General features: G+C 49.8%; 5 protein-coding genes and 1 pseudogene across 12 annotated transcripts; 3 read left to right on the top strand and 3 right to left on the bottom strand.

Moving 5' to 3' along the window:
- Positions 1-74474: 74474 nt before the first annotated feature.
- On the bottom strand, positions 74475-120670 carry SLC37A3 (solute carrier family 37 member 3). Of its 2 annotated transcripts, none has more exons than XM_004594357.4 (15): positions 120564-120670; positions 110817-110975; positions 108998-109106; positions 102816-102908; positions 99882-99965; positions 97428-97573; positions 90997-91093; positions 89533-89617; positions 88495-88673; positions 85414-85555; positions 84216-84317; positions 83695-83742; positions 81582-81733; positions 76385-76450; positions 74475-74895 (listed from the first exon to the last, which is right to left on the bottom strand). In XM_004594357.4, exons 2-15 carry the CDS (start codon positions 110903-110905, stop codon positions 74803-74805), a joined length of 1485 nt encoding a protein of 494 aa, XP_004594414.1. In that variant the 5' UTR covers positions 110906-110975; positions 120564-120670; the 3' UTR covers positions 74475-74802. The 2 variants fall into 2 exon arrangements, with proteins under 2 accessions (XP_004594414.1, XP_058537392.1); XM_058681409.1 differs by having other exon boundaries at positions 120612-120645.
- A 4854-nt stretch (positions 120671-125524) lies between these two features.
- RAB19 (RAB19, member RAS oncogene family) lies at positions 125525-135260 on the top strand. Of its 3 annotated transcripts, none has more exons than XM_058654985.1 (4): positions 125525-125661; positions 127925-128136; positions 128659-128842; positions 134350-135260. In XM_058654985.1, exons 2-4 carry the CDS (start codon positions 127936-127938, stop codon positions 134616-134618), a joined length of 654 nt encoding a protein of 217 aa, XP_058510968.1. In that variant the 5' UTR covers positions 125525-125661; positions 127925-127935; the 3' UTR covers positions 134619-135260. The 3 variants fall into 3 exon arrangements, with proteins under 3 accessions (XP_058510968.1, XP_004594413.2, XP_058510969.1); XM_004594356.2 differs by having other exon boundaries at positions 125531-125661; positions 127914-128136; XM_058654986.1 differs by lacking the exon at positions 125525-125661 and adding an exon at positions 125696-125716.
- A 7578-nt stretch (positions 135261-142838) lies between these two features.
- Positions 142839-162602, bottom strand: MKRN1 (makorin ring finger protein 1). Of its 4 annotated transcripts, XM_058681303.1 has the most exons (9): positions 162226-162593; positions 152231-152359; positions 150879-150953; positions 148385-148614; positions 147668-147894; positions 145199-145413; positions 144352-144462; positions 143675-143813; positions 142839-143320 (listed from the first exon to the last, which is right to left on the bottom strand). In XM_058681303.1, the coding sequence occupies exons 1-9, from the start codon at positions 162408-162410 to the stop codon at positions 143108-143110; spliced, it is 1524 nt and encodes a 507-aa protein (XP_058537286.1). In that variant the 5' UTR covers positions 162411-162593; the 3' UTR covers positions 142839-143107. The 4 variants fall into 4 exon arrangements, with proteins under 4 accessions (XP_058537286.1, XP_004594412.2, XP_058537287.1 ...); XM_004594355.3 differs by lacking the exon at positions 150879-150953 and having other exon boundaries at positions 162226-162591; XM_058681306.1 differs by lacking the exon at positions 150879-150953 and having other exon boundaries at positions 143176-143320; positions 144419-144462; positions 162226-162602.
- A 21075-nt stretch (positions 162603-183677) lies between these two features.
- On the top strand, positions 183678-183977 carry LOC101534085 (large ribosomal subunit protein eL37-like; annotated as a pseudogene).
- A 2460-nt stretch (positions 183978-186437) lies between these two features.
- DENND2A (DENN domain containing 2A) lies at positions 186438-259257 on the bottom strand. Of its 2 annotated transcripts, none has more exons than XM_058681371.1 (19): positions 258998-259257; positions 234998-236104; positions 225961-226088; positions 224501-224622; positions 219637-219834; positions 215725-215818; positions 215219-215269; positions 214032-214219; positions 212786-212895; positions 211552-211621; positions 209879-209956; positions 204328-204468; positions 202086-202234; positions 194930-195107; positions 193827-193868; positions 191273-191390; positions 190391-190627; positions 187777-187863; positions 186438-186886 (listed from the first exon to the last, which is right to left on the bottom strand). In XM_058681371.1, the coding sequence occupies exons 2-19, from the start codon at positions 235963-235965 to the stop codon at positions 186855-186857; spliced, it is 2991 nt and encodes a 996-aa protein (XP_058537354.1). In that variant the 5' UTR covers positions 235966-236104; positions 258998-259257; the 3' UTR covers positions 186438-186854. The 2 variants fall into 2 exon arrangements, with proteins under 2 accessions (XP_058537354.1, XP_058537355.1); XM_058681372.1 differs by having other exon boundaries at positions 219637-219831.
- Positions 259258-268988: 9731 nt separating this feature from the next.
- ADCK2 (aarF domain containing kinase 2) lies at positions 268989-283323 on the top strand. Its single transcript, XM_004594469.2, has 8 exons — positions 268989-270294; positions 271279-271425; positions 273375-273503; positions 275116-275211; positions 276722-276973; positions 278354-278482; positions 279075-279128; positions 282982-283323. Exons 1-8 carry the CDS (start codon positions 269389-269391, stop codon positions 283120-283122), a joined length of 1854 nt encoding a protein of 617 aa, XP_004594526.2. The 5' UTR covers positions 268989-269388; the 3' UTR covers positions 283123-283323.
- The last annotated feature ends 1066 nt before the right edge of the window (positions 283324-284389 follow it).

Genomic DNA, 284389 nt, shown 5'->3' with positions numbered 1-284389 from the left:
AGAAGCTGCCCGTGAGCTTCCCAAAGCCAGGGTCGCAAAGGACAAAGACTGAACGAAACCAAAGAACCAGCATGAAACGGAATAATTCAATGTGTGGTCATAGATTAGACATCGGATTTGGGAACTCAGATCTGGGGTCACTTGGGACCCGCACATGCCCTGTCAGAAGGCCTGGGTTCAATCCCAACTCCACTGTGCCCCAATGCCAGTATCTTGCCAATGTACATCCTGCAAGGCAATGGGTCCTGGCTCAAGCACTTGGGTTCCTGCCACACATATGGGGGACCTGGGGACGAAGATCTTCCTCTCTGTCTCTCCTCCTCTCTGTATATCTGACTTTGCAATGAAAATAAACAAGTCTTTTTTAAAGAAGAAGAAGTAGAGCAGCTGAGATACAAACTGGTGCCCACATGGAATCACAGCACATGCAAGGCGAGGATTTAGCCACTTAGCCATCACACCAGACTCAAAGGCAACGTGTTTCAGAGAGAGGGAGGGAGAGACAGAGAGAGAAAGCGAGATCTTTCATTTGCTGTTTAACTCCCCCAAGTGGCCACAATGGCCAGAGCTGAGCCAGTTTGAAGCCAGGATGCAGGAACTTCTTCCAGGCTCAAGGACCTGAGCCATCCTCCATAGCTTTCCCAGACATATCAGTAAGGAACTGAATGGGAAGTGGAGCAGCTGAGACTTGAACTAGAGTCCATTTATGATGCCAGAATCACTGGTGGTGACTGAACCCCCTATGCCATAGTGCCAGTCCTAAGGGAAAGGAATTTATGCCTGCAACTCATCTTCCATGGCTCAGAAAGAAATTAGTATGGATATGATCGGTAGCTAATGACAAAAAAAAAAAAAAAAAGATGAAGACATGTTAACATTTGAGAAATCTGGGTTTAGGTATACTATAATTCTTGTAGCATTCTTTGCCATTTTTCCGTAAGCCTGAAATTATTTGAGCTGTATATTGCATACAACTATTAGCATTAAAAACATCGTGCTGGCTGTTCCTCTAACAGTTTCAACTCCCAACCCTACTCCTCCCCTTCACACTCCAATTAGGCCTTCAGATTGTTTTCATTTTTGGCTCTGTATTATTATTTTTTTTAAAAAAAGAGAGCCATAATATTAAATTTACCACCTTAATCATTTTAAGTCTATAATTCAGTAGTGTTAAGAATATTTACAGTGTTATGCAACAGAACTCTTATAAATCTGCAATTATTTTTACACAAAAGGTTTTTTAAAAAATTAAAAAGCAACCGAAAGGGAGCAGGCAGAGCACAGCTACAGGCAGGAGGAGAGGAGGAGGAGGCAGGAGCTAGGGCAGCGAGGGAGGAGAAGGTCTCCCAGAATCCCATGCGCCCAGGACTCAGGGTGGCAGAGACATCGCGTAGATGAGAGGGAGAGACCAGGCAAGCACAGCGTAACTGCCACAGGGAGTCAACTCTAGAAACGATCTGCTCCAGCCTCCTTCTGGACTCCCTGGTGGGCAGGGAGGCAAGAGCTGTGTCAAAAGGAAAGGGAAAGAGCCCCTCTGTGTCAGAGGGGCCAGGCCCGTGGTAGCAGGCTAAGCCTCAGCCTGTGGCACCAGCACCCCATATGAACCCCAATTCATGACCTGGGTGCTCCACTTCCCATCCAGCTTCCTACTTGTGGCCTGGGAAAGCAGCAGAGAATGGCCCAAAGCCTCGGGACACTGCACCCCTGTGGGAGACCTGGAAGCAGCTCCTGGCTTCTGGCTTTAAACCAGTTCAGCTTTGGCCATTGCAGTCATTTGGGGAATGAACTAGTGGATGAAGAATTCTTTCTCTCTTCCTCTCTCTGCCTCTCCTTCCCTCTGTAACTTCACTTTTCAAATTAAAAATACATATAATACTGAAAAAATTGGTGCCCAGCAGAGACAATAAGAGGTTTTCTTTTTTATTATTGTTACTGTTGTTTTCATGAGCTCAGGACTTTGGGGTTAGCTCTGGGACTGAAAAATACTATAATACGGGAGGAAATTCCATGTAGGGAGCCAGAGACAGTGGCCAAGGAGAGGGACCCACCAGCCTGGGCCTCAGGAGCTCAGGGCAAATGCTTGCTTTTCTTGACTTTATCTCCTGTGCTGTAGTTTGCTGGAATTATAGAAACCTTCTAGCCACCCCTTTCACGCAGTGTCACTCAGGTGGATTTGTCCTTCAATATGAGGACAAGAGGGTATGTCCATGTGGGGAGTCCAAAGACGTAACTACCATCTCCCCCTCTGATGCAACAACATTGAGGTCCATGCTGGACTTAACACACATTACTTGCACCGACACATTGAACTTCACTTCCTCAAACTCTCGGGCAAGCCCAAGAAGCTCAAGGAGCTGCAGCCACTGAAGCCATATAAGAACTAAAATTGCTAACAGGGGTGCTGGCAACGTTGGCAAGAAGACATGCAGGAGAGTTGGCACCGGTCAGGTCACAGTGGGCACAGATGGGCAGAAAGGTGAGGCTGCTGGTGTAGACAACACAGTCTAGGTTCTTGGCTATGTAACAAAGACCATGGGCAGTGAATCTTCAGCATTGAGCTACAGAGTGTTTTATTTTAAGATGAAAAAGAATTTTTTCTTGGCAACGCTGGTGGTGGGAGGAGAGATAGTAAAGACTGAAAGTTTATTGGAGAAAATAAGCCATGAAGTGGGATTGGGTTGGTTTCAGGACATTGCACTTCAGGAAGAGCATCACGCCTCTCGACGCGAGAAGGGCTCAGCTCAGACACCTGCTCAGGGAGATGCTCCAGGGTTCTAAGGTCACCAATTCGGTTTTCTGCCTTGAGAACCAGTTGGTTGTATCATTCATTTACACCAGGACTTTCTAACTCTAATCCCCTAGGCAATGTGGGACCCTCTGATGAAGAAGCAACATTGAAGTGAACTAGTGTTTGTTTATAGCCTGCTAAACCTTTCTCCATCATTATGTAATTCAGAGAGTAACCATCAGGCCAGGCATGATTATGCAAACTTTATAGAGCAATATGTTACAGCTCAGACAGACCAAAACAAGCAGAAAATGGCAGACCAAATATCTTTACTCCCCAGTTCATTTTCTTTTTACTTCCAACCTTAGGAAATAAATACGGGCTTTTATTTAGAGAGAGGGATCCAATGACCTATGGAATTATGGAAGTGCAACAATGCTAGGCTTCTGAGGCCTCCCTGGATTTGCTCTGGAACCCAGAAACCTAAACCAACATAGCCAGTCTGATTTGCTCCTCTTCCAGCCTAGAAGCTTTCCACGGCTGCTCCTAGGGGGTTCTCCTCTGGCCACAGAGCTGTCCCCCAGGTGAGGGAGGAGCCACTCCACTGGGACTGGGGAGGACCACTTGCTTGTCTTAGCCCCAGGGGTTCCCACTCACCTGCAAGGTGCATCCAACACACCCAAGACCCAAGAGCACAGCTGAACAACCACAGCTGTGGAACAAGAAGACTTTTTTTAAGTGATGATATTAAAGCTCAAAAAAAAGTACAGCGACCTGCCCAGCATCATAAGAGAGCTCAGTGAATTATAAGTCCAATAACCTGCTCATTTCACAGCTTCTAAATCCAGCTGCCCACCCTTCTCCTCATTAGAATTCCAAATTTACCCAGGTAGCATTGCATCCTACTAATGATTTCTTTGCCTCTCTTCTACTTGTCCTAGCTGTTGAGTTCTGAGATGTAAGTGAAAGTACAGTATTGTTCTTCCAAGAGTTACCTCTAAGAGCAGATACACAGTTTATCTCCCCTTTCCGTCCTACCACTTGGAAGTCAGATGTGATGACTGGAGCTCTAGCAGTCAGTTTGCACCATGAGAATCACACACACACACACATACACACACACACACACACACACACACACACACAGAGTGCCTAGATAGGGCAGTCAGAGAAACGGACAAAGCCTTTGCCCAGTGGTAACAGCTGATACAATAGACCTGCACTATGTTAGATGGAGACAGTGTAACGTATCTTGTGTGTAAGCTGCAGTTGTGGTAACTGAATCTAAACTAACTGTTCCAAACCAGGAACAACGCCATCTATTTCCTCCCAGCTTTAGGACAATTCCCTACGGTGTGGTCCCAGTGCATCTCTGGAGCCTGGGAGGTATGGCCAGCAGCTTGGCATTCACCCTGCATGCCCCTCCCCAGGCAGGCCGCCCAGCCCTTGGAGAACTGGGAAATACAGGCTCATCAAGTCCTCCACATCTATACTCCAGGCTCTATTTCCAGAATTCCCAAAGCTCAACCACTTCCTGAGCCTACAAGCTGCTGTTCTTCCACAACCTCAGAAAACCCCTGAGGTTATAGGATGACGGACTCCAAAGAGGGATTAGTGAGAGATAAAAAGAAGTCAGGTGAAGAGATGCCTTAACCTTGTCCAAAGGAACTCAGTGAAAATCCACAGTAGCTGAGGCAAACCGCATCAGTAAATGCAGAGAAATTAGCATCCAGTGGTGAATCAAAATCCAATAGGAACCTCAAGACCTCAGTGAAATTTCCCATGATGACCACAAACTCAGTCTTGGCCCAAGGAGATCAGAGTGGAAGAAACTTCCATTCACTTCCCAATCCTAGGGATTGGGGTCATTAGTCACGGGAGCATTACCCCATCCTTCGCCCCTACGCCCCAGGAATAACACACAAATGTCCTCCCCCAGGGAAGCTGACCCAGATGGTGGGGTGGCAGGAGCTGCAAGGAGCCCCATAGATGACGAAGCTTACTTCCTGGGGAGGTGGTAGCCAACCATGACATCGCCATCTCTCAATGACAAAGGCTGCTCCAAAAAGACACTCAGCTAAGCAGCGGGTCAGCCACATTGCAGAGGGCTCTGCGGCAGACCAGAAGTGCCTCATCCCTGACCCTGAGCCCACTCCAGTGCCCACTGACCAACGGGGAATCCCCACGGGGAAGACCAGAGAGGACTCAGCTTCCTGGTGCTGCTAATGCTGCCCACTGGGACATCACAGGAAGTGAGAAAGACAAACTATCTGTTTCCATGAAGCTTGAGTTAAAATGTGCTCTTGTTCCTTTTTTTTTCTTTAAGTGCAAACATTCAGTATCACACTTAAAAACAAAGTTTTATGTATTTTTATTGGAGAGGCAAATTTACAGAGAGTAGGAGAGACCAGGAGAAAGATCTTCCAACCGCTGGTTCACTCCCCAAGTGACCACAACGGCCAGAGCTGAGCTAATCTGAAGCCAGGAACCAGGAGCTTCTTCTGGGTCTCCCACATGGATGCAGGATCCCAAGGCTTCGAGCTGTCCTCAACTGCTTTCCCAGACCACAAGGAGGAAGCTGGATGGGAAGTGGAGCATCCAGATACAAACTGACAGCCATATGGGATCCTGAAATATGCAAGGCAAGGACTTTAGCCACTAGGTTACCACGCCGGGCCCACACACTTTTTTTTTTAAGATTTATTTATTTATTTTTTTTTTGAAAGGCAGGTTTTACAGGAAGGTACAGAGACAAGGTCTTCTATCTGCTTGTTCATATCCTAAGTGGCCACAATGGCCAGAGCTAAGTTCATCAGAAGCTAAATGCCAGGAGCTTCTTCTGGGTCTCCCATGTAAATGCAGAGTCCCAAGGACTTGGGCTATTCTCTGCTGCTTTCCCAGGGCATAAGACATGAGCGAGATTGGAAGTGGAACATCTGAGGTATGAACCAGTGTTCATGGATACCAGTGCCACAGGGCAGAGGATTAGCCTGTGTACTACCATGCCAGCCTTGGTCGTTCCTGTATTTGGGAGCTTGTGTGGAGGTTTGAGCAGGGGATCACAGCTACCGGTGTACCATTGACCGAGACCAGTCCTCCTCTAGCAGGGTGGTCGTCCTCTCTGACCTACCCTCAGCTTCCAGAGGGACATACATGGAGCAGAAAGGGAGGAAGGTGACACCCTCCTACCCAGCCAGATCAGCCAAATCAACCCTGGCGATCAAGGAGGTGACAGATGTTGCAGCCAGATCACCCTAACATCTGGATGTTGTTAAAACAGGATGCTGGGGCACATGGCTGGCCTATCATTCCACTTCCAACTGGGATTCCCACATCTGATTTCTAGCTCCAGCACCTGACTCCAATTGCCTGCTAATGTACACCTTTGGGAGGCAGCAAGTAGTTGGGTCCCTGTGACTCACATAGGAGACCTAGATTAATTCCTATCTTCTGGCTTCAGCTCCAGTCAAATCTCAGCCATTACAAACATTTGAGGAGTGAACCTCGTGGGAAACCTGAGCTGGGCTTGGTGGCACTGTCCACCGCCCACCAGCATAGGCCAAAGCTAGGACTGAAGTCCTCTCTGGCAGAGCTAGGGCAAAGTACCCACCAGTAAGTGTTGATGCAGGAGATGAGCCACTGCTAGGCTGTGGTTCCCACTGGTGAGTGCAAGAGTCTGAGCTGGGAGTGGACCAGCTGAATACCCTCAGCATATGTATAAGCTGAGTCTGGGGCTGGGCCAGACTGGGCTAGGCCCCAGCACCCGCTGGTACTTGTGAGAGCCAGAGTGGGTGCAGGACACATTGGACAAGTTATGTCATCTGCCAGTCCACAAGAGCCAGGTGTGGGGATGGGCCACACAGAACTAGGCTGCAGCACCTGCCTGTGAGATCCAGAATGGGTGTACAATATCCCCCAGTAAATGCTGCAACTGAACACAGGCCATGTCAGAATGGACTGAGCACCTACCAGCACTGCGACCTGGTTTGGTAAGCGGAACTTGAAGAACTCCCCTGTTAGGCCATCGTTCCTCTGATGAGCGCAAGAGCAAAGGCTGTGGGTAGCCCAGGCCAGTCTGGACTATGACACCCATTAGCTGGGTCTGAGAGCCTAGGAAATGCTGTCGATGGTGATATGTATGAGAGATGTTGGAGCACCTGCTTGCAGGAGATGCTGAATGGGTGAGGACAGAGGATGTTTTCTTCACTTCTACCCAGAAGTAGCACTGCTGGGACACGGGGTAGGGCCCTGGGTGGGTTCCTAGTGCCTGGAGGAAGTCCCCTGGATGAGCCATTCATTCACAGTGTAATTAATTCCAAGGACCCTGCTGGTGGTTTGAGAGCTGGGGCTTCAGCCAGAAAGTCTGGGGCCAAGAAGGGACATGGTAATGCTTGGGACTAATTGTTTAAACAGGAATGGAGGGTGTTTATGAGGACTCTCCCGACACAACGTCAGAGAAAATCAGGCAAATGCAAGAAGCAAAGTTGCTCTGAATTTCAGAGAGAAAGAAGGCTAGGGTAAGAAGACAGTGTTGTCCCTCAGCCCCATGGGGATCAGAGGTGAAAAGGGTGAGCCTCACACTAACAACATGAATTATCAAACACTAGAAGGGTGAAGAAAGCAATTCATCCACTACCGTGGTGGGAAAGGCAACATGGAATGTCCAACGTAGACACATAAATAAATGGTCATGGAAACTGTTATTTAGAAAAATGGAAACACCAGAAAAAGAGGCTGAGGGCTTGACAGCGGTCGCCTCTGGGAAGACAGCCTGCGTGGAAAACAGCTGAGAACAATTTAATGTTTTACTGTAATTTTTATGGATTTGTTCTGTTTAGTTATTATTTTACCTCACTTATTTGAAAAGCAGAGAAGAGACAGACTGAAAGACAAAGAACTCCCACCTGCTGGTTCACCCCCCTAAAATGTCTCAGCAAGAGCTGGGCCAGGCTGAAGCCCCGAGCCCAGAACCGAGGGGAAGGGACCTACTCCCATAAGCCTCACCACTGCCTCCCAAGGTGTTCATTAGCAAGAAGCTGGGATCGACAAAAGAGCCAGGACCTAAACCCAGGCAAGCTGATGTGGGAAGCAGCTGTCCCACGTGCCTTCTTAATGTCTGTGCCAAACATGCAACCCTATTCTGCCCTTTTTTAAAAAAATGTGGCAATCTTCACATTGTTGATTAGGGTACAAACTTACAAGGGCTAAAGGGAATATTGAGGAGAAGCTCCACCCAGTCTCCCACCCACCCCAGGTCCCGAATTTAGGGCAATGTCATGACACCCTGCAGATCCTGTGGCTCTACGCGGTGGCCTTCCTCCGACCCTCTACCCCCAGCATGCTTGTCACCCATCATCCCGACTCATCTCCACCAGGGCCCCCCTCTCTGCATTTTTCCCTGAACATGCACTCACCAAAAAGGCACTCTTGTCTACCTCAACAACAACCACTCCCCTGGTCCAATTTCTTCCTGCGGATCCCTGCCAGGCCAGAGACCCTTATCTGTTCTCCTGTTCCCTTTGCCCCAGCCAGTCAGTTTCAAAAACTTGTCCTTAGTGGGATTTAGGTGAGGAAGCCCCTAACTTCCCTTATGATAAGATCTTGTAAACGGAGTCTCTGCACAAATGGGTAAACACTTCCAACCCTGAGTGCCTGCACAGCCAGAGCAGAGCTCCCCTCTCCCGACCCAGGCCACTTCGCAGTTGGATAGCACTGTGGCTGTTTATCTATGAGAGTCACAGCAGTAGTCCGCTGGGTTTCTGATAAATGTGCTGTTATTCGTATTGACAGGTGTCGCTCCCATGCCCCTTTCTCCTCAGGTTCGCGTGGCTGTGCTCAGCCTCCCATCAGCCTTTCCCTTGAGGGGCCCTCATCTGGGGCTGTTCTCTGCATCATGGGTATCCCCATTTCTGCAGCTCCTGCACCCCTCTCAGTCTGTCTGCCAACACCCAGTGGGGCTGTGCAGCCTCCCTGCCTTCCTCCTGCTCTCCCAGGACACCCTCTCCAGCCTTCCACAGGCTGGGTCATGCACATTGTTACTGTTAGTCTCCCATTCAGTAGGGTTTTCTGGAAGCCACACTCTGCCCCCAAAGGCAGCTCTTTGCCAAAGGTCTCATCCATATGGGGTTTAGCTGCTGCCTGTGACATGCACATCCCGTTCTGGAGCACTGGTACGGATCCTGGCCACTCTCACTGTCCTGACAAGGCAGCGGATGACTGCTGTGGGAGACTGAGACCTGTATGGAGTTCCTGGCTCCTGGCTTCAGCCTGGCCCAGCCTCGGCTGTTGTGATCATTTGGGAAGCAAATTAGCAAGTGGAGGACTTCTCTCTCTGATTCTCCTTCTTTCTCCGTTACTTCTAAGTTCTTGAGGGGGGGGGATTATTAATAAGTGCTCAGATTTGAATATGATCTATCTGCACCAATGCTATGGGGTCCAGAGGCCATGCGGCCTTGAGGAGGCATTTTGAGTCACAAGAAATCTGTCCATTTTGTGGCTGGATGCAGTTCCCAGGAGAGTAGATCAGTTCTCACAGGAAGGCCTGGCATACCCCCTGGCTCTCTCACACACATGCTTCCCACTTTCACTTTCCAACACCATGAGAACCTTGCCAGAAAAGGAGCAGATGCTGGTGCCAAATAAATGCTTTCCTTTATAAATTACTCATCTCAGGTATTCTGTTGTAGCAACAGCAAGTAGGCTAAGATAACAAACAATGCTGATTCGCTTTGCGAAATTTTAAGACAAAGTCAAGTCACACTATACATGTCATTAAAAAAAAAAAAACCTGCGTTCCACTCCATCCTAGACTCAACATCAAAGCACTCAGCTGGGGGAGCAGCAGCCTTTAAAAAAAGGAAAAAATAACTCAACTGCAGAGACAGAATGAACAGATACAGCCGGAAGCCAGCTTCTATGAAAAGACACTGTATTGGTTGTCCAAAGCACCTTGTTTGAGAACTCCACTCTTTTCCTTTAAAAAAAAATTATTTATTTTCATTGCAAAGTCAGATAAACAGAAAGGAGGAGAGACAGACAGGTAGATCTTCCTTCCAATGGTTCACTCCCCAAGCGGCTGCAACAGCTGGAGCTGAGCCAATCCGAAGCCAGGAACCAGGAGCTTCTTCCAGGTCTCCCACATGGGTGCAGGGTCCCAAGACTTTGGGCCGTCCTCGATTGCTTTCCCAGACCGCAGGCAGGGAGCTGGATGGGAAGCAGGGCTGCTGGGATTAAAACCAGCGGCCATATGGGATCCCGGCATGTTTAAGTTGAGGACTTTAACCACTACGCCATCGCACCAGGCCCGGGAACTCCACTTCTAATACCAGTTGCAGATGGCTCTAACCAAAGAAAAGGCAAAACCCCAAAATATTTCTAATAGGATTAATCAAGGTCTGCTGCCTACAATCCTTGAAGTTTCCACAGCAAGAAAATGAATTCTGGAGTTTCTGATTTGTAGTAATAGCCTGCCATTCACTGTATCCTTACCTTGTGCCAAGCACTGGCTTAAATGTCGTTCTTGGTTCAAGCCACTGATTCACTCCAATGAACTTTCAGGGAAGCAGGAGCTCCAGAAGGAAGCCTTCTGGTCAGACTTTCCGTCAGAAACGTGGGAAATAATACCTGCCAGATAGTCATGGTGAAGGTTAAATAGATGGACAGCACCTTTAGAGCAAAAGTTTCCATTCTAACTTCACAGACAGTTGGAAAAATATGCCTTTAAAAAATACCCACTGGGGCCCGGCGTGGTGGCCTAGTGGCTCAAGTCCTCACCTTGAACGCGCTGGGATCCCATATGGCTGTCGGTTCTATTCCCGTCGACCCTGCTTCCCATCCAGCTCCCTGCCTGTGGCCTGGGAAGGCAGTTGAGGACGACGCAAAGTCTTGGGACCCTGCACCCGCAGGGGAGACCCAAAAGAGCTCCTGGCTCCTGGCTCCAGGTCGGCGCAGTACTGGCCGTTGCACTCACTTGGGGAGTGAATCATCGGATGAAAGATCTTTCTCTCTGTCTCTCCTTCTCTCTATATATCTGACTTTCCAATAAAAATAAAATAGATCTTTATAAAAAAAAAATACCCACCGAATTAAAAAAAAAGGCAAACGCACCAGGCAATAGAAAAATCTGATATTCCTTCTGGCCTATTTCAATCCGCCCTTCAACGTGTCTGCCGCAGCAGAGGTGAACCTTCAGTGGGGTTTGCTCTGTGGGTCCTGGTACCTAGGCCTCTGCTAAGTCTCTTGTCACTGCCACATCAAAGGAGCCACCAGGACGACTAGCAGTCAAAAGAACCCAAACCCTAACCACACTTCAAAGGATGCTCCTCTTCCGGAAGCTGTAAACACAGTGACTGTGAGCTCACCGCCCCGCTCCGAGCCGGACACGGGGCTTGCGGGGGGTCTATAGGGCACCTCGAAGGAAATGTCCCCCTTCCTCTCCAGAGACTGCCAGCCGTGCAGGCGGCCTAACTTCACCCCTACACGCAGGAGCGGCCGGGAAGCTAGCGCACCGGGAGCCGTCCCTAACTACCCGGCCCTGAACAGGTGGACACCTCTTTGCCCAGTGTCAGAGCCATCCAACCGTGCAGCGCTTTGGACTCCGGACTGCTGTCCTTGAACCCATGCGTTTCACGGCTCTCGTTTGCAAATCACAACCAGAAATAAATCACTCCTCATCTTTTAGGTTGCAGTGGGAGCAGGTCAGCAGTCTGCAAAGGAGAGCTTTTCCCTTGAGCAGGTGCTTTGAATTGCCCTCTTCCTGCCCTCCGGCCGCCTGTCTTTGCTCAGCAGGCCTGGTCAACGACTGGGTCCACCTGCCCATGGTTCACTGTTTAGTGAGAGGGGGACAGACACCGACTGAGGACGGAGAGGGGGGGTCCCCAGAGCGCGCGCCCACACACACCCACGCCTCGCTTTCCTCCCCACCCACCGCAAGTGCGCCCCGCGCCCCACGACGCCTGCGCGGGGCGGGGCGGGGCCGGCGCGGAGACGTGCGGCACGTGCGCCGCGCCGTGATTGGCAGCGCCAGCCCCGCCCCCGCCGCGCGCCCGGCTCCGCCCCACCCGTCCACCTCGGCGTCGCCCCGGTCCCGCGGGGCTGTGAGGCGATGGTGGCCGCCCGCGAACAATGAATCCTGACGGTTGACGGTGCGACCCGAGGAGCGGAAACACTTTCTGCAAATGCAGAGAACGTTTCCATTTGGATCTGGGGTGGACTGGGCCCGGCGCGGTTCCACCTCAGCGCCCTGGAGGGACGGAGCCGGGAATGCCCCGCGTCGCTGACGGGAGTTAGGAAGGGGCCCGAGAGAGGGACAAAGGCACCGTGCGCGCGGCCGAGCTGGAGACCTGAAAGACGTCGGCGAAGTCTGGGCGAGGGTGGCCCGGGATGGACAGCGCAAGTGCGATCGCAGCCTTCGTCCCGGCCGCGATTGTTCAGTGGAACCCTTCGGGGCTCTGAGGAGTTGCCCCCAGTGCCCCTTGGTACACCCCAGGACGGGTGTGTACCAAGGTCCACAGGGCCAGGGGCATGTTGGCGGAGTGGACCAGGGTGCCTGCCTGCAGCTCCCTGAGGTGTGTCGGCTGGGGCTAGGCAAGGGCGCCTGGCACCCTGCACCCTGCACCACTTCTGCTGCAAGACCCACAACACGAGCATCACTTTTCATTTATTATTTGAAAGGCAGTGGGACGGAGAATTTTCCATCTGTAGGGTGACTCCCAGAAATACACACAGTAGCCCAGGCTGGCCAAGGCCACAAGCCTGGAATTCCATCCAGGTCTGTGTGTGGCAGCAACCCAAGTACTTGATCCATCATCTGCTTTTTCCCAGAGGCACATTAGCAGGAAGCTGGGATGCAGAGTAGAGCCAGGAACTTGACCTCAGGCACTAGAAGACAGGATGCCAGAGTTTCAAGTTATGTCTTTCATTTTTTTTAAAAAAAGTTTTAGTTTCTTATGGAAGAATTACAGCCACTATCACCAGGGCTGAACCAGCCTAAAGCCAGGAGCTTCATCAGGGTCTTTCATATGGGTGGCAGGGCCTTACACTTGGGCCATTTTCAGCTGCTTCTCCTAGGCCGTTAGAAGGGAGCTAGATTGGAAGTGGAACAGCTGGGACTCAAACCAGCATCCATACGGGATGCTGGCATTACAGGACTCAAACCAGTATCCATACAGGATGTTGGCATTACAGGCGGCAGCTTTACTTACTATGCCACAAAGCCGGCCCCCAAGTCATGTGTAACCACGGAGCCAAATGCCCACACCCAGGTACACTGTTTTACCTGACAATCCCTACAACCTGCAAGGTTGCTCCTATTTTAACTGTGGGGCTCCGATGAATTAAATTGTGTACCTGAAGTGACACACCTGGGTACTGCAGGTTTGCGACTGGAGCTCAGGTGTCCTGATGCCAAGTGCTCGGCTCTGTAAAGACATCAAAGGAAGGAGGAAAGGCCTGTTTGATGATTCTGGTGCCAAGGGCACACCTAGCAATTAATTTGAAATCTGCCAGGCTTAGGTTATCCCTCCAATCCCCAGCCATGGCTCTTTGAAAGCTTGCCCTTAAAGCAGGGGTTAGTTGTGCTGTTAGACAGCTAGGAACAGGAGCTTCCACCGACCTGCTGCCTGGAAAACCAGTGCCAGATGGGAAACAGAGGGGGAGGGGTCACCAACAGGGTGCTTTCTCCTTACACCCCAGCACTCACTCAGGACCTAGGGCTCTGCATTTCCCCTGTTGGTTCCCACAGGGGTCTGGGCCCCGCCCCTCTGGTGAGCCACTGCCCCCTTCCCAGCCCTTGAGAGGGCAGAATGCCCAGCCCCCTGCCCCCATGCCATCCCCACCCGTGGCTAACAGCAATGTTGCTCCCTTTTTTCTTTTTCTTTTTTGTAATAACAGTATTTAAAATACACTGTCTTATTCCATTGTAGGACACATGGTTGTTAACTGTTGTCACCATGTTGTACAACAGACCTCTTGCACTTAATGACTCCTATCCACATCAAATATATTCTATTTTGAACAAAATTAACTTTGATTTGCCACCTGAAGTCTTGATCTTTCAGTGGTTTTTCTGAAGACAGCACAGTTTGTTCTGTTCTTAATTTCCTCCATTTTATTTCCCCCCAAATTTTTATTTTCCTATTTTTAAAGATTTGTAAAACTTTTTATTTTTTCTGTTGTTCACATAGTTGACAAGGATGTGCGCCCATGAGGACCACTGATGAGGGTGGGGACGAATACTTCTAATTTTCCTTCTTTCCTTTCTTCTTTATCTAGGTGGGGAGGAGGTAAGGATGCAGGGGGCCACTTCCAGCTGCCAAAGTACATCAGTACCGAGGGGTGGGATGTCCACTGGGCTTCATCTTAGAAACCCTGACCCAGAGAAGAATGTTTCACAGGGTGTTACTTGGGTAGTTTTGATAGTTCTGAGACACTATTGGTTTCATTGCTCCAAGGTTGACAAAATCCTTCCAAGGTCCATTGGCTGACAGAGTCCACCCTAGTGCCTCCACTCACCTGGACACTCACTGCCACAGCTCAGCCAGGAGAGTTGTCTAAGCCTTTCTGTTCTCCATCTTCTAACATGGCACTTACTGTCCTCTGCAGGCCTAAGTGAGCTGGCCGTCTTCCCTCATATGCACCTAGGCATGCCATCCATTGCACAGGAATCGGCAATTGAGGAGTCCAGTCCTGATACATACGTCCCAAGGTCAGACCACAAATCCCGTGGCTGGAGTTTTGAGTCCAGTGGTGCAGTTGGGGAGTCCCCCAAGAAACCTCACCTGGGATGACTCCAAACCTGACTCTTGCATGTGGCAGCCGGTACAGGGTCCGATTCAGTCATCTGCATCAGGCTACACACCACACTGGTGATTGTAGTTACTTGGTCAGTTCCCTTCCCAGCCCCAAGTTCTGTGCACACCTATGGGTGCTGCAGCCCAGTCCAATCCAGCCTGCCACAGATCTGACCCCTATACACACCAGTGGGAACTGTAGCCTAGTTGGGCCACTACCGGGCCTGCCCCCAGCCCTAGTTCTTGTGCGTGCCAGCATGTACAGCAGATTAGGCCAGTCTGTGCAGCATCCCAGTCAGGCTTTCCTCTACACCTATGGGTGTTGCAGGTTAGCTCAGCCCACTCTACCCTACAATCCAATCCACATGTATGCCAATGGATACTACCGCCTTGTTGAGCCTAGTCTACCCCCAAGCCCTGGCTCTCATGCGTACCAGTGGAAGCCGCAGCCCAGCAGGAGTTCCCACAGTTTCTGTACTAGGCCCACTCCCAGTCCTGGATTTTGTACTTTCCAGGGAGTTTAGCAGTCCAGCCTGGGATGACTTGTACCCTGTCCTGGCACTTTGCAGCGGATGCTAAGGCAAAGCCGGGCCAGTCAGCACTTACCCTGGCTCTTGCATGCACCAGCAGATGCAGTGGCCTGGCCTAGCTCAGCTTTCCCCCAAGCTCAGCTCACTTGCAGGCTGTTGCAGCCCTGCCCAGCCTGGATCATCCCAAGTACCAGTTCTCGCACTCCCTGTGAGAGCGGTGGCCCAGCAGCAGTACCCTTCCACAGCCCCTTCAACAGGCTCACTCCTGGCATGATGTTTTATATGTGCCTGTGGGTGCTGTGGCCCCATCTGGCCTGGCCCATCTGGTCCAGCGTTTAGTGGTGGTTGCTGAAGACTATCTCTACCTGGATTGCCCCCAGCCTCGGTTCTCATTCTTGTCAGTCTGGGCTGTCTTAACAGGGAAATTCCCCAAGCTCCCTATCAGGACAGCTCCTAGTCACAGAGAGTTTGGCTCAGCCTGACTTGGCTTACCTCTGGTTCTGGCATTCACTGGCAGGAACAGTAGTCTTGCCAGCCCAGCCCACACCTATTCCAACTCCCTCCGGTGGGTACTATGTCCTAGTCCTGCCTGGCCCACCTCTACTCTTGAGTGCCAGCAGGTGCTGGAGCCCAGCCCAGTCCGGCACACTTTAGACTCAGTCCACGCCCATGCCAAGGGATATTGCAGCCCAGATCACCACCCCCATTCTGGCTCTTGCACTCACCAGTGAGAACCACAACCCAGCAGAGAGGCATCCCCTTATCTCCCTGACCAGGCTTGCTTCTAGCTGCAGATCTTGTGCATGCCTGTAGTTGCTCTCACCCAACCTGGCATGGCCCACCTCCGCTCTTTGCCCATGCCATCAAATGCTTCAACCTGGTCCCAACTCCCCCTAGTCCCAACTCACACTGGTGGTGCTACAGCCTAATTCTGCCCAACCTGCCCCCATTTCTGGCTTGCATGCAAATTGGTAGGTGTGGTAACCTAGCCCAGCAATGGCCCACACCCAATCTTGGCTCCTACGCTTGCCAGATGGCCTGACCCTGTCTGGTCTGCCCCCATGAGTCAGCCCACACACCTGCTGACAAGTGGAGCTGCCTTGCCCAGCCTGACCAACACCTAGCCCTGACTCACATGCTCACCAGTTGTAGCTACAGCCCACCAAGGGTGTTTCAATTTCCCCACCAGGTCCATTCCCAGACCCGTATTTCATGCATGCCAATGGGTACTAGGCCCATATCCAGCACCGTCTACTCCCCAGTTTTGGTCTTTGTGGGTGTTATGGCCTGGCCCACCACAAACCCAATTCTTAGGTGCACCTACATTTGTTGCAGCCTGGACTAGCCCTGCCTGTTTCTCATGAGTTTTGGTGAGTTCCATGGTCATTCTTAGCTCAGCCCATCACCACTGGTATGGTAGTCCCATGGGGTGAGTCCACACATCCCCCACACACACACAGAATCAGCTACCAGACTCAGTCTTCTCAATGCTGGTTAGCATCATGGTCCAGCTTAACATGGCTCACCTCTTTCCCTAACACTCAGTTAATGGGTACTTTAGTCTAGCCCTTCCAGGCAGGCCCCTCAGCTCCAGTTTTTGTGTGTACCGGTGGGCAGTGGTTAGAGGTCGTCAATGCAAACTAGCCCATTCAGGTCTCCCATGTGGGTGGGTGCCTTGTTCTGACCCAGAAAGATCATCTAGTTTCCCTCTTCCAAACTACCCAGTCTCTTACCTGCAAGTATAATGACCTGGTCAGTGAAAGTTCCCCAAAAGTGCTTCCTCACCTAATGTGATCTCTAGTGGAGCCCTCTGCCCCCTACGTGTCCATACAGCCTCCCCTGAACAATCCACAGCACCATGCCTGTGGGTGCACAGGTTCCTGGGCCCTATCTTCTGGCATGGTGGCGTACTGGCCTGGGACCCTATTCCTCCACCTGGAACCCAAGCATATGTGTGGTTCCCCAGACCTGGTCCACCAGCATGCCATTAGAGTATGTTGGCCTGGGACCCTACCCACCCACTTGCCTGGGACCTAGCATGTGCACGAGTCCCCAGGCCCAGTCTACCAGGATGGCATTACAGCGTGCCAGCCCAGAACCCAAGCATATGCATTGTTCCCCAGACCTGGCCCACTGGCATGTCATTAGAATATGCTGGTGTGGGACCTGACCCCTCCGCTTGCTTGGGACCTAAGCTCATATGTGAATTCCCAGGCCTGGTCTGCTGGCATAGTGGTCCAAAGATGCTTTTTTGAAGTTTAATTTGTTTCTATATGAAAGGCAGATTTACAAAAAGAGAAGAGAGAGAGAGAGACTTCCATCCATTGATTTGCTACCAAAATGGCCACAATGAGAGTATTGCTCTTAGAAACTTCATCTATCCAGCACTCTCTGGGTCTTACTTTTGGGCCAGATGGAGTTTCCGGGCCTCCTGGTCAAAAGGATGTAGCTCAGTGGTTCCCAAGACTGTATGTCACCAGTCAGGGCAGCTCTGGAAAAACACACACATTGCTGAGCCTGTTTCTGGCCTGGGATTCAGAAGGGGCCTGGGCATGTGGTCTGTGCCTGTTTCAGTACTCTTGAGTGGCTGAGATGATCAGTTGAATGTGTGATCCACAGATGAAGGAGACTTCCATCTGAGAAGGATGAGACTGGAGGTGTGGTGAGCAAATGAAGAGCCTGATAGTAAGTTGTGCCTGTGGCTTCCAAACACAGAGTGACAGCTCCATTCATGAAAGAGCTTGAGAGGGAACCAAAACTCTTTGTTGAATCATCTAAGCCCTTAGGGGAATACAGAGCTGAAGAACTGAGACTGGGTGTGAGCAAACTTCATCTGCACAAGCTGGTGGCCTACATCCTACAGTTTCTGTTCCTCTCTGTGTTGTGGCTGGATCACCCCCAGTTCTCATCTCTTGCCTTCTCTACCTGCACTGCCCATTATGGCAGCCACGAGTCACAGGAGGCTGTTGAGCACCTGAGCCATGGCTGGCTCCACCCACCTGTGAGCAAACAAAACCTGGGACTACAAAGGCATAGTCAGGAAAAAGTAGTGTAGTTCATCAAAAATTTTTAAGTTATTTTTTTTAATTAATTTATTTGAAAGGCAAAGAAGGAGAGACAGAGAGAAAGATTTTCCATCTGCGGGTTTCTTCCCCAAGTGGCTGCAATGGCTGGAGCTGAGCTGATCCGAAGCCAGGAGCAAGGAGCTTCTTCTGGGTCTCCCACACAAGCTTTGGGCCATCCTCTACTGTTTTCCTAGGTCATAAGCAGGAAGCTAGATCAGAAGTAGTGCATCGCAGATACAAACTGAAACCCATACAGAATGCCAGAGCTGCAAGCAGATTAGCTTGCTAAGCTACTGCACCAATCCCAACTCATCAAAACTTTTAACATTGGTTTCATATTGAAATAGTATTTGGGGTTTGTTTTACTTAATCAAATACATTTTAAAAATTAATGTCTTTTCTATTTATTTTAATATAGCTAGGGCTCTTTTTTAAATATACAGCTGTGAAGACCAATAACATTTTTTGTGGTGAGGTAGGCAGCTAGTTCAGGGTCAAGAGGTTGGAAGCCACTCCCCACCACCCACCTGTGACTCTCACCTATCACCTGAGAGTGGGTGGTATTGCATTGCTGTGTAGCCACTCCCCTCACAAGCCCCTATAAAGGTTCCAAATAAGGAGGGTCTCATTCTGTTGGTCATGTGTGTTTCAGTCACTGTAGCACTCCAACTCTTGGCCTCCTCAGTACCTGCTTGCTCTCTGGCTTCCCAAGGACACACTCTGAGGACAGGTAATCTCTGAGCATGGCACCTGTGTGTCTGTATTCCTCACTCTCTGTTCACTGCTTGGGTGGGAAAGTAAAGATAGCAATGCTAAGATGCTTTGTATTGCTAATTTGTGTACTATCAAGAGTTCTAGGAGATGCGAGGCCTAGCAGTAGTGGAATGCAGGCAGAGAAGCCAGGGAAATATGAATGCAGCTTTGGAAGTGTGTCCAGGTTATTTGTTGCATGTCTCAGGATAACTCATGTTGTTGGAGAAGCTGGGACATAGGTGTTCAGCTTAACGGATGGACTTCAGGATAATGACCATTTACTCCTCTTGGGGTTTCGATTGACTGGATTGCTATATGGACTTGTGATTTGCTATTTCTAGTAGGCCTTGTTATCACCAAGCTTGGTTAATCATGACTCCTTAGTAAACCTTAGACATGTCTGGCATGATCTTGCTTGCTCCCTGTAACATTTTCATCTTGGTGATGAAGTGTATGAGCATGTACCTGGGGGTTGAAATCCATCAGATGGTGTATATCAGAGCCCAGCCTGGCATGGCTAGGGCCTGGATCCTTTTCCCTGAGATTCTCTGGGCACCCCCCTCCTCTGAGGGTCAGCTCTGTCCTCCTGCTGATGTCCTGCACACTAGCAGAGTGGGTACAGCAGTCCTGAACCTCACGTCCACATCCCACCTGCTCCCAGAAATAGTTACTTGTTCTCTTACACTTGAAGGGAAACCAGGGCTTTTCACAGTCACTTAGTCCAGGGGAAAAATTGGCATTGCTAGAGCCAAATGCTCCTGGAAGGACCTGGGGCAGGCTTCGGCAGTTAAGGCCCCATCCCACCTGAATCTCAACCAGCTGAAATGAGTACTGGGAAAGCAACCAGCTGTGGGCATCCTATCATGCCAAGTCACTACCTATGCAGGGCTCAGCAAACTTCCCCCATAGGGGCCCAAATAATGAACAGTTAGGTTTATGTACCTCCTAAGAGATGCTTTGTTTTGCTTTACAACCCTTTAAAAATATGAAAGTCAATCTTAACCCACAGGCCTTACCAATGAAACACAGATAAAGGGTAAGGGCTAGATTTGGTCCAAGGGCCTCAGTTTGCCAACCAGTGACTAACCTCAGGAAGGCTCTGTGAAAACAGACAGCATCCTGCCTGTTTTACCTCTATTCTCCCAACACCCTAGATAATGCTGGGCCTGGAGAAGATGTGCAATAAACAACACTGAGGGTGTGACAGAGCGTGTCAGGAACCAGTGACTAGCCCCCAACCATGGCTGTCCTCCATTGCTCCCATGCTGACCAGGGCATGTTGGTCAGGGCTCCACTGATCTACCAGTTGGGAAAGGGTGATTGTTATAGCCCACTGCCCGGGGGTTATTGTGAGATTGTGAGGGCTACCTTTCATCATTCTCTCCCCCCAGCCCCACCTCCTCAGAGGGTGTCCTTGGGCCGCACCCATCCTGCCCAGTTGTGTGCCATGGCTCTAGGGTGGAGTCCTGATAAGATCTCACCTGCTCTGATTGCAGACACACCTTTGGGAAAATCCACTCCTGGCGCTCTGGCCACACCCTTTCCTCCTTCACCAACTCCCAAGGCCCTTTCCAGTTCTCTCTAGTACAATCATTGTCCCTAGCCTGTGTCAGTCAGTAATTCTCCCTTTTTAAAAATTTGTTTTTATTTGAAGGGCAGATTTACAGAGAGAAAAGGAAAGATTCAGAAAGAGAGAGAGAGAGAGAGAATCTTTTATCTTCTAGTTCACTCCTCAAATAGCTGTAACAGCTGGAGCTGAGCTGATCCAAAGCCAGGAGTCAGGAGCTTCCTTAGGGTCTCCCACATGGGTTCAGGGGTCCAAGAACTTGAGCCATCCTCTACTGCTTTCACAGGACATAAACAGCGAGCTGGATAGGAAGTGGAGCCGAGGACACAAACCTGTGCCCATTTGGGATGCTGGTGCCACAGACAAAAGCTCAACCTATACCATTGCACCAGCTTCTGAAATTCTTATTTTATGCTACAAAAAACCTGCAGGTAGGGGAGGACGTGGCAGGGGGCAGAGGTGTGGTTGAAGAAGGATTTCCGCCCTGTGTGCTGAGCACACCTTTGCAGAAACAATAGGAACTAGAAAAAGGGCGAGGCAGCTGACAGGGCAGGGGGAAGTGGCCACAAAACCGCCTGGGTCGCTTGCCGGAAGCTGTTTCAACCAAAGAGAAGCAACCTCAGTATAAATGTGAAGTGAAGGTTATGCTTAGAGTGGCCATGTATTCACTCACCAAACCCTGCACCACTACCAGCAAGCTCCATTTAGGAAGAAACACAAGAAAGTCCTTCACGCTAGGGATACAGGGGTGTAGTTCATGGAACTCCTTTCTGTAGGCACCCAAGAGCCAGGCTGGACATGCAAGCCCTCGAAGGATTTAGCTGCTGACAAGGAGCAAGGCTTTGGGCACATGGCTTCCCTTTGTGCTCCTGTCAGAAGTGGCATTCTAAGCACGGTGACACAGGGCGTCCGAGGCTACGCCTGCAGCCCCTGGGTAGCACAGAAAAGAGCCTCCGCAGACAGAGCTGCTTTACTGGGGTTGGAGGTCCTCACCAATGAAATGTGGATCTTGGGGCAGGTACTGTGGCTCTGCTCTGGCTGTGGCTGTTGCAGGCATTTGGGGAGTGAACCAGTGCACGGGAGATCATTCTCTCTTTCTATGCTCCTTAACTCTGTCTTTCAAATAAATATGATATAAATCTTAAAAAGAAGCAAGAAAGAGAGAAAGGAAGGAAAGAAGGAAGGAATAAAGATGGACCTTCCCAATTTGGTTGCCACAACCTGGGAATTTGAATTAAAATGTCTTAGAACAATAAATGATGTCTGCAACTGTTACATAAACACGTACCCATTGAGACCTCATCTGTTGCCACTATGATAGCAAATATTTAGAGTGATTAAATAGTGTTTGCTGTTACAAGTGCTTACTCATTTGATCCTTAAAACAACTCTGTGAGGTGGGTACTACTATTTCATCATCTGTTTGACTTGTCCAAGGTCCCACAACTGATATGTGATCCAAGATTCAAACACAGGAACTGGTCTTGTGTGGTCGCGGGTTAAGCCACTGCCTGCAACTCTGGCTTCCCATATTGAGCGCCAGTTTGAGTCTCAACTGCTCTGATTCCAGTCCAGATCGACAATAACACACCTGGGAATTCACTGGATGGCCCAGACACGTGGACCCTTGCCACCTACATGGGAGACCTGATCGGAGCTCAGGTTCCTGGTTTCAGCCTGGCCCCACCCTGACATTGTAGCCATTTGGGGAAATGAACCAGCAGATGGAAGATCCCATTCTGTGTCACTCTGCTTCCAAATAAAATGTTTCAAATACAGGCTGCTGACTCTTCAGTTGGTAACTTACTACTTCTCCTTTAGACTGTGGTTAAAGCCACTCCTAACCAGGGCTTGAGCGGTCAGGGAAGACACTCTTCACCTCCAGCCCAGTGTGCCATGACCAACGCAGACCCATTGGGGCTATATACGTTTCTTAAGAAAAGCCACATGCCCCCCTAAAAACAAAACGAAACAAAACAACAACAAAAAATTAGAATGGATAGACAGAGAACAACAAGAAATGCTTAGAACCAGACAGAAAACAGTCAGTGGGGACTCATACATGCCTTACTAGGTAGCACACGAAAATGAGTTACCCCTCACTGGGTTATTGAAGATTTCTCTGCACACCCCTCCTAAAACTGTTCTGTGCCTCAACTGTTGACATGTGCCTTGTTAAAGTTATAAGCCAGTTTGGACTACCCTAAAATCTGCCAAGTTCAGTAAAAATTATGCTTCAATACAATAAACTGCTAAATACAAAAATGAAAATAGGCACGAGACAGCTGAATAGTAACCTATAGCCATTTTAAGGTGGATAGAAGCTGGTTGTATATAAACTAAAATTGAAATGTCAATGAAGTAGTCACAGGATGTGGCTAAGAACTTGCATTTTCTAACATATTGGTCACTCAATACCATGTCAATTAACTCCATAATGTTGTAAACTGTTGTTGATGTTATGTTATGGCTTTGAATTGGTCAGGACGATATTCTGCCAGCTTTGCTTTTAGACCAGAGATGGTCTCCCCAAGAAACTGTTGAATTTATCTGGACAATAAGATGCTAGATTCTATGCATAGTGCATGCTTGCAATGAAACAAGCATGACTGGATTTGAACTGTAGTACTGCAATAAGGTGGAGGAATCCACCATGGGGGGAGAGTACCAGGAGGGGTTGGGGGAACCTCAGAGCCTATGAAACAATGTCATAAGATGAAATGCAATAAAAAAAAAGAAAGAAAGAAAGAAAGAAAAGCCACATGAAGCAGCGGTTAAGATGCTGCTTGGAGGGCCTGGTGCAATGACTCAGGGGCTAAATCCTCCCCTTGCAAGTGCCAGGATCCCATATGGGCACCAGTTCATCTACCACTGCTCCTTTTCGCTTTCAGCTCCCTGCTTGTGGCTTGGGAAAGCAGTGGAGGATGGTCTAAAGCTTTCGGACGTTGCACCATGTATATGAGAGACCCAGGAGAAGCTTTTGGCTCCTGGCTTTTGATCGGATCAGCTCCAGCTATTGCAGCCATTTGGGGGAGTGAACCAGCAGATGGAAGATCTTTGTCTCTCCTCTTTGTAAATCTGAATTTCCAATAAAAATAAATAAATCTTTAAAAAAAAAAAAAAGGATGCCACTTGGAATGCTGGCCTCCTGGTTCAAGTTCTTCATCCTCTGCTTTCTGACAATGCGTACCCACAAGTGATGATGCAATGGTCCCTGTAACCCCTGTGTGAGACCTGGATTGGATTCCAGGCTCCAGGCTTTTGCTCATCTCAACCCTGACTGTTGCCAACATCTGGGGAGTGAATCAGCAAATGGAAGATTGCTGTTTGTATCTCTTTCTTTTGCCTATTGAATAAGTAGGTTTTTTGAAGTCATGAAGATCATCAGGGGTTGGGATAGAACCCAGCTAACTAAAGCAAGCCTGAGATTGCCCAGATCCTGGTCTCTTCCCCACCCTTGCCTCTTCCCAGGAACCCACCCTGTGGAATGGACAGGATGCAGACATCATCTGTATTTGTGGAAGACTGGAGTTTCCAAGCATGGGCTCTAAACCAACAGGAGATACTAGCTAGAGCATCTCCATGTCTTAGGGTCCACCTAAGAGTGTGTGAACATCATGGTCACAGGAATGGGCCGTACCTCAGCCATGGTGTGCACTGAGAGACCTGGTGGGATGAGCAGCAGAGCCTTCATTCAGGGTTTCCCTATGGGCTCCATGGGTTGTGCACTGCTCCGCAGTCACATGGAAAGGATTGGGGCCTTCTTGGTTGCATAACACCTGGGTCTGTGTGTAAGCTGAGCACCGGGGAGGGCAGGCCTGCCCACAGAAGGGCCCTTCTTTAATTCATTCCAAGTCCCTGTGGGTCCCAGTAGAGCCCTGAAGCTGTTTGGGGTACACCATGTTCTGGCCCCAACCCCAACTGATTCATCTGGAATCCTCTCATCTCTTCGACTTTTTGAGAGTGCAAATGGGAATAAGGGGAGACTCAGGGGGTCCAAGGGTGTGTAAGTACTGCCCTGGCTTTTCCACCCCTTCCATCCCTTCCGGCCTGTGGGGTTTCTGAAGGTATACACCAAGGTTAAGACAAACAGCAGAGCCTGTTCCCTCAGAGACAGAACCCCAACACAGAGGCAACCCCCCTGCTTGGCTCAGAGCCAATGCTTAAAAGCTGCCAGTTCTGGGGCTGGGGCCACCTGGCGGTGGATGTTGGGTTCATGAGCCTTGGGGGCAGGGGACCTGGAAGGGTTCAAGTCACCTGGCCTGGGTCCTGGCCTGCCTGAGCTGTGGGTGTCGGGTCCAAGAGCCCTGGGGGTGGGGGATCCAATGGGGCTTGGGTTCCTGGTTCTGAGGCCCACCTGTGAGGTGGGTGGTGAGTTCATGAGTTCTGGAAACAGGGAATCCAGCACGACTCACATTACCTGGCCTTGGTCCTTGGTCCTGCCCGTGAGTGAACAAGACATAGTAGCAGCTGCAGACCCTGATGCACATGGCAAATATGACAGCCTATTTGGTACTGTCACAAAGGAAGGAGAACAGAGCAAACTGGATAACTATCCCAGCAAACAGTGACAGCAAAAATCTGGGTGAATGGAGACTTGAGGTTGACTATGTCAGTCAATGGACATTGGGAGTGTTGCCTTAGCCTTGGGTTGGTGAAATTAACAGCATTTCAGAACTATCCAAACCCCTTGATCAGAACCCTCAGAACATGCACTATAGTAGGATCCTAGGTTGATGTCGGGTGGCAGTTCCCCATCCCTGGGTACTAGGACATTTGGGAATCTGGTTGTGGCTTCCTCCTTTATCTCTGCCCTTCCCCAAGAGACAAGAAATGGAGAATTAGGAAACAATGATTTCACCCACTTATCCCTGATTCTCAATCCTTCCCACCCTGGTCAACTCTGTAATTGCCATCAAATACATAAAATAATTTTTAAAATTTATGACAAAGATATTATGATAAAGATATGGCCGTCAGCATCCTGTCCATCCTGTCCATTCCTCCAGGGAGAGGAACTGTGCTGGAAGACACAACTGAGGCCCAGAAGCCCACAGCCCAGAAGCTGTCACCCCCAGCCTGACGCAGGCCCAACTCTCTCCTGAGTCGGAAGTCAGGGAGGCCTGGTTTAGGCTTCTTCGTTCTTGCCCCCAGCCCTGGAGATCAGGAAAGGATTGCAAGACCTGCCCATCCCTGGGAACAGGAAGTGGGTGAGCATATCGCACCTGAACACAGGACCTCTTATTACCCAGGAACCCTGCCCACGCCCTGGTAAATATGGGCAAACCTGAACCCTGGATCCTGCCCAGCCCCACTGGCAGCAGATCCCAGAGGGAAGCCAGCCAAGGGGCAGAAACACGGCTCCATGGTCTAACAAAGACAGAAAACAAACTGCATATTAAATAGCCACAGGGAACTGGGTCAAGGTCACTTAAATAGTAAGTAGAGCACTTGGAACCTGGGCTGGACTCCCTGGCCTCTACCTAGGTTCCCCTTAGGGACAGCTGCTCCCTGCCCACAATAACTGCCTCATCCAAGGTTGGGAAGGGGCTATAGTGGGGGGCTTAACTCAACTGGATGGGGGCAGGGAATGTGGCGTGGAGCCCCAAACCTAGTCCCTTGCCTCAATTCAGGCCAGTTCTTCAGGGATGGAGGACCGAGCCTTCGGGCCACAGTGCTACACTTGAGCTGCTGTTCTTCCCATTCCTTCTGACCGATGTTCCCCAACACTGCCCAGGCTCCCTCAGGGGCTGGACAGTGCAGTGAACACCTGCCGTCCCCTGCTAAAGTTCGCTGAGACAGAATATCCAGCCTCCAAAGAGGGGAAAGGAAGACAGCTCCAAGATTCCAACAGCAGGAAGTCATGGTGGGGGTACAAAAGAGCTACCTGTACCCAGGGATCACCCAGTGAAGTTCAAAGAGTGGTGGGTGTGTCTGAGAGGAAGTCAAACTGGATGAAGCAACTCTTGCTGCAGACACGCCTGAGGTTAGGGCGTCTCCCTCTTCTTCCTGTTTGCCTGGTATGATTACAGACTACTTATATGTACAAGCAGACTGTATTTAGGATTAAATTTGCACATTTTTAGGTATTATTAAGAAATTTTTTAAGATTCATTTATTTTTATTGCAAAGTCATATATACAGGGGAGAAGAAACAGAGAGGAAGATCTTCCATCCGATGGTTCACTCCCCAAATGACCGCAACAGCCAGAGGAGCGCCGATCCAAAGCCAGGAGCCAGGAACTTGCTCCAGGTCTCCTACACGGATGCGGGGTCCCAAGGCTTTGGACCATCTTCAATTGCTTTCCCAGGCCACAAGCAGGGAGCTGGATGGGAAGTGGAGTTGCCAGGATTAGAAGCAGTGCCCATATGGGATCCCAGTGCGTGCAAGGTGAGCACTTTAGCTTCTAGGCTACTGCGCTGGGCCCAAGAATTTTAGAGGCTGGTTTTGTGGCATAGCAAGCTAACCTGCCATCTGCAATACTGGGATCCTATATGTGTGTTGGTTCAAGTCCCTAGTGCTCCAGTTCCAATCCAGCTTCCTGTTAAAGCACCTTGGGAAGCAGTGGAAAGCACTTAAGTCTTCACACTGGGGAGACCCAAATGAAACTCCTGGCTCCTGGTTTTGCCATGGCCAAGCCCTGGCCATTGTGGCTATTTGAGAAGTAAACGAGCAGTTAGAAGACTCTTTGTCTTTCTCTGTCACTCGGCTTTCAAATAAATAAATATTTCACACTAACTTTTGTTCTTAAAATTTATTTATTGATGCATCTAATGGGCAGAGTGACAGAGAGAAGCAGATCCTCTATCCACTGATTCACTTCCCAAATGTCTACAACAGCCAGGCCTACATCAAGCTAAAGCCAGGAGACCAGCATTCAGTCACTGGGTCTTGTGGCTGGCAGGGACTCGGGCATTTGAGCCATTACTGCTGCTGGCCAGGGTGTGCCTCAACAGGGAGCTGATCCAAAGTGGAGACAGGACTGAATCCCAGGCACTCCACAAGGGGATGCAGGAATTCCACGCAGCAGTTTAACCCATGGTGCCACAATGCTTACCCCAATATTAGAAGTTTTAAATCCACCTGGGGTCCTGGATCATGTTTCCTCTCAAACGGAAACAGCTGTGGAATGACCTGCAGGAGATGGTTCCACGGGATCACCAGTGCCAAGGTCAGACTGGCTTTGATCCCTCCTAGAGAGGGGTGCTAGCTGCAAGCAGCCTCAGACTGAGAGGCCCTTAGAGCACAGGAACGGCCTTGAAGGTTTCCTTGTCCCCTCCTTGTCACTTTCCTGTGCTGAGAGCTTCCATGGTAAAGCTTGGACGGGCCATCCTGCAGACAGAACAACTACTCCTGGTGGGTGGATCACCTTAGCACCTTTAAACCTCAGCCTAAAAACAGCCATGTGTGCACGTGGGCAAGTGTGTCCATGACGTGTGCACACCACGTATATGTTGTATGACACATGTTTGTGCATGCACTGATGTGTAGAATGCATGGGTCTTGCATGTGTGTGTAGTGCATATATACACATGGTGTGTCTCATGTCTGTATGGTATTGTGCATGTGTACATGCATGGCATATATTATATGCTACGTGTGCCATGCATGTGGCATACATATACACACATGCAGTGTGTGTGTGTGTGTGTGTGTGTGTGTGCAATCTCTACCTTGACAGCTCACAGGAGAGTCTGTGCCTGCCTTTTAAAACTGAGAGTTGGGCCTGGCGGCATGGCCTAGTGGCTAAGGTCCTCGCCTTGAACATGCCAGGATCCCATATGGTTGCCGGTTCTAATCCCGGAAGCTCCACTTCCTCTCTGTCTCTCCTCCTCTCTGTATATCTGACTTTGTAATAAAACAAAACAAAACAAAACAAAAAAAACCTGAGAGTTGTCTATGGCCCCGATGAGGACAGAATGTGGTTGCATTTGATTTTCCTTCGCAGTGAGGGAAAGAGGGAAGGAAAGTACTTCCAGGTATCCGCAGGGAGGAAAAGAAGGTGGCAGCTGTAGAGACGCCAGCCAAAAAGCCCAACCCAGCTCCTGGCCCACAGGAGGGCAGCTGGCCCCGGAGACCACTCTCATCAGCCGTCATCCAGGTCTCCTGTTTTTCAGCAAGCCAGGGGCCTGCACTGAAGGAACATCTGCCTCTGTTTATTCTTCTCTTTATCTTCCTGGATCACCTCCCCCGCGCCCTTCTCTGGGTCCCTGGACTCACCATTGCCCAGGTGCTCAGGAGGGAGGAGAAAGCAGGAAGCCCAGTGTGAAGGCAGGTTACCAGACAGGACTGGCCACAGCACCTGTGAACTCAGGGCAAAGTGGAGAAAGGGTACAAGGGTGAAAGGTAAAAAATCCTAGGAACAAAAGCAGGAAACTGGCAGGTTGCCAGGGCAACCTTAAGCTTAATATAATTACTTTCCGATTTCAGGTGACATCAACCTTACAGCTACAGCTGGAAATTCCTGTTGAGAGCAGATCACAGAGATCAAGAATGATGTCATCCTGGCAGAATTCCACCCAGATAGGGCCTCCTCTAGCCCACAGGGCACCTTGGTGTAGATGCGAGAAGGGACCACCGTTTTCAGGCAGTCCAAGCCTGTGACTTGGCGAGGGTTCCCTCCCTGTCTCCCCAGCATTCTGTGACCGAGAACCCGGGCAGTCACAAAATCAGGGCATCTTTCTTCCTGTAACATACACTTCCACCGGCCTGAACAAATTCCAAGTGGGACACAGAAAAGCACCTGTCATGGTGAGAAAGAAGCCTGGAGGGCTTCTGAGGCTGACTTGGTCCAAAGGCTGGACTCCTATTTACTCTATGATAAGGCTACTGGCTGAGTTGTAAAAGAGCTTTCTTATCACAGCCCAGGCCTGGCCTAAGTTATCCTACACTGTGATGATGGGCATTTGCAACAAAATGGTCCCAGCTGGAAAGCATTACGTTTAGTAAAGGAAGCCAGTCCCAAAAGGACAAATATCATATGCTCTCTCTGATATAAGACAGTCAAAATTTAAAGTACAATATATAAAAACAAAATTATATATATATATTAATATACATGAACTGTACAAGGGAAGCTACCCTACCAGGAAATAAAAGCATTATATAATATGTACTTCTACTTCTGAATTTAAAAACTCCCAATGAAACTTACAAATATATCTCTGAAGTTCCACAGCCCAGCAACACTCTTCCCAGGCCAGTTCCCTGCTAACGTGCTCCATGAGAGGCAGCTGGACAGATGGCTCAAGCACATGGGTCCTGCCACCCAGGTGGGAGACTCCAACTGACTTCCATGTTCTGGCTTGAGCCTGACCTAACCCCATATGACGCTAGCATTTGGGAAGTAAACCAGCACATGTCTCTCCCTGCCTTTCAAATAAAAATAAACTTTTTTAAAACGGGAGCTAAATGCCCAATATAGATTCTTGTGCCAAGCGAGCGCTCAAAAAGTAAGTCACTACTGATTTAACTTCTTCCATAATTCAGCGATGCTCTTTTCTCAGCCACTATTTTCAAGAGAAAAGAATATATACATGCAATATTTAAATGGTGAAATAATTTCCAACTGTCTTAAACTGGTCCGTTCCTTCTCCACTATTTCCATCTTTAATTTCTGAAGGTCACCGTTTTTTTTTTTCATGATTCATGTACCTATTTATTTGAAAGGCAGAGTGACAGAGAGAGATATCTTTCATCTACTGGTTCGTTTTCCAAAGGCCTCAATGGCCAAGATTAGTCGAGGCCAAAAGCAGGAGCCCAGAACTCCATTCAGGCTTCCAGATGCCTGGGAAAGGCACAAGCCCCTGAGCCCTCGGCTGCCTTCACTGATACTTGAGCAGTTGGATCAGAAGTAGAAGAGCTAGGACTTGAACCAGAGCTCCAATACGGGACAGCACTATCAAAAGCAATGGCCTAAAATGCTGTGTTATAAGCAGTCCCACGCAGCACCACATTTTTTTATTTTTACTTTATCTTATTTTAAATGTTATTTGAAAGGTAGAGCTACAGAGAGAAAGAGGAAGAGACAGAGAAGTCTTCCATCTGCTGGTTCACTCCCCCAAATAGCTACATGGCCTGAACTGGGCTGGTCCAAAGCCAGGAGCCAGGAGCCTCTTCCAGGTCTCCCACATGCATGTTGAGGCCCAGGCACTTGTGCCATCCTCTTCTGCTTTTCCAAGCCATTAGCAGAAACCTGAAACAGAAGTGGAGGAGCCAGGACTTGAATTGGCACCCATATAGGATACTGGCCATGCAAGTGGAGGATTTGCCTATGAGGTCACAACAAGAATGCCCACATTAAATATATATTTATATTGGGTCTGGTGCGGTAGCCTAGCACCTAAAGTCCTCATCTTGAATATGCCGGGATCCCATAAAGGCTCTGGTTCTAATCCCGGCAGCCCCGCTTCCCATCCTACTTCCTGCCTGTGGCCTGGGAAAGCAGTCCAGGATGGTCCAAAGCCTTAGGATCCTGTACCCACGTGGGAGACCTGGAGGAGGTTCCTGGTTCCTGGCTTCAGATTGGTTCAGCACCAGCTATTGCGGTCACTTGGGGAGTGAATCATCGGACAGAGGATCTTCCTCTTTGTCTCTCCTCTTCTCTGTATATCTGACTTTGCAATAAAAATAAATAAATAAATAAATTTTTTAAAAAAGTATTTATTTGAAAGTCAGATACAGAGAAAGAGGGAAAGAGCAAAGGATATCTTGCATCTGCTAGCTTACTCCCCAGAGGGCTGCAATTTTGGAGATACAAATTTTAAAATTTTATAATTCTGAAAATGTCCTTATTTTGCCTTCCCACTTGGCTGTCAGTTGGGCAGCCAGCAGCTTGCAAGCTCCTCTTTAAGAGCTCGGAAGCCACCGATTGTTCTCCATGGTCCTGCGTCCAGGCTCGGGAAGCGTAGACATCACTTTCCTGATCCTTGGTCAAGGACCTGAGTTCTGTGTTTTTTCCCATGGAAGTTTTTTAAAGCATCTCTTTAATCACGGTTTGTGATTTTTTTAAAAAAGTATTCACTGGATGTGTTTTTTAACTTTTTAATTTTCTTTTCAATGTTGTTTTCATAATTGAGAGGGAGGTAGCACCATGTGAGCCTCTGGTTAGGGTAGAGAGGGTCAGGGATGGAGGACGGTGGATGAGACTAATGTTCTCTCTCTTTTTTTTTCCTCCTGTTCCCACAGGGGAGGAGGCGAGGATGCACCTTGCTGTCAGCCTACAGTAGCACCCGGGGATAGGGAATGGTCATTTGATGATACCTTAGAGACCAGTGTGGGGAACAGTGTTCTGAGCGTGTGACTTCAGTGGCTTAATAGCCCTGAGATATTGCTGTTGTTGATTTCATTGCTTCAGGATTATGAAAATCTGTCCAAGGTCTATTGGTTGGCAAACTCCACCTTAGTGCATCCACAGACCTGAGCTCCTGCTGCAAATCTTGGCCAGGAGAGTTGTCCATCCTGTTCTGCTGTCCATCTCTGATGAGGCAGTCAGTATCCCCTGCTGGCCTAGATGAGCTGGCTGTCATGTCCCCCATGTGTATCTGGGCATGTTCTCCACAGCACAGGCATCAGTAACTGAGAACACCCAGTCCTGACACATGCACTCCAAGGTCAGACCACAGATCTTGTGATTTTTCCCTGTGGCTGCGGTCTGAGTCCAGCTGTGGAGTTCCCTGAGAAACCTCATCTGAGGTGATCTCAGACTTGACTCTTGTGTCCATCAGCCAGTGCAGGGCCAGGCGTGGTTCATCCCCTGCAGCAGCCAATGCACATACTGATGTAAGTAGCTGTCTGGTCAATTCCACTCCAGCCCCATCTCTCACACAAACCAACAAGTGCTGCATCCAGCCCAGCCCAGCCTGTCACAGGCCCTATTGCAAGCTGACCGATTTTAATACAAAAAAAAAGAAGCAGGAGCAGCTCGGAAGTCCTTATTCACTGGCCAGTGGACTGCCATACCTCTGCAAGTGGAAGGGGGGAAGCACTGTCAGGAGCTTTTCAGTTCACGTTGATATGATGAGTATCCAATCAACTGAGCTAACATTGGTGTGGGCACAAAAGACTAGCCAACGAACTAGGCTAACATTGGTGTGATGTCAGGAATTCTTTTCTTCTCCAGGTTGGATGCTGTTTGCTCCCAGAGTTACTCTTGGAGTTTTGTTGAGTATCTGGGAACTGGCTGGAACAGGTGGCAATAAACATAAAAGACCTGTGTTTTGGGGCCCGGCGGCATGGTCTAGCAGCTAAAGTCCTCGCCTTGAAAGCCCCGGGATCCCATATGGGGGCCAGTTCTAATCCCAGCAGCTCCACTTCCCATCCAGCTCCCTGCTTGTGGCCTGGGAAAGCAGTCGAGGACAGCCCAAAGCTTTGGGACCCTGTAATAAAAACTGAATAAATCTTGAAAAAAAAAGATTTATTATTATTGGAAAGCCGGATATACAGAGAGAGGAGGAGAGACAGAGAGGAAGATCTTCCATTCGATGTTTCACTCCCCAAGTGAGCCGCCGATGCTCGGAACCAGGAACCTCTTATGGGTCTCCCATGCGGGTGCAGGCGTTCAAGGCGTTCAAGGCGAGGACTTTCAGCTGCTGAGCCACGCCGCTGGGCCCAATAAATCTTTAAAAAAAAAAAAAAACCTGTGTTTTGGCCTGGGTTGTCAGGGGAAACTTCATAGCTAAGTGTTAATCTAAGGATAAGGGGAAGGTCTACTTGCAAACCAACTTCTAAGCACCATTAGGAGAAACAGATTCTCCAAGTTTTTCTGGAGGCTGCCATCCCAGCCATCCTGGCCACTAAACTTTAACATCTCTGTGCCTGGTATGGTCTCTGATCAGCCTCATAACATTTCTTGGCAGCCAATTAATCTAAGTACCATGTGCTTAAAATTATCCAATGGGCAGATGTTTATACGGACTAAGAACTATATGCTGCTCAGTACCAAGGAGCTCAAGCAAGCAAGTGTGGTTTACAGAGAAGCCAGTTTTGCAGTTAGCCAAATTCTTTTAAAGTAGATAGTAGATGTCTTTCTAATATTCTGCATATGTGTCCCTAATAATACTCCTTTCTGCTTGCTCTGAAAGCAGAAAGGGCCTGACAAAACTGATGCCATGTTGAATGCCAGGTCCTCGCATACCAACAGGTGCTCAGGCCTAGTCGAGACGGCTCCAATAACTCCAACCAGGCCAATCCCCAGTCCTAGTTTTTGCACATGCCAGCCTCTGCTGTGGCCCAGCCCAGCCTAGCCTGCATCTCATCTGGCTTTTGTGCACAACCATGGATTCTGTGGCGTAGCTCAACCCACCTCACTCCCAGACCCAACCTTCACATATGCCAACAGGTGCCACCATCTCATCCAGCCTGGCCCACCCCTAGCCCTGGTTCTCACGCTCAGCAGTGGTAGGTATAGCCTAACAGGGGAGTACCCACGGTTCCCTTGCCAGGCATGCTCCCAGCCCCAGACCTTGTACCCACCAGGTGGTACTACAGTCAAGCCTAACCATGACTCAAAACCCAGTCTGGGCCCACTCTCAGAATACCTGCACCCAATCTCAGCTCTCATACTCACCCATGGAAGCAGTATCCAAGCAGGGGAGTTCCAAAGGTATTCCTACTAGGCCCATTCCCAGCCTTGGATCTTGTGCACGGCAGCAAATACTGGGGCCCAGCCTGAGATGGTTCACATCCAGTCACAGCACTCGGCAGCAGGTGCTACAGCCTGGTTCAGTTCTGCCTGCCTCCAGTCCAGCTCTTGCTGGTGAGTGCAGCCTAGCCCAACCTGGCCCAGTCCCAGCACCAGACCTCAAGTGAACTGGTTGGTGTTGCAGTCCAGCCGGGTCTGGTCTATACTCGGTTCTGGCTCTCACTTGTGCCAATGTGTGCTGTGGACATGCCCAGCGCAATGTGCACACAGACCTGGCCCACACATAAGCTGATTTGTGCTGCAGCCTAGCCTAGTAACTCATGCCAGTGTGTGCTGTGGACCTGTTCAGCCTGACCTGCCCCCAAGACCCATCCCACACACATGCTAACAGGTGCTGCAGCCCAGTCTGGTCTGGTCTGGTCTGTCCCCAGCTCCAGATCTCATGCATGCCAGAAGGGGAAACAGCCCTGCTTAGCATGGTCTGCCCTCAGTCCCAGCCTTCCATGTGCTGGCAAGTGCCACAGCCTGGTCCTGCCAGCCTCCTCCCAGCCCCAGCTTCTCCAAGTTCAGGTGGCTTCCTGTCAGGTGAGTTCTGAGGTTCAGCCTGGGTCAGCCTGTCACTATTCTTAGTTCTCCGTATAATCTAATGGGTGCTGCAGTCTCAGAGAGGCGTCCCCACAAGTCCCCCAGAATCTGCCTCCAGCCCATGTGTCCCACGTGGACAGGTGCCTTGGCCTGACCCAGACATGTCCTTTGGTGTCTCCTCTAAACCACTCCATCTTAGCTCCCTCGCCTTCCTGCAAGTGCAGTGCCCTGATCTATGAAAGATCACAGAAGTCATTCCTCCCCTGTCAAACAAGCCCTCAGCTGCTCCCACTCCAATATGTCCCCAGACCCTGGTCCCTGGGCAATCTACAGCCCCTGCCCCATCTGCGGGCTGGGGTTGCATTCCCAGCCTGGCATTCCCTGCCTTCCTCATATATTAAAAATATTTTTTAAATTAAAAATAAAGAATAATCAACCATGTTAGCACACTGGTGTAGTTAACACAGATTTGGCATTAACCAGGCCCATGGTGTCACCAGCTATTGGCTGCTTTTCTCACAGCAGTGTAGCACTGGCCTAGGTACAAGGCATCCTACATTTTCTAAACCTTTATTTCTTCCTTTTTGTTTTCTTTTCATAGAACTCTGATTTGCCAAATATTAAGTCTGCTAAACTGACCTTTCGTTTTCTTACAGCTCTTGTCATATGTGCTGATTTTTTGCCTCATTATTTGCTGGGTTTTTTTTTTCCCCCTTAACTTCATCTTTAAACCATCCTTTTTAATTTTAGTATCACAGCTCAAATCTGCAAGAATCTTTCAAATTTGAGTGCTCATTTTCAGGAAACAATGCCATGGCTCTGGAGACATTTCTTCAGAGGTCAAGTTGACCCCACCAGCAGCTCTCTAAGGACCTCAACAGTTGATTGCTACTTTGCTTAAGGGCATAGCTATTCCAGCAGGGCTCAGCAACTGACCAGTGCCAGGGCATCATGGCATGGCCACTTTGGTACAATTCAGATTGTCAATCTATACAGCAGTGCCATCCTCCCAGAAGTCAAGACTTTTCCCACGAGCCAATGGTGTGGCCTAGCAGATGATGCTGCCAGCTAAGACACCAGCATCCCACATGAGCACCAGTTCTCATCCTCCACTTCCAACCCAGCTCCTGCTCATGGCCTGGAAAAAGCAGTGGAAGATGGCCCAAGTGCTACTTGGGACCCTGCACCCAAATGGGAGACCTGGAAGAAGCTTCTGGCTTCACTGAAGCCATCATGGGCGTAGAAATCTGCTTTCACCACCCTGGGTAATTTCGTTGTGGATTTGCTTTTTTCACTTTCAGTTTAAAGTTATCTTCTGCTTCCTTGATTTCACGGACTCGCTTCTGGTTTTTGGTATTTTTTTTTTTTAAATCTCTGTCTTTTGTGTTAGGTGCTTTTCACAAACTGCCTTTACTTTTAATGAACATGTTTGTATTTCATATTTCATTTTTAAAGAAGATTTATTTATGTATATACTTTATTGAAAAGGCAGATTTATATAGAGAAGGAGATAGAGAAAGATCTTCTATCTGCTGGTTCACTCACCAATCAGCTGCGACAGCCAGAGCTGAGCTGTTCAGGAGCCAAGAGCCAGGAGCTTCTTCCAGGTCTCCCACACAGGCACAAGAGTCCATGCTTTGGACCATCATCCATTGCCACAAGCAGGAAGCTGGATGGGAAATGGAGCAGCCAGGATACAAACCGGTACCCATATGTTATCCTGACGCATGCAAAGCAAGGACTTTAGCCACTAGGCTACCACACCGGGCCCTCACAAACTGTCTTACTCTTTTTTACCGTCTATTCATACTTCAGAATAGGATACTAAAAGTTTGATGTAAAAAATATCTGATGGGAATGGCACAGTGGTATAGCAAGTTAATCTTCTGCCTGCTGTGCCAGCATCGCATATGGGTGCCAGTTCGAGTTCCAGCTGTTTCACTTTCAATGCAGCTCCTTACTGCTGGTTTGGGAAATCAGTAGAGGATGGCCCAAGGCCTTGGGTCCCTGCACACATAGGGGAGATCTGGAAGAGACTCTTGGTTTTGGATCAGCCAGGCTCCTACAGTGCCAGCCATCTGGGGAGCGAACCAGAGGATGGAAGATTTCTCTCTGTTTCTCCTGTTTCTCTCTCTCCCTCTGTAACTCTGACTTTCAAGTAAAATAAGTTAATTTTGAAGAAAAAAATGCGGGACCAGCACTGTGCTGCAGCACGTTAAGCCATGTTGTCAGCGTCCCATATGGCCACCAGTTCCAGTCTTGCCAGCTCCACTTTCAATCCAGCTCCCTGCTGATGCACCTAGGAAAACAGCAGCCTATGGGCCAGATCTTTGGGCCCCTGCACCTTTGTGGGAGACCCAGAAGAAGCTCCCAGTTCCTGGTTTTGGCCTGGCCCAGCCCACCTCATCGCAGCCATTTGGGAAGTGAAGCAGTGGACGGTCGATCTCTGTCTCTCGTCTCTCTTCTCTCTCTGTAACTCAGCCTGTCAAATAAGTCTCTTTGAAAATCTGTCTGAGTGTATGTTGGGCTTTGGCACTGAGAGCTGAGACAGGAGTTGGCCCTTGGGCGACTCGGTAGGACCATGTGTCCGTGTCCCTTTCTCTGGGTGGCCACTTTGCTCAGTAGGGTCCCCTAGCTTTCCTCTCTGAGCGTGTACACTTGCCTGCCCGGGCCCAGGAGCCAACTATGGGAAGAATGAGCACTTATCCACCGCACATTGCCTTTCACTTAATCCCCGTCTTCGTCAGGATTTTATGGCTGCCATAAAATACCTTAGACAACTCACCCTATAAAGAAAAAAGGGGGTCACTCAAGTTCACTGTTTGAAAAGTTCAAGTTGAAGATCAGACAGCCCCACTGGTTTGGCTTCTGATGAGCCCACTGGAGAACAGTGGCAAAGCACCTATGGAGAACAGTACACGTGCTAAGTCAGAAAGCCAAATGAGAGGCTGGGGCCAGTGTGGACATGCAGGTGCAGGGTCCCAAGGCTTTGGGCCGTCCTCGACTGCTTTCCCAGGCCACAGCAGGGAGCTGGATGGGAAGTGGAGCTGCCGGGATTAGAACCGGTGCCCATATGGGATCCCGACACGTTCAAGGTGAGGACTTTAGCCACGAGGCCACGCTTCTGGGCCCTTTTTGTTTGTTTCTTATTTATTTCAAAGGCAGTGTTACACACAGAGAGGGAGAGACAGAAAGATCTCCCATCTGCTGGTTTACTCTCCAAATGGCTGTAATGGCAGGGGCTGGGCCAGGTCCAAGCCAAGAGAAGGAACTTCATCCCAGTCTCCCACGTGGGTATCAGTAGCCTAATGACTTGGGTCATCCTCCACTGCTTTCCCAGGCATATTAGCAGGGAGCTGGGTTGCAAGTGAAGCAGCCAAGACTTGAACTGGCACTCATATATAACGCCACTGTTGCAGGCAGCAGCATGACGTGCCACACCACAATGCTGGCCCTGTTCACACAGTCTTAAGGCCAATTTCCATACACGCTATGATTCTTCATGATTAAGTCTGAATTCTCATCCTAAATGTAAGGAGTTATTCCAATATCCTTCCCTGGACCCGGCGCCATGTCTTCTTCCTCACAGCTCACGAAATTCCCGCCGGCCTAGCTATCCACCAATCGGATGTAACCTGGCATTCCACCTGAATCTCACCCCCCAATCTTCCAGCCCCCTCCCCAACTCCGCCCACTCGCCAATCATCCCTAGGCATTCACCTGCAGGCACCATTCCCCTGGGGGCCTGGCCTCAATCCCTCCCAATCCCCACCCCCTACACCTGGCAGACAAAAAGGCCCCCCCAGGTGCGGCTCGCTCTCTGGTCTCTCCCTCTCTCTCTCTTCTCTCTTCTCTCTCCTCTTCTTTCCTGATCTTCACCACCTCTACCCGGTTCCTGCCCCGTTGGAATAAACCTCCTAAGATACCTCATTGTGTCTGGTGTGTTTCAGCTCACGGTAAAGAACCAGGTTGTGGGAATTAGCTGCATGTAATAATATCGTAATATCCTATGAACTAGAACTCTCCCAATCTTTTTAAATAACTAACACTAAGTACAATCAATTGTCTAGCCATCACATGTGGACTACGTACACACAGCTCCAGCCCTGTGCTTTCTGATGAAACCCCAATGCCAGGCAAACAGAAGGTTCCCCTTTTCACCCACGGAGTAAACAGGAAACCCTCTCAGGGCTGTGGTCTCGGGGCTGCAGCCCTGCCCCTCATTTCCTCCGACCCCTCACTGAGAGCTGAGCCATTGCAACATCATGCTGAGCAGCTGTCTCAGCACAAGAAAGGGCTTTGCTGTGGCATGAGGTTTTTGTGGGCTGCAAGCTACATTTGGGTCAGCAAATTAAGTTCCCCAGGGTGCTTCCCAAGGCTGGCGTTAGGATGGGGTGATTTCATCACCACCGCCCCACTCCCCAACTGCAGGCATTGGCTCTCCTCTTGGAGACACAAGGTCCCTCTGGCTGTTGAAGGCACGACACCCCAGGCCAAACCACTGAGCGACACAGGACTAAGCACACGTGTCCTCCACCAGAGTTCTGGGGGTGACCATTCTCTAACTTTGCAGTTGGAGATACTGGTACATGTATGCATGTATGCACACACGCATGTGTCAACAAAGGGGAGAGTTGGAGCAGTACTATTTTGTTTCTCATTTTCACCCACCACTTCTGTTTTCACCCAATCGTGAGCCAACCTCTTCTTGGTTCCCTTTCATGGAAGTTTTTAAGTGAATGATTACATAACGGATGGCCAGCTGGTCTACCTAAACAGGGCCTGAGACACAGCAGTATCTCCATGGATGAGGTCACTGAGATTCAGATGTCGGGGCTCAGATTTATAATGGATGAAATCCTCAGAGGCTGAATCATACTAAATATTCAAAAACAACTCAGCAAATATTTATTTGAGAGCCTGTTGCTCTCGAAGGTCCTGGAATACAGACGTGACAGAATTACTGCCTCACTGGAGCCCACTGGTTACGGATGAAGACCTGAATTCTAACTCATGGCTCATGTTTTCGTGCCTGGCACCCACTCCCCACTCTCCTGGTCACAGTATCTGAGGACAGAACCAAGTCTCTACGTGGCTCTTGAGCTAGGACCAATAACCTAGTCTGATCGCAGCGACTGGTTTAGAGTTGGACTTGTGATTATAAAGCGGTCAAAGCCAATGACAGGCATGAGGCTCCTACTGGTGTTGTTAGGCTCAGCTACTGCATTTTTGGTTTTGTGTATTTGTGGCTAGGATTGTACTCAATAATTTGCTAAATCTACCTGCATGACTGTGTTTGTTTATTTGTTTTATAATCTGCAACTGAAAAAGCTCTGGAAAGCAGGCTGAATTGTATTCCTCCAAAACGCACATCCTGCCATTTACTGTGAGAAATTATTCATTTGAGAGGCAGAGAGAAAATTTCCCATCTAGTCCTTCACTTTCCTGATGCCCACAATGGCCCTAGTGAAAACAGGAACCAAGAATTCAATCAAAGCCCCGCATGTGGGTGCCAGGAACTCAACCACCTGAGTCATCTCTGTTTCCTCCCAGAGTCCCCGTTCAGCAGAAAGTTGGGAGTTGGGAACAGTGCCAACATTTGAATCCAGATCAGAAGCAGTGTGAATGAAGGCAGAAACAGAGGCCACACATGGTATTTGAGCTGCAACATGCTGAAGCTGAGAGTGCAAGGAGTGACTCGACCATTGGCCCCAAAGATAAACAAGATTCATGCCATCTCAGACCTGGCACTATTTTAGATATTGGAACCTGTTGTCCACCAATCTGTTGCCACGTTGTGGCCTGTACCCTACTGCCCTATCCACCAATCCCTTGGTGCCATTTTAGATATTGGAACCTGTTGTCCACCAATCCGCTGCCACATTGTGGCTTGAACCCTACTGCCCTAACCACCAATCCCTTCCAGCCCGATCTCCTAATACCTGCCCCTTGCTATAAAAGCACGCCCTCTCCTGTTTTCTCTCTGTATTCTCTCTGTTCTCTCTGCTCCTTCTCCTTCCCATGGCCACCTCTCTCACTGGAATAGGGACCTCCTGTGTGACTTGCTGCATCTGGTGTTTGGGTTTGTAGCCAAAATTCCTAGCAGGGAGTGTCAGCTGTCCCACTGTTCTGCACAGCAGGTACCTGTGTGAGGCCCTGAAGAAAGACCATCACTCAAGTTCTCAGGACTTCCTCTGGTCTTCCTCTGGTAAGGCCCACTCCTTACCATTGAGCTACATGAAGTCAGATCTCCACTTCTGTGGCTTCTGTATCCACAGAGTCAGCCATCTGTCATCAAAAATATAAGAGAAATTTCCACAAAACAAAACTTGATATTATCATTACCAAGTACTCTGCTGGATCTGCACAAATGACGCCGGAGTGGGTGCATTTTGCTGTGGCCTCTGTCATCTCAGATCTCTCAATCTCTCCAGCACTTCTTTTTAAGTTTTTCTTAAAAATATTATATATTGGGCACAGTGCATAGCCTAGTGGCTAAAGTCCTTGCCTTGCTTGCACCAGGATCCCATGTGGGTGCCGGTTCTAATGCTGTCAGCTCCACTTCCCATCCAGCTCCCTGCCTGTGGCCTGGAAAAGCAGTCGAGGACGGCCCAAAGCCTTGGGACCCTGCACCCACATGGGAGACCTGGAAGAGCTCCTGGATCCTGACTTCAGATCAGCTCAGCTCAGCTGTGGTCATTGCAGCCACTTGGGTAGTGAACCAGAAAGATGGAATATCCTTCTGTCTTTTCTCTCTGCAAATCTGACTTTCTCATAAGAATAAATAAATCTTTTAAAAATATGTATTATTTATTATAAAAGAAGACAACAGAAAAATAGGCAGAGAAAGAGATCTTCCTTCCACTGGTTCACTCCCTCAATGGCCACACACCCAAGAGTGGGGCAGACTAAAACCAAGAGCTTCACCCAAGTCTCCTACATGGGTGGCAGGGGTCAAAGCATTTGGCCCACTTTCTGCTGTTTTTCCAAGCTCATTAGCAGGGAGCCAGCTCAGAAGTGGAGCCAGAACTTAAAACAGCACTCATGAGATGCTAGGACCACAAGCAGCTGTTTAGTTGGCTATGCCACAGGCTGACCCCTAAACTTGTCTTTGTATTTCAACTTCCATAAACCATTGTTTTTTGTTTTAATTATTGTTTCTTTCTTTGAAAGGCAAAGAGAGAGAATGAATTTACATGCTGGTTCACATCCTAAATGCCTAAATAGCAGTAGGGGCTGGGCCAGGCCACAGCTAGGAGCTATCTCCATGAACTCTGAAAAGTTATCATGTACATTACTTCTTTCCTTGCATATTAGCAAGTCATTGAGAGAAGCACTGTTTTGGCAGCACACAGTCATGCTGTTTCCCAGAGAGTTTTCAGCTGATGGCTTTGGTGGCATTCAAGCCTTGCCTCAATCAAGATCTTTGGATGATTTCCTTTAAGCAAGTTCATCTCAAGAACTTTACCCCACAAGAGGCCGTGGCACCTGAGTAGCTTCACAAAGAGTGGCTAACAGGCTCATATACAGGCAGAGGAAGCTGAATCTCCGACATACAAATCCTGTCACTTACCTTCTCAGACTTGGGAGCCCAGGTCTGGCTGCCCATGCCCTGGTGCCTGCACTTGAACACAGAGCAGAACATTTGATGACTTTTGTCCATTCTGCCTGAAAACAAGTCTTAGAATCACTTGGAGCAGGAAAGGGGGAAGGAAGTGCCAGGGTGAAATTAGATTTACCTGGGATCGCAGCAGGGTAAGCTGGAGCAAATGTCTGACACAAAGATTCTGGTGCATCTGAGTGACTAGGGGAAGGCAGGGAAGGAGGGCAGGACAGAATCACCAGCAATCCAGCTAGAACCGGCTTGATGCTGGAAAAGGGCTTTCAACCGGGGCTACTCTGTCCTCCCAGAGTGGGGGATGGGAGACACCCAATGACGTCAAAAGATGGAGTGTGGATGTGACTAACAAATATATTCACTTTTTGATCCAAGTTCTTGTCTCCTAGTGATAGAAATGCTAAGTGGAGAGCCCGGCGCAACAGCTCAGTGGCTAAATACCTGCTTTGCACATGGGGGCCAGTGGGTCCTGGCTGCTCCACTTCCCATCCAGTTCTCTGCTTACGGCCTGAAAAAGCAGTGGAGGATGGCTCAAGGTCTTGGGACCCTGTACCCACCTGGGAAATCCAGAGAAGGCCCTGGCTTCAAATCGGCTCCACTCTGATCACTGTAGTTTCATGGGGAGTGAACTGGCAACGGAAGATGATTCTCACTGTCTCTGCTTCTCTCTGTAAATCTGCCTTTCCAATAAAAATAAATAAATCTTTTTTAAAAAATACTAAGTGGAGACCGGTGCCATGCGCAAATAGAAGAGCTGATTTGTCAGTAGGGCAATAGTTGTAGGGGTGCTTCACACAACGAAATACTCAACATGAGTGGGCCAGAGACTTGCCTTTAAACTAAACAGAAGAAAAAACAGAAGTGGTACCTATGCTTGGAACAGTCCAGTCCAGCTTTGTGGCAGACAATCACCCAGCAGAGTGGTATACTCTAGTATACTTGGCCTTGGTCTGTGGTGGAAAGAGCTCCTTTGGGGCTGGCATGGTGGTGCCAGCATCCCATGTGGGTGCTGGCTCATGTCCCGGCTCCACTTCCCATTTAGCACCCTGCTTTTGGTCTGGGAAAACAGTGGGAGTGGGTTCAAGTCCTTGGGTCCCAGCACCCACATGGGAGACCAAAAGAAGCTCCTGGCTCTTGACTTAGGATCAGCTTAGCTCTGGCCTTTGAGGCCATTTGAGGAGTGAAATGGCATATGGAAGATCTCTCTATCTCTGTCTCTCCTCTCCGTGACTTTGCCCTTCAAACGAAAACAAATAAATCTTTTTTTTTTTTTTTTAAACTAAGAGATCTGCTACCTTTCTACCTCTTTTTACAGAGGAGGTAATCTCCCCAACTGGATAAACCAAAGGCCTTATCCAATGTGCATGACAGGTGCAACCTGGGAAGGTGGGTGTATCACACTGGCCATTAAAGAGACAGCATCATTTTGCAGGGACCAAGAGCTCCAGGTCGCCTACATTTTAACTTCCTGTCTATGTATCCCATATCAGTTTCAGGGGTGAGAGATAGGTGGGCATCACCCCAGACTTCCTCCAAGCAGAGGGGAGGGTTAAGGTCTTTGGGAAGCCAGGGGAAGTTCAACAAGCCCCACACCAGGTAGGAGATACTGACCAAGCAGAGGAGGAAAGAGAGCATGAAGGGAGCCACTCAACCATGCATTCCAGCGCAAGGGAAAGCTGGTGGTTCTGCAAGGAATTCTGTGAGCAAGGAATACCCTGGAGAGCACAGCTCCTGTGTGCAGGCTCCAAAGGAATTGGACCGCCCCAGGGGCTCCCCTTACTCTGCCCGTCTCTCCCCCACCACCTGCACCGACTGGCAGGGCTGTGGCCACCCGGTGGCGGGTGGGGGAAGCGGGGCTGGGACCACTTGGCGCAGCTGGCCAGAGCCCAGCGCTGCAGTCTGACTTAGCTGCCTGGGACGCCACTTGACTCCGGCCCCTGCCAGCACCACCTTTCCTGCTGCCCCTAGTAAAATCTGTAGGAGCTTCCTGCAGTGTTTCCCCAGGCCCCTCGCCTAGCAGCACCTGGAAGAGATTAGTGTCATTGGCACACCTGCAGAGCTCATTGTGCACTTCCTCTTCAGCAGGATTTGTTTTAAAAAAAATTGTGGAATGAGATCAGTTCCAGCACTTTCCCAAGAGATCCATGTACAATCTACAGAAAAGCGTCCATTTATCACTACCCTGGGGTTTCCTGTTTTGAACCTGACCTGTTCTTGGCAGATACTCTCTCCTTGTTTCTCCACATTGAAAAGCCTGGGGCTCAGGGAACCCTCCTCCCCTACCCCCTGCCCCAGCTCCCCCAAGTTTGGGGACTTGGGGGCCAGGTTCAGGCCTCTGGGGATGGGTGAGTCAAGAGGAGTGGCCACACTACCCCCATTCTGGTCTCTCCATTAACTCCTCCTCCTACCCGGTTGTTCCATGAATAACATTTCCTGCAAGGTGGAAATCCACCCCCTTTATTTTGGTGGTGGAGGGGGGATGCCCAGGGAGTGCAGATGCTTCAGGCAAAAGCTCCCCCTTGTGTCCCCAAAGCAAAGAGATTCTCTGTGTGGGCTGTGGGTTACCAAGCGCTATCAGATTAAAGTCACAAGCCAAAACCTGGCCTGGCGTGCTCAGGCGAACAATGGGGGGAAATGGCCATGAAGTGGAAGGTGAATAATAAAGCAGCAGACCTGCTAGGAAGCTGGCCGGTAGCAGTTCATTTGCATGTGCATGAAAGTCATGATTAGATCATACCCACCCAATACAGATGGAATTGTGTTCCCCTGAATCCCTGATGAGACTGTATTTGGAAATAGTACCCAGAAGGAGACAAGGTTAAATGGGGTGAGAAGGACAGGAATCTGATCTGCTAGACTCAGGGTTCTTGTGAGAAGCGGCACCAGAATTCTCTTTTTCTTTCCCTTCTGCGTGAAGTCACAGTAAGAGAGCAGCCGGCTGCAAGCCAGAAAGACAGCCCTCCACAGGCACCCACCAGCCAGCACCTTGACCTTACACTTCCAGCTGCCAGAAGAGATAAATTCTTGCACTTGACACCACCCAGTCTGTGGCCTTGCCCTTTGGTGGCCCACACTGGCTAAGACAACCATAAGGGTTTTCACTGGTCCAAAAGCCCTCTTCGAGGATTGAAAGCCATTCTCTGTCCCGCCCCCGCCCCAAGTTGCCCCTCACTTTGAGGACACAGAACACATCAAAATGATTGTTATATAAGCTGCCCCAGAAAGTTCCTGAAAGGCAGCAGCTGTTCAGCCTAGCCATTAAGAGGGAGCCACTCTACACTGGAGTGCCTGAGCATGATTCCTGGTTGCAACACTCCACTCCAACCTCCTGTCCATGTAGGCCCTGGGAGACAGTAGCACAAGCCCACCCTTGGTTGGCTGTGACACTGGGACTGGCTGCTGTAGTTCTTACAGGAACCCTCTGAGGTTAGAACCATCACCCCATTTGGGGGAGTTGAGCAAAGTGTCATTGGTCCAGGTTCCAAATTTGGCTTTGGATCTTGTATTCTTAACCAACTATGGAGTGTTACTGCCTCTCACTGTCACACAGGGACAAGTACAGAGCCTAGCTTAGACAGAAACCCTAAAGACACAAAGGTGAAGGCAGACTCAGAGCTGTGAAAGAGGGGAGGGAATTGGCTACCTCTAAAGATTTATTTATTTACTTGAAAGAGTTACAGAGACATGGAGCGACAGAGATCTTCCATCCACTTGTCCATTCCCAAATGGCCACAGCAGCCAGGGCTGGGCTGGACTGAAGTCGGAAGCCAGGAAATTTCATCCCAGTCTCTCACAAGGAGCCTGAGCATTTGGACCATCTTCCGTTGCTTTCCCAGGCACATTAGCAGAGAGCTGGATCAAAAGTGGAGCAGCTGGACCTCGAACCCAGCACCTGTATGGGATGCCAGCACTCCAAGCAATGGCTCTACATGACATGCCGCAACTCTGGCCCCATAAAATAAAAAAATTTTTTTTAAGAATGTTCCTTGTGATGTTTTACCGTGGGTAGACCTTGTAAGGAGTTATTCCAAATCCCTCCCTGGACCCTGCGCCATTCCTTCTTCCTCACAGCTCAGGAAGTTCGCGCCGGTCCAGCCATCCACCAATCGGATGTAACCTGGCATTCCACCTGAATCCCACCTCCCAATCTTCCAGCCCCCTCCCCAACTCCGCCCACTCGCCAATCATCCCTAGGCATTCACCTGCAGCAGGCACCAATCCCCTGGGGGCCTGGCCTCAATCCCTCCCAATCCCCACCCCCTACACCTGGCAGACAAAAAGGCCTCCAAGTGCGGCTCACTCTCTTACCCCTCTCTTATCCCGCTCTTACCCTGCTCTTATCCTGCTCTTATCCCACTCTTATCCCACTCTTATCCCTATCTTACCCCCTCTACTCTCTCCCCCTCTTTCTTACTGTTCCTGCTCCATTGGAATAAACCTCCTAAGATACCTCGTTGCGTCTGGTGTGTTTCAGCTCACGGTGGAGAACCAGGTTGTGGGAATTAACTGCGTGTAATAATATCGTAATATCCTATGAACTAGAACTCTGCCAATCTTTTTAAATAACTAACAGACCTCACCATGGCCCACTCAGAATCCAGCCTTCTCACCCATGAGCAGGCCTCATCTGCCTCCCTGCCGCTCGGGTGACGTACCAGGAGGATACTCTTGCTCTAGGTATAAGAATCATCCTGTATAACACAAATGCATGAGAAGTCCAGTTGCAATCAAAACTCCAGCTTACCCCCCTTCCAAGGCCCTGGGCTCACCAGCAGCCAGGACTTCTGCAGCAGAAACAGCCTGCCTCCCAGGCCCAGCGCTGGGCTCCAGCGGCATTACATCCGGGTGACCCCAGAGGCGTCAGGTGCACTTCCTGACCTCTTAAAGACTGCAGCTCCCAATTCCATCCTGCTCAGGCACCGGGGCTTGTAATGGCAACCTGTGACTTGGGGAGTGGATGGCCACTTCCACCTGGGACCCTCACCCTGTGAATCTGCGGAGGCCTGGCGAGCACTGCTCAGAGGCTTCAGCTGCTCCCAGAGGTAAGGCACGTCTCGAGTTGGGTGTAACTCTGCCTTTTAAATACATCTTTATGTGTGTGTGTGTGTGTATACAAATATATGTATAGTGGTAGGTCTTTTTTTAAGATTTACATATTTATATTGGAAAGTCAGATTCACATAGAGGATAGAGAAAGAGCTTTATCTGCTGGTTCACTCCCCAAATGGTCGCAAGAGCCGGAGCTGAGCAGATCTGAAGCCAGGAGCCAAGAGTTTCTTCCAGGTCTCCCACACAGGGTCACAAGGCCATCCTCTACTGCCTTTCCACATCATAGACAGGGAGCAGGAAGGGAAGTAGAGCAGCTAAGATACAAACCAGTGCCAATATGGGATACTGGCACATGAAAGGCAAGGACTTTAGTCACTAGGCTACTGCGCTGGGCTCCTTTTAAATAAGTATTTTAAAAAAATATTGTTTTGGAGCCTGATGTGGTAGCCTAGCAGCTAAAGTCCTCACCTTGCACATGCTGGGATCTCAAATGGGCACCGATTCTAACCTCGGCGGCCCCACTTCCCATCCAGCTCCCTGCTTGTGGTCTGGGAAAGCAGTCGAGCATGGCCCAAAGCCTTGGGACCCTGCACCCACATGGGAGACCTGGAGGAAGTTCCTGGCTCCCGGCTTTGGATCGGCATGGCACCTACCATTGCGCTCACTTGGGGAGTGAATCATCAGACGGAGGATCTTCCTCTCTGTCTCTCCTCCTCTCTGTATATCTGATTTTCCAATAAGAATTTTAAAATAAATCCTAAAAAAAATTATTGTTTTGTTTCTCTTGGTAGCCACAGAATCCCCCCAGATTTTTGTATAAGCTCTGGCACATAACAGTTACTTAATATTTTTGCTAGTAAATCTTCAACTCTTAGATAACTACTAAATCTTAATCTAGTGCTTTTGTTAAATCCTTTTGGGGGAGTTAAGCAACCCCTGACTTTGAACCTTTGTCTTCAGTGCCCCCAAGTTGACCATGAACCTGAGGCTGAACACCAACAGCGCAGGATACAGTCCAGGGCCAAAGGATGGAGAAACTGAGCTTAGCAAATCCACTCTTGAAAAGCAGACATACAAAGAAGAGCGACAGAAAGATCCTTTGTCCACTCAAGTGACTGCCACAGCCAGAGCTGAGCCAGTCTAAAGCCAGGAGCCAGAGGCTTCTTCCAGGTCTCCCATATGGGTGCAGGTTCCCAAGGCTTTGAGCCATCCTATACTGTTTCTTAAGGTCACAAGCAGGGAGCTGGATGGGAAGTGAAGCCTGAACCAGTGCCCATAGGGGGTGCCAGTGTTTGGAGGTGGAGAATTAGCCTGTTGAACCACAACACCAATCCAGTACACTCTACTCTGGAGGCGGAGGGCTTCTAGATGCAGTGTCGGGGTGAAGGTGGAAGAACATGCCGATAGAAAGGGGGACAGTCAGTGGTTCTAAGAGAGGAGTGGCCATGACTGTCTGAAGCAGGCAGCTCTCTTTTTTTTTTAAAGGTTTATTTTATTTTTATTACAAAGTCAGATATACTGAGAGGAGGAGAGACAGAGAGGAAGTGGAGCTGCCTGGATTAGAACCAGCGGCCATATGGGATCAAGGCGAGGACCTTAGCCACTAGGCCACGCTGCCGAGCCCACAGCTTTCTCTTTTGACCTTCAGTGGTCTCTTCTGCAGCTTGTCACTAAGACTGTCAGCTGTCATGGCCCAGTGGGAGACATTTTGTAGGGCAGTTTGCAGTCATGATGGCAGCCAACTTGGATCTTACCCTTTTGAACTACCTGGTCCTGGAAGGAACCAACCCCTTCAGCTTCCCTATTCTCAGAGGGAATCATGAGGTGGAACTCAACCAGGCTTGCACAGGGCGTCGGTGTGCCTATGGAACACTTCCCCTAGGATTAAATAGTGAACAATCTCTTTAGCTCATTATTCCAGAAATTTTTTGGGGGGGTGAGATTTTCCTCTTGGTCCTTATCCTAAGCTTAATGTAAGGTGATAGCTGATTTAACCCTGACAATAGTCCCATTAGTTATAAGGTATTATTATGTGCGTTTCGCAGATAAAAACATTTATCTGCTATGTAAGTGGCTGAGCTAAGATCTAACCCGAACCTGCATTTCAGCCACAATGCGGGGGCCTCTGCAGCTGGTCAGCTCACTGCCTGTAGCTGCCCATTTATAGTCATGCTATCAGGCCCAGGTTGCTGAGACGAGCTCAGAAGCAGCATCTAAATTCTATTGGGTAAAGGTGATAGGGCAGGGAACAGTCTGGATTGATTCATGATGTCTGCAAGCCACAAGAATGGGGAGTTGAGGTTGCTTTTTTTTTTTTTTTAAGCTTTGCTTAATCATCCTTTGGAGAAAAAATTTATTTTTCACAGCTTTAGTACTTTTGAAACTGGGGCACATTGATATCCAAAATGTTTAAAGGCTGCATTGTTTCTTTGCTGGGGCAGAATTCTCGAACTGCCTGTTAGTATCTCAAGAGAAGTACTGGCAAGGAGGTAGCTGATGGCTCCTTTGATTCCCTGGCATCTTCCTTTTCCTGTGGTGAAAGCAGAAAGTTAGGAAAACAATCACATTGCGTCATGAGGTCAGTGAGCCATCTACAAGCCCCGTGAGGTTCGGTTTCCATTCACTGGTTCACTCCGGCAGCCAGCACTCAGACCAGCCCAGTCCCCACCAGACCGACCACACACTGGTCTCTTTTCTCCATCCTCAACAGTTTTACAATTTGGCTTCAGCTGCAGGGCAGCCTAGCATTTGAAAGAATAATAACCTTTTCCCAGAATCATAATTGAACAGAATGTAACAGAGCTTTAAGGGAAAGACATAAAGGGATTGTCTCCACTCTCTACCCAGCTGTCAAAGGGCGCTTTTACCTTCTCTTCAGAAGCAGTACCTCTGCTTAGGGTGGTCTGTAAGGTATTCTTCACCTACTTCCTCATCCTGTATAATTCTTTCCCTAGCTCATATCCTAATGCTGAGAATCCCAAAGATGCCTGCAAACTGCCAGACAGGGAACCAATCGGAATGTAAGACTCCCCAGGCAGGACTGGTGCAGCCAGGTAAACCACCAGCAACTCTAGCATCTGGTTCAAGTCCCACCTCAACACACTTCGCATCCAGTTCCTGTTAATGCACCCAGGAAAACAGCAGAAAATGACTCCAGTGCTTGGTCCTCTGCCACCATGTGGGAGACCAGATGGAGTTCCAGAATCCTCGCTTCAGCTTGGCCCAGCTACCTGGAGAGTAAACCGTAGATGGGAGATTCTCTCTCTCTCTCCCCATCCCTCCCTTCTCTCAGTAACTCTGCCTTCCTAAATACAGGACTCTTAAACAATAGCACTGAGAACACACATGTTGTTCTGATGCCTGGGGCTGACAGAGGAGGAAAGCAAAGCCATGGAAACAGCTCCGGCAAGGGGAGCAGTGGTTATTCATTCATTTCTTATTTGTCTGAAGGGCAGAGCCAGAGCTGATAGGGCAGAAAGAGAGAGATCTTCCATCTACTGCTTGACTCCCCAAATGCCTATACCACCTGGGACTGAGCCACGCCAAATCAGGATCCAGGAATTCTACACAGGGTCTCCCATGTGAGTGGAAGCTCCACATGCTGAGCCATCAGCACCACTTCACAGGGTATGCATTAGCAGGAAGTTGGGTCAGAAATAAAGGCAAAGGTGGGACTCGAACTCCAGCCCTCCCACGGGAGAGGCAGGCACCCAAGACAGCAGGTTAGTTACAGCACCTAACACCCGTTCCAGCCGACTCTGTTGGGAAGGTGTGTTGCGATAAAGCCTCATGGGAGTGGGTGGACAAAGGGCAAGGTTGTTTTGATCCAATTGCTGGCCCCTCTTTGAGCAGGAAGTTCTCCAGGAGGCTCCTCGGGCATGGTGTGAGGCATCCCTCCCAGAAGCTCGACGTGGTCATCAACAGAGAGCTAGCTGTGGTCCAGGGTTGGGACAAGCATGCTGAGAGTAGGTACCCAGGACTCCAGAGCATCTTCTTCTGGTCCAGAGTGTAAAGCTCCGGCTGACTTCCAGGCCCCTCCCAAGCCCACCCACAGCCTCCTCACTAAGGCTCCTCCAGTGCAGAGTCGCTTCCAGGAGGATGTCCCACCTGTCGCCCTACTGCCCTTAGGAAAGAAGGCATTTCACTGTTCTGTGGCCACCTGCAAGGATGCTTTCTGGCCCACAGTCACGTGAAGCCCTTGCTTGTAAGACAGAAAGTTCTACAGTCCCTCTGCCCAGAAGGTCCCCTCCTGCACATGGCTCCACACACCTGCAGGCGGTGACATACCCAAAGCAAGCCTGTAGCCAAATACACTCAGCCCGAACTCAGCTTCAAAGCCCAGGCAGCCGCTGCATGTTCCTTTTGTTCTTGCTCTTCGTTTCATCTCGGTGATTGTGAAATCATACTTGTATGTAAAACATGCTCGGACAGTTGAGAAAACAATGATAAAGCCAGTCCCATGTACTGGAAGCTCCTGCTATGAAATGCCCCGAATAGTGAAATTTCAGCTGCCCACTGGGCCTGGTTGTCCAGGCCATAACAGCAAAGGACCGCAAGCTGGAGACTTCGAACAACAGAACTCAGGAGACTTCTGGTGGCTAGAAGTCTGAGGCCCAGAATAACACCTGCTCTGCCTGCAGGCTCTTGTTGGCTGGTGATGGCCCTGGTGTTGCCAGACTAACTGGTCTCTGCTTCCATCCCTGCTCCACCAAGCTCATATCCACATTTCCCTCTTTTTTTTTTTTTTTTTTTAGGTGATGTTTACATAGTTGATCAGGTCATGAACAAAATCCGAAACTGAAGCCCACCAGACAACAAAACAGGACTGAGAGGGAAGGCCTGTGGGAAGCCCAGCCCTGGAGAGCTGCTGTCTCACAGACCCTACTGCCCAGTGATCCAGGGGGGCCCTGAGGCCACTGCTGCTCAACGGGATCAGCAGGTGGGAGGAAGTACAAGAGAAGGATGAGTGGGGCGAGACCAAGGCAGGCGACCCCTGCACTTGTGTGTGTCTGTCGCTGCAGCATCCCACGATGACCTTCAGAAAGGAATGCTTTGGCCTTTTCAGCCTCATGTAAATTCCTCTCTTGGCCAGCTTTCCTGAGAGTCTTTAAAACATGGATCCAACTTAGCCTACTTGACCCACTTCAAACCACCAGGACCTACCGCTTGTCAGCTCGGCTTCCATATATGCTTCTTGAAAAGCCTTTTAGCTCCCAGATAGAGCCTGGAGCAAAAGCACGTATTAATGTAGCACAGTGCAACCACGCTTTATACAACTTCTTTCTAAAAGAGAAGACAGAGCCCCAGGGCTCTTTGCTCATGCCTAGCTGATCTTCTTTCTCCATGTAGCTCATCCCTCTTGGATGTTCTGAAACTTGGATACTAAGAATATAAAGTCAAGTTGCTAGCACATCTCATTTAGCTGGTGGGAGAATGCGACAGGGAAAGAAAGGAAATAAACACATTGGATAAGAGAGCTACAGATTATTCATACTGAAATAAGAACAAATGTTCACAGCCACTGAAAAGCTGTAGTCTCCATTCATGGGCTTGGTATTGGGATTGTAGCTGGTGTTTGCCACCCGCTCCTCCTCCACCTGCATCCCCTCTCCCCGCTTGGCAAGAACTTCAATAGGTATGCTTCCTGGCCTGACGAAACTCAAACCTCGCTACTGACGCGCTGGTACTCTTAACAGGCCTGCCAGACTCGCACTGTTGGAGTTTTCCATTAACTTTGGTCACAGTGAAATGCTCCAGGGAACATGGTGCATTCCAGACACACTCCTCCTTAGCCCACAGTGGAACTGGCCAATATCCTCCTGACAATCAGCATTGATTACCCCAAACAAAACAGTAACCTCCTGGGCCTGTTGCTTGAGTGACAAGAGGAGTGCAAAGCCACCAGGCTGGAGCCTCAAGGGCCGACCTAATGGGAGCACTGCTGTGTCCCCTCAGGGCTGTTTCCCTTGGCAACTAAGACTTCTGGACCCCCCAAGTTGTAGGAACAGGAAACATTTCTGATACATCATTACAGGTAATCATGAAAGAGACCTCTTCCTTTTCCACTCCTTGAATCCCTTATTGATCACTAACCTTGGAACCTATGCCATGCTGGATGTCATGCTGGGTTGCTGTCACCAAGATGGGAGAGGGTGCTGTGAGTGAATCTTCAGAAGCTCATCACATTGTTCTAGCAGGTCATCTGCTTCAGGGTCACTCGGAACATGGTAGGACATAGCCTACGTCACATTTAATTTCCTGTGAAATGACTTCTTTGGTGGATGTCATCCAGTCTACCTTGACGGAGGGCAAGGCGTTCTATTACTCTATAGATTGTGGTCTGGCAGAAGTATTGGGAGCAGGGGATGAAATCCACACCCAGAGAAGTACTTTGCTGCAGTGGAACAAAATACTTCTTCCTTCCTAAGGGATGGGACCTAATGACACCCACCTGCCTCCAGGTGGGGAATTGGAACCTGGGAGACAGGACTTTATGTCAACAGTTTGGACATCAAGGCAAGCACAGCCAGATCTTCTCTGGATAGTAGAAGGCCCGTGTGTCAAACTCGTGCAGCACTTCTGCACCTGCTACCACAGCCCTTTATTTGTAGGTGTATTGAGCAAGGCAAGGGCTGCTGGGAAAGGGACTGACATCACAGAAGGATTACAGCAATCAGAGTTTGAGCAGAGCAGTAACGTCCCTGGGATGCACATGGGTTTGTGGTGGAGATCTAACCTCAGCCATGTGGAGCCGGTTACATAACTGTGTATGTTTGTTGTCCTCACCTACATGACGTCTGATGCTGGAGCTTGAAGTCCACAGGGCAGACAGTTTGGACTGAAAATGGATTCCACAGAAATAAGCGAGGACAGGCTAGAACCCGCCAGCACAAGCTGGGACGCTTTAGAATGGGCTGGAACCTGTGCCAATTCCCACTGCCCCTGACTTGGAGGGTCTAGGTGCCCTGAGGAAGCCAGTGCCTTATGTCTTGGCACTCAACACACACCTGACCCAGGAGCTGGAAGGGAGTCTGGCGAGAGGTGGAGCAGCAGCAGGCTGGAGATGGTGTGGCTGCCCCTGCTAACGAGTGAGCCAGCAGAAGTAACAAGCTCAGCAGCCTGTTGGTGAGCTACACAATGGCCAGTGCTTCTCTTTTGCCCCTACTTCTCTCTGGTGACCCACCCTATTGGAAACACTCCAGAAAGGGAATGCTGGGAAATGTAGTTCAGCCTCGTCACATGGATACTAAGATCCACCACGTTATTCACATGTCTTTCAGCCATACTCAGCTTCCAGATAAAACACTAGTAAAGGAGTGCTTCCACCTGACATTGAACACACCACTCACACAACAACCCTTCCCCCCAAAAGACACCAGCTCCCTTGGTGCCTTTGGGTGACATTCCTGCTCCTGGTCACTGCACATCCTTTTCCCTTCTCCCTCCATAGCCCCTTTGTCCTAGCAAGCATCTGCCCTGGAGCTGAGGCTTAGATCTTCATTCCAGAAGGGTCTGGGTCATCAGCCATCTTGCCCCGGTTGGCTTGCAGTATTGTGTGAAGTTTAACCACAGACCAGGACAGGACTTGGTGAAATACTAATCAAGTCAACTCTTGATTGAAGACTGCATGGAAACGTTCGTCTCTTCATTCTGCCGCGGTTATTCAGGACAGTAACATCCAGGGAGGCAGGGAGAAAGCTGTATGGGGAACTCTTTGTACTATCCTTGAGAACTATTCGCAAATCTAAAATTATTCCCCAAATGGAAAGCCTAAAGAGACATTTTAATGTTTCATAAACTAGCAACTCATAATTTACACTGAGCAGAAGATTCATGAGCTAGTCTCTGTAAAACTCTCTCACAGAGCATGTCATTAACCGTCAGTACCTGCAGGTTACGATAACTGTCAGTCACCTCACCTCTAAATTCACCGCCACATTGTAGCCTCTGAGAGCCACGGCCTCTTGGTGGCGCTGTACTTACAGCTTTGGTTTGGGGGAAGATAAAGGATGCTTCTGTTTGGTGGCGTCCTGCTACATACAACACACAGCAGCCATGTGTTCAGCTTCCTCCCCACTCCCATGACCTTCTTCTTCTTTTAAGATTTACCTTTTTTTTTTTATTTGAAAGGCAGATTTACAGAGAGAAAGAGAGCTTCCATCCTCTGGTTCACACCCCAGATGGCAACAGTGCCCAGAGCTGAGCCAATCTGAAGCTAGGAACCAGGAGCTTCTTCCAGGTCTTCCACATAGATATAAGGGCAAAAAAACTTAAGCCATCCTCTGCTGCTTTCCCAGGCCATTAGCAGGGAGCTGGATGGAAAGCGATGTGGCTGGGACTCAAATTGGCGCCCCTACGGGATGCTGTTGCTGAAGGCAGCAGCTTTGCTCACAACACCACAACACTGGCTGTGGCAAAGTCTTAGAGATGGATACGAAAGCAATTGTCTTTATCTTCCAAATGAAAGCTGTCGGGCCCGGCAGCGTGGCCTAGCGGCTAAAGTCCTCACCTTGAACGCCCTGGGATCCCATATGCCTGCCGGTTCTAATCCCAGAGGCTCCACTTCCCATCCAGCTCCCTGCTTGTGGCCTGGGAAAGCAGTCGAGGACAGCCCAATGCCTTAGGACCCTGCACCCGCATGGGAGACCTGGAAGATGTTTCTGGTTCCCGGCTTCGGATCGGCGCAGCACCGGCTGTTGCGGCTCACTTGGGGAGTGAATCATCGGATGGAAGATCTTCCTCTCTGTCTCTCCTCTCTGTATATCTGACTTTGTAATAAAAATAAATAAATCGTGGGCCCGGCGGCGTGGCCTAGCGGCTAAAGTCCTTGCCTTGAAAGCCCCGGGATCCCATATGGGCGCCGGTTCTAATCCCGGCAGCCCCACTTCCCATCCAGCTCCCTGCTTGTGGCCTGGGAAAGCAGTTGAGGACGGCCCAATGCATTGGGACACTGCACCCGCGTGGGAGACCTGGAAGAGGTTCCAGGTTCCTGGTTCCCGGCTTCGGATCGGGCCCTGGTGGCTCACTTGGGGAGTGAAGATCTTCCTCTCTGTCTCTCCTCCTCTGTGTATATCTGGCTGTAATAAAATGAATAAATCTTTTTAAAAAAATAAAAATAAAAAGCAAGAGTTTAAAAAAAATAAATAAATCTTTAAAAAAAAGAGAGAGAGAAAAGCTGTCTACATCGGTAGCTCCCAGGCTCTTAAATGTGACAAATCAGTTAACCTTTATAGAAAGGAAAGGCGGCTGGGGCAACATACAGTTTCCAATTTCTTATTCAACACGCAAGGAAACTTTTTGTTTTTAAATGCTGAATTTACTGTTGTTATCAGCAACGTTTTATTAAAATACCATCAAGCCAAAGGACATCTGAACACCAAAAAAGCAGGAGGAGCAGAATCTCAGAATAAAGTGTCCTTCCAAAAAAATCGTAACTGGCAACTTACTCTGGCATGTCAAAAAATTTAAAAATAACAAGATGTCTTAAAAAAATGTCAAGCACAAAGAACTCTCTCAACATAAAATGTTATCTTAAGACACGCTGTGGGGGCGGGCGTTTGGCAAAGCTGTTAGGATGCTGCTAAGGACGACCACATCTCGGGTCAAAGTGCCTGGGTGCGAGGACCAATGCAGCTCCTAATTCCAGCTTCCTGTCAATGCATACCCCGGAAGTAGCAGGTGATGAACCCAATTCTAGGGTCCCTGTCACCTATGACCCCTGGCTTAGGTCCTGTCCTGCCTTGGACGTTGTAGAAACGAAACAAACCAGAAGGTGGGAGATCTCTCTCTGTATGTCTGTTTTTCAAATAAGTGACTTAAAAGTTTTAAAATTCATCCACTATCACTTGTATTCACCCTTGTTAAGTTCATCTGTTGGAAACAGCAGGTTTCCTCGACTGCTTTCCCAGGCCATAAGCAGGAAGCTGGATGGGAAGTGGAGCAGCAGGGATACGAAGCAGTGCCCAAATGGGTGTTGACACTACAGATGGAGGCTTTTATACCACTGCACAGCAGCTGGCCCTAGAACTTGGCATTTTAGCAAAGTCTCCAGGTGACTGAACATTCAAACTTGAGCTGCACAGGCAGAGTCGTTCCTTGTGCTTCCTGTGTGCATGGATTTGTTTCAGATCTGTGCCTGTGCTGAGGTGTAACACACGCGGGCGAAAAGCTTAAAAAGTGCCATGTGACCAGTTACACAGTGTGAACACAAAGGGGCACCCAGCACGAGTAAGAGACAGAAAAGTCCATCAACACCCAGAACCTTCTCTCCCACATGCCACCAAACACATCTCAGATTCCAGCAGCACGGCTCCTTGGGTCTGCATCCTTCAGTGTGGTGCTAATGAGATGAGCTGCATGCCTGGCTTTGCCCAACGTTGCGCCTGAGGGATCCTAAATCCCCCACTGAGAACCCCAACTTTTTGGTGTGAACTTGCCTACGGTGTCCCTGTCTCCCTCCAGTTTCCTGTATCCTCTCCAGTGAAGCCACCACGTGGGGTCACCTCTCTCACGTGACAGTGTCCGGATCAGAATTCCTGCCCCCCGTCCCGTTCCAATCCAGCTTCCTGTGAACACAACTGGGAGGCACATGGACACTGAGGCAGTGGACAGCCTCCTCTCTGGTTAGTTCATCCTCAGCACTGCTATGGGACCAATGGCCACTCATCTTCCGGGACCTCAATTTTCTCTCATCATAATTTTCAAGTCTAGGAACATTGCTAGCACTAAAACTCTTCAGTCATGTGTCAAGATGAGGGTTTGATTTCTCCAAGGTGCCTGGCTCCAATTGAATACCAAAAACAAAAGACATTTGAGGTCCTGGGTTCATTCCCCAGCATCTCTGCCAGCTTGGAGGCAGCAATTCAAGCCGCCCCTTGTGACACAGGAATCCCATATTGGAGTACCAGTTCATTGGAGTTCTGGTGCTTCGCTTGCAATCCAGCTCCCTGCCTGTGGCCTGGGAAAGCAGATGAGGACGGCCCAAAGCCTTGGGACTCTGCTTCTGTGTGGGAGACCCGGAAGAGGCTCCAGGCTGCTGACTTTGGATCGGCTAAACTCCAGCTGTTACAACTGCTTGGGGAATGAATCAATGGCTGAAGATCTTTCTCTCTCTCTCTCCTCCTCTCTGTATCTCCAGTTTTTCAACAACACAAAATAAATAAATAAATCTTTTTTAAAAATGGCCACATTCCCCTTTGGAGTGCTTCGGTTGAATACCCAGTTCGCTCTTTGTGTTGTTTTCAGCTTCACATCAGACACTAGGGGGCAGCAGTGATATCTCAAGTAATTGGGAGACCTGGATTGAATACTTGACTCCTGGCTCCAACTCCAACCCAGCCTTGTTTGTTGCAGCCAGTTGAGTTGGGGAGTGAACCAGCAGATGGAAGAGGTGTGTGTGTGTGTGTGTGTGTGTGTGTGTGTGTGTGTGTGTGTGTGACTCTGCCTTTCAAATAAATAAAAATACATAAATCTTTAAGAAAAATGCCCTGGTCAAACAGAGACTCTAAGGAGGACTATGTCAGCCGGTGGATTCTGGAGAGATTTCATTGTGCTTGAAATGGCGAGACTGGCAGCAATTCAGAACTGTTGGACTACCAAAACCACTTGAGCAGAGCCCTCGGAGCATGCCCATGTCGGGGACCCTGGGATGGGTGAGAGGCTGGGTAAGGCTTCTCCCTTTATCTCCCCCCTTCCCCCAGATACAGAGAAAGAAAAAGAGAGAGAGAGGGAGAGAATGTGGAAACCATGGTCTTACCCACTTTCCTGTAACCCTTGACTCTGTGCCTTAATCAACTATGTAAAGATTATCAAAATAAAATAATAATAAAAAAGAAAAATTCCCTGGTGCTGGCTCAAGTTTCTCTATTTTTTAAGATTTTTTTTTTCATTTGAAATGCAGATTTACAGAAAGAGAGAGATCTCCCCTCTGCTGGTTCACTTCCCAAATGGCCACAACTGCCAGAGCTGAGCTGATATGAATTCAGGAGCCAGGAGCTTCTTCCAGGTCTCCCTTTTGGGTACAAGGGCCCAAGGACTTGAGCCATCCTCCATTGCCTTCCCAGACAATAAGCAAGGACCTGGATAGAAAGAGCAGTTAGGACTAGAACTGGAGCCTATATGGGATGCCAGTACCACATGCATAGGATTAGCTTGCTGTGCCACCAAGCAGGCCGAAGTCCCTTGGTCTTAATGTGGCCTCACACTGCGTCCTACTGTATTGGGCTGGCTTGCTTTCTAAATGCCATTGCTTTACAATCACCAGCACCATTTGTAGGCCTGGTTCTGATGACCAAGATAGACAGGTGAATAGCAGTGCATGCTGAGCAGTCCAATGAGCCAAACTTGTCTAGCCAGAGACGCAGGCTGTCCAGCAGCCTGGAGTGAATGGCCATACACACCAGGCTTGCCAAATCAGCCATGGGTGATGGCCTGTTGCCAGAGCAGAGGAGTGAGGGTGGCCTGCCTGGCTTTCATAGGTCAGAGCTAGTTCATTCACACACCGTAATATTAGGTTACACACTTGGTATGGCTGCTAACCCCGGTTAGCACCCTAGCAACCACTGGGGCCCAAAGGGTTCATCACAACCTGCCTGGGTGGATATAAAAGAGCCAGTTTGCATTCGTTAGAGCAAGTAAGACCTGCTGGACTCAGTTGTATCTGTTTTGCTGCAGATAAAAGCTGGGTGATATCTGACCTCATTGGCTTCCTAAAAACAGGCTTCTCCACTCCTGGTTATAAAGAAAGGCTCCGTGACCACGCCTGCTAGCCAGCGTTGGGCCAGGGGGCGGCAGCAGCCATGCCACAGGAACTGTCAGAAATGCAGTGTCCTTAGCCACACTCAACCGTAGGTCGGAATCAGCACCTTGCATAGCTCTCCCAGGGACTCTCAATGGGGGCACAGTATAATTATGCAAGTATTTCCAAGAACACCCTCAAAACCTCACTGGCTTTAAGACTTACTTATTTTTATTGGAAAGGCATATTTATAGAGAGAAGGAGAGACGGAGAGAAAGATCTTCCATCTGCTGGTTCACTCCCCAAATAGCTGCAATGGCTGGAGCTAAGTGGATCCAAAGCCAGAAGCCAGCAGCTTCTCCCAGATCTCCCACATGGGTGCAGGGTCCCAGGGCTTCGCACCATCCTCTTCTGCTTTCCCCGGCAGTGAGCATAGGGTGTGAGTGCACACTTTCCCGGCAGTGAGCATAGGGTGTGAGTGCACACTTTCCCGGGCAGTGAGCATAGGGTGTGAGTGCACACGTTCTCGGGCAGTGAGCATAGGGTGTGAGTGCACACTTTCCCGGCAGTGAGCATAGGGTGTGAGTGCACACGTTCTCGGGCAGTGAGCATAGGGTGTGAGTGCACACGTTCTCGGGCAGTGAGCATAGGGTGTGAGTGCACACTTTCTCGGGAAGTGAGCATAGGGCGTGAGTGCACACTTTCCCGGGCAGTGAGCCTAGGGTGTCTGAGTGCACACTTTCCCGGGAAGGAGCATAGGGTGCCGGCTCAGGAGAGGCAGCTTCTTTCCCATCTCCACCCAGAGCACAAGGAACAGATGCAAATCGCAGGAGCTGAAAAGAACAACCTTGATTCATCAGGGATGTCAGACTCTGACCCAACCTGACAAAGGAAATATTGCACTTGCCACAGAAGACCTTTTTTAATGGGTAGCTTGAACATCAGTCGGCTCCATTGTGGGTTGTGGCTTTCTGTCTGGGCAGCCGGGGGAGAGTCCATGGTCCCTTTTAATCTCATTTTAAAAAGCTCCTAGGACCTCGCCCCAGTCTCTTTTGGGAACACAATTAATCCTATTGCATTCCATAGTGCCTGCGGTAAGTGAACCATCAATAGACCCCAGTCTTTCTGCAATTCGTGCTTCTGTGCTATAAAAGAAATCTGGACTTTGTAAACAGGCTCTCTGTAAACTGTGACAGTATAGTAATTGCGCCAAAGGCAGAGGGAAAACTTGCAACTTAAAGCAATTCTATGAAGCGCTGTATTGTAAAACTAAGACTCTACTGTAAATTTGGATTTGGAAAGACCGGATGGAAAGGCCCATGCCTGCTCAGATGGAACTGCAATCACACGGAGTGGAGCTCCAGGCAGGTTCTGTAAAGCTGCCTCAATAGAGTGCCGGACCCCAGGGACCAGGCAAAACCTGGTTGGGCCCTACTCTCCCTGTAGCTTCCACTTCCATGCAAGGACATGCAGGACTCAGCAGCCTCTTCAGTCTCTGTTCAGAAACTCATGGCACTTCAAATCCAAGTTCCCCAGAGAAGCATCCCAAATGGTCCCTGGGCATGCCCCTCCCTGCCCTCCACTCCTTCCCCGTGGGTCCAGTCAACCTTCTCCGTGTGCTCCGTAAAACCTTAGGTTTTTGTTTTCTGTGTTTTCTGCTCCTCTCCCAAAGGCAAGGAGAAAAGAAATGGGTAGAAAATGAGCCCCAGGGCCTGGCGGCTAAAGTCCTCACCTTGAACACCCCAGTATTCCATATGTGTGCCGGTTCTAATCCCGGCAGCTCCACTTCCCATCCAGCTCCCTACTTGTGGCCTGGGAAGGCAGTCGAGGATGGCCCAATGCATTGGGACCCTGCACCCGCGTGGGAGACCTGGAAGAGGTTCCTGGTTCCCGGCTTCGGATCGGCGCGCACCGGCCCGTTGCGGCTCACTTGGGGAGTGAATCATCGGATGGAAGATCTTCTCTGTCTCTCCTCCTCTCTGTATATCTGACTTTATAATAAAAATAAACAAATCTTTAATTTAAAAAAAAAAAGAAAATGAGCCCCAATGGCTGGAGCAGAAATGTGGGATGAAGGTAACAGAAGAGCAAAGGGCAGCTGAAGGAGCCCAAGCCCAGTGCTTTCCCTCTGACCCTGCTCCCTCCTCCTCTACTGTCCACAGCAAATGTCCCCACTGCTGGGCACAAGGAGGAACTTGGCCTTTCTCCAGGAACTCTCCAAGAGGTCCTCTGACCACGCACCGCGACAATCAGAAACCTGCCCAGCAGAATATCATTCTATATACTTGAATGTCGTTAGTACAGAAGACATAGTCGATTGCTTTTGGTCAAAGGCCAGAGTCAGATTAAAGAGCAAAAACCAGCACAATGTTGAGTTAGACTCAGCGGGAATAACATTTCAGAGGAAGTTCCAAAGAAGGAATTCTTTCTGGGTCAATGTAACTGTGGAGTCTAAAATAGCTTCCACAGCCAGCTCAAAAGATGAACTCAAAAGCATTGGGCATCTCTGCATGAAAGGATGAGAAACTTACCTTTCCTGAAACATATCCTCAGTGAGTTCTAGTTAGAATGATCCCTAAGAACTTTCTGGAACAAGCTAGATGTGTCTTTCCTCAGTCAAGGCTGCCTAGGAGGAAATGGGTTCCAGAAAGGCTTTGTCTCAGTTGGAGAAAAGTCAGCCAGTGAATGATGTGTCATGGTCAAGTGCAGTCATTATAAATGACCACCATAGCCAGACACGCAGCTATACAGGGTTACCCTGCTAAGAACCAGTCCTATTGACTTCTTTTGTCATTTTGTGGGTTAAATTGTAGTCCCCAAAAGATACATGGAAGTTCTAACTGCCCACTTACTTGCAAATGGTGTCTTGACAAATGAACTCATGTTCAGTTAGGGCGGGTCCTAACCCAGAGATGAAGCAGCCAGATCCATGCAGAGAAAAGCTGGCATGAAAAGACACAGGGAGACAACAGTGTGATGGTGGAGGTAGGGGTGGGAGCCAGGTACCGAGGGCTGCCTCGGGGTGTTGGCAACAGCAGAGGCTGCGGAGACACGCCTGGGCACCGGAGTCCCTCCCTGGAGCTCTCACCCAGGGCCCAGCCTGCACGCACCTGAGTTCAGACTTGCAGCTGCCAGAGCTATGAGACTCCATCTCTGTTGTGACAAGTCCTGCGACTGGCAGCCCTCGGTTCCACAGCCCTAGCCAAGCAAAGCAGGCCCGAAGTGGGCTGGGAAGATCCTCTCTCCCTGTCTGGGTAAATCCTCACTCCTCTTATCTAGGGGAATATGTGTGCTGAGGGATGCTGGAGTGTAGCTTCCAGCCTCAGCCCTCCACACACAGCCCCCTCCCCTCAGAAGCAAAACACATGTGGTGGCTACTAAGCTGCAGGTATTTCAGGTTCCTCTCTTGTGCTACAAATTTTTACCATGGGGGGAAAAAAAGAGAGTTGACATTCATGCAAGTAGAGTGGCATAAAGAATGTGCATGTCTTGGGCCTGGTGCTATGGCTCAATTGGCTAATCTTCTGCCTGCAAGCGTCAGGATCCCACAGGGCACCGGTTCATGTCCTGGCTGCTCCACTTCCTATCCAACTCCTTGCTTATGACCTGGAAAAGCAGTGGAGGAGGTGGGTTATTATTTTCAAAATGTTATTATTATTATTATTATTGAAAAGTCAGATTTACAGAAAGGAGAGACAAAGATCTTCCATCCACTGGTTCACTCCCCAAGCAACCACAGTGACCAGAGCTGCACCAACCTGAAGCCAGGAGCCAGGAGCTCTTCCAGGTCTCCCAAGCAGGTACAGGGTCCCAAAGCTTTGGGCTGTCCTCAGCTGCTTTCCCAGGCCATAAGCAGAGAGCGGGATGGGAAGTGGGGCAGCCAGAGTACGAACTTGCAACCATATGGAATCCTGGTGCATGCAAGGTGAGGACTTTAGCCACTAGGCTGTGCTGGGCCCCTTCACTATGTTTTTAAGTAAAAATTGTGTATACCTGTGAGCACTAAGTAATATTTTGGTGCATGTATGCATTGATTACATCAAGCTCATTAACACGCGACTGGGAGAACAAGCATTCCGGAGCCAGGAGGTCACAGTACAAACAAGGCAGAAGGCAGAGGTCCTAGCAGGGAGCGTTGGCGTCCAGATGATCAGACGCGGTGGCACTCTCCTCTCAGGCTGAGCAGTGCTGTTGGCAGACGTCTGGACCCTGTCAGAATGAGCGGCCTGACCACCAAGTGATGTGGCACATGTCAAGAGAGGCGCTGGAGCTGTGATTGCAGCTGACCACACTGTGGAACAGGCTTGGCTTGTGAGCAGTGCCAGGTGGTGGAGGAAGTCTGTGTGACCATGACGTCCAGTGAGCCTAATAACCTGAGAGGGTGATCGGAGTGTCCTGCCAACATAAGAGCGGGGGGGCACCACAGTTAGTTAAGGAGGGCCGACGTGCTGGGACGGCAGAGGAAGCCGCTGTCTGTAACACCAACATCCCATGTTAGCACAAGCTCAAGTCCCCACTGCCCCAGTCCATCTCCCTGCTCATGCTCCTGGGAAGGCAGCGGGCGATGGCCATGTGCTTGGGATTCTGCCACTTATAAGAGATCCTGATCACTCAGGCTCACCCAACCCTGCTGGAGCTGGGCGTTTGAGTCGGGAACAAGTGGATCGAGGAGCTCTCACTCTCTCTCCTTGTTGAGAGATGTCTAGTGAAAAGAGAGTAGCCTGACAAAGATGAAGCCCAGGCCAAGGGTCACCCCTCAGCTGTGCCACAGTGACTATGTCGCTATGTTCCAGGTCCTCACTTCACCATGGGGCTCAGTCTCTGCCCTACCCATTGCATGGAATTGCTCCAATAAGAAGAAAAAAAAAAGCTATTTGAAATCATTTCACATTTCTGTGCCCTGAATTACCCCATTGCAGGAAACTGTGCTCACCAAGTTGTGTAATGTGTTTGAAGGAAGTGGGTCGTCTCCTGGGCTCTGGCGTCAGATGTGACCTGGAGCCTTGGAGTTGTGACTCCTGCACACCTGACCCCTTCCCGTTTCATATGCTCACACGGGGCACAGCTACGCAGCACCCAGGTCTTGGCCATGCACTGCTGTTGTTTGGAAATCAGTGCCTTGGGCAATGTTGCAACTACCGCTGCCTTCTGCCCAGGGCCTGTGTGCTGAACAGATTTATTTATTTTTATTGGAAAGGCAGATATACAGAGAGGAGGAGGAGAGAGAGAGGAAGATCTTCCGTTTGATGATTCATTCCCCAAGCGGCTGCAATGGCTAGAGCTGAGCCAGTCCGAAGCCAGGAGCCAGGAGCTTCTTCCAGGTCTCTCATGCGGGTACAAGGGTTCCAAAGTTCTTTGGGCCGTCCTCGACTGCCTTCCCAGGACACATGGATGGGAAGCAGGGCCGTTGGGATTAGAACTGGTGCCCAAATGGGATCCTGGCGCATTCAAGGCGAGGACTTTAACTGCTAAGCTATCCCGCCAGGCCCAACCAGACTATTTAAAGCAGCCCCTTCTCATCACTCCCGCCAGGTGGTGCCATCTCCCTGGAGACAAATCCTCAGCCTGGGTTCCTAGAAAGCTCCTGTGTATAAAGGCCCCTCTTCTCTCCTGGAGGAAGCTAGAGGTCCACCTCACACAGTGTTAACACCAAGAGGTCCAAGAATATATATTTTGTGATAAAAAATAAAAAGGGGGGATGGAATGACTTGGTACAAAAGTAAAGTGAGGGGAGGGGAGGAGGACGCAGGATGGTGGTATAGCGGGGTAAGCCTCTACTTGCAATGCTGGCATCCCATATGAATGGCAGTTAGAGTCCTGGCTGCTCTACTTGCAATCCAGCTCCCTGTAAATGCATCTTTTTTTTTAACAAAAAAATTTTATTTTATTTTATTTTATTTTTATAGAAAGTCAGATATACGGAGAGGAGGAGAGACAGAAGGAAGATCTTCCGTCTGCTGATTCATTCACTCCCCAAGCAGCCGCAATGGCCAGAGCTGAGCTGTCAATCCGAAGCCAGGAGCCAGGAGCTTCTTCTGGGTCTGCTACGTGGACACAGGGTCCGAAGGCTTTGGGCCATCCTCGACAGATTCCCCAGGTCACAGACGGGACTGCTGGGATTAGATCTGGTGCTCATATGGGATCCCGGTGTGTGCAAGGCTAGGACTTTAGCCACCAGGCTACTGTGGCGGGCCCTGTAAATGCATTTCTAAAAGCAGCAACATGTGGCTCAAGTGCTTAGGCCCCTACCACTCACATGGGAAACTTCCAGACACTCCTGACCTCAGCCTGACCCAACCCTGACTATAGAGGCCATGGGGTAGGGGGAAGCAGCAGACAGATCTCCCTCCTTCTCTCCCTCTCTCTCTACATAATTCTGATTTTAAAAAAATACATCTTTTTAAAAAAGTGAAGTGTGTAGAAGCACATTGTGACCCTAGAAGGTCAGTGAGCACAGGATTACACTTGATAGGATAATATTTGTATGAGAAGAGCTGAGTCTGTAGCACGTGAATGAGAACGCTTGGTGGATGTACAAAGCAAACGAGTTCCAAACAAGAGTGTAGAAACAGTTGATGGGTGCTGTGGATAAGCTCAATACCTCCTCTCTTATCCTGTATGACCCTTGGTCTATAAAAGTTTGATGCCACTAATAAACTGCAGCTTTCAACCATGAGTCAGAGTCCACGCGTGTCATTAAAGGCTCCGTGCATCAAGTCTCATCACTGATGGATAGCTGACAGAAGTGGAACACACAGCAAGAGCTGACACACTGATCAGAGAATGGTACAACTTAGTACAAGGAGACTGTAGGCCTGTGGGCGTGTTAGGTCGACTAGATGACACATGATGTGTTGTTGTTGTTGTTGTTAACTATAGTATAGTGCTAAGATGATTTTTGAACTGGTGACTATTGCAAGTCAAAGGGGGACAAATGTGGAGAAAAGTTGAGAGTAATGGAATGTCCCTCTGCAGTGATGACCAGCAAGAGGCGAGGTGACCCAAGGGATATGAGTGCACCTGCTTGCGAAACTACCCCAAGCAGCACGACTCTCCAAAAGCTGAGGATTTTGTACAAAAATATAATCTTTGTAAGAAGGAATGAGAGAATGAAAAAGAGTGGCACACAGAGAACAGAGCATGGATTAGGGAGGGGCAGAGCATGCCATACCGCACACTGTAGAGCCCAGCACAGACCCTGCACCAATGCACACTGCATGCAGAGTGGAACAGGGGGCCCCTCCACAAGTCAGAGGCTTGGGTCTAAAGCAGACGCTCAGCAGCCTCCTCACCTGCCTGGCACTGCTCCTGCACCAGCAGCGTCCCCCATGCCCAGCAGCTGCGGCAGCCTACAAGGCAAGGAGCCTGTGGTGGAAGGAGGCGTCGGGCTGGCTGACTCCGCCCCTCCTCCACCACCGGGTTCACAGGTGGATGGCCCACAGGGGATGACTTAAGAGCTGCAGGTGCTATTCTGAGCTCTGCCAAGAACACAGGCTCCCGTGTTGGCACCTCAGCACCCTCCACAGGTTCTGTCCTTCCGGGTCTGGCTGCCAGGAGAAAAACATTGTAGAAGCTGGGGACTGGTGTAGTGTTAGCCTTAGGCGAAAAGCAAAAGTCTGCCTCGTATTCTTCCAGCTTCTTTCTCTAATCCTTGGAAATTGGCACTGAGGGCCACCTATTTCTTAGCTTTGTGGTGCAGTCTTGCTGAGCAGTCAGTTCAGGGCCCAGGAGGGCAGGGCAAGGCAAACCTGAGGGGTTTACCCAATGAATCACCTGCTAATAATGGAAAGTACCCAGAAAGTATGGACAGAAGTCCTAAATTCTCTAAGGCACGTGGGGAACATCCCGCCCACCCTCAAAATTACCAGGTCCAGCCCTGCTAAAGCAACTGCAGGCAGGACTTAAATTCAATCAGTCTGTAGCAGGCTCATTTTTCAATGGATAATTCTGCATGCCCCGCTCATGAATATTACAAATTTCCAAATGGTTCTTGGCAGAAAATTATAACAAAAATTCCCCATGCCTGCTCTAAGGAAACCTTCGAGCAGCGCATACAGCTCCACTGACTGCCCAGCACTCGGCTTCCTGTCTGCCTGTCTGCCTCCCACACAGCCCAGGGCTTCCTTCCCGGGAGCCGTGGAAGTGGTAAGAGCTACAGACACTTCTGGGCTCTTCGCGGGGATGTCCATCAGATCATGCTGTGTTATGTCCTCACGTGACACTGTGCCTACTGCACAGGGTGCAGAGCTGACCTCCACTGGCCACGCAGGATGAGCATTTGGAAAAGCCAAGGTCACACTGCTGTGCTGAGGGAAGACAGGAAGGCAGCAGCAGCTTCCCTGACAAACCTGAACGCGGCGAAGGCATTTGAGGCTGCAGGTGAGTGGTTGTCAAGGAGGTTAAATTCGGAGAGAGGAGTTGTGCTCAATCTCTGTGAACAAGCACTAAGTCCCAGAGCATGGAAAGAATCATACGACCCCATAAAAGCTAGACAGAAGTCACCCACAGTGCCTAGGAGGTGCAGCCATTTCCATGAGGGAAGATGCAGGCAACCCTGAAGGTGAGAGAGCTGTCCTGTGTCTCCACAAGGAGGCGCAGCGCTGAAAGCGGAAGGGCACTTGGGGTTTGCATTTGCAGCGCTGTAAGTGACAAGCTTGGAGGAGAGCTGGTGAGGGAGGGAGCCACTCTCATCAGGGTGACAGCGATGAGCAAACTGGGGCTTCCAGAAGGGTGACAGTGGCATGCAAAATGAATGGAATGGGAAAGAAACAGATGAGGAAAGATGAGTGTCTAACTCAGATGGGAGTCATGGCGGTGTCAGAGAGGGAGGGTGATACAGCCATGGGACAGAAAGGGGAACAGGGGTGTACAGTGTCACCAAGGTGACTAAATGGAGCCAAGTAGCTCCGGGATGTGAGGAAGTGAGTTGGCGGGGAGTGGGGGGTGTGCGGGAAGCCCTGGATAGCTAGAAACCCTTGCAGATCGGTGAGCATATGTACATGATGAGAGCAGTTCCAAGCCACAGGAGAAGGTGACAGTGCCATTGGTAGGCACGCGGATGTGTTGGGGTAGGGAGAGTGCAGGGAGGCAGAGATCTGGGGTGATTTTGCTCTGTGACAGTTGAGAGGTCATGCTGGTGACCAGATCTCAGTCAAAAACACTTCCAGGAGTGAGCAGGGCTGCAGAGAAGGACACAGAGCCACCCACAAGGTCTCCTGGAGCGGCCCCATGGGACACAGCAAAGGGATACACATGGCACACAGGACCAACCCAGTGAAGACCCGTGTTGAGACAAGGGAAGAACCCAAACAGGGCATACCTGTGCTCAGGGACTTGCATGTGTTACCTGCAGTGTGTTTCCCCTTTTGCAATGAAGAAACTGATTCTTCAATTACTCCACCAAATATCTGTTTCCACATCAGAAAACATCACTGCTTGCCTCCCATGGTCCTGACATGCTTGGTTAAGCCTACATTCTATTCTTCTCTCACTCCCTTCCCTCCTCCCACGATTGCTCTAAGCTAGCGACTTCCAGGGCTAAGGAACTTTCTTCTTTCCAGGGTCATTTAGGAATGTATACCATTATTTGTGAGTCACTACAAAGTCTTCAGCTTACAAATAAGCCTGCTGGGCTGGGCCAGTTCATAACACCCACTGGCAGATCTGAGAAACAGCATGGGGTATAGGACAGGCTGGGTTGGGCTGCAACATCAGCCAGTTCACATTAAAGCCAGGACTGGGAGCTGGCTGAGCTGGGCTGGACTGCAGCATCCACCAGCATAAGCTGGAACTGGAAGCAGACCAGGCTGGGCCAGGCTGCAGCACCCACCAGCAAATGCCGAGGTGAGGTGGGCCATGCCAGACTGGGGCACAGCACCCACCAACACTCATGAGACCTGGGGTGGGAGAGCAAGCCTGGTAGAGCGGCTGCAGGGAGCTCCCCTGATGGACCACTGTTCCTACTGGCAAGCATGAGAACTGGGATCAGGGCAGATCAGACCAGGCATAGTTACAACACCTGTTGGCCTGCATGTGAGCCGGGTAGTGGGGAGAGCCAGGCTGTATTCACTGTATGCCTATATTCACTGGTGTATGCATGAGCCAGAGTAAGTGCAAGCTGGTTGGGCTTGGCCACAGTATCAGTTGGCAAGTGTTGGGACTGGGGCAAGTCCTGTCAAGCTAGACTGTAGAACCACCTGAATAGTGCAAGATCTGGGAAACAGTGGGTACCACTCTGATGGGCTGCAACTCCCACTAGTGAGCATGAGAATCACAGCTGGGGGCAGACCTGGCTAGGCAGGCAGTGATACCAGTGGCATGAGCGTGTGCTGGATAATGGGATCAGTTGGATTGAGCTAGGCTTGAATGCCTAATGACATGTACAAAAGCTGAATGGGATGTGGGACAGACTGGACCAGTCTGCTGCACATACTGGCAAGCACAGGAGCCGGGGTTGGGGACGGGCCTAGTAGGGGTTACAGGGAGTCACTGCGGCTAGACTGCAGTGCCTGCTGCTGTATATGAGTGAGGGTCAAGTGTGTGGAGGCCGGATTGGGCTGGGCCTCAGCACCCATTAGTTTGTGTAACAGATGGGGCTGGAGACAGAATCGACCCAGCAACTGCAACTACCAATGTGTGTGTATGCTAATGGAGATGACAGACAGAGTCAGACCCCATACTGGCAAGCACACATAAGAGTCAAGTCTGGGATCACTTCAGATAAGGTTTCTTTTGGGATCTCCCAACTGAACTGCTGGACTCAGCTCTAACCATGGGGAGAATCGCAGGATCTGTGGTCTGACTGTGGAGCGCCTGTGTCAGAGCTGGGCCTCCCCAGTGGCTTAGACAGAACAGTGGATAGATCCCCACATGCACATGGAGGATATGAGAGTCCACTGGAGCCTGCAGAAGACATCTGGTACCACAGCAGAGGCTGGAGGACAGAACAAATTGGTCAACTACCCCAGTCAAGCATTGACAGCAAATATAAAAGCAAATGGAGACTCTAAGGTGGACTATGTCAGCCAACGGACCTTGGAAGGATTTCCTCATCCTTGGATCTGCGAGAGCAACAGCATATCAGAACTATCCAAACCGCTTGAACACAGCCTTTGGAGTATGCTCCACATTAGGGACCCTGGGAAGATGTTGGGTGGCCATTCCCCTTCCCTGAGTACTGAGGCAGTTGGGAGGCTGGGTGTAGCTTCAACCCCTCTCTCCCAGATACAGGAAGAAGAAAAAGAAATGTAGAAATGTCTCATTTCTGAATGGGGAAAAAAGACACACACACACCGAGGGTACTGGCAAGAATAAAAAGTTAATGGTGTTTTAGAAGCAAGAAGCACATTCCAAGTTAATGAAACATTCATGAGGCAGCGGGATAACTGAGCAGGGACCTTGGCAGAGGAGAGTCCGAACCGGCCAGCACAGCACAAGAAATAATCACACCTTTATTGACTAAGGACACAAGACAATACAATGTAACAAGTCTGTGGAGTGCTGGACTTCTCAAACAGACCCACTGCAAAAAGTGCCTTTTAAAGAAGCAAACTGGAGCAGAATCTATTGCAAAGAGAGGCCAGGATGCCCAGGCAAGGCCCCGGGCCAGGGTGTCACAGCCAGCCAGCCGTGCAGGGCCAAACCCAGCAGCAGGTGCAGGCACTGCAGGCAAGTTTCACACACAGCCTCACAAGGCTTAGCCTCAGGGTCCCAGCCCTTGGCTGCACCAAGGATGTCTTGGATATAAACGCGAGTTAAGAGTCAGAAAAAGGAGGCCACCGCTATCCCAGGAGGAAGCCTGACGTTCAGTGCAAAGACCTGGTGCTCAGTTAGGCCTGGATCTGTCGAGTACTAGACGGCATAGGCTGCCCCACTGCTAACCCAGCCTCCTGCTGACGTGGCTCTCAAGGCAGCAGATGATGACGCTAGCAGTCTGGTGCCTAGGGAGACTCGGATGGCGTTCCAGGCTCCTGGCTTCCGCCTGTCCCAATCCTGGCTATTGTGGCCATTTGGGAAACGAAACAGCAGATGTCTTTCACATAAAGTAAATCTTTAAAAAAATCTAATTGCCAGAAGATGTATTTTTCAAATTAACCTTCAATTTTGCCTTCTTTATGAGAGAATAAAGACAATGAAGTTAATGCCCAGATGTTCACTAATTTTGCATAGACTGGACCCAGTGCAATAGCCTAGTAGCTCAAGTCCTCACCTAGAATGAGCTGGGATCCCATATGAGCGCTGGTTCTAATCCTGGATACTCCACTTCCAATCCAGCTCCCTGCCTGTGGCCTGGGAAAGCAGTTGAGGACGGCCCAAAGTCTTGGGACCCTGCACCCCCGTGGGAGACCCGGAAGAGGTTCCTGACTTAGGATTGGCTCAGCTCCAGTCATTGTAGCCGCTTGGGGAGTGAATCATCGGACGGAAGATCTTCCTCTCTGTCTCTCCTCCTCTCTGTATATCTGCCTTCCCAATAAAAAGAAATAAATATATCTTAAAATAATTTTTTTGCATAGGTTGCCAGAACTAGAATAAGAAAAAGACATCCTTAGGGAAACAAAGGGTGGGCTTTCACAGAATTTCTACTTTCATTTCAGGTACAACTTGGAGCACACAGCCCATAGAGAGGTGAGGGGTCGTTCACCCACCCAAGGTTAAGAAAACACCAGCAGGGGTGGGTTGTGACGTGGAGGATTAAGCCACCACTTGCAATGTCTGCATCCGCAGCAGAGTACTGGTTCATGTCCCAGTTGCTTTACTTCTGACCAGCTTCCTATTAACCAGCCTTGGTGGGTGTCAGATGACCACTCAAGTGCATGGGCCTCTGCCACCCCCATGGGAGACCCAGATGGAATTACAAGCTCCTGGCTTCAGCCTGGCCCGGCCCCAGCTGCTGAGGGCTTTGGGGGAGTAAGGAGTTCTCTCCTTTGTGTCTCTATTATTCTGCCTTCCAAATCAAAACAAATCTTAACAAACAAACAAAACAGAAGGCTCAATTTAGTGGCTCACCGGCTAAATACTAGCCTTGCATGCACTGGGATCCCATATGGACACCAGTTCATGTCCCGGCTGTCCCGCTTCCCATCCAGATCCCTGCTTGTGGCCTGGAATAGCAGTCAAGGATGGCCCAAAACCTTGGAACCCTGAACCATGTGGGAGACTCGGAAGAAGCTCCTGGCTCCTGGCTTCGGATAGGCTCAGCTCTGGCCATTGCTACCACTTGGGCAATGAGCCAGCGGATAAAGATCTTCTCTGGTTTTTCTCTCTATATCTACCTTTCCAATAAAAATACATATATCTTTAAAACAAAACACAACCAAAAAATGGAGTTCCCCCATAGCTCCTGAAGTGCATCGAGACAGTTCATCTGACCGAGTCCATCTCTCACAAGGGGAAAAGACCGTGAGAGAAAGGGCCGTCCCAGCCAGCCGCACAGCGCGGTAGGCGGCGGGTCAGGCCGACTGCGGGCCGACTGCGGGCCGACTGCGGGCCACCTAGGGGCACGCAGCACACCGAAACACAAAACTCCCGGGACAGGCTGAAATAACCACTGGACCAAGGTTTATTACAAAACTTGGTTTATTGTCCCCCTGTGTTTCATGTATTCCCTCTTTTTGTCAGTAAATAAGCAATAAGATGATCAGAAGTTTGCATGATTAAATAATATCCAGGTCATTACAGACCACGTGTCAGAATATAAAGAGGCTAAAAAACATTTCTGAACCCGATGCAAATTAAAAATATCCCTTGAGATTGCACATTTTCTTTCTTGTTCCCTTTCATAATTTAAAATACACATACAGAACTGCAGTATACAATGATAAGCACAGAATTCACAGCCTTGAAGACACAGCCACGATACGCTACGGAACAGATGGCTTCCGGGTCCGTAACCTACTGTCATGGTTCCATGTCACAGTCAGCACTTCAAGGAGCCAGGCCTTTTCGTTCCTTCCTGTCTCCGAGTTAACTTCAGGAGCCAGGCTGTGAAGCAAATCCATCCTCTATGAACAAGACTGGGCAGATGCGCTTCTGGGAAGACCCCAGCGTTCCCAGCCAGCCAGCCCAGGACCCAGCACGCTGGGCACAGCATTACGCCCTTGGCTGGAACGGAAGGGACGTTAAATCTTCCAGGGGTCAGAGTTCATTCTGAATGAAGACAGAAGGGAACGGGTTGAAAATACCTTGAAGATACTCCTGCAGCGAGAGCTGATGACTTTCAGACCGGCTAGAGTGACTGAATCAACAAGCAAGTAGTGTGAGATTTCCCATTACACTTTTCGTCCAAGGCGAGCTTCTAGCGGAATCCAGCTGGAGCCCTTGATCAGGAGGGGACTGCACACACAAAGCCTCCTCTGCAATGTCATTACCGATGCACCTTCTGGGTCAGAGCAGAGCTGACCCGCACCGCGCCTGCACGCCTGAGGATCAGGGCTGGAGAACAAGGGTCCAAGTCCATGACCACACTGAAGGTGAAAGGGACAGACCACCAGAGCTCACTCTGAGACACTGGCAGGCTCACAGGCCGCTGAGTACATTCATGAAACAATGAGAGTCATCCACGGTCAGGGCTGTGGAGTAACGGCCCTCCCGGGCGGCATCCCAGATGGCCGGCAGGGTGGGATGAGGCCTGGCAGGCCGAGGTTATTGTGGAGCTCCTAGACAACCCCAAACAGGGCGAATTAAAAGACGCTGCAGCACTGACACGTCTCCCATTGTCCTTTTTTCTCTGGTGGGCACCAGTCATTCACTCAACATGTGAGCTTGTCTCCTTCGCACAAGAGAGCATATTTCCCTCACTATTAATGGCGAGATGAACACAATGGTACAACTTGTCTGGGGAGAGAAGAAAAAAAAAACCATTAAGTATGCAGTGACAACCTAATCACTTCTGTTAGGGTATTGGATTTTGAACATAATAATGGATTTGGACAGTTAATATTCATTTTGGCCTCACACAAAGATAGCTTATAATCTCCAATGAACTAAAGAATGGTTTTGAAAATTGGAGTTGATGTTACTTAATGACACATTACAATTACTGAAAGAACTGGGGGCTGGCCTGTGGTACAGCATACTAAGCTGCTGTCTGGCATGCGGGCATTCCTTATTAGCATTGATTCAAGTCCTCACGGCTCCACAGCCAGCAGTCCTAATGCCCCCAGAGAAGCAGCTAAGGATGGACCAAGTGCTTGGGATTCTGTCACTCATGTGATGACACGGATGAGTCCCTGACTCCTGGCCTCAGCCTGGCCCAGCTCCCACCAGTGCCCGGCTCTTTCTCTCCCGCCTCCCTCTCGCTTTCCCTCTCTCTGTAACCTTGCCTTTCAAATAAATAAATAAATCTTTTAAATATAAGAACTGAATAAAACAGTTTAATAATTGGACTCAGGTGGAACAGGAAACTGATAGTAAAGCTCAGATGAACACCTCTGCTTCCTACCACAGACCCAGTTTTCAACTATAATTCTTACCACACCCACACCTGCAGGCTAACCAGAGGATAGTTCCTTCTGCCTGGATGTCAGAAGTGAACAGCTGCATGGCCCGTGTTTAGAAGTCAGGAGGCAATTAGCAGAAAGTCCCAGGGAATTCCCAGAACTGACCACCCTGGAACTCCTTGGACAAGGCAGGCGAAACACTGCCTGGACTTGAAGGCCGCCTTCAGTTTGGAATCTCCGGACAGGGCACTGTCCGCACCCCTGGAGGACCTGGGCTTCACCAGACGCCCTCAGTACACCTGCCTCGACCATCGGCCACCAATAAGGGGCAAGAATGTTCTCACATGCTTATTCCAACACAAAGCAACATTTTCAAAGCACATGGCGCTTACTCTCCGTTGACCATTTCCCAGAAAGTACAAAACCCCAGGCAAGAACGTGCACAGCATTAAGAGGTATAGCTCCTCGGGAGAACGGCATCCCTGAGGAGCTGCACACACCGCAGCGCCCATCACAGCACTGCCGCCTTTCAGATGCTCTGTTGCCGGGTCTGCAGTTACTCCCTTCAGAATTCTCAAGTTGTAGTTAGCAAAGAAGGTGACAGCCTAGAGGAGGAAACTGATTAATGGCTGGTGGATTTGAAAGAAGCCTCCTGTCTTCCTGGAAGTATAAATGGCAACACTCATTAGAATCAGGTCAGGGCCCTTTCCCTGAGAGAAGAAAATGCGTATTTTAGACTCATAAAGTATTTCTTTCCACAAAAAAAAAGTCTTTAAGAGCAATCAGCAATTTTCCTCATTTTAAGAAGTGACTTAAGTACATGAATTAAATTAGTAAAAAAAAAGGGGGGGGCTAGTTAAAAAAAATAAAAAGCACAAACTTACCATAAGGATGAAAAAGTAGAAAACCCACATCCACCCTAGGTTGTCCTGGATCAAAGACACCAGATACTGGAAGGGAGAGAAAGGTGTCATATCAGGATGCTTCAGAGACCAACACAGGGGCCAAGTCTCCAGGGACTGCCCAGCTGCTTCAGACCAGGGAGCTAGGATTTGTAGCAGAGCTTCGCAGTCTTCAAAGCTCTTCCACCTAACTGCTCACACGTAAACTTTACTAACATTTCATCTGATAAGTTTGCAGGGTCCGAATACCCCACGCCACCCTCCCCAAAAAACAGACCGTGCAACAGAGGACATAAGCGCAGAAGATTTATTTTTACTCATTTTTGTATTGAGAGATGCAGATGAATGTTCTCAGGCCACTTGCACCCACCTGTTCTTCCCAGTGGAAGGTACCCGCTATGGTACTGATGCTTTCAAAACTAATAGGTGTAGCGAAGGACTTTTCAGTTGTGCTACCTGTTCATATGAGTACTGCACGTAAGATGCAGCAGCATATTCTTTTGCTTCATTATCAATTACTGAAAAGGATCTAATAGCATTTAACCCATTTTCTGTGACTGTAGCAGAAAAGTTGCTGTTTAAAGAGTTCAAGCCAGTACCATGCACCGTGTTCACAGGTTGTACAGCCATCACCACTCCGCATTTCCTAAAATCTGTCATCACCCAAGTAGAAGCTCTGTCCCTGCTAAGCAGCAACGCCCACCGTCCCCTCTCTCCAGCCCCTGGTAACCTCTCCTATTCCCTTGGTCTCAATCTACCTGTTCAAGAGAGGATCAATGGAACCACACAATGAAACATACACTGATAGTCCCATATTCATGAAACGTATCTGTCCTTTCATGACAGACTGATGTGAGTAGAACCATACAGTAAATGTCCTTTGGTGAGTAGCTGGCTTCCCTTCACATGATGATTTCAAGGTATACCCATGTGGGCCTGGCCCAGAGGCCTAGTGGCTAAAGTCCTCGCCTTGAACGCACTGGGATCCCATATGGGTGCTGGTTCTAATCCTAGCGGCCTACTTCCCATCCAGCTCCCTGCCTGTGGCCTGGGAAAGCAGTCAAGGATGACCAAATAGCCTTGGGACCCTGCACCTGCATGGAAGACCCAGAAGAGCTCCTGGCTCCTGGCCTCAGATCAGCTCAGCTCAGCTCAGCTCTGGCTGTTGTGGTCACGTGGGGAGTGAACCACTGGACACAAGATCTTCCTCTCTGTCTCTGACTTTGCAATAAAAAATATATCTGACTTTGCAATAAAAAATAAATAAATTTTTTAAAAAGATATTGTAGAAGACAGCCCAAAGCCTTGGGACCCTGCACCTGCTTGGGAGATCCAGAAGGTACTCCCAGCTCCTGGCTTTGCATCAGTTCAGCTCTAGTCATTACGGTCATTTGGGGAGTGAACCAGAAGATGGAAGATTCTCTCTCTGTGTCTCTCTCTCTCCTCTGTAAATCTGATCTGCCCTGCCAATAAAAATAAATAAATCTTTTAGGAAAAAAAAAAAAGAATTCCAATGGTCCTTCAAACTCTGACCACAACTTTATCTTTGCTTAAGCAGCTTTACTGACAATTGCATAAAATAAAATCCACTCAAAATTACACATACAAAACAAAGGCTTGTAGCATATCTACAGCGCTGTGGTACCACCATCATAATCTAATTTTACAACATTATCATCATCCCTGAAAGAAACCTGGCACCCATAAGCTCCGCCCAGCCGCACGCACCTGCTAGCCCAGTTTCTTTGCTGACATATTTGTCTCTGCTCGACATCTCACAGGAATGGAACATAAACAATGCGCTCTGTTATGGCTGGCTTCTTTCACCCTGCATATTGTTGAGGTTCATCCGTGATGTAATACCAACCAATCCTCATTCCTTTTTCGTTGTTGAGCAATACGCCGTCATCGTACGGACAGACGACATTGTTATCACCCACCAGCTGATGGGAGCTGACTGCTTCTATCTTCTAGCTGTTTGGAAAAACCTCCTGGGACCAGCACGGTGGCACAGCTGGTTAAGCTGTGGCCTGCAACACCAGCATCCCACAGCGGAGTGCTGGTTGGAGTCCCAGCTGCTCCACTTTGTGCCAGCTCCCGCTAATGTGACTTAGGAAAGCAGTGCAAGTTGGTCCAAACACTCGGGCCACACATGTGGGAGACCCAGATAGAGACTCGGGCTACAGGCTTTGGCCTGACCCAACCCCAGCTGTTGCAGACATCTGGAGAATGAACCAGTGGGATTAAAGCTCTTTTTCTCTCCATCACACTGCCTTTCAAATAAATCCATTTTTAAAATGCATTTATAAGAGGCACATGCTGTGGCAGAGTGAGTTAACCGCCGCCTGCAGTGCCAGCATCCCATATAAGCACGGGTTCAAGTCTCAGTTGCTCCACTTGCAATCCAGTTCCCTACCAATGCACCTGAGAAAGCAGCAGAGGATGATCCTGTGCTTGGGCATTGTACTCACACAGGACAGCCAGAAGAAGCTCCAGGCGCTTACCTTGGAACTGGCTCAGCCCTGGCCATTGCAATTGTGTGGGGAGTGAATCATCAGATGGAAGATCTCTCTCTCTGTAACTCTACCTTTCAAACAAATGATCCTTTAGAAAAATCCATCATGGGGCTGGCACAGTAGCTCAACAGGCTAGTCCTCTGTCTTGCAAGGCTGGCATCCATGTGGGTGCAGGTTCTGTGCCCAGCTGCTTCACTTCCAATCCAGCTCTCTGCTTATGGCCTGGGAAAGCAGTGGATGATGGCTTGGGTCCTTGGGTCCCTGCACCCACGTGGAAGACCTGAAAGAAGCTCCTGGCTCCTAGTTTCAGATCAGCTCAGTTCTGGCCATTGTGGCCATTTGGGGAGTGAACCAGTGGGTGGAAGATCTCTATCTCTCCTTCTCTCTGTAACCTGCCTTTCTAATAATAAACAGATCTTTTTAAAAATGCATCTATGAACATCCGTGTCCAAGTTTAAATGTGAACATTTGTCCTCATTCTCCCTGTGTGTGGACACAGCCATTCAATCTTACTGACCCACTGCGGAGTGTTAAAAGCCACACTAACCAGCGGAAGCATGAAGATGAACGAAGCAGAGCTCTGTCCTCAAGGGACACAAAGCCGGTGCAGAGGACAGAGGAACAAGGCAGGAAAAGGCAGCACATATGCAGGTGTTTTACCACACAGGAATGCCAGCTGCTACAGCCACCAGGAGGGAGGCATGAACTCTTTTCCGGGGAGTGGCTGAGGACCACGCCAGCTAGAGCTTCGGGCTCTCACTCCGTTTACAATATGAAATCTTTCCAACACCACAGGAAAGAGGAATGGCTAAAGCTGAAAGAATTACATAAAATAGGTGGAATACATAAAGAAAGGGCTCCCCAGCATGTCACATCACATCTGATGACCAAAAGAATTTTTTTGTTTGCATTCTAGAGTAGATCAAATATGATTCTGGCCCATTTTAAGTATCTGCATTTTGTTTTAAGATTTTTTTTTATTATTATTGGAAAGCCAGATATACAGAAAGGAGGAGACAGAGAGGAAGATCTTCCATCCACTGATTCACTCCCAAGTGACCGCAACAGCCAGAGCTGAGCCGATCCAAAGCCAGGAGCCTGGAGCTTCCTCTGGGTCTCCCATATTGGTGCAGGGTCCCAAGGCCTCAGGCCACTCTCCACTGCTTTCCCAGGCCACAAACTGGGAGTTGGATGGGAAGCAGGGCTACCAGATTAGAACTGGTGCCCATGTGGGATCCCGGCGTGTGCAAGATGAGGACTTTAGCCACTTTAGCACTACGCTACCATACTGAACCCAGTATCTACTATTTTTAAATTTTGTACCTTAGTCACATAATCAAATATGCCAAGCACAGAAATCATCCATTCTGTTATCATTCAACAAATGCCTGAGTGTCTAGTGAATGCCAGTGCTATTCTACGTAGTAGGACAACAGAACACAAAATCCCATTCTCATTGCAGCTCACACTAGTGTGCAAAGATGGGCATTTAGTGTACGCTGGATGGCAGGGCTGTGATAAGTACTAAGATGGTTTACTTTACTCTGTCATTAACCACTTGCAAACCCACATCAGCAATCCGCCCACAGTAAGCAAGGAAAACAGCAACCCCCAAAGTTGTAAATGACCTCCTTGATGTCAAAACAGAACCTCTGTCCTTCAGTGCCTCTCCCTGCCTTTCCACATCAAGGAACTTACCAACACCTTCCCTGATGCTATTCCCTGACCACATGTCACTCTGCTTGCTCCTTCTTCCTGCTCCTCCAGGATCCCCCTGTCCACCCTGCCACCAAAGAGGCACTCCTGAGGCTCTGCCTAAACTCTCTTATCTATTCAACAGCTCATCTACTAGTCTAGGTCCAACTGGTTCCACCATGAAGTCGATCCTCTGACGCTCCACAACCCGGAGTGGTACCTCCTCAAAGAAGCAGGACCCAGGACTGCCCCACAGCTGAGACCAGCCATCTTAGATAAGACTTAAGTTGAAACAAACAAATAAAAAAAAGGCCCAACCCGAAAAGCTTTGACTATGTAGAAAAGGCCAGCAGTCTTGATTGAGACAATCTCAAAGTTCAAGTTGGAGTGCTTAAGAACCATCATGGACGGCTTGCTGAAAGCACAGACACCGGGGCTCTAACTCAACAAGTCTATAGCCAGCCAGGTGTGCCAGGCTCTAGTGATTGTGCCAGACACTTAGGAACGAAACCAGGAGACACAGCAGGGGAAAATTAGAAAGTGACTCAGGGCAGCTGCAGCAGCCACAGCCATGCCTGGTGGCGGATGCCTGTAAAAGGCAGGTCTAGACATGCGTGTCTGGCAGAGGAGGAAAGCTGGGCTTGCACGGCAGGCGGGTATAATGAGAGGCACGTGCCTCACACGCCACTTTGAGATGAGGAAGAAGAGGGTTGGTGGGCCACAGGAGAAGACTCTCTCTGGGGAGGTCTTGGCTTGTCTGCAAACAGGAAGAATCTGTAAGTGGAAAGATGGACCTGAAAGAGGTAGTGGGACCTTCCATATTAGGTCACGTCAGCTGAAGCTCGGAAATGAAACCCAGGCTTTCAGTACTGTGTTCTACAGCCTGAGAGTGCCACCTACCGCGGCTCAGCAGGCCTGCACTCCCTCGCTGTGGAGGGAAGGCTTCCCAGCCCCTGCGGCTCTCTCACCTGGCCCACCGCAGCTCCAATGCTCCCCGTGCCATCCACGATGCCCGTGACAGTCGCTAAAGCCTCGCTGCTCCCCTGGATCAGCTCCTGGCGACCCAGGTCCGCAGAAATAGCAGAGCTAATCATATTGGAAGGTCCACCAATGAAAAATCCTGAAGTCGCAAGAACAAGCTCTTATTAAAATGTGAGCCACAGCAACACTGACACGCTTCTGGACAAGGGAAGACAGTGTCCCAATACTTGAATTACTATGTTAGAGACAGAAATGGGGTTGGGGGTGGGAGGGAATAAAAACCCTTCTAGATAGTATCATCTTTAGACTAGTTAGCATCCACTTTTCTGAAAACCCTTCTTTAATTATGTGATACTTGAGCTTACTTTATCAGACCCAAAAATGCAACACTTAAAGTGAAACAGCCTTTCTAATCTGATGGCATTTGCATTATAATTGCACTAGTTTGTCAGATTCCATCACACAGAGTTGCATTATAAAAGCATCTGGCTACACAAATTTAACCATACTAAAACAAAGGGGAAGAGGTAAGAGCTCTTCAGTGGGGCAGGTGACTCTGCCAGCACTCTCGGGGAGGCCACCTTGGCACCAAGCACAGCCTGGCATCCGTGAGCCTGGTCACATGACTGCCACAGAACCCTGAGACTACTGCAGCATGGGTAGCTCCCCCTCCTGGCCAGCAGACAGAGCTCAGAGCGAAGGAACTGGGGCCAGCTGTTGGGACAGTGGGGAAAGCTGTAGTTCGGAATGCCCACCACCCATAGCAGCTCGAAGTGAGGCTACTCTGCTTCCCATCCAGGTCCCTGCTGATGTGCCTGGAAAGGAGCCTGGGGGTTTATGCTGCCCACATGGAGACCCAGATGCCGTCCCGGGCTCCTGCCTGGGGTCTGCTCCAGGCCCAGCTGTTGTGGGCGTGTACGCAAGACACCAGTGAGCTCAGCGTCTCATTCTTTCTCTCCCTTTTTTCATCATTCTGCCTTTCAAACAAACAAGTAAATCTTTTTTAAGATACTAACATGAAAAAAATTGAAAAGTACATGTTTTAAAGATTGATTTATCTTTATTAGAGAGGCAAACTTTTCTCTTTTCCTACAGAAAGAAAAGACAGAGAAAAAAAGAGTTTTCCATCTGCTGGTTCAATCCTCAAATGGCCGCAACAGCTAGAGCTGAGCTGATCTGAAGCCAGGAGGCAGGAGTTTCTTCCAGGTCTCCTATATGGGTGCAGGGGCCCAAAGACTTGGGTCGCCTCTGCTGCCTTCCCAGCCCACAAGCAGGATGGGAAGTGGAGCAGCCAAAACATGAACCAGCACCCATACAGGGATGCCAGCACTTGAAGGTGGAGGATTATCCAATTGAGCCATCACATCAGCTCCAAAAACGTAATCTTCCTGCCTCGTGGTACCTAACCACAGCCAGTTACTTCGTGTAGTGCTTCAGTAAAGAAATAGAGACCAGTGTCAACTCAGGGGGAGAAACTATGCATACTGCATATTGTGAAAGCTGCCTAACAGGCTCCTCAGGTGGCACTCCTCCTCAGCCATGTTCAAATATAGCAAAAGAGGACCTAGCGTAGTAGCCTAGTGGTTAGAGTCCTTGCCTTGCACACGTCAGGATCCAATATGAGTGCCTGTTCGTGTCCCAATAGCCCCACTTCCCTTCCAGCTCCCTGCCTGTGGCCTGGAAAAGCAGTGGAGCACAGTTCAAAGCCTGGGACCCTGCACCCGCAAGGGAAACCCAGAAGAAGTTCCTGGCTCCTGGCTTCAGATGGGCTCAGCTCTGGCCGATGTAGCCACTTGGGGAGTGAATCAGCAGACAGAAGATCTTCCTTTCTGTCTTTCCTTCTCTCTTTCTAATTAAAAAAAAAAAAAAAAAAAAAAAAACAGAGAAGAAGCCGCGGCAGCCACCAGCAATCTCAGGAAATCTCTGAGCCCAGGGGATGCTTCTGGGCACAGTAGGGCTGAGGCCGGACCACCAGCACAGGCAGACAGAATCTGGGAAAGAGAGTGGGGAGGGGGTGGTCTCTGCAGTTAACCAAGAGTGGGGAAGGTGTTCCTTCTTCCTCTGGATTTGCAGGGGGGAGCAGAGAGACACTTGCCATACCTGTGACAGTCATGAGCAGTGCATTAATGGACTTGTTGTTCGGGGAACCTGCGAGAAAACAGAGACACGGCGTGGGGACTGGAAATGGTTCCACACAAAGGCCACACACATCACTGAGAAAACAGAGCCAACAGCTCTCCCTGCTGCTTCCAACCCTCCCTGTGGCCACAGCCATCTTGAGGGACATCTACCAAACCAGCTAATGACCATCTTTCTGCTTCTGAAATCGCTTCCCCTTTTATTGTTTTATTGGCTATAATGCTGTCCCTCTGGAGCCAACCCTCAGACAAAGCACACACACTCCCAAGCAAGCTTTTAAACAAACCAACAAAGCGCTGGAGATGCCAATTTCCTCCCCACACAAATAAAACGCTGTGATGACGCTTTTCCCAGGCATTCACAGGACAAGGCAAGGGTGGCACAGCAGCCTTGCAGCTCAACTCAAGGCGCTCCCTAGGCTGCTCCCTGAGCTAGACAAACGTCTTCCTCCCAGGAGCTCAGGAAAACAAAGGGCTACTCACGGCTGTACCCAACGAGGGAGCCGATGGCCAGAAGCAGACTCAGAGCTAAAACGGGAGCTCTCTTCTCGAGCACATCAGAGACAAAGCCTTGCAGGGTGCCACCTTAAAACACAAACAGCATCTCACAATCTGAACCATTTCCTCTCAAATTCAGCCCAATTATCTGAGCGGTACCCTTCACATGCCCTCCCCTTTTCAAAAAAGGTTAACCAGGGCCCAGAGCCGTAGCCTAGTGGTTAAACTCCTCACCTTACGTGTGCTGGGATCCCATACGGGTGCCAGTCTCTCTGGATACAGTGACAGCTGTGACACACCCTCCTGAGAGCCCAGCACCTAGGCAGCTCGAAACTCAGCAAGCAAGTGCGAGCTCAGCTTTGCCTCTGATGCTAAGAACAAGGGCAGCCACGTTCAAACCCAGTCATAGCACATCAAAGGCTGCACCACGAGCCTCATGTGCTGCTTGGGGCACAACTCCAGTCTTACACAACTCCACACATAAACATCACAGCAGGGCGGTAGGTTCTGCTATAGCTACTTACAGTACATGCTGTGTGTGCATCTTACTTAAAAGTGTCTTACTTCTCTGTTCATCTTTCTGGCTACAGCACACAATCACTATTAAAATCTGTGGTTTAGAAATGTAGCCACTGCAAAACCCTCACAAAAATCAATCCCAGCTGTTATTCCTAGCGCTGTGATCTCTTAAGCTACACCCCGGAGCGTCCTTTCCTTATTCGGCTGGGGTGGCGGGGAAGGTGGGAAGCAGTCACAAGGAACACATGTGCCTTTGAACTCAGATCTCCGACACACAACTAACTTTGGAGGAAGGCGTCACGGAGAGTGCATGAGAAGCCCGCGTCAGGAGATGCCCTTGTGCTCCCAGAGACAAAGGAAGCAACCCCCCAACAACGCCCAGCGATCTCTATAAACCGAGGGCCTTCCTTAGCTGGTCTCCCTTTCTGTTTCTGTGCATAAACATTTTTTACTTTTTCTTTCTTTTTTTCTTTTTGTCTCCTTCTTCCTTCCTTCCTTTCTTTCTCCCCCCCCCCCCCCCCCCCCGCTAAGAATTTGGCTATTTACTGGTAGGGTAGTTAAGGAAAAACATTTGCACACTTAAATGAAGCCACGCTTTGCAACGCAGCCAGAGACTCGCAGCAACCAACTCTCTCCCATGGAAAGGGGCGCCTCCCCAGCGTACCTATGATCCCTCCGACGTCGTACCAGATGGACAGCTTGTCAGCCTCAGCCTCCTTCCAGCCAAAGTTGTTGCTCAGATAAAAGGGCAACCAGAAGAAGAAGGAGTAATTGACCAACTTGAGGCAGGCATAGGCCAGAGAGTACTAGAAGAAAAATACTCAAATGTCAGTGAGACACATAGCACAGCATGACCTCAACTTTTAACAACATGGAGTTTGGGATGCATAGAACCTGATTGTACCAGGAAACATCTCTATAAACTCCCATTTGGCTGACTTCCCCTACTCTACCTCTTCTCTTTATCCCTAGTGGCTGCTTCTGTACATCAGGCTTTGAAGTCAAAACCACACACGTCTCTTCCTTAACCTCCCCTAGCTAGTGCTCCAAGAAGTTCTCTGAGAGAAGCAAACCAGAGGCTGGAACCTAGAAGGCAGGTCACAGACTCATATTTCTTGACCTGAAGATAAATGATATTCTTGGAACTAACCGGCACGAGCCATAGGCAAACAGATCTAGCAAACATCACAGTTGGTACTGCCAGAGGGCTGTTGGGCATCCTATTTCCTATAAGTTAACACTGAGAAAGTGGGAGATGAAGGTGACTCGACTACATTGTCAGGGTCTAAGGAAAAGCCTCAGTGTGAAAAAGCATTTTCACCCTGGAGTTGCCCAAAGCCCAATCCACTCCCACATCCAATGGAAAAGAAGAGAACATATCTGACAGGTCACACAGAAAGGAACATGGCTGTCACCCACCTGTTAACTGTCTTTCCTTAGAGAGAGGGAAAAGTTACAGCTGCCTCAAGATGGGGTGAGGCCAAGACTCCAACAGTCAACACATTATTGCCAGGAAATCCTGGCAGCATCAAAAGAAAAAGGAGGAGGCACAGAGGGGCAGACTTCAAAAGGTGTCGGGCTAGTATATGTTTTTCCCTGCAGCTACCACTTATTCCCTAAGCATCACTTGCTTTAAAACAGCTTCCCTGGCAGGGCGACGGCCATCCCTCAGACAGGCAAATCCTAGTGGCCACTGCAGTTTGTCCCGACAGGCTGCTACGCAGACAAAGGAATCAAGTCAGCACATTTCCTTCATATCCCTGCCACGGCAGAGAACAATAGCTCATGAAATACAAAGGAACAGCAAAAGAGTTCCACATTTAGTCATGACAAATCTAAAGTTGTCTCTTGAAAATGAAACCGCTGCCAGCAGAGTGTATTAATAACCAGTTAGACGGTGATAATCATTAGCACAAGGACAGGCCTTGAGGGGCCTGCATTTCCTTTACACTGCACAGCATCTTTGAATTAAAGAACAGTGGGAAAAGGGCACTTAAGAGACACCTCAAAAAGTTCATGAGACATGGAATTAAAAGATTTTGGCACAAAAAAAAATTCAAGACTCATACAAACTTGTTTTAGAAAATGTATCTTTCACGAATTTTTGGAAGCACATATATCTTAACTCACACTTAGATACCTGCTCAAAATGTTAGTTCTCTTAGCTTGGGGATGCAGGCAGAAGGGCACAGATAAACGTGAAATAAGATGGCCTACATGCTTGGAGCCTACTTGGCCAGCCGCATTCAAGATGCACCACTAAAAGTGAGGAGGAGGGCCCGGCGGCGTGGCCTAGCGGCTAAAGTCCTCGCCTTGAACGCCCCGGGATCCCATATGGGCGCCGGTTCTAATCCCAGCTGCTCCACTTCCCATCCAGCTCCCTGCTTGTGGCCTGGGAAAGCAGTCGAGGACGGCCCAAGGCTTTGGGACCCTGCACCCGTGTGGGAGACCTGGAAGAGGTTCCAGGTTCCCGGCTTTGGATCGGCGCACATCGGTCCGTTGCGGCTCACTTGGGGAGTGAATCATCGGACAGAAGATCTTCCTCTCTGTCTCTCCTCCTCTCTGTATATCTGACTTTGTAATAAAAAGAAATCTTTAAAAAAAAAAAAAAGTGAGGAGAAAAAAAAAATAGGTGCTTTTGTTCTTGACATAACAACCCAGTGTTATAAACCTCAGGGAAGACTGGGGTCACTTCTGTTCCTTGAGAGGGGGAAACCGAGACACAGCACGGGTCGGGTGACTTACCCCAGGCCTCCCAGAAAGTTAGTGAGTAAGCTGGACACATAACCTAAGCCTCTTAACCTCCACTCCAGTGCTAGAGCGCCCGAAACATCAAGACAGAAAAACTGTAGCAGAAGGGATTCAGACATTAGAAAGTTTTCCTGGCTGCAAAGGGATGCAAACACTGGAATGCTTTATCAAGAACACACTGGAGTGTTCTGTTCTAGAGCTTTTTAGAGAAAAAAAAAGGGGGGGGCAAATGAAATTTTTTGTCCAGAATAATCAGAATGTAGCCAAATAAGACAGAATTAATGAACCACTCAAAACCTTTCTTTGTCCGTATTCAATTCTGTAATGATTCAATAGGCCAAAGGATATATATGTATACATATATAACCTAATAATACTAGGGGAAAGGCATTTGGCATAGTGGCTAACTTGTATTTGGAACACTCTTCAAGTCCCAGCTCTGTTCCCAATTCCAGCTTCCTGATAATGCCCACCTACTCCTGGGAGGCAGCGGGTGATGGCTCAGGGAACTGGGTTCCTAAAATTCACATGGGACTGAGTTCCTGGGGAGCTGGCTTCATCTGGCCTAGCCCTAGGAACGGACCAGGGGATGAGATTGGTCCTTTTCCTTCTCTCTTTCAAGTAAAAAAATCAGTGCCTTCTTAGCTCCACATCAGCCAGCATGGGTCCAACCCAGCCATGCTCATCTGTCACGTATTGTCAGTGGCTTCCTGTGCTCTAAAAAAATGGAGCAAAAGTCAGATGCAAGACTGTACAGTTCCCAAAAGCCAAAAATAACACTTTCTCTGGCTCTTCATGGAAGTCTGCCAGCCCTGTATTACACAGCAGATCAACTGAGGGATGGTGTACCACTCTCCTCTGAGCACAGACTCCTAAAATAAAGATCAGAGAGAAGCTCAACGCTTAAAGGAGCTCTATCTCAGACAGACGAAACATCAAGGGCTGAAATCTCTCCAAGAGCGGCGCGGTAACAGGAGAGCCCGACAGTCCTCACCGGTATGACTCCAGGGAGACAACAAGCCTGACAAAAGCTGATTGCCTTCACTTGGGGAGCAGCGGTGCCTTCTTGGATGGAATAATTGGGATCGTATTCATCTTCATTTTCAGCACCATTAATTAATGGCCTATGTGAGTCTTCTTCAAGATTCTTTTCGGCCTCAACATCTGGGAGACCTAAAGCAAGAGACAGCAACCACTTAGGGCAAACATGCTACGTGCCTGGCATTGGGCTAAGGTCTTACATTTAGTGCTACTGACTTCTATTTTACAGAGAGGCAACTAAGACTCAGCTGGGTTCAGCTATGGTCACACAGGCTGTTCAAAAGGCAGCTATTCTTCAATACCCACGGGCAGCCGGTCTCGGGACCTTCATAGAATACCAAAACTCAAGGTGCTCTGCCCCTCTACATGAAACGCTGCAGCACTGCACATAACCCATGCATTTCAATCATATCTAGATTACTTATAGTACCCAACACCATTGCCTTTTTTGGGAATAAGAAGTCTGTGTATGTTCAGTACTGCTCCAATTTTTTCTTCGGTATTTTTTCACCTGCAGCTAATTAACTGTAGATGCAAAATGCATAGGTATGGAAACTGCAGATATGCAGGGCCAGCTGCCCTCAAAGACAGAGGAAATGCACGTGTCATTACTTCTATAATTTAACCTGTACACATTCTTTATTTAACCATAGGCATGTCAACTAATCATTTTTAGTAATCAGAAAAAATGTGTCCAAAGAAGTGAAACAGGACACATATCAAACACACCCATGCTGATTCCTCGCCAATGTCTCAATCATCAGCAACTACTTGCAAATGCTGAAGTTTTCCCTGTGTCATACAAAGAAGCGCACAACTGCCCTCAGCCACCTGCCGCTGCGCCGGGGTTGCCGGCCACATCACTAGGACAGCAACAGTAATGATGCTCCTTGGATTCACTTGGAAGCAGCTCCAGGGTTTCCCAGGAAAGGAGCAATCTGCTTCCAAGTGAAATTGGACACAGGGAATAAGAGAGAGAGCTTCTCCTCACCGATTTCTGCCGGTGACACCAAGAGCCCAAAGAAGATGATGACTCCACCAGCGAACTGCACAGACGCTGTCACCAGAAAGGCATACTAGAGGAAAGAGGGAAAGAAGCCATCACAGGCTCATTTAGGAGAGGTGCAGGGGGAGGGGGCGGGCGGAAGGGGAGACTGCTGCAGGAGCGCCAGGCACTTGTCACTGTGCTTCTCCCAGGCTTGGAGGGGATCATGAAGACATCAGCTGCCGCGTGCACCTTACCCAGACCAAAGTCCTTAGGGAGATACATTAGCACATTTCTTCTTTTTAAAAGAGTAAGTTACTTGCAATAATTTAGGTCTTGAGTAAGCAATAGTCACATGATTTAAGCAAAAAGCAGTAACATGTACACTAAAAACTCTTCCTCTCCTCCCTCCACATTCACTCAGTTCTCCCAATTGCCCAGCACCTAAGCATGGCTCACAGATCGTTTCAGAATCACACAAGAAAAAAATAGGTATTTGTTTATTCTTCTTCACGCAAATGACATTATCCAATACCCACAATTTTGCACCCTTGCTTCCTTCATTAGTGCCCCAGTCCTGGCTACTACAAACAGTGCTGAAATGATAAACCTTGCCAGACACGTCGCTGTGTGCATGCTCAAGTCCAATCACCGAGTGATTAACTCCCCGTGCTGGAAGCACTCAACCACAGTGGTGCTCATTGCACAGCCTCCACCACAGGGTAAGACCCCGGGAGGGGCTGCGGAAAATGCCTCTCTCCTCACGTGCTCACAACACAACATGCTCACCAACTTTCATATTTCTATTGTTCTTTACCGGGCAGCTTTAATTTGCACTTGCTGACACTTCAGAAGGACAGACATTTTCATCTGTTTAGGTCAGTGATACATTCTCCAGTCCCTGGGGCACACAGAGACTACAGCATTCACTGAATAAGCAAATAAACTTTTGAAAAGAGCTGAGTATCGGGGCTCAGCAGCGTGGCCTAGTGGCTAAGGTCCTCGCCTTGATCCCATATGGCCGCTGGTTCTAATCCCGGCAGCTCCAGTTCCTCTCTGTCTCTCCTCCTCTCAGTATATCTGACTTTGTAATAAAAATAAAATAAAACTTAAAAAAAAAAAAGAGCTGAGTATCTCTCTATATTTTCGCAACCATTTCTACTTCCTTTCCATGAAGCATTCAAATCCTTGATCTTTCTTTGTGTGCAGTGTTGGTCTTCCTCTTATCAATGTGTGAGTGTTCTTTATATTATTAACTCTTCATCTGTAACAGAGTTGCCAATATTTTTTCCCAACTTTTACATGTCTTCAGGTTCTCTCCAGTGTCTGGCTATGAATCTTTTAGGTGACTGAACCTGTCCAATTTCAAGACAAGATTTGTCCTTCGTAGACATGGCTACAGCTGGCTTCACATGGGCACAATTTTGTGTAGTTAACACATACACAGGGAAGCTGGAAAAGAATACCTACCTCATAGCCATACTGCAGCACAGAAGAAGCGAGAAACGCTCCCAAAATATTGCCCACTGATGCGCAGGCACTCCAGAGACCAAACACAACCCCTCGTCTAGGATGAAGAATGACAACAGAATCAGAAGGGGCGCTCTGCAAAACAGACAATGGCTAAAACAACGAAAGTTCTCATTAAAAAGAATAACATCCTACCTAAATATTTTTCTAAATGCATCCGAAAGACAAAACATCAGGGCTCTTCTAAGATTTTATTGCGTCAAAGTTCAACTTAGAAGATATCAAAAGACATAAAGAGATTTTAAGGACAGCTACAAATTTGCAGAAAACATCTGCGTATCTATCTGATAATCAAATTGTATCTGTAATATAAGGAACTCTAAAACCTAAGTAATAAGAAAATAGGACACGGGCCCGGCGCGGGGGACTAGCAGCTAAAGTCCTCGCCCAGAACGCGCGGGGATCCCATATGGGCACCAACTCTAATCCCAGCAGCCCCGCTTCCCATCCAGTTCCCTGCTTGTGGCCTGGGAAAGCAGTGAAGGATGGTCCAAAGCCTTGGGACCCTGCATCCACGTGGGAGACCTGGAAGAGTTCCTGGCTTCTGATTGGCACAGCTCTGGCCGTTGCACTCACTTGGGGAGTGAACCATCAGAGAGAAGATCTTCCTCTCTCTCTCTCTCTCTCTCTCTCTCTCTCTCTCTGACTTTGCAATAAAAATAAATAAATCTTTAAAAAGAAAAAAGAAAATAGGACAGGCATTGCAGCACAGCACATTAAACCATGGCTTGGACTCCCCATATCACATTTCTGAGACCCAGAGATTCCGCTTCCGATCCTGACCCCTGCTATGTGTGTGGGGAAACAGCTGAAGACGGTCCGAGCCCTTGGGTTCCCGCAGTCCATGTGGCAGTCCAGGCTCCTGCCTTCAGCCTGGGCCAGCCCTTGCTCTCTCTCTCTCTTTCAAACACACAAAAATAAACATTACAACAAGATGGGGAAAGTATCAGGAAACAAAAGTTTAAGAGCATGAATCTATAATCATCTCAAAATCAACATTTTGAAAAGGCAGCAAGATTTTAAGATACCTCAACCTACCCACACAAAATCTTATGAAAAAAACAAAGGGACTGGTGTTGTGGCATAGTGGGTAAAGTTCCCAGTAACTCTCTCTCTGTTACTCCATTTTCAAACTAAGAAATCAATTTCTTAAAACACACACATGCATATACACACATGCACAAAGATGACTGTGGCAGGCATCTTGCCAAGATTAAGATGCTATTCAGGATACACACACCCTTTCTCACACCAAGCACCTGGACTTGGGCCCCAGCTCTGCTTCTGACTCCAGCACTGGAAAAGATATAGAGCACACAGAACTCTACATTCTGCTGGTGGCACAGGAAAATGGTGTAACCACTCTGGAAGAAACTGTTAATTTCATAAAAAGCTAAACGTGGAGCCCGGTGCGATAGCCTAGTAGCTAAAGTCCTTGCCTTGATCCTATATGGGCACTGGTTCTAGTCCCGGCAGCCCGCTTCCCATCCAGCTCCCTGCTTGTGGCCTGGGAAAGCAGTCGAAGAGGGCCCAAAGCCTTGGGACCCTGCACCGGCGTGGCAGACCCGGAAGAGGCTCCTGGTTTCAGATCAGCTCAGCTCCAGCCGTTGCGGCCACTTGGGGAGTGAGCCATCGGACAGAAGATCTTCCTCTCTGTCTCACCTTTTCTCTGTATATCTACCTTTCCAATAAAAATAAAAAATAATTTTTTAAATAGTAAACATGTACCATACAAGCAGGCAATCTAGTCCTAGTTATTTATCCAAGAGAAATGAATGTACATGTCTATACATGAATTTGTACATACATGTTCATAGTAGCTTTATGTGTAGTAGACAGAAATTGAAAACTATCCAAATGCTCACCAACAGGTGAACAGACAACCCACTGCTTGGGAGCACGTGACCGGTACCAAGAGCAATGCCTTAGCAATACACACACTACGCAGGAGTCTAATTATGCTGAATCAAAGATGACAGACAGGGATTGGCGTTATGGCACGCAGGCTAACCTGCGTATGAGCTCCAGTTCAAGTCCCAGCTGCTCCACTTCCCATCCAGCTCCCTGCTAATAATGAGCCTGTGAAAGCAGTGGAATACAGCCCCTGCCCCCAGGAGACCCTCCCTCCCTCCCTCCCACTCTCTCATGTCTATGTAACTTTGCCTGCCAAATAAATCTTTACCAACACAGAGAGTACAAAAAATGCAATCTATATGCACAAGATTGACATTCTGAGATCTGATTATTATTTACAACCTCTGTCTATACTCTTGAGGAATAGTAGGGTTTTTTTTTTTTCTCCTAGTTGCTATCTGTTGAATTCTTTATCTAATGGAATGTCAAACCTGTTTATGAAGTGAACTGAAAGTATGTCATTGTACAAGCTTTTTAAAAAAAAAATCAGGGCCCGGCAGCGTGGCCTAGCGGCTAAAGTCCTCGCCTTGAAAGCCCCGGGATCCCATATGGGCGCCGGTTCTAATCCCAGAGGCTCCACTTCCCATCCAGCTCCCTGCTTGTGGCCTGGGAAAGCAGTCGAGGACGGCCCAATGCATTGGGACCCTGCACCCGCGTGGGAGACCCGGAAGAGGTTCCAGGTTCCCGGCATCGGATCAGCGCGCACCGGCCGTTGCAGCTCACTTGGGGAGTGAATCATCGGACAGAAGATCTTCCTCTCTGTCTCTCCTCCTCTGTGTATATCTGACTTTGTAACAAAAGTAAATAAATCTTTTAAAAAAAAATCAGACAAGAAAAAAACAAGCAAGAAAGTAAGCAGGTGGGGAACAGGGGCAGGAGGGGGTTGAGTGGGGAGGGAACCACCACGCACCCACATCTCTATTGTGAAACTGGGTCACTTGATACAAATAAGTAAAATAAATTTTTAAAAATCTTTTTTTAAAATGACAAAAAGCACATATTTTATGAGTTCATTTAAATAAAATGTTTAAAATCCAAATTAATGTGATAGAGAGCAGGCAGTGGATAACTAGGATAAGGAGACTCTTGGGGAGTCCTGGATGCGACACGTATGTGAAAGCAATGATGTTTTACAGGACACACAAGCCAAGACTCACAAAGCAGCACATTTTTAATCAGATGCAGCTTACCGTATACCTTGATACAGTCCTGCTGAGCACTGGATGGACAGAGCAGGAGTCTAGTGAAGGACCCTGACCAACAACAACAGTTCAGAGGGCTGCTTAGCTATCATACAGGTAAGGGCAATAGGGCTGGGGAAAGGAATATGGCTCCCAAAGGTTAGCTTCCTTTAAAATTTACATTTACATTTTATTCAATGTCATACATGTAATAATATTCTGCGCTAAGGCTACAGTTCTCAGTTCTTCCAACATTCTTCTAACCTCATTGACACAGAAAGATTAGAAGTCGACAGGGAAACACCACTGACTCGAGTCAGTGAAAACTGACATCTACTTAACAACCTGTCCCATGTCACTTCCAGCTGTGTAATCACACACAAGCGACAAGGTAAAATGGGTGTGCTCTTCAAAGAACAGGCAGGGAGTAAGACAGAATCAAGTGCTCGATGCCACAGAAATGCAAGTACTCACTGTCAAACTTTGTTTTAAAAAAATACCCCTCAGGGACAGGTGCTTAGTCTAGTGGCTGGAAGACTGATTCATCAAAGCGCCTAGGTTTGCGATCTGGCAATGCAGACTGCGGACACAGCGGTGAGGCCTCAGGTCACTGAGTCCCTGCTACCTGTTTCTCCTTCTCTCTGCTTCTCAAATAAGTAAAATTTTAAAACCAGACAAAACATCAAAACGCTGCCAAACATGAGCAAAAACATCACTCCTTACTCATCCAAAGTAACAGCCATTTAAGGACAACGTTCACGGGAGAGTGCTTAATTTTTCCATGTGGAAAACAAATGACCCAAGTCTCTAAGTCCCTCTCGGTTCTAAGTTGCTCAAAGCCATGAAACACTAAATAAGTTTAGAACAACTGTGTAACTTAAGCTGGGGGAGTTCCGGGTAGACCTTGGAGCTTTGGTTTTGCGGAAGTACAGTGTCTAAAGCAAGAACTGCAGATCTCACCCATAAGTGTTACTTGTTTAAAAACACACTGTTTTGGGGCCTGGCATGGTAGCCTAGTGGCTAAAGTCCTTGCCTTGCACAAAGGGATCCCATGTGGGCGCCAGTTCATATCCCAACTGCTCCACTTCTGATCTAGCTCTCTGCTTGTGGCCTGGAGAAGCAGTGGAGGATGGCTCAAGTTCTTGGGACCCTGTACCCACATAGGAGACCCAGAGGCGGATCCTGGCTCCTGGCTTCAGATCAGCTGGGCTCTGGTCATTGTGGCTACTTGGGGAGTGAACCAGCAGATGGAATATCTCTGTCTTTCCTTCACTCTGTACAAATCTGACTTTCTAATAAAAATGAATACATCTTTTAAAAAATTGTTTTCCTTTCAAAAACAAACTACAATGGCTTTTTTTTTTGCTTTGCGATTTATCCACAGAAATAACGAAGTGTTCATGCTACTCAGTCATTACTGCCAAAGACCCAGGTGGCTCATAATTCATGAGGGCTTAGCAATGCGTTCTCTAAAAATGCATGCCAAGGGCCCTGCGCAATAGCGTAGTGGTTAAAGTCCTCACCTTGCACACACCAGATCCCATATGGTCGCTGATTCTAATCCCAGCAGCCCCACTTCCCATCCAGTTCCCTGCTTGTGGCCTGGGAAAGCAGTCGAGGACAGCCCAAAGCCTTGGGACCTTGTACCCGCGTGGGAGACCTGGAAGAAGCTCCTGCACCTGGCTTCAGATCAGTTCAGCTCCAGCCATTGTGGCCACTTGGGGAGTGAATCATCGGATGGAAGGTCTTCCTCTCTGTCTCTCCTCCTCTCTGTATATCTGCCTTTCCAGTAAAAATAAATAAATCTTTTTAAAAATGCATGCCAAAATTAGTCATTGGTTTTAAATGATTAGTTTTTAGCTGGTTTGACCTTTATTTCTGTTTGTTCATTCTGTTGTTGAGACAAGAGAATCCCCCATTCACTGGTTCATCCACCACATTCCCACATGGTTCCAAGCCAAAGCCAGGAACTCAACCCAGGAATAGCACAGTGGCAGGAACCTGGTTACTTAAGCCGTGACAACTGTGTCCTAAGGAAGCTAGAGCCACAAGTCAGCAGCTGCAGCTGGCCCCTGAACTCAGGCACTACAGCGCGAGAGGCAGGTGTCCGCCGGGCTCAACGTCTGCTCCTCCTTCTTCACCACTACTTTCTGGTGTGTTCAGAGTAAACAAGTACCCCATGTACAACCTGTCGTAAAACCATGAATGGGGAAACCTTTCCTTCGAAATCCTTAATGGGAACCAGCACAGCAGCAGGCTCTCAAACGACATTCCAATGTCCCAGAGGAATGTCTTTCACAAAGCAATTCTGTTACACCAGTGCTAGAGTTCAAATAAACTAGAAATAACTAGCAGGCTGGACCATAATCAGAGCGCTCTTACTAAGTGATACCTTGCCGAACCACAAGACATCTTACAGGTGGTATTTCACGATGCTACACATCATTAGAGAACATAGAAACCCCAGCTTCCCTCTCCCCCCCCCCAGCAAGCGGGAAGCTGCAGCCAGAGCATGCGCCGGACGCCCCGGCAGGTGGACAGTGCCCATTACTTGCATTGGCTCTTACACAAAAGAACAAACACACACGCACAAAGAAAAGATCAAGTCTCAGCTGCGAAAAAAATGCATCTGGCAACGTGCAAGAATTAACCCAGGAAAACTGATAAAACTCCAAATGAATAATATTCCTGAATCAGAGTGCCACAGACACTGGCAAACAACAAAGCAGTCCTTGGTTATCTCAACTAATTCTCCATCCTATAAACCAAAGATAATTTTGTAAGACTCTAGATTCATCTCACATCTCAAACCACACACATGAAGTCTCCTTGTCATGTAATCTGAGGTTAAGTCACACAGATAACTTTTGGCTTCAGTTTTCTTTAGACACTGAGTCTCAAGTCAAGGGGAGAGAGGGGGTGGGAGAGAGAGCAAACCCAGGGGAGGATTCAGACAGGACTGGGCATGAGGTCTGTGTCCCCTCTAAAGGGCAGATGAGTTTCATCAACACTACATGCCTTGGCCCACACGTAAACTCTGAGGATGCCCAGCAGGGTTACCGTGGCTCAACCGGCTTCAGCAGTCCCTGAGGCCAACACCCTGACCAACAGACTCCACCAGAACACCCACTCTCCCTGAGTTAATCTGTCACTCCAAAATACAGAGAAATGATGGCAATCTCTAAAGCCCCAAATTAGCTGGCTTTGCAAGAAGTCTAGATAATCCAACAGTAAAACTACTTAAACAGAGCATGCAAGGGGAAGGAAGTGGCATACCCAGCTTTCCCAAACCAGTTGCCCATGACAGCAACCACACAGGGCCACCCTGTGCTCTGCAGCAGGCCGTTCACGATCCACAGGCAACAGTAGAGCCATCTGTTGTAGAGATGCAGCCATTCCGTGAGTGCACCAAAGACAAACACCTTCAGGGAGAAGGGAGGGGAGGCACAGGTGACTTGCACATCCACGAGGCATGGAGAATCCAGCGACCCCTGGCGTCTGCGGTGACAGCTAGGGGCAGCACCGAGGGTCACCGCTGACCAGTGACATCGGAGCCACTGCTTTTCCATCCTTCCTCCTTGCATCTTCATCAGTCATAAGCCAACTCACTTTACACCCCCTGCCCAGACTTCATTTCCTCAGATCTGTACATCTGCAGGGAATGGCAAAGCCCCAAGGGGCTGTACAGGCTGCCCCTGTATGGCACCGAGCTAGGGCAGAGTCCTCAGGGAGGGGAGCCAGCACATTCTTCCCTCTGCATGCGGGCAGCCCCTCTTATGTGACTAGTGACCCGCTTGCTCCTTCAGGAACTTCCATCAAGTAGATGGTTTTCACAGGCACTTTGTGCAGGTGGACATTTCACAGGAAGTCCATCTGTTTCAGGAATACTTGGCCTGGGTTAAAAAAAAAAATCCAGGACCCAGTGCATTAGCCTAGTGGTTAAAGTCCTCACCTTCCACATGCCAGGATCCCGTATGGGAACCTGGCATGTGGAACCTGTCCTGGCTGCCCTGCTTCCCATCCAGCTCCCTGCTTGTGGCCTGGGACAGCAGTCAAAGATGGCCCAAAGTCTTGGGACCCTACACCCGCATGGGAGACCTGGAAGAGCTCCTGGCTTCTGGTTTCGGAACTGCTCATCTCTGGCCTTTGTGCCCACTTGGGGAGTGAGCCATCAGATGAAAGATCTTCCTCTCTGTCTCTCCTCCTCTCTGTATATCTGACTTTGCAATAAAAATAAATCTTAAAAAAAACAAAACAAAACAAAAAAAAATGGTACAGTGGCCTAGCGGCGAAAGTCCTCGCCTTGAACACACCGGGATCCCATAAGGTCGCTGATTCTGGTCCCGGCAGACCCGCTTCCCATCCAGCTCCCTGCTTGTGGCCTGGGAAAGCAGTCGAGGACAGCCCAAAGCCTTGCGACCCTGCACCTGCGTGGGAGACTGAAAGAAGCTCCTGGCTCCTGGCTTCAGATTAGTTCAGCTCCGCCCACTGTGGCCACTTGGGGAGTAAGCCATCGGATGGAAGATCTTCCTCTCTGTATATCTGACTTTCCAATAAAAATAATAACTCTTTGAAAGTCTTAAGGACAGAAAAATGGCTGGTGCTTGCCACTGGCTAGAGGGAAAGAGGAAGGTGCTGACACAGCTACATTCATGTGCAAGAACACAGAACCACTCACCGAAAAGGCTGCGTTGATGCAGACTTCAACTTTTTAACACTTTAAAAAAACTAAAAAACCTGTGGAGGCTTAAAAATAGGTGAGCAACTTGTGGACAAAGCACTTCCACCTCTAGAATTTTAAGGGAAGAAGTTCTTCCCTGCATCCCATGGCAGACAGTGAAACACAGTAATAAAGTGGAGTCTAACTAAATTGTGTGGTTTTAGTCAATCAAAAAAAATTAGCTTCACTAGAAGTTAATAGGCAAATACGGATGAGTCAGACATGGATCTTGCCCTACGTAGCAATTAAAGTGCCAGGCACTGCTGCAAATGCCTGCCACCCAGATACACCTCCGAGGCCCACGACAAGCCTAGGAGAGAAGGTAACATGCATAGCCACCTTTCAAAGGAAGAAGCTGAAGTGCACAGAAATCAGAAGCTAAGGAATTACGGAAGCTGCGTAGAAACGCTGACTGCTCCAGCCAGGAAATCTACCATTCTAAATCGCCATGCCACCTACTCTTGGGGAAGGCAAGCCTGAAAGAGAAGCTCCCAGGCCAAAGCAGACAACACGAGGAGCTTCCAGGGAACACAGGCTGCGGAGCACAGCAGAGGGGACAGCTGAGGACTTCCAAGAGCACGGCTGGTAGAGTCGGGGCTTCTGAAGGAGGAGCCGTCTGGCCAAGGACCTGAAGCAGACAATGAGTTTGAGTTCCAGGGAGCTGAAAAGAGGGCCAGTCAAGGCAGGAAGCAAATCAACAAGCCAGGAAGCAGCAGGACAAGTTAGGGGAGTGGAAAGTAGCAGAGGGGAGAGGCAGAGAGATAAGCCAGAAGGGAAAGAAGGCTGCGCCCAGACTCCAAGAGCACTGAGTGCCATGCTCCACACACTGCTGTTTTAGACTGCTGGTGCCCAAGAGGCCAAGAAGGGAACCATGCTTTAAAAAGACTCACCTAGAGGAGAAGGCATGCCAGGGGTTAGCACACAGAGTATGCATTTCACTATTCTATCCTACAGAGAACAGATCATAAAAGACCCCAAATACTAATACCTGTGAGACCTTTCAAACTTACCACTAATGCGGAAGAGCACATGCCAAAAGACAGAACCCATCGCAAGTTCAGCCGATCCCCAACGATGCCACTGATGAAAAGGCCCTGAAAACACAACAATTTACTTTCAGTTCTCAATAAGAGCACATTCGGTGACAAGAACACGCACTGCAAAGAGGATGACGCCAACAACACGTTGAAAAGACTTAGAATTAAATCTCACGCACATGGCTGGACTAGCCACGCATTTCACAAAAATGACAACAAGCTTTTTGCATCTTATGCTTTAAATGAGTAATGCACCAAAACGTCATAATTTCCTGAAGCTGGGGGAATGGGCTGGTGTTGTAGCATAACGGGTTACCACACCATCTCTGGCAACAGCATCTTCTATGGATGCTGATTTGAGACCTGGCTGCCCCACTTCTGATCCAGCTCCAAGCTAACGCTCCTGGGAAAGCAGTGGAAGATGGCTCAAGTGCCTGGCCCCCTCACGTAAGTGGGAGATCAGGGAGAATCTCCTGGCTCCTGACATCAGCCTGGCCCAGTCCTGGATGTTGTGGCCATTTAGGGAGTGAAACAGCACATGGAAAACCTGTATCTGTATCACCCTCTCTAACTCTACTTTTCAAATAAAAAAACAGGATCCACCAGGGTCGGAGAGCAGGTTACTGTCCCGCCTGTAGCACCAGCATCCCATATGGGTGCCAGGTTTGTCTCAGCTGCTCCATTTCTGATCCAGCTTCCTGTGGGTGGCCTGGGAAAGCAGTAGAAGATAGCTGAAGGCTTTGGGCCCCTACAGCTGCGTGGGAGACCTGGAAGAAGCTCCTGGCTTCGGATTGGCTCAGCCCTGGCTGTTGTGGCCACTTGGGGAGTAAATGAGTGGATGGAAGATCTTTCTCTTTCTCTCTGTAAAATCCGCATTTCCAAGAAAAATAAAATAAATCTTAAAAAAAAAAAAAAACCCTCCTTGGGGCATGTGGCAAAGTAGTTAGATCCCACTGGGAAAGTCACATCTCAGAGTGCCTGGGTCCTGGCTTTGCTCCAGCTCTCTACTAATGCGCAGCATGAGAAGCAGCAGGCATTCGCCCAGGTAGCTGGGCTCCTGCCTCCCATACGGGAGACCCAAAGGATGGAATTCCAGGCTCCTTGCATTAGCTTGGTCCAGCCTTCACCGCTGCTGGCATGTGGGAAGATAACCAGCAGATGGCAATACCTCTGCCTTTCAAATAAATAAAGACAAATTCTCAAAAACTTCAATTGTACCTATAGCACACGTTTAGTGACAAAGAAAAAGAGAAAACTCCTTGAGAGTTTTTCCTTTATTCAAACCACTCCAACTACTCTACTTGTCTATTAGTCTACTCCAATCAGAGAGCAGGGAGGGCTCCCGACTGTACCCCGGGTTCCATACAGAAAGTCAGGTGTAACACTTAGACCTGCTCCAGCTGTTCCTACCAGCTTCCTCTTTAAAGAAAAGAGACTCTGATAATAAATAAATATTCAGCGCTTCTTTGGGGCTTTCACACAGTACTTCACACCACCTAGGTGTTCATAATTAAAATGCTTCTCATAAGTGGACACATTTCAAAGACAAGCAGAAGAGTGTAAGGGAAGTAAACGACAGGCTCTTTGCTCCCATAGTTCCAGCTGGTGCAACCAATGACTCCACAACTCCACTGTGGCACCCCCCAAGTCTGTCCTAGGGTCGGACAGACTCCAGCTGACCAATCTGAAGAGAGGGCCTCACAGAGACCACCGTTTGTCCCCCTGCTGTGGCTCCCTCCCTGCTGCTCCATCTCCTCTCAACCTCCAGCTCACACATGCACCCCTTCCTCTGAGCCCTGGGAGCCCAGGCACTTGACTCCTTTTCTTGGATAACTGAACTCACAAACCACCCACCTGCTGCGGACTCTGGCAGCTGTGACTCCAGCCTCAACCTCCCTACCTGGGACTCCAGGTATGAGCTTGATTCGATCTTTCTATAATACAGACATAAATTAAAATATCACATCCTACCCCACATACATAATTACTATTTATCACTTTTCAATTTTTATTTATTTACTTGAAAGGAAGAGTTAAAAAAAATAGATCTTCCATCCACTGGTTTACTTCCCGAATGGCTGCAACTGCCAGAGCTGAGCCAATCCAAAGCCAGGAGCCAGAAGCTTCTCCCAGGTCTCCCACATGGGTGCAGCGGCCCAAGGATCTGGGTCATCCTACACTGCTTTCCCAAGAGCATTTACAAAGTGCTGGATTGGAAGTAGAGTAGCCAGTACTCAAACCAGCACCCAGATGGGGATGCAGTGCCTTTACCTGCTACATCACCACGACAGCCTCCACCAAGTTTTTAAAAGAGAACCTAAATATTTTTTGTTCGGAGAATCTAACTTATCTCCCTGTTTCTACTCTGCGCTTGAGGCTCTCCCCAGCAAGCAGCAAGTGCACCTGTCCACACACAAGCCAGGTCTCACATATCCTCTGCTCCCAAGGCTCCCGTCCCACTCAGGGTGGGCACCAGGCATCTCCGTCTATGGCCTCTTTGACCTCACTTCCGGCCACTCTGCTCACGCACTCACCTCACCTGAGTCCCACCTTCCCTGGGAGCTCAGTCCCAGCTACACTACTTAACGTGACAAGCTTTACTTAGTCACTTCTTTCCCTTTCCTGCCTTGACTTTTCATCATATTCTCATCACCTTTACAACTACTCTGTAATTAATTTACCTAGAGAATTTTGTTGCTGCATGTCTCCCCTCACCCCCAACCCAGGAGCATAAACTCGGTTTGTGTTGTGCCTGTTAAACCCCCACGGACACACGCCAGGGGCTCCACAAGAGTGAAGCAATGACCCACTGCCGCTCACTCAGCAAACCCCATGTCCCTTACAACGCTTCAAGTTTGAGAGTCACTCCCTTTTATGTTCAGTTCTAGAGCAGTCCCTAAGACTTACCACAGCATAGGAGAAGAGGAAAATTGTATCCAGCGTTCCAAGGAACAGAGTGGCCTCCTCAGCACTGGGGAACAAGTGGTTGCTGCTCCAGACCTGCGGGAACACAAGGGCAGAACAGGTCAGCCTGGCTGGCACCTGGAGGTGCTTTGTATTTCTCAGCGTGCTTCACACCCCACCTCTGCCCAACCTCCCAGATGCCCTGCGCTGTGGCTCAGAACCGGCTGGTCAACTTGTGGGTAAGAAACCCCCCAGGCAACGATAATGGTTAGGATCGTATGGCTCAGGGCCTGGAAAGCTGCCTGCCTCCAAAAGACCTGTGCTGCGGCTGAGGGACCAGCTTTGAAGCTAAACGCATCTGGAAAACTAACCCGAGTACTTCTTTCCAAAGCCCTCAAGAGCTGGTGGCTAAATCAACTGAGAGAGCTGGGCTGTGAGTACAGAAAAACCCATTCAGCAGAAGCAAACAGTGATTGTCACCGCCCTTTCAGCACAAAACCAGAAAGATTAGAGATTATGCCTACCTCCACCCAAAAGAAAATGTGCTTCATTTCCCACTGACTAGCAGCTGTCTGGAGCTGGAGTAGCAAGAACAGCAGCTACAACGGGGCACACAGGGAGAAAACACTCCATCTCCTGGTTGTGGCAGTACCAAGATATTTTCATTTTAGAATACTGAAGAGAAAAATTACAACCAGGAACATAAACTGCCTTTACTAGCAAATAAAATCTCCAAATCCTGAGGAACACACTCAGGGCGGCTGGGAAGCACTGTGGCTCACTGCTGGGTGGCTCGGAGCATCAGTCTGGTCGTGGTCGCCCTTCGTTTCAAGCCACCAGCCCCGCACACTTAAAGAAGGCAGTGCAGGCTCACGCAACTGAAATCAAACAGTGTTGCCAGGGTGTCGGCCCGGGGGCCACATGTCTCGCCAGGTTTACCCTCCAACTACAATCTTTAATCCTGCTGCCCTTCCAAGCGCATGAGGACCCATGGTCAAGCCCTGGTGGGCAAACATACTAAGGAGAGGCAGGGAGAGTGACCACACACAGCTGCTCAAAGCGTTAGGGGCATCTTATGTTTTACTCCCAGAGAACCCACCAACATTCTTTTCAGACCATCTTTCTCAAGAATTGATTAAAAAAAAAAAAAAAATATATATATATATATATATATACACAGATACACACATACATATTTAATTTGAAAGGCATAGTTACAGAGAGAAAAAGACAAAGAGATAGAGGTGGTAAAATACACCTTTTAAATTTTTATTTATGATAATTTTTACATATTAGAGTATGAAGGGTCAAGGGCTAGAGGAAAGTGCGTGAGACCACTGTTTTCACATTCTCTTATCCTTACTGTATCTGAGGGAAGGGGGTAAGATACACTTATGACGGCCCACTTAACAAGTGGAAAAACCACAGGACCCACAACAACAGCCTAGTGGCTAAATCTTTGCTTTGCAACTGCCAGGATCCCACGTGGGTGCCAGTCCATGTCCCAGCTACTCCACCTCCATCCAGCTCCCTGCTTGTGGCCTATGAAGGGAGCAGAGGATGGCCCAAAGCCTTGGGACCCTGCACTCATATGGGAGAGCCAGAAGAAGCTTCTGGCTCCTGGCTTCAGGACGGCTTAGCTCTGGCCAGTGCGGCCACCTGGGAAGTGATCCAGTGGATGGAAGATCTGTCTGTCTCTCCTTCTCTCTGTAAATGTGACTTTTCCAATAAAACAAACAAATCTTAAAAAAAAAAGCGGAAAACCAAACACTAAAAAGATCAAGAAAGGTTAACAAAAACAATCAGAAAACACAGCCTAGAGAACAAAGTTTACTCCAACAACATAGCTCCAACTGGAATAATTAGTAGCTCAGAAAAGTTTCAAGTCAGACCAGCTGCCTGATTCGACTGATTTATGTTCTGCTTATGTGTTGAGAATTGCACTGTTACCCACAAGAATGTGCAACTGCAAGTTAATCAAGAGTGCTTTAAATAGTTTCAAACAATAGGAGTAAAAAAGAAATGTTGCAAACACACAGAGTGAATTCCCCAAGGTTTAATGAAAGTCACCAAACATAACTGACACACTAAAATCTCTCAGGCTAAACATAATTCAGTGTGACCTGGGGCTACATAATATTTTTTTTTTTTAAATGAAGTTTTTTTTTGTTTTTTTTTGGTTTTTTTTTTTTTTTAAAGATTTATTTTATTTTTATTACAAAGTCAGATATACTGAGAGGAGGAGAGACAGAGAGGAAGTGGAGCTGCCAGGATTAGAACCAGCGGCCATATGGGATCAAGGCGAGGACCTTAGCCACTAGGCCACGCCGCCAAGCCCATACATAATATTATAATACGAATACAGCAGCATAAATGCATACAGGTTTTTCTTGTGCTATACTGGGAAGATTATATATTATAGTACAAGTTTATCCCTTAGAGAACATAACTGGGAACTCTGGATTTATTTTGGACTATTTGTGTGCATGTGTGTGTGTGTGTGTGTTTAACACACACCTCGGGAATGGGACTAAAGCCTAAGTAAGACATTTATGCACATTATATGGTTATACATATAACCTGACGATGACTTTATACACTACTTTGAGGCACATGTGCTCCGACTGTGACAGGTCCCAGGAGGTCAAGGGTAAATTACGCTGGAACTCGAAGAGTCGCAGACCTGGGATCATTCCAGACTTCGGATGTTCAGAACAGGGACATTCAACTGGCACTACACTGACTAGACGTTGAGGCCTTTCCTGCGCACTTACTAATGGCTTCTGCATGAGTTCTCTAAGTGAGAAATGCTGAGAAAATAAAGGTTATAGATGGGACTCACGGAGGATGCGGACACAGAGCAGATTCTGAGAGCAGAAGCAGAGAATGAAGAAGGACTGTGCTCCTGGCATTGTCCTCGGCATAACATACAGTAAGCTAGAGTTACAGTTTCAGACCCCAAAGCACAGGTTTTCAGGGAGGTACACATCTCCCTAACCCCTCCCTTCATAGCAGCAGGCCTCAGGAAAAAAAAAAAAAAAAAACAAGAAATAGGCAGTCAGCTCAGCTCCCCATCAGGGTAGCCATACAAGGAAACCCACAGATGTCAGTGGGTCACAACTTGGCTTACATAGAACCACTTCCTTCAACCTTTCCAATTTGTAGTTCTAAAAAGCCAGAGTGGTAAAATGTATTTCAATAACACTTGAAGTACAACAATAAACAGACCCCTTAGGAGACACGTCCATGCACATTCTGTAAGTGCTAACAGCATGGTTCAGCTACTGCCGTAAAGACTGACACACAGCAAGCTGAGACACTGCTCCTTAGCAAGGCCTGCTTGCAAAGCTGGCCCCGCGAGACAGAAGTGGATGCCTGGAGCAGCAGCTCACTATGCTGAAGCTTTTTATAAACACACAGCAGCTTATGCTGCACTCCTGCTTTCCATCCGGGAGCCTACCAGACAGACAGTGCCAGGTGACCAGCCCCAATAAACCCTGCACAGAGCCTCTCGTGCTTTCCCCTGTATACAACACGCCAAGTGTGTTCTCACAGCCTGTTGCCAGGAGAACTCAGCACATCCTGTGCAGCCCTAATCAAGGAGCATTCTCAGAATTACTGGCCTGGTTTCCATCAGTCTTGACCCCATCCATCACCTCTTCTCTGAGACTGTGTGTCTGTTGACTGTGTGATATCAGATTCCCAAGTACCGTCTGCAAAGTCCTGTGAGTCGTAGCAGTAAATTGTCAACCCTGGGGGACTCCCAACCCCGTCACCAACAAGTGTAACGAGTAATCTGGTGCCTACAGCAAACCCTGCTTTCCTTTCTCACTGTCAGACTATACATGAAATACACCACATTCAGTGCTCAGTGCCACCAAACTACAACTGAAAGAGCTATGGACATTTTACCCAAACAAGAGGAACTTAGGAAGACATATAGCAGTCCTCTTTAAAGAACTGAATAAAAAAACAAATGTCCACTTCCAAAAAGAGCAAGTTTCTTCTCCCAGAAGTGAAGCGGGAGCTGGGTGTTAGCCTTCCACAGCAATAAGAAAACATTCTCTACTATCTGGCAGGTTAAGGTGCATGACTCTCAAGGGCCAATTCCAGCTTTAAAATGTGTCCAAGTGAACACAGCCTTGGAAGGCCAGCTGATAACTGCTTAGCTTCAGTCTGAAATCCAGTTATTTGCAACGTCAGCATCCTGTGTTAGAGCTCCAGTTCAAGTTCCAACTGTTCAGCTTCTGGTCCAGCTTCCTGCTCTGTGTCTGGGAAGGCAGCATGCGCTCAGTACTTGGACCCCTACCGTGCTTGCAGGAGACCCAGATGGAGTTCTGGATTCCTGGTTTCAGCCTGGCTCAACCCCGGCTGTTGCGGTCACTGGCAGAGTAAACTAGCAGGTAGAAGGTCTCTTTCTCTGTTTCATCCTCTACCGTTCTGCTTTTCAAACAGATCTTTTTAAAAAAATAAAGAATACTGCCCAGCCGTCTCGTATCAAAGCAAGCTCTGCTTTGCAATTATACTCCTTTTGGATGGGAAATAAATACTTCCAGATAAAAAAAATAAATCAATAAAGAATGAAGAAGTCAGTGAGGAGGAGGTACTTGGCGACTTGGTGCAGCAGTTAGGATGCTGTGTCAGGGGACTCATCCTGTATCAGAGTGCACCTGAGCTGAGCACCCAGCTCCACCCACAGCTCTGGCTTTCACCTGAAGCGCATCCTGGGAAGCTGACGGTGATGGATCAAAGGGCTGGGTTCCTGCCCCCCATGTGGGAGATTGGGCAGAATGCCCGGCTGCTGGTTCCAACATGGCCTAGTCCAAGCTGCTGCGGTACTGACGGAGTGAACTGGCAAATGAGAGACCTCTCTGAATTACTCTGCCTCTAATCTTCCCATCTCTTCCTTTCAGATAAATCAATGTTTAATTTTATGTTTTGGAAGGATATTAACTGAACCTTCAAAATCTGGTTGGCTATGAATGAGCCCAAATAGGGGGAAATCAACTTCAAAATTGATTTATTTGAGGGCCTAGCATGGTGACCTAGCAGCTAAAGTCTTTGCCTTGAACGTACCAGGATCCCATATGGGCGCCAGTTCTAATCCCAGCAGCCCCACTTCACATCCAGCTCCCTGCTTGTGGCCTGGGAAAGAAGTTGAGGATGGCCCAAAGTCTTGGGACCCTGCACCCACGTGGGAGACCTGGAGGATGTTTCTGGCTCCTGGCTTTGGATCAGCACAGCACCAGCTGTTATGGCCACTTACAGAGCAACTCAGCAGACAGAATATCTTACTCTCTATCTCTCCTTCTCTCTGTAAATCTGACTTCTCAATAAAAATAAACAAACAAAAAAAAAAAAAAAAAGGAGAGAGACTAGGAAACTGGGTTAGTTCCCTGGCTTCTGCTTAAATCTAGACACACTAAACAATGTAATTCAGCAGAAGCAAGAGTTCAGGGAAAATCCATAGAAGCTGGAAAATAGTCTCGATTGAAAAAGTGGCATTTTCTCCTGATTCTGAAAGAAAAGGAAAATTCAGACAAATGGGGAAGAGGTAAGAGATTGTTACAGATGACAAGCAGAAACAAGGATGGAGCTGGTGAAACTCAGGGAAACAATACCCTGGGCCAGGACGGTGGGATTTTTTTTTTTTAAAGATTTATTCATTTTATTACAGCCAGATATACAGAGAGGAGGAGAGACAGAGAGGAAGATCTTCTGTCCGATGACTCACTCCCCAAGTGAGCCGCAACGGGCCGATGTGCGCCAATCCAAAGCCGGGAACCTGGAATCTCTTCCGGGTCTCCCATGCGGGTGCAGTGTCCCAAAGCATTGGGCCGTCCTCAACTGCTTTCCCAGGCCACAAGCAGGGAGCTGGATGGGAAGTGGAGCTGCCGGGATTAGAATCGGCGCCCATATGGGATCCCGGGGCTTTCAAGGTGAGGACTTTAGCTGCTAGGCCACGCCGCCGGGCCCCAGGACAGTGGGATTTTAAAGCAGAGAGCAATAGCTGGTTTGGACGGGTAAAATGCTTTACTTTGGTGCAGGCGCTGACACGTGTGAGAACAGCTGGGAATGTACAGGGAACGGTAAGCGTGACAGAGTCCTAAGCGTGGGAGTAACAGAAAGAACTGACTCAGCAAGTCCCCTTCCGGGGCAGCAGCCCGGGACTGGGTGCTGCTTACCTCTACGGGCAGCTCAAGCGATGTGTTAAAGGCGTTTGGTGTCCACTGCTTAGAGATACTGACTTTGACGTTGCTAAATGTCTTTCTTGACGCATGGAGCAATGAGTAACTGTAAAATAAGGAGAGAGGATGCAACAGAATGAACAGCAAACAACACGCAACTAAAGCAGATACATGCCCATCTGCTGGATTCAGTTTTAGAATTCTTAAAAAAGCAAAAAGGCCCAGCACAATGGCCTAGTGGCTAAAGTCCTCGCCTTGTACGAGTCAGGATCCCACATGGACTACCGGTTCTAATCCCAGCCGCCCCGCTTCCCATCCAGCTCCCTGCTTGTGACCTGGGAAAGCAGTAGAGAATGGCCCAAAGCCTTGGGACTCTGCACCCAAGAAGGAGACCCAGAGAAGGCTCCTGGCTCCTGGCTTTGGATCAGCTCAGCTCCGGCCAAGGTGGCAGGTTGGGGAGTGAACCATCGGACAGAAGATCTTCTGTCTCTCCTCCTCTCTGTATATCAGCCTTTCCAATAAAAACTAAATAAATCTAAAAAAAAAAAAAAAAAGAGAGAAGCAACAGGTACTTCATCAGAAGGATGAATCGAGACACCCTGCTAGGCAAAAGAAAAAAAGTCGGTAGCCTTCATTAGGACTCCATAGTTACTGACCTCGGGAACAACCAAATGTGTATGTGACTCACTCAGGCCCACTTTATTTTTATTTCTTTCAAGGTTTATTTATTGACAACACAGACAACAGAGATAGAGGGAGAGATGGAGAGCGACAAAGAGAGAGAAGAGAAACAGACCTTGTATCCTCTGGTTCAAATGCCCACAGCAGCCAGACCTGAGCTGGGTTACAGCCAGGAGCCAGGAACTCTTCCCTGGATCTCACATGCGAGTACCAGCGGTACTCAGGTCATCACCCACTGCTTTTCCCAAGTGTATTAGCAGGAAGCTGGTTCAGATGCAGGCAAGCCATCATTGGAGTCAGTATTTTGATAGGAGAGTGCAGTGTGGCAAGCAGCAGCCTAACAGGATATGTCACAATGCTAGGCGCCCCTCAACTAAGGGAGACTAAAATAGCCCTGTAATAGAGCTATTAAAAAGTACAACAATAGTGGCTAAAGGTCTCACCTTGCATGTACCGGGATCCCATATGGGTGCTGGTTCTAATTCCGGCAGCCCTAATTCTCATCTACCTCCCTACTTGTGGCAAGGGAAAGTAGTCGAGGATGGCCCAAAGCCTTGGGACCCTGCACCCATGCAGGACCCCCAGAGGGGGTTCCTGGCTCCTGGTTTTGTATCAGCGCAGCTCCAGCCATTGTGGCCACTTGGGTAGTGAATCAGCAGAACGAAGACCTTCCTCTCTGTCTCTCCTTCTTTCTGTATATCTGACTTTCCAATAAAAATATATAAATCTTAAAAAACGAAAATACAACATACTGAACCAGTGCCATAGCACAGTACACTGGACCCGGATGGCAATGCCAGCATCCCATATGGGTGCAAGTTCACATCCCGGCTGCTCCACTTTCCATCCAGCTCCCTGCTTGTGGCCGGGGAAAGCCAAAGAGGATGGTCCAGTTCTTGTGCCCCAGAACCCACGTGGGAGTTGCAGAAGAGGCTCCGGGCTCCTGACTTCCACCTTGCCCAGCCCTAGCTGTGCGGCCTTTTGAGGAGTGAGCCAGCACATGGAAGATCTTGCTCTCTCTCTCCCTTTCTCTCTGTAACTCTGCCTTTCAAATAAATAGAGAGGAAGGAAGGACTGCGGACGGATGGACAGAGGGACGAACCAGGACAGGAGAACAGCTCCAGGAACCACCTACCTAAAGAAGGTAAGCAGAAATACAGCAACGTGATGGTGGCTGAACCGCGAGAACACAGCTCCCCTGCGAAACACATCAGGCCAGGCCATGGTCTTCCTCACTGGCCCTTTCGCTCAACCTTCATGTCAGAGTGTGAAGGCTTTACATAATTTCTTCTTTCTGAAAAGAAACATCATGATTATTAACATTATTCAAAATAGGCAGATTATCCCAAAACCAAACTAATTAAATGACTAGTCAACATATAATCAGACCTTGAGGAGGAGAAAAAAAAACAACTCAAGGGTTACTTGAAACCAGAAAACTGGATTAATAAGTTTCATAGCTATTAACTAGTTCTAAAGAAAAATTCTTATAGAAAGCTATAACTTCAGGGCCCATCCTGGGGGTTTAGTGGCTTAAATTCTAGCCTTACATGTGCTGGGATCCCATATGGCCACCGGTTCATGTCCCAGCGGTCCCACATCCCAGCCAACTTCCTGCTTGTGGCTGGGAAAGCAGTGGAGGATGGCCCAGAGCCTTGGGACCCTGCACCCATGCGGGAAATCCTTAAGAGGCTCCTGGTTCCTGGCTTCAGGTTGGCTCAGCATCGACTATTAAGGCTGTTTGGGGAGTGAACCACTGGACGGAAGATCTTCCTCTTTGTCTTTCCTTTTCTCTATATATTGCACTTTGCAAAATAAATAAATAAATAAATCTTTCAAAAAAAATAAAACTATAACTTCATAAAAAGAACTCTCATCAAGCAGATAAGAAAATGACTAACTCTGGGGCCGATGCCGGCACACAGTGAGTAAAGCTGCTGCCCACACTGCAGGTATCGCATATGAGTGCTGTTTCGTATCCCAGCCGCACCACTTCTTCTTTTTTTTTTTTCAGATTTATTTACTTTTATTGGAAAGGCTGATATACAGAGAGAAGGAGAGACAGAGAGGAAGATCTTCCATCTGATGATTTACTCCCCTAGTGGCCACAACAGCTGGAGCTGAGCCAATCCAAAGCCGGAGTCAGGAGCTCTTCCGGGTCTCCCACGTGGGTGCAGGGTCCCAAGGCTTTGGACCATCCTTGACTACTTTCCCAGGCCACAAGCAGGGAGCTGGACGGGAAGTGAGACCACTGGGATTAGAACCAGTGTCCATATAGGATCCTGGCACATCCAAGGCTAAGATTTCAGCCACTAGGCGACCACGCCAAGCCCCCAGCTGCTGCACTTCTAATCCAGCTCCCTGCTTATGGCCTGTGAACGCAGTAAAGGATGGACCAGGTGCTTAAGCCTCTGCACCCATGTTGAAGACCCAGTATAGGAAAGGGATGAGATATAAAATCCCATAATTTAGCAGGTAAAGCATTAATTCCAAAAGATATACTCCACAGAGTAGTTTACACTGCACAGACAACACAACGTGTGTAATTCAGGATTGACTGCTACACTGATAGCGTTAACTAACAAGACATTTGAGACCATCTAGATTGTTTCCTTTTTTTAAAAGATGTATTTATTTTTATTGGAAAGGCATATCAGATTTACAAAGGGAAGGACAGACAGAAAGATCTTCCATCTACTGGTTCATTCCCCAAATGGCTGCAATAGTGGAGCTCAGTCCATCTAAAGCCAGGATCCAGGAGCTTCTTCGGCGTCTCCCACAGGGCTATCGGGTCCCAAAGCTTTAGACCATTCTCTACTGCTTTCCCAGGCCATAAGCAGAGAGCTGAACGGCAGTAGAGCAGCCAGGGCACAAACCAGATCCCATATGGGATCCCAACACTTGCAAGGTGAGGATTTAGCAATTGAGTCATCACGTTGGTCGTAGATTTAGTCTCTAAATCAACCACATTTTCCTAAGCTACTAGAACAGGGAGAAAAGACTTAATGGTAAGTCTACTAGGAAACCGTGTTAAATGGCAAAATGCCATTTAAAATGAATACTCTTATAACATTTGGACCAGTGTAATTAGACTACCTATTAACTACTAATAACATCCTGCATGAATATCTTAAACACAACACAAGTTACTTTCAATCATCTGTGAGGGTCTTGGCCCTGGGAATCCAGGAGTTTCTGCCACATCTGAATTATCAACCACGTCCTACTTTCTGAAGACCACTTCCTCTCCTGGTGTGCATGCAGACTAAACACTGAGCCTGCACTGTGGCACAGCACGCTAAGTTGCTGCCTGCATGTCCCTTCCCAAATGAGTGTCATTCCAGTTCCAGTTATCCCACTTCTAATCCAGCTCCCTGCTAATACATCTGGGCAAGCAGCATAGGGCGCCTCGAGTGCTGGGCCCCCCCCCCACATCCATATGGGAAACCAAGATTGAATCCCTGGCTCCTGGTTCCTGCCTGGCCCAGCCCTGGCCTTTGCAGCCATGTGGAAAGAGAACCAGCCGATGAAAGGTCGCGCTCTCTCTAAATCTGCCTTTCAAACAAGTAAAGTAAATCTTAAAATGAATAAATAAAAACTGAGCAAATCCCAAACATTTTCCAAGTGTACGTAAATGCTATAATAAAACCAAATGTATTTCTAAATTTACAGTAATGTGTCTAGTATTTAATCAACGAATACGGAATGCACCCTGTCACGTGATAATAGCAATAACCAGCTTTTTAAAATTATAATATTTTCCAATTCACAAAAATTATATACATTTTTATTTATCACAGGTTTTTAATATACTGTTTCTTGTTTTAATACACTTCTGCTTGAACCAACAGCTCCGGCACACTGATGGTCTTGGTTCAACGCTGACAAGCACACAGACACATCACAGAATGGCTCAGCAGCTAACGAGTACTTTCCCTCACGTATTATTTTCTGTAATGAGAACATTTAAAAATCTACTCTCAGCACTTTCAAAGGCGATACAGCGTTGGTGATTTGGCACAGCAGTTAAGCTGCTGGTTGGAATACCCATGGCTCGTATCTGAAGCCTGTTTGGCAGGGTTGGCATTGAGGTGCAGTGGATGAAGCTGCCATCTGAAACTCAAATAGCCCACAGTCTAAGATCCACGGATTCTGCTTCAAATCCAGCTCCCTTGTGAAGGCAACAAAGATAGCCCAAGTGTTCAGGCTCTCTGGCACCAACACACTGGAGCAGGATGGAGTGCCTGCCTCCGTCTTGGCCCCAGCCTGGCTGTGGCAGGCATGTGGGAAGTGTTGGCTTTTTTCTACAAACCCAAGACACTGGACACAGTAAGTGAGCCATAGGAAGAGGCCTTTATTTCAGTGAGGGAGGTAACATGGGGCAGGGAGAGAGAGAGAGCAGAGCAGAGAGAGACAGATACAGAGCAGAGGACAAGGAGAAGAGCAGAGAGGCAGAGAAAAGGAGAAAAGGAGAGAGAGAGAGAGAACAGCAGGAAGAGAGAGAGCAAAGGGAAGAGGCATCTTTTATGGCCTCGGGGTAGGGGGATAGCACTGGCTATCTCCGACACCAGGGGTATACGTTTCAAGGGAATTGGTGGAGTGCACACTTTAAACCTGAAGGTCACTAAGCTTAATTAGGCAAGTGGGCCTTAAGGGGGTTGAGATCCAGGTTTACGGTACTGCTGGGTAACCAGGTGTTCAAGAGGACTGAGACTAGGGGATTTAAGGCAGGACTGAAGGCAGGACTGGGTCGGCAGGCACTCAAGGCATTCAAGGTGGCACTGAGTCCAGGAAGGTGGGATGAGTTTGGGGTCACTGTTTTGAGTCACTCCTTACAGGGAATGAATCATCAGCACATAGAAAATTGATCTCTACGCCCCCAAAACACACAAGCCATCTCTCCCATAACTGCCTTCAACTAAATAAATAAATCTCTTAAAAAGAAATCCAAGGGGTCTAGCATGATAGCCTAATACATAAATCCTCACCTTGCAGCCACCAAGATCCCATATGTACACCAGTTCATGTGCCAGCTACTCCATTTAGCTTCCAGCTCCCTGCTTGTGGCCTGGGAAAGCAGGCGAGGACGGCCCAAGGCCTTGGAACCCTGCACCCACGTGGGAGACCTGGAAGAAGCTCCTGGCTCCTGGCTTGGGATCGGCTCAGCTCTGGTCATTGCAGCCACTTGGAGACTGAATCATCAGACAGAAGGTCTAGGGATGAAAGTTTTTCTTTGGTTCTAAAAAACAGCAAGCTTGGGGGAAGGGGGAGGGAAATGCTGCTTTTAAACAGTAATCTAAATTGCTTAAAAATCATGTGCATGCCACACAGTGCAACCAAGCTGCCAAAGTCTTCCTCTACCTCTGTTACTTTTTAAACTGTGTTCTCTGGGAGACTAGAGCAGATGCTACCTATGCCCTAAGGCCTAACAGACACCAGGCCATCCCCAATCACCTGCTGCAACCTCTCAACCACCTCTCAACCCCACATCACTCAAGCACACGGGAGCCGGAGCCTCCTTGCTTCCCGACTGCTACTTCCAAACTCGTCTCCTTGCAAGACTCCAGCTTCTTTGGCACGTGTGCCAAGGGGCCTCTTTCAATTCCAGACCAACCTGTTCCTCAGTCTCCCACAAACCCATCCCAGAGTCAACAACTGGTCCTGGCCATCGCTCCCAGACCTGGGTTCCAGACACTCTACTTTCCTTCCTGCCAGAGTGCTTCTGACAGCACACCACAGGCCAGCGGTCATTTTCCGTGGAAGAGCCACCTCCGGGCTGCGCACCAGGTTCCGCCGCCCACCAGCCTCCTCCTGTCCCCACTTCTGTCCCTACCATCTCCCTAAGGCGCCTTTTCTTCCCCCGCCCCCTTGCCTCTGTCTGCATCCCTCCCTTCCTACCCCGGGCACTGGGTTTTGCCAAAAGAGAAAAAAAAAATCACACAAACAGGATGATTTCACTTTTCAGATTCAAAACCACAGACCTCAAAGGACAGACTACACTGCCCAGCGTGTCTACCACACTTCCCCAATCACTCCGCTTTCTCAACCCACCCAGCAATTTCACACTTCCCCGTTACACTTCCCTGGCTTCCCTCTCCTCCTCCTCCATCCAGTGCAAGGCCAGTGCCTGGGACTCCCAGCTCAGGGCTAACTCAGACAGCCGGGGGCGGGGCCGACATACTGACCCTCCAAGGATCTGAAACAATTCATCACTTCTCCTTCCTTGATCTCTCTCCTGGGTACACCCTTGCTTAGCTCTCCACTTGGCAGACCAGGGGAACTAGTCCTCTCTTTATCTCTTCAGCAGCTTCCCAACCAAGCCATTACTTCATCCCACCCTTTTCAGCTGCAAGGGTAACCGCCGCCCCCTCTGCCAGCATCTCCCTCCTGCCTGCAGGGGCCCACCACTGCAATGTCTGTCCACCCCAACACATTTCCCCACACCAGCCAGAAACCTAACTCACAATGGATGTCTGCTTCTGCTCAAAGTCCTTGATGGCTTCTCAGACTCAGGCAAAAACCAACTCTTAACCATCGCCTCCAAAACTGGTCTAATCCAGGACTCTGTAGGATGACCTGGACCTGGCACTATAGCGTAGCAGTTAAAGTCCTTGCCTTGCACGTACCGGGATCCCATGTGGGTGCCGGGTCTAATCCTGGCACCTCCACTTCCCATTCAGTTTCCTGCTTGTGGCCTGGGAAAGCAATCAAGGACGGCCCAAAGCCTTGAGACCCTGCAACCATGTGGGAGACCTGGAGGAGGTTCCTGGCTCCTGGCTTCGGATTGGCACAGCACTGGTCACTTGGGGAGTGAATCATCGGACAGAAGATCTTTCCTCTCTGGCTCTCCTCCTCTCTGACTTTGCAATGAAAACAAATAAATCTTAAAAAAAAAGATGATGATGGCCGGCGAGGGACAGGGAGAAGCAGTGCTGACAGCCAGCTTGGTAGAAGGATCCAGAAGCTGGAGCAACCTGCCTGAGTCAATGATTACAGGAGTCTCTGAGTTATATTTTAACTCTTCTACCAATGTCCAATGGTAATACCAGGGCATTTCAAGAAGTCATGGAAAATTCACAGTAACTTTTAATTTTATTTATCTACAAGCTTCCTAAAGCATCTCATACGTGCATAAAATTGAAAACTTCAGACACACAAAAAAGCAGATAGAGCAGTGTCGTTCCCCTATTCTCAAGAAATTCTGTTTAATTAGCTAATCCTCTGTGTGCGAGCATCGGCATCCCAAATGGATGTCAGTTTGTGTCCGGCTGTTCCACTTCCTATTCACCTCCCTGCTCGTGGCCTGGGAAAGCAGTGAAACATGACCCAACACCTCGGGACCCAGAGGAAACTCCAGACTTCAGATCAGATCAGCCATTTGGGAAGTAAACCAGCAGGGGGAAGATGTTTGTCTCTCCTTCTCTCTGTAAACCTAACCAATAAAAATAAATCTTTAAAAACAAAAGCACTGTTCTGCCACTTTCTTCTGCCTGCAGAATCTGCACCTCCGCATACATCAAAGGCAGAGCCCCCACCCTCACACACACTCCCACTCCACTCAAGCACCTAGAGGTGCCTTGCTCCTGAGTGTGCAGTCCTCCACAACATGAACACATCTTCGCCTATTCTACCTGCCCCCTCTTCTGCCAGCGCACACAGTAAGGGACTAGCACCCCTCCCTTCAACTCTGCCCACCTGCCCCTCCAATCTCACTGCCAACACTCCTGCACCCTCTTCCTGTCTCCCCACTCTAATTCCCTCTCTTGTCCCCAAAGCCAGCATGCCCTCTCTCACTTTGGGTCTTGTGACTGGCTGCCCACCTACCCTCAATGTTTCTTCTTGGTTCTTTGCAAATGACTTGCACCTTTCTTTTCTGGGTTCATCACCAGAGTGTCACCTCCTAGTACGGCCTACCCTGCCCACTCTCTAAATCAGTTTCCCTGAGTGGTAACTTCCCCTGTCTGTGTCTCTCCTAGCATTTCTCCCAATACAGTCATGTGGCTTAACTGCTTGCTTGTTCGCTCTTGGACTGTAACCCCCACAAAAGCAGTGCCTTTCTCAGTCCTAAATCTCCAGCTCTAAAGCCAGGACTCGGTACGGCAGTTAGAATCAGCAGGAAAGATTTCTTCATGAACATTTTCACTGGCCAATGGACAGACACTGAATGCTTATCTCATTTAGTTCTAATGCTTTACAGATAAGAAGACAAATACTAGCCAGTAATCTCTCTTGAGACAGCAGTGTGCATTCAAACCCAGACCTGACTCCAGATCCCAGTTACATGGTGTGAAAGATAAGGCTGAACTAGAAAATGCCCCAAGCTGGCTTAAACAGAGATTAGAATGAGTACACCTTGAACTAACAGGCCTATGTCCATCTTATCAGTAACAGTGTTTCTCTCACACACCTGAACTACAGGGACCTCAGGCAGGCAATTACCTCACTCCCCAAAATTCATTCTTCACATTTGCAAATTTAAAAGATTATGTGTACTCAAAATGTGTAGAGATTGGTGGGAAAGTATCAACTAGACAGGAGGTTGTCATAATTTTGTGGTTAATAGCTCCAAGCTCAACACTCATATGGGTGTCTTTTTAAGTCATCCAAAGCCATTAACCTGCACTTTATGTAAAATTCAAATATCCCGGGCCTGGGAGCATGGCCTAGCGGCTAAAGTCCTCACCTTGAACGTGCTGGGATCCCATGTGGGTGCCGGGTCTAATCCTGGCACCTCCACTCCCCACCTAGCTCGCTGCTTGTGGCCTGGGAAAGCAGTCGAGGACGGCCCAAAGATTTGGGGAATGCACCAGCATGGGAGACCTGGAGGAGATTCCTGGCTCCTGGCTTCGGATCAGCACAGCACTGCTCACTTGGAGAGTGAATCATCGGACAGAAGATCTTCCTGCCTCTCCTCCTCTCTATCTGACTTTGTAATAAAAACAAATAAATTGGGCCCGGCGGCGTGGCCTAGCAGCTAAAGTCCTTACCTTGAAAGCCCCGGGATCCCATATGGGCGCCGGTTCTAATCCCGGCAGCTCCACTTCCCATCCAGCTCCCTGCTTGTGGCCTGGGAAAGCAGTTGAGGACGGCCCAGTGCATTGGGACCCTGCACCCGTGTGGGAGACCCGGAAGAGGTTCCAGGTTCCCAGTTTCGGATCGGCGCGCATCAGTCCGTTGCGGCTCACTTGGGGAGTGAGTTATCGAACGGAAGATCTTCCTCTCTGTCTCTCCTCCTCTCTGTATATCTGGCTGTAATAAAATGAATAAATCTTTAAAAAAAAAAAACAAATAAATCTTTACAAAGAATTCAAATATCCCTATAATTTTTCTCAAATTGTTTCATTACTACAGATACAAAATCTCTATCATTTATCTCTTAAAACATTTGACTCCTCAGTGCCCCAAACCTGTACAAAAATAATTCTTCCTATTACTTTTGTACATGTTCCAAAGACAACTGGATATGAAGATTAAAAAAAAAAAAAAACTTTCTGGAGCCCAACAAGATGACTCAATTGGTTAATCCTCCCATTTCAAATACCAGGATCCCATATGGACGCCGGTTGGTGTCCCAGCAGCTCCACTTCCCATCCAGCTCCCTGCCTGTGGCCTGGGAAAGCAATCAAGGACAGCCCAAAACCTTGGGACCCTGCACCTGTGTGGGAGATCCAGAAGAAGCTCCAGGCTCCTGGCTTTGGATTGGCTTGGCTCTGTTGCGGCTACTTGGCAAGCGAAGCATCAGATAAAAGATCTTTCTGTCTCCTTCCCTCTATAAATCTGCCTTTCCAACAAAAACAAATGTCTCTAAACAAAGAAGAAAAAACCTTTCCTTCTTCTAGACAAAGGATTAACACTCAAGTTGAAGGTCAGTGGAGCGACTTCAGCGCACGTGATCCTGTCCTTTGGAGCACTGCTTCGCAGGTAGAAGCTGAAAACCAAACAGTAGCAAAGGGAGGGTGTCATGCAAGGACAAAGTCAGGTGTCGGCTCCAAAGAGGTACCAAGGCAACTTCTTTGCGCCTCCATTTCCTCCTCACAGATGCAATGAGATCATTTACATGGAGTTCTTAGTTTGCAGCCAGGCTAGGGAAACATCTAACATCTAAATGGAAAAGAAGTCATCCAAGGCCCTGTGGAGGCATGTTCTTCACACAACTGCCTTCTATCAACTTGTGTAAAGGCAGTTCATAAAGCCGTGGACACAGAAATCAGCAATGAAAAGTCAGATGTGGCCCACCCAGGGACTTCTCTCCTTAGAAACACTTAAGCAGGAGCTCCTGGGAGATTGCTTACAATCTTGCATTTCAGGAAACACCAAGCAGCCTGTGGATACATTGTCACTAGCCCCTTGAAAGCCTAGCCAACCCACAACACGCTCATGCGGGAAGCGCGAAGGAGCCATTGGACAAAACTCCCTGTCCTAAATCATGATGGTCAGCAAAAAAAAAAAAAAAAAAAAAAAAAAAACCCTCACCACTCCACGGATACCCTTCTTCCCTCTAGGCATCCTCTCCAAAAAGCGTCTCCACCCCACCCTGTCTGGTCTACACGATGAGCCTATTTTTCAAGTTAAAACTTCCCAGGCTCAAAGACTGGACGGCAAGGGCGGGCGAGGGGCACAAAGGCGCGCCGCTGGGCGGGCGAGGGTTGGCCCCCGACTCTCGCCCAGGGACCTGCCCGATCCTCTCGGCCAGCCCCGCAGCTCGCACGCCCCGGGTGCCCCATGGACAGCAGCGCAGCGCCGGCCAGCTGCCCAGCTGCCCGGAGGAACCCAGGCCCGGGCAGGGGGCAGTGGGCTGGAGGCGCCACACCCACCGGGAGCCACCGCCTGCGGCTCGGCATCACCCTCCGGTCCCCTGGGAGCCCCCCCGGATCCGCCTCACCTCCGCCAGGCTCCGGTCCCCAGCACACCGAGACCTGCGGGTACTGACCGCTTCTCTGCACGTCCGGCTGCTCCGCTGTCCTCGTTCCTCTCAGCTGCCCCACCGCCCGGCCGTGCCGCCACCTCACCCTCCGCGAGGCGGCCAGGGTTTCCGGGCGCTCACGTGACCGGCACGCCCTGGGGCATGCCGGGAGTTGTAGTCCGCCCGGTGCCACTTCACCTGCGGGCTGCAGAGGGACCGGCGGCTGCTGGGCCATGAAGTTGGAGCACTTTCAATGTGAACAAGGTGCCTACAAGAAACACAAGCTAGGAAAGCTAGCTGAGAAAGACAAGGAGGAAAAGACAAAATATACTTTGCGGAGACCTGATACATAGATTTTTTTTTTGTAAAGAGCATTGTTTCGTTCCTTGTTATAAATAGAATGCAACATACTCCTTGCCCTGACATGCCTATGCTTGATTTTTGCTTAAATTCATTTTATACAGGTCCTGTGAGATGGCTCAGTGGTAAATCCTCGCCTTGCAAGCGCTAGAATCCCATAGGGATGCCGGTTCAGTTCCTGGCTGCTCCCCTTCCATCCAGCTCTCTCTTATGGCCTAGGAAAGCAGTAGAGGATGGCCCAAAGCCTTGGGACCCTGTGCCCTCATGAGACACCCAGAGTAAGTTCTTGGATGTTGTCTTTGGATGAGCTCATCTCCCGCCTCTGGAGCCATTTAGGGAGTGAACCAGCGGTTGGAAGACCTTTGTCTCTCTTTATCTCTGTAAATCTGCCTTATCAATAAAAATAAATCTTTTTTTTAAAGAAAGTAAGAAAACAATCCTCAAAAGCGGACAGCATGGCACCTCTATCTTTGCAATAGGAGGTCCACTTTTTCCCACTGGAGCAGGGGGGTCCACCAAGGCACTTAGGAGCTGGGGACACTGATTCCCTTCACGTGTGCATGTCAAAGACTTGCTCACAGCTCCTACACCCATTTCAGGGTAGTGGCTCCCTTGAGACCCTTATTTAGCCATTATAAATAGTTGCCTAAATTTGAAAAGGACATTCTGGAAGGAAGGAGAAAGGGGGGGCCGGGAGACCATCTCTGGCCTTATTTTTGGCCGTGGCACTCAGGTTTTGGTTTTCTGTTGGTGCTTGCTCATACACAGCACAGCCTTAGTCTGTCTACAGCCCTCCCGGTGTGGGGCTGGGCCACAGGAGGTCACGGTGAGCAAAAATAAATCAACCGAACAAGTCACTGTTATTTTAAAAATATATATCATGGGATATATTTGTCTTAAAAGGGAATGGAATTGTGATACATGCTACAGCATGGGTAAACTTCACAAATACTATGCTAAGAGAACCCAAAACGATACATATTTCATGATTCTGTGTAGAGGAGATCCTTGGAATAATCAAATTCATAAAGACAGAAAATAAAATGGTTACCAGAGGCTGAGGGGAAGAAAAATGGAGCATGATTCTTCAATGGGCAAGTAATTTCCTTGGAAAGATGAAGAAATTCTGGAAGTAGTTGACAGTGTTGGTTATACAACAATGTGTTTCATGCCATTGAAATGTATCATTTAAATGATTAAAACAAACAAACATATCTAGATAGATCCGAGAAAGAGACTGGCGCTGCGTGGTGCAGGTTAGTCCTCTACCTCAAAGTCCCAGGGTACCACAGGGGCCTCAGTTCATATCCTGCTTCCTCACCTCCCATCCTGCATGTGGTCTGGGAAGGCAGTGGGGGAAGGCCCAAGAGGCTCCTGGCTCCTGTTTGCAGATCAGCTCAGCTAACCCATTGTGGCCACTGGGGAGTAAGCCAGAGGAGAAGGTCTTTCTCTCTGTTTTTCCCTCTCTCTACAAATCTACCTTTCAAATAAAAATGAATTAAATTTTAAAATATATATAGTGAAATATGTGTATATTTGTATATAAATGTTATATTTACATAAACATATTTCTAATTTATGCAAGTTTACATGTGTATTACATATAGAGATACATTTCTAGATGAATACATACTTGTACATGGGTAATTAGGGCAGGTATACATCACCACCAGCCAGGTAATGAATGCCTTTTTTCACAGCCCAATATGCTCTTTGTGCCTGGGTGGAAAGGAAAGAATGTGGAGAGCAAATTCTGCCTCTCCTGGACTCCAGAAAATGTGGGACTTTTTTTTTCTTAGATTTTTCTTTTTAGTGCTCACTTCAGCAGCACATATGCTGGGTTTTTGCTGGAGCTGCGCCCATCCAAAGCCAGAGCCAAGAACCTCTTCGAGGCTTGCCTCATGGGATCCTGGCACATGCAAGATGGGAATTTTAGCTACAAGCCTCCCACGCCAGGCCCAAGAGTTTTGTTTTGTTTTTTTTTTCAAAGATTTATTTCTTTTTGGGCCCCGTGCGGTGGCCTCGTGGCTAAAGTCCGCACCTTGAACGCACTGGGATCCCATGTGGGTGCCGGTTCTAATCCTGCCAGCTCCGCTTCCCATCCAGCTCCCTATTCTCTTCCCATCCAGCTCCTTCTCTAAAAATAAATAAATAAATAATAATAATAATAATAATAAAAAGATTTATTTATTTTCATTACAAAGTCAGATATACAAAGAGGAGGAGAGACAGAGAGGAAGATCTTTTGTCCAATGATTCATTCCCCAACTGACTGCAACGGCTGGAGCTGAGCCAATCCAAAGCCAGGAGTCAGGAAGTTCCTCCAGGTCTCCCACACGGGTGCAGGATCCCAATGCATTGGGCTGTCCTCGACTGCTTTCCCAGGCCACAAGCAGGGAGCTGGATGGGAAGTGGAGCTGCCAAGATTAGAAATGGTGCCCAAATGGGATCCTGGCGAGTTCAAGGCGAGGACTTTAGCCACTAGGCCATTGCGCCGGACCCAAGAGTTTTATTTTTAAGTGTCATCTTGAACTGCAAAGACGTCTGTTAAACATCACAATTAGTTGTCTCTCTCTCCCTCCGCTTTCGAGAGGCACCCCACCTCCTGGCTTTTTCTCAGGAGGTGCTTTCCACTTCCCTCTCCTTTCCCTGCTCACCTGGTCCCTTCGCAAATAAACTTTTCTCTCTGAAACAGAAGCGGAGAAAAATCACAATTAAACATGTTAAAGGAGAAGCCACGTGAAATAAATCTTTAAGCGCACAGTGCAAAGGCTCAATGGCTAAATACTTGCCTTGCAAGTGTCAGGATCCCAGAGAGGCACCAGTCTGTGTCCCAGCTACTCTGTTTCCAGCTCCCTGCTTGTGGCCTGGGAAGGCAGCAAAGATGGCCAAAGCCTTGGGACCCTGCACCCATATGGACACCTGGAGGAAGTTCCTGGCCCCTACTCTGGCTCTGTTCAGTTCCAGACAACTCCCATTTGGGAAGTGAACCAAGAGATGGAAAATCTTTCTCTGTCTCCCCTCTCTGTAAATCTGATCTGCCTTTCCAATAAAAATAAATCCTTAAAAAATTAAGAAAATTTTTAAAAAATGTTTTTAAAGAGATAGCAGCAGTCCAGGCAACAGTCCCCAGCAGCAGTGTGTGGCCATGCCCTGTTCTCTTGTTTTCTGTTTGCCAGTGCTGATACCTTTCCCCAAAGTGAAGTCCCAGAAACTGATGTGTATGTAAATGGAATTGGGCTAAGATAAACCATATTTTGAAGGCAATCGGAAGCCTTACAGAAACAATGTTTTGAGACAGTTGTCCCCTGTTTCAAATGTTTGGACCTCAGCCCAAGTGATAAGTACATTTAACATTACCCCTATGGAACAAGCCTGTGACAGCTGACCCAAATCATTTCCAAAGCAATACTCACTCTGATTACATAGGTATATTTTGATTTTCCCCCCAACCTCGTCTTTTAAAAACACTGGTTGCCACCCACTACCCCTGATTCCATGATCTGCTCTCAGGTCACAGCCCACAGTGTGACAACACTTTCCCCAGACCCCATGCGCGATAGCCTAGTGGCTAAAGTTCTCACCTCACATATCAGGGATCCCATATGGGTGCTGGTTTGTTTCCCATTGGCTCCACATTCCATCCAGCTCCCTGCTTGTGGCTTGGAAAGCAGTCAAGGACGGCCCAAAGCCTGGAGATGCTGCATCTGCGTGGGAGACCCAGAAGAGACTCCTGGCTCCTGGCTTCAGCTCAGCGCAGCTCTGGCCATTACAACTGCTTGGGGAGTGAACCAGCAGGTGAAGGATCTTCCTCTCTGTCTCTCCTCTGTAAGTCTGCCTCTCCAATAAATATAAAATAAATATTTTAAAACAACACTATCCCCATTTAAATCTTTTACGAAGCAAGCAGTCTGTTCCACGTTATACTGCACCGAGTGGAGAAACGCAGTGCCCTAGGTGGATACTGAGAAGCAGTCGCTGCTCTGGGCACCATGAGCGGAAGGATGGAAGGAACGTCCCCTCAGCTTTAGGCTTCCACGGCCCGCATCAGGGACCGCTCAACTCTGGGTTTTCCTCGAATTCAGTAGAACTGGGAGAGAGGGAAAGAAATATTTTCAGCCTCTGTCTCCCCTTGCGGGCTTCAAAGTTCTTCTAGGATTGCAGTGGGTCTTTGTCTTTCTTTTCACCTTCTCCTTGGATAGCCTCTCTGCCTCTCCTCAGAAACAGTGAACTTGACTAAATCCGCGGAACAATTGCATTCCTTAAGATCGAGATCTGCATCCTCGTTTAAGGCAGGTGCTTCCAACTGACAACTTTCACCTCAGCCTAACGAGAAAGCAGGGCGGAAGATGCTTGAGAGAAGAGTAAGGAACAGAGGCAGCTAGCTCGTCGGTGTCGGCTGAGTGTGCTGGCGGCTCCTTGCCCCGTAGACCCTTGTCCCACGTTGAGAGAGCGGCTGACTGCGTGCGGGACCCAGTGCTGGCCAGCGCATCTTGCGCGCCCTCGTACCCTGCGACGCCCGCGGCGACGGCGGCTGCAGCAGAAGAAGGTGGGAGGGATCCAGCCGACTTTCCTTTCGCTTTCTCTGGCCGCCAAACCTGACACCTGGGGCCGGAACTACAGTTCCCACCACGCAGCGAGGCAGGAGGAAGGGGCTCCCGAGGACTACAAGGAAAGGCAGGGGGCGGGGGAAATCAGCCCCTGCTTGCAAGCACAGGTGAGAGAGCGAGACACAGGAGCAACAGGTGAACTGGCGAGAGGCAGGCTGCGATGTGCGAATCCGGAAAAGCGTTGCCTGGTTCTCCCTGGGAAGCATCTGGGATAAGTTAAAGGGGCCATTTGTGGAAACCCTGGGGACTTTAGGGGGCAGGGAGGGGAGGGTCCAACGTGGAGGAGGGGGTGGCAGAGAAATGCGGTTTCAGCTCCAGATCAGATTACTGTGATAAGGCACTGGGAGTGGGATGACTTTCTCTAGTGGAAAAGTCTGAGGCAGAAATGTGGTTGGATTGTGACTCTTGCCTGCTGGGTGATTTGGCCAATCGTGGCTGCAGAGACTTGCAGGGGAGTCCCGGGGTCCTTTTTGATCCCTTTAGAGCCGATTAGGTATTTGTGCCTATTTTAAAGTGTGTGGTGCTACGGCCTTGTTTTTTTCTGTGACTTTTGAAAACCAAAGAATAAAACAGAGGGTAAGGTTACTTTCCCTTTTATGAGATATTCCAGGAAGAGATGTAAGGCAGTTTCACGTGAAAAACAGTTGAGGCCTGGGGCTACGTGCTTGCTGCTCCAAACGGGCTGGCACATAGTAGAGGGATTTGTCACTTTCTGGCAAAGGAAGCTTAGTTCCCCCCAACACACACACACACACACACACACACATGTGACAGCACACTATCCCTGTAAAATAGATTTTTTTTTTCAGGAGGTCCTAAGTTCCTGGGGATCAAATTCTTTAAGCAAAAGTGAGTATTTCAGCAGGGTTTTTGCTGTTTTGTTTGTTTGTTTGTTTGTTTTTCTTTGGGGGGAGGGAGCGGGGTGCTGACTTACAGAGAAGAGAGACAAAAAGAAAGATCTTTCATCTGCTAGTTCACTCTGCAAATGGCCATCTTGGCCAGAGCTAAGCTGATCCAAAGCCAGGAAACCAGGAGTTTCTTCCAGGTATCCCATCTGGGTGCAGGATCCCAAGTTCTTGGGCCATCCTCCACTGCTTTGCAGGCCACAAGCTGGGAGTTGGATGGGAAGTGGAGCAGCTGGGACACAAACCGGTGCCCACATGGGATCCTGGCACTTGTAGGGGGAGGGGTTAGCCACTTCAGCCATCACACCAGGCCCTCAGCAGGATTGTTGAAGGTGGGATTGGAATTGTAGGTGAGCAATTCTGCTCCTTAGTGACTTACTGCCCTGACTGGTCAGTAGAGTAATGGGAGGGGCGGTGACTGGAGGATTGTGTGTGTGTGTGTGCTGGGGGTGTTCTGTTTTTGCTTTTTTTTTCTTTTAAGTATGTTAAGAGGCTTTAATGGGTTCCAGGAGTATATATTTGTTATAATCTCCCCAGATAATTAGCTACTTAGGCTACACTGTCTTTAAATATCCATAAATTGGGCCAGGTGGCGTGGCCTAGCAGCTAAAGTCCTCGTCTTAAACGCCCTGGAATCCCATAGGGGCGCTGGTTCTGATTCCAGTAGCTCCACTTCCCATCCAGCTCCCTGCTTGTGGCCTGGGAAAGCAGTCAAGGATGGCCCAAAGCCTTGGGACCCTGCACCCGTGTGGGAGACCTGGAGGAGGTTCCTGACTCCTGGCTCCGGGTCAGCACAGCACCGATCATTGCGCTCACTTGGGGAGTGAATCATCGGATGGAAGGCCGCCTTCTCTGTCTTTCCTCCTCAAAGTATATCTGACTTTGTAATAAAAAAAAAATAAATCTTTAATAAAAAAATCCACAAATTATTTTCCAACCTGTGGTAAAATATGCCATAGCATTTTTTTTTCTAACAGTTTTATTGCAGTAATACAATCGAAGTCTAGAAAACATGTGTGTGACCCAGCCATAGCATTCTAACCACAGTTTTCATAGTAAATATTCTCAAAACTTTCATTTTCAGGTCAAGAAAAGGGATATGCTAACTAAACAGAACTGCCCTCCCAGACACATCTTGAAAGTCCTGGCTGCTGGTTGCCTGCGCGGCCAGTCTTTTCATAGTTGGGATCTGATACCGTCAACTGTCTCCTGGGCTCACCAGAGACTGGCAGTAAAAGCGCTTCCTTTGGAGGAAACCCCTAAAGTAATGTCAGGGCGGCCAGGGGCACTGTCACGTGCCTGACCAAGTCCTTGGCATCTTTCTTCCATGAGGATGTTAGCACTGTAGGGACTGTGACCTCCCTGTGTCTTGTTCTGTCCGGTCTCCATGCCTGACCCCTGGAGGATAGATACTGCCCACTTCCTTCCTTTCCAACCAACTCCATCTCTTCTAGATCTGTTCCAGGAGTGAGAGCCATGCAGGTCTCCAGTTTGGCTAGGACAGCTGACGAGGACTTTGACTACCTCTTCAAGATCATTCTTATCGGGGATTCCAACGTGGGGAAGACGTGTGTGGTGCAACATTTCAAGTCCGGCGTCTACACAGAGACTCAGCAGAACACCATTGGGGTGGACTTCACCGTGCGCTCCCTTGAGATTGATGGCAAGAAGGTCAAGGTCAGAGGGCACAGGGGTCATGGAGTCAGTTGCCTTCTTATGGCCAGAGTTCCTGATGCTGAAACCCACACATAATCGTTGTGGCTTTTAAGTAAAGGTATAAACCCATCAAGGGAAACATTGCTTGATCCAGTTTGAGTTTAAAATGTCTCACAAATAACTCCCATTATATAAGGTTCAACAATGAAGGGTCAACTGGAAATCAATTTCTGTAACGTCAGGTTCCACATTGGTGGATCCAGTAGACTGAATCAAGCAATCATTAAGGGTACAAGTAAAAAGCGCGCACACACACACACACACACACACACATGAGTCCCTGTCGCTGAGGGACATGTCCATGAGGTGGTGAGTCACAAACCCAAAAGCACATCCAAGGCACCCAGGAAGCACCTTCCAGCGTCTGAGCAGGACGGCCTAGAAGCGAGTCGCAGAGAACTGTCTTCAGGACTCCTTTAGTGCAGGAGTTTCCATCAGCAGGGCCAGCCTTGACTTCCTGCCTTCCTTCCCTATCTCTTTCAGCTGCAGGTGTGGGACACAGCCGGTCAGGAGCGCTTCCGCACCATCACGCAGAGCTACTACCGCAGTGCACATGCGGCCATCATCGCCTACGACCTCACACGGCGCACCACCTTCGAGTCGGTCCCTCACTGGATTCACGAGATTGAAAAATACGGAGCGGCGAACTTGGTCATCATGTTGATCGGTAAGGGAGCCTTTGGTGCAAGGTAACCCGTACCAGCCCCACGGGGGCGGGAGGAAGCAGCTGTGCTGCCCTCCAGTCTTGATCGTGCCATCCAGTGAGGAGGCCGGGAGAAGGCTACTCCAATATGCTTGCCCCGCCTGGATCTGAGGAAAGCTTTCTGAATTGGGTAGCCCTCGGCTAGGCTGCAGAAGTGCTATCATTGAAGGGATTTGGAATCCGGCCAGCATGGTGCTATTTGTCTGTCTTAAACTGTCTTAAGAACGCAGGAGCTTAAAAAAATAGAACTGGGCCCAGTGCAATGACTTAGTGGCTAAATCTTTGCCTCCTATGTGCCAGGATCTCCTATGGGTGCCGGTTCATGTCCCAGATGCTTCTTCCTGTTCCGTCCTGCCCTGAGAAAGCAGCAGAGGATGGCCCAGGTGCTTGGGGCGTGCTGTCCGTGAGGGAGACTCTCAGATGGAGCTCCAGGATCCCAATGTAATCCTGACCCATCCCTGGCTGTTGCTGCCATGTAGGGAATGAACCAGCAATCGAAAGACCTCGCTCCCTTTCTCCTTCTTTTCCTCTTCACTCCCCATCTCTCTGCCTGTCAAGTAAATCTTAAAAAAAAAAAAAAGGCTGGGCACAGTAGCCTAGCAGCTGAAGTCCTCGCTTTGCATGTGATGGGATCCCATATGGGCGCCGGTTTTAATCCCAGCAGCCCACTTCCCATCCAGCTCCGTGCTTGTGTCCTGGGAAAGCAGTTGAGGACGACCCAAAGCCTTGGGACCCTGCAGCTGCATGGGAGACTAGAAGGGCTCCTAGCTCCTGGCTTCGAATGAGCTCTGGCCGTTGCAGCCCCTTGGGGAGTGAATCAATGGACAAAAGATCTTCCTCTCTGTCTCTCCTCCTCTCTGTATATCTGCCTTTCCAATAAAAATAAATAAATCTTATAAATCTTTTTAAAACAGTAGATGGGGGTGAGTGGGGCTGATGCTGTGGTGTGGATTATTAAGACTCTGCTTGCAGAGAGATGGGAGTTACCTACAGAGGCGACGGATGACCTCATGATTCTGGTTTGAGGATGCTATAGAACAGCAACACCACTCCCTCCATTCAGTTGATTTTTTAAAAAAAGATGTATTTATTTTTATTTGAAATGCAGAGTTACATAAAGAGAAGGGGAGACAAAGAGTAAGATCCTGGTTCGCTCCCCAAATGGCTACGATAGCTTAGATTGGACTGGTGCAAAGCACGGGGTGAGGAGCTTCTTCCAGATTTCCCGAATGGGCGCAGGGACACAGACACTTTGCCAGGCCATTAGCTCGGAGCTGGAGCAGAGCTGGAGCAGAGCTGGAGCAGAGCTGGAGCAGAGCTGGAGCAGCTTGGCCCCAACTGGTGCCCAAAGGGATGATGACACTGCAGGCAGAGACCTAAGCGGCTATGCCACGGCACTGGCCCTGTCATTTGATTTTTTTTTTAAAACTTAATTCATTGTTTTTATTGGAAAGCAGATTCAGAGAGAAGGAGAAACAGAAAGATCTTCCATCCACTGGTTCACTTCCCAAGTAGCCACAATGACTGGAGCTCAGCCAATTCGAAGCCAGGAGCTTCTTCCAGGTCTCCTGTGAGGGTGCAGGGTCCCAAGGCTCTGGGCCATCCTCTGATGCTTTCCCAGGCCACAAGCAAAGAGTTGAATGGGAAGTGGAACAGCTGGGATGCAAACTGGCACCCAAATCGGATTCTGGAGGATGCAAGGCGAGGACTTTAACCACTAGGCTATTGCGCTAGGCCCTGTCAGTTGATTTTTAGTAAGAGATTAATTTGCGATCATAAAAGCAGGGCAAGAAAACTTAAACTAAGGGAGGGAGGCTTGGAGACTGGGGCCTAATGCTACTAACACTTCAAGACACCGTGTAGGGTCTGGGTTCCAGCTAGACTTACTGCTAAAGCGTAAGATGGGGGACTTGCAGCGAAAGAATGCAAAAGCATAGGCAATGTTTTTGAGTTTGGAACATCAGGGTGAAACGGGGTAGAAGTGATAAAGGGCCAGTAACCTGCCCTCCGCTCGCGCTCAACTTGGCTCATGTTTTCCAAAGTAATGGGTATGAAACCTTAGCGGACACGTGGTAGAAGATACCTCAGAAAGCACCTTGCCCAGAAATTCCTATCCAGCTCATTTGAGAGTGAGTATGGGGCGACATAAACTTGTTCATCAAGAAGTCTCTCCTAGGATTTCTCCATGGAGACATCTGAGTTGTGCTCAAACCACAGTATGAATGAGGCACCAACTAGTTGCAGGTGCAGACCGCAGACGGATGCTGGTATCACTGGCAGCAGCTTTACTCCGCACCACAACACTCGCCCCAACAGCCAAATCTCTCACAGTTTGTGATGTGGTGGGCCCGGCACAATACCCTAGTGGCCTTGCATGCAGCGAGATCCCATAATGGTGTCAGTTTGTGTCTTGGTGGCCCTGCTTGCCATCCAGCTCCCTGCTTGTGGCCTGGAAAGGCAGTTGAGAACACACAAAGCCTTGGGACCCTGCATCCACATGGGAGACCTGAAAGAAGCTCCTGGCTCCTAGTTTTGGATTGGCACAGCTCTGTTGTGGCCCCTTGAGGAGTGAACCAGCAAATGGAAGATCTTCCTTTCTGTCTCTTCTCCTTTCTGTATCTCTGTACATCTGATTTTCCAATAAAAAAAGTAAGTAAATCTTTTAAAAAGAAAGTTTATGATCTGAAATGTAGAAATACTCATACAAAGCATGTTGAGCACAAAACTAAAATGGTCAGTTTAGGAAACATATTACTGTTAAATGAATGACCAAAACACAAACAAACAAGTATTTCAGAGTTTTGTGGGGTGGGGATTGCCAAGAAAAGATCATATGCCTGTGTTTCCAACAGCTTGTGCCACTCACCTGATCCTTAGCCTTGGTAAATTAGAATGGATCCAATCCTGCCTAGTTGTCATATTCTGTCCAGCTCTTGCCTGCCCAACAAGATGAAGGCATCTTGCGTTGGGCAGGTGGGTGAGAGTTGGAGGGTGTATGTCTTGGGAGCCCAGGAAGTGCACTTAGCCAACGTGCTACTATTGTTTTTCCCTTTCTCCGATGTCTGGTTCATGTTGAAGGGTGCAGTGTCCAGCCGGTCAAAGGTGAAGCAATGGACAGTCAGGGCTGTTGTCCTGGGTGTGGCGGATGGGACGGGTGGGAGGAGTGGCTCATAAAAGTCAGAATGCATGAGTCAGGGACGGATGCAGGGAGCAGATCAGACCCCTGGCTCCACAGGTTCCTATTCGCTCCACACTTCTCTACCATCTTGGTTTCCTACCTTCTAGAAGCAGAGCCTAGCTCTGAGCTTCAGCCCCACAGGCTATGAGTCCTATTGGGCACGTATGAGTATCCTGAGGCCACTGTCACAAAAGACCACAAGCCGGGGGGCTTACAGTAACAGAAATATGTTCTCTCACCGTTCTGGGGATCACAGTCTGGAGTGTGCATTGTCAGGGTCCGTCAGGTGCACCCAAAGTTTTGTGGCTCTCCTCTGCAGGCTCTTGGGAACAATCTGTCCCTTACCTCTGCTAGCTGCTGCTGGCAACTGATATCCTTTGACTGTGGCTGCATCACGCACTGTCTGCCTTCACATCCCCTGCTCCCATGATTTGACATTCCCTCCACCTCCCTTAGAGTAGGATGTGTGTGACTGGATCTAGGGTCCACCAGCTAATCCAGGGCAGTCTCCCCATCTTGAGAGCCTTGGCTTAACTATATCTGCAAAGACCCCTTAGCACTTCACAGTTTGCAGGTATCCAAACCTGCCGTCTTGAGCTGTGTTGCAGCCTTGCATGGTACAGGATGTAATAGTGTCCACTGAAAATTCTCTTGGGGCCCAGAGTGATGGCTCAGTGTCAATGCGCCAGGATCCCATATGGGCACTGGTTTGTGTCCCAGCTGTTCCACTTCCCATCCATCTCCCTGCTTGTGACCTTGGGAAGCAGTCAAGGACAGCCCAAAGCCTTGGAACCTTGCATCCATGTGGGAGACCTGAGAGAGTCTCCTGGTTCCTGACTTCGGGATAGCTCAGCTCTGGCTATTGCAGTCATTGTGGAATGAACCAGCAGATGGAAGTTCTTTCAGTATCACCTTCTTTCTCTAAATCTGTATTTCCAATAATAATAATAATAAATCCTGGTACTTGTAAGATAATGATTTAGCCATTGAGCCATTATACCGGACCTAAGGATTTTTTTTTTTTAATTTTAGGTTCCAGTTAGTATTTGTTTGTTATTTGAAAGTTAAAAGAGAAGTAGGTAGAGGCATGAAGACAGAGCCTCCCACCTCCCTCTGTGGTTCATTCCCCCAGGCAAGCGGGAACTAGAACTCCCTTTGTTTCTCACAGGAATGGCAGGAAGCCAGCTGCTTCCGTGAGCACTTGCTACCTGGCAGGAGGCACTTTGGCAGGAAGCTGGAATTGGAAGCTGAGGCAGGACTCAAACCCAGGCAGTACAGCTGAAAAAACCTCCTGGGGAGGGCCTTTAGAGCTAAGACTCTTGATTATGGTTCCCGGCTTTGGGCCCTGACTCTGCCTTGGGCTCCAGCTGGCAGCAGTGAGCACCCCGGTGGAGCAGCAGGTGGAGGCTCACACACCCAATGTCCCTGTGGGAGACCCCGACTGAGTCCAGGCTCCAGGCTTCAGCCTGGCCCCGCTGTGTTGGGCATTTTGGGGAGTGAATTAGCAGACAGAAGATGGGATCTCATTCAGTCTCTCTCTCTCTCTCTTTTTTTTTTTAACAAGATTTATTTTTTATTGGAAAGTCAGATTTTTACAGGAGAGACAGAAAGATCCTCCATCCACTGGTTCACTCCCAAGTAGCTGCAACTGATCTGAAGCCAGGAGCATGGAGTTTCTTTTGGGTCTCCCATGTGAGTGCAAGGTCTCAAGGCTTTGAGCCATACTCTGCTGCTTTCCAAGCCACAAGCAGGCAGCTGGATAGGAAGTTGAGCAGCTGGGACATAAACCGGTGCCCATATGGGATTCCTGGTGTGCAAGGCAAGGATATTAGCCCCTAGGATATTTCTCTAGACCTGAAAACAACTTTTTTAAAACACGAAAGAAAACACCTTCGTTGTGGACTTTAGTTTAGCAAATCCTGACCTTGGTCCCCTTGGGGACACAGGGCCTCCTCTCACAGTCCACCAACACTTCATAATTTGATGGGAAAGCAAGTGAAATGGGCTAGACGTGAAATGAAGAGGGAAGACTGGGAGGGGCATGGCACAGTGTGACTGATAGGGGTCCCCCTGTCCCACCTGGTGGCCACACCTTCGGGCCTCGGCCAGTTCCTCCGTTCTCAAGTTCTTACAGCACCATTGGAGAGGCTCTTATTCCATTCGAAGTATTTGCATTTCTGCCCTCTGTTCCATTTTGGAAACACCTGCGTGCGTGCTTATTGCTGACACTCTTTCAAGTTTACTTTGGAGAGAACAAGTTACTCAGTGATGTCGGCTGCTCTCTCCCTTGCAGGAAACAAATCTGACTTGTGGAAAGAGCGGCACGTGCTGTTTGAGGATGCCTGCACACTGGCAGAGAAATACGGCCTCCTCGCCGTCTTGGAGACCTCTGCCAAGGAGTCCAGGAACATAGAGGAAGTCTTCGTGCTGATGGCCAAGGAGCTGATCGCCCGCAACAGCCTGCACCTGTACGGGGAGAGCGCCCCCAATGGCCTGTCCCTGGATTCCAGCCCCGTTCTCTTGGCCCAAGGGCCTAGGGAAAAGACCCAATGCACTTGTTGAAAATCCTCTCAAGGCCAACTCGACCACAGGCAGCTGGCTGCTACCCTTGCCTCCTAGCTCTTCCTGCCTGGATGAGCAGCACTTTGGCCTCAACTCCCACTCTAGGCCACAGGCGGGTGCTAAGTCTAACAGGGGGGCCACTACTGCTCCCCCCCAAGTCCCACTGGGTGCCAGGCATAGGTTCAGAGGGCAAGGCTGGCTTTCCCCTCCCGTTTTTTTCACTGTCTCCCAATACTTCAGCCACAGGTTTTGCTTCTCTCCTTGCAGAGGCACATGGAGGGGAGGAGTTTCCAGAGCACACAGAGGAAGTCTGGAACATTCTGGAGCAGTCTGACACAATGTGGGCAGGACAGGTGGGGAAGCTCACCGTGAGAAACCTTAATGCTCTTTGTTTTCTTTCCCAATATTCATTCACACATCAAGGGCTTTAGCGGGGGCAGCAAAGCTTGTACACCTAAACACCAGAAACAGCATCTTGCCAAATGGTCAGGGACCATGTGATAACAGGTGGAGTGGGATGGCACTAGCCCCTGGTTGGGCTGGGATATGGGAGATGCCTACAGTGGCTTTCCAGGATCTCCACTTATCTGCTGGATCCCAAGTTATTTTTGGATTACATTAAAATGGGCGCATGGATGATTATCAAGTCATGATAGCCCTTCTCTGGGATGGGGCCCCTGGGGCTGGGGTGAATCTTACATTCAGAACTAGAATCAGGAGCCAAGGAAAGTAGATGCAAAAACTCATCTCAGGCCGCTGCATCAGAGACTTCAGGACAGACAGCAGGCCAGGGAGTGTCTGCACCCAGGCAGCCATGGACATTGTCTGCCCGATGCTGGGGATCCCCGGGAACCCTCATTGCTCACCACAGCAGTGGCCAGCCACTGAACCTCCCGGAGCTCAAAGTCATGCCTGGCCCTCTGGGGAGTGGCTAACACCCTAGCTGAACCCCCTGGGGCAGACACACTGCTCTCAACTGCACCTACAGCTGCTCCTGTCCCCTTCCCACTCTCCCAGGTATCCTGTCCCCCTCCTCCTGATGCTCCCTGTCCTACACCCCTAGCTGGTCACCTGTATAAGGCAGGTGACCGTGACAGGAGGCCCAGGTGCCCACCAAGCTCAGACTATTGAAATTCACTCTTCCACACTTTCTCCCTCCCACTGATTTTCCTCACTCATTTCTTCATCCCTAAGACACCCTTAGGTGGGCGTCAGATTTTGCATTCTGACCTTGACAATCCAGCCTAGGCCTCCTCCAGGTTCCCCCATGGACTTCAGGGGCACATTGCATTTTCTCATTTCAGGTCCCTTTTAGGAAATTCCTGCCTTGCAGTTGAGTCCCCAGGGCTTGTTAATTAGCTCTGCGCCTAAGAACTAGATCAATCTGTTTGGTGTGCACTGCAATTCCAGCTCACATGGCAAGGACCAGACCTGCCAAGTGTGGCCACTCGTCTGACAGCCCAGCTGCTGGTAGGAGCAAACTTGCAAGCCTTTCTTGCTCCTCCTCACCCCGCTGGAGGAGACTGGAAATCACAGGCCAATGGCAATTTCCACCTGAGCACCAGTCCTCCTTATAGCATTTGTATTTCCTGGGCATCAAACACGCAAACCTACAGAGAAGAAGCGTTCAACACTAGGCCTTCAGTCTGCTGCTAGAGAAGAGCACCGGACGGCAACCTCTGGGGTCACCTGCTTGGATGGGATACCCCCTGGGGAGACCATTCCTGTCCACAAGCATCTGTTGCACAAGATCCCGGAGTCAGGGAGCAGGATGGGACATGACTGACTGGTGCAGGATAGGGAAAGACAGTTCTAGGACTGGCTTTGGGATGGTGGAGCCCCACACCTGACAGTAACCATCCAAGCAGCTCAGCTACGCAAGCAGGGCTTCCATAGGATGAACTCTATTTTTGAATTTGATAGAAGAGAAGGAGAGGGGCTTGGCAGCGTGGCCTAGTGGCTAAGGTCCTCGCCTTGATCCCATATGGCTGCTGGTTCTAATCCCGGCAGCTCCACTTCCTCTCTATCTCTCCTCCTCTCAGTATATCTGACTTTGTAATAAAAATAAAATAAATCTTAAAAAAAAAAAAAAAAAAAAAAAGAAGAGAAGGAGAGAAAATTCGCTAAGCTGCTGGTTCAGTCCTGAAATGTTTGCAGTAGCTGGAGTCAGAGCCAGAGTCCAGGAGTGCAAGTCCTATAAAACCAAGCACCAACGACTTGAGCCATTGCTGCTGCCATCCGGGGGGCACATGCAGGACCACTGGAATTGGGCAGCAGCTGGCTATGCAACATCAGGCAACTTCAAATAAAAATGTTTATTTGACCGAAAGGCAGAGTTAGAGAGGACTCAAAGATCTCCATCCCCAAATGGCTACAATGGCTAGTACTGGACCAAGTTTAAGCCAGGAGCCTTCTCTGAGTCTCCGCATGCATGCAGGGGCCCAAGCACTTGGATTATTTCCTGGTATTTTCAAGGAGCATCACTGGGGAGCTGTATGGGAAGTAGAGCAGCCAGGACACAAACTGGTCCCCACTTGAAGAGTAAACCAGCAGATTCTCTCGGTAGCTCTGCTTTTCAAGTAACTAATTATGGGATAAGCACTTGGTGAACCAATGAGGGTAGTGTTTGAGACACTGCCAACTCTCTTAAGTGCTTGGTTCTAGTCCTGGCTGTGCTCCCAACTCTATCTTCCTGCTATTACACATCCTGATAGGAAGCAGCAGTGAAGGCCTCAGAGCCGGGGCACCTGCCACCACTGGGGAGACCCAGAGGGAATGCCCTGCTCCAAGCTTGTGCCTGGGCCAGCTCCGATGTGGCAGGCATTTGGATTACTAACTGGTGAATGAAAGATCTCTTCCTCTTTATTCATTCTTTTTGCTTTTAAAACCATTTCTTATTAAAAAAAATTATAAGTAGTATATTGACCATATGATACTAGAATTTCTACCATTGCCAATATGTACTGTGCCATGATACACTTAAACAGCAGAATGTAAACTTGTGGCTGTTACTAAAGGACCACACTACTGTGATAATATGGGGGCAAATGGGAGGGAGGAGGGAAAAACAGGAGGAAAGAGGAAAATCCCTATACAGAACTGTATCATAGAAAATAGTAACAACCAAAAAGATTTTTAAAGGGCCCAGCGTGGTAGCCTAGCGGCTAAAGTCCTTACCTTCCACGCACCGGTATCCCACGTGGGCACTGGTTCTAATCCCAGCAGACCCACTTCCCATCCAGCTCCCGGCTTGAGGCCTGGGAAAGCAGTCAAGGACAGCTCAAAGCCAAGGGACCCTGCACCCGCGTGATAGACCTGGATGGAGGAGGCTCTGAGCTCCAGACACTGGGTTGGCTCAGCTCCACTTGTGGCCATTTGGGGAGTGAATCAATAGAAGATCTTCCTCTCTGTATATCTGACTTTGCAATAAAAATAAATAAATCTTAAAAACAAACAAAAAAAGAAACTCTTGTGTAGAGAATCAACCACTGATCACCCACACCCATCTTGTTTATCTGGGCATCAGGAGCACCCACTGCTCCGCGTCCTGGGGAAGATTTTCTGCCATTGAAACAGCATTGCCAACGGATGAGAAGCAGGGTGTCCGCATGCCACCACCTGTGTGTGTGGCACTCAGCAGAACCCATCCCACATCCTTAGAAGAGTCCTGAAGCCCACAGACAGGAACATGCCCCAGTTAGAGCATGCATTAGGCCTGGGGCATGGTGCCCACACGGCCTCCTTTGCAGGCTTGCCTCAATCAGTAGGGTCCTGGTGAGGCTGTGTTCCTTGAATCCTAGTATTTTTCTCACCTCTCAAAATGGATCATGAACCCCAAGTGAGTTATAGAAAATGAAATTCCAAGACAATCTGGATGGGACCAGCATGGTGGAATAGTAGCCTAAACCTCCATCTGTGGTGCCAGCATCCCCATATGGACACTAATTTGTGTTGCTGTTATTCCACTTTCAATCTAGCACCCTGCCTGTGGCCTGGGAAAGCAGCAGAGGATGGCTCAAGCCCTTGGGACCCTGCACCCACATGGGAGACCTGTCAGATATACAGAGAGGAGGAGAGAGGAAGATCTTCCCAAGTGACCACAATGGGCTGCACTGATGAAGCCAGGAGGCAGGAGCTCTTCAGGATCTCCTACATGGGTGCAGGGTCCCAAGTTTTCAACTGCCTTCCCAGGCCAAAAGCAGGGAGCTGGATGGGAAGCAGGGCTGTTGGGATTAGAACCGGCACCCATATAGGATCCATACAGGATTCGGATGCATACAAGGTGAGGATTTGGCCAATGAGCCATCGTACTGGACATAGAACAGGCTTCTATATTCTACAAGGCATCTAACATCCCAGAGGCTTTTCTCTTCTTATGTTCCATGTCCATTGTGGGTCAGCTGTTTTTTTTTTAAAGACTTCTTTATTTATTGGAAAAGCAGATATACAGGAGAGACAGAGAGGAAGATCTTCCGTCTGATGGCTCACTCCCCTTGTGGACACAAGGGCTGGAGCTGAGCCAACCCGAAGCCAGGAACCAGCAGCTCTTCCAGGTCTCCCACGCGGGGTTAGGGTGCCAAAGCTTTGGGCTGTCCTCGACTGCTTTCCCAGGCTACAAGCAGGGAGCTGGATGGGAAGTGGAGCTGCCGGGATCAGAACCAGCGGCCATATGGGATCTCGGGGCGTTCAAGGTGAGGACTGTTGGGAGCACTGCACGAGTGCCCTGCCCTAAAATAATGACTGGTTCAAGGCCAGGAGGCAGCAGGGAGACAGGAGGTCACAGGTGAGGCGGATTTGCCTCCTTTCCAGGGCCTGGCCAGTCAGGTAGCACCCAGTGGACCCACAGGAATGCAAGTGATGGGAGAGCTGAAATTGCTCTGGCAATAAGTATAGTTATTGTTATTTTATAGGCTAGCCTGTTTTTGCAATTTTTTGGAGCATAGAAAATGTAGCTGTTTTAGCCGCTTTTATAATTTTTAGCTAGAGGAATTAAGGATGCTTTTATTAAAGAAAAATGTTTTTGATTATTGTTTTATTTATGGGGTTGCAGGGTCTATAGTTGTAGAGGGATTTAATATTTGTAACTTTTGTTTTTAGGTTTATATTTTTTCCCTTGTAAACTATTTTCCCATTGAATAATGAGCAAATTGTGGAAACAGAAATGTGGTAGGAATGTAGTACTGATTAGCAGGTAATCGCATGTGCCTTGGCCTTGGAGTCCTGGCTGCCGCTCCGTGGCTACTGTTGAAGAATGAATAATGGCTTGCTTTGAAGAATATGAATACAGTGTTTTAAAGAATTATCTCTGGGGATACCTGCTTAGCCCTAAAGTGCAGACGGAATGACCAAATGTCTGTACATGCCCCCTTAGTCTTGAAGTAAAAAAAAATAGAACAAGTAGTTGCTTTGTGCAAAAAGCTGTGAGGTTTTGAGTAAATAAAAAGGACAGCTTTTTCTTGGGCTGTTGTGAGAACGCACCAAGTGTCAGTGTCTGTGTCTTTCTTTATCGCTGACTCCACACACCCTTCCCGAGCTCCAAACTCTCGGCTGGAGCTGGACTCCGGCAGAGGACTTTAGCTGTTAGGCCATGGCACCGGGCCCCAGATGTGTGTTCTTGCAGTGACACAGTCATTCAAGGAGAACTTCCTGTTAATGGAAAGGGGGCCCTTGAGCTGCCGATGAAGTCCTGGCTCTTGAGCCTTCCCGTGGAAATGACAGAGTTCTGGGCTGTCCATACTTTCATCAGTAAACGGTCAATGGGATGTACAATGTAGGGGTAGCTGATAAACCATACAAGCAAACCATACAGGCGCTGGTTCATGTCCCAGCTGCTCCACTTACCACCCAGCACCCTGAAGTTGAGCCTGGGAGGAAAGCAGAAGGACACACATCTTTGGGCCCCTGCCACCTATATGGGAGATCCAGAAGAAGCTCCTGGCTCTTGACTCGCTCCAGCTGTTGCAGCTATTGGGGAGCGAATCAGCAAATGGAAAACCTCTTTCTCTGTAGGTCCCTCTCTAATTCAGCATTTTGAATAAATAAAATCCTTTTTAAAAAGTCACGTCCAGAAAGCAGGTGTAAGACATTTGGTAGACAGTACTAATGATGAACAACATCACTATAATACCAGCCTCCTTCCACCTTCAGCCGCCTGGCATCTTTTTAAAAAGCTGTTTTAAATGAAGAATGTGCCTATGGGGGTTAAGTCAGCAGCGTGAGCATGGCCTATTGTGTGTGGTAGCAGGAAAGAGGCTGAAACTACCGTGTTGCGCAAAGGAGAAGTTGCACCTGTTGACGTCTGCACCCTAACTTTTTCTGCAACCACATATGGGGAAGGAAAGGAGTCAAACAAGGGCAACAAGTACTAGGTACCACGCAAGCTCTACACAAGCTCCCGGTTACCAAAGGTACACAGCCCGGAACCTTTCTGTCTCCCACACCTGTCCACCAGGTGCTGCAGCACTGCTGTGGCGGTGCCCAGCCCCAGCTTGATTAACAGCAGCAACATCGGAGCAGGTCTCGACTCTTCTAGAAGGCAGCTGCTTACAGAAAACAATAACTCAGTGGATCTATATAATGGATATTGTGACCATAGCAAGCACACAGATATGCCACTACTGGATTCTACAGCAGCATAAACTCTTCATGTAGAACTAGAAACAGGAAGTGACATTATTCATACAAACAAACACCACAGGTGTTCTCTTCCAAAGTATGTTACCTACATCTGATCATCACACACATGATGGTGTCAAACTGGTGGAGCCGGGGGGCGGGGAAAGCAGTGTTAGTTTTGCAAATTCTGTCATCCCGGCCAGTTCAGGCTTCCGCTATAGTCTTTCAAAGGCTTCTCAGCACGTTGGTAGTCTTGTAAAACTGTGACACCAACTGCTTGAGAAACTGAGCATGGGCATTCACTGTCATCCGCACATTTCAAAAGAGCCCAGCACATAAAACGGGAGAGCCAGCTTACTGTTTTACTGTTTTATTTGGGAAAAGTGCTTCTTACAAAAGGACAGCTGCAAAATACAGAGACCTCTGCAACAGTTACTTGGGCTTTTTATTCTTTTCCGTAAAGTCAAAGAACGGGTGGGATTTCAGGAATCTAAGCAGTAGAGGGGCATGCCAGGAGCATCTCCCACGGACTTTCAGGGAACAGAGCAACATCTAACAACTGAACTTGAGCTCGTCGTGTGGAGAGCTACCCCACCTCCCTCCAGTGGAAAAGTAGGGCTTGTGACCGCAAACCAGTTACTCCGCTACAAGACACACCTCAGGACCTAGTTTTGAATTACATCCGTCTACCTGCAAAAAAGGTTCAGGGTGGACTGAGGCAAATATCCGCAAAAAACCAACACAGAAACGCAACAACAAAACTCCTCAAATGAGGACAAAGGTTTTTCAAAAAGTGCCTGGACTGGAGAGGCTGAATCCTAAGACATTAAATATAACCGTGCATCCAAGACCCGGTTTGTGTTCATATATATCGGGTCACGAGATAGTTTTAACCTCTATGGCTAACCCCATTTCTCTATATAGCCAGACAACGCTAGCACTGCTAGGATTAAGCACTACCAATGGAGCTGCCTTTAAGATCTACCCGCCACACAAGGCTGAAACCACTACACCAGGTTTGTCCACTAAGGCTAAGAAAACTGCATCTATGCAGGCATGGGAAGCTCATCTCTCACTCACTCACACACACACACACACACACACACACACTCTCTCCCACTCTCACACACCCCAAACCTATCAGGCCTTGGAGTCAACCTCCTCCAACTCTATTGTAATAGTTCATTCACAACCTTCCTACCATGCTTAAACACAGTGGAAACCTCTACACATCTGCACTTGGTTCTGGTTACTCAGTAGTATTACTGCGTGCAATTAAACACTACACTAAAACCACAGACCAAGTGCACACGGTGGAGAATACAGGGTTAGGAACATAGAACACACAGATGTGCAGACTCACCAGCACCTCAAGGGCCCACCTCCTGCGCCTGTGGCAGAAGGCGACTTGCCAGCTTAGGTCCCTTCATCCATCACCCTGTTCTGGAACTCCCAACGAAGGACCAGTACTTTTTTTTTTTAGGAACCTGGGGAGTACTCCAATGAGTGTGGAAGTGCATAAACACAATCTGGTTGAAAACAGATGACGCAACAAACCTATGCTAGCTAGCTGACAGTCAAATTCATGTTAACAAAAAAAAAAGCTAACTTTAAGATTTATTTTTGTAACTTTTTTTTGAAACAGAGAAAACAACACACTCCTCAGGGTGGGGTCAGGGGACAGGGACAGGGACAGAAAGGTAAGGGGCTAGAGAAGACAGGCCCTGGGTAAGCAGTGTGACAACAGCACCTGGAGTTGAGAGGCCTGCCTAGGATAGCAACACGCACGCCACACCAGCACAGGGCACAGCTGCTGTCAGGGGCGGGGGGCGGGACGGGGCTCGGCAGACCAGTTCACACATCACAGCAGGCTGCTATAGATCCAAGTCATAAAAATCTTCCAGCTCATCGTGGAACAAGTCCCACTCGTCTTCAGAGTCTGTCAGCTCGTCGTCCCCGCCCGCAGCCAGAAGCATGAGCAACATCTCGCCCAGCTCAAAGGTGACCACCTCTTCGTCGTCGTTGTCAAAGGGGTTGCTGGTCTCCCTTTCCTCAATGAGCTCCCAGAAGTGGTTCCTTCGTTGGGCCTGCAAAAACAAGGCCGTGATAGGGATGGCACTGTCCAGGGGGATCTTCTACTGTGCTGTTTATAAGGCAAAAAGACAAAACCCCCAAAAAACGGCCCGCACACCAGAGAGGCGTGACGTAATCAAGGCTTCTGACCAATGCCTCCCTTGGAGTCACTTGATGCAAAAACCTAGAGCTCCAGCACCCTGCTTGGTCTGGGTGTCCCTCCCAGTTTCCTGAGGTGTGTGTCCTCCTTCAATGCTGTAGTCTCACCGCCAGACTACAGCGATCACCTGCGTCCCCTACCCAGCATGTCCAGGCCTCCACTGCCATCGTGCTAGGTCCCCTCTTAAAATAAAAAAAAAGCGAGTTACCCGGTATCTGCTTGATGTTCCCACTTTCTGTCTCTGTGGCTCCTCTCTACGGCCATCAGGGTACGCATGCTTGTAAAAACAGTTCCCTCCAAATGGGCAGCTCCCACGGCCTTCATCAAAATACCTGCACGCCTTGTTGCTGGAAAGGAAAACACCGCAACCCTTATTCACAGTGGACCGCAGGCCTGTGTTGACTACCATCCGGGCTGGGTCTCTTGCACTCAGGATGCCTGCCCCCCACCCTCCCATGCTGTGTCCTCATCCTTAGAAACATGTGTGTGCTAACGCGTGGGACACTGACACTCAGTTTCAGGCTATGCTGGTACCACTTCTAGGACTGCAGATCCAACAGAGACCAAGTCTTCTAGAAAGCCATAAACACATAAGGATTAATACAGAACAACTATGCCATGAGTCGAGCACTCCTTAGCATGCGGCTTTGGCCAGCAGCAGAACAGACCTCGCTATAATGCAGTCCCTCTGGCATGCACCCAGGGACTGTATTGGACCAAGATACATGACCGGGTAAGTGTTACTAGGGCTGACAAAACAAACCGTCCTGGGGAAGAAGAAAGGGCATGAAGGAGACAGGAAGGCCAAATGCAGCACCATTCTTTTCCAGGTGAACCCAAGTGCCGCTGAGCCCGGAGCTCGAGGAGAGGCGGCAGTGCGCATACCTCATGGCCTCCTTGTATTTCTGAATGAGTTTCTGCTTCTCTTCTTTCTCCTCCACCCAGTACTCACTTGGAATGACAAAGTTAGATGTGATCCGGCATTCTGGGCAGGACCTGGGAAACAATGAAGAGGCTACAGTGTGCATTCCCCTCCCGGGCCAGCAACACAGCGAGAGAACACCCTGGTGATCCCACTCTGGGGTGACAGACCCAACCCCAAGGTTCATGGGCACTGCCTGCCAGTGGCCCACACACTGCCACACAATTGACCGTTTCCTGGTAGGCAAGATAAACTCATTTAAATCCAACTCCATGGCTAGCCAGTACGCTTAGGTTAAACAGTAAAGGAAAAAGAAAAAGACAGTTCACACAGACTCCTTTTTCTTTCATTTAAATTTATTTCTTGCAACTTTGCTCTGTTTAGATTATGTAGCTTTTGTTTAGTTATGAGAACAATCTTTAAAGGATGGCAATTATTGGCTAGCTTAATGGATGGAATAGAATGTGGAATATGCGAAATGTTAGGAACATACATTTAGAGCCAGGTGCGTGTTTTTCACTGAGCCTAAACTGGCTAATCCATTAGACACAATCTGCTCAGAAAAAGCACGAAGATTCAACTAACTGATGCACAGGATTTCCTCATTCAAATAAACACAGGTAGCCCAACTAACCTAGAAACTACTCTAAATACAAAGAATTCCCCATTAGAAGAAAAACTACCCCATTTTCAACATAAATGCATGAAGTTAAATGTGGTCTGTCTGGTGCTAAGTTGGCACAAGGTACTATTAAATCGCGGCCCCCAACTAGGAAAGCACAAACGAGGATGGAGGGGGAGGAGTCTCACTTTATGATCTTGCTCTCAAACTGCTTAGCACTCCTCCACTTGCGGATGCACTTGAGACAGTAGGTGTGGCTGCAGTTGGAGAGGATGCCGAAGCGGCGCTCGCTGGGGTTGGCCTTCTCATAGACCACCTCCATACAGATGCCACAGAGCAAGTCCTTGCTGCGCTGTACTGCAAACGAGAGCTCCATGTCCTTCTCATGGGCCTCGATGCAGGACTGCAGGGAGCAGAGAGAAAAGGCCCGTCAGCTCACCGAGAAGCCAACTGTCAATGGAAAAACAGTTTCCAATCTGGCATGAAGAGTAAATTTTTTATTCACAAGTGAACACGGGGACCATGACATTTTGGGTCTTTGCAAACACCGAGATCAAACCACAAGAATTTCAAAACGACCCAGTTGCCTCTTCCCCCAAATGCACAACTTGGTGATCCCCGCTGTTGCCCACAGTAGACAGTTTTCATACTATGTTCATTTTTCAGTTAGATGGACAATGTTCTCAAGCTTAAGGCTCCAACTAAAAGCCTGTCAGAAAATAAAGGTGAAGGAGATGAACAAGCAGCAGTGACAATTACACGCCAGGCACGTCATCCTCACTGCCTTTTTGTTGGGATGAGGGGAACCTTCGTTTAAATAATAGCTTTACCGAAATGTAACTGAACCGCCTACCACCTGAAATGTACCATCAGGTGTTGGTACGTGCCATGCAACCATTAATAATAGTCACTACCCAAGTATCTTAATTACCCCACGAAGGAAGCATATTGCCATTACTCATTGGCACCCCAAAAGACCCCGGACTCAGGTAACCAGCCTTGCAAACTTAGGACATCTCCTGCAACTGTGACCGTTCATCACTGGCTTTAAGCTGTTCATGTCACATCACATGGCAGGGGTCCGTACGCATAGCTAATATGCTATGATGTGAAGAGCACATGTTCCCCACCCATTCATCAGATGTAGTACACAAAGGCTACTTGGACTTCGGGACTTGTGTAAATTAACACTCGGGTGCAAGTGTTTGCATGGCTACCACACTTCTGCAATCCATAAGGAACAAGGTTACAGGAAAATAGAAAAATGCAAAGCGCAACGGAAGTTGCTCATAATTCCACATACTGCGTAACGTTTTGTGCATTTCCTCATCTAAACTGGTTTTTATCCCCAATCTACAGAGGCAGGCATGACTATATCTAAGGATTTGTTCCACCTAACCTCACAAAGGTATGTTGTGAAGATCATGTACTTAGAGCAAACTGCCCTGCATAACCAAATTATTTTATTAAGCAGGGATGGATACAACCATGAGGTGACATTGTTAATAAAGGTTTGAAAATTAATGTTTTCTTGGGGCCTAGAACAATAGCCTGGCCGCTAAATCATTGCCTTGAATTCACCCACATCCCATGTGGGTGCTGGTTCGTGTCCCCACTGCTACATTTCCAGCTCCCTGCTTGTGGCCTGGGAAAGCAGAGGAGGACAGCCCAGAGCCTTGGGATCCTGCACCCACGTGGGAGGCCTGGAGTAAACGCCTGTCTCCTGGCTTTACATCAGCTCGCTCAGCCCTAGCCGTTGCAGCCACTTGCGGAGTAAACCACTGGACAAAAGATCTTCCTCTCAGTCTCTGCTTCTCTTTGTAAATCTGACTTTCCAATTTAAAAAATAGTAATAATAATAATAAAAAGAAAGAACAGTAATGCCTTCTTCAGAAAAAGTTTTGAATGGTGAGAAGATTTGCAACTGCAGCCTGAAGTCCCATGCAATGCAGTTGGGAAGATAAGCTGTGGCTGCTCGGGAAGAGTCCAAGTCTGTAAGTGCACAGTGACCTGTAACCCAACAATTCCACTCCCAGTTGCCTAGTTGTATGCCCAGAGCAGTGTCACTGATAGTAGCCAACAGACAACTGGAAAAATAGGATGTGGTATTGCCACACAATGGATCATTCTTCAGGCATCACAAGGAACGAAGTATAGGCATAGGCTAAGGAGAGAGAAAGCTTGAAGTGCAACAGTGTACTACATAAAAGCAGACGGTCCCAACAGGCATTCAGGCACACGTCCACGTAAGAGCGAATGTCCCAAAATGTCCCAGACAGGCCAGTTGGTTAGTTTCTGCCTGAAGCTCAAGGAAAATACAATAAAGGGTCCTCGCTAACAGGTATGTATGAGGTTTCTTCCTAGGATGGGATCCCAAGATTAGAAAGTAGTCAGTAACATTCGCACAACTCAGTCAATAGACTCCCAACCATGGAACCCGCATTTAAACAAAGTGGGAAAAAAAAGTGCATTATATGGAAGCCCAGGCTCAGAAAAACTGCAAAGTATTGAAACAATGTTACAACAACTTCTTGAAATGCAGGAAGGACTCCCCCAGCTCCACCACCCACCCTTTGCAAATAAGCATTCCCTCAACTCTGAACCAAGAACAAAGGTGGCTTGCGGCACTCCACGCCCGCGGTACCCTGGGCACTTACTTTGATGTGCTGAGACCTTTGGGCAGCATCCGTCGGGTGCAGCACCTGCAGCCCACACATGTCACAGGAGTCTCCATGGAGATACACACAGTTCTCCCCATAGCGGCACTCTCCCACTGCAGCATAGGGGCAAAGCTGCTTCTTGGTTTCCGCAGCGGTTTGCTCTTTCTCTGATTCTTCCTGGGTCACTGAGCCCTGCGGGGGTGCTTCAGTGCAGGAAGAGGCAGCTGAAAATGTTGAAGAGGGTGGTAAAGGCCCAAAGGGATAAGGCAGAGATACGAACTATAAGGTACTGAGAACCTAACTGAGAAGGGGGAAAAAAAATACAAAGAACTTCAATTAAACGCCAAAACAGTCTATTGAACTAATTTCTTCACTCTTGAAATGTTTTCTAATGCTGATTTTTCCAAAATTAGGCTTGTTTAAAAAAAAAATGATTCTTTAGTTATTTCTTGTATAATTGAAATTTAGTTTTAAAAAGTATTGATTAACAAAAAAAAAAAAAAGCTCCAGTTTTTTTTCCAAAACATTCTGAATTCATTACTATTTGGGAGTGAAAAAGTTTCTTTCCATCTGCACGTCTTAGGCAATCCAATTTAAAGTATTTAAGATTAGGCTAAATATGAAGATTGGAAGCAGGAAGGCTGTGAAAACTCGGCTAATTGATGCACTACTGCCTAGCCCTCCAACTTTTATTTTATTCTTCAGAATACTTACTACGGCCACAGTAGGGTTGCCCAGGAACAAACTCAATGGCATTGACCCAGTCCTCTGAACCTGCTCCTACAGTTGCAAAGTTTGAATTTCGTGACTCGGTTTCGCCTGTATTCATTTCCGCGAGCGGTCCAACTACCGAGGGGAGACTTGAGGAGGCGGCAAGGGAAGGTTTTGCAGCTAGGTCGGTGGCAGTAGTGTCCTCCTGCTTCAATGGTTTGCTGTGTTCATACCTTTAACGAAACGGAAAAGGAAGCCGTCACTGTGTTTCCTAACATGGTCCCTGGCTCCTTCTCAAACCTTACTCGGAGGTAAACCAGAGAACTGGTTAAAAAGGCAGACATTTAATTAAACTTGCAAATGCAGAGAGGAGACCACAGTCCCGCCTATCTAGCAAGCCCCCACGCGATGGGAATACCATGGAACAGTAGATGTAAAAATCCCTTTCTTCTCTCCTCTCCAGCCTTTTGTTTTTTTAAATAAGATTTTTTTTTTAATTCAAAAGGCAGATCTACAGAAAGATGGGCAGTCAGAAAATCTTCCATCTGATGATTTACTCCCCAAGTGGCCACAATGGCCAAAACTGAGCCAATCTGAAGCCAGGAGCTTTGTCCAGGTCTCCCACATCGGGGCAGGGTGCCAAAGCTTTGGACCATCCTCTACTGCTTTCCCAGGCAATAAGTAGGGAGCTGGATGGGATGTAGAAGACATGGTGCCTACATGATATGTTAGTGCCACAAATCAAAGATTTGCCTACAGCGGCATCCCAACAGCCCTACAATGAATTCTCATTTACAAAATAGCTCTTAGCCTGATCAAGCCTGTAGAACAGCAACCACATTCTAAATTTTTTACTCTTCAAATCCCGCTATAACCAGGAGTTTCAAGTACTTGGCACTTTGTGATTTCTGCAACAGTAACACTGCTGAAAAGACCATGTAGTCAAAACCGGTTAATTGATTCAAGATTGATTCTCAAATTCAATACAAAGGAGCAGGTGTTTGGCACTGTGCTTTAGCTGTCCTTAAGGACAGGCGGTATGGCTGTCAAAGCGGCATAGCTGATGGATCCTTTGCCTGCAAGCACTGGCATCCAATATGGGTACTGTTTGGTCCCAGGTGCTCCACGTCCCTCCAGTTCTCTGCTTTGGGCCTGGAAAAGCAGTAGAGAATGGCCTCTGTACGTAGCTGGCTCTTAGCTTTAGATCGGCTCAACTCCAGCCATTGTGGTCATTTGGGAGTGAACCAGCAGATGGAAGATCTTCCCCTGTCTCTCAGCCTCTGGGGAAAATCTGCCTTTCAAACAAACAAACAAAAAAAAAGCCACTGCAGCCCCCACACCCCATGCCCAGTTCAAGTCCCAGGCTTCAGCACAGTCTCCTGCTGACTGACGTACACCACAGGAGACAGCAGAGGATGCTGAAGCATTCGGGTCCCACCACCCATGTGCGAAACCTGGACTGAGTCCAGTCCAAAGATTGCAACTAAAGCTTTCAAAAATTTTAAAACTTATAAAAATTCAATGAGGACATCAAAAACATTTTACTGACATGTGCAATAACATACTACCAATATCAAATGTCAGAGGCAGGATGTACAAACTGTAAATATGTATTTTTCTTCATGCTTTCACAAATTAATCTCCCTTTCCAACCATTGCATGGTTTATTTTCTCCTCTCCATTTTTAAGATTAATTTCTTTTTTTCTTATTGTAAAATCAGATATGCAGAGAGGAGGAGGGACAGAGGAAGATCCTCTGTCGATTCACTCCCCAAGTGGCCGCAGCAGCCAGAACTGAGGCGATCGGAGCCAGGAGCTTCTTCTGGATCTCCCACACAGGAACAGGGTCCCAAGGCCTTGGGCTGCCCTGGACTATTCATGTGTTATTTACTAATCTGAAGGGCAGAATTAGAGAGGAAGGACTGAGACAGATACATTTCGCAGGGGCCCAGGCACGTCAGCCATCCTCTGCTATTTTCCAAAATCAGAAGGGAATGGATTATCTGGAATTGAAGAGGCGCCCTGGAGACATCGGCATCACGGGCAGTGGCTTAACTAACCTGTGTACTCAGAGACCTATGCCCGTTTTTGTTTTAAAATGTCATTGTTGGGCCTGGCACCAGCTCATATGCCAGCTGCTCCACTTCCTATCCAGCTCTCACCTTGTGGCCTAGGAGAGCAGTAATGGGTAACCCAAAGCCTTGGGATGCTGCACGCACATGAAAGACCCAGAAGAAGCTCCTGGCTTCAGATTGGCTCAGCTCTGGCCATTTGGGGAGTTAAACAATGGACAAAAGCTCTTTCCTTCTCTTCCTTCTCTATGAATCTAATCTTCCAACAAAAACAATACTAAAAGGTATTTATCCTTAATATTGTATCCATCAATCATTTTATTTTCTTTTGAACTATAAGCATCTGAGTCCAAGAGTTGGACGCATTTTGTTCTCTGGAAATACCGCACTGAAGTAATTTGGCTACGACACTGCCAAAGTCTTACCCAGTGCAGTTGGTTAAAGTCTGTCGAAGATTCTTTGCCATGTCTCCCTTTAAAAGGTGGAACCCAGCTTCTCTCCTGTTGAATGTAGGCTGTGCTTAGCAACTTAGCCCATAATTGAGCAGCAGTGATGGTGACTGCTGCGACTAGGTCATAAAAGCCATTGTGCCTTCTCCTCCTCCTTGTCCCCTTTCTTGAGTCGCATGCTCTAAGTAAAGCCAGCTACCAGTTACAAGTTTAAAGACGCTAAGGCACCACTACAGCAAGGACCACAAGGAAAGGAACCAAGTCCTCCTGCCAAGTATCCAGGAGCGCAGCATCCCGAGTGGCCCTCTAGCCACCAGCAGGTCCCACTGACATCGGGACAAGTCAAGACTCCAAGGGGATGCGCATGTGATCAGCAAGCCTCTTGAATCTGGGGGCAATCCATTTAATATCACCTAACCAACAAACATGGACGTTTCCTGAACTGATTCTTTTTTTTTTTAAAGATTTATTCATTTTACAGCCAGATATACACGGAGGAGGAGAGACACAGAGGAAGATCTTCCACCCGATAATTCACTCCCCAAGTGAGCCGCCACGGGCCAATGCGCGCCGATCCGAAGCTGGGAACCTGGAACCTCTTCCGGGTCTCCCACACCGGTGCAGAGTCCCAATGCATTGGGCCGTCCTCAACTGCTTTCCCAGGCCAAAAGTAGGGAGCTGGATGGGAAGTGGAGCTGCCGGGATTAGAGGGATTAGAACCCGCACCCATATGGGATCCCGGGGCTTTCAAGGCGAGAACTTTAGCCACTAGGCCATGCCGCCGGGCCCGATTCTTTTTTTTTTTTTGTAAGATTTGACTTTTTTTATTGCAAAGCCAGAGACAGAGAGAAAGATCCTCGGTCCAACGATTCACTCCCCAAGGGCTGCAATAACCGGAGCCGAGCCAATCCGAAGCCAGGAGCCAGGAGCTTCTTCCAGACAGATATCCCACACAGGTGCATGGTCCCAAGGCTTTGGGCCATCCTAGACTTCTTTCCTAGGCCATAAGCAAGGAGCTGGATGGGAGGTGGGATTAGAACTGGTGTCCACATGGGATCCCAGCGGGTGCAAAGCAGTATAATATCAGACGCCGGACTCAAAGCATTGCTTTAAAGATTGTTTTTGGGCCCAGCATAGTAGCCTAGTGGCTAAAGTCCTCACCTTGCACGTGCCTGCATCCCATATGGGTGCTGGTTCCTGTCCTAACAACTCTGCTTCCTATCCAACTCCCAGCACTAAGTATTTCCAATTTATTACGCTATTAGGACAACACAATTTCTTTGCTCCTAGCCCACCCCTGAAGAGAATGAATTTAAAGGAATTCTTACCTGCAGCGGTCTCCATAAATACAGTACCCTCGCTGGAAATACTTGCACACTATGCCGTAAGGACTATCCGAGAGGTCGTGCGAATAGCGACAGTTATCGCCTTCCTTACAAACCCCATGCATAAAATACCTATGAAACAAAGGACCACAGAACCGGATTACAAAAGACTGAAACCAATCCAATAACTCCTAGTCTACCAGTAAACACACGAGCATGAAATGAACACACAGTATAATCAGACTACATCAGCTCAAAACCACCCGCACTTGGGTATACTGCAGGTGGGCAGCCCTGGCACTAGGGCACCAGCTCAGATGCTAAGGATCCACCTTGCCATTCATTGCAGGTCTCACCTGGCCCTCAGTTTACAGTCCTAGGAAGGTGGTATCTCGCTTTCCACTAACTGCAGTCATAGTGGCAGCAGTTGTTCTTTAAAAATTCAAAGATAAAGGGCCTGGCCCGGTAGCCTAGTGGCTCAAGTCCTAGCCTTGCATGTGCCAAGATCCCATATGGGCACCGAGTTCGTGTCCTGGCTACTCCTCATCCAGCTCTCTGCCTGTGGTCTGGGAAAGCGGTCGGGGCAGCCCAATGCCATGGGACCCGCACCAACATGGAGGACCCAGAGGAACTTTCTGTCTCTCCTCTGTAAATCTGCCTTTCTAATAATAATAATAATAATGGAATAATGTAGGCTGAGAAAGTGGTGAGATTCCTTAGAGCATGTAGTTTACCACTTTAAGAAATCCATCTGGCTTCCTGGAAAGCCACAGGTAAAAGCAGGGAAGACCAGATGCTAGCACAGAAGCAGTGGTCACTCTGGTAGATGCCTTAAAGGGCTGTGTGTGTGTGTGTGTGTGTGTGTGTGACTGGCAGGTTCAAAACACCAAGCATGAGAATACAACTCAGTAGTTTCCAACACAAGCATGCCTGGGGAGCCGGATGCAAGGCAGCTTCCAAGACCCAACCATCTGCTTCTCTATGTGACCAGAAAGATCAGGGAAGTGAGCAGGGTCTTGTCTTGGCAGCACCACATTTCTCCAAACCTGCCTTTCCCCCAGGAGGAACAGGGAACGGCAAGCAACAAGGTAGATATGTGGTCTGTTACCTGAGGGCCACAGAAAAGCGGCTATATTAAACACTGTCCACTCACCCCCCACTAAACTGAACACTATCAAGAAAGCTGTTCATATCTAACCAAGGGCTCTTGGGGATTCCCAAATGTCAAAGGCCCTATTTTAAGACCACCTGTGCTAGAACTTGGTATGTGACAGCAGGTTACAGGAGAAAAATTATATAATTATCAAGAATGTAAATTCCTAGTGTTGCAATCCGTAACACAATAAAAGAACAAAGTCAAATTCTGGGTGTAATTAGCCTATTTTCACTAGTCCATAAGTGTAAGGTGGCCTCATTCAGAGCTGAAGCACTACAGAGGTACTTCCCACAAGCCTCCTTCAAGTAGTCCAAGCTCCACTGTTTATGAAAAATACCAGTGGATAAATCTTCACTGAATATGGGGAGATTTAAAGGGCTTTAAAAAGTCAATAATTACATTGTAATCCTGCCTCAAAGTAGCTAATATCCATGGTTGATAATAGGTTACTCATCTGAAGCAATATCACTGAATATGGTTATTTATTGCTTCACCTCTCGCATTATACACATAGCACAAAAACTCCCATCCCTGTGGTAATGCAACAAGGTGGAGGAATCCACCATGGGGGGAGAGGTGTGTGGGGGGGGATCCCAGTGCCCATAAAAACTGTGTCACACAATGCAATGTAATCAATTTTAAAAAAGGAAAAAAAAAACTCCCATCCAATATTTCAACATTCAGGGGGTGCGGGGGAGTGTTAGCTTGAAATCAGGGATACAGATGCCGATATAATTTTTCAAGCTTGACACAAGGCCTGGTGCAATGGCTCAAAACTCACCAAGCCCTCTACCTAGAAGCACTGACATTCATAAGGGTGCTGGTTAGTGTCCCAGCTGCTCTACTTCCCATCCAGCTACCTGCTTATAGCACTAGAGGATGGGTCAAAGCCTTGGGACCCTGCACCTACATGGGACACCTGCAAGAAGCTGCTGTGGCCATTATTTGGGGAGTGAGCCAGAGGATGGAGGATTTTTCTGTCTTATCCCTCTAAAGCTGCTTTTCCAATTACAAAAAAAGCAGGAGCAGCGGCAAAAGAAGCTTGATACCGTGTCTACCTAAAAACCTAAAGCAGGTGGGGCTGATGGGAGATCCACCAGTCTAGCCCCAGTTGCTGCAACATTAGGGGAGTGGATCAATGACCAAAAGATGGGAGATCAGTCACTTTCTCTCTGAATTTCTGCCTTTCAAATAAATACATTTTACCAAAAAATAGTAATAAACAAGTGTAAAGCTGTTAAAGTAAAGCAGAGTGACAGAAATTTTAAATCTACTCTTCAAAATATATTTATTTTTATTTGAAAGGTACAATTACAGAAAGAAAAGAGAGATCGTCCATTACTGGTTCACTCCCCGAATGGGTCATCAGGGTTAGCGCTGGGCCAGTTCAAAGGCAGCAACCAGGAGTCTCTTCTGAGTCTCCCATATGGTTGCAGGGTTTCAAGGTCATCCTCCATTGTTTCCTCAGGCCGTTAGCAGGGAGGGGACACTGGTGCAGTGGTAGGTGATGACTTACCTCCTCAACCAGCTGCTTCCGGGTGCAAGCCCCGTAATGCTCACACTCTTCCTTAGCACTGCTCAAGCACCCACACATCTGACATCTGTGCCAGATGAAAACTGTTCTTTATACTCCTAAATGCCAGGAAGAGTGACAATGAGCCAACACACAGACCAGCTGGCCTGGGAAAGTGTAGCAACTGACCAAGCTTTATTGCTACTGCCTCAGACCACAGGATGGTGCTTGGCTTCTTGGATATTGTTATATAAACATTAGTGCAGAATTACAATGGATTATAATGAACCACTGCAAAGCAAGTGAATAAGGCCTGCAATCCTACCTTATAAACAAGGAAAATGGAAGCTAAACCTCAAATGATGGAAATTACATCAGCTTTACAAACCAAATCATCTTAACCACTCACTATTCTGCAAAATCAGCCCTTCCGGGCTGACGCTGTTCAGCAGGTGGTAACACACTGACGGTGAGCCAGCACACAGTTCCTGTTAGCCCAGAGTGTGAAAGTCTAGTGGAACAGGCGCGAAAGCAGCCAGAGGACCAACAAATACAGAGCTCTAATCTTACTATAGGCTACAGAGAAAAACTACATGGTGCCGTAAGAGCCAAGAAAAAAAGATATGACCCAATCAGGTACCAGTCTCAAGGGAGGCTTCCCCAGAGTGATGTGTGCTTTAAAACTGGGTGGTTGAAACAAACTGAAATGTCAATCAGGTGGTCACAGAAGGTGGTGAAGAACTCGCATTTACTTTTAACATATTGGTTACTCATTACTATGTCAATTAATTCCATAATGATGTAAATTTTGCTGATGGTATGTTGGAGCTTTTAATTGATCGGGATGATACTCTGCTGGCTCTGTCTTCAGACCAGAGAGGGTATACCTAAGAAGCCGTTGAACTTGACTGGACAATAAGATGCTGGACTCTATGTTTGGTATATGCTTGCAATGGGGGAATCTCAACTGAACTTGAACTGTGGTTATGCAACAAGGTGGAGGAATCCACCATGGTGGGAGGGTTTGGGAGAATCCAAGTACCTATGAAACTGTGTCACATAATACAATGTAATTAATGAATTAAAAATGATAAATAAAGAAAAAAAGAAAAAAAACTGGGTGGTTGAATAAATCAATACTCTGGTCAGAAGGTCAGCATGTGCAAAGGCCCTGCCTGGAGTTAACACAAGTAGTATTATGACCACAAGGTACTAAGGGCAGGCTAGCAGGAAGTGTAAAGAGATTAAGAGCAAACATGGGGTGTGTGGAAGAAAAACAGGCAGGGAACAGACCCAGTGCAAACCCAGCAAAAGATCCCAAATAGGCGAGTACTGGAATCAGATTTCAATTTTACAGTACTACTGTCATATTAAAGTACCTTCCAGGTGACCTGTCTTGATTGATGATATTCAAATATAGATAAATGCAGCTACCAACAGTCCAAATGTCACCAGATTGAATCAGAAGCAGACCACTCCCATCTGAGCAGTAATCAAAAGCATTTTTAGGTTCAAAATTAGCAAGATTCCAGCTTTGTCGCTTATTTGCTGTGACTCTCAGTGAACTACTTAATGCGAGTTGCACTTCCCTCTGAGACTAGAGAGCAAAAAAAAAAAAGAAAAAGGCAGAAACCTGGGTGCCACACAATGGCTTAATTGAATAAATCCTGCCCTTGCAAGTGCCGTGAACCCATGTGGGTACCAATTCATGCCCCAGCTGCTCTACTTCTGTTCAACTCCCTGCTCATAGCCTGGAAAAGCAGTAGAGGATGGCCCAAGGCTTTGGGAGCCTGCACTCATGTGGGAGATCCGGAAGAAGCTCCAGCCACTGTGGCCACTTGGGGAGTGAACCAGTGGATGATAGCTCAGTCCTCTCCATAAACCCATTTGCCTTTCCAACAACAAAAAGCAAGACTGGAATGTCTTCAACGATCCTACATTTCACTTCACATCCTTCCTTTCAGTCTTGTTCCGCCCTGTCAGATCCTTTTTTTTTTTTTAAAAGATTTATCTTTATTGGAAAGTCAGATTTACAGAGAGAAGCAAAGACCTCCCATCTGCTGATTCACTCCTTCAGTGACCACAACCGCCAGAGCCAAGTCAATCCGAAACCAAGAGACAAGACCTTCTTCCTGGTCTCCTACTTCGGTGCAGAGTCCCAAGGCTTTGGACCATCCCTGGGCTGCTTTCCCAGGCCACAAGCAGGGAGCTGGAAGGGAAGCGGAACAGCTGGGACACGAACACCCATATGGGATCCCAGTGCATGCAAGATGAAGACTTTAGCCACTAGCCTACCAGGCTGGGCCCACCTGTCAGACCTTTTCCTGAACACATTTAACAATTCTCTTAAAGAGTTACCTATGGAGGGCCCGGCGGCGTGGCCTAGCGGCTAAAGTCCTCACCTTGAAAGCCCCGGGATCCCATATGGGCGCCGGTTCTAATCCCGGCAGCTCCACTTCCCATCCAGCTCCCTGCTTGTGGACTGGGAAAGCAGTTGAGGACGGCCCAATGCATTGGGACACTGCACCCACGTGGGAGACCCGGAAGAGGTTCCAGGTTCCCAGCTTCGGATCGGCACGCACCGGCCGTTGCGGTTCACTTGGGGAGTGAATCATCGGATGGAAGATCTTCCTCTCTGTCTCTCCTCCTCTCTGTATATCTGGCTGTAATAAAATGAATAAATTAAAAAAAAAAAAAGAGTTACCTATGGAGAATAATCAGTAAAGAGAGTACAGCAGCTGAAAGGACAGCAGCCTAGGTATCATGTCACAAAATCTTAAGAAACCAGAATCTTTTAACCAGAAGACAAAGGAAATACCCTTTTCCGGCACCGTTTCCACAGAGGGAATGGATACGTGTGGTGAGCTGCAGGAGGAACCAGCTACTTAGCTGGTGAAGTTCCAGAGGTCTGCCACGAGCACTGCGGGAAGAACCCAAGCAGACACTTAGCCACCAGAAACACGAGAACTGGGTCCTAATTAGTTACTGCCAAATACTGGCTTCATATGTCTGGGGTTTTTGGCTTGTGTTTTTATTTGCTTTTATGGCTCAAATACGCTGTGAGTGCACCCAGAACTACGGACAATCTTCACAGCGAGTGGCAGCCCTCATTGCAAGTCGCCTCCTTTCAATCTAAAGGATTAGGATACAATCTAACAGACACCAAGAAGCAAGATAAGGGGACCCATCTCCCAAGAATTTTTCCAAAAACAATACCAAGTCCTGGTGCTTTATTTTTTAATGCCACCACCAACAACCCATCCAAATTCACCTGGATGTCACTGCCCAGGCTGACCTGAGGCTGTCACAGAGTTTGTCCCACTGAGAAGATTCTTTGACTACAAACACACAATGCTCAGAACCAAAGAAAAATGCAGAAGAAACCAATCACCCTACTGCTGTACCTCTAGGAAATCTTAAAGTAGCCATCAAGTTAGAGAATAAGAAACCCAAGCAGTGGGTTGTGAGGAAACAAGAAACACACAACACCCTCAGAACCTCCAAGCAGCAACAATGATTCAGGGCTTTCCTAATAACTAATGTAGTATTAAAAAAAATACCAAATTATATTTGAAAGGAAGGGAGAAGAGAGGATGCTGCCATTTGCTAGTCCCCGCCCCCTCCAATCACCAACAGTGGCCAGGTCAAACTGGGGAACCAGGTCTCATGGAGATGGCAGAAACTCATTCCCTCTACTCCAGGTAGGCACTGGTTCGCATCCCACTGCGTCATCCCCCCTGCTTATGACCTGGGAAAGCAGTTGAGAACGGCCCAAAGCCTTGGGGTCCTGCACCCAGGGAGGAGACCCTGAAGAAGCTCATAGCTTTGGATCAGCTCAGCTCCAGCACTTGCAGTCATTTGGGGAATGAACTAGCAGGCGGATCTTTGTTTCTCCCTCTCTGTAAATATGCCTTTCAAATAAAACTATAATATCTTAATAAATATGTATATATACTTATTTCTAATTATTTAGAGACAGGGTAGGGTGGCAGACAGAGGAAGAGACAGAGATCTTCCACCTGCTGAGTCAGAAAACCTAGTTTGGTGTCCCATGGGTGCAGGGGCCCAAACATTCCAGCTACCATCTGCTGCCTCCCGGGCGTGAACTTCAACCAGCTCTCTAATGTGGGAGGCAGGCACACCACCCAGGGCCTTAGCCCACAGTACCACAAAGCCTGCCCCTTACTCTGTTCCTCTCTTTCAGTACTTAAATACAGTAACTTAGAGAAAACACCTAATCTCAATAATAACATCTGTGGAAAAATTTTTTCTTAGAACTATAACTTTTCAATGTCACTCTAGTTTAATGGCCTGATTTTATCACACAAATAATAAATTTCATGATGGACATCACAGCACTTGTAAAGTGAATGACTGACTAGCTCTGTGCAGGCACAACTGTCACCTGTGGCACCAGTATCCCACATAGGCTCTAGTTGAGTTCACCCCGCTTCTGATCCAACTCTAAGGCACCTGGAAAGCCAGGAGCAGCCTGCTGGGGGCAGCATAGCACAGCTTCTTAGGAATGGTTTCTTGGGGTTTTCTTTAGGTTACAAAGTATAATAATCAGAATTTCTACAGCAACATTAAGAAAACAGTAACCAACAACTAACAAGGAAGCACAGATGATTCCCAAAGAGCTTCTGACTGAAGCGGCTTACACTTTAATGCCCATAGGCACTTGCTCAAAGAAGTGATCTTTTTTATAAGGAGAAATCAGTACAAACAGTAGAGCCCATCACTACCTTGAATCTGTTTCAAGGCCGATTTATAATCCCGTACACTTCCAACTTCCTTTAATACCTGGGACTCCCCCATAGGCATTCAATGCTTACTTAAAGTTTTCGCACATTCTGTCAAGTCTTTTGTCTTTGTAAATTTACAAATTTGAGGCATTGTGGAGAGTCTTGCTCCAAGTCTTTTATTTTTTAAAGAAAATATTTTCTCTTTTTTTAATCTGAAAGGGAGAGTAGACAGATTTTCCAACAGTGCACTCTCCAAATGCCCACAGCAGCCAGGGCTGGGTTGGGACAGGGCAGGGCACTCCAGGGGTCTCTCCCAAGAGGGCGGCAAGGACTGCAGCAGGTGACCCATCACCAGATGCCTCCCGGGATGCGCAAAAAGCAGAAAATTGACTCTATACATTCGGAAATGGGATGCAGATGCCTCAAGAGGCGGCTTAACTCACTTGACCACAACACCCTCCACAGTTTTGTTCCCATTTTTATTTGTATAATTTTTATTTTGAATTTTATGATACAAAAACAAGTTCATATTTAACTAAGTATGATCTTGTCAACATCCAACATTTCACTGCAGAAAATGCAGTGATGAGAACCCTACAGGCACAACAAATAGGGTCCTACATGCTAAGATAATCTAAAAACCTCACAGCTGTTGCTCTACATCCAAAGGGGAACTCTTTAAAAACCACATTGGTACCTAGAATAACTTAAAAATCACTAAAATCTAACACAGATCAATTAACTTGTGTATCAGTTTCACTCAACTGGTTAAAGCAAAAATTTTGATTTAAACCCTCCCCCAAAAGACACAAAAACAAACTACCTCAAAAGCCTATTTCACGTACATGATGTTCTTAAGTTAGGCTACTCAGCTATGCAAGGAACTTTTCTCTTCTTTAGGTTTTATTTATTTAGTTAGCTGAAAATCAAGAGTTAAAGGGAGAGGTTTGAAAACAAGCAACCAGAGTTCAAACCGATATTCATACAGGATGCAGCTTAAACTGGGCTTAAAATGTTTGTGATACTGGTGAGGAACTAGAAAAGGGGCAAACACCAAGGAAAAAAACCCCCTACAGAAGGAGAAGTGTGGCAAGCAACAATGAATTCCGGGCTGCTTGCTGTAAGGCTGGGCTCAAGTTACAGCCACCACAGCAGTGTCCCGCTGCTGGTGGGCATCCAAGGCTGGGCTACCTACTGAGCCGGGAGCTGGTGGCCTGAATCACACTTCTCTAAGAGCTTCTCCAAGAGCTCACATTCAAGCCAAACGGCATCAGTGTATGAGGCGGACTGGACGGGGAGGCGGTCAGATTGGTTTGAAAGCTCCACAAAGGTGATATTAAAAAAACAAAAACAAGCAAACAAACAAAGGCACGTATAAATTGAGCTGTTCCACTGCAGAGAAGACACCGGGTTAAACAACAGGCTCCAGGCAAAGGAATTTCAAAATTCGCCTTCCTCACTTCCAACCGACAGAGGAGCAAGACGGGTTACCTAAACTGCATTCATGCTTTCTGCATCCCATCACTGGAAATAGTAAAGATTATCACTCACGTTTCACATGTATCAAAAACAGCAAGCTTCCATCTCGCAGCCAATAAATGTATCAAACGAAAAACCGGGAATTCCTCCATCTGGGGGTGTTCAAGACCATAAGAGTGGCTTCACGTATATGCGTATAAATTATCCCAGGCAGATGAAAGCCGGCCTTTTGGCTGTATTTTCCAAGCCGATGGAAAAAGGCTTGTAGTCCCCATTGATGGTTCTCCAAAGACCAGAGCATAACAAATACACAATCAAGCGCCCTCCTTGGTGCACAGCTCGGGCATTTTTTACATGCGTAACCGCCAGCCACTTATTTCGCTATTATTTTCGCACGGCATTCCAAACCCAAACTAGATCTGTCCCTCGGGGTTCCCCATCGGAAGTAGCATGCATGAATTTCAAAAGAACCCCAGGGTTGAGGGGGTTAGTGGGCAGAGGATCACAATGGCAGCTCAGAAAACCCAGGGCGGAGGGGATGACCCCGGCGCCCTCCCCCCACCCACCGCCCCCGCTCGGTTCGAAGACAAAGCTCAGAACCGCCACCACCAACCTCCGCAAAACCATACAAAAGAAGAAATACAAAAGCCGCTTCCCCGCGTCGGGAAGAGGTGGCGACGACCAAGAGACACCACGGCCCGGCGGCGGGGGCTCTCCAGGACCGGCAGAGCGTCGTTGGAAGCCGGGGTCCGAACCTCAACCTGCCGCCCCGCGACCCCGCAGTTCCCGAGCGAGAGGCAGGCAGGCGCGCCGGCACCCACAGACACACACACACAAACCTAGCCGGAAAGGAGATCTCCCACCTCTCCTGAATGGTGGTGGCCGCAGAACACAGGCCCGGGGAGGTGGCACAGCAACCGGGCGGCCCCGCAGCGATCGCGCGCGGCCCACCAGGGGTTGACGCAGCCACGAGCGGGGGAGATGGCGGCGGCCGCGGGGACGCCGGGTGAGGGGGGGTCGCCATAACGCAGGGGACCCCCTCTCTCCCTGCCTCCCTCCCGCAGCGCCCTCCCCTCGCCAGGCGCCCCACCACGCAACGTCCTACCTGCAGGTGACCTGTTTGGTCCAGCCGCCGCCGCCGCCTTCGTGGCCGACGCCCCCTCCTCCCGCCCCCGGGGACGGGGCGGTGACTGTGGGGATAGGGGTGGGGGAGGCCGCTGCCACCACCGCCGCTGCCGCTCCTGCTCCTGATGTTGTGGCTGTTGTTCCGGGAGCTGCAGCCTCCGCCATTACTGTTTATCCCACACAGCAATGGCCCCGGAACTTCCGGGATCACATAGTTCCGGTCCGGCTGCGGGAAGGAGAAGGCGAACGAGGGCGAGGCGCAGGGAGGGGAAGGAGACTGAGGTGCTGGCTCGCTCCCACCGACCCCGCGTCGCGTCTCCTTGCGCTCCTGCCACTTGAACTGCGGGCCTGGAGCGTGCGCGCCCGCGGCCCGCCCCCCGCGCCCGATTGGTGGAGCGGAGGTCTCTGCCAGGGATGGGGTGGGACCAGCGGCCAGCGCGCTGCAGGTGCGCCCCGTCCGCAAAGCCCAGCGAGCGCGTCCAAACGAACGCTTGCTGCTTAGGGGTGTCATGCTGGGGTGGGGGTGGTCACGGGGCTCTTGCGGGCGTTGAAGACCCGCGTTCTAAAGAGGGCTTTGCTGTCTCCCCAGGAAGAACGCGGGCTAGATACCCGCTCCCTATAAGCCTGTTTCTTCTTCAATGAGGATGACAGCCTCCACGGTTAGTCAAAATGGAGCCACCGTGTCAAGCCCTAACCATGCAATCAAATTGTCAATGGAGCCGGTAGGTTACAAAGCAAGACATTTCATTCATGCTTGCCTGATGACAAGCACTGTCACAAAAGTCTGTGCCAAACCCACAGTGCTTCTGCCAGGGCCATCCCAAGCTTACACAGGGATGGATGCCTGTCCTACCTTGTTCAACCCTGTGGAAGGTTCCCTATAGCTGAGGATTATTATTATTTCAAAATAGCTTCCTTAATCCATTCTACCTTTTAACACTTCCTCCCGGCAAGAAATTTGCACATAGTATGTGGCATGTGCATTCCCATTCCAAGTTGGTTCCTGGATAAATGTGCCACTAAGTCCTCTGTTGATGACTTGACAGATTGCTGTGCGGATCCCAGGAAATACTTGGAAGCCACAGAGCTTAGTGCCTGATACAATGTAAACACTTCAACAGTGTTATCATCTCTTCCTCCTACAAAACCTACGAAACCCCAGAAGAAAATAGCACAGCGGGACTCAATAAACCTGTAAGCCTTGGCTTACCCTGGTTTATTTTGGCTATCTCCCAGCTTCCCTTTTTAGCCTTGTGTTTTGGAGTTACCTCTTGATACTCTTTCTCTGTCTGACTTATATCTGTTGCGGGACAAGTCTGGAATGTGTTAAGGAGTCTTTATTAAACAAGCTTGGTGATAACGGGCCCACTCGAAATTATAAAATGGTCATTATCCTGAAGTTCATCTGCCAAAGTGAAAACCTAGGGGAGTGAACCATCGGACAGAAGATCTTCGTTTCTGTCTCTCCTCCTGTCTGTATATATGCCTTTCCAATAAAAATAAATGTTTAAAAAAATTAAAATGAGGTGAAGGCCTATGTCCCAGCTTCCCCACTAACATAAGTTATCCTAACACATACAGCAAACAGCCTGGACACATTTGCACAGCTTCAGACATTCACCTTGCCCTAGCTTCTCTGCCCACATTTCAATATTGCTAGGCCTCACGTCTCCTGGAACTCTTGAAATACAAAGTATCTGGATCCAACAGCTAAAGTCCTCACCTTGCACCAGCCTGGATCCCATATGCTTGTGGCCTGGGAAAGCAGTCTAGGACAGCCCAAAGCTTTAGGACCCTGCACCCGCGTGGGAGACCTGGAAGAATCCCCGACTCCTGGCTTCAGATCACCTCAGCTCTAGCTGTTGCGGCCACTTGGGGATTGAATGAATGGGTGGAAGATCTTCCTCTCTCTCTGTATATCTGACTTTCCCATAAAAATAAAATATTTGAAAAATAGTAAGATACAAAAACCTGGGAAATAAATTCAACACAAACCTAGACCACAGTAATCTCATTCTAATTCTATGAATCTTTGTGTCATTGCATTATACAAGGCAAATTTTGTTATTTTTCATAAAATTTCCTGCTGGTCACAAATTAAATATATGTATCAGGTGAGTATGTACACTTAATAATAAACTTTCTGTCACTTTCAAATGAATTGTTGCTAAAGTAGCTACACTCCAAACTGGTTGGAGACCTTGTGGAGCCCCCAAACTGGGTCCACTCACCAGATCTCTGAGGTCAATGCATAGCCCAGACTATGCGCTGTCCTTTAGTACCAGATGTCCTCATGTGTCTTGCTTAGCCCCAGGCGTACCTTTTATCAAAAAGCATTCACTGAATTAAGGGAGTGATCCCCAGGAGTCATTGTCTTCTCCAAAAGATAAGAACCTTGTTGGCCAATATTTTGTAACTTTTCGGTAACTCCCACCCCATGGGTTGTAGCTTACCAGATCATTGTAAATCCCCTAAAGATCTCCCCATCACTGATAAATCAGGAACCTTGTACTTTCACACCTCTCGGCCCTAATTGTCTAAGATCCTTAACCCTCAACTCCTAGGGGAGCCTTGGAGTTAAGCCATAGTTGCCTGGCTGCTTGCGCTGCACTTAGCAATAAATGCCTGCTTTCTTTCACCATCCTTGTTAGTAACTGTCCTTCTGTGGACAGATGAGCAGACCCAGTTTAAGGGTTCTACAAAAAAAAAAAATTGTCTATGGCCATACCACCCTGAACGCGCCTGATCTAGGGGTTCTACAAAAAATATTTCCAATCACTTTGGGATATTTTTCAGCAACAGAACCCAGTTTCCCATGCTGGTTCGTGAAGGGTCCCAAGACTTTGGGCCATCCTCTACTACTTTCCCAGGCCACAAGCAGGGAACTAGATCAGAAGTACAGCAGTTTGGGCCCGGCGGCGTGGCCTAGCGGCTAAAGTCCTCACCTTGAAAGCCCCGGGATACCATATGGGCGCCGGTTCTAATCCCGGCAGCTCCACTTCCCATCCAGCTCCCTGCTTGTGGCCTGGGAAAGCAGTCGAGGACGGCCCAATGCATTGGGACACTGTACCCGCGTGGGAGACCTGGAAGAGGTTCCAGGTTCCCGGCTTCGGATCGGCGCAGTACCGGCCCATTGCTGCTCACTTGGGGAGTGAAACATCGGACGGAAGATCTTCCTCTGTCTCTCCTCCTCTGTGTATATCTGGCTGTAATAAAATGAATAAATCTTTAAAAAAAAAAAAGTAGAGCAGTTTGGACTAGAACCTCCACCCATATGAAATCCCAACACATGCAAAGTGAGGATTTAGACCCTGACACTACAGATTCAGACACTACACATTAGCACATCTGACCGCTCACGTGAGGAGCAGCCCCAACAGGCTATGTTCAGGGGTTTTTAAGCATGGAGTGTTGCATACACCCAACTGCTAAAACAGAATGTTACATTCACCAGTGTCACAACTAAGTATTATATTTAAATGAGGCAAGACAACCAGCCAGCCGGCCAGCCAAGACCAACACCCTTTACCAGAGTGTGGCCCCAAATAGCACATTCACAGTTTTTTTTTTTTTCACAGGTTTTTTTTATAGGGGCAGCCCACAGTAACTTGAAAAGGGGCAAGCCACAATAGCCTGCAAGGTGAAGGGGGAAATACCACACATTCCCTACCTATCTGGGCTGGACAGCCCATGCATGACTCTTCCCAGGTCCAGCAATTAAGATAACCATCCACTTAATTACTTGGAGCCACCTGTTTGATAACCAGACTTGGGCCTTGATTCATGAGAATTGGGGCCCATAAGTGCTAAAGGTCACATAGGTCATCTGGCCTGAGCTAGTTTCTTAGCATAGCAAGCAAAGCAGAAGTCACAAAAACAAAAATTATTATTGCAGTTAGTAATGAGCCATGTTTACACCATTTTTCTTCCAACTCTACAGGATCATCCAATCAATTTGGAGAGCATTGGACACATGACATGAATCATTCAATTAACCAACCTTACAGCAGTGCACAAAGCAAATGATGCAATTAATTGTAGCGGTGCCAATCACAAACATCCAATCAATTTAAGCATCATTCACTTTAAACTATCCAGTCAGTAAGAGTTGCATCCCGTCTTGTGAAAACTACTGAACTGAGACTAATTTGGGGCAATCCTCTATGAGCTGTGAAAGGAAGGCAAGATCCCCTGCTGGAATGAGATATTTTCTGATAAGCACTTTCACTTTCCTTTGAGAAGTTCCCGAGAACCTGAGGTATGGATAGGTCCCGGAAATATTTCAGATACAGCCTTACTGTCGCTGTTTTTTATTCTCTGGATTGAAATAGAATAAGCAAGGCTTAATAATGTAGGATATTCATCAGAACAGATGGACACCTCTGTACATAAAACGGTGCCCAGTCCACCCAGCAGCCTAACAAAGCTTAATGAACAGCATACACCTGACGGGCCAGGAAGAAGCTCAGTGCAAACTGAGAGCCCGGCTTGCATTCAGACTGGGGTCTCTGAGATGGAGTGCAACTAGCTCTTCCAGGCGTTTCTCCTCCCTGCGCTCTCCCATAACCCACCCCATGCCCAGCCTCTTCTGCTGGACAGAGTTTGCTGGGTGTGGAATGCAAGAGAATTCCTACAAATACCACCAGCACAACTGTATTACCCCCAAGCGGGGAAGGCTCAGCCCACCTATAGTTTTCAGTGCCTAAGTTTACATACTTTGCCATCTAAGATACTGGACTGCTTCTGAATCTGCCTTACTTTCCTTCCTTTTTTTTTTAAGCTCTATTTTTATTGGAAGGCAGATTTATACAGAAAGATCTTCCATTTCATTGCCTAGCACGATAGCCTCGTGGCTAAACTCTTACCTTGCATGGCAGGATCCCAAATTGGGACTAGTTGTGTACGGGTTGCTCCCTGTGGCCTAAGAAAGCAGTAGAGGATGGCCCAGAGAGAAAAAAAAGAGACCCTGTACGTGCATGGGAGACCCAGAAGAATCTCTTGGCTCCTGGCTCAAGATTGGCTCAGCTCTGGTCGTTACCATGTGGAGAGTGAACCAGTGGGAAGATCTTTATCTTATGTCTGTGAATCTGCCTTTCCAATAAAAGTAAATAAAAGCTTAAAAAAGAAACAGAAATGGATATATTAGCTCCTCATTCAGCAGTCACTTTTGTCCTGACCAAAATAGCTCTTGGTACTTTTAGGGAGGGACTGAAAAAAAAACTCATTTCCATCTCCAATTTTGGCCCCTGCTATGGTAAATCGGGTTTTAGAAACAAGTTGACAGAAGCCCTTTAAAGTGAAAAACCTAGGTGTTTTCTCGTTTTGTGATTCTGCCTTCCTTAACTGCTTGGCTGGGGGCTCTGTGAACTCCAGGCCTGATAGTCTACGTGACACCCGGCAGGACACCTGGCAGATCAAGTAGGCAGACCACTCCCAGGAAGGAGTTCCCGGGTGTTTGATAAGATTCACCGCCCTATACCCCATCAATTTGTACCTTTTGGAAGTTGCTTGCTTCAAACCTACCAATAGAGGCCTGCTGCTCTTTTTCAAAGGTAACAGAACTGACCAATCATGACTGTATAATTGTATGGAATTGTCCTGAAATGGCTAAGAATGCTGTGCTGTTCAACCTAGGCCTTTTTTACTTCTTTTTCCCCGCCCTGGTGATCCGGCTACAGCCTCACTCCAGCTGCCCCTCCCCCACCCAGCCCTGCTGGGCTAGGGGAGGTGGCTGGGAGACCTAGGCTAACCTGAATAAAACACCTTTATGCCTTGGCACCGACTTCAGACTCAACGATTTTCTGGGGATATCAAAATCCGACACAACCAAAGTGCCAATACATGGGGACCAGCTCTATTGCCTAGCAGATAATGTCCTCGTCTTGAATATGGGTACCAGTTCTAATCCCTGTGGCCCTGCTTCCCACCCAGCTCTCTGCTGGTGGCCTGGGAAAACAGTTGAGGATGGATCGAAGCCTTGGAACCACACACCCGTGTGGGGGACCCAGAAGCTCCACATTCCTGGCTTTGGATCAGCTCAACTCCGGCCATGTGATCACTTGGGGAGTGAACCATCAGACGGCAACTCTTCCTATCTCTCCTCCTCTCTGTATATCTACCTTTCCAATAAAAATAAATAAACCAAGAAAAAAACCCACAAGACATGAAGGTTTAACAATGCCATGTGCTTCAGCGTTCACCCCTTCATGTTAGATGTTTGTTAGGCAGCTGGGAAGACATCGTTATTTGGCCAGGCTTATTTAGAATATTAGCCTAGAGTCAATTTTGTAATCTCACAGAAACACTGTCACACAATGTAAAAACTCCCTCCAAGTATTGTGGTGTCAATTTGGGTAAGTCACTGTGTTGCGGGGTGCAGAGAAGTTACTCCAAACAAGCCCAGGGTTTATTAACCAAACTTGGTGATAACAGGACTCAGTAGAAATTAGCAAACAAAAGGTCAACATGGTAATCCAATCAACTGAAATGCCAAGAGAAACAAATGGTCATTACCCTGAAATCCATCCGTTAAACGTAAGACCTATTTCCAAGATTCCACAGCACTGTAAGTCATCCTAACAGATATACAGCAAACAACCTGGGCACACATTCAAACATTCAAATTCAATCATTCACCTGTCCCTGGCTTCTTATTCCCATTCCATTACTGCTAGGCCTCACCTCTCCTGCAACTCTTGAGAGTACACACATTACAAACACAAAGCGGGCCCGGCCGCATGGCCTGGTGGCTAAAGTCCTCGCCTTGAAAGCCCCGGGATACCATATGGGCGCCGGTTCTAATCCCGGCAGCTCCACTTCCCATCCAGCTCCCTGCTTGTGGCCTGGGAAAGCAGTCGAGGACGGCCCAAGGCTTTGGGACACTGCACCTGCGTGGGAGACCCGGAAGAGGTTCCTGGTTCCCGGCTTCGGATCGGCGCGTACCGGCCGTTGCGGCTCACTTGGGGAGCGAATCATCGGACGGAAGATCTTCCTCTCTGTCTCTCCTCCTCTCTCTATATCTGGCTTTGTAATAAAATAAATCTTAAAAAAAAAAAGATACTTCAAGGAATCTTAGATCTGCTGTCCTTTGACATGCATTTCTAGTTATTTAAAAAAAAAAAACACACAAAGCATCCTAGCATTAACATCTTTACTTTTCTGCCCAAGCAGTGAACAGAGGGTAAAGAATACAGACATACAGGGACCATACTCAGGGGTTACCTGTACTAGGCGTCTGTCCGTGCGAAGTAGGAGAGCAAACAGGCGCTGGGGATGCCTAGAGCGATGGGAGAACAGGACTGAAAAAAGAGTTAGAATCTCCCTATCATGGGCCTTATGGTGGCTTGAAAGGGGAGTGGTTATCCAACAATGCAGAACCGCCCCCTCTCAGGTTCCAGGTGAAGATAGGTGAGCATCAGAGGTGGGCGGGAGGGACCGCCTAGCTGATGGTGGGGAGTGGCTTCCAAGCCCGGGACCCTGAACTAGCTTCCTACCCCAAGACAACTGTGTGTTGTGTCAGCATCCCTTAGGTGCTCCAGTTTGCTTTCCCAGCTGCTCCACTTCTGATCCAGCTGCCTGCTAATGTGACTAGGAACGCAGCCAAGGATGACCCAATGCTTGGGTCCTGCATCCATATGGGAGACCCGGATGGAACTTTTGGCTCCAGTTTCAAGCCCCAGGCTTCATCGTGGTCCAGCCCTGGCCATTGTGGCTGGCTGGACACATAAGCAGGGGTTATGTGAGGACACATGACAAGCAGAGGAGAGGACCTCACCAGAAACCAAGCTTAGGGTGGGCTCAGCTGCCCCTGGCAATACCTGCATCTCTTATCCAGTGCTTGGGTCACAGACAAGCTTCCGTTTTCTTTTTTAAAGGTTTCTTTAAAGTCAGATATACACAGAGAGGAATATCTTCTGTCTGATGATTCACTCCCCAAGTGGCCGCAATAGCTGGACCTGAGCCGATCCAATACCAGGACCCCAAGCCTCTTCCGGGCCTCACACTTGGGTGCAGGGTCCCTAGGCTTTGGGCCGTCCTCAACTGCCTTTCCAGGCCACAAGCAGGGAGCTGGATGGGAAGTGGAGCTGCTGGAATTAGAACCGGCAGAAACTGGGACCCCGGTGCGTGCAAGGTGAGGACTTTAGCCACTAGGCTACCGCATCATACCCAGACATGCTTCCCTGGTTGCTGTGGTCATTTGAGAAGTCGACCAATGGGTGGAAAGTTCTCTGTCATTGTCATTCTGCCCTTCAAATAAACTGCCTTGATGGAAGCAAGCAAGCCTGCTGATACTTAAATCTCAGATTTCCTAACTTCCACAATAGTGAGAAAACAAATTTCTCATGGTTCATCTCCCTATCTCCCCCACCCATCCACCCACACACACACAGAGTAGGCAGGCTTGGTGGACTCACACACTTCCCTTCCTCTGCCCTGGTCTTTGATTTTTACAAAGAACATCCTGGACTAGACTCCTGGTGAGAGTCTTTTGTTTCCAAGAGAAGCACAATAACAAAATATCTCTGGGAGTCCTTCCCTCCCCCACCCTTCACAACACAGGCTCTGGACTCTGCACAGGACATCCTGGTACTTTTCTGTCACACCCTGTGGTTTTCCCTGGGATCCAGTCACTCCTGTCTTGCCCAAGATCACCTTCCAGCTTGCCTATCCCTCCCTGTTCCCATTTCATACTGTGAGAGGAGTTAGACTGGGTAGTAAGCAGTTAGGGTTTTCTGGGTCCCCAAGTCATTTTTTTCTCAAATATAAAGGGGTATTTTCCCCACCATGTCTTGGATTCAGCAGAACACGTCTCTCCCAAGACAAATGCATATCTTATCAGGAGTGCTTCCCCCAGGAGACAAGGGTGACATTAACATATCTATTCCCCACCTGAAGCCTCAGCCCATTTCTGTCTCCAGCCATTGCCAAGGGGGAGGGCTTCAGACTGGCCTCTTTATCATTAGAAAGGGACCAAGGAAGTTGGCCAGTGACACCTTTCTGGCCTTTTGTCCCAAGGCCAGGTACCATGGAAACCAGGAATTTCCTTTGTTCATGGAGAAACGTCTTTGAGGGGAACCTTTAAAAGATACTTTCCCCAACATTAATATGGGGTTTTTCTCTCTAGCTTTTCCTCCTGCCACTAGGGCAGGGGACTAGGGTCTTTTCTCTCTCAGAACCCCCGCCCGTCACTAGGACGGGAGTCTCCTTTCTTAGCTTTTCTAATAAATCTTACTTTAAAACTAAACTGTGTCCGCATGAAAATTCTTCTCTCCTGCGAGACAAGAATTGAGGTTGTTGTAGGGTTCAAAAACCCTACAACAATACCAAACTTACTGGACCAAGTCAGTGCGAAGGTTGTGGGTACTGTGGCATCCCTGAGCTCAGCAAGTGCCATCCACCAAGACGTAATGCGCACTGCTGGCACCCCAAAGCACGCACAGAACTCCCCCAACCAGTCATTGCGATGCTCTTGGACATGTATTCCTTGAGCATTTTCTCCCTAATTTTCTTTTTCTTTCTGTTTCTCTTTTTTTTTAATATTTATTCTTTATTTATTCATACTTTTTTTAGGGTTGGAGAAAGGCAGATTTCCAGAGAAGGCAAATTAGAGAAATATTTATCTGCTGGCTCACTCTCCAACTGGCTACAATAACCACAAGAGTGGAGCTGGGCAGATTCAAAGCCAATGTGTGAGGAATCAGACAGGATAGTAGGCAGGCGAAACTGCTTCTTAAAAATATAAAATTGTGAGGAGGGGGCAGAAAAAAATTTTAAATATATATGTATATATGTATGCACAGATTGTTCTTCCCTTGAGGGAGGTCGGAAGAGCAGAATTAACATATCAATTTACCATGCAAGGGGAAAACACCCAGACTAATCTCCTCTCTGAGCTGGAGCCTGAGTGACCAGCTTATCATTTGAATGGGAGGAGAAAGTTCACAAGTGCCACCCTTCTGAGGTCTTCTGGACCAGGTGCTGTCTTGAACAAATTTTTTTTCTCTTTTCCTTTTGTCCCTTGGGTGACTTCCTTGAAATGGGATATTAACTCCCCTCGTGCGTGGGTGTTTTCCTTGCTTGGAGACCCTCTTGCCACCTAGGCAGGGGTCTCTTTTTCTCTGGATTTCCATCAGTCTTTCCTCTGGTGGATCCCCGCTCTGCTGCCATGGCAGGAGCCAATTTCCCTCTCCTTAAATAAATTTTGCTTTGGAAACTAGAATTTGTCCGCATGAAAATTCTTTTAATGTGTGAGACGAGAAATGAGGCTGCTGCCATGTTTTGCATCAAATTTCCTGCAACACCAAGAGCCAAAAACCTCCCCTAGGTCTCCCATGTGGGTGCAGGCTTTGGCCCATCCTCTGCTGCTTTCCCAGGCCACAAACAGGGAGCTGGATGGGAAGTGGGGCTGCCGGGACAAGAACTGATTATCATCGGGGGATCCTGACACTTGAAGGGGAAAGATTAGCTCATTGAGCCATCACACCAGACCCAAGAATGCCCATTTGAGTCCTGCTTGCTCCACTTCTGGTCCATCTTCCTACTGATGCATCACAGGGAAACAGCAGAGGAGAGCCAAGGCCTTGGACCCCTGACATTCATGTGGGAGATATGGAATTCTGAGCTTGTTGGCCCCTAACTGTCAGGGCCACTTGGGGAGTGAATTAGTGGGTTAAAGAGCTTTCTTCTGGATCTGTATCAAATAAATAAGTAAAATTCTTTTTTTTTAAATATTTAACATTTCTTTTTTTAAAGATTTATTTATTTTTATTACAAAGTCAGATATACAGAGAGGAGGAGAGACAGAGAGAAAGATCTTCCGTCCGATGATTCACTCCCCAAGTGAGCCGCAACGGACCGATGTGCGCCAATCCGAAGCCAGGAACCAGGAATTTCCTCCAGGTCTCCCACACGGGTGCAGGGTCCCAAATCTTTGGGCCGTCCTTGACTGCTTTCCCAGGCCACAAGCAGGGAGCTGGATGGGAAGTGGAGTTGGATTAGAACCGGCGCCCATATGGGATCCTGGCACATTCAAGGCGAGGACTTTTGCCACTAGGCCATGCCGCTGGGCCCAAATAAGTAAAATTCTAAAAAGAATGCTTTTGCCTCATGGTCCAGGAAGTTAGGAAGTTCAAGAACATGGCGCTGGCATCTGCTTGACAATTGATCAGGGCCTTGCTCTGTTATCACTGCCAGAGGGCATGACATGTTGAGACAGAGCAAGCTCCCAGCTGGGATCTCTCTTCCATCGGGAGGTGGGGGTTCCCACGCTCACAATTCATCTAATCCTAATTATACATTCCATTCACCCATGTTTGGACAACTGGATCATACTGTACAATGTTTACATTTTAGATAAGGTATCAGAACTAGACTGCCCACCAGTGGATAATAATCAAATTGAATTGGCCACATTTTCAAAACAATTTTATTTACTTGAGAGACAGCGGGAACTCCAATCTGCCAGTTTGTTTTCCAAATGGCTGCAACAGACAGAGCTGGGCTGAACTAAGCGTGGAGCGGAGAGGTGCATGGTAGAATCTGTTTACCTGAGTGTTCATTGCTACCTTCCAAGGTCTGTGTTAGCAGAAGCTGGGGTCAAGCTTCAGCTGGGTATTGAGCCCAAGTGTTACTCCATGGGCTGAGAGTAGCTTAATCAGCTAGACCAACTGTCCATCCTGAATTGGTTTCATATCCTGAATTTAAAGTCTTACAAACGTAGAGGAAGCATTGATGATCATGAACAGCATAACAGTGAAATTTTCTTTGGGGTGGGAGTGACAAAATTGTCTTGAACCTACAAAAAGACTGTCCCTGAAACCCCTACCCAGACAACACTGAAGGCCTGGTTCAAGAACGAGAAGGAGAAAGACTGCCAAGGTCTGGACATGAACAGAGAAAGGCTGTGGAAGAAGAGGGCTTGGCAAAGCTGGAGGTCATGTGACCCTCACAAGCAGAGAGGTTGCAAGGTGGTCTGTGATAAGCACTCGGGACCCATGTTTTTTCCCTCTTAGTTGGAAGGACTGTGTTTGTCAGCACAGCCTGTGAGTAGAGACCATGCCCAGGACTTGGCTTCATTTCAGGTAGGAGGACAGACAGCAGCAGCAATGCTGGAAGCTTCAGCACACAGAGCCACCTCCATCCGCAGCTCGAATGCCATCTGACCCTGCCAGTCCATTGCCTGGAGACTGCCAGAGCCTCCTCATAGCGTACAGGACCAAGTCCAACCTCCAGCTGGCTGCAACCTGCCCCTTCCCACCCAGGACCTTCTGCTCCAACAGCACAAGCCAGACTGTCCCCAGCTCCCTCCGACACCACCTGTGGTGCAGCAATGCACCTGTGCTTCTGTAGTGGGCCACAAGGGCACACTGCTAACTCCAGCACATTTGACACTCACCTTGTCAATGCACCCACACAGCTGCCCACATTCCCCACCAGTCTCAGTTAATGCTGCGTTCTGGGGCTCTTAAATCACCCTGCAGATACCTCCACCACAGCACATCTCCTCACACTAACCCCCCCCCCCACAATGGCTTGCTTTCTTCTCTTTTCCTTTTTTTTTTTTTTCCAGAATTTTTACAGACTCTGAAAGATGACTTTTTTTTTTTTTTTTAAGATTGTTGTTGTTGTTGTTGTTGGAAAGTCATATGAAGAGAGGAGAGACAGAGAGGAAGCTCTTTCATCTGCTGATTCACTCCCCAAGTGGCCACAACAGCCAGAGCTGAGTCAATCTGAAACCAGGAGCTAGGAGCTTCTTCTGGATCTCCCACACAGATGCAGGGTCCCAAGGCTTTGAGCTGTCCTCTGCTGGTTTCCTAGGCCACATACAGAGAGCTGGATGGGAACTGGGGCCGCCAAGACAGAAACTGGTGTACACATGGGATCTCGCGGCATGTGCAAGGCAAGGACTTTAGCTGCTCTACTACCACACTGGGTCCTAAATAAAAATCTCAAAAAAAAAAAAAAAAAATATATATATATATATATATAGCCAGATGGCATGTGGGCTGGGCCAGGCTAGGCAGCAGCACAGACTGGCATATGCAAAAACAAGGCCTAGGTGCAAGCTGGGTTGGGATTTTTTGGAGTTGACTTTACTAGGCTGTGGCACCCATTTATGAGTGAAGATCGAGACTGTGGTGGGTTGGCTGGCTGGCTGGGCCGCAGTACCCAGCAGCTCCAGTGAGATATGGGACAGAGACAGAATTGCCCAAGCTGTATCCACTGGTATATGCATTGGCTGTGTAGGTGACAGATCACACCTGGCTTTGCATTGGCTGGCACACATAAGAGTCAAGTCTGAGTTCAGGTGACCCCAGCAGAGGTTTCTTGGGGACTCCCTGATTGGACTGCTGGACTCAGACTCTAGCCACAGGAAAAAAATTACAGAATGTGTAGTCCAACCTTGTAGTGTAGGTATGGGGACTGGGTCTCCTCTGTTGCTGGTAGTTGTGCGGTGGGAAGCATGTTCCGAGGCACACGGGGACATGCTGGCCTGCTCACCTAGGCCAGCAGGGACATCAACTGCCTCATCAGAGGATGGGAAACAGAACAGGTTGAACAATTCTCTTGGCTAAGCTTTGCAGCATGTTCCTGGGTCTATGGGTACACTAACGTGGACTTTCTCATCCAGAAAACCGTAGAAAGATGTTCTCAACCCTGAGCAAGGAAACTGACACCGTCTCAGAACTATCAAAACCACTTCAGTAACAGAGTCACAACACTCTTCCTCAGTTACCTGACTTGGCCGACCCTAATTAGAAGTCCACATGGCCACGCCTTCCTCTCAACTATGCAAACAATATTAAAAATACGATTTAAAAATGTATTTTTTTTTTTTAGATTTATTCATTTTATTACAGCCAGATATACAGAGAGGAGGAGAGACAGAGAGGAAGATCTTCCGTCCGATGATTCACCCCCCAAGTGAGCCTCAACGGGCCAGTGCGCGCCGATCCGATGCCGGGAACCTGGAACCTCTTCCAGGTCTCCCACGCGGGTGCAGGGTCCCAATGCATTGGGCCGTCCTCAACTGCTTTCCCAGGCCACAAGCAGGGAGCTGGATGGGAAGTGGAGCTGCCGGGATTAGAACCGGCGCCCATATGGTATCCCGGGGCTTTCAAGGCGAGGACTTTAGCCGCTAGGCCACGCCACCGGGCCCTAAAAATGTATTTTTAAAAGGTCATGGGAAATACATATTATGAGAAGTTGTGGATGTATTTCAGGATTTTTTTGTGTGTGTGCTAAAATAAATGGACAAGTCCAGATTTTAAAAAAAGAAGCCCAACTGTGTTATGCAGCCAGACATGCATGTGTGTGTGTGTTTCTATGATACTGCCATGCAAGCCATATGCAAACATGTGTGCAGCTTTGAGAGAAGTTAGATGGGCTCATAGGTAATGAGGTCAGGTTTCTGTTGTAGTAAAAAAAGTGGAGGAGTCCCTGAAGACACCTTTATAAGATTCGCCCACCACCAGGGAACAGAATTTGGATGACTTTTATCCTGGGGAATCCCTGGTCACGGACTTTGCTTCCTGTGCAGAGGAAAAGCATACCTGTAACAGGGAAAGGAAAGAAAAACCAGGAAGAGTCATGCAAGGATTTTTTTTTTTGAAGATTTATTTATTCTTGTTGCAAAGTCAGATCTACAGAGAGGAGGAGAGACAGAGAGGAAGATCTTCTGCCGGATGAGTCACTCCGCAGGCGGCCACAAAGGCCAGAGCTGAACTAATCTGAAACTAGGAGCCTGGAGTCTCTTCAGGTCTCCCATGTGGGTGCAGGGCCCCAAGGATTTGGGCTGTCCTCCACTGCTTTCTCAGGCCACAAGCAGGGGGCTGGATGGAAAGTGGGACTGCTGGGATTAGAACCAGCACCCATATGGGATCCTGGGTGCGTTCAAAGTGAGGACTTTAGCAGCTAGCTGCTAGGCTACCGAGCCAGGGCAGGGAGGTGGGATGGGGGTCGAGGGGGCTATCTTTTTTTAACCCTGTACGTTTAGGAAGACAAAGTGCCAAGCCCATTTTTTCTTTCTTTTTTTTTTTTTATTAGCTGTGCGTTCTGGATTCCTTCCCGGCTCCAGGCTTCATCCCAGCTCAGTCCCAGCCTTCATTGGTGTCTGGGGTCTGACCCACGGGGAAAGTTTTCTCATTTTCAGATTGAAAAGAACCTTGAGAGAACATGGGTAACATCTCAAAGAACAGATCAGCTTCTCTTTTCTCAAAAATATGTACTTTTTATTTTTTGCTTAAAAGAGTTTGCAGAGAGAGGAAGTTACATACAAACGTAGAGACCTTCTATCTGCTGCCTCCACAACGGCCAGTGTACCATCAAAGCCTGGTGGGTTCTTTCCTCAGTTTACCACAGGAATAAAAGGCTGCAAATCAGTTGCAGACTGAGAAGTTTTATTTATGAAGTGACCAAGTGAGTGTGGAAAGAAGAGAGAAGGGGAGGCAGCCGGGAGGCGGGATACCTCTTGAAGAGAGAGAGAAGAGAAAGTGAGAGACACCCAAGGTTTTTGGAAGGTGGGAAGGTGTTGGGAACAAGTGTTCAGCGACCCCTCCTGGTGTGGGCAGGAACCTGCAGGGCAGAAGTTTCCCACTGGTGGTAGTAAGTGGCAGGACAGATCTTGTGCCACCCACTTGAATGGGTGTCCAAGATCTTAAGGGGCTTGGATGGTCTCTGCCAGGACTGGGCCAGGCCAAAGCAAGAAGCCAGGAGCTTCCCCCAGGTCTCCCATTAGGGCGCAGGAGCCCAAACACTTGGGCCGTTTTCTCCAAGTTCTGCAAGTGGAACAGCCACCACTCTGTTTCCCCTTCTTGCTGTCTGGAACTACGTTTCAAATAAACAACCAAATTTTTCCTTTTATTAAAAAAAAAGAAAAGGAAAGGAAAGAAAAGAAAAGAAAAGAGAAGAAAAGAAAAGAAAAGAAAGGCATGATTCCATTTAGAGTAGTTGTATCGATAGAGCGAGATTAGAAAGGTGAGTGCCAGGTGCTGGGTCAGCACAGGGAAGTTGTGGAATAGAAATGGGTGCACAGCACGAAGGGTTTGTGATGCTCCTGAGCTGGACACCTACACCTGGTCAAGATGGCACCGTTCATGTAATGCATATCTGCATAACAACAAAGTACTTATAAAATATACACATGCCTTGGAAGCATCTGCAATGGATAAGGTACCCTGGCTGAGGGCCTGCTCCCTGTAAGTGCTGGGTGGGACCCAACTGCACCTGGCATCCGGCTGCCAGGCAGGTACGTGTGGAGAAGCCCCAGCTGCCTGCAGTGTGGTCAGCTGCCATGGGAGAAGGCCTGGGGGTTATATGGTCCTGCAAAGGAGTCCAGGCACGCGCTGACTCCGAGGTCAGCTCAGCTGTGAGCGACCTGGGAGCTGCAGGCAATGGCTGTCTCTCCATCTCCTCCCTTCCTCACCCAGGTCCAGCCCTCCCTGTGGCACGCTCCTGCCTGGGGCACCATCATCCCAAGGCCCTGGGCCAAGCTTGGGGGTTGCCATTTGTGGATGTGGCCACAAGTACTCTGGGGCGGGAGCCTGGGGTCAGCAGGCGCTGCCCTCCAAGGTTTTACAAAAGGTCAGGGGAGCGGACTTGTGGAGTTCTATGGTAACCTGGAGGCAAAACGGGGTGGGGAGCCCACCTCCCCCTCTCAACCACACGTCACTGTCCATGCCTTAGTGCCATGGCCGCGTGGGACACAGAAGAATCTAGGCTAGTAGGGGCTGAAGTCAGCCATGCCTCACTCTCATGTGTGGCAGAACTGCTGAGCTGGTACACAATGTACAGGGAGAAAAGAAACATCTTTTTCTTTCTATTTCTTTCAGCATGTGTGTGTGTACAGAAGATTGCATAAAACCCACAGGCACAGCTTAAGAGAACCAGGGTGTGCCACCCTTTGGCTTCAGCATTATTTTGAGCGGAAGGCATCAGAGGATCAAGAAAAGCAGGAAGTGTTTTGTGCCCTGTGCTTATCCAACCAGCAACAGGGCATGGATCCCCCCATGAAAGTGCCCGTGTCTCTCAGTCGCCCTTATCTCTGCAGACAGAAGGCTGGCATGAGATGAGTCTGCATAAACAAACTCGGGGACTGTAACTTCCCTGCCTTCTTAGCCACTTCCCCACAATAAATCAACCCTTGAGGCCCAGCCCTGCTTTTGTTAAGAGGGAGATGAGCGCTGGTGTGGCAGGGCTTTTTTGAATTTTCTTCTGTGAACTCTCTGGCAAGGACATGTTCATAAACAATCATCCTGGCAACCTGTTCGTTTCTTTCTTTTAAAAAATATTTGTTGGGCCCGGCGGCGTGGCCTAGCGGCTAAAGTCCTCGCCTTGAACGCACCGCCTGGATCCCATATGGGCGCCGGTTCTAATCCCGGCAGCTCCACTTCCCATCCAGCTCCCTGCTTGTGGCCTGGGAAAGCAGTTGAGGATGGCCCAAAGCCTTGGGACCCTGCACCCGCGTGGGAGACCCGGAAGAGGTTCCAGGTTCCCGGCTTTGGATCGGCGCACCAGCCCGTTGAGGATCATTTGGGGAGTGAATCATCGGACGGAAGATCCTTCTCTCTGTCTCTCCTCCTCTCTGTATATCTGACTTTGTAATAAATAAATAAATATTTTTAAAAAAATTTGTTTGGAAAGACAGATCAGATTTATGGAGAGAAGGAGAAACAGAAAGATCTTCCGTCCACTGGTTCACTCCCCAAGTGGCTACAACGGCCAGAATTGAGTCGATCAGAGAGCTATGAGCTTTTTCTGGGTGACTGACTCGGAAGCAGGATCCCAAGGCTTTGAGCCATCCTCCAACTGCTTTTCCCAGACCACAAACAGGAAGCTGGATAGGAACTGGAGCAGCTGGGACACAAGCCAGCGCCCATGTGGGATTCCTGCGCATGTAAGGTGATCTAGCCACTGCGTCATCACATCAGGCCTATTAGATTGGGCCGAGCAGAAGTGACTATAGCACCTTGCAGAAGTCGAGCAGACCCTCCCATTCAGGAACATTTGGAATGCAGAATCACCCTAACCTTGTCTGTGTGTAGAAGGTCATTACCGCCATGATGAGTACTCCACACTATACATCACAAGCAGGTGCAAACCAAGGAGTTGCTACCTCTCTCATTCCCCACACCTAAGAAGTATGAAGGCCCAGCCCAGTACTGTACACCTTGGGTGGCCATTTCTCTTACATGGTCACCCTGCCATGTGGAAGTGGTCCTGGGCTGTCTCCCACCGGAGAGCAGTCTGTCAGACTTTCTCCCTTGAATAATAAAATCCTTCACCTAAATTAAAGACGCCATCACTTTCATCCTCTGCTGGTGGCCTGCTGTTCCTTTTCACTTCAGAGTCAGCCTTCCAGTAGGCCCTGGCTACTGACAGTCAATCTTTTGCATTTCCTGGTGTGTGGTATGGTTTTGTGTGGCCCATATCACTTTCAAGGCCTTTAATCTGGTTTTTTTGTTTTGTTTTGTTAATCTCACGTGCAAGCTGCTTGATACTGAACCAAAGGCGAGGTTGCTGGTGTAGCAGCTGTCCTGCTGGTTAGGAGGTGCCTGGTTCAAGTTCCAGCCCTGGCTCTCATTCTGGCTGCTCATTCCAGAGTCCCTGGCGAAATATCTCCTTTGCAAATATAAAATTTAGCTTCTCCCCCATTTTTTGCCTCCTTGGAAAAGACAAGTTCTGCCCAATTTTACTGTAAGAATAACAACTGAGATAGGGCCCAGCATGGTGGTATAATGGGCTCATCCTTGCCTGCAGCTCTGGCACCCCATATGGTTGCATTTTAGAATCTCAGCTGCTCCATTTCCCATCCTGCTCCCTGCTTCTGGCCTGAGAAAGCAGCAGAGGAGGACCCAACGCCTTGGGACCTTGCATCCACCTGAGACCCGGAGGAAGCTCCTGGCTCCTGGCTTTGGAACAATATAGCAATAGCTTTTGAGGCTATTTGGGAAGTGACCAGTGATTGTTTGTCTCTCCTTCTCTCTGTAGATCTGCCTATCTATCTATCTATCTATCTATCTATCTATCTATGGAGCCCCTATTGGGATGTGAATTCTACTTCTCTGAGATACAGCAAATAAAAAAGGATCAGGAAGTTCCCTTGAGGGAATGCAAAGGGCCTACCCTCAAACTATGCTTGACCAGTTCCAAGTATCAGCTTTTATTGCTTTTAATTTTTGTTTTTCTCTTATTGGAATTGCTCTTAATTTTTATGATAAGGAAGTAAGAACCAGTATCTGAGTTTTCACAAGAATGGAAGAGGGAGGGCCTGGCGTGGTGGCAGTCCTCACCTTGCACTCGCCTGGATCCCATATGGGTACCGGTTCTAATCCCGGTGGTCTCACTTCCCATTTAGTTCCCTGCTTGTGGCCTGGGAAAGCAGTCGAGGACGGCCCAAAGCCTTGGTGCAAGGTCCCAGAAGAGTCTCTAGGCTCCTGGCTTCAGATTGGTGCAGCTCCTGCTGTTGTGGTCAGTTGGAGAGTGAAACATCGAACACAAGATCTTTCTGTCTCTCCTCCTCTCTGTATATCTGACTTTCCAATGAAAATAAAGTATATCTTTTTTAAAAATGGGACAGCATGTGCCAGTCACACCCCTCTGATGGCCTTTTTGCTCTGAGTGAGGTAGACAGGATTAGAATTCCAGCCTGGATCCAGTGCAATGGCTCAGTGGCTAAATCCTTGCCTTGCTTGCACTAGGATCACATAGGGCGCTGGTTCTTGTACTGGGGAGCTGTACTGGGCCTTTATATTTCTTAGGTGTGGGGAATGAGAGAAGGTAGCAAGCAGGTTCTGGGGAGGCCAAGAGTCAGAGTGCCAGGGCAATGAAAGCACACAACCAGGAGAGCAAGCCCCTCCCTCTCATGGGCTGTTTCGGAGGGCTTTCGAGGGGCGTGGTCACATAACAATGCAACACTGCCCCCTCCCGGGTTCTTGGTGATGACAGGTGAGTGTCACAGGTGCACAGAGAGGACCCCATCATGGATGTGGTGGGGAAGGGAGAAGCGGACCATTTTAGCTGCCTAAAATGGTAACAATATGGGATGACAGTGTCTCAGGGCATAACATTGCAGTTGGCAGCTTAACCAGTTTTCCCACAGTGCCAGGCCTGAGAGCTAGCTTATATCCACTGGGTCACTGCCCCTAGTATCTACAAGAAGTGGGACTATGTAGCCAGAAACCTCAACTCAGTCTCAGGAATCTACACTGAGACAAGAGCATCTCCCAGGCCAGAGAAGCCAAGGGAGATCAGCTCTTAACTGTGAGATCTCAGAGAAACATCCGGAATGGGGCAAGCTGGGACTCGTTACTCCTGAGTGGCTCCTGTGGCTCTGGGCTGAGTCCGCCCACAGTCTGGGCAGTTTGCTGGCAGCCCTCTGCTGGACCCAATCCTGACGCCATCCTAAGCTCCATTGTATAATCCCTTTCACACCTGTGCATGGTCTGTTGCCAGGGCACCCTTCATGAATCTGAGGTCTGAGTTAACTTCCAGAAAAACAACTCAGCCCACATTCCACGCAGGGATTGAGTTAATGAGAGACCTGTTGTGAGGTTCGGTTGCAGGACTTCATCATGTGCCCTTTGAGGGACTGTGCCCAGCTGGGTGGAGGAGGCACAGATAAGGAGGCCAGGGCTGGCCGAAGGTGAATTTGCTTCCTGGCCGGTTGCTGGGGAGGCTGACATCAGGCGTCTGTTAATTGCAGACAGAAAGGAGTGAGAGGTTGCCAGCTGATCCCCGCCCTAAAGCTGCACAAGGGTGAGGTGCGGTCACTGCACAGATCACAGAGAGAAGGTAATTGGCCCTAACAGGTGCCAGCAGTTTAACGACTCTGCTCGGCTGCCTTTTACTTTTGTTACATGTGTCCATCCCAGGAGTCTCCCCTGCTCCTGTTGGTTTCTGCTCCTCCCAGCTACCTTACACTGCTGGACTTGCATCTGCTCCCATGAAGCCAGCTTCCACCCTTAGTCACACCCACTCAGCCCTCCTTGGGGCTCAATCTCACAGCCTCAACCAGCTTTTCAGGAGTCGGTGAGGCCTGCCACGGAGGAGCCTGTCCTGGGTATGTGGAGTAAGGGGACCTTCCTTCAAAACACCAACGTGCCAGATTTGATCTGTCCACAGGTGTGGTGCTCGGATGCCTGCTACCTGTTCATTGTGTTCAAGGTGTTTTAGATGGTCTTAGGTAAGGTGTCCTGAAGCCTGAAGATTTGTTTCCAAAATTTGACTCTAAGATGGCTGTGAAACCTCAGGGGGAGAATCTATATGTAAGTGTACTCCATCTCCTAACATCTGTCACCTACGACAGACACTTGCAAATGTTGTAGGCATTTGGGGGAACTCCCTCTCAGTGAAGAGTCTAGGGCCTGAGCCTCAGCTAGGTCAAGGTGGACCTCAGCAATCTACACTCTTTGTGGTCTTGGCTGTAGAGGAAAGATGAGGAAGGGAACATCGTCGTTTGGGAAGCGTCACAAACAAGACACACACGCAGTGCCGCTGTTGCAGCGCCAAGGCGTATCACCTACGGCATATGCAGCTACCCTGCCAAGTGCAAGAGGAAGTGTAACTGGAGTGCCAAGGCTAAAAGACGCAATAGCACAGGGGCTGGCCAGATGAGGCACATCGAAACCATGTAGCACAGATTCAGGCATGGCTTCTGTGAAGGACCAACCCTAAACGGCAGCTGTGGCTGTATCCAGTTCATCTTCAGAGTTTCTACAATTAGCCAATAACTATTGTTTTTTCCCCTCTGACTTCCCTGTCCTGTACTCCTGGGCATCCAGAAGCGCCATGGAGAAAGTGATTGTTAATGATGCAGTTCTCACTGTGTTGCATAGGACTGGCATTATATAGCAGAAACCAACTACTGTGCAACTCTTGGGATTACTCATCTTTAGTTAAATGGAATTTCAATTTAAATGAAGCTTTGCTAACTTTAAGTGTTAGGCATTTTGCATTAAAATATTCATATAATAAATATATATATTTTTTTGGTTTTAAAAACAATAACAACAAAAAAGGAATCTGTTCTTCTGGCCAGTTTCTGCTACATGGCCTTGGGGAAATATAAGGTTCTCTCCTGGAGGTACTGCTCATAAAGTGATGAGTGCAGCTAAGGGAGTTGGCACCTCCCATCTGAAGCCAGGGAGGGAGTCTGAAACAAGGGGTGCCAGTGCAAACACAAACAGGTGCAGCCCCAGTGGGAAACAGCCTGAGAGCTCCTTAGAAATTCTAATGGACCCAGGACGTCCACACCTCTGTGTGTGTGTGTGTGTGTGTGTAGAGCCATACTTCAGGCTTGCCTTCTGTATTATGGAGCTTGGGTCTGAGTACTGGATCCCAGCTTCCCAGTGATGCTCCCCTGCAAGGCAGGGGGTGATGGCTCTTGCAGTTAGGTTCTGCCATCCGTGTGGGAGACCCGGATGGAGGCCTCAGGTCCAGTAGCTGCATTCCTGCAGGCTGGAACTGGCAAAGAGCCTGTGGATTTCTCTGTATGTGTATTTGATGTCACGCAAAGTGAACACAGGACCAGGATGCTCGCTGCTTGTACAAAGACGCCTTCTCAACGTGCTCTGTGCTAGCCAGCAGTGCACACACCTGCACATAGAAGGAGTTAAAGGGGGCCCAGCGGCGTGGCCTAGCGGCTAAAGTCCTCGCCTTGAATGTGCCAGGATCCCATATGGGCGCCGGTTCTAATTCCAGCAGCTCCACTTCCCATCCAGCTCCCTGCTTGTGGCCTGGGGAAGCAGTTGAGGACGGCCCAATGCATTGGGACCCTGCACCCGTATGGGAGACCTGGAGGAAGTTCCTGGCTCCTGGCTTTGGATTGGCACAGCACCAGCCGTTGCAGTCACTTGGGGAGTGAATCATCGGACGGAAGATCTTCCTTTCTGTCTCTCCTCTCTGTATATCTGACTATGTAATAAAATAAATAAATCTTAAAAAAAAAAAGAGTTAAAGGACCCAGGGGGTCACCTTCCGTGTAGGTCTATGACACAAAACACCACGCGACCCTGTGGAATGCCATTCATTTGTACATTTATTTACCTGAAGGTGTTAAGGAAACAAATATAACATGAAATAAGTTAGAAGAGAAAGTAATCTTCCAAAAATATGAAAAGGGATCCTTTTCAGGCAATATAAAAACAAAAAGACAGAATATTACTTACTATTGACAAAGTTAACTAATTCTAAGGAACTTGTGAAACACAATGTCCTGAGCCCCCATGCCCAGTTTCTCAAGCCCTCAACTCTACACAGACACACACACATACACATGCTCCCAACCCAGGTCGTTATGTTCAGCCTGGTCCCGCCCTTTGGAGAAGAATCTGAGCATCTGATTCTCTCTCCTGACAAACGGAAACACCAAATCCTGGATACACTTCCTTTTTGGTGGGGCAGGTGGTCTGTGGCTGCAGATGAACCTTAATGTATAAAGGAAACGGAAGCTCTCCCTTTTCCTCTTGTTTATAATTTTCCTTGGAAAACTTCCTCCAAACTCCCTCTGGGTCCAGAAGCTGTGCCAGGCAGCACAGCCCCACCAGGGGCACTGCCAAACCAGAGCAGAGCCTTCTGTGTTTCTGCTGAGGTGACTGGTGGCATCAGAAGGCACCCCAGGAGGGCTGTCAGAATTTGTTGTGCACCTCCTCATGGCCCCACGGTGTCACTCTACCTGTGGCCTTTTCTCGTCCCTTTCCCGCTACCCCCTTCACACCCCACCCCCACAAAGTGCCTCATACTGGTCCTGTACCAACACTATTTCAGAGGTGCCAATTTGGGTGCCCAGAATGAGGCTAATGTGGCGGGCTGTTTCACTCCAGTGTGCCCAAGGCAGTGCCTGTGTGTTAGGAAGTGGGTTCCAGGCTGTATTGCCCAATTCAGGAAGACCCCCAAAGAACATCTTAGGAAACAGAGCTGACGGGCCTGTGTGCCTTTGAAAGCCAAGGGCTGCACAGGCGTGGATGTTTCTGTGGCTGCAAGGAGGAAAAAGGACAGGAGGGGCCTCAGCCACCAGGTGGCGTCACAGACCCGTGTGGAGGAGCAGCTGACTGGGGAGCCGGCTGGCATTCTTCCTTCCAGTCTGTCCTTTACCAACAGCACCTGTGCCCCAGATCTGCAAGCACCACCCACACTGGCCCAGGTCTGACCGGGTGCTCTGGGCTCCTGTTCCCTGGCCAGGCTTCCTTCCCCAGGGCCCTCTCTCATCTGGACTCCATAACAGTACGAAAGGCTGAACCAGGGAAAGCTGGCATGGGGACAGGATAGCCTTGTCTTAGTCACAGCATAATAAACAGAAAATCCAAACATCTTCCTTTTCTTTTCTTTTTTAATACCCAAGATAATGAAACCCAATACTGCAAATCCAACCACCGCTGTGAATTACTGGTGTGTGGCTGCTATGCCTGGTTCTCACTCCTTCGCCAGCGGCAGTCTTGAAGGAGCAGTACATCCTGTGTGGCTCCCAGGCCTGGCTGCCCGGGGACTGCCCAGGGACAGCCCGTAGCAGGGCGGCTGGAGCCCATCCCAATCTCCAGGTCTTTACTCCAGCACCTGGGGCGGCTGTCACATCCTGTATTGCTGCTAGAATTTTCCTTGAGGCCATGTTGAGGGCTACTTTTTGTGCAGAAACTTCATCTTATTGCCTAAAAGAGAAAGTGAGGCAAAGGGGGTGTTAAAATTTGCCCTTCTCATCTCAGACGTGGTGAGGATAATGGTGCCTCCCCCCACCCAACAACTTGCTCTGGAGAATCAGGGGGTGGGGCTCTGCCTCCTCTGGGTCCCCCAAACACTGCCCTTTTATTCCTCCAGCCTAGGGGTGTGATAGGCACAGAGAGCTATGGCCGCTGCGACCGTTGGGAGAACCCTGACCACAGCGTTTGTTACCCCTAAGGGACCAGGGAGGCCGAAGACTGCAGCAGCCTGGTTTCTCCCTAGAGGCCGTGCATCCCACACAAGATGCAGACACCGTTATCATGGAGACAGAGGGAAAGACAGCTCTTCCATCCTCTGGTTCACTTCCCCAGTAGCCGCCACAGCCAGGGCTGGGTTAGGACCAAGCCTGGAGCCAAGAGCTTCTCCTGGGTCTCCCACGGGGGTGCCGGAGCCCATGGACTTGGACTCTTCTACCTTTCCAGGAGCATTAACAGAGCTGAACTGAAAGTGGAGCATCTGGAACTTAAACCAGTGCCCTGATGGAATGCCAGTGCTGTATTTGGTGGTTTAACCTGCCTTGCCACAATGTTGGCCCCTCTCATAGTGTTTTCCTTTTTTTTTCCTGTCTTCTTCACTCTCCCTTTCCCACTAAGAGTCTGTTTACTGGTTCAACCACAGCCCCCGGCTTTCCAGGGGAACCCAGAGGCTAGTCCGAATCTTGACCCCCATCCTTTGGCGGCCAGCTGTGCTTTGCAGGCTTGGTTGCCCAGGAGTTTGGGAGTAGAGGAAAGAAGGAAGGAAGTGGCTGGGGGTTCTGTTTCCGTTCCTGGGACAGGTTAGGACAGGAGCTTAGGATGATGGGCACCAGGTCTGGCCTTACCCAGTCCCTTCAGGAACCTATTGACACCACTGTGCTCTCCGCTGGGCAGCGTGTCCAGGTACTCCTGGGCTCGGATCTCAAACAGACCTGTGGACAAGACAGACACATGGCAGCTGTGCTGGCCCCCTTCTCTCTGCACTGCCGCCACGCGTCCCCTGCAGGCAGTGGCACGCTCTGAAGTGCGGGGTGTGCGGAGCAGTGAGGACTGCCGTGCCTTTGGGAAAGCTGTACAGCTCAGTGAGACACAAAACCCTCTTCTTCCACGGGCACCTTCCCAGTGTTTACCCTGCCAGGCACATGGCTTCCAAGATGAACCAGCCGGTGGGGAAGTCCCCATGTTCTCCCATTTCCCATAAGTGAGGCCTGAGCTGGACCGTGGCTCCCCGCCGTGAGCTCCAGGAGGGAGACCCCTGAGGCTCTCCCCAGTGCCCAGGCTCACAGCCTCAAACGTCCTCTTCTGAGGGATCTTTCAGGCTCCTTCTGCACAACTTTTTTTTTTTTTTTTCATTTTATTTATCTATGCTGGTAAGGCAGTTATATAGAGAAAAGGACAGAGAAAGAGAGAGACCTTGCATCCACTGGTACACTCTCCAAAAAGCGACAGCTGAGCCAATCAGTAGCCAGGAGCTTCTCCCACATGGATGCAGGGTCCCAAGGCCTTGGGCCATCCTCTACTGTTTTCCCAGGCCATGAGCAGGGAACTGGATGGGAAGTGGAGTAGCCAGGACATGAACTGGCGCCTATATGGGATCCCGGAGCATGCAAAGCGAGGACTGCATTCACTAGGCTATGGCGCTGGGCCCTCGCTTACAGTTTTTAAGCACTTCTGCCTCCCACCTCTCTGGTCCAAAGCTGGCCTCTAAACGACACCTCTGCTGGGTCCGAGAAGCACCCTGTGCCTCACACTCTCCTTAGCTGCACTACTCAGAGGGGCGGCTCCTTGCTCTTGGCTTTGTCAACAGCTATGAGAATAGAGGGCTAACCTTTTTTTTTTAAAGATTTATTTTTATTTTTATTGGAAAGGCAGATATACAGAGAGGACAGACAGAGAGGAAGATCTTTCGTCCAATGATTCATTCCCCAAGCAGCCACAATGGCTGGAGCTGAGCCCATTCAAAGTCAGGAGTCTGGAGCCTCTTCTGGGTCTCCCACATGGGTGTAGGGTCCCAAGACTTTGGGCCATCCTCGACTTCTTTCCCAGGCCACAAGCAGGGAGCTGGATGGGAAGTGGGGCTGCCTGGATTAGAACTGGCGCCCATATGGGATCCTGGCACGTTCAAGTGAGGACTTTCGCTGCTAGGTCACCATGCGCCAGGCTCGAGGATTAACCCTTAAGGTGCAACCTGCCTGGAGCCTTTCCTGGTCTCCCATGCAGCCACTCAGAGGCGAACGCCTTCTTCCTACTCAGATGTCTGGACTTCCAAAAGGTCTGGAGATGATGTGGGTGCGGGCCAACAGACTGCGGTCATTTCCTTCTGATCCTTCCTGTCTCCGTAGAAATATGATGGAACCCAGGCAGCCAGCAATGGGAAGAAGGGAAGAAGGAGATGAAGAATCCAGAAGGAGGAGTATGGGCGGGCCCCGTGGTGCATGCTCCCCAGGTGTGTGTGCAGGGCGGGGGCAGCTTCTCCTCTTCCACTGGCCCCTGTCTCCAGTGTGGGACAGGCGGCCCCAGGAGGCGTGAGGGCATGGGTTAGTAGCTTATTTTCTTCTTCCCTCCAACCCCAGTATGGGGAAAGGGGTAGAAAGAAGGACAAAAGGGGTCTAAGGAAAGAGGTAGAAAGGGGACCAGAAGAGGCCTAAGGAAAGGAGGGGCGCCCCACCCTGAGAGTCAGGAGAGACCGTGTTCTCGAGGGCTTCACCAGGTTGAAAAAGGAGGCCTTGGCGACTCTGGGTATGGCTCAGGAAGAGGCTAGGGAGGCGAAAGAGAAGGCTGGGGAGGGGCCAGTTTATGTTGAAACAGAACCCCCATGATGTAAATGCAGGACCCAGCCTCTAGTCTGTCTGCCTCAGCCCAACATGCCCCTGCCTATCCTTTATCAAGAGGAATTGGCTGCCTTGAGGGAGTGATGCGGCTGGTCCTACAAGGTTCTAATCAGCAGACTCTAGGACTCACTAGATAAGAACATGAACAGCCAGTGTTGCCCTGGGGTGGCTTGTGTAGGAGAATTCCAAGTCCAGGCAGAACTGTCAGTCCCAGGCCAAGTGGAGCCTACCTGGCCATCATAAATTCCCTAGGGAGCACGGCATCACTGACCAATCAAAAGACGGTCATGCGCTCTACTGACCGATCAGGAACATGGACATGAGCTCATCATGCAACTGTCTGCTCCAATTTCAATCTTTAAGAAACCTCACCCCAACTCCTAGGGGAACCCAGAAATTAAGCAATCGCTGCTCTGCACCTTGGGCGAGTGTACCCACTTTAGGGTTTCTACAGCAACACCTCCAACTAGTTCCAGGCGTTGGCCAGGCAACGGGATGTGCCATGAACTTGCCTCTCTGGAACAGACCAGGACACAGTTCCTGCCTGTGCCCCCTCCCCTGCCCTTCCTGCCTGCTCATCTGTCCACCTGTCCACTGAGCCTCCCGGAGTCTGGGCATCACCACTCACCCTTGGCGTCCTGCCGGCGCAGCTCGCGCTCCTGGATGAAGCCGCGGAAGGTCTGGGTCTCCATGAAGACTTCCAGGAAGCGGCGGAGGCTCTTGGAGGAGACGGCTTTGCGGAAGGCCTCCCGCTGCAACGCCCGCTCGCCCGGCGTCAGGAACAAGGAGTAGTGACCCACGATCTCCACGAAGAAGCGCACAAAGGCTTCGGACACCACCTCGTTCAAGGGGCTGGAGTCGGGGCCTGAGGACAGGGAGTGGGGGACGACCAGGGATTGTGAGGGCAGAGCCTTTAGGGTATGCCACCGGTAAGCAATCTCACTGATTACAGCTCTCCTAAGTTTCTAGGTATTGCTCCCCCACACCTGCTTGATCAAGGTTTACCTCTTTATTGGAAAAACAGTGATACATGGTGATGGGGGGAGAGGGAGGGAGAAAAAACAAAAGAGAATCTTGCAGCCACAGGTTCACTGTCCAAATGGCCACGCTGCTGGGGCTGGGCCAAGCCAAAGCTGGGACTAGGGATGCCACGTGAGGGGCAGGAACACAAGTACGTGAGCCACTGTCTGTTAGACCGAAAGCAGAGCAGCTGGGGATCAAGCCAGCACTCCGACACGGGACTCTGACCTAGGTGGTGGCTTGCCCTGCTGCCCCTCGTTTTGCCTTTGACACAGATATTATAAGGTTAAGTAGGGAAGTGGGAGCATTTTTTCTCCAACTCACTGGCAGAAGGAAAAGCAGAGACAGAGGCTGAGGCCCATTTTTCTCCTGGCGCCTGGCTATCCCGTTTTTTCCATTTGGCCAACAGGAGCAGATGGCCGTTGTCTACATGACCCCTGACCCTAACAGATGAAGAGCAGGTGTATTTCGGAGCTGGCCGAGCACTTACCGTGCTTGCTGTCTGGAGACCCCTCATCCTGTTCACCAGCCAGGTCGTTTCTCTGTTCCAGAATGTGTTCTAGGGCCACCTGCAGCTTCCGGGGCAGGATGGATTCCTCGTCATCCATCTGCAAAGCAGACGAAGCGGGCAGTCCTCAGGCCAGTGCCCCTGGGCGTGGCGACCAGCAGGATGCCCTGGACATACTTTGGGGCAGGCCTGGCTCAGTTCCCAGGTTGGTAGGAACTTAAGAGCCAGGTGTCTGAGGTTTGAATTTTGTTTCAAATAATGTGTGTGGGACTGTTTGCCCATTTAATTTACTTACTTATCTTAAAAAAAAAAAAAAAAACTATTTGAGAGGTAGAAGTGAGTACACACACACACACACACACACACACACACACACACATATCTTCCATCCACTGGCCTTGCCCTTAAATGAGCCAGGCTAAAGTCAGGAGCTAGGAACTGAACCCAGGCCTCCCACACGGCCCATGGGCCTGCTGCAGGGGAGGGCCCAAGTACTTGAGCCATCACCTGCTGCCTCTCTGGGTACACACAGGTCACAGCTGGGACTCACAGCCAGGCACTGTGATGAGATGGGAGGCTCCCAGGTAATGTCTGCTATTGCGCCGGGCCCAAACATCTTAACCTTTACTCCAGATGTCCACTCTGCTTTCCCTACTTTTAAAACTGGCTACTGGGCCTGGTGTGATAGCATAGCTGTTAAAGTCCTCGCCTTGAATGCCCAGGGATTCCATATGGGTGCCGGTTCTAATCCCGGCAGCCCCGCTTCCCATCCAGCTCCCTGCTTGTGGCCTGGGAAAGCAGTCCAGGACGGCCCAAAGCCTTGAGACTCTGCATTCACTTGGGAGACTGAGAAGAAGCCCCTGGCTCCTGGCTTTGGATTGGCTTAGCTCCAGTCATTGCGGCCACTTGGGGTGTGAATCATTGGATGGAAGATCTTTTCCTCTGTCTCTCCTCCTCTCTGTATATCTGCCTTTCCAATAAAAACAAATAAATCTAAAAAAAAACAAACAAAAAACCTGGTTACTGAGATGGCACTGCAGTGCAGAAGGCCGGGCTATTGCTTGCAACATCTGTACGCCACACTGCAGTGCTGGCTCGAGCCCCTGCTCTGCAATTCTGGCTTGGCTTCCTGCTAACGCTCTGGAGAAGCGGCACACAGTGGCCCAGGTAAGTCGGTGAGCTCCTGGCCACCTGCCTGGGAAGTCAGATGGGGTTTCTGACTCCCGGCTTTGGCCTGGCCCAGTCCTGGCTGTTTCAGCCAGTTACAGGAATGAACAGCATGGCAGATCTTTCCCTCTCTCTCTCTTTCAAATAAATTACCCAATCCATTTAAAAGTGGGTTTTGATCAATATCCACCTCACTGTGAAGATTTTTTTTTTAAAGAATATTTACTAATTCTGTAAGAGAGAGAGTTCTATTAGCTGGCGTGTTTCTCAGATGGCTATAGTAGCCGGCCCTGGGCTAGTCCAAAGTCAGGAGCTTCTTCTGGATTTCCCATGCCGGGAGCAGGTGTGCAAACACCTCAGCCATCCTCCACTGCTTTCCCAGGCCATTAGCAGGCAGTTGGATCAGAGGCGGAGCAGCCAGTGCCCCTGTGGGATGCTGATACTGCAGGCAGTAGTTTCACCTGCGGTACCACAGTGCCAGGCCCTCATGATGAAGATTAAATACAGGCCGATTCTCAATGCAGGTTTTCTCTGTAGGGTAGCCGGTGTTATTTGGGGGTCTCTGGCCGGGATTGGTGACCGAAGTGATTCCAAGCTGGCTTTATGAGCTGGGATTCAGAGCAGGGGAACCCTGGGAAGAGCCCACCTGAGGACTTTTGGGAAAGGAAAGTAGAACGGACGGTAAGTACAACTTCATGAACACTCTAAGCTTCTCAGTGACGTGACAAGGTCACGAGTAGAAGCCATTCATCAAGTGTCTAGCAAGTCATCCTTGGCTGTCCTTTGCATGACTTGATAGGAACTAGAACTCTCTGGAAAATGCCAACAGGGAAACACATGTGTGCTCTTTGCTCTGACAATGAAAGTCATTCCTGCTCATTATGGAAGCTATATGAGAAGTATTTAAAAATCAGGAAGCCCTCATCTTCTGCCTTCCTGTTAACCTGCTTCCCCAAGACAACCAGTTTTAGTGGGGTCCTTTCAATCCTTGCACACACACACACACACACACACATATACACACATACCCCTTTCTTCTTCTCTTCTCCTAAAAACAGAAAAATAATGTTTGCAATGTTATGTACAAAAATTTCCCCCATTCACCAATCCTACTGAGAACTTTATTACAAAATGTTCTTCAAATATAGGCTTAAAAAGGTGAAGTGTAAGTTATACCAAGATTCCAACTGTTGGAAGACGCTGTTTTGGGTTGGAAGGTAGGGCAGTCAGTGTTGTGCCCTGAGCCTGGGGTCCAGCTGCCTGGCACTGCCCTGCTTCTTCAGAGCTCAAGGCTAGGCCCCTGGGATAAGGAGATGAACAGAGAGGGTGTGGCCACAGCTGCGGGGGCCGGGGGAGGGCGCCCACTCACCTGTCTGAGGAACCGACTGTTGACAAGGTCAACCACAAGGACCTAGGAGACACAGCAGACAGGGCTGTTAGTGCCACCGGGGCTTTGTGCAATCCAGATGGGCTCATAGCCTTTCCTCTGGTGTCACTGAGGGGCAGCTGGGATGGGGCAGAGTGCGACACTTATGGCTTCCTGGGATTGGTGGGGAGGGAGTGGGGAGGGCCTTCCTGAATCCCTTCCAGCATTGGCCCGGTCACCTGGCAGCTTGTGGGACTCCCTGCCCTGTTCCCCACTGGCTAAGGCACAGTATGGCAGATGACAGAGTGGAGGTGCTCAGCTGCCCACTCACACAGGTGCTGCCCCTGATGCGGAAACCCCGGCCTGGGCCACTGGCTATGCTGGAGGAAGGGCCTTGGAGACCCCTGGCCACAGTTGGAAAACACATCCCAGAGCCCCTGCCCAGGAACCTGGTGGCTGACCCTCTGGGCCTGGGTTAGGTGAGTGGGTGGGGGGAGCTGAGCCATGCACGGATCCCATGGCCCCAGTAAACCCAGTAGACCTGCGTGCAGAGGCCTGCATATTGCAGTTCACACTGGAGGGACTTTAGGTCTCAGGGCAACGAGAGCAGCAGTGGAAGAGCAGGAGCAAGGGGGCAGACAGCCGTGCATCTGCTAATCCTAGCAGACAGGCGGACGTTCCAAGGAAGGCACTGGGGCCAGAGAGATGGACGTTCCAAGGAAGGCACTGGGGCCAGAGAGATGCCCATAAGCTCTTCCTGCTGGTTGGCCCAGGCCTTGTTCATGAAAAACAGTTTGGCTAAGGAAAGGGCCTATTCCAGGGGCCAGGCCTTGTCCCCCTTGTTGTTAGTCGGAGCTGAACCCCCGTGATCCTGCTGTTCATGGGGGTGGGTGGGAGGGAAGGGAGGTCTGGGGTGATGGCTGTTTCTGATTTCAGAGCCGGACACGGGCTCAGCTGGCAGCCAGCTGGAGGTCTTCCTAGGCACTGCGTCCATGAGTGACTTCACCCAGAAGATGAGATGGGAAGCTTGGCAGTCTCCTGCTCTCCACACCCCGCCCCCTCCAGGAGGAATGCCAGGGGGTAGGATGGGCCTGGAGGGAGCTCACCTCTTCCAGTGGCAGCTCCCGGAGCAGCGGCAGTGAGCTTGACAGCAGCCCGATGAGGAAGGGGGTGGGTGAGCACACGATGTCGATCATGGCAGGCGGCAGCACCGGGATGTAGGTGTGCTGCCAGCTGAAGGGGTAGATGAGTGCCACCATGGCGTGGCAGCACTTGGACAGGGTGCTGCAGCCAGGGAGAGAGGCCAGTTCAGCAAAGGGCAGGAGATGGGCCCTCCTGGCCTCAGCATCACTCCCCACCCTGCTGCGTGGGTCAAAATCACCATCCACCCCTCCCCCCAGGGCTCAGCATCACCACACCTACCCCTGCCAGCTCAACATCATCTTCACCCTCCCACCCCAATATCACAGACTGTGGCTGTACTGAGTTGTATGTCCTTTTATTTTCTTTCTTTCTTTTTTTTAAGATTTATTTTATTTTTATTGGAAAGGCGGATTTACAGGGAGGAGGAGAGACAGAGAGGAAAATCTTCTGTCAGATGGTTCACTCCCCAAGTGAGTGCAATGGCTGGAGCTGAGCCAATCCGAAGCAGCCTGGACTTAAAGCCGCACTGGTGACAACTTCCCCAGGGTCAACGGACAGCATCAGCTCTCCCAGTGCCTTTGACGTAGATGCTCCCAGGCATCAGTCTCCCTTAGCTTGCCGTTCATCTTCACCCCGGAGATTCTAAGCCTTATTCAAGATTAACTCCCAAGGAAGTTGTACAAGCTTCAGACTTGCTCTCCAGGACTCCTAAATGCCAGATGCAGAATTCAATCATCATTTCTATTTGGCGAACTTTCCCCTGGCAGACTCTATTTTAAGATTTTTTCTTTTTTTGCAAGAAATTCAAGTCCAGATTGAACAAGGGAATGAACAATGTGACCACAGACCCCAACTAGGCCAGAGCTCAATTTGCTCTCATGATGTCTTCAGAAGAACATGCCAGCTTCCTGAGGCTGACCAATACAAGGAAGGCACCATGGACCACCCAGAGGCCTGCACACAGGCTGGCCATGGACTGCACAGCTGCCACTTTTGCCTATAAGATTCACTGCCCATATCCTTGGGGGAATCCAGGATCTGGACCCACATCTACAGATTCCTGATTTTTTGCCCTGCACATTTGTTTGTTTGTTTGTTTCTTTCTTTCTTTCTTTCTTTCTTCTTCTTCTTCTTTTTAAGATTTATTGGAACTTAAGCTTTATAGAGAGGAGAGACAGAGAGAAAGATTTTCCATCTGCTGGTTCCCTCCCTAAAAGGCTGCAATGGCCAGACCTGAGCCGATCCGAAGCCAGGAGCCTGGAGCTTCTTTCAGGTCTCCTGAGCAGCTGCAGGGTCCCAAGGCTCTGGGCCGTCCTCGACTGCTTTCCCAGGCCACAGGCAGGGAGCTGGATGGGAAGCAGATGGGGTTGCCAGGACACAAACCGGCACCCATATGGGATCCCTGTGCAGGCAAAGTGAGGATTTTAGCCACCAGGCAACCATGCTGGGCCCTGCCCTGCACATTTCAAACATATTCCCACCTTCTGGAGGCAGGGGTTGTAGTACACTGAGCTGAACAGCTACCTGCTATGCCAGCGTCCTGTATCAGACCTTTGGTTAGTGTCTGGAACACTCTGCTTCAGATTCAGCTCCCTGCTGATGTACCTGGGAAGGCAATGGAAGTGGCCCAAATGCTTGGACGGATCCCGGCCACTCCCATGAGAGACCTGGCTCCTGGCTTTGGCCAGCCCTGGCTATTTGGCCATCTGCGAAACGAACTAGTGCATGGAAGATCTTACGCTTGCCTTTCAAAAACAACAACAAAACAAAATAAACATTGACAGAAATTCCTGCTTTCTCCCATACCTTGTGGTCAGTAATTGGCTTGCTGCACTTCCAGAAAGTAGATCCAATTTTAGGGGTTCTATGACAATTCCTCCCTAGAGGAATTATTGTAAGAGACAGAGACATTCCCATCTGCTGGTTCATTCTCCAAATGACCAAATGGCCCTGATGAGCCCAGGAACTCAACACATGCCCTCCAAGTGACAGCCTCAGCCATCACTGCTCTCACAGCCCGTCATCAGCAGCAGGATGGAACCAGGAGTCAGAGGCAGGCAGCAACCCCAAGTACCCCAAGTACCTAGGCTGAACGCCTGTCACTAAGATCAATTCAGAAAGCAGGGACAAAGATGACAACTCAACTGGTAAACTGTTGGCCATGGAGGCAGGTGATGGCATTATTTCTTTTAACAACTATTTTTTTTAAAGAAGTAATCAGATCTTTTTGCAGCTTTAGCAAAGGTTCCCACACCTGGTTATGATTAACACCTTGTTAGCTGCAACATATGGTGTCTGGGGTACGCACTCAAGGACAATATGCTGGCAGCTATCCGTGGAGTTTCTCATTCCTCTTGCTCTCTAGCCCACATTATGATTAAAAAAAAAATCTTGCCTCGTCAAACACCAAAAGGAAAGGTCAAGTTCTGCAAATAATAGTTAGTGGCAGCTCTTCTCCAAAACATGTTATAGAAAAGAAAGGATTCTTTGGAATGTTTTTCCTCAGCCAGTGCTGCAAGGGCTGGTTCCAGTGCACACTGCGAGAGTTGGTGGTCTTGATGCAATACACAAAGGGCAGGTCAAGGGTTTGGGCATACACAGGACGACCCTCCAAGCAAAACCTACCAGAGTCTCGTGTGGGCTGGCTTGGTTGCAGGAGGGGCTGAAGTGTTTCAAGGCAGTTTGAACAAGAGCCCTGACAGCTGGCTTGCATTACAGCAGGGATGCAGGAAAGAACCCCAAGTCCCGCAGCTGTGATCAACTGTCCAAACAGGGATGGGAAGAGCATGTGTCAGGGCAAGGCTGACTGGGCCACAGGGTTCAAAGGTGGGCACACAGGGGCAGACATTCAGCCCAGCAGTTAAGACAACCGCATGGAGGTACCCACATTCAATTCCCAGCTCGGGCCCCTCATTCCTGCTTCCTGCCAATGCAGAACCCAGGAGGTAGCAGGTGCTGCCTTCAGTAGTCGAATCCTTGCTGCCCTTGTGAGAAAACTGGATGGAGTTCCAGGTTCCTGGCTTTGGTCTCGCCCTGACTGCTGTGGACCTATGGAGCGAGATGAGGATTACGAGACTAGGGAAGAAGGGTCAGGTTCTAGAACATTCCTGAGGGCTGAAGCATTGCTCCAGCTCAGGGCACACCTGGGAATGCTGCAGTTCACCTGGAGAAGCAGTCTCGGTCCCACTTGCTGCCAAACCCCTGTGTCACACTTGGGCTTTCCACGCCCAGCAGGTGTCAGCCCACCCACTTGGCAGTCAGAATCCGGCCCCAGGCTTCCTCTAGAATGCTACCGGAGGGCCCGGCGGCGTGCCTAGCGGCTAAAGTCCTCGCCTTGAAAGCCCCAGGATCCCATATGGGCACTGGTTCTAATCCCGGCGGCTCCACTTCCCATCCAGCTCCCTGCTTGTGGCCTGGGAAAGCAGTCGAGGATGGCCCAATGCATTGGGACACTGCACCCGCGTGGGAAACCCGGAAGAGGTTCCAGGTTCCCGGCTTCGGATCGTCGCGCAGCGGCCCGTTGCGGCTCACTTGGGGAGTGAATCATCGGACGGAAGATCTTCCTCTCTGTCTCTCCTCCTCTGTGTATATCTGGCTGTAATAAAATGAATAAATCTTAAAAAAAAAAAAAAAAAAGAATGCTACCGGAAAAGCAAGGATGAACAAGCTCTCCAACTCAGACCAACACCTGAACGCTGGAAAGCATGGTCCAAGTAGGCTCATGCAGCATCTGAACACAGCACGTCCCTTACGGAGGTCATCCCCAGGGATGGGAGTGTGATGGAAACCCAGGTCCAGGCTGGTGAACGTGGAAACCACATGGGGAGGCGGGTGTCACCTACAAGCAGCATGTCGCAACTTATGGCACACACAGCAGGAATCCCAGGAGAGCCGGCTCTGCTACCTCCGTTGTTTCAGATAAAGCCCTCCCCTTCTCTAGGCCTTGGATTCGTAGAGATAACCTTTGAACACCCTGCCAGCTCTAACATCTGCAAATTCTCAGTCTCATAAAAGACAGAGGGAGAGCAAATGCTAGGAAAATGCTAGCAAATGCTGGAAATAGGAGCTGTCTGCTGAGGCCACAAAATGAGCCCAGGGTGTCACGGGAAGGTCCGTGGAGGCTTGTTGGACAGAAGGGCAAGGGTGGCCTGTTACTCTGAGGAGCTGATCCAGAGCCAGGCCTCAGGGTTTCTGAGCCACTGTGCTGAGTCCAGAAGGGGAAGACCCCACCAAGGAGCCACTGTGCCCTGGGAGGGAGCTGAGTGCAAGATCAGAGCTGGGATATCTTTCCAGCCCCAGAACAGCTGAGTGATGGGTTTGGATCAGAGAACAATGGAGTTCAACACCATGCTTTCCTCTAACTCTTGCTCCAAATGGCATCTTCTTAGCGGTTAATCAGAATTTACTCTTAGGCTATTAAAAATGACATTTTCATGGGACTTGCCTCATTGCAATGTTTATTTCAACCACTCCGAAGACCAGCCAGGCCTCTGCAGTGTCTCTAGATGTAAGGGCACCATGCTGGCTGCTGTGAACAACCTGCCAGCAAGCTTTGAGCAACTGCACCTGTCTGAAGGTGTGCTCCCGAGCCCCCCACCTTCTGGGGGAGCACACATGCTGAGCATAGCTGAGTCTAGAGAGGCTATGGGACCTCCTTGCAGCTTACAGACCCTGATTAACCCAGAGTGGAGGCTAGCTGCAGCTCCTGCTTGTGACACCAGCATCTCACACTGCAGTGCCGGCTTGAGTCCTCGTGGCTCGGCTTCCAACCCAGCTTCCTGCTCATACACCTGGGAAGGCAGCAGGCGATGACCCCAGCGGTGGGGTCTCTGCCATCCACATGGCAGACCTGGATGGAGGTTCTGCTAGCTTCAGGCTGGCTCAGGCCTTGCTGTGGTGGCCATTTGGGGAGTGAATCAGCAGATGGAAAACCTCTCTGGCTCTTGTCTCCTGCTCTCTCTCTTTCTAGCTTTATATTTCAACTAAAGGAGTAAACAAATAAAACCTTAGAACCACCCCCTCCCCACTGCCACCACCAAAGGAAGCGCGTGCAGGGCACAGTGAAATGTCTGTGTAGACGCCAACGTGTCAAGGTCAGGGCTCAGACGCCAGGGTCAGCAAGAGCCAGCCGTCTAACGTTACCACTTTCCAGTGGTCTATCGCTCGGCTTTCAACTTAATGCATCACAAAAAGACAGAGTCAGCTTCTCAAATATTAAAACCTTTGTCCTGGCTAAAACTTCAGTACAAAAATTTTTGTGCTGATCAGCCTGGTCTGTAGGTTTAGCCAAAGCCTTGGGGAACTGCAGTGAATAAACTGACAAACAAAATGTTTACCAGCGGGAAAATGAAGGCAGGGGTATAGGAAAATATTTGCCTGGGTTGTCATGGCAACAGAACAAACCCTTGCAACAACATTCTTTCTTTCCCATCCGTCAAGCTAAAGGCCTTTTAGAAACAGTCAAGAGTCCACTCTAAAGATGAAATGGAACAAAACTGTTATTCTAAATGTGATAGGTTTTTGGCTCAACTTTAAAAATCCTTTTATAACTCAGAGTGTTTGCCACAACTCCCCAACATTTCTTTTTTGCAGTGGGCAGGCCACTAGCAGGGATGGGTAAATACATTGTGTTGGTGGGAGAGCACTGGGGGTGGCGACTGTGGACCTCGGGCAGGTGATTGTCACGGGCCACGTCCTGTTCTCATGCTTTGTTGGGTGGCTTCCCTGTGACCGGGGCCAGGGGAGGTAGCAGAGCAGGGCTCCCCAGTGGGGTGCCGTGTATTGTCTGGGGCACTGAGGGTGACAGCGTCAGCCGATTATCCTCCCAGAAATGACTAGGTCAGGCAACTTCCCCAAACCCTTGTGAGTCAGGACCTGCCCAGAAAGCCCTCCATTCCCATGGCTACTTTCCCATGAATGGGACATGGAGATCCTGGGTCAGGGAATCTCAAAGCTGGGAGGAAACATGTCATGCCACTGGGCTGCCTCACTGGGGCCCTGCAGAAAAAGGCACTGGCTTCCTAGTGGCAACCATGACCTGGCTACCAAATCAGGCCCATCTTAAGGACCTTTGTGCTACTTTTGTGGACATCCAGGGTCCCGGACTTTGCTCCCCGCCGGCCTTGCTGACCGTGCTGGCCTGGCCCCAACTCCTGCCATCTGCTGTGGAGAGAGGTGAGTTCTCTACTGGCCACTTCTTGGAGCTCTGAGACTGGTCCATCCCTGACTGTTACAGTCATTTGGGGAGTGAGCCAGCAGATGGAAGATCTTTGTCTCTCTGCCTTTCAAATAAATACATGTTTTTAAAAATAGAAAGTAAGCAAGCCAGAAAATCACAAGGGGGCATGGGTGCAGACAAGCCCCTGTGTGTCATGAGGCCCAGTGACTAAGGATGCCCAGGGATCCTCGCAATTTTGGCAAGACCTCCCTATGTGCTGAGAAGGAGAAAGTGCATGTTCAAAGCTTACAGAGGGCCTGATAATGCAACTACGGTGTTTTGGACAGATGGGCACATACACACACAGTGCTGGGCTCTGGCACTAAGGAGCTTAGAATTTTACCCAAATCCTCTGGCACCTCCTTCTGAGTTTTTTCTGATTTCTGACAAGGTGTTTGCAGATCACTAAGTGAGACCATAGGGATGTGGGTAGCATCCTTCTGGGCAGGTGAAGATTCAGATGGGTCTATGTGCAGAGGAGGAAGCTGCTAGGACAGGTCTGCACTCTCCCCCATGACCCTGTGCTCTTCCTGTACTGGGCCCTTCTGTTGGTCCCAGGTCCCCCCGGTCCTTTCCAGGTGCCTCCTATTTGCTCTCCCAGCACTAGATAAGCACAGGCCTCCTCAGGGAAAGAGCGCCCTCCGGTGGTCTCCAGAACATGTTGCCTCCAACAATGTGGTGCCACGGGGCCTGCTGATGTCTCAGTTTCCCCCATTGAAGACAGGTGCATTTCCCAGGTCAGGTGCCAGGCAGCAGAGCAGGACAGCCCAGCACCAATGCCCACAGCTTCCCTGGCCTGAGCCACACTCTGATTCTCTCTCATCCCTTAGCCAGCACCTGGCCTTGACTCGAGCACACACCTGCCCTAGACCAACCGACCATCCTGAGGCTGAGGTTGGTACCTGAGCTTGTCGGCAATGAAGATGACTCTCCTCTCCAGGAGCATGGAGGCAAACACACAGACCAGGTGACGGACGCTGAGGGACGCGAAGAGACATTCAAAATCCACGTGCTCTAGCCGGGAGTCTAGTGGGCGGCACAGCTCAATCACCTACCGGGCAATGGGAACAGCCGTGAGAAAGGGTGGGCGCTGAGGTCCTTGGCAGGGGCTCCTGCTGGCAAGGGGAAAGGCAAAACCCAGAAAATGGAAGGCATGGGGGAGAACATCCCAGCAGGCTTGGGAAGGAGGCACGTTGGACAAGCAGGTAAGTGCCTCCCACTGAACTACCAGACTGAACACAGCCTGGGGTGGGGTTGCAGGGGGCGGGTGTTGCGGGTGACACAGGAGGATAGCCCGTGGCCACTGGTGCAAAGCAGCCAGAAGGTTCTCTGAGGCCTAGGTGTGTGTGTGAGATCCCTCCCAGAAAATTCCATGGGGAAGACTATTTCTGCCAAGGCTACCTGGCTCTTTTTTCTTTTCTCAGTTTGATTTGAAAGGCAGTTTCAGAGAGAGATAGGTATCTTCTAACTGCTGGTTCATTCTGCAAATGGCTGCAAGCAGTCAATCCAGAGCGTGGAGCTTCCTCTGGGTCTCCTGCGTGAGTGCAGGAACCCAAGCACCTGGGCCATCTTCTACTGCTTTCCCAGAAATACAAACAGGGAGCTAAATAAATAAGTAGAGTAGCTAGGCGCCTATATGGGATGCTGGCACCACAGGCTGAGGCTTGTTAGGTCACGGCATTGGCCCTGGACATTTGGAGAGTTTGTTTGTTTGTTTGTTTTCATTTAGACAGTTCTAACATCATTCACCAGCCACTAAAAACTATCAACTTAAAAGCTGGCCTAGGTGCAACACAGTGGCTCAGTGGCTAAATCCTTACCTTGCATCTGCTGAGATCCCATATGGGCACTGGTTTATATCCCGGCTGCTCCACTTCCCTTCAAGCTCCCTGCTTGTGGCCTGGGAAGGCTGTTGAGGACGGCCCAAAGATTTGGGAGACCTGGAAGAAGCTCCCAGCTCCTGGCTTTCGATTGGCTCAGCTCTGGCTGTTATGGTCACTTGGAGGGGTGGTGAACCACTGGATGGAAGATCTTCCTCTCTGTCTCTCCTTCTCTCTGTATATCTGACTTTCCAATAAAAATAAAACAACAAATCTTTAAACAAAACTTGGCCCGCTATAGGTTTATTAGATTTTGAGTCCCACCTGCAGTTGTCTTGGCAGGGTCAGCTCAAATGATTTTGCAGGCCGTACGGCCTTCAGACTGCCACCTCTGTAGGAGGAACCTTCCCTGCTGCCTGGGAAGCTTAGGCCTTCCACAGAGCAGCACAGAAGATAAAGCCACCACTGGCGAGCCCACCATCCCATATTGGCACTGATTCAAGTCCTGGCTGCTCCACTTCCAATCCAGGTCCCTGCTAAAACACCTGGGAAGCAGATGATGGTTCCAGTGCTTGGGCCTCTGTGGGAGACCCAGATGGAGGTCCTGGCTCTCTTCTGATCCAGCCCCATTCCCAACCCCTAGCTGTTGTAGCCAATTGCGAATGAACCAGCAGATGGAAACACTCTTTAGCTCTCTGCCTCTCCTTATCTCCGTCACTATGCCTTTCAAATAAATAAATAAATAAATCTTTTTTTTAAAGGCAGATTTTACCGAAAAAGCAGATTTACAGAGAAGAGAGACAAAGATCTTCCTTCCCCTGGTTCACTCCTCAAGTAGCCGCAATGGCTGAAGCTGAGCCAATCTCAAGCCAGGAACTTGGAGCATTTTCCGGCTCTCCCATGAGGGTGCAGGGTCCCAAGCTTTTGGGCCGTCCTCTACTCTCCTTTCTAGGCCACAAGCATTGAGATGGTTTGGAAGAGAAGCAGCTGGGACACAAACCGGCACTTGTATGGGACTTGCAAAATGTATTTGGCATTTGAAAAATGAGGACTTAGCCATTGAGCCATTGCTGTAGCACCCAGTAAAGAAATCTTAAAAAAGAAAAAAAATCCCCCAAATCCAGAAAAGTTCAGGATGTTCTTTGCAGGTTGACAACACCACATGCTGCACAGTGTGCTCCTAGGGGGTCGCTCTCTAGGCAGAGTCCCAGCTGCATAGATCCCACTCAGGATGCGACTTTTGAGGGGTGACCTGGGGCCAGGAGGAGACACCGCTGAATGAGGCTGGGCTGCCAGGGCCACTCCCTCCCCTGGTCAGGCTTACCTCAGTCCCGGAGCCTGGCAGGAAGTTCTTCACAACGATGGTCTTGCCCAGGGCCGGGAAGGGTGCTTCCATGACGCTCCTCATGAGGGGCTGCACCAGCGCAGGGGAGATGCCACGTCGCTTCTCCACCTCATCCAGGATCTGCAAGGTCAGGGGAACAGCTGGGCTACTGGGAAGCCAGGGCATGGTGGTGCTGAGCTCTGGCCTCAGTGGTGGCTGCCACGTGAGAGCAGGCCCCACCGCCATGGCAGTTCCTCCACCTTCATTCTTCTACTTGCTTATCCCCCTGCCCTGCTGTGCGTTCCCCTAAGCAGGTGAAGAGCTGCTACGGTCCTGCCCCTGAGAGGCTGGCTGTCACTGGGCTGACACATACACTGTCAGTGGTACCCAAGCGCTTAAACACTTGAAGTTGGGGTGTGTGTATGAGAAAACTTAGTCATTGCAATAGTCGGCAGCCCTTTGAGGGGCCGCACTGTATAAACAGACAAGCTGGCTTCTCTGTGAATTTCACATTTCTTGGGGACAGAAGTAGCCACCAGGAAAACGCATGCCAAAACTACAGGGGGCTACCATTTGCACCCTTTAGGACAGCTCTAAGAAAAAGACAGTAACAAGTGTTGGTGAGAAATAGAGAAACTGGGACCCTTGGTCACTGCTGGGAGGAACGCCCCATAGTGAAGCTACTTTGGAAAAGAGCCAGGTCCTCCAAGGATTAAACATAGAGTCACCATATGACCCCAGCACATGCCACTCTCAGGGATCCATCCGCCCAAAGGAAATGGAAAATGTTTGCTCACACCAGGTCTTGCATGGGACTGCCGACAGCAGCACTTGTGATCGTCAAAAAGCAGACACAGCCCCAATGTTTATGGATGTAAAACGTGCCATATCCATGTCATGGAATGTTATTTTGCCATACAAACGAATGGAGCCCTGATGCACATTACACCACGGATGAAATTGAAACACACCAGACCAAGGGACAGAAGCCAGTCACAGAAGAAGGTCACATTTTGAGTGCCCTGAGATGAGATAGAAGGTGAACCCACAGTGTTGCAGCGGACTGGAGGTTACTGCAGGAGTGGCTTCTCATTAAAACAGGGAAGATGCTCTAAGATCATGGCGATGACTGTACACATTGGTGGACAGCGTAAAAGCCACTGTGCTTGTACACTCTAAATGAGTGGGCTGTACAGTGTGGGAACTGCAGCTCAGAAAAGCTGCCCCTCAAAATTGAAGCGTGAGACCTTCTGCCATTTGGCTGTGTCTTGGAGTTCAAAGCAAAACACCATCTATAATCATGTCACAAGCAGCTACCCAGCACTGCAAATGTGGGTAGTCTGAATTGAGATGTGTTATAAGTATACTCACTGAACTTCAAAATAGAAAATTATGGATGTAAACCATCTCAATACCCTTTCTCATCAATTAATTACATATTGAAATGATAATATTCTGGATGAACTGGGTTAGATAAGATGTATTTAAAAATCAAAAGGGCAGTGTGGTTCCCCAACACAGAGTTACTGTATGACCCAGCAATTCTACTTTTGGGGACACACATAGGAGAACTGAAAACAGGACTTGGAAATGCATGTACCCACTTGCACACCTATGTTCACACCGCACAGTTCACACTCATGGAAAGGTGGAGAAGAAATGAGGATGTGGCACCAACACACAGCAGGAGGTCCCTCAGGTTTGAAGAGATGCTGACCCACACCGCCACACGCGTGTACCCGAGGAGAGCATGCTGGTGCAAACACGCCAGACACAAGACAAGCAGCAGCATCACGGACTCCGCTTCCAGGACATACCTAGAGAAGTCAGATTCACAGAGACAGAAAGTAAGAGAGCACGTGCCAGGAGCTGAGGGGAGGAAGGTGTGGAAAGTTACTGCTTCACAGGGTAGTTTCAGGTTGAAAAGACGAGCAGATGGACTGTGCCAACTTCTGCACCCCAGTGTAAGTGCAATTGATGCCATGGAACTGTTTTAAAGGAGTCCTTTTTGTTATGTGTGCTTCAGCTCCAGAAAATGATTTGACCAAAATAATTAAGACTCTCAGGGGGAAGCAACTAGGGAAATGCGTCTGAAAATTGCCACTTAGGGAAATAATCATGCAGAAAAGGTCAAGAAGTTGTAGTGGGTAAGGCTGCCACCTGAGATAATACATCCCATGTGGTTCACATCCCAGATGCTCTACTTCTCATCAGCTCCCGCTGATGTATCTGGGAAAGCCGTGGAAGATGTTCCAAGTGTTCGAGCCCTGCTACTTACTTGAAAGACCTGGATGAAGCTATTGGTACCCTGCTTTGGCCTGGCTTATGTGACCATTTCAGGGAGTGAACCAGCAGATGGAAGATTCTCTCTCTCTCCACTTCTCTGTGTCTCTCCCATTCTGTAACTCTTAACTAAATAAATACAATTAAAAAAAACTGCCTGAAGCAGAAGTGACAGCCCGGCACTGCCAGCCAAGTCTAGGCTCTAGGTGGCTTGCCTTTCTTGTTTCTAATTAGCCTCGTGCCTCTGCCAGCAGCACAGGTGAGCATCCATGGGCCAGCTTACTCTTTAAGGAAGCTGACAGGCGTGCAGGCCAGAGATGGGCCCAGATCTGCAGCCTCGTGTAGACGCCAGCCAGCCTAGATCAACCAAGTCTATCCAGTGTACTGGCCACCCCTGGTGAGCCCAGTGGAGCAGGCCCAGCTGATCTGGTAGAAGTGACCGCTGCCCGATTGGTCACAGAGCATATTACTGTGCTGACAGTTCACCCGGAGCCCTTCCTCCAGAGACCCGGAGAGCTGTCCTTCTTTGTGACTCTTCTTTCTGATTCTAAAGGTTGCCACACTGTTTTGGCCTTACTTGCCCCACATCTGGAGTCACTGGCCGCCTCGACCAGCCCAAAATGTTTCTGGTCCTGTCCTTTATATTTGCTGTGTGTGGTCTCTGGCAAGTCATCACAGTGCATGCCCCTAAAACACAGCATCGTGCATCATTGAAGTTATGTCAGCACAGTCACCTACCATGAAGCCCCTATCTGTGACTTAGCAACAGAGCTTACACGAACTCCCTTCACTTGGGAGCTGGACTAGCTCACAGGAGCTGTTTCACCTCTCACTTCCACAAGCCTTCACATTTGGACAAGCCCATGGGGAAGCCGGGCCTGCGTGGTAACCACGGTGGTCAGTGGTCCATGACCAAGCTCAATGTGAAATGATCAGCACCTCGGACGCAGTGCAGGTGCAATTCCCCTCTCAGCTTACATGGATTGAGTGAATTCTTTCCATCAGACTTGCAAAATGGACCCAGTTCAGCAAAAAGCAGTCCTGTTACAGGTTCTGGAGGAGGGCAGGCAGGAGGTAGATTCTGCTTACAAATGTTCTTAGCAAGTGATGCTGAACACCCACGGGTAGCAGATATAAGGGTGTTCATTCTCTAACAGAAAGCCCAGACTGAAAAAGATAGTCAAGAAGGATTCCAAGTAACGTCACAGACTAGATGCTCACGTCTGACTAAGACAGGAAATGCAACGTTGCCTCCATTGGAGATTGGCATTATCCTGAGGACTCGGATCACCTATCCTTGGTCTTGGGCCTGCATGTGAGGTGGGTGCCGGGTCTGTGAACCTCGGGGGTGGAGAATCTGGCGGGGCTCGGGTCACCTGCCCCAGTTCCTGGTGCCAGCCTGTGAGATGGGTGCTGGGTTCATGAGCCTCAGGGGTAGGGAATCTGGCAAGGCTTGGGACACCTAGCCCGGGTTCTGGGACTCGCCTGCAAGAACATGCCTTACTTAATGAAAAAGGCGGAGCAGTGGACACAGGCCCTGATGTAAAAGGAGAACAAGGCAGCTCATTTGAAGCCATAGCAGAAGAAGAACAGAACAAACTGGACAACTACCCCAATCAAATGATAACAGCAAAACATCTCGGCGAATGGAGACCTGAGGCTTACTATGTCAGCCAATGGACACTGGGAGGTTGACAGCATTTCAGAACTATCTAAACCACTTGGACAGAACCCTCAGCATATGTGCACATTGAGACTCTGGGTTGATACGAGGTGGCGCTTCCTCATCTCTGGGTCCTGGGATGTTTGGAAACTCATGAATGGCTTCCCCCTATGTCTCTCCCCTTCCCCTAGAAACAACAAGAAGAAATAGCAAATTTGGAAACAACAAGTTCACCCAATTTTCCCTAAACTTTGATCCTTCCCACCCTGATCAACCAGGTAATCAATATAAAAAACTAAACTAAAGAGAGAGAGAGAGAGAGAGAGAGAGAGAGATTGGATTACACAGGAGAGGAATTCTCTACAAAACCCCCACCCAGAATATGGGAATGGATTGGCCACTTTAAATTCTCCTGTCTTGATATAATTGCTCATTTCCAGAAAAAGAGCAACAAATGATACTGATATGTCAATATACTTAGGGCACTGTTACATAATTCTTTTTTTTTAACCACTTACTTAATTCTTTGAAAGGCAGCATTACAAAGAGAGATTCCATTGACTAGTTCACTCTCCAAATGGTCTCGATGGCTGGAACTAGGCCAGTCTGAACTGAGGAGCCAGGAGCTTTTTCTGGGACTTCCACATGGATGCAGGGGCTCAAGCAACTGCGCCCATATTCCACTGCGTTTGCAGACACATTAGTACGGGGTAGAATCCGAAGTGGAGCGCCTGGGACTTGAACATGTATCCTACATGAGATACCAGTGCCACAGGCAGCAGCTGTATCACCATGCCAACCCCCATAATGATTCTTACATATACATACCCACAGTCAACACAAGGGTCTGTTTTGTCTGTGGAATGGGCATTTGGCCTCATGGCTACTAAGCTGGTTTTAGGATGTCTGTATTCCACTTTGGAGGGTCCGGGTTTGGTCTCAGTTCCCAACTCCAGTTGCTTTGGGCATCTGGGTATGGTCAGAGGATGGGAGCTCTGGCTCTCCCTTGCCCACAGTCATCAGGGCTGAAACCAGGAGCCAGGAACTGTACCTGGATCTCATGGTGTGGCAGGGACCCAAGCATTTATGCCATTGCTTGTTGCCTCCAAACGTGTGCAGTGGCAGGAAGCTGGCTGGGAAGCAGAGTCAGCTCTCAATACCGAGCAATATGAGATGCAGGGGCAGGTGCCATCCTAACTTTTCTGCCACATCCTCCCTAAATTTACTGTTGAACATTTTTTTTTCCTGTGAACTGCTGCTTGAAGTACCCTTCTAAGGGTACTTTAGACACCCCCATGCATCCTTCATAAGGACCAAAGCCAGGAGGACAGAAGACATTGCTTAGAAGTTGGCACATAAAACACCCAGACTATTCCTGGAGGAGAATCCTATGGCTCCCGCCCCCAAATTCCGACTCCCCTGCCTCCTCTCTTCCTCTGTTCCCCGGACCTTGGCCCTTCATCGACTCTGATTTCCTGTATCCATGATGAGGGAAGAGGGGAAATCGAGACAAAAGGCAGAGATGACATGGGAAGGCAAACAGGCAGAGAGGATAAGACGCCGAGCAGCAGTGGGTGGGGGTGCCCGCCTGCCCGCTTGGCTCACCTTGGAGAAGAGGCTGAAGCAGCCCAGGCGGCTCACGATGCAGTACACTTCCGGAAGCCGCTTTCCTTTGCCTCCAGGCTTTCGGAAGAAAAACACAGGGACATTTTGAGTGTTAACAGTCTCTGGCCAGGAAAGAACCCAGTAGCCTTTTGTGACTAAGTGGGAGAAGCATTTATTCTACCATGTTCCCAGCTCTGATGGAAGAAAACACACAAATAGAAAAGTACACATCTTAAGTAAACAGGTCAACCCTTGCTAAGTAACCAGCTCCTGGACCAACAACCCAGCACCCCTGCTAGACCACAGCCTCCCCAGGCCCTGTGGCCCTGCACAGTATGGATTTGTGAATTTTACAATGGAAATGACGCTGCAGGTGCTCTCTTGTGCCAGGCTTCTGCCACTTAGCATGAGGTTGAGTTTGGCTTCATTTTGTAATTTTTTAAATTTATTAATCCCATTTTATGGTGAGAAAGCACTTCTTACCGTGCATACACCATTTAATACCTCTGAAGGACCCAAACAAAGAGTATTGTGCTCAACGTGACTTATAGAACCAGAAAGGAATATAACCTGTTCGCCCAAATCACTGTCATTCCTACTAAACAGTTACTTTGAGACTATATATGATTACTATTATAAAAATTCCAAATGAGCAATCATTGTTGAAGATCATTCAAACCAATCTTTTTTTTTCCCCTGAGAGCTATTTTCCAAACAAAAAGGAAAAATCAATTTCAACACTTTGATCAATAAAATCATTACTCCATTTCATTTTTTAAATCATTACGCTATTTTTTCACTAATTAAAAACATTTTTACTGAACGCTCACTGTATGCCACACATTATACTGGACTCCAAATTTATTCAGTCTGTTTTTTGTTAAGAAGATTTATTTATTTTATTTGAAAGAGTTACGAAGAGGGAAGGCAAGACAGAGAGGAGAGAGGAAGAGAGAGAGAATCTCTGATCCTTTGGGTCATGCCCCAGATAGCTCAGTGGTCATGACTGGGCCAGACAGAAGGCACAAGCTCAGAGCCAGGAGTATTTCCCACATGGTGCAGGACACGGGGGCCCAAGGACGTGGGCCATCTTCCGCTGCTTTCCCAGGTGCGTTAGCAGGGAGCTGGATCAGGAGTGGAGCAGCCAGGCCTGCTAACTGGCTCCCATATGGGATGCTGGCACCATAGGCAGGGGCTTGACCTGCTAAGTCACAGCAACAACCTCCTTAAGCTTATTTCGAAGACCCAAATACGCTCACGGTGAAAATGGTCACTGAACATTTTTCAAAAGAACGGGCCTCAAAAAGACCAGCTCTGAAACGTTTTAGCAGGATCGATTATTCAGTCTTCTCTTATCAGCAGCTATTTTGAATACTCTATCAGGATCTGTTCAGCACATCTGTGGCAGGCGGTAAAGAGCATCAAGCACATCTGGCCTAAGCAGAAAGACCTTTTATTTGGTGGGCTAGAACAATGAAGAAACTTCTTTTTCTTTCCATCAGGAACAGACATGCTTCTCACCTACTAACAAAACTCAGGTGGGCTCACCAGCGGGTGGTGCTATCCCGTTACCCTGTCACGCCTCCTGGACCTCCCTTAGTCCTCCCCTCACCCCTGCCTCCCAGGCACTGGGTACAGCTGGCCAAGGCCGGACCGAGAGGCAGCCTACTTACCAGCAGTCTGCGGCAATAGCCGAACCTTCTGCTCCCATCTTCTCCAGTTAGGACAAATGAGAACGTTTCACTGTGAGGGGAAAACAAAAGGCAAAAGGAAGACCCATCACAGGGCACAGGGGGGACGGCAAGCAGCCCAGGGCGCCTGTTCCTTGTCCCACTCGGGACTACACTGAACCTCAATGACTCCTGGCCACTTTGCAGGGACACGTCGGAGATGTGGCCCACTGAGTTTGGTTAAATACTGAAACACCAATGATGGTGATGCTGGCATCTGAGCCAGCAGCACTTGGTAACAGGCACGCTGGCTGTCGAGAGAATGCTTTAGGGCACTGGATAAGCATGGGTGATGTGCAACATTTCCCCAGACTCAGAATCACCTTCTCAGAAGATTCTGGAACAAATGGATTGCCAGACATCAGGGTACCTCTCTAGGCTGGGGTCCAGCAGACTCGTGCAGTTGGTCATCTGTGACTCTCTAATTTTTTTTTCTATTCATTTATTCATTAATTACATTGTATTACATGACACAATTTCATAGGTACTGGGATTCTCCCCTCTTCACCCCAAACCCTTCCCCCATGGTGAATTCCTTCACCTTGATGCATAACCACAGCTCAGGTTCCATTGGGATTCCCTAATTACAAGCTCACACCATACAGAGTCCAGCATCCCACTTGTCCAGTCAAGTTCAATGGCCTCTTAGGGAGGCCCTCTCAGGTTTGAAGGCAGAGCCAGCAGAGCGTCACCTCGATCAATTAGAAGCTCCAACATATCATCAGCAACAGTCCAGGTACAATGAGACTGGTGCAGAGTCCACTGATTGACATAGTCCATCTTAGAGTTTCCCCTTGACTCTCTCTCTCTAATTTTTTTAAAAAATATTTATTTAGTTGAAAGTCAGAGATACAGAAGGAGAGAGAGAGGGGGGAGAAACGAGAGTTCTTCCATTTGCTGGCTCACCACCCAGAAGGCTGCAATGGCCGACACTAGCCAGGCCAGGAGCTTCGTCCAGGTCTCCCACGTGGGTGCAGGGACCTAAGCACTTGGGCCTTCCTGTGCTGCTTTCCCAAGGCACATTACTAGGGAGCTGGACTGGGAAGTAGAACAACCGGGACTTGAACTGGGGTCCACATGGGATGTCAGAGGTGGATTTTAGCTGACTATGCCACAGCACCAGCCCCTGCCCCTCACTCTTGGTGTCTGGGGTTGGAGGGGGCATGCGAGTACATACCTGGTGAACTGCTGCACCGGAGCCCAGTCCTTGGCATCGGGGAAGCAGAACTGGGGAATGGCCTTCAGCTGGTCCTCCGCCTCCCTCATGAACTTGAAAGATCTTTCCAACTGCACGGAGAAAGTTGAGATCGATTACAGAATGAAGCCTGGCCTGGCAGAGGCAGGAGATGGTGAGGACTCCATCTCGCAGTCTCCCATGCCCCTCAGCCTCTTCCCAAGTCTGGAGAAAAGAAGTGTGCCTCTGGTAAACGTTCCCTATGCTCAATGTCCTGGAATGAAAAGGTTCCGGTTAAGGGCCCAGTGCGATAGCCTAGTGGTTCAAGTCCTCTCCTTGAATATGCTGGGATCCCATATGGGCTCCCGTTCTAATCCCGGCAGCCCTGCTGCACTTCCCATCCAGCTCCCTGCTTGTGCCCTGGGAAAGCAGTTGAGGATGGCCCAAGACCTTGGGACCCCGCACCCGCGTGGGAGACCAGGAGGAAGCTCCTGGTTCTTGGCTTCGGATTGGCTGAGCTCCAGCTACTGTGGCTCCCCTGGGGAGTAAAGCAGTGGATGGAAAATCCTTCTGTCTCTTCTCTGCAAACCTGACTTTCCAATGAAAATAAATCTTTTTTTAAAAAAGATGAATTAATAAAGTTGGGTTGACTTATTCATTTGAGGGGCAAAATAGGAGAGGACAGAAGAGGAGAGGGGAGGGGAGAGAAGAGAATATTTTATCTTCTGGTTCACTCCCCAAATGACTTCAACAGCCAAGGCTACACCAGGCAGGAGCCCAGAGATCAGAACTCCATCTGTGTGTCTCATGTGGGTGGCAAGGGTCCAAATACCAGGGCCATCTTCTGCTGCTTTCCCAGGTACATTAGCAGCAAGCTGAATAGAGTAGCTAGGACTCGGAAGGCAGTTCAATTCACTGTGTCACAATAATCTGTGTTTTAAAACAGTCTTGAAACGGCGCAACTTCAGCACAGCCGTGAAGCTGCCACTCGGGATGCCCTATCTCGTACCGGAGTACCTGGGATCCACTCCTGGCTTCCTCCTCCATTTCAACTTCCTGCTCACGCACACCCTGAGAGGCAGCAGAGGATGGCTCAAGATGAGTGCGCCCTGCCACTCACATGGGAGACCTGGACAGGAAGTGTTGCTCAGACTCCCCAGCCAGGCCACAGCCAGGGCGTTACAATGGAGCAGGCCTTGGCCACAGCATGCCATATCCTGGCAGGTGGCACATCCTGACCATGCTGTACCTTCAGAGGGAACTGCTGTGTGAGTTCGGGCACATAGGCGGCCCCGGCCTGCTTCTTGTGCAAGGATACAACCACGAAGTACTCGAAGAGCTGCCTCTCTTGGTACTCAATGAGCTCCCGATCGAGTGACAGGTACCGAGGGGCCTGCTTTAGGCGGGATTTTACATGGACCAGACGGCGGCTGTGGGCTGGTATGAGAGAGAGAGAGAGAGAAAGGCGCCATCACTTGCTTGCCAGCGTAGCCTTCGTGGAACTGTTGTCCCAGCTTATTTCATTCTCAGCTTGAGCACTTATCCTAATGCCCACTGTCTTTGCAGATCTAACGAGTCAGCAGCATACTCTTCATTCGGGGCCCTGGTCAATCTTTAGGGAAGAACCCCATCCGGCAGTGAGGGCAGAGCCATCAGGGCACGGGAGCCTGTGACCATGACGACTCAACTCTGCCCTCAAGAAGGCCTTGCTGCCATCTGTCCCCGGATTCGGGACACCGACCCCTCTCTTCGGTCATTTCCTTGGTCTGTCAGCTTGTGCTACGTGACAAAATCCAGACCCTTGCGTGTTTGGAGCTGGGAGCTTGTAAACATCCTGTCTCAACTGGCAGAGCCCTGGCTGGCCCTGGGCTCACAGCAGCTCCCATCACTCAGTGGGGGAAGCAGTCCAGCTTTGACCCACAGGCTCCCCTGAGCAGACAGGTGCCGTCACCTCACTCGGCAACCCTGGACTTGCTCTCTTAGGTTTCTCCCAAGTTTGGGAGATATGGAAATCTGACTACAGTCTGGATCTAGAACAGAGATATGGTTTTTTTTAAAGCCCACGGGGGTTGCTTCTTTTAATAAGATCACTGCCACAGGAGGAACTGGAGGCCCTGAGGTCACAGGGCAACTGGCACAGAAGTGGGGCAACAATGCCAGGCCTTTGGATTCCCATGCCAGCAGCAAGCATCGTGTCTGTGTGAGGGCACAGAAAGCACTTCTGGCAAGAAGAGAGGCAGGCAGCAGGCATAGCTACAGGTGCATGGCCACCCCGGGCCTTGGGAGCCAAGACTATACAGTCCCAGCAGGTGCCACTCATGACTGACCCACCCTGGGCACCTGCTGGACCTTCTGCCCTCCCAGACAACCATACTTGGCTCTGCTGGGGCTGTGCTGTGCTGTGTGTGTTCCTTGCAGAGCCACCACTGTCCTCACCTTTCAGCTTTTCTTCGGTGTCGCTGTCAGACTCACTGTTCTCATCTGTCACTAGGATTAAAAGGAAGAAAGTTGCAAATGTGAGTGTGAAGGCAGGCCCCCCCCATTATCTACGAGGTTGCACAAATCCACAAGTTCACAAAAGATAGCTTATTTATTTATTTATTTTGTTTTCTTGTGGCCTACCTAAATGTACTGGACAAATTATGTGTTTGCAAATTCACTTAGCTCTGGTTTAAGACGGTGCCTGTATCCAATAGCACAGATAAGAGATCTGGGCCACTTCCGTGCCTGCGGAAGCCAGGGCAACTGACGTCTAGCAAGCCAGGGCAGGCCTGCTCAAGCTGAGATGATGGAGGACACCTTGGTCTAGCTCTGCCCTGGACAGGGGCAAGCATCAGCCAAGTGCCCACTTGTTCTCCTCCTTGGCAATCAATCAGAGATAGGAGTCGGCTGCCCAAAGCAGGCAGTCTCCTGGGGGAGAAGGGATGACTGTGGGGCGCTACCTTTTCCTGAGTTGCTCTCTGTGGACTGGGACAACCTCTTCACTCGCTTCTTCCCTCTCCGCGCCTCGTAAATAGCATTGATTCGCAACACAAGCTGCCAGAAACACCGGGAGAAGAAAGGCAGAGTTAGCAGTGGCTTCCCCATGTGGGACTGGGCTCCCTTGGCTGCCCCCCAACCCCACGTTGAGCACCAGGGAGCGAGGGAGGGGCATGCTCCCCACCAGCTCCTGGGCCAGCAGGTGTCTTTCTATAATTCTTTCATTTTTATCTGTTGCATAGGACTGGGACTGTCAGAGCAACTGCAGGAGGCTGCTGGTTGTACAGCCCCATGGGTGGCTGCTGTCTGAATATGCAATATGCGTGGCTGAGATATGGGGCTCATGGTGTAGCAGCTGCTCCCCCCTGACACTTTGATGTCACTATGGCTTGGGAAGGAGCTTTTGCTCCCTAAACAAAACAAGACAAGGAAGTGATAGATGTATTAAAAAAAAAAAAGTTCCCAGGCGGGCCTCTTTCTTGGGAACCATTCCAAAGAATGTCTGAGCCGCCCTGAGTGGGGTGGGAACAGGGCTCACAGTGGCTCCCCATGCCTTGCTCAGGACTGTGATGGTGCAGGCCTCTGCAATGGAGTGAATGGCCTTATCCGGAAGAGAATCTTTGTTCTAGAATGCTCTGAATCCACACACGTGTGGTTCCCAAATGCAATCAGGACAGCACCACATGCAGGGCCTCAGAGAAAGCCCCGGAGGCCTCCATGTCCTCACCACTGCTCCCTGCCCCGGGCCACGTTCAGGCTGGCTGACCTGTGTGTGAAAGCAGGCCTGTTTCAGGAGCCAACTTTTTTTTTTTCTGCGGACCAAGAGTTTGGTGTTTCCTATGTATTTGCTTTGTCTCTTTGCTGAGAAGCTGGTGAATGTGGATTTACAGATTTTCCTGAGTTCCCAGGGCTTTGTTATCAAAGAATACATATTCATGGCACATGTGGGTCAGAATTCCACACACAGAGGGGAGCTCTAAAGCCAGCTGTTAAGTGTGGCTTGAGAAATTCATCCCGTTTCTAGAGTCGTTAGAGGTACAATAATAACCATTCAACATGTTCTGTGACAACTTCCATCTTAATTTTGAGCACATTTTGAATCCTTTGTCTCTGGCTGGCTGGGTTTCTATGCCCTGCTGACGTGGCCTGCCTGAGCCTAAATGCTCTCATGTGAAAACTGAAGAGGTCAGAGTATTTCAAAGGCCACTTCTGGCTCGAACCTTCTCAGGTTCTGTGACAAGTTCAAGTTGTCCTTGGGCCTGCTGGGAGCTCTCCTGACCGCTAAGAGTGCTCCCAAGGGGAATTATTCAGCAGGCACTCCTACTTCAAGGCCTGTTCTCCAGTGGGTACCATCTCATCGCCAAGCCCCAGGGGTTACTTCCCACCAGGTCTCCCAGCACCACCTGCTTCCTTTCAGGAGTAGAAACCTCCCTGGTCAGCCCTGGTCAGGAGAAAAGGCAAAGGCAGGCCAGCTTTGCAGCCTGAACAAAAACTAACACACTGTACCTGCTTGATGTCCTGCCTTGAATCTGACTCCCACAAAGTCTCTCTCTTAACCATAACCCACTGCCCACGAGACAGCCATCTTAACATTTGTTCGTGCTGCCCAGTCAATTTCCGAAGTGCCTGCTTCCCCAGCTGGCCCTTCTCTTTGTGTATGCCCTAATCATGGGCATCTAACCATGAAGTCCATTTCCCATGGAGGCAGACACTGGATAAATGAACTGCTAGCAGTAGCCATTATACCCACAGGGCGGAAACAGTCCTGATGACCGTAGACAGGCAATATGGCACAATCACCCAATGAGATAGGTTTTGGCCTTGTGAAGGATGGTGATTCCTGTTTGTTTGTTTTTGTTTTTTTAAGCTTTACGTACTTGGAAGGCAGATTTACAAAGAAAGGAGAAACAGAAAGAGAGAGAAATAGCTTCCATCTGCTGGTTTACTCCCCAAATGGCAATAATGGCTGGAATTAGGCCCGTTTGAAGACAGGAGCTTCATCCAAGTCTCCCATGTAGGTGCAGGGGTGAAACCCCTTAGGCCATCCTCTGTTGCTTTCCTAGGCGCATTAGCAGAGAGCTGGACTGGAAGTGGAGCAGTGGGACTCAAACTGGTGCTCAGGTGGGATGCCAGGACAGCAGGGCGGAGGCTTAATCTACTACACACAGTGCCTGGAAGGGTTGAGATTCTGACACATCCTTCCACACAGAGGAACTGTGAAGACATGGTGCTGAATGGAGTCAGCCCATAACGAAGAACAATACCACAGGTTTCCACTTATTCCAGGCACATAGCATAATCCAACTTACAGGAGACAAAGTAGAAACACTGGCTGCCCCCTGGGCAGAAAAAACCAGGATCTTGGGTTAATGGGTACAGATTTCCTGCCTGGGAAGATGCAAAGATTCTGAAGACTGATGATGATGAGGGTCATTCCATCAGGTGAGCTACTTAAGTCAATGAATTCCAAAGCTGATACTACATTTGGCTTGGTGTCCACCTGCTCCATTTCCAACCCAACTCCCTGCAAAAATGCCTGGGAAAGCAGCAGAAGATAGCCCAAGTGCTTGGGCCTCTGGCATCCACATGGCAGACCTGAGAGAAACTCCTGGCTCCTGGTTTTGGCCTGGTCCAGCCCTGGCTGTCGTGATTATCTAAGAAGTAAACCAGCATACAGCTCTCTCTCTCTAACCGTGGCTTCTCCGCTAAGCTCCTCCTGGCACCAGTCGACCAACGCCATGAAGTGAGACGTCTTCCCCACTCCTCAAGCAAACGCCAGGTTGCACAATTTAGGTTTTCTCCCCTAACTGTCCTTCCCCTTCAGCGCTTACTCCGGCACTCAGGGTGCTCCACCTTCAGCTGAATATGAAGGCTGAGGGTGAGACTGGCAGCATCAGACCACGGCTCTGAACACCAGCCAAACTGGCAGGGAGCAGCTGGCTTGCATGATATTCCAAGTTCTCTCGGGTCAATGGGTCGTGTGGAAAAATCGATGCAACCTAGGGCTGTCATCCTATGCTCTCCACCTCTAAACTCATGCATACTGAATCTCGTGGGTTTTAAGACACCCTTCCCCGCACTGCCCTCCCCCCACAAAAGACCCTCCCATGGAGCCCAGAATGAAAATCTGCTCTCAAAGTTCCTTAGGAAGTTGGTACTGAAGGAGCTCAGAAGATGCCACCCCAAATGTGCCACTCTGGCTTACTGATTATTTTGAACCCAAGATCCTTGATAAACAGCAGGTGCAATAAGGACCATCCCTTTTCTCCCTGTAAGCAAGAGGTGAAATTCTTTCTGTGAAAGATGCCTGCTTCAGGAGGAAAGAACCATTTTTATCACCAGGAACTGGGAGTCAAAGTCAAGAGTAGCCTGTGCCAGTCAACTCTGTTAAACTAGCTCGGCCTTCTCCTCACCACCACATTTTGTTCAACCAGGATACAAGCACTTAAGCTGCAGGATGGTCTTCTCATCCTCAGTCTAAGTACCCTTCCCCATCAGCATCCATTCTGATGTGAAGGTGCCCAGGCTTGCTGTGAAGAAGGAGGCTGAGGGTCATCTTCTGGCTTGTGAGGGCTCCCACAGGCATGTGGATGACAGCTGTATGCATTTTGCCTGTTAATCTGTCTGATGGCAACCTTTTTCTCAGGCACAGATGGAGGGAACATTTCACTTGTCCTAACAGCATACAACAGAACAACACGCAGGCACAAGCAGTGTGGGGGTAGGAGCAGGAGGATGTGACCTTCCAGTGATAGACATGGGATCCAAAGAGTAGCTAAGGCTGAGTGGGACTCCAGGAACTCTCAGATGTCCCAGCTCGGGCCTCCGCCCAGCCTCCCGGGCAGCTGAACACAGCCACCCATCGCACGTGTTACCTTGGGGACCTTCCTCTTCTTCTTGCCATTCTGTGGGTCTCCAAGGTTAAAGAAAGTGTCGTCGGGGCTGCTGGGTGTGGAGGGGGGGCTGACTTTAGGAGACCCCGTTCCATCCCGGCTCAGCTTCCTCGTGTCCAGCAGTTTGAAGTTCCTCCTCTCGGAATTTTGCCGGAAAAAAGCAGGTTTGGACAGTGACTGCTGTTTGGGGAAGAGAGGAGGGCAGAGCGAATCAGTAGATGGGGGACTGAGCGGTGGTGGGGTGTCCACTGGGGAGGGGCACTTGTCCATTCCCCGAGCTATGTGGAGTCCTTCTGCGTTAACAGGTGCTCAATAAAGACTCTGGTGATGGAGAACCTGTGTGATGAAGTGGTGGAAGACAATCCAAGTGTTTGGACCCCTGCCACCCACAGGAAGACCCAGATGGGGCTACTGGCTTCTGGCTTTGGTCTGACCCAGGGCTGGCCATTGCAGCCCTCTGAAGAGTAGATGGAAAATCTCTCTGTTTTTCTCACCCATCCCGTATAGCTCTTTCAAAATAATTAAATCAATCTTGAAAAAAAGGTACAACTCACAACATAAATGAACTCCATAAAATATACTCCTAGTGTATTTCCAGACATGCACTACAAAAGTAATGAGAAAAACCCTAACAACTCAAAAGAGAAAAAGCCGAAAGAAAGAAGTTTATAGAAGAGGAAATACAATTTGTAGCTATATATCTATATAAATTTTCACTTGTAGGAAAAATTAAACAAAGCTGGAGCGGGCATTTGGCCTAGCAGTTAAGTGGCCAGTAATGATGTCTACCGTTCTATCAGCTTCCGCCTGAAAGGCAGAGCATGAAGAGAAAGAGAAACATACAGAAAAAATGATCTCCTGTCTGCTAGTTCACTCCCCAAATGGCAGTAATAACCAGGTCTGAAATAGGGTGCCGCCACAAACCTGGAACTCACCCTGGTCTCCCAAATGGGTGGCAGGGGTTCAACTATTTGGAACATCACCCACTGCCTTCCCAGGCACATTAAAAGGAAGCTGGATTGGAACTGGAATGGCCAGGACTTTGCAGGCACTGCAAGATGGCGGCTTAAGGTGCAGCACCACAACACTGGGCCCTCTACCATCTTTCAGAGGATTTATAAATATTTAATTACATTTTCATCTGGATTCGCTTTCCTATTCTGAACATGTGTTACTCATTGACCCGTCACTAAGCTAATACATGATGTGTTGATTAAATCTTTTCTTTGCAGACAAGCTTATCCCAACTTCACTAAATGAACAAGGCTTTTCTTTATCAAAGTATGAGGTCACATTCACCATATCTCGAAGTCTCATAGAGGAGGCCCATTTCATTCTACTGATTTCTCTATTCTTGTTAAGCTACAAAGAGTATGGAACAATAACTCCTGAATCTTTTGTTTTTAAGGATTTCCAGAAATAGACTCCAGTACCCATAACTGGCCAGCTGCAATGTTTTATGGTGGGTGCATAATTAATAATAAATTCTCTGGTAGGGAGCAGCTAATCCAGTTTGGTCATGACGGGCATCTTAGCCACACAAACAGAACAAACAAAAACAAAAAAAACCCAAAGAGTGGTGACAAGCCTTTTCATTGTTCAATATCATCTGTAATAAAATCCAAGGAAATGTTCCTAATTCTTATATTGCAATGAATGATCCCATTAGATTGTAGGCAATGCGGTGCGTACTGGCCAGCATGGTAACCAGGGTAGGGGGCAGAACTGGTGGGGGTTATGGGGAGTCGCCCCAACTAGGCTGCAGCTCCAACCGGTTTCCGTGAGGACCGCGTATGAAGTGGGCAGGATCGAACTGGACTACAACACCCGTTGGTTCACGAGGAAGACAGAGCTGGAAACAGAACAAACCCAGCAATCCCAAGGACCAGCATGAGCATAAGCTGATTGGTGTGACGGACAGTGTCGGACTCTGTACTAGCAAACTCGCGCAAGAATCAGGCCTGGGATCATCTCAGATGAAGTTTCTTTGGAGATCCCTCCAACTGAACTGCTGATCTTAGAACTCCAACCATGAAGAGACTATCAGCCAGTGGATTCTGAATAGGGTTCATTGCGATTGGAACTGAGACATTGGCAGCAACCCAGAACTGATGAACTATCAAAACTGTATGAGCAGGACCCTCAGAGCGCGCCTCCCGTTGGGGATCTGGGATGGGTGGGAGGTTGGGTGGGGCTTTTCCCTTTGTTTTTTTCCCTGACCCCAGATACAGGGTAAAATGATATTGATGTGGAAACAATGGTTTTACCCACTTTCACCCTGTAGCCCTTGACACTTTGTTCCCTAATCAACTAAGTAAGATTATTAAAAAATAATTAAATAAAAAAAAGTGAAAACAAAAGATTGTAGGTAAAAAGCAGGTCTCCATTTTGGTGAGATTTAGATTATGACAGTATCTTGTCAAAGGAGATTCAAGCAAGGTGGAGGTCCAAGCAGGAAGCAGAGAGAAGGAGCCCAAACAAGGCACAGGAGTCTGAAGAATAAAAGCGCTCTGGGGAAGATGTGGCTGCATCTTCCAGTGGTGATGTGACTGGGGAAAGGGGCTCCAGGTGCCTTCTCTGAGGGGGATGGGAGGCTCAGTGGGCTGTGCAGGGACAGCACGAACAGGTATGGAGATCAGTGGTGAAGAGGAGCTAATCAGACCAAAGCGAGTCTTCATGGCTCGGGGTGAGTGGATGTACTTGGCATGCCATCCAGGCACATGAACTGGAAGCTGGATTTAGAAGTGGAAGAGCCGGAACTGAAACTAACACTTAGGTATGGGATGCAGCAGTTACAAAACAAGCACAACTCCGACCACACCTATAATAAAGGGACTGGCATGATGGTTCAGTGTTTTAAACCTCTGCCTGCAACACCAGCATCCCATATGGGTACTGGTTTGAGTCGGCTGCTCCACTTCCAGATCCAGCTCTCTACTTATGGCCTGGGAGAAGCGTGAAGGATGGCCCAAGTCCTCAAGCCCTTGTACCTGTGTAGGAGACCCAGAGGAAGCTCCTGGCTCCTGGCTTTGGATTGGCTCAGCTTCAGCCATTACGGCCATGTGAGGAGTGAGCCAGGGATGGAAGAGCTTTCTCTATGAATTTGCTTTCCCAACAAAAATCAATAGATCTTAAAAAAAATAAAAGAAAGAAAGTAATAGGTAATTCTATGTGGCCCAGGCTGGTTCTGCTCTGGCACCCCCCTCTTCATCCAGGCACAGCCTCCAGCAGACCTGGCTCAGGCACCTGCAGCTTGCTGAGGCGCAGAGAGGTGATGTGGTGGCGGGGGTGGGGCACACAGCAAACCAGGAATGCTTGTGATACATTTCTCCCCAGGCAATGACACATTATTAAAAAAGAGTCCCTCATCTCAGCCTTGCTGCTGTTTATCATAAAGACCTGTCATGTTGTTTATCAACAAGACCTGTCATGTTCCCCGTGCTGTACTGGGCATGGGGAAGAAGAGGAACATGTAGCAGGGAGGGATGGAGGGAGGGACATGTATTCTCAGCCTCGGTTTTTGCTGGTTCTAAGGCTCCAGGTGTGGCCCAGATGTGGCACTTGCTCAGTGACTGTTCAAACATTCCCCAGAACAGGGAGAACACACCAGACACCCAGACACGGGAGGGCAAGGAATGAGTGTGGGCCTCACAGGGTCCCAGATGATAGCCTGCCAGGTCCAGTGTGCACCGGACAGTGGGTACTCTCTCTTTGCAAGCCAGCTCCAAATGCCAGACAAATGCCTGTAAGGCAGCCCAGGTCCTCGGGTCTTCCCAGCTGTCATTAGCAGCACCTGCTCTGAAGGCAGAGCTGCCCCGGGCAGAACTCATCCCCTGTCCCCTAGGAGGTGATGCCAGAAGGAGGGAGCCAAGAGGACGGGAAGTGGCTTGACCCATGTTATCACAGTCGGCTCTCCCCTGTGGCTGACCCCGTAGAGCCTGGACAGGAAAATGGCTGACTTTTTTAGGCTACAAACATCCTTGCAGTGGAATTTAAGCTGACATTTGCAGATTGGATTTATTTGGCCTCCTTTTGCTTAATTTCTTAAACTTAACATTATGTTATGACTACTGCTAGGCTTCAGGGGAGCCACAAAGAAACAAAATGTATGTATTCTTTCGGTGTTTACAAATTTTATTTATTTGTTATTTACTTGAGAGGCAAAGAGGCACAGAGAGACAAAGACAGATGGACACAGCACAGAGAGAGAGAGAGAGAGCTCTCATCCGCTGGTTGGATATCCAAACACCTGCAATGGCCAGGCCTGGACTGGGGCTGGAGTCAGGAGCTGGGAAGTCAAGTTCTTGGGGGTCCAGGGACCCAATTGCTTGAGTCATCCCTGCTGCCTCCCAGGGCCTACGCAAGCAGGAAGCTGAGATTAGGTGCCAGTATGAAGCTCAGGTACCTTAAATTAGATACCAGGCATCTTAACTACCAGGCCCCAAGCCTGCCCCAGAATATACACTTTCTGATCTAGAAGAATTTTTACACAAAACAGCTATGACTGGGCTAAGCTGAAGCCAGGAGCCAGAAGCTCCATCTGGGACTTCCACATGGGTAGCAGGAGCCCAAGTTATTCAGCCATCTTCTGCTGCCTGACAGGTGCATCAGCAGAAAGCTGGATGGATTACAAGTGGAACAGCTGAGACTAGAACTCGCAATCCACCGTGGGATGCCGGTAATGATGTTACAAAGGTAACCACAGCCATTCGGGGTACTGAGGCACAGATCTAGGTACCTGGAAGTAAGGATGGCCTGCAACTCAGCAGCACTCAAGGTCAAGGGACTGGGGACCTGGCCTCCCTCCCCCGACCTCCTGCTACCACTACCCCAAGGTGGCTCTCACCTTGGTGGGCGTATCAGGGATGGAAGGGGTGGGAGAGCCCGGGAAGGTCAGGACGCACTTCTTGCCCAGGCAGCGGCCGTGCAGCTCGACGTCCTCATACGGGTTTTCTTTCACGGGTGGATCTGTGGAGGACAGGCAATGGGTCAGGGGCCTGGGCATGCTGAGCCCGTTTTCCTTACTGGACAACAACTTGAGGCCATGCCAATATAGCCCTGGCAGGAATGGTCTGCTGCTTTGAGATCCTCTCCCTCTCCTCTCGGCACCTGACCCTGACATTTGCTACAGTTGACACCCTGGCCCCACACCTGTAGCTGCCTGGGATGAGCTCCAGGATTGGGGCCTCAGTGCCTGAGTCTCCCAAAGGCCTGCTTCAGGGATGAGGGCGGGAAGGGCTCATGATCTGAAGGCAAAGTTGAGCAGGGCAAGGCCTCCCTGGAAGCTCAGCCGGGCTGGCCAGGGCAAAGCCCAGGGCATCTGCTGGGACTCACAGTGCGCCCAGGCTCTCCTAGCCCCATTGGGAGGTGAGAATTTCAGGGAGCTGCTGAAAGCCTGCAGAGTGCAGCCCGCTGGAGAGACGGAAAATGGAGGAAGAGTAAGCAGTGGTGACCAGCTGTGGTTGCAGGAGCCCACCCCCTGCCCGCTTTGCTGTTCTAGCTGGGTTTTTTGTTCCTTGTGACTTGCCTCTTGGGTCCACTTCCGAACAGGGAGCCCTGCTGCTCTCACAGGACCCCAGCCCCGCTGCTACATACCAGAGTGCAAGTCCTTCCCGAGTGGTGCTTTCCACACCCACAGGGTTGCTTTCGGCACTGCTGATGCCACAGGTACCTGTCTGGGTATGTCTGCCCCTCACATGTATACACGGCAGCTTCTCCCTCTTAATGACTTCTCTTGCACCTCACTGCTCACCCCCATCCTAAGAGACACCTGGGCTGAGCTCTGACACAGGGACCTTCCCCTGAAGACGACCCAAGTCATCAAACCCCGTTTACCGGGTCCCACTTTGGGATCTGAGAGGGTGCTTCAACAAACCTGCTGGGCAACCTTCACCACCCTTGTTACACAGGGAGAGAACCGATGCTCAGACAAGGGAAGCACAGGCTCAGTGTCACACAGATCACAAGGAGTGGGACCAAGATTCATCGGGGCCTTCAGACTGCCACTCAGCCATGCTGTCTCCCTGCCCGGGCTTTGCCAGCGGCCACTAGGCCTTCCAGTCCCACGTCCTGTCACCCCTTCCAGGTGCCTGCTCCCATCCAACTGACCTGCACTCTCACACACTTGAGAACATGAATATCTTGGAGTCTGTGCACATGTGTGCGTGTACATGCATGTGTACAAATGCACACAGGTGTAAGCGTATATATATATATATATATATATATGCATGTGTGAAGCAGCCCATCGTCTCTGCCCCTTGCTCACAGCCTCACGCCTGTGCAAAGGGCAGGCTAGCCTCTTACCTAGGATGTCTTCATAGACGTTCTCCTCCGAAAAAGTGCGTGTGAGCCCCAACTTGGTCTGCGCGTACCAGTCTGCCCTGCTGTTCTCAGAGGAAGACTGCAGCAGATCTTCAAACTCGTAGGACTTCCTGGGTTGGCCAAGATGGGAGGAGAAGAACTTGAATCAAACCAGGTTGGATGAGAGAATATACACTTCAATGCTTTTTTCTTTCTTCGAAAAATTCCTATTAACCAATATCAATTCTCTGTGTGTGTGGTGTGTTTGTAAAAGGTGTGAAAATCCATTAAAAGGAGATGTAGCTTTTACTTGTGGGAATGTCTGTGCTTTCATGATGCATGGGGAAACAGTAAAGCAGGAGCAGGTGCTGTGGTGGGACTGCTTAAAATTCCACCGGCAGTGCTGGCATCCCTGATGGCTCCACTTCCAAAACCATCTTCCTGCTAATGTGCCTGGGAAAGGAGCAGAGAATAGCCCAAGTCTTTGGGTCCCTGCATTCACAAAGGAGACCTGAATAAAGTTCCTGGATCCTGTCTCTGGCCTGACTCAGCCTTGGCTGTGGTGACCATTTGGGGAGTGAACCAGCACTGGATGGAAGATCTCTCTCCCAAGCTTGCTCCTCTCTCTTTTTTTTCTTCTCTCTCACTTTATCTTTCAAGTAAAGTATATCATTTATTTGAAAGGCAGAATTTTAGACAGAGAAGCAGAGACAAAGTTACGCAACACTCTCCCAGCTGGAGTCATGCAAGCCCGCCCCGCCAGGGTCTAGAGGTACACTTCCTCTTCCATGCAAGATGTTGGGAATTTCTTCCAAAAATGCATGCTCTTCCCTAAACAGTCCAGCTGCTCAAGCCAGCCTTGACTGACGTGGTCCAAGCTCCTTCCTCGTGGAGCCTGCAGGTACTCAGGAATCCCTGCCCTGTGACTGTGCGTATACGTGTCTAGCAGAGTTCTGCACAAGCCACACGGTCAAAAGCTGCGGGTGACAACTCAGGGTTGGGCTCCCCATCTCCCTCCGGTCCTGGGGGAAGATGCCCTTCCAGTGGCTCTAAGATTTAAGACTACTAGATGCACAGCCACACACCCTCCACCTTGGATGAACCACTTGAGTCGGCTGAAACTCAGTGTCCTGGCTGGTACAAGAATAATTAAAAGATTGGCCTAAGAATAGAGAAAGAAAATGCCAGGGAAGTGTTGGAGTCATAGGCTCTGGCACCTAGCAAGCACTCAGCAAGTCTTAACTACTATAGCTACTGTTTGGGTCCCACCCAGCTGAGAAGCAGTGGTCTGTTCTTACACATTCACTGCCTGCAGGCACTTAAAGCTCAAGTTCAGTAACTCAGGAGGGCCAAAACAGGCCTTGTCTCAGCCTCACAGAGCTTACACTCCAGGCAGAAGACCAGATGTTCGACCAGCCCATTCCCAACTGCGGTCAGCTCAGTGATAGGATAACACAGGTCATTAACAAGTGAAGCTGTTAAGGATTTAACTTACATCAGGGCACACATGACACCACGCCTTGCCAAGGAATAAGGGAGGGGCTGAGGCATCAAAACAAAGTTGCAAAAAAAAAAAAAAAAAAAGTGGGGGAAACAAACAGGTGGAAGTCCTGAGGCTGTAGAATGTGATGCACTTGATGAAGCTGGGAAAGGCAGGCAGGCATTCAATCAGGTGCACCTGCAGGGAACACAGCTGGAGTGCAGCAGGCACAACTGGGCAGAGGTCACTTGCCTGCCTCCCAGGCCCTGGCAAGTCCCTCCTCTCCACTGGAATCTTTCCCTTTTTCTTAACCTACACGGGCTTGTCCCACTTAAGACACTATTCAGACTCTTGGACCCTTAGCTCACTCTGGCGCGTCACTTCCCTTTACTCTCTCAATCTGTCTGCTGCATGCAGCCCATTTCTGAAATCACTCTGTCAGCTAATTTCAAAGATAGACACGACAGAGATTTTATCATCTGTTACCAGTTCACTCCCTGAATGCTAGCCAAGAGGCAGTGCTGGGCCAGTCTGAAGCCAAGAAATCCAGCCAGGTCTCCCACATGGGTGGCAGGGATCTGGAAGGTGTTAAGAAGTCCAGGGTTGCTGTTGGATTTCTGTCTTCCCACTATTTCTAACAGGCCATGTACAGATTTCTGGTTTCTTATCATATGAAGACTGTGGTTCCTGTTGACTTAAAAATTGCATTTTAGACTTCTTGCTCCTAGCTCCAGGCTTTGAACTGCCCAAGATCTGACTGTTGTGACCATTTGGGGAGTGAACCACAGGATAGAAGATTTCTCTTGGGGCCGATGTAGTGCAGTGAGTTAAGCCTCCACCTGCAACACTGATGTCCCATAGGGGTGCTGGTTTGAGTTTTGGCTTCTCCATTTCCTATCCAGCTCCCTGCTAATGCTCCCGGGAAAGTAGCAGAAGATAACCCAAGTGCGTAGGTCCCTGCCACCTGGATGAGTTCTTGGCTCTTGGTTTCAGCCTGGCCATCCTCTGCTACTTTCTCAGGCCACAAGCAGGGAGCTGGATGGGAAGCGGAGCAGCCAGGGCATGAACTGGTGCCCATATGGGATGGGAGCCAGTGGAGAATCAACCTGCTATGCCACTATGCTGTCCCTTTTCTGAAAACCTTTAATTCTGTTTAGCACAAGTCTGCTAGCGAGGGCTTGAGAGGCCCAGAGCAATGCTGCCATCACTCTATTTCCTTGCTCAGACCTTCTTTTCTTGCCCGGGGAACAAATTGTCTTCATCTTCTTCTTTCTGGGTTAAGGCTCAGTGTTCAATGTTCCTCTTCAGGCTCTAAAGTTTAATACCTCCAAATCTGAACCATCGCCCTGGATCCCCTGCCCACCCTGCTCCTTCACGAAGCATGAAGTCTTGACCTCAGCACTTAGGGTAGCAGCAAGCCAAACTTACAGGTTTGGTCTACAGAGCCTCAATAAGTCTAACAGCTTGGAAGTGTCCCCTGCACCCTGCAGTGCCTGAATTACCAGCACAAGTCCAGCCCCAGGGGAAGAGCTGCCATTCTCTGAGCCCCATGTCTCCCCTGGAAGGGGCCAGCCAGGAGAGGAAGAACCAAGTGTAAGAGCCCAAGCGGACAGGGTCTAAGCATGGCAGGCGGGTCAGAGCTGTGGTCTTTTAGACTGAATGGCTGAACCATCCTGATTTTTTTTAAAGATTTATTTATTTTTATTTTTATTTGAAAGGCAGAGTTACACAGAGAGGAGAGACACAGAGAGAGAGCGAGAGAGAGAATCTTCCACTTGCTGGACTGGAAGTGTAGCAGTGAAGACTCACACTGGTGCCCACATGGGATGTCAATGCCATAATGTGATGGAGGCTTAACCTATTATGTCAGAGCATCAGCCCCAAAGCTAACATGTTCAAGCCTAGGTGGCCACTGGCTTAGGCTGGCAGTGGCCTGTGGTCCAGAGCAAGCTGTAGAAGCTGACCTGGAGCAGCCCAGCACTCCCGGGGTTCCCTGGTGAGCTAGGGTCCTCAACAGGCACACCACCTGCATCAGGTAGCAAGGTGCCAGAGAGTCAAAGAGATCATGGGATTGTTTGTTGAACAGTTCAAGGGCACTCTAAAACGTCTGAAAATGGAGTTAAAAGGGAAGATTACATTTTGATACAAAAAATTGTTTTGAAATCAATGAAAAGAGAAGTGTTCAAAATATTCATGTAAAATGTGTTATGAAAAAAACTTTACAGATTTCAAACTTTTTTGCACCAAAATAAACTTATCATTTACTTGCACTTTTCTAATAACAAACTGTTTCATTTGAAAGGCAAACTGAGAGAGAAGAAGAGACAGAGTGAAATAGAGAGAAAGAAAAAAAAAAGAGATCTTCCATCCACTGGTTCACTCCCCACATGGCTGGGCCTGGGCCAGGCTGAAACCAAGAGCCAAGAACTCATCCAGGTGGCAGGGACCTACGCACTTGGGTTATCTTCTGCTACTTTCCCGGGAGCATTAGCAGGGAGCTGGATAGGAAATGGAGAAGCCAAAACTCAAACCAGCACCCCTATGGGACATCAGTGTTGCAGGTGGAGGCTTAACTCACTGCACTACATCGGCCCCAAGAGAAATCTTCTATCCTGTGGTTCACTCCCCAAATGGTCACAACAGTCAGATCTTGGGCAGTTCAAAGCCTGGAGCTAGGAGCAAGAAGTCTAAAATGCAATTTTTAAGTCAACAGGAACCACAGTCTTCATATGATAAGAAACCAGAAATCTGTACATGGCCTGTTAGAAATAGTGGGAAGACAGAAATCCAACAGCAACCCTGGACTTCTTAACACCTTCCAGATCCCGGTGACAGATGGGTGAGCAACGGTGTTCCACAGTAAGTTCCTCTTGAGTGCTATTTCCATGGTCTACCTCAATGCCTCCCCAGACATCAGGCCTCCTTTCCCAAACTTCAAAGTAAGTGACTGGTCTACCTACTTGCAGAAATCACACTACTCTAAGCAGCCAATCCCTCAAGAATTTTTTTCTGCAAGTTTTTTCACTTAGGAAAAAAAATTCTAATAGTTCTATTTGCATCTTTGTAAGCAAGAATTCTGAAAGGCTAAGTACTGATTATCATACACATAGTGGTTTCTGCCTCATGTATAAGCGTTATCAGAACTCATTCCGTCCCCATGTTTAATAAGAACTTCCTATAGGTCAGAGCTGGCAATGCAAGAGCAGGAAGCCGGCGGGTTTAGGGAGCCCACAGCCCAGGGAAGGGGTGCAGCCTCCTATAAGCCTGACCTCTGTCTCCTATGACCTCAGATTGTCCCCTGAAGGCTGGCTGTTGCTAGCTTTTGAGGTATTAGAATGATCTGACTGTGCCAAAGAACTCCGCTGCAGTGGGCTGTAATTTGTGTAATCTCCACATTTCAATAACCGACGCGAAGTCCTGACCTGCTGGGTCATGTTTTGAATGGTATTCGAGGCGATTCCATATTTTCATCAATGAAATGCTAATGCGGGAGCTCATCCCATTTGGACGGTACACAAGACCACCAGAATGAACAAGTCCCAAACTGACCTCACCCTCCCCTGGCCTCTGCCACGAGGGCCAGACGCGCTGCCAGCACAGCCCTCCCAGGGAGGCCAGCCCCAGGATTTGCCTTGAACGTGGCAGTCACACCCACAGTCCTGCCCTCTGCTCACCCCCTTCTAACCCATTCACTGGAGTTCTGGCTCCAAAGCATCCTGGACCCCACCTACTCCTCCCAGTTCCCAACACAGTACCACCACCACAGGGTGCTCCACAACACTCCCTGGATGTTCTTGCCTCCACCCTCACACCTTGCCCATTGGTGCCCCTTCTTGTCATGTCCCCGGGCCACTGCCAGGATGAGTTCTAAATCAACGGCAGGTCTGAGTGAGTCTCCCCTTCTTAAACATGGTCACTGCTCTTAGACGATAAAGCCAAATCCTTGTCCAGGGCTCTCAATAGAGCGGGTTCCAAAAGGTCTCAGGGCACACCTCTCCTGACCCTGCAGCCACACCTCTGCTGCTCAGCTCTCCTTTTTCCTGTCGCAGGGCCGGCCTACACCAGTGCACTCCCCACCCCCATCCCCGCTCTGAGCCTGTCCTCATTTCCCGGGAGGCCAGACACCATCTGCACAGCACTGGGTGCTCTTGTAATCCCACAACTGCATTCAAAGCAGCTCCTCCCTCGCCGAGACACTTCCAGCACTCATTCCACAGTCCACCCCCATTTAATGAGTACCTTCTGTAGGTCACATTGTGCTTAGAGAGGATGACGCCGGCTGTCCCTGCTTTAGGGGAGCCCACAGCTCCAGGGAAGGGTGTAACCTCCTTTGCGCCTGACTTTGCCTCCTCTGACCTCTGGTGACGGCCTGAGGGTTGGCAATGTCTAGTTTCCAAGATGCTAGGATGATTTGGTTGTTCCAATGAACTTGGCAGTGGTGGCTCTGGCTTAGTCTGTGGGTTCCAAAAGCTCAGGGACGCAGTCCGCCCTGTTCATGCCACACACTAAACAGGTGTTCATGCCAAGTAGATAGGTACTGATGGAGTTAAAGAAGTAAATAATGTAAGAGCTGATCTTCATGGCCACATCTACTGCTCATCAATCGTCCCCATTTGGGGGGTTAAAAACAAAAGCAGGCGTATTCTTGAGTAAGTATATAGTGAGCTCCTCAAATGCATTTCTTCCAGGACAGTGAGTTCAGCAAGCTTGGAGAGGCTAAGACATTCAGGAGGGCTCGGCACCAGAAATGCCATGCCCGAGCTCCCTACATCTGCCTCTGGTTGCCACACAGCTACTTTGTGCCCGCCCCTCCACCTCAGTGGTCATGGTCAGCTCTTCCCCAAGACTGAGCACAACACACGGGAAGACCACTCACACCTGAGGTGTCCAGAACAGGGGGCCCCAGCAGGAGAAGGCTTCCTGGCTCCCAGCTTGCATTTGTTACTTCATTCCTTCCCCAGGGACCATGACTATAAGCTTTCTGCTTTTCTTACTCTGGATCCAAAACAGAAATATAAGGATGGGAAAACAAGTAAGCAAACAAACAAAACCCTATTTATCCAGTCAGTCTGGCATCTTCAAATGCAGGGATCTCTACCATTCTGCAGGAAACAAGCCATGACAATCAGACCTGTGAGGCAGCAAGGCGACCCCCGGCTCTGTCTCCCAACACAGTGACTACGGAAGTGCTCGCTGTTACAAATCCAGTTTCTCAGCAGCTTTCCAAGTCACTTTTGTGCCAAACCTCAAATTAATCCACCAATTGGCTCCTTTCAAAATTTTTAAACACTCGGCTTTTTAAGACGTTGTCATTTCAAGGACTCAGACACCCTCAAGGATGTGAACAGAGCCAGACCACGGTGTGGCTGGTTAGGTAAAGCTCATGGTTAAACTTGGGATAGCCAAGGGCAGCTGCCCAGCCAGGGAGCTGTGGGGACCCCTGTCCACCGTACAGAAGATGGGCACTAGGGACTCAATAACCCAGCGGTATGGCTTGGCAGCTATATCTAAGGATTTGAGGGTACATGTCCTAAGAAAGTTCCGAAGTCTTACACTAAAACCCCAAGGAAAGAATCAATTGAAGTGAGGCCAAGACAGTCATGATTGTGTGTGTGTGTGTTGAAGGTTTATTCATTTATTTGAAAGGCAGTGAGAGGAGGCAGAGAGACGTCTCCTGTGCTGGCCTACTCACCAAATGGCTGCGGCAGCTAGGGCTGAGCCAAGCTGAAGGCAGTAGCCTCGAGTTTCTTATGGGTCTCCACATAGATGCAGGGGCCCGAGGACATGGGCCATGCTCTGCTGCTGTCCCTGATGCATTAGCAGGGAGCTGGATCAGAAGTGGAGCAGCCGGCACTTAAAGCAGCACACATATTGTAGGAGCTAAATGCAGCAGTTGAACCACACAGCACCAGCCTTGACAGTCAGTTTCAAAGTTGGAATTTCGGTGAATGAAGTTATTTGGTTTCATAAAGATCTCAAAGCTCTGTCACATGAGTAAATGAAACTAAAATTTTGAAAATCTGAATTCATGTTAAAATATTCCAAGTATGCAGATACATGGGATTTGGGCTGCTGCTTACATTTAAACACAGTCACTTGTTACATGTCGGCCTTAAGGCATTCCAGACAAAGTTACTCAGTGTATACCAAAAAACATACATAACCAAGTTTATATTGCTGTGGGAGACCCAGAAGCTCCTGGCTCCTGGCTTCAGAACAGCCCAGCTCCAGGTGTTGTAGTCACTTGGAGAAAAAGCAGCAGATAGAAGATCTCTTCCTGTAACTGTTTTTTAAACAAATAAAATAAATCTAAAAAGAAAAAAAAAAAGAAAAACAGCAGGCGAAGAAGCAATGAGAGTAAGTATGGATGACTGTTTCACAAAGTGCTACTGGCTTCCAGGTACGTGGGTATCAACCTGACACACGTGGATTAGAAATTCAGTTACAAAGCAGAAAATATATAGTTTTCAAAGTATATTTTCCATTATTTAAAAAGGATTATTATTTACTTGAAAAGCAGAGTTACAAGGAAAGAGAGAAATAGAGATGTCCTTCCTCTGACTCACTCTCCCAATGGCTGCCACAGCCAGGGCTGAACCAGGCTGCAGCCAGGAGCCAGGAACGCCATCGAGCTAGTTACCACTGATTTTCCAGGTGCATTAACAAGGAGCTGGACGGGAAGCTGGAGCTGCTGGGATGTGAGCCGGTGCTGCCAAAGGATCTGGGTGTCACAGGCAGTGGCTTATCCTGCTGCAATGCAATGCCAGCCCATAATGTGCTACCTTACTCTAAAATATTCACAAGTGTGGGCCCAGCACGGTAGCCTAGTGGCTAAAACCCTCACCTTATACGCATCGGGATCTCATATGGGCACTGGTTCTAATCCCGGTGGGCCCCACTTCCCATCCAGCTCCCAGCTTGTGGCCTGGGACAGCAGTCGAGAACAACCCAAAGCCTTGGGAGCCTGCACCCACATGGGAGACCCAGAAGAGGCTCCGGGATCCTGGCTTCAGATTGGCTCAGCTCTGGTCATTGTGACTACTTGGGGAGTGAATCAGCGGATGGAAGATCTTCCTCTCTATATATCTGACTTCCCAACAAATTATTTAAACAAAATAAATCTTTTAAAAAAGTCACAAGTGTGAACACCTAAGGAACAGCTAAGTGACTTTTGAGGGTGTCATGGACAGCTTTAGAGCTAACTAATGTTTCTAGAACCTGCACCAAGGAAAAAATAGAGAAGATCCCAAAAGACCCAAAGACATGGTTACTGTTAGCAGCAGCAGTTACCAAGGTCTACCGGTTAAGCTGCCCACGTTAACACAAGTTCTTCATTTCACTCTCATTTACTGTGTCAATGGCAAGGCTATCACACCCAACAGGTATGTTTTTAAAAATGGACACTCTTTTCTGAGGATTAAGACTATCAGGTATCATGTCTCCAGGCTGCAGCAAGCTACCTTCAGCTGGATTAGCTACAAGATTCCTGTTTGGTAAAATCACTAATCAAGCCGCAGGCGGTCACCAGGCACTGCTGTGGCCGGGCCAGCCGGCACCTACCTGTGGTCCGCACTGGACTTCTGCCTCGAGTTCCCCAGTCTCCGGGTCACTGAGGGAGGCGGGGGCGAGGAGGGCAGGGGTGGGGGAGGAAGGGCAGGCAGAGGAGGCAGGTTTCTTTTCTCCTTCCTGAAGCTTCCAGTTGTGGCAACACCTAGATTCCTGTCCTGGTCCCCTTCCCCGGCATGTCTGAACGTTCTCCGGGGCTTCGGAAGGGGGTTGATGAAGGGTTTTGGGGCGCACCCCTCCAAGCCTGTAGCCTTGGGGTCAGGCTCCTTGCCTTCCGGCTCCCAGGCCTGGCCAAGATGCTGCTGCTGCTGCTGTCGCTGCTGCTGCTGCTGCTGCGGGCTGACTTCCGAGCCAGCCCTGCCTCGGCCGGTCTCAGGGAGGGGCAGCCCCTCTTCGGCCCTCTCAGGCAGGCAGTGTGGGGAGTAACAGGTCCCCGGCGGCTGGGGGTCCAGCCCGGCTGAGCCGTCCTTCAGAGCCTGCTCTAGTTTCTTGACCTGCTTCAGCACCGACAGGTGATCATTGGGAACGCGCCTGGCGGATCGCGGCTCCAGCTCCCCGTCTGGCTGGCCGCGGTCTTGTCCCAGCTCAGGAGTGTCCTGTCCCTTGGCCCTGACCCCTCTTGGGCGCCTCTCCTTCTCCACGTGCTCTGTTTCCAGCCTCACTCGGTCCTTGGGCTCGGTGGCCCGAGGTCTCGCTGCCTCACCACTTCTCTCCTTCACACACGACTGTGGACATTCCCCTTCTCCATCTGTTCTCCGGCCAGGTGCAGAACCTGCCAACTCCTTCTTCCCTTCCCATTCTGATATCTTGTCCTTTATGCTGAGGGACTTGTGCCGGGCTCCGGCAGGGAAAGAGGGGCAGGAGTTCTGGATGTCGCTGAGCTGCTTCCTGCCCGGCCTGCTGGCTTCCTTGGTGGTGAGATCTGCAGTGAGGCCACTGATGGTCATCTCAGAGCTGAACATGTCCACTTTGGACTACAGCACGAGGTGAGCGAAGCCTTCCAGGTGGCTGCTGCTGAAGGCTGACTCGGGGTCAGGAACAGAGGCGCCAAACAGCTGTCTCCACTGATCTTCTGCAGCCTTCAAACCTTCCACCTGGACCCTGAACCAGAGAGACAAACACCATGAGAGATTCTTGGCATGGTTCTTGGGCAGATGAAAGACATATACTAGAATTGAAATAGACGTATTCCATGCCAGTTGCAAACCATAAACACTGAAACCATCCTTTTAAAACACTACTGAATGGGGCTGGCTTTGGGGTGTACCAAGTAAAAGCCACACCACCTGCGGTGCCAGCAGCTCAAATGGACAAAGGTTTGAGTCCCGGCTGCTCCACTTCTGATGCAGCTTCTTGCTAATATGCCTGGAAAAGCAGTGGGAGATGGCCCAAGTGCTTGGGGTCCCTGCACAGGTTGGGGATCTGGAGGAAGCTCCTGGCTTCTGTATTCAGCCTGGCCATTGTAGCTATCTGTGTGGTGGGGAGGGAGCCCTCAGATGGAAGATCTCTCTATCACTCCTTCAAATAAAATCACATGAATCTTAAAACAAAAAAAAAATAGAGTTGTATGCTGCTCAAGAAGGCAGTATGATGGAGCCACAGGAGCATTCCAACTTGGGTTTGAATCCCAGTACAGCTATGGGATCTCAGGCAAGATTACGTCCTCTAACGCTCAGTGATGATAAGCTCTGACAGGCAGGTACCGAGCACAGAAGAATCAGCCCACGTGCCTGGAGTGTGCAGTAAACGGGTTGCTGCCGGCATCCTTCAGCTTTCTTCCCTGATGAAGACAGGAATAATATCCGAGGGAAAACATGAGACAGGCTACACTGCCATGGCTGCTGTTAGCCAGGGGCAAGCCTTGACATCGATGAGTCAAAAACTAAACCAACACCGCAAGCCACAGACATTTGCTAATTCTGGGCTTGGTAAACTGTCCTGACTGCCGTGGGTAAAGCCACCATGAACGGAAGCTCCTCCAGAAACGTGAACTCCCTACAGCCAACTCTCCAGGGTGCCAGAGGCTGGGGTGTCCCTGGCACCTGCAATGCTAGCAGAGTAACTGGTGAACAAGTATCTGTTGCATAAAGGTGCCAGCCATAAGCAAGGCCAAGAAACACACGGCACAACACAGTCGCAACCTGAGGCTCTGTCAGCTGAGGCCCCACCCGAGCAGAGCTTCAGACCCTCAGCCTCAGCCAAGCACTTCCGCATTACAGGGAGTGGGGCACACGCGTCACTGTGGGGAGCTGTGGTCTAGGTTACGCACGTGAGGAAAAATGGGTGCTTCAGAAAGTTCCTGGAAGATGGCAATAGAAGATAAGATTTCAGGGACTGGTACCATGGCAAAGTCCCCTCCTTCAGTGTCAGCACCACACGCGGGCGCCGGTTCAAGTCCTGGCTGCTCCACTTCTGATCCAATGTCTTGCCTATGGCCTGGGAAAGCAGCAGAGGATGGCTAAATTCCATGGACCCCTGCACCTACGTAGGAGACCCAGATGAAGCTATTGGCTTCTGGCTCCTGATCAGCTCAGCTCTGGCTGTTGTAGCCATTTGGGAAGTGAACCAGCACATGGAAGATCTCTCTCTCTCTCTAGCTCTTCCTTTCAAATAAAATAAACGCTTAAAAAGGATAAATTTCAGAGCAAAACATATTCAAAATCCATGCATAGCTTATCCATAAGATGCATTTTCATGAACTTTTTGAGCATTTATATATGTATATGCACACATGCATCTACAATTATATATACACAGATGCTTTCAAAAAAGTTTTTGCACCAAAGTACTGTCATCTTTTAATTCCATTTTCCCATGCACTAGCTGGAGTACCACTGTATGCCTCCAAATGTGATTTTAGATCAGTGTCAGGAAGACGCTAAAAGTTATTTTGAAAGAAAAAGATTTTAGCTCACCTAATGAGTATCCATGTTTTCTTTTTTTAATATTTATTTTTATTGGAAAGGCAGTTTACAGAGAGGAGAGACGGAAGGATCTTCCACCTGCTGGTTCACTCCCCAAGTGGCAACAACAACTGGAGCTCTCTGATCTGAAGCCAGGAGCCCGGAGCTTCCTCCTCCAGGTGGATGAAGGGTCCCACGCGGGTGAAGGGTCCCAAGGCTTTGGGCCGTCCTCGACTGCTTTCCCAGGCAACAAGCAGGGAGCTAGAAGGGAAGCAGAGCAGCCGGGAAACATACTGGTGCCCATATGGGATTCCAGCAAACGCAAGATGAGGACTTTAGCCACCTGGCTACCGTGCTGGGCCCAAGTATCTACGGTTTCAAAATGCGAAACTTTCACCAGCAAGTATCATGACTTACCACAGTGACTTCAGATGTGCCACACACACACACACACACCAAACCACAAAAACATTTTCTGAATATGTAGGTCTGACCCTATAGACATTCTGAAACTCCAGCTGGTGTTCACAGTGAGAGATGAAGAATTGGCAATTTCATGCAGCCCGTTGCTGCTTAGCTTTTTATTCCAAAGACTAATGGGTTGTTTATTTAAAGGTTTCTCCCTCAGTTGGGACATTAGCACATAAATGATGCTGCTGTTCTTGGTTGTACAGCAAGAAATTAGAAACTTGTGAAAATGCAAACACTTTTTTTGTGTGTGTGTGAATCCAGTTTCTTAAATCTGACTAACAGCAGGAAAGCCTTATCTACATTAACGATCAGGACTCCTAACAGCTTACAAACAAGCTAACATGTCACTGTCGCCACTGAGGACAGACTTTCGTCAGAACTGGAGGTCTGCTGTTATTCTGGTTCTCACGGTACCACCACCAAGATGGACAGGATCTGTGCAAACAACTGCCCTTCCACAGACAACCGGCGGGGGAGCATGTAACCAAACATGTCCCACGGACACGGCACAGGAATGAGACACAGGGGCGTGCAGTCAGAGCCCCAGAGTGGAAGGCCAGCTCCGCTTCTTTTCCATCTTAAAAATAACCATCCAGTAATACCAGGCACATTTAGGGTGGTTCGGCCGTTTAAGGTGGTATATCTGCTGACTAAACATAAGACTGCTGGGACCCAGCACAATAGCTCAGTTGGCTAATCCTCCCCCTGCAAGTGTCAGGATTCCATGTAGGTATGGTTCATGTTCCAGCTGCTCTACTTCCCACCCAGCTCCGTTTGTACCCTGGGAAAGCAGAGGAGGATGGCATAATGTAGTGGGACCCTGCACCCACGTGGGAGACCCAAAAGAAATTCTTGGCTCCTGGCTTCAGGTTAGTTCAGCTCTGGTCATTGTCGTCACTTGGGGAGTGAATCAGTGGGTGGAATACTTTGCATAAATCTGCCTTTCCAATAAAAAATAAGTAAATCTTCAAGGCTTCAAAAACCATTCTTGCAAATAAGAATCCTGTTTCTTGATGGGCACTTTATAAGTGCAGGAGCCAAACTGATCTTGTTTGCTGTGTCTGGAACACAGCAGGAAGTAAAAAAAAAATACTCAATAAATGAGTGACGAGGTGAACACACACGACTAATGTGTCCAGAGGTGTGCCCATGTTCTGAATGCCGGCACCGACAGGCGGTGACTGCTGTCATGGCAATCTCTGTGGTTACGCCCCAGGACCCCTTACTCCTGCAGCGACTCCACAGTCACCGAGATCCCATCTGCACACCACAGAGGAACCAAGGCTGGCCTGCCGGAGTGCCACACTGGCGAAGATGGTAGAAATGCGCTATGTGTCCCCCAGGGCCAGGCTGCCTTCTCTGTGCAGCTGCTGCCCCGAAAAGGTCCCCGAGTTCCTATTTTCTAACATTCTGCTGCCCCAGAAGGGGCCCTGGTCTGCAGTGCTCCACAGAATGTACAAGAATATAAGAAATGTTCCTCTGAGAAAAAGGAAACAGCCCTAGTAATCCAAGGGGGAAACTGGCCATGTGGACAAATACGGCTGCAAAGATTTAGAGCTTAAAAATCACCGGTGCGGGCACGTGGGGCTGCTACCAAGGGCCGCATTCGGTACTGGAGTGCCTGGTGCCTGGCTCGGGGCTTGGCGCCACTTGGAATCCAGCTTCCCACTTCTGCAGGTCTGCGAGTGAACTAGCTGGTACACAATCTCTCTCTCTGTTCTTCAAATAAATAAAGAATTTTTTCAAAAATTCATTAAAATACCTATATATTCTCATTATTAGAAAAAAATAACATAAAATAAGCCCCAGACCAGAACGCATATAGGGGATGCAGCCTGAAGCAGCCATGGGCTCCATCATCCCCACACACCTCCAGGCAAGCTCAGATCTCCTGACCACTTGGGTCCCAAGTCTCCAGCACACACACGGAGAGGATTTTCAGGAAGTCCATCAGAACCAGCTGGCAAGGAGCAGCTGCCACGCTCCAGGCAGTGACACCATGGCAGACACAGGGGGTAGACGGGGTAGGAGATGGAGAAGCGGGGCCAACTTGGCAGCTCTTCTCGCTAAAGTGAACAACACGAAGTTCTCTCTGGACCCCGGTTTCCCTTTGGGCTCTGGCATCCCGCGACTGGAAGGTTCAGGTGAGGCCAAGAAGCTGGGGAGAATAATCTCTCAGTGTTCCATCCACTAAGAACTGCTGTCGGCTGTCAGTCGGGGGCTGAGGCAGTGCGAGGGGCAGCAGGCGGGTGGGGGAGAGGCAGCTCAGTGAGGAAGCACAGTCCCATGAGACCATCCTTGCTGAGACTACCTCAACATGAGGCTCGCTGCTGTGTCTCCTGCCACTTCCTTCTCCTCTGCTTCTGCTTTGTTTTAACATTTTTATTTGAAAGGCAAAGAAGCAACATTATAGAGAAAATGAGAGACAGAAAGATCTTCCATCTGCTGTGTCACTCCCTAAACGGCCACAATGACCAGAGCCGAGAGGATCTGAAGCAGAGAGCCAAGAGTTTCTTCCAGGTCTTCCATGTGGGTGCAGGGGCCCAAGGTCTGGGACCATCCTCTGCTGCTTTTCCAGGCCAGAGGCAAGGAGTTGGATGGGAAATGCAGCAGCCGGGACACAAACAGGCACCCACATGGGCTGCTGGTGCCACAAGTGGAGGCTTAGCTTACTACACCACAGCGCCAGCCTCATATTTTTATCTTGTTTAAACCAACAGATACGAACCAGTCTAAATGGGTTGCCTTAGTCTGTGATGTCATAGCTTTAGTTGTTCTGATTGGTATTGTTTTCAAAAGCTGGTATCTTGGGTCTAGGGTAGTGAATTAAGCCTCTGCTGGGGGTGCTGGCATCCCATGCACCCTGGGTGAGTCCTGGCTGCTCCACTTCCCATCCAGCTCCCTGCTAAGGCACCTGGAATGTCAATAGAGGATACCCCAGTTGCTTGGGTCCCTGTACCCACAGCAGAGATGCAGAAGTTCCTGGTTCTTGGCTTTAGCCTGGTCTAGCGCTGGCTGTGGGAGCCATTTAGGGAGTAAATGAGAAGATGGAAGAGCTCTCTCTTTCTCTGTCTCTCCCACTCTCCCTGTAACTCTTTCAGACACACAAATCAATGCGTACATATCTTCACATCTGTGAAGCAGATGAGCAACAGACGCCAGAGGCCATGCGCCATCTGGCATGACACCCACCATGGGTTCAGCAACCATAGATTCCCTCGGTTCTCAGCAGGAAATACCTGGTCAGGGTGCGGGAGAGAAGGGGGACGCCATCTGGACCGAGCCCCTGCTTCCTCCTTGTCACTATCCCCTCAACAGTACAGCGGGACAACTGTTCACACAGCCTTTAGCAGCCTTTAGCAGGGATTCAAAGCAATGCAGAGGAGTATGTGCAAGGGTTGTGGGTTAACACTGCACCGTTCTCGACGCAAAACCCTTGCGCAGCGGCAGAGTCGGGGTTCCCTGGGGTCCAGGACCACCTCCCAGGGAAGCCCAGCTGGATCTGGCAGGATGGCAGTCTCTGCTCCTGTCCCACCCGCATCCACCCACCGCCCTCCACACACAGCGACAACGGCACAAGTCCACACGGCAGCATGCCAGCAGACACGGGGGCAGAGCCAAGGCACAGACCGCTCTGCCAATGACCAAATACTTCCTGTTTCTAGAAGCTGCACTTCTGAGCCCAGGAGATTCCCCCATCCAGTCAGACTGCCCGAGGAATGTGTCTGGGATGAACATACACGTTCCACTTCTCTGACGCTCCAATTCTTGGGTGGCTGGATACATCCAATGCGGTCTAGCCCACTAAGTCACCGAGAGAAATGAGCTTCTGCCACATGCTGCCACACGGATGAGCCTGGAAAACACCACGCTAAGACAGATAGCAGTGGCAAAAGATCATATGTATGTGAAATGTCCAGCCGTGCCCGAGCCACAGACACAGGGGCAGGAGGCAGTGAGGACTGCCAAGGGCGGGGGCGCGGTGACGAAAAGGTTCTGAAGTTACACAGTGATGGTGGCCGCACGATGCAGTGAATATACTACGAAGCACTGAGCTGGATCCTTAGGGACCACCAGGATTCAGACCCAGTCCACAGGCACTTGGTCTCAGTGTAGACGCTTCAGTAGGTCCAAAGAGAAACTGCACGGCGATCAGGGCTAACGTTGATAATCGTGGAATCCAGTCTTCCAACTCACAGCTGTGTCTAACTTCACACAGGAAACTGAGTACGGCCTAGCAGAAATGTAAAATAGGTCTTTTTGCCCTCTGTACAACTTTTCATTTTTAAGATTTATTTATTTTTATTAAAAAAGAGAAAAGGAGAGACAGAAAGATCTTCTATCCACTGTTTCACTCCCCAACTGGCTGCAACAGCCAAAGCTGAGCCAATCTGAAGCCAGGAGCCTGGAACTTCTGAGGGTGCAGGCTCCCAAGGCTTTGGGTCGTTCTTGACTGCTTTCCCAGGCCACAAGCAGGGAGCTGGATGGGAAGCGGGGATTCACCAGTATGGGAATCCCGGTACATACAAGGTTAGGGCTTTAGCTGCCAGGCTACTGCATCGGGCCCGTTGTTTCCCTTTTGAGTGGGTGATTCTCCTTGCAGGTGGAGGGCTAAGATTCCTGGGCTCCTCCGGACGATCCTCCTTGGGGTGTCCCTGGTGAGGTGACACATGTAGGCCTTCGGAATGTCCTCGACACTCTCCACAGGAGTTGAGAAAAACACCAGCCACTTTATTCTGCCTCCCTGTCTCAGAAATACGTCTCCTTTGTGGCCCTGTGTCTCTATTTCCCTGCTTATGCCCCAGTGGGCGTTGATTTTTTTTTTTTTTTGAGAATGTATTGCAGGATCCTCGGGTTCACTGTCAGGAACTCTACCTCAGGATCCCTCTGTTATCAACATTTGGTATTGCTGAGGCCTTTGATTCCCTTTAATCAGGCCATATTGGTCCCTATTGCAGTCAATTTGCCCCCAGGGGTTTCTCAGCAAAATTGCAGGCCCAGTTACCTCTAATGCCATCCAATATATCCGGATGAATCTATATGACCAAGTCTCGGAGCTGTCAAGACCCCTCCCGACCCGATTCCTCATCCCCGAGACCACTTTAAGCAATAGTCGCCCAGTTAGGCAACGCCAGACTCGGCTGGGGCCAGGGTACAAGGCTGCCGCCCCTCGTCAGTCTCTCTGGCTTCTCTCCATGGGTGGGTCCAGGTGCTTCCGTGTAGCTCATTACTCCTGGCCCTTCTGTTCCACAGTCCTCAGGGACCCAGGTCATGTAATCGCCTTCCCTTTGCACTTGAACTCTAGCAAGAGCCCCTCTCAGCTCTTGGTTCTTGGGTGGCTTGAGCAGACGCTGGCATCTGCCCAGTGGAAAGTCTAGTTTGGATGTGTAACAGTCTCTTACATGGCAAAGCCAGGATGACATCTCCTGTGCTGATTTGATTCAGCTATCACTGGATACTGGGTTAAATGAACTGCTCCTTTTTGGAGCTAAGAAACTAAGTACTGCTTAGTGCTTTATGTCAGATATTTGTCACTGTTTTTCCAACTAGGACTGTTCAATGGAGAAAAAAACAAAATTCTGCAAATATCGTTTTTGCATTTTTACACCAAACTGAAGGACAGATTTGTCCAGAAAAATACTGCCTTCCATCTACAGTCTGCTACTTCACCGAAGAGTCAAAGGAAGGTGTGTGACGTGTGTCCCAACGTGAGGAGGCTCATCAATCACGCCTCTATATCCCTAAGGCTGAGGCCATGCACACTTGGGCTGCCTAGACAGTTGGGTGTGAGCTGGTCATTCTTTACACCATCCACGTCACGAGAGCAGCTCCAACAGGGTCCCCTTCTGTCCCTGGGGACATGCTGCATGACGCTGAAGGTGCCAGGCACACCTGCAGACCTAGTAAGGCTGCAGTCCTGAGACCTAACCCTTCTGAAGCTCTCAGAAACGTTATAACACAGTGGGCTGAGCCGCTGGGAGAAGCTGAACAGGCCACGGGATCAGGTGCACAGTGCCTGTTCTGCCTTCCCAATAGAACCCCACTGAAGAACTCCGGCCTTAGACACGTGCAAGGCATTTGAAATCTATGAGAGAGCAGATCTCACACACACACACGCACACACACGCCCCACCTGCTCCCATCCCCCACTGGCAAGGACATATGTGAATGAAAAACATTTACAAGAGACTACGTGGTCTGGCAAGCAGAAGGAAGTGCTGAGTTAATGAAGAGGAAGGGGGTGGCTGGCTCCTTTTCCCAACCTTCTATTTATGGGAACCTTTTGGCTCCAGGAAATGCTGAGCCCCCTCTCCCAGGCCCCTGTGGGGAGTGACGCCTACGCTGGCTGACCCAGACCACCACAGCCTCCTGCTGCCACAGCAGCTCTCTCCTGGTGCACCCAGCGAGTGGGGGAAGGGTGGTCACTGGGAACCCAGCCTGCAAGGGGCAGAGGTCCCAGTGCAATGAGGAAATCTAGAGAGGAAGGGCAAAGAGGGAGACCTAATGAAGCTGGAAAAGCCCCTGGCGTGGACGGGCTCCCACACATGAGCGGGAAGTCAGGCCTGCACATGACCGCACATGGCCTGGGCGGTGTGGGTCACCTGGCCCACAGTGTGCAGCCAGGGGCAGAAGAACGCGAGGCTGCCATGTGTCACCCGCTCCAGGGCTTGTCCTCTGCTCCACACTCCTCCGGATGACTCTTACGCCTTTTCAAAGGTGGCTTTGAAAAACTATTTCTTTTCATTTTACTTGAAAATAAGAGACAGAGACAAGCAGACAGACCTTCCAAAGGTTGGGTCATTGTTCAAACGCAACAGCCAGGGCTGGACCAGGGCTTGAAGCCAGGAGTTCGGAACTCAGGCTGGGTCTTCCACATGGGAAGCAAGGATCCAACTGCTGGAAGAATCACCTGCAACCTCCCAGGGTGCACATCAGCAGGAAGCTGGCTCAGAAGCAGAGCTGGGACGGAAATCCCGGCCCTCCCATATGGGGAGGATCCCAAACAGCGCCTTTTGTTTTGTTTTAAGATTTATTTTATTTTTATTGCAAAGTCAGATATACAAAGAGGAGAGACAGAGAAGAATATCTTCTGTCTGATGATTCACTCCCCAAGTGACCACAAGGGCCGGTGCTGTGCCAATCCAAAGCAAGAAGCCAGTAATGTCCTCCAGGTCTCCCACGTGGGTACAGGGTCCCAAGGCTTTGGGCCGTCCTCAACTGCTTTCCCAGGCCACAAGCAGGGAGCTGGATGGGAAGTGGAGCTGCCGGGATTAGAACCAGCGTCCATATAGGATCCCGGCGCATTCAAGGCAAGGACTTTAGCCACTAGGCCACCGCGCCAGGTCCCCAAACAGCGTCTTAACCAACTGGCTCAAGGGCCACCCCAGTGATTCACACTTCTATGGAGAGGCTGTCTCAGGAGAACATGGGTCTACCAGATAGTCAAATGTTCTTAGGGAAAGTGTTCACTTTTTCCCTCATTTTTAAACATTTATTCATTCATTTGAAAGGCAGAGACAGAGAGAGAAGTCTTCCATCCCCATGCTCATTTTCCAAACAGGCCCAATGGTCAAAGCTGCGCCAGTCTCAAGTCAGGAACCAGGAGCATCCTTGGAGCCCCCCACATGGGTTCAGAGGCCCAAGCACTGGAAACATGCCTCGCTACCCTCTTGGGTGCTCCAGCAGGGAGCTGGCACAGAAGTGGAACAGCTGGGATTTGCACCTATGCCAACATGGGACACTGGCACAGGAAGTATTGCCTCACTCACAGTGCCTTTGTGCCAGCTCCAAGGTGCATTTTTCTTTTCCCTTGATTTTTTTTTTCTAACTGAGGAGCCCACCGGTTCTCATAGAGATTTCCAGAATTATTGATTTTGTTTTGGCTTTTAGAAATTCTTGGTTACAGGGGTGGCAGTACCAACACCCATATGTGCTCCGGCTCGTGTGTGAGCTGTTGTATTTCTGATCCATCTCCCTGCCAATAGGTTGGGAAAAGCACTTGAAGATGGTCTGTGAGCTTGGGCCCTTGCTAATCTGTAGCGTGAACCAGGAGATGAAAGATCTCTCTCTCGTCTCTCTGTCTCTCCCCTCCTCTCCGTAACTCTGACATTCAAAGCAATTATTTTTTTTTTTTAATTACTAGGATGCTAAGAGTTAAGCAACAATAACAAAAACCATGTGTGCAATAGTGATCGGGCGCATTCACCAATGCCCCTACTGAATGCCTCCTCACTTATTAAAGAAAACATAGCCACATAGTGTCAGAGCTTCTGCCCGCCCTGAGCTGGGGAGGAGGGGAGACGTGGCATTAGCAGGAAATGACCTGCAGGTTGAGAAGAAAACGGGAGGATGACACACAAGTCACAGAGAGAGGGACAGGGACAACATCCCAGAGAAACGGAGACCAAGCACAGAGGCTGCCAGAGCCATGGAGGCACCACAGACCCCACCAAGGCAGACGGTGTGGGGCAATGTGCGTGCACGCACATCCAATGCTGTGTCCAAGCACACAGCATGGAGAAGCAACAGTGAGAACGCCCTACTGACAAATCACTCGGGGGCCTAGAGAGACAAGGTCTCCCCCCCCAGACACACACACACACACATATGTTCTCATTTCATTATTCCCACTCACACCACTTCCAAAAATCTAGTTTAAATCCCAGCTTCTGCAAACAAAATACCATGCCTATCTGGGTCATCCCAAAGTTCCCTCCACCTGTCCAAACTTCTATAGCAACGATGAACCCACTCGATCATCTAACTAAACGCCCATGCCTTTGTGTTATCTTTCCTATACTGGAATTTAAATGTATTATACATACATTTTTTGGCTCAGCGTTTCCTGTGCATTCATTGCTATGAGTTGAGCTGTAGTAAGGAATGAGTGCCCAATCTTTGTTGTGCACATCCTGTTCCCTAGGCAGGATTGCACCTGAATTGTTTCTTTCCTTTCAACTCCAAAAACTTTGCTGTAGATCCGGGAACTGGCACCTGCAGGGATGCATCTTCCCCCAGCTGTGTGGCTGCTGAATCACTCCAGCTTGTCAGACTCCGCTGCGGGAACCGAGTCCAGCTGCAGGCCTTGGGGACATGGCACAGGCTCCCAGAACTAAAACAGGGATTCAGTGAAGTCTATGAGCTGTTTTATTCAAAGCACCCAGCACTAAGACCCCTGCTCTCCTCTCCTCTCCTCTCCTCTCCATCCTTGCCCATCAAGCTTGCCCTGGCACTAGACACAGGCCGGCAATCCTCCCCCACTTACAGCCGGCAGCTACACACTGCCAATCTGTGACTTTGTCTCTTTGCGCATGCTTTCCTGACATTCATTTTCACCTGACCTCACCAAATGCAACACTGAAGAAGGAGGTGCTGGCACTGTGGTGCACTACGTAAAGCAGTGCTGGCATCCCATAGAGACTCCAGTTCAAGTCCCAGCTGCTCCACTTCCCATCCAGCTCCCTGTTCATGTACCTGGGAAAACAGCAGAGGATGGCCCAAGTACTTGGGCCCCTGCACTCATGCAGGAGACTTGGAAGAAGCTCCTGGCTCCTGGCTTGTCGACATTTGGGAAGTGAACTTGCAATGGAATCTGCTCTCTCTCCCTCCCTCTGTAATTCTGTCTTTCCAATAAACAACAAAAACAACAACAACAAAATCCTTTCAACTTACTGAGGGAAGACAGGAAGGGCCACCATGGGACCCACCTAGCTCCTGAGCACCCAGGGCCCCTGTCCCGCCCCCCTGGGGGCTGTAAGTTCACACCACCCACGAAAGAGCAGTTGTCATGAAACGCACCTGAAGGTCAGGCTCATTGGCTTCCTGGCATGCCACCTCGCACTGCAGCTGTGAGGCCTGCAAGCCCCTCCCTTCCCACCTCCTTTGTCCCTCTCGCCTTCCTGTCCTCCTCTTCCCTTCCGCTGCCTCGGACTCCTGCCCACCCTCTTTTGCTGGCTTCTGTTCTTTCTTTCCATGAGCAGAGAGTTTCCAGGCCTGGCTCCCCGCCAGCACATTTGGACAAAAGACAGCAATCTTGGAGGGAGACGTCATCTCCCATCCCCTCGCGAGGGGGGCCAGCCAGCTCCGAGCGGAGCTGAGGCTGCTCCGGGCTGCTTTAGGTGCTGGGAAAACAGCAAGAGACTCCATCACACAGGCTGAAAGCCACCAGCCCCAGGATGGAATTTCGGTGCACCCTGAGTTGTGGGACCTTGGAAAAAGTTAACGTTTCTGAGTCTTGGTTCTCTCCTCTGTAAAAAAGAGGGAATATTAGCACTAACTCTGAAAAAGCTGCAGAAAGGATTAAATGAGCTTGCACCTGCCAAGCATTCAGCACAGCGTAGGACCCTTGCAAAGCCCTGATGAATGTCTTCCGCTGTTCTAAAATGAACTTCACCTTGCCAAACAGCACTGATAGTAGTCACAACACAGGACCTTGTATTCGTGATGGTATCACTCCACATCTCCAAGACAGCTGCATCCCCAGCCCTGCTCGCTTGCCTGTGTGGCAACAAGAACACAGTCACGGTTGCGTTACAGTCCCACCACGTTGGTTCTGAGGCAGGTCAATGTGAACGCTCAGCCTCACTGGCTAAGATGCCAACCGCGGAGCAGGGAGGAGGCTCCCTGGGGCCGGAGGAGCCTGCTCCTGACCTCCTGCGAGCCAAGGCCCCCATTTGTGTTTGTTTACTATCTGTGCCTGGTGTTTTGCACTGAGAAGTTACGCAATGCCCGGGAATGTGCTCATTTGTTCATCTAGCTGAGTGTTGAGATAGGGGACAGCAGTGTTCGCCTAAGCTCTCACTTAGCTAATTGGAGCCAGCATCGATGGATTTAATCAGTAAAGTTAGTCGGCAAGCTAAACAAAGTTCTCGGTGTGAGGTGCTGTGGGGTGATACACACACGTCTAAAGAAGGTTCCCGGGTTCTCAACCTAGAGCTACAAGACACAGACCCATCTAATCGCATGCAATACATGTCAGCAGCCGCTCCAGGCAAAAAGTGGGGCAGCAGCAGAGACACCCGACAGAGACTGAACGGTAGTGGAAAGTGCTATATATATATATATAAATCTTGGCCAATACACTGATTCAACAGGTTAATCCTCTGCCTGCCGGCAATGGAATCCCATATGGGCACTGGTCTGTATCCAGGCTGCTCCACTTCCCGTCCAGCTCCTTGCTTGTGGCCTGGGAAAGCAGTCAAGGATGGGCCAAATCTTTGGAACCCTGCACCCACGTGGGAGACCTGGTAGAAGCTCCTGGCTCCTGGTTTTGAACTGGCTCATCTTTGGTCCTTGCAGACAAAGCTGGGGAGTAAACCAGAGGATGGAAGATTTTTCTTCTCTCTCTTCTCTGTAAATCTGCCTTTCCAAAATAAATAAATAAATAAAATAAAAAAGTGCAGCATGAATGCTAGAGGTCAGAATAGCCTTACTGTTAAGCCTGAATTAGCTGGATTTCAGGAAGCTCTGTGTGGTCCCTGGAAAGTGGGGTGCCCAGGAGGCTTTGAGCAGTAGATGAGGAGCACAGAGGCATTTCAGTTCATGGACATGTGATATGGATGCTTTGGGGCACATCCATGGTAAATGAACTTGGATCTGGCTCACAACAAGGGAGGGTCAGTGATGTCAAGTGCATTAGTTAAGGCAGAGGGCCCGGTGCGGTAGCCTAGCCGCTGAAATCCTCATCTTGCATGCACCAGGATCCCATAAGGATGCCAGTTCTAATCCCGGCAGCCCTGCTTTCCATCCAGCTCCCTGCTTGTGGCCTGGGAAAGCAATCGAGGACAGCCCAAAGCCTTGGGACCCTGCACTCTCGTGGGAGACCCGGAAGAAGCTCCAGGCTCCTGGCTTTGGATCGGCTCATCTCCAGCCATTGCGGCCGCTTGGAGACTGAATCATCGGACAGAAGGTCTTCCTCTCTGTATATCTGACTTTCCAATAAAAATGAATAAATCTTAGAAAAAAAAAAAAAAAAAAACCGAAGAAGTGCGAGAACCATGCGCCGGTTGTTGGAGTCAGCATCAGCGACCTGGAACAAGATGTCAGCAGGTGGTTAGGGCCGGAAGCCAGATTTCAGGGGTGTGAGGAAGAGGCACGCAGCTGACGCATGGGACTCTTCCAGCTACTCTCTCGCCATCCCAGAAGAAGCATTCTTTCCCTGCTCCCCCAACACAAGGGCTGCCTGAACCCCAGGGGAGAGTGTGCACCTAGAATCAACCCCCACTGTCCTTCCCCCAGGAACTCTGGGCTGGGTTCCGTTCCAGGGAATGCGAGCCTGGGATAAGGGGCTCTCCCAGCTCTGTATCTGTGGTGCTGGAATCCCTGGGTCTTGGTTACTCTGAGAAGCAAGCAGCCGCCCACTCCTCCTGTCGGCCGTTTTCCACCCCCTTGGACACAGCAGTGGTCAGCTGGAGAGCACACAGAGCGCGGACGGCCTTTGGATGTCCTGGGAGCTTGTGTGTGTTTGCTGACGGTCACGAGCGTAGCTGATGAGACACCCACAGATGTGAAGGGTGACGGCGGCTGTGAGACATGCCAGGGGGGCTGCACTTGGGGTTGGACAGTCCCATGCTCCACTCAAAACCACAACATACCTCACCTCTTTACTAAGTCAGAGGCCTCCTGAGGCCCAGAGAGTCCCTCTGCTGGGGAAGCCCGGAGTGTAGGGCCGGAGGCTTGAGGACGCTCCTGTAGGTCCAGCACCACTGTCACGAGGTTAGTGACTGAGACACCAGGCCCCCTCCAACACAGCGGCTGCAAGCCGTCAGTCTCAAACTGGCCTGTCTTTCTAGTGCTGTGATTAAATGTGAGCAGCTTTTCCCCCAGCTGTCCCCTGCCTGGAGGAGGTCGGTCTTCATCACGAATTGCTGTATGATCCCACACAACTGAATGCCTCTACTTGATCATGTGACAAGGCTGGGACTGTGTTTCCCAAATCCAAGGACAGAAGAGTCCTACTCCAACACTTTCAGCAAGAGGCGAAAAGGCAGCCGTTACTGCTCCTCTATGGTGAACTGGGAAGGCAGGAACAGTCATACCACTTCCGACAACTCAATGCACAGAAACAAGTCCACAGGTTGCCCGCCTGGCTCCTGGTCCCTGAACTCAGGCCCCGACTCTGGGTGGGTTTGGCGGGTAGGTAGCAGACAAGAAAGGCCACAAGCCAGAGGAAGGGCATCCACTCACCACAGCCTCGGTCAACACGACTTGCCCAGTAGATGGGCTGGCAGGACACAGCAGGCCACATTCAGCTCTCAACCCTGGTCGGTGTGGCCACATGAGGTTTGCAGGGGCAGTTCTAGCTTAGGTCTGGCATTCATCAAGTAATGATTTGGTATTAGTGCCTTCTTTTTTATGTATATACAAAGTATATCTTATATGTAACATTGTTTACATAGTTGAGAGGGATGCATGCCCCGTGGGACTCTGGTTGGGGTGAGGCGGGTCAAGGTATGGAGGAAGGTAGGTGGGACAAATGCTTCAGCTCTCTTTTCTTTTATCTCCTGTGGCTGCTGGGGGGGAAGGGGTCAGGGGGACGAGAAGGGGCTGCTCCTTGGGGTCAATCCACATTAATACTGGGGCATGGGGGAAGGTCTAGAGACTCTGAGGTGGGGAAGAATATTCCAAGGGTGTAATTTGAGTGGTTTTGATAGTTCTGAGACATTGTCGGCTTCACTGGACCAGAGTTGAGAAAATCTTTCCAAAGTCTGTTGGCTGACCACCAAGTCCACCTTAGCGCATCCACAGACCCAGACACTTGCTGAAAGCTTGGCCAGGAGAGTTGTCCAACCTGTTTTGCTTTCTGTCCTCTGCTGGCCGAGATGAGCTGGCTGGCACCTGGGCATGCTGCCCACTGCTTAGGCACTAGCAAATGAGGAGGCCCAGTTCTGGTACATGCACTCCAAGAATGACCATAGACTTTGTGAATTGCCCTGTGGCCAGGGTTTGAGTCCAGTTCTAGTTGGGGAGTGACCAGAACCTCTCTTGGGGGGATCGCCGGCTCGATAAGTGCCATCTATTTATTTTTAAAAGTATCACAGTTTGTACAAATGATTATTCTATTCAATATCCTTGGTGGATATGTAGAAAATTTAGAGTAAGTCAAATTCACTCCTTTCTGCATCTTCTGAGAATCATGGGGATATGGGGACGGAGGGCAGGAGGAGGACACTCTGGGTCATCTCACTAGGGGACTCTTTTGGGTCAACCACCCCAGCCCTCTGGGGTTTGAATCTACACAATAAATCAAAGTGTGCTTATGAGTGATCAAGATGGGAGGGGGCACAAAACCAAGAGCAAGAAACCGAAGTGGGACTTGAGGAACTGGTGTTATGACCTGGGGGGTAAGCTGCTGCTCCACTTCCAATCCAGCTCCCTGTTAACGTGCTGAGAAAGCAGCAGACAGCAGAAGACGGTCCAAGTACTGGGGCTCCTGAACCCACAGGGAGACCCAGGTGAAGCTCCAAGCTCCTGACTTCAGCCCAGCTATTGTGGCCATTTGGGGAGTACACCAAAAGGTAGATCTCTCTGTCTCTTCCTCTCTCTTTCTCTAACTCTGCTTTTCAAATAAATAGATCTGGCTTTTTATTTAAATAAAAAATAAAGGGCCAAGGTGGTAGCCTCGTAGCTAAAATCCTCGCCTTGCACATGCTGGGATCCCATATGGGCACTGGTTCTATTCCCCGCAGCCCCGCTTCCCATCCAGCTCCCTGCTTGTGGACTCAGAAAGCAGTCAAGGATGGCCCAAAGTCTTGAGACGCTACACCCACGTGGGAGACCAAGAAGAAGCTCCAGGCTCCTGGCTTCGGATGGGCGCAGCTCCAGCTGTTGCGGCCACTTAGGGGGTGAATCATTGTATGGAAGATCTTTCTCTCTGTAAATCTGACTTTCCAATAAAAAATGAAATAAATCTTATAAAAAAAGCTACCAAAGGGGCCAGTGCAATGGCTTAGCTCGCTAATCCTCTGCATGCCAACATGAGTATCTCATATGAGTGTTGGCTCTTGTTCTGACTGCTCCACTTCCCTTCTAGCTCGCTGCTTGTGGCCTGGAAAGTGGCAGAGGACGGCCCAAAGCCTTGCACCCTGCACCTGCATGGGGAACCATAGGAACTTCTTCTTCTTTTTTTTTTTTTTTAAGATTTATTTATTTTATTACAAAGTCAGATATACAGAGAGGAGGAGAGACAGAGAGGAAGATCTTCCGTCCGATGATTCACTCCCCAAGTGAGCCACAACGGCCGGTGCTGCGCCGATCCGAAGCCGGGAACCAGGAACACTCTTCCGGGTCTCCAACGTGGGTGCAGAGTCCCAAAGCATTGGGCCGTCCTCAACTGCTTTCGCAGGCCACAAACAGAGAGCTGGATGGGAAGTGGAGCAGCTGGGATTAGAACCGGCGCCCATATGGGATCCCGGGGTGTTCAGGGCGCTAGGCCAGGCCGCCGGGCCCAGCCATAGGAACTTCTTGGCTCCTGGCTTCAGATCAGCTCAGCTCTAGCCAATGCAGCCATTTGGGCAGTGAACCAGCAGCTGAAAGATCTTTCTGGCTCACCTTCTCGCTATAAATCTGCCTTTCCAATAAAAATAAATAAATATTTTTTAATTTAAAAAGTTAACAAAACTCAAAAGAAAGGATTTGCTATGTGACTGTGCTACATCATTTAACTTCATATTAAATCCAACAGAAACTCAGAGTAAAGTCGGTGGGGGTCTAGCGTGGGGACACTTGTGTCAAAGCAGCAGGTAGCAACATGTCAGAGCCGTTTTAAGAATGAGTATCGGGCCCGGCGGCCTGGCCTAGCGGCTAAAGTCCTCGCCTTGAACGCACCCGGGATCCCATATGGGCGCCGGTTCTAATCCCGGCAGCTCCACTTCCCATCCAGCTCCCTGCTTGTGCCTGGGAAAGTAGTCGAGGATGGCCCAAAGCCTTGGGACTCTGCACCCACGTGGGAGACCTGGAGGAAGTTCCTGGCTCCTGGCTTCAGAATGGCTCAGCTACGGCCGTTGGGGTCACTTGGGGAGTGAATCATCGGATGGAAGATCTTCCTCTCTATCTCTCCTCCTCTCTGTATATCTGACTTTCAAATTAAAAAAAAAAAAATCTTAAAACAAAAAAGGAGAGCTGAGCAGCAAGTTTGGAGTAGCAGTTGCCCTGCCAGCTGGGTGCCACGCACGGCTGCTGAGCCCTGAGCCCAGCACCCTGCCGATGCACAGCCTGGCGGGATGCAGGTGATGGTTCAAGCAGTCCCTGCAGCCTAAGTGAAGACGTGCGTTGAGTTTCCACTGTAACTTCACTCCACCCAGTCCTGGCTGCTATAGGCATTTGGGAAGGGAATTGGTGAATCTGGGAAGTGCAAGCATTCGGAAAATTGAATTTGGGATGGGAGTTCCCTGTCTCTCAAAATAAAATTTAAAAAAAATAATAATAAGAGAAAAGAAAACAGGTTGTGTAGGTTCCACGTGGAATTACCACAAAATACTGCTGTTATGATAACAGGCTACAAACAAGGAAAGCACGCTTCCATTTGTGTAAAGAAGAAGGAACATGTATGAGTAAATACAGTTTCATTTTTCATCATATTCTTTTTATGCATTATATTCATTGAGGTAAGTTAACTGAAAAACTCAGTGACACTTTTTAAATGAAAGAGAAGAAAAGGTAATGCATTTGCTATGGCCTGAAGTGCTCTGACAGGCCCAAGGTCATGCAGGCCTGGGGGTCCTGGGAAGAACCCTGGGTGAGAGTCCCCAGGCTGGGCTCAGGAGTGGCCCGGTTCTGGCCCCGCTCCCACCGTCCTCTGAAGGCCACCGTCCTCCAAGGACGCTTCTGTCAGACTCTTCCTGGCAGCTCAGTCAGTTAGAGAAGCAGCTAACTCCTCTTCCAGCCCACTGGGCTGCAAGGCAAAGACACCAAGGCCCAGGGGAAGCCACACACAGCAGCCCTCTGGACCCCCAAGGGCCAAGGGCTCCACTTCCAGGCAACTGCAAGTTGAATAGATACATTGCTGTCGGTATCAGACTGATCGGATTTTACCAGGCTGCAAGGCTGTTTCTGGCCACCTGGCCATCTGCTGGCTTTACAACACTACTGCTGAGTTTCCAGGCACTGACTTGCCACCTGTAACTCAAGGGGACACACAAGGGGCTGCAGTTCGTGTCCCAGCTGCTCCACTTTCCTTCCAGCTCCCTGCTTACAGCCTGGGAAAGCGGTCGAGGACAGCAAAAAGCCTTGAGACCCTGCACCCATGTGGGAGACCTAGAAGAAGCTCCTGGCTCCTGGCTTCAGATCAGCTCAGCTCCAGATGTTGCAGCCACTTGGGGAGTGAACCAGCGGTTGGAAGATCTTCCAGTCTGTCTCTCCTCTTCTCTGTAAATCTGACTTTCCAAGAAAAAAAAATTAAATAAAAAAAGAAGTGGAATAACCAGTGGATTTTTGGAGACTATTTAATATTGTTTTTTATGATGTTTACATAGTTAGGGTGGAATGGGTCAAGGATTAGCGGAAAGTGGGTAAGTCCATTGTTTCCAATTTTTTTTTTCTTTTTCCTGTAATCTGGGGAAAACTAAGGGTGAAACCGCACCCAGACTCCCAACTGCCTCAGAACCTCTTTTTGAACACTTAAAATCAGGCAATTTACAGAGAGAAGTGGCCACAACGGCCAGAGCTGAGCTGATCCAAAGCCAGGAGCCAGGAACCAGGAGATTCTTCTGGATCTCCCACACAATGCAATTTCCCAAGGCTTTGGGCCTTTCTCTACTTATTTCCCAGGTCACAAGCAGGGAACTGCATGGGAAGTGGAGCAGCCAGGATAGGAACCGGTGCTTATCTGGGATCCCGGCACATGCAAGGCAAGGACTGTAGCCACTAGGCTACCGTGCCGGACCCAGTATCACACCACACACCACTCCACCCCTTGAATCCGAAATACATCTTCTAACATATTGGGGGGAAAAAGGCTTAGTTGGCATTTTAGCAAGGCGTGGGCAGAGTCTATAGACATTCTGTGCACACCCCACAGGGAAGGGTCCATCCAATGACCCTCCCAGCTCTCAGCTCCCACTCCTTGTCCCTTTGGCAACTGCCCAGGCCTCCCTGAGCAGTAGACCTAAGGTCCCCTGAGCTCTAATCCCTGAACGGCCAGCTGCACATCAGGTGTGGGGACATGACGACACACAGCACCCCTGGGACACGAACTTGCCAGTCTGAATACAATCCTGAAGTCTTTGCCCTATCTCCCCGCCCACGCACCTGCTGGGCAGGATTTCTAAATTCTGGCCCTTCTCAGGCAACTGCCAGCCTGCTCCTCTTGTCGCTGGGCACCTGCATGTCTGGCTCTCTGCGGGCAGGGAAGGAGAGCCCACTGACTGCCCCATAGGCTTCCGGGGGCCCCAGCTGCCCCATGCTGCAACTGCCCACACCCTCAGCTGACAGCCAGGCTGCACCATGGCCAAGTCATCAAGCCCTGACTGCCCGCATCACACAGGAAACCAGTCACATGACAGTCACGTGAGCTGACTCCTCCCATCTTTGGGAACACTGACAATGAAGGGTTTTTTTTTTGGTCTTATCTTTTTTGTTTGTTTATGCAATGAAGACTCCCCTCTCCCTCCACCGTGTTACTCCTCATTCAGTCTTTACATAAAGTTCCACATGACAAATTCCCAGTTGAGTTCCATTCCAGGAAAAAGTTTGCTCTGGAAATTAATTTGTATGCTTTCTGTTGTCCAAAATCCAAAACGATGCAATCTAGTGTGTTTTTGTTTGCCCCTAAGCTGCCAGAAAACTTGGAGCCAAATGCGTGGTCCAAGTGTCGTCATCGGCTCCAGTCAGGCCATTCAGAATGTCTATTCCTTCAGCTTTGCTTTCTCCAGGGCACTTCAATAGCTGGATTCAGTCTGAGTCACCTCACCCTGTGCCCAAACTCGTCACCAGGGCCTATCTCCTGAGCCCCAGAACACTTCCGTCCCCTGCAGCCTGCCTACTGCTGCCATCATCCCACCCATCCCACCCATCAGTGATGTGGGGTGGGTGCAGGGTGCTGAGCAGCCTTGGCTGTGTGCTCCAAAGCTCTAGCCAACAAGCAGAGGGGACTTTCTAAGAACCAGGCCAAGCCTACCTACCCCTCCTGCTCCCAGGAGCTCCCCCTACTCACACATTCTTGCTTCCCTCTGCCAGTGCAGCCTCACCTCTACACACACACCCCTCTGCAGCCTGCAACCACCACGAACTCTCCCCACCCTTGCCTCTCCCAGCCCTCCTGGTCACTTGGCGGGCAGGAAACAACCTCTTGCCTGCTTTGTGTTCTTGTTGAAGAGGTCTCCCAGGTTCAGGCCTAGGTCTCCTGCAGTTGGGAGACCTGCCGCCCCCCATCTCTTACCCCATTCCACCCTAAGGTGCCTTAGCTCTATGGCATGTTGCACTCACAATCAGGCCCACCAGGCCTGGCTTTCATTTCATCTTGCATCATGCTGTTGGATGGAGGGTTCCTGGAAGAGGGCCTTGCACCTGTGTGTATACACAGCACTGGCAGGCTTCAAACCATCGACGAGCACGCCAGCCCCTTCTGTCAGCCCTCCCTTTGCCTTTCTTAAAAAACACTCTGTTGGTCCCTGACTTCAACTCTGAATTCTGCCCCCTCCCAAGCTGCCCAACCTCAAAGACTCTGAACTGCACCCTGGGTATAGCTGCTGTTTGAGCGATATGAGGAGCAGAGATCCAGTTCTTGCAGGCAGGAACCAGAGAAAGTGATAGTGTAATGACAAGATTACTGTAGACCATCCACTGCCACCCTTGTCACCACTTAGCCCTCTGCCACCCCAAGGCGGTGGCAGTCACAGCCCTAAGGCGTCTGGACACTGTCTAGCCCCAAGTCAGCGGTGACAACCCTCGCACCAGCTGCAGCTCCACTGCCCCAATCTCTTCCGCCCCTTGGCGGTGGGGGTCGCCCAGCTTCCTGTCCCCGCCCCTCAGAACAAGATTCCTTCCTGGGAGCTGGCTGTACTCCGTGGCCTGATTCCAGTTCTCTGGAACGCCCCCTAAATGTGATTATATCCTGTGTAGTTAAGACATTTCCCCTGGGTTCTCTAGGCTCGCAACTCGGTCCTTGGGAGAAAACTGGAAGAAACAAGATTATTCAATTACCCCACACAGCCGAGACTGCAAGTTCTGCCCGCATTAGCAATGGGGGCAGGGGTCCGGTTGTTCAAAGGCCACTCACACCCCACAGCCAACACACGTACGCGCAATATCCACGCCCCTGGGGACCCCACGCGCGTAGAATGGGGCCGTGCTCCATGCCTGCAGGTTCCCCAGGCGCGGGTGAAAGTTTCGCGCCTCAGCCTAGAAGCTCCCCTGCCCCGGCAGCGAAGGAGGTCGCGCTCCCATTGCGCTGGGGTGCGGCGAGCCGAGCTGCAGCGCCCGACAGGACGGCGCTCCAGGGTCCCCAAGGCCGCGCGCTGGGAACCCAGTCTCCGGTCTACACAGCCACTTCCCTCCGATCCGCGCCCAGCTTCAGCCGCTTCGACCGTTTCCTCTCCGTCCGCCCCAAGCGTCTCCTCCCCAATTGCCTCCCCACTCCTGCTCGTTTCCCCCACCCAGCCCGTAGCTCCGGGCCCGGCCTTACCTCTCCGCGGGCGGGGGCTTCGCGGGCTCCGGGGCACATCTCGGGGGCGCCCGCGCGCGCCGGGGCGTCGGGCGGCGGCGGGGGCCGGGGGCGCCATGGCCCGCCGCCCTTCGCGCCTTTGTCCGCCGGGCCTGGCCCGGCTGTCGACGAGCCCTTGGGGTCCCCGCGACGCGCGCGCTCCCGTCGGGTGCCCGCCGCCTCCCCTCCCGGCCAGCGGAGCGCACGCTCGCCGGGCGGCGCGTCCTCCTCCCCTCGCGGTGGCCGCCGTCTGCGTGACGCGCGCCCCCTCCTCCCGACCCATCACGCCGGCTCCAGTGAGCTAATCCGCAGCTGGCGGGCGCCCGGCCGGTTGCCACGGCAACCCCTCTCCCAGGGCCCGGCCTCGAGCCGAGCGCGGTAAACAGGACCTTCTGCCGGACTCGCCCCTTGCCTGTTGGGGTTGGGGGGTGGTAGGAATGGAGAGATTTGGGGAGGGGGCGGGGCAGATGGTGGTTTAACCCTTTCTGTGCTCGAGGCAGACCACCGTGTACTATCCCACAGCACACCCGGAAAGTGTGTGGGGGGGGGATCAAGTGGTGTGATGGGCTTGGTCCAGAACTGAGACCTGGACGGAAGGGGCTGCTTGTCCTTGCCCTGGCTGTAACTCCAAGCAGTTGACACATTTATGAGATGGGGCTGGGACCTGGGGCACCCCAGACAGAATCTGGCAAGACCCTTACCCTAAGCAGCTTGCAGTGTGGCAGGGTAATGACATTTCCGAGACAGGCAATATAAGTGCTGAAGTCTGGGAAGGGGGTAGGGGGGAAGAGAGCCGGGACAGGGGAGGGAAGTAACTTTATAATGTCCCCAGCCTCCACCTGCGTGGCACACCCAGTCCAGGAATACACTTGCAGGCTTCAGTTCTGCCTGGAAGTGAATCGGGAATATGGGTCCTGGCTTTGCAGGACGTTGGTGGAGCTGTGCTTTTGGGAAACTGTTGAGTGGATCTGGGCAGGTGCAGGCAGAGTGCGGAAGGGAAGGAGGGGACTGCTCAGTGTGGAGGGAGGGGTCTCTCGGAGGTGAGACTCACAGGATGTGCAGAACAGCTGACCACTGGGGGCATCGGGGCACATAGCCACAGCATAGGGCTTGAATGTGATGCTGAACACAACAGCTTCTGAGTGTGGGAGGCAGTAGTGACAAGGAGCAGGATCTGGCAGCCTTGCCGTACAGGTGTTGGAGGAGGCACCAGGCCAGCCTCTGCAGGAAGGAGAGGCGCTCTTGTGTGCAGCTCAGAGCCTTCCAGGAGGGTGGAGCTCTGTGCCTGAGGACAGTGGAGACTGAGCACTTAGGTAGGAGGGCGGAGAGGTGGAGAGAAAAGCTTAGGGTAGGGGCACATGGGGTTCAAATGTCCCTAGGGACACCTGTACCCCATATAGGAATCCCACGTGGACTGACACACATCCTGAGATGTGTGGATGATGGCTCAGGCGCTTGGGTCTCTGCCGTGGATGTGGGAGACCCAGAGGCAATTTCAGAATCACAGCTTCAGTCTAGCACGGACTGTTGCAAGCATTTGGGCAGTGAACCAGTGGATGGAAGATCTGTCTTTCCCTCTCTGTTCCTGTGCCTTCCAAGTAAAAATATACATTAAAAAAGCAGCTGAGGGCAAGCAGGTTAAGCAGTATGGGCTCTGGTTTGAGTTTTGGTTGCTCCACTTCCAGTCTTGCTCCTGGCGAATGTGCCTGGAGAAGCAGTGGAGGATGGCCCAAGTCTTGGGCCTCTGCACCCACTAGGGATGAAGGTCATGGCCCGCGTCAGCCACTAGGGGTCATTTAGGGAGTGAACCAGCACACGGAAGATTGTTTTCTCTTGCCACATCCCATTCCCATTCTGTAACCCTGCCTTTCAAATAAATCAGTAAGTCTGAGAGAGATAGAGAGAGAGGAGAGAAGCCAGTTCTGGGAGGGAGAAAAAAAATGGAAGGATCGTGTTGCATAAATGGGTTTCATAGATCATCTGTATAGACTGAGGGTCTGAGGTTTGAGGAACGGAAAAAATGTGATCCCCTTAGCTGGGGATTTTGCTCATTCTCTGAGATCTGTGAATCGGGTCTAAGGCAGGGATAGCCACAGTGCTGACCAGCTCGCGTCACTGTGATGATTAAGTTCAGCTCATCAGGAAGTTGCGCGCTGACCCCTCGGGAGGACTCCTGCCGCCTAAGGTTTGCTGTTGCTCACCGCCTCTTTCTGTTCTCCCCTTGAATGCTGGGCATGTCAGATTGGGGAAGGGGAAGCAGCGGTTTTCCTCCAAGCCCTAGGAGAGCTCAACTTCCCCTTGCCTTCCTCCCCTTCTAGGTCAAGGCCTCCTCTTAGCGGGCTGCCTTCATCTCAGCTGTCAGCCAGCTGGCAGGGAGCAGGACTGTGGGGCTGAAGAAGGCAGGGGCCCCATCAACACAGGGGCAGAGCCTGAGCAACAGCCTAGGGCTTCTCCCCACAGTGTCTCGCTGCCTCCAAAGCCCTGTTGGAAGCTGCACATCGACTTTTATCTAGCCTTGCTTCAGGTCTTCCCCACATCCCAGAGCCATCAGAACTCATCCCTACCATTTTCTGGATGGGAAAGCTGAGCTCCAAGAGGTCATGTGTCTTAGCTGAGCGTTCACAGACCCAGGCCTGTTTGGGTCAACCCATGCCATGTTCATGAATGGCATTGACTGAGGGTACTGCCACCCACTGTGGAGCAGGTCTCTGGGTCAGGGTCTAACCAGTGAGCTCATCCCTGTGGCTGCTCCACCCTGGCAGGTACTGGCATGCAATTCCTCTGGGCATCTGGGACTCAATCCTTCCCTGTAAGATCTGCTCCCTACCCTTGGGTCACTACGATCTGTTCTTCACCTCTTGGCTGGCAAGATGGCTCTTCTGCCATGGACTTGGGCATCTTCTGCTGCTTGCCCGGGTGCCTCAACAGGGAGCTGGATGGGAAGTGGAAAGGCTGAGACACAAATTGGCACCTCTATGGGATGCTGGAGGTCTACACCACAATGCTGGTCTCCACCGGAGAGTTTGATCATGGAAGGTTGGAAGCCAGGCATGGTACCCAGGGACTCCTAGCTTGCCTGATCACTTCCCCCAACAGAAGTCCACCCTGGTCCCATCTCAGCCGTTAGACCACCAAATGACGATAACTCCTGCATTGCCTCTCAGAAGCCACACCTTGCTTGGGAGAACTTTTTCTAGAAAGTCTGACTACTTCCTACATTTCAAGCCAAAGCCAGGAACCTGGAACTCCAGCCAGGTCTCCCACTTTGGGCCATCTTCTGCAGCATTTGTAAGGAGCTGGATGGGAAACAGGTCAGCTGGGACTCAAACCAGCGCTGTGATACGGGCTAACAGTGCTGCAAGAAGCTGCTTCATGGGCTGAGTCACCACAAAGACCTCAGAATGAGAATGTAGAACGTTGGCCAAAGGTAAACCAGGAGAGAGTGTAGGGGTTGCCCTAGCTGGCAGCCTGGCTTGGGACAAGTCAGCACCTCCTACCTTCTGGTGTCAGGTTTCTGGGGGTGGGGAGAATGAGGTTAGATGGGCCCTCAGTGCCTGCGGCTACAGCTTCTCGGGTAGAGAGACCCTAGAAGCCACTGGCTGTGCCTATTCTGGCTCCACTCCTACAGGTGGTGTCCCGTGGCATGGCTGCCTTACACAGCTCACCTGGAGCTCTCTCGGACGCGGGCTAGGCAGGTGGACTGGAAGTCACAGCCCCATAGATGATTGTATCATTCCTCCTCCCCTCACTCAGTCAAAATGCCCCCTTCACAGGCTGCTTCTGTTTCATGCAGGTCCCTAAGCAGCACACCATGAAAACATGGCTATTGAGCTCCATGTGGAACTTGTAGGGATGCCTTAGGATTCCCAGGTGGCTGCTGCCTGTCAGAAAAGGCCCCACCCCGCGCCTCATAAAAGGGCCTCACAGCTAGGAGGAGCTCTTTCTCCCCAAACCACAGCTGGAGGTGATGCTTAGAGGCCCTGTCTCCCCTCCCTATCTATCTTCCTCTCTGGACACTCCCTCCGGCTACTCACGATGCCCATTTGTCCACGTGCGTGTGTTCACTGGCCCACCTTGTGAGTACATCTCTTTACCACTTTGTGTGTCCTTTACCAACAATGCTTATCTGTGTGAGGCAGGAGCCTGGAGAGAAACGAGTACAGCCCTCCCCGCTGGCGGAGCCCAAGCAGGCTGAGCCTGCAGGCCAAGCCTTAGAAACGAGGAAGGTACAGGCCCTGGTGGGCAACACACAGACCTCCCAGGCAGAAGGAAGGGATGGGGCATGTCCCAGCCAACCCTCTGTTAACACAGGTGCACGGCTAATCCTCTGGCACTGTGACAAGGGCAGCTGGAGCAGCCCATTCAGAAAAAAGCCACAAGGTGGAACACGACCTGCCAAAAAAAGTTCTCCACAGAGACCTGAGGAGGAAACTCAAGTCCCCAGCAACAAGGGGAAAGGGAGGGGACAGCGAGCTCCCCCAGCCAAGGGACCAAGATGAATCCCCCTGTGTAGGAGGACATTGTGACCCGAAAAGGTCAGTGAGCACAGGACTACAGTTGGTTGGATAATATTTGGAGGAGAATAACCAAATGGCTACCTTTTGTATACCTTATTGGATATCATCTGCATATGTATATGAGAACACCTGGTGAATATACAAGACAAAAGGAGTTCCAAACAAGCATTAATGGTTTTGTTGATAAGCTCAGCACTTCCTCCCTTATCCTATATGACCCTCAGAGTATAAAGTCTGATGCTACTAATAAACCTCGGCTTTTGACCATCAGTCAGGGGTCCACGCGTGTTATTATCGGCTCCGTGCACCAAGTCCATCGCTGCGGGACAGCGACACCCCTGCACTGCCCCCCGCCCCCCACACCATCTCCACCCCCTAGCCTGCTGCTTTCTACAATGTTCTGAAGACGCAGGTGGTCAGCCTGGAGCTGGAAATGTGCCAGGACCTGCCTTTCTCAGGCTGGTGGGTGTAGCAAGGTAGGTCTGCGAGCGGGGTGGGACCTGTCTTCTCAAGCTTTGTATTTGCTTGATAATCGCACTGGGCATGTAGGAAGAAGATAGAAGGACCTTGCCATTGGGATCCTGAGGCAAGGGTGGGGTGGGGAAGGAGGTCTGGGCAGGGACTCAGGAACTCAGTCTTACAAGCATTCCATGGGAGGCACTCTGGCTTGGAGCCTGCTCTGGCGAGGGGCAGGGAAGGGGATGCCAGGATCCTCTTCCCTTGCATTCTAGTCTGAAGAAACAGTGTGTGTGTGGAGGGGAGGACAGGAGGAAACGAGGGGTCTTGGCCATGACCCGTCTTGCACAAGGAGCTAAGCCCAGCAGTTCCTGGTTCTAGGAGATGGGACCCTTCGGGAGGGGACCGGGTCCTGAGCAGAGCCTGGGGGGTTGGGCTAGACCCTTAGAACGCAGGCTGCAGCATCTCTTGCCTGCTTCCCACCATGCAAGGACACAGTGAGACGTCCACAGTCCAGAAATGGGCCCTCACCAGAGCGCAGCCACGCTCGCCCCTGGAGCTGGGACCTTGCAGTCTCCAGGACTGTGACGCTCCTCCCACGTCCTTCCTTCAGTCTGTGCTGATGTTTTGTCACAGCAGCTTGCACGGACTAAGACGGGGGTATTTGTGTCATCAAGTAGACAGAGGCCAAAGCGGCTGCTACACCCACACCGACACACAACTTACCCTGTCCAGAGCGGCAGAAACTGAGGGGCAGGCTTTGGTGCAGTGGTTAGGATGCTGCTTGGACATCTGCATCCCAGAGTGCCTGAGTTCGACTCCCACTTCCACTACTGATTCCAGGTCCTGCTATTATGCGCCTCCCAGAGGCAGCAGGTGATAGTCCAAGTAATTGAGTCCCTGTCATCTACCAGGGGGACCCAGATGGCGTGAAAGGTTCCTGGCTTCTGCTTAGCTGTTGCGGACATCTGGGGAATGACCGGTGGGTGGAAGATCTCTCTGTCTCAGCTTTTCAAACACATTTTTAAAATGTTTTAAGGATTTTATTTTAAAAATGTATTTATTTGAAAGAGAATTGGAGAGAGCACTCTTTAGATGTTCAGCACAGCTGGGGCTGGGCTATGTGAGAGCCAGGTGCTGTGGACTCAGTGCAAGGCCCCGTGGGGTTGGCAGGGACCTGGTGCATGAACACTGGGTGTGCCTTCGCGGGAAGCTGGGTTGAAAGCAGAGTAGTTGGGAGTCAAACTTAGGCATTTGGATGTGAGGTGTGGGGGGGTCCCAAGTGTCACCTTAACTGCTATGCCAAACACTCCCGCATCCCCCCAAAATTCACTAACTACTGCGCCAAATCCCCTTCCTATCCCTTCCCAGGAGACTTGAACTAATCCCAGCCCTACATCACAATTGCCTGGTAACAATGCTTCCCTGGACATGCTAAAGTAGTTGGAAGTGGCTTCTGTGAAGAGAGAAGCAGAGCCAGGTGGCCCAACATCTCTTTCCTTCCCAGCCACGGGAGAGTGTGCGTTGCGTGATGAAGGGTGGGAAGCCTGGGAACCCGAAGCGCTTAGGTTGTCGGTGACAAGTAAATAGTGCCACCTAGTGGGACAAAAGTTTAATAACAACCTGAAGCAAACTAAGAACAGGAAACTACTAACCATCATTTTCCACTCCGTTTGTAAAAATTACTATGTTGAGTGCCCGGCGGCGTGGCCTAGCGGCTAAAGTCCTCGCCTTGAACGCACCCGGGATCCCATATGGGCACTGGTTCTGATCCCGGCCGCTCCACTTCCCATCCAGCTCCCTGCTTGTGGCCTGGGAAAGCAGTCGAGGATGGCCCAATGCATTGGGACCCTGCACCCGCGTGGGAGACCCGGAAGAGGTTCCAGGTTCCCGGCTTTGGATCGGCGCGCACCGGCCGTTGCGCTCACTTGGGGAGTGAACCATCGGATGGAAGATCTTCCTCTCTGTCTCTCCTCCTCTCTGTATATCCGGCTTTCCAATAACAATAAATCTTTAAAAAAAAAATTATTATGTTGGGCCCAGCGTGGTAACTTAGTGGCTATATCCCCACCTTGCATGTACCAGGATCACATATGGGCACCAAATCATATCCCAGGTGCTCCACTTTCCCTCAAGTTCCCTGCTTCTGGCCTGGGAAAGCAGTCGAGGATGGCCCAAAACCTTGGGACTGCACTTGTATGGGAGGCCTGGAAGAAGCTCCTTGCTCCTGGCTTTGGATCAGCTCAGCTCTGGCTATTACAGCCACTTGGGGAGTGAACCAGCAGATGGAAGATCTTTGTCTCTGTGTCTCCTTTTCTCTATAAATCTGACTTTACAATAAAATAAATAAGTCTTCAAAAAATTATTTTGAGGGGCCGCCGTGATAACCTGGTGGCTTAAATCCTCGCCTTGATTTTACCAGGATCCCATATGGGCACCAGTTCATGTCCCAGAGGCCCTGCTTCCCATCCAGCTCCCTGCTTGTGGCCTGGGAAAGCAATCGAGGACGGCCCAAAGCCTTGGGACCGGCATGGGAGACCCGGAAGAAGTTCCTGGCTCTTGGCTTCGGATCGGCTCAGCTCCAGTCATTGTGATCACTTGGGGGGTGAGTCAGCGGACTTTGTATCTCTTTCTCTTTGTAAATCTGCGTTTCTAGTTGAAGAATAAGTAAATCTTTAAGAAAGTATTTTGTTTATTTCAGAGGCAGAGCTACAAAGAAAGAAGTGCAGGCAGAGATACAGATCTTCCATCTGCTAGTTAACTCCCCATTGGTTGCAATGAACAGCAGCTTTATCCTGCTCTCTTACAGAGATGACTGGGGCCCAAGCACTTGGGCTGTCCTCTGCTACTTTTCCAAGCACATTGGCAGTGAGCTGGATTGGAATTGGAGCATTCAGGACTCGAACCAATGTCTATATGGGATTCTGGCACTGCAGACAGCAGCTTAACCTTATTCACTGCAACTCAAGCCCTCATTTTGCATGCTGTAGAAGGCTTTGTGAAAACTGTCAAAAGACCACCCAAAGGAGGAAAAACACAGGTGAACTCCAACTGAAAGTGGTCAGTATCTGATGTAATGGGTTTGAAGATGTTTGTCTTTCTCTGGCTGGTCCCAAGTTACAAGAGGGCAGGAGTGAAACCAGGGCAGCAGCAGCCATCAAGTCAAGACCTACTGCTGCAGAGAGTATGGCTAGGAGTGCTAGACCACTGTCCCTTTGTATATTTATATTACTAAGACAGATACACAGAGAGGAGGAGAGACGATGGTTCACTCCTCAAGTAACCACAACTGCTGCTGCTGTGCCGATCCGAAGCCAGAAGCCAGAAGCCTCTTCCAAGTTTCCCACACAGGTGCAGGGTCCCAAGGCTTTGGGCCATCCTCGACTGCTTTCCCAGGCCAGAAGCAGGGAACTGGATGGGAAGTGGAGCAGCTGGGATTAGAACCGGCGCCCATATGGGATCCCGGGTGCGTTCAAGGTGAGGACTTTAGCTGCTAGGCAACCACACTAGGCCCAAGACTTATTAATTTGAAAGTCAAACAGAGAGAGAGAGAGAGAGAGAGAGAGAGAGAGAGGGAACGAGATAGAGAGAGAGAGAGACTCTTCCTTCAGTCGGCTCACTTCACAGATAGATGTTGTCAGGGCTGAGCCAGGCTGAAGTCAGAAGCCAGGAACTTCATTCCGGTTTCCCACATGGGTGGCAAGGTCCCAAGTTCTTGAGCATTATCCACTGCCCTCAGGTGCATTAGCAGGTAAATTAGATAAGAAATGGGACAGTTGCCCCAGCTGTCGACAAGGCCTACATGACTATGCATGGCTGTGGAACTCACCAACATTCATGGGCACTGGGACTAGGGACAGACAGGGCTGGCCCAGGTTCCTGTGCCTGCAGGTTCACCCAAGAATTGGATGCGGGGTAGGCCAGGCTGCATTATCCGCCAGCACACACAAAGGCTGACACTAGGGGGCAGACTGCGCCGTGGGAGTGCCTGGCACCTGCTAGCATGCATAAGACCTGGGTATGGGAGTGGGCCTGGTCAGGGAACTTGAGAAAATCCCCTGGTAGGCTATCACTCCCACTGACAAGCCAGAGTTGTGTGTTGGTCAGGTCAGGCAGGGCTACTTCACTTGTGTGGGTTAGCTCCGGGGGGTGGACTGGGCAGGGCCAGGCAAAACAATAGCACATTGGTGTGCACAGGAGCCAGGATAGGGTGCAGGCCATGCTGAGCTAGGCTAGGCTAACACACCTACCAGTTTGCATGAAAGTCAGGAATGGACAGTCTGGGCAGGGCTAGGCTGCAGCACCCACCAGTGAGAGCTGGGGCTGGGACAGGTGGAGCCAGGCTGGGCAGGGCTGCAGCATCTGATGACAGAAGTCAAGCTGGGTGATGGGTTATGCCAGGCACGGACAGAGCATCCACCAGCATGTACAAGATCTGTGGCTGGCTGCGAGTCTTGTCAGGAAGCTAAGGGGATGTTCCCTACTTGGCTGTGGTTCCCACTGGTGAGTGTGATAACTAGAATTGGGGTGGCCAACCTGATTGGGCATGGCTACAGTATCCCTCAGCATGAGTGTGGGCTGGGTCTGGGGCGTGCCAGATAAGACTCCAGCACCCGCTGATGCTCACAAGAGTCAGTGACCATATCCATTGGTACATGCATGAGCCAGAGTAAGTGCAGGCTAGTTGGGTTTTGCCATGGCATCAGGTGGCAAGTGCTGGGATGGTGGCACCCGTTGAAAAGCAGACCTGTATTCAAAATCTACCCTCAAGCCAGGCTGCTAAATCCGAGATCCAGGATCCAGGCACCGGGTTCACGTCGCGTTCTCTTTAAGAGGCGGGTCCTCGGCGCATGGGCGGGCGCTCCCGGAAGACGCCGACCCAGCGGCCCGGGCGCCCGACCCTCCGACGCTCCTCTTGTACCCGGCTTGCCCCGGCTTCCAGCACCTCCCTCCCCGGCTCGCAATACCCGGCCTCTCCACCGGACGCCCGCCAGGGCGTCCTCGGTCTGCGACTTGGGTGGGCGCGCGTGGCGCTGAGTTCCGGGTCCCCTGCCTGGACACCCCGGCGGTCTGGTCCTGTGGGGCCGCTGGGGCGCACGGTGACCCTGCTGCCTGCGCGGCCACTTTACGCACATCACTCTGGGCCGGGATCTGACTTCGCGGGGGTGTCGGCTACTCCCGCTCCACCCTCCATCGGGCTCTGTCCGCTTCAGGCGCAGCGGCAGGAGCGGTGGGTGAGAAGGACAGTTTTCCTGCCAGCCGGGACAGCGCGCTGAAGGCGGCCCGAGCCTTTGCGGGAACTCGCTGGGGCTGCGGGCCCATCTCAGCCTTGTCAAAGCGTCCACAGCGCCATGACCGTCTCTTGAGTTCAGCCAGGCTCCCTGGGCCCGGGGCGCGGGGATGGTGGCTCCTTGGCGCTTGTCTGTCCAGGTCTGCTTGTCACGCCTAAGATGTTTTGAACTCAGAAAGGAGCTGAGACCCTCTGGCTGCGCTCGCAATACTAGACTCTGTTGGCTTTTGCTGGGCACTTTGCCCAAAGTCATCTCAGTGAATGGAGACTGTGGTACGGGGGCCTCTGGCGGCTTGTGTCAGAAAAAGGCACGCTGGAGTGGTCTGGCTGAAAATGTGCCGACCGGGGAGAGGGTCTCCCAAGCAGGGAGCATCGGCCACATCTTCCTGCAAGTCCGAGTCTGGCTGCGGGCCTGCGCCCTCTTGATGAAATTCTTCCCCCTCCTGCTACTGTACCCCCTCACCTACCTTGCTCCTGGTGTCTCTGCCCTCTGGCTGCGTCTGCTTCTGAAAGCCACTGAGACCTCGGGCCCCACGTACATCAAACTGGGCCAGTGGGCCAGCACCCGGCGAGATCTCTTTTCCCAGGCTTTCTGTGCCCAGTTCTCTAAGCTGCACGTGCAGGTGGCGCCCCACGCGTGGGCTCACACAGAGCGCATCCTGCAGCAGGCCTTTGGGGAGCACTGGGCCAGCACCCTCTTCTTTGAGCACCAGGAGCCTGTGGGTTCCGGGTGCGTGGCCCAAGTGTACAAGGCCTATGCTCACCCGGCACTACTGGCTGAGAACAGCGCAAACCCTCAACCCTCCCCCAAAGCAGGAGCCTTGGGGGCGCTGCGGCAGCTCTTTGGACACCTGGGCAAGGGCTGGAAACCTCCAGGGAATCTTGCTGACCAGTTGGTTCTGGAAAAGCTGCTTCTCCCTGAAGCTGCCCTGGTGGGACCCAGTGCAGGCAGGTCTGAGGCTCCGGACCCTGGCCTTCAGTGGGAGCGGGATCACCTCATTCCAGTGGCGGTGAAGGTAAGCACTGGGTGTCTCCCACCAGACTCACCCACCCACCCACCCACCCACTGAGCATCCCCTCTCAGAGAGGGCCCCAACCCCCATGCTGACTTTCTTTTACAGGGTGAACAGCCCTTATCCAAAATGCTCACGTCCAGAAATGTTGTGGATTCTTCATTTTAAGTTTTGGATTATTTGCATTTATATTATGGATGCGACCCACATCTAAAGATGAAATGTGTTTGTTTCATTAACATTTTTAGCACATAGCATGAAGGTGATTTTATGTGATCTTTTTAAGGCACCTGTATTTTGGCTGTGAGCTGACCCATAAGCTCACGTGTGACGTTTTCTGCTGTGACATCACATGGATGCTCAAAAACTTTCAGTTTTGAGCATTTCAGATGGCATATTTTCTTTTTTTGAAAGATTTATTTAAAAGGTAGAGTTATGGAGAAGGAGAGAGAAAGGTCTCCCATCTGCTGGTTCACTTCCCAGGTTGTTACAACAGCCAGGGTTGAGCCAGGTTCAAGCCACGAGCTTTATTCGGGTCTCCCACTTGAGTGTCAGGGGCCTACGCACTTGGCCCATCTTCCGCTGCTTTTGCTAGGCCATTAGCAGGGAACTGGATCAGAAGTGGAGCTGCAGGATTCAAACTAGGACCCAGGTAGGATGGGACGGTTGCAAGTCGTGGCTTTACCTGCTACACCATAATGATGGCCCCAGCTTGCATGTTTTTGGATTGCAGTTGCTCAGTGTGTATTCACAGCTGACTGTCTGGTGTCTGAAGTGTCAACATGAACACACCGTTTTCTTGGCGTAGGAAGCGGAGCTGCAAATAGGCCAAGAGGGGAAAGTGAGAGTTTGGAGCCTTCTGTCTTTGGGTGTTTGTTCCCTTGGCTCTGGGAAGCTGCCACCTCCCCTGCAGGTGGCACCCAGCCCTGGCTGGGTCAGAGGTATCCTCATGTTCCCTCCTGTCCCATTGTCCCTTTGTTCTGGCAGGTGCTACACCCTGGCCTGCTCTCGCAGGTGCAGATGGACTTATGGCTGATGAAGATTGGCAGCCGAGCCCTTGACCTTTTGCCAGGAATCAAGTGGTTTAGCTTGCCTGAGGTTGTGGAGGAATTTGAGAAGCTCATGGTGCAACAGGTGAGCACCTGCCGTTGGCAGCTGTTTAGTAACGACTACGTGAATGATTTCCCAGGAGAAGTGAGTAGGATGCATTGGGTAGGTAGCACTAGCTGGTAAAACAAAAACCCCTGGGGGGCTTGGCAGCGTGGCCTAGTGGCTAGGGTCCTCGCCTTGATCCCATATGGCCGCTGGTTCTAATCCCGGCAGCTCCACTTCCTCTCTGTCTCTCCTCCTCTCAGTGTATCTGACTTTGTAATAAAAAAATAAAATAAATCTAAAAAAAAAAAAAAAAAAAACCCTGGGAACACAGTGGCTTCATGCAGATTTGTTGTTTATATCCACGTTCCGTGCAGGTCGGCGTGGAGAACAGGGAGTAGTCCTTTGTTATTGGGTTTCCCAGTTTCCTCCCAAGGTTAGCCCTGTCATCTTTTTTTTTTTTTAAGATTTATTTATTTTTATTGGAAAGGCAGATATACAGAGAGGAAGAGAGATAGGAAGACCTTCTGTCTGATGATTCACTCCCCAAGCGGTCGCAACAGCTGGAGCTGAGCTAATCCAAAGCCAGGAACCAGAAGCCTCTTCTGGGTCTCCATGCGGGTGCAGTGTCCCAAGGCTTTGGGCCGTCCTCGACTGCTTTCCCAGGCCACAAGCAGGGAGCTGGATGGGAAGCAGGGCTGCCAGGGATTAGAACTGGCGCCCATATGGGATCCTGACACATTCAAGGCACTGGGCCCCGTTTTTTTTTTGTTTGTTTGTTTGTTTTTTGTTTTATTGGAAAGGCAGATCTACAGAGAGGAGGAATGACAGAGAGAAAGAGCATCCATCAACTGGTTCACTCCCTTAGTGGTTGCAATGGTTGCAGCTGAGCCAATCCAAATCCAGGAGTCAGGAGCTCCTTCCGGGTCTCCCATGCGGGTGCAGGGTCCCAAGGCTTTGGGCCATCCTTGACTACTTTCCCAGGCTACAAGCAGGGAGCTGTTTGGGAAGTGGAGCAGCTGGGACATGAGCCAGTGCGCATATAGAATCCTGGTGCTTGCAGGACAGAGGATTAGCCAACTGAAGCATCATGCTGGGCCCAGCCCTGTCATCTTCAACATGTGCTGCCTAGAACTTCTGAGAACTGGAGGAAGAGACACGATGGAGGATTGTCTAAGAGATGAGGGTCAGGCACTGTTGGGTATCAATACTTGTTCCCAATCTGCTGATCGAAGCTTCTGTCACACGGGCCCAGTGTAACCGCGAGGGGGCTTCCTCTGTACCCTGGAGAAGGTGACAGCATGGTGGAATGTGTAGCATCACTCGGCTGTTGATGATTGAATTTATGAGAATAGTCAGCCGCGTCATCCTCTACAGCAAAGCCTGGCTTTGGTTCCAGGTCTGGGTGAGTAGAGACTGGACATAGCATAGAGGGGCGGACACTAGGGGTCCTTGGGGCTCCAAGTAGGCATCTCTGCTGCCCCCTGTTAGGTAGTGCAGAAATTGGCGCTAAGGTTTCAAATCCAGGAATAATGTTCAGAAAGCCGTTAGTCTGTTTGAGCAGCAACATTCCATACACTGGGCAGCGTGTAAACAGCAGGAATTTTTCCTTCCTGCTTCTGGAACCCAAGCAGCCGGGGATCAAGGCTCTGGTAGATTTCATGTCTGGTGAGGACTCAGTTTCTGGTACGTAGGTGGCTGTCTTTTGGTTGTGTCCTGGCATGGTAGAGGAGGTGTGGTTCTCTGGTCTTTTTACAAGGGCAGTAATGCATTTAGGAAGGCTCTGTCTAGGACTAGCTTGTGGTGTGGCAGGTTAAGCCATTGTCTGAAGCACTGGCAGGGTGTTTTCTCCACAGTGGGCTGGGGTGGGGGGGTTCTGTGGGAAAGCTGGCAGGAAGGCACGCCTGGTGGGGAGCTCGTGCCTGGCGTTTCAGAGGGGGCAGTCCCTGTGCCCACACCAGCCCTTATCTTTCCTCTTCATTTCTCGCCAGATCGATCTGCGTTATGAAGCTCACAATCTAGAACATTTCCAACGCAACTTCCGTAACGTGACCTCTGTCAAGTTTCCCACCCCTCTGCGGCCGTTTGTCACTAGGGACGTGTTGGTGGAAACATATGAAGTAAGCATCTGGAAGCTGTGCCCTGTCTCACAGCCGGGTCATCTGGGGACTGGGTGTGGGAGCCAGGGGCTTTGGTGTGCTGGGAGGTGGCAGACAGGGCTGGACATGGTCTCGCACTTTGTTGGAAAGCCCCTCTGCTGCTTGATCAGCTGGGCACAGGCCACAGAGGCAGCTTTTCCCCAGGGCTGGTAACCATGAGTACAAAACACGAGGCATGGAGCAGGCACTCAACAAACATTGTGCTGGGCCTGGTATGATGGCTCAATGGCTAAATCCTCCCACTGTGAGCATAGGGATCCCATATGGGCACCAATTCATGTCCTGGCTGCTCTACTTCCCATCCAGCTCCCTGTTGGCCTGGGAAAGCAGTGGAGGATGGCCCAAAGCCTTGGGACCCTGCACCTATGTGAAAGACCTAATTAAAAAAAAAAAAAAGATTTATAAGAAAAGATGCATTGTGCTGTCAGTATGCACCTCATGGTCTCTTTAGGTAGGTAACCTGGCTGGGGTCCAGGGAAGCGATGTGACCCACCCCTGTCTGTGTGGACTCTCTGGGCTTTCACTCTTGTATGTGTTACTATCCCAGACTGTCTCCAGGGATCGTCTTGACAACCAGATGAAGCCCTCCACAGTGTGTGTGCCTGCTCCCCTCCATTCCTGTGTCCCGCTCCTTCCTGCTCCCTTGCCGGCTCAGGGTCGAGCTCCTTCCTGGCCCTCCATGGCTGATTCTTAACCAGAAAGTTGCTCTCCCAGCACCTGCTCCTGGCTGTCTGCAGCACCTCACACCTCTTCTCTGTTAGTGAAGGGGGTAGGTTCCTTGCCCATTACCTGTCCTCCTGCCTTTAAAAAATCATTTATTTTTATTGGGAAGGCAGATTTACAGAGAGAAAGAGACGAAAGATCTTCCATCTGCTGGTTCACTCCCCAAATGGTCACAACTACTGGCGCTGAGCCAGTCCAAAGCCAGGAGCCACATGGGTGCAGGCTCCCATTTCCCATGGCCTTCTAGGCCACAAGCAGAGAGCTGGAAGTGGAGCAGCCAGGGCACGAGCCAGCGCCCATAAGGGATGCCATGTGTGGAGATGGAGGATTTAGCTAATTTAGTCATTGCGTTGCCTCCCTCTTTTTAAAAAAAAAAAAATATTTTGAGACAGTTTTCATAGAGAGAGAATCGAGAGATCTACTGTTTCCTTCCCTAGATGGCCATGATGGCTAGCATGAGGCCAGGCTGAAACCAAAGCCAGGAGCTTCCTCCGGGTCTCCCATATGTTTCGCTGGGGCTCCAGCACTTAGGCCATCCTCTGCTGCTTCTCCGAGGGCATTAGCAGGAGCTGGGTCTGAACCGGGACAGCTGGGACATGGACTGGTGCCCATATAAGCTGCCAATATCGTATGGTGGTGGTGTTACATGCTATATGCCACAATGCTGGCTCCACGGGTAGGCTCCCTTTCCAGTTAATCACAAGACTTGTGCTTTGAGAAGGTTTAGAAAGGGAAATGTGAAGAGATTGAAGTCTGTGAGCAGCTGGCAGCTTCCTCTTGGGTCCTAAGATGGGTCAGACCCCTGGGGAAGGCTGGTGGGCAAGGCTGTCTTCCCCTGTCCTTCCCAAAGGAGAGCGTGCCGGTGTCCAGTTACCAGCAGGTGGGCATTCCTGGTGACCTGAAGAGGGCGATTGCACGGCTGGGCATCAACATGCTCTTGAAGATGGTGAGTATGTGGGCGCCAGCTCGAGTTAAAGTGCAGGCAGAGGAGGGATGCTGGGGGCATGGCCAGGGCAGGAGGGATGGCCAGGCACTGAGCCACCACTGGGTGGGCAGATGAGGGATGCTGGGGGCATGGCCAGGGCAGGAGGGATGGCCAGGCACTGAGCCACCACCGGGTGGAGAAAGCCTGCTTTGGAGATTGAGCATGGTGGTTCAATGACGGGGTATTTATAAGAGGACATAGGGGACCCCAGAGCATCTTTGCAGTCACCGTTAGGTGTCATAGTAATAACCTGGCTTTGTTAGCAGCTAACAGCTAGGAGACCTGAGGCTGCCTGGGGTCTGATCTTCCTGGCAATCAGGACAGAAGACAGTGAGTGAAGGGCTGGATGGGCAGGAAGAGGCCCTGGGTGCAGTGGCTGGGAATGCAAGGAGGGAGCGCCCCCCTCCCCTGTGTGGTGGGAGAGCAGGGGAATGAGGGATGAGGGCAAGGGAGGCGGTGGGTGGGGAGGGTGGCATGGAGGCGAGGGAGGATTGAGGGCAGGTTCTCAGGGCTTGCAGGCAAAGTCCCGCGGGTTAACAGGAAGGGCACTGAGCTCAGGGCACTGTCCCTCCAGCGCTGTAATCCCCTTCCCAGAAGCTCCTGGATCAGCGAGGTTCTTGGGGGTAGAGCTGGGTTTCAGTTAGGTCTGTGAGGAGCCAGTTTAGCGCTGGTACTAGGTGTTCCAGAAGGTACCGTGGCTGGGTCCAAAAGGGGAACTGGAGCTAGCGCCCAGGGCTCTGTGTTGGCTGGAAGGAGTGCCTGAAAGCCTGTCGGCCAGCAGTGCCCTCCACCTGCCTGGGCCTTCTCACATGCCCTGTGTACAAGGGTTGTTGGTGGGTTCTGTGACCGTGCAACTGGCTGCCCACAAGGGGCAGATTGTTCACAAGCCATGGCTGCCTCCTGGTCCAGCACAGGGCCTGGGGCTGCTCTCCAGTAGGCCCTCAGCCGTTTCCTCCCAGCCCCTGTGCAGGCTCTTCAGAGCTGTGTTCTGCACCTAAGAGCCATGTACACACACTGTGAGGGTCCCTCCTTGTTGCTCTTGGCTGCTGGGGAGACAGTGGAGGGGAGGTGTGATTGATGAGCCATTGTTCAAGAAATGCAGTTCCCTGGCGTAAGAGCATTGAGGTTTGGGGGAAATCTTTAACCAGTGAGTATTATCTTTTTTCATCCAAAGTATCAGTGACTGAAATCGTAAAGTAAGAAGTCTTTTGCAATGCACTTTGATCTGCTCTTTGGAACTGTTTTGTTCCTCTGGAAGACGTCTTCTTAGCTTGTCCCTGTACAAATTCTGAACTTCCGAACAATGAGCGACAACAGTAAAGATAAAACCAGAAATGAACTTGATAGGTCTTGTGCTGGGGTCCCTTGGGAGCTCACTGTTGCCTGGGAGCCTTTCCCAGCTGGTGGCCCAGTGGTGCTGGGGTTGGGGGGGTGGCGGACTGGGCCAAGGGCAGTGCTATTCTCTTCCCAGATCTTTGTGGATAACTTTGTGCACGCGGACCTTCACCCTGGGAACATCCTGGTGCAGGGTGCCCACAGACCTTCCATGAGCCGGGAGGTGCAGCCGCAGCAGGTAGCCGTTTTCAACACATGGATGGGGCCTGGCACGGCCACCCAGCACCCGCTGCGCCTGGTGCTGCTAGACGCGGGCATTGTGGCTGAGCTGAGCGATGCTGACCTAAGCAACTTCCGGGCAGTTTTTTTGGCTGTGGTCATGGGGCAGGTAAGGCGTGCTGGGACCCTAGGGTTGAAGCTGAGTCCCTTGGGCTGTGGTGACCTGTCTTTGCCTTGGCGTGAAGCTACTCAGCTCGCTCGCTCTTGTGAATGCCCCCAGTGGCCAAGGTGCTCCCTGCTGGAGTGGAGTGAGAGAGAGGGAGATGAGGCCCTTCCCAGGGTCATCATTAGAACGTGCTGTGCCACCCCACTCGCAGGAGCGTGGCCTCAGGCCAAGCAGCTCAGGGGTGCAGCCTCCCTCCCAGGTGCTGCCGGTCCTGGGACTTGAACTTTCTCTTCCTTCTTTAGTAAACACATGGGTTGGTGATATGAACAACAACTTCATTTAAAATGTATTTTCTTGAAGTTTAAATTTGCTTACTATTTATTGGGAAGAGTGACAGAGAGAGAGACAGAGAAATCTTGCATCTGCTGGTTTATTTCCCAGATACTGCAGTGACTGGGGCTAGGATTGGGCCAGGAGCAGACTTCCTCTGGGGCTTTTGGATGGGGACCTATAGGTGCAGGGGTCCCCAGGTTCTTGGACCACACTCTCTGCTGTCTTTACAGGTGGGAGCTGGATTGGAAGTGGAGTAGCTGGGACTCTAACCCTCGCAGGCAGTGACTTAGCTTGCTGGTCTCAGAACAGTTGCTTCTTGATCAAAAGATGACTGCCCCTTGTCTGGGCCCTTCCTGCCAGAAACCATACCCTGAATGGGGGAATGGGGAAAGGCAGGTTGGAGGCTCTGGTGTGGGGGAGGGTGAATTGTTTCCCACCCTCTGCTGTGTTTCTGAGGGGCCTTGGGGGATAAAGAATTGTTACGTAGAGGAGAGGGGTGCAGCAGAGCTTGTGCTGAATTCAGCTGCATCAAGGGTGAGGGAGGGAAAATCCTCTGGTGTGCTGGCAGGCAGGTCTCCAGGCAGCAAGACCTTGGGTGGCGAGGAGAGCTGGCTCTTTCCAGGAAAAGGCAGAGGTCAGGGGAGAAGTCAGCCAAGGAGGCCTCCAGGCAGAGGGTGCCGGCCGGAAGCTGGAGCCTGCTTGCAGCCAGAGGGAAAGTGTGCTGGGAAGGCCAGTGGTGCCACTGTGAGACCAGCATCCCATATTTGAACCAGATCCTGGTTCGAATCCTGGCTGCTCCACTTCCAATCCAGCTCCTTGCTGATAGCCTGGGAAAAGCAGCTGAGGATGACCCAAGTCCTTGGGGCCCACATCTATGTGGGAGGCATGGTGGAAGCTCCTGGAGGAGGAGACATTGAAGAGAGCAAATACCCTGAACCAGGATGGCAGAAACGGTAGTGGAGGAGCCGCCAAGACGGAAGGAGGTTTGGCTGAGAAGCTCGCTTTGCGCTCTGCCCACTCCCCGGCTCCCCTTTCCCTTGCGTCTTGCAGGGCCGCAGAGTGGCTGAGCTCATCCTGCACCACGCCCGGGCCAGCGAGTGCAGAGACGTGGAGGGCTTCAAGACCGAGATGGCCGCGCTGGTGACCCAGGCCAGGAGGAACACCATCACCCTGGAAAAGGTGGGCAGGTGTCAGGCAGAGGAAAGCCCAGGCCCAAGGAGACGTCTTGTGGGGAGGAGGCCGCAGGAGCCCAGAGTCAGTGGGGGGTGGGAGGGTTCTTTTCCACTCTCCCACCTTCCAGGTGGGAGGAGACCAGGGAAACCCCTGGTTCTCCAGAGGGGTCCTATAGGTGGCTGCTCTGGCTGTAACCCCCAATGGTAGGTGGGCTGGCTGCTCTGACAGCTAACTCAGCAAAGAGCAGCCGAGGGACATGGCCTAGGCACTTGTCTCTTACTTTGGCCTCACCCAGAGCCCATCTGTAGTAGGCACGTTTAACAAACTCACGTTCATGGCCCAGACTGGCAGCCGTGGGCGAACTGTACACTGTGTTCACTGGCGCTGCAAGCCTTATCTATTCAGAAAGAATTTTGTGGGTGGATGGGGGCGAGAGATGGCGTGGCTGGGAGTCAGGTGTAATCCTTTGTGGAGTTTGTCCAGTAGTACCATTCCCACTCACTGGCGTGTGCATGTGTGAGCCAGTATGCGTGATGGAAGGGGTGGGTTCTTCCTGGCAGGCTTCCCAGCGTGTGCTCAGCTTTCCTGTGCTTTCCAGGTTCACGTCTCCAGCCTTCTGTCCAGTGTCTTCAAGTTGCTGATGACTCACCGGGTGAGGCCCCAGTCGGAGGGGACGCGTCTGGGGAAGTCTGGGGTGGAAGCCTCAGCCAACTTGGAAGCATTTTGTGGAGAGCTGGAGCAGTGCCACACAGTCTGTGTGTCTGTGTGTCTGTGTGCTGTGTACAGCCTAAGTACCTGAGGTGGGTGGGCGGAGAAAAACTCCGGCGACTTTGCACCTGCTATCTGGCTCGAACCTCTCCTGCATTTTCCTCCTGGGCTCACAGGGGTGAATGGTGTGCAACACTTGGCAGCTTCCGGAGTAGGGTGAAGTCCTGAGAGCCGGGTACTTCCTAAGGGGGAGTTGCCTCCTCATGTGGGGTCTTGCCCCTAGGCCTTTGCCGGGTGTGGCTGTGGGGATGGAGTGTGGTGCGGAAGAGAGGCTCCTCTGGGCTCCTGACCCTGGAGGGCCAAGGGCTGCTGGTCTTCCTGTGGGCAGAGTCCCCTAGGGGTGAGGGTACCTGGGGCTGCCTGCCTAGCTGCACTCTGCTTCCCTTACAACTAAAGCCACCAGAATTCAGTCCTGGGCACTGCTAAAGCCAAAGGCTTCCCAAGGGCCCTGCCCTGCAGACCCTCAATGATGACTTAGCTTCGACACAGGAAGCCTTAGGGGGATCCCCCACCCCAACTGTACTGCAAACCAGAGCAAGAGTGGAGAAGAGATATGGCGCCTCACAGGGCCTTTCCTGCTATTTCTCTTGAGGTCGTGCAGTCTGATCCTAAAATACCAAGGCTGCCTTTCAGCAAGCGTCATGCCGCAGAATGAAGAGGCCGAGCAGGCCGCTGTGCTGCTCACACCCTCCAGAAGGGGGGCCGTGAAGGCGGGCGGCAGGGCCAGGGCTGGACTGGGTGTGCTGGACACTGCAGCTGGCATTCTGCTGCTGCCACTCCACTCCCCATGCCCGCCGCGGTCGCAGCAGGAGTGTGCTGGAAGCTGCCAGGTGCCTGCCCCACGGTGGCTGGCTTGCTCTCAGGACTGTCCCATAGGTGTGGAGACTACAAATGGTGCTGTGGATCCCTGAAGAGGTTAAACGGCCATCCAGGCTGCCGAGAGCAGGCGAGGCCCAGGCCTGCCCCAGACGCTCACTCCAGAGCCAGAGATGGCTTCGTTGATGGGACTTTTTAGTTTTTGGTGAAAACTTTCTTCCAAATATTTTGACCAACTTTGCTCTTAAACATGGTCTGAATATCAGCTTCGGCTTAGGGGAGAGCTGAAATCATCGCTAGGGAGATGCCTGGGAAGAAGCAGGCACAAACTCTGGGGAGCGCAGTAGGAGCAGGGGGATGGGGCTCATGTCCAGCCCTGTCACCTGCCAGCTCTGACCTGAGCAAGCCTGGCTAAGCCCACAGGGCCTCCAGGTGGCCAGAGGAGGTATGTCCTGAGCCCCCTTGGCATACCTCGGGGCACCCCATTTATGAAATGTCCACTGGTTCACCCCCAAAATCCACTGGTTGAATCCACTGGTTCACTCCCCAAACGGCCAGAACAGCCAGAGTTGAGCCGATCCAAAGCCAATAGCCAGGAGCTTCTTCTGGGTCTCCCACACAGGCGCAGGGTTCCAAGGCTCTGGGGCGTCCTCGACTGCTTTCCCAGGCCACAAGCAGGGAGCTGAATTAGAAGTAGAGCAGCCAGGATTGGAAGCAGAACCCATCTGGGCTGCCAGCACTGAAAACGTGAGATTAGTGTGTTGTGCCACAGCGCTGGTCCTGAGATCTTCCGTTTAATTTTTTTAAAATTTATTTGTAAGCTTTAATAAATTATATATAAATTAATTTTATTATATAAAATTACAGATTATTTGAAATTATAATTTACTTTATTGGAAAGTTTGAGAGGCAGCGCTTCAATTTGCTGGTTTACTTCTCAAATGACTGCAGTGGCCATGGTTGGGCCAGGTCAGGATCAGGAGGTGGGAAGCCCTGGGGGGGCAGGGACCCAAGTGCTTGAGCATTGCCATTGCCTCCCAGGGCACGCAGAAGTGGAGCCAGGTCTCAAGCCCGGGCACTCCAGCACGACAGGGGACTGTCTCCACCTGCAGCCTAACCACTGCAGTCACCACCCCTTTCAAGTTTCTGAGCAGCTTCTATACTCTTCCATAGCAGCTGTACTAGTCTACATCCCCTCCAAGTGCACAGGGCTTCTGATTGCTCCACATCCTCAACAATACTTGTTTTTATTTTTTTTAAGACTTGTTCGTTTTTATCTGTAAGTCAGATTTACAGAGAGGAAGATCTTTGTCCGATGATTCACTCCCCCAAGTGGCTGCAACGGCTGGAGCTACACTAATCCAAAGCCAGGAGCCAGGAGCCTCTTCCGGGCCTCCCATGTGGGTGCAGGGTCCCAAGGCTTTGGGCTGTCCTCAACTGCTTTTCCAGGCCACAAGCAGGGAGCTGGGTAGAAAGGGAAGCAGGGCTGCCACGATACGAACTGGTGCCCATATGGGATCCTGGTGCATGCAAGGAAAGGACTTTAACCACCAGGCTTCTGTGCTGGGCCCAATATTTGTTTTTTATAGTGGATGTAAGATGATATCTCAATGTAGTTTTGATTACATTTCTCTACTGATTAGTTAGTTATATTAGGCAGCTTTCATAAGCTTATTGGCCATTTATACATATTCTTTTTGGTATATATATTGCATTTTTTATTTGAAAGCTACAGAGAGAGAAGAAAAGACACACACAACACACACTCTTCCATCCACTGATTCATTCTTTGAGTGGCCATAATTGCCAGAGTCGAGCTGGTCTGAAGCCAGGAGCCAAGAGCTTCTTCCTCCAGGTCTCCCCCCGGGAGTGAGTCAGGGGCCTGAGGCCCTGGACCATCCTCCAGTGCCTTCCCAGGCCATTAGCAGAGAGCTGGATCAGAAATGGAGCAGCTGGGACTTGAATCAGCACCCATAAGGGATGCCAGCGCATTAGCAGGGAGGTGAATTGGAAGTGGAGCAGTTGGGACTTGAATTGGCACTCACGGGATGCTGGCATCACAGGCAGTGGTGTACTGTGCCAGCATACTGTGCCACAGTGCCAGTACCTAATAAAAAAAAAAACCAAAGTATGTAGTTGTTAGCAACTCAGAGATAATTTACCATATGCCACTCAGGTTCAGAATCAGGCAGTCACAGTGGCGTTGCAGCCCAGGGCTGTACTCCCACCACAGCCTAGTGGCTCAGGCCTGCTGTCCACCCGCTTGTGGCCAGGCTGCACTTGCTCATGCTGCTAGGAACGCACTGCCTTCTCCAGGGTCAGAGCATCTCACTCCCAGCAGTCTTCAAGGTCTTTACCGAGATTGAAACTCTTCGTTTTGATTTCCCTGTGTGTCAACCTTCCGTTTCCTGGTATCCGCGGTTTCAGTCCTGACTCTGTTTCTTGTCACTGTGGCTTCCTCTGTGGTCTAGACACCATGGCGTGCCTGCCAAGGTTCGTGGGCCAGTCCAGCACAGCCTCTATGGGTCCCAAGCCAAGTCCAAGGGGCTCTGCCACACTAGACCAAAGTCAAAGTTTGTGAGGTCTGAAAAATGCCGACCGTGGATTTTGAATAGTGACACTCCTTTAAATGTCCTGTTTTTGGTTTATCTGTGGAATATTCATTTGCTTATTTTCAGTTCACACACACACACACACACACACACACACACACACACACACCCCTAGAAAGGTACATGTTACGTCTCCAGAACTTGTCCTTAATATTGCTTATAGATGGGAGGTTGGGCAGGTAGACGAGATGGTGGGGAGATCTGCTGGGGGCGAGGAGAGAATGCGAGCACATCCCAGGGTGCCGTGGTCCTCCTGGAGACCCCGCCCTCAGCAGCCGGTTGCTAAGAGAAACCCGCTTTCTGTTTCAGGTGAAGCTGGAGAGCAACTTTGCCTCAATTGTGTTCGCCATCATGGTGCTGGAGGGGCTCGGCCGCTCCCTGGACCCCAAGCTGGACATCCTGGAGGCGGCGAGGCCCTTCCTGCTTAAAGGGCCAGCGTCTTCTCCCTGAAGGCGGTTGCAGTGGGTGTGCGGTGCGACTTCAGGTGCCTTGGTCCACCTTCTTCTTCTGGGAGCTGCTCCCAGGGGGCCTCTCTTGTGGGCACCGCTGCTTGGCTTCGATTTGCTGTCGGGGTTGTCTGGGGAGTACCACTGGGGAAGGGCCTGGTCCTGGAGTTGTGCCAGCTGGGCCTCAGGCCAGGCACCATGTTCTGGACAGCAGTCTTCGGAGAGAGATGGATACGCTTTCTCTGTTTCCCTGTGCTTTTTTCTTCCCAGTTATCTTTACTCCTCAGTCACTGTAGGTAGTTTTCAATTCTTATTTTTTAGGCTAAAAAAGGCATAAAATCCTGTAATCCTGGGATTTCCAAATTATATTCTTTTTTTATTATTATTCTGTTTATTGTATTTGAAAGGCATAGAGAGAGAGAGAGAGAGAAAGAGCTGGCAAGTAAGCAGACTCTTCCATCTGCTGCTTCTCTCCCCAAATGGCTACAGTGGCCGGAGCTGGTCCAGTCCAAAGCCAGGAGCCGGGAGCTCCCTCTGGGTCTCCCACAGGGGTGCAGGGGCCCAAGCAGTTTTCTTGCCAGGCCATAAGCAGGTAGTTGGATTGGAACTGAAGCTGCCAGGAGTCGAACTAGTGCTCATATGGGATGCTAGTACCATAGGTGGGAGCTCAGCATGCCACGCTTTGCTGTTGGCCCCCCCAAAATCATGTTTTGAGCATTTTCCCTTATTGGTATAAAGTTGAAAGCACACACTTGCCCACACTCTGTTGATAAGCTTAACACACATGCCACCACTGCTAACAGATCTCTCAAGGCACAGCACACACTGCAGGGAAAAGTCACTGTATTTCAAATGATCTTGTTGACAATTTTTAAATATTTTTTATGACTTCTTACTAAAATTTGTCACAAAGTAAAATGATAACTTTTTAAAGATTTATTTATTTTTATTGGAAAGTGAAGTTTACAGAGAGAAGGAGAGACAGAAAGATCTTCCATCCACTGGTTTACTCCCCAAGTGGCCATAATAGCTGGAGCTGATCTGATCTGAAGCCAGGAGCCTGGAGCTTCTTCTGGGTCCCAAGGCCTTGGGCCATCCTTGACTGCTTTCCCAGGCCACAAACAGGGAGCTGAATGGGAAGTGGAGCAGCCGGGATTAGAACTGCCCATAGGGGATCCTGGTACATGTAAGGTGAGGATTTAAGACACTAGACTTCCATGCTAGACCCAAAATAAATGTTTTTTTTTTTTTTTTAAAAGTAGGGCCGGCAT

This window comes from Ochotona princeps, chromosome 25 (assembly GCF_030435755.1).
Source record: "Ochotona princeps isolate mOchPri1 chromosome 25, mOchPri1.hap1, whole genome shotgun sequence".
Taxonomy (NCBI): Eukaryota; Metazoa; Chordata; class Mammalia; order Lagomorpha; family Ochotonidae; genus Ochotona; species Ochotona princeps.
Note: the sequence above shows the minus strand (reverse complement) of the source record. Positions and strands in the feature narration are given on the sequence as shown.

What these genes read in the sequence shown, in the direction of transcription:
- DENND2A (XM_058681371.1), bottom strand. Translation starts at nt 235,965, where the DNA reads ATGTTCAGCTCTGAGATGACCATCAGTGGCCTCACTGCAGATCTCACC. An exon ending in AGAAGAGGAAGGTCCCCAAG is followed by an intron (nt 215,819 to 219,636) that starts GTAACACGTGCG and finishes TGTTTCTGGCAG; the next exon opens with CTTGTGTTGCGAATCAATGC. An exon ending in TAGGTTCCTGAAGGGACTGG is followed by an intron (nt 186,887 to 187,776) that starts GTAAGGCCAGAC and finishes TTTCTCTTTTAG; the next exon opens with GCAATAAGATGAAGTTTCTG.
- RAB19 (XM_058654985.1), top strand. Translation starts at nt 127,936, where the DNA reads ATGCAGGTCTCCAGTTTGGCTAGGACAGCTGACGAGGACTTTGACTAC. An exon ending in TTGATGGCAAGAAGGTCAAG is followed by an intron (nt 128,137 to 128,658) that starts GTCAGAGGGCAC and finishes TATCTCTTTCAG; the next exon opens with CTGCAGGTGTGGGACACAGC. An exon ending in CTTGGTCATCATGTTGATCG is followed by an intron (nt 128,843 to 134,349) that starts GTAAGGGAGCCT and finishes TCTCCCTTGCAG; the next exon opens with GAAACAAATCTGACTTGTGG.
- MKRN1 (XM_058681303.1), bottom strand. Translation starts at nt 162,410, where the DNA reads ATGGCGGAGGCTGCAGCTCCCGGAACAACAGCCACAACATCAGGAGCA. An exon ending in ACTTTAACCAACTGCACTGG is followed by an intron (nt 148,615 to 150,878) that starts GTAAGACTTTGG and finishes GTTTCGTTAAAG; the next exon opens with GTATGAACACAGCAAACCAT. An exon ending in GAACATCAAGCAGATACCGG is followed by an intron (nt 143,321 to 143,674) that starts GTAACTCGCTTT and finishes TTGTTTTTGCAG; the next exon opens with GCCCAACGAAGGAACCACTT.
- ADCK2 (XM_004594469.2), top strand. Translation starts at nt 269,389, where the DNA reads ATGGTGGCTCCTTGGCGCTTGTCTGTCCAGGTCTGCTTGTCACGCCTA. An exon ending in TCATTCCAGTGGCGGTGAAG is followed by an intron (nt 270,295 to 271,278) that starts GTAAGCACTGGG and finishes TTGTTCTGGCAG; the next exon opens with GTGCTACACCCTGGCCTGCT. An exon ending in TGTTGGTGGAAACATATGAA is followed by an intron (nt 273,504 to 275,115) that starts GTAAGCATCTGG and finishes TCCTTCCCAAAG; the next exon opens with GAGAGCGTGCCGGTGTCCAG.
- SLC37A3 (XM_004594357.4), bottom strand. Translation starts at nt 110,905, where the DNA reads ATGGCCTGGCCTGATGTGTTTCGCAGGGGAGCTGTGTTCTCGCGGTTC. An exon ending in GGTGTCACCGGCAGAAATCG is followed by an intron (nt 88,674 to 89,532) that starts GTGAGGAGAAGC and finishes CTCTTGCTTTAG; the next exon opens with GTCTCCCAGATGTTGAGGCC. An exon ending in GTCTCCCTGGAGTCATACCG is followed by an intron (nt 85,556 to 88,494) that starts GTGAGGACTGTC and finishes TTTTTCTTCTAG; the next exon opens with TACTCTCTGGCCTATGCCTG.